The sequence below is a fragment of the Gopherus flavomarginatus genome, chromosome 3 (assembly GCF_025201925.1).
Source record: "Gopherus flavomarginatus isolate rGopFla2 chromosome 3, rGopFla2.mat.asm, whole genome shotgun sequence".
Classification (NCBI taxonomy): Eukaryota; Metazoa; Chordata; order Testudines; family Testudinidae; genus Gopherus; species Gopherus flavomarginatus.
The window spans coordinates 75,700,030-75,931,259 of NC_066619.1; the positions used below are offsets into that span (position 1 = coordinate 75,700,030).

The window sequence follows — 231,230 nt, forward strand, 5'->3', positions numbered from 1 at the left end:
GTATCCTGTAGATGAGAATGCCCATAAGCTTATGTTCGCGGCCTATTGGATCCAAGAAGTCCTGGGAGGAAACATCGACTTATCCTCACTGACATCTGACAACTGCCTTGCATGTTCCAATAGGCTGTCTGTAAATAGGCCTTTGTTTGATTTATTGCCGTTAGTGTTTAACTTTAGTAGTATTAATAGTCCCCTTAATTGTTCTTCTTCCTTTGCTCAGTGGCTCCCTATCGTGCAGTGGACAGGTTGTACAAATGATTATTTTAACCCCATCTCCCCCCGTGTCTTTCCTATTTTTAATAAAACTACGGCACGTTATCTAGGCCCACTCCCCTTGTCACCCGGACAGAGACCCATGGCGTCCCACTGTTGGGTGTTTTATGGCAATAAGGGACGACGAGGCCGGTCAAACTCACCCTACTGGGTAGGCACGTATCCAAACTGTTCCCAAACCCTTGTCTATGACAGCGTGTCCCACGGCAACGTTGTTATGGATCGGGACACCCCCCTGCCAATAATCAATAAAACTGTCGTGGAAATGGATGTCATGGTCCCACCCTTTAGCGACTTCTTTAACCCTCTTAGGCACACCTATTTTTATTTTAGTTGGGTTTTAAACAAATTAAGACCCGGTCACTTTTGGCTATGTGGCGAGACAGCCTTTGCGGCACTCCCCCCCAATCCCAAAGGTATATGTACCATTGGGTCTGTCCTAATAAAAGGGGGTGGTCTTTATGTCAAGACCCGGCAGCCCAGTTCGGCCGGGCGGGTTCGACGTTCTTGGGGATGGTGGGAGAGGGCAAGGGGTGCCTTGTCCTCTGTAGTATCTTCAGTGGTCTCATTTAACCCCGTGGGATATATGTTATTGCGTGAGCAAGTATTATTTCAATCGTTGGCTATAGAAACGCTAGCCAACACCACTGCAAAGGGCTTTAGCTTAGTTAATCAGCGGTTAGGTGAATTAGCAGATTATTCTTTTCAGAATCGCTTAATGATACAATTTTTGTTGCAATCACGGGATTTTTGTGAAACCCTCGTATCTATGTATCCACAGTTTAAAGATAAGTGCTGTATCTCTCTGTCTTCTATTTCTGGAAACTTAACTGAAGTAATTAATGACCTTCAGGCCTTGGGAACCGCTGTGCGTGAGTCCAGGGAGACCTTCCGCTTCTGGTCATGGCTGGAGTGATAGGCTCCAAGGCCCAGCAAGTCTTATTTTCAGGCCCTTTTTGTGTCGCTCGTGGTGGGCCTCTGCCTCCTCTGCCTCGGGTGTGCTTTTGTTAAGGCCTGTGTTCGGCGGATGGTGGGAAGTGCCCTTATCGCCTCGGCCACTGAGACGCGTCCGCTCGTAGGAGCGGACGCTGACTCGGACACTGAGGTTTAGGTACGTTGGGCGTTGTCGGCCGGAGCATGGGGGCATGTTAGACCCCCAAGTTGGGCCCCAGGGCCAGACAGCAGGTGCTCCGGCCTCCACCCCCCAACGGAATTTTCCCCCAGCCCCCAGAACTGCCACTGATCACATAGCTGCTCAGAAAGCAGAACTTGTAACAGGAAACAGCACCTTGTGGTCGGCCGACCTGAGGAGGGGAAGTTCCCCCACGACAGTCGCTTCCTGGGTAGAGATGCTGGGGCCCGATTGCCTCCCTTGTATGGGCATAAGCCACTCGCGACCCCGTAATTGGCTTATCATAAATTATGACGAAAAATTCGTTATATATTGTCGGCCCCCTCCCGGGGACGGGTGGAGAGAACACGAATTCCCGTCGAACCGTATCCAGGCCTGATCACCCTGAAGATTTCTCTCTCCAGGCTCACGCGTTTCCTGAAGCCTGACTGCTTGCCGGCCGTAATGAAACTTTCGTGGTTTGTGTGTGTAAGTAGAATTAGCTGTTAAGTATAACTGCTGTTAGATAAGAGGCAAAGACTGGTTCCAGCCGCCCCAAGGCTCCTGCTAGGGGAAACCCGTTGACCAGGAAGCCTTGAAAGCAAGGGGGGCCAGTCAAGCCTCACGACCTGTGTTTAGTAAGATTAGCTGCTGCATTTATGGTTACTAATAGTACCAATATCACTTTTACTAACCCCTGGGACGACCTGAATAATTACTGGGACTTAGAAAAATACCAGGGCCAGCTTCTATTTGTAATTGTAGTGTTTGTGTTATTTGTTCTAGTATTATATTGTAAGCCCAAGCTGTAACTAATTGTGTTATCCCTTATCCTTATCTGTGTCTCACTTAATAAATCCTTAATCTTTAACACTACGACTGATTGCTTGCGTTATCCCCGTCACTACCCTTGGGCACTTGTCACCCCCCCCCAGGGCATCCAGTGATCGAACCTCCTCCCTACCCCAACGCTCATTACCCGGTAGATAACGGGCACCTGGTGGCCATATCGGTGGAGCGAGGGGTGAGAGCAATCTGTAATCAACAGTCCCCATTTGTCAGACTCAAATCTAGAACAGCCTCCCCCCTACTTGCCTTCTCCACCTTCTGTAATAAAAAAATTGTTTCCTACACATTCCAATAACTTGCTGGATAATCTGTGCCTTACTGTATTATTTTCCCATCAGATATCTGGGTAGCTAAATTCCCTATCATCAAGTCCTGTGCTTTGGATGATTTTGTGTTAGTTGTTTAAAAAAGCCCCATCCACCCTTTTTCCAGGTTAAGTAGTCTACCATGACATCACCCTTTTTTGTTTTGGGTTTTTTTTTTTACCCGTTATCCGTACCCAGAAACTTTCAACTGGTCTGCCTCCTGCTTCTATCTCAATTTCATTCCAAGTGTATATATCTTTGATACAGAAAACAACAGTGTCTTCCTTTTTTACTCTGCCTGTTCAGGAAGGACAAGCTGTACCCGTCTATAGCAATATTCCAGTCATGTGTATTATTCCACCAAATCTCTGTGATGACAATTATGTAATAGCCACTAGTATTTCTAGTTGTTCTGTTTATTCCCCATACTTCTTGCATTAGTATACAGGCATCTAAGATGTTCAATTTCCCCTCATATCTCCTTTACCCCTGCTACAATTGCCCATGTTCCCCTCAGATTCTGACCCTTCACCAACATCTCCATGTTTTGGACTTATCTGGGGGCTTTTGTCCCCTGTCCCCACTGAACCTAGTTTAAAGCCCACCTCACTAGGTTAGCCAGTCTGTATCCCAATATACACTTACCTATCCTGGATAGGTATACCCCATCTCTGTTCAGCAGTCCTTCTCAGAACAGCATCCCATGGTCAAGGAAACCGAATCCTTCTGCTGACACTATCCACACAGCCATGCAGTCACTTCCAGGATGTGAATGTCTCTATGGTGACCAGATGTCCTGATTTTATAGGGACAGTCCTGATATTTGGGGCTTTTTCTTATATAGATGCCAGTTACCCCCGACCCTCTGTCCCGATTTTCACACTTGCTATCTAATCACCCTAAATGTCTCTGCCTATGCCACTAACCCTGACCAGAAGGATTGATGATTAACAATAAGCACATGGGCTGTCCCACTGGTTTCAGGTGCTTAGCATTTTACAGGATTGAGCCCATATTTCTTCCATTGACTCATTCTGGGATCTGCATTGCATAACATGTGAATCCAAGTATGGGGAGCTGTGGGTACAATTTCATGAAGGAGAATTTTATATATATATAAATTTGCAAACAAAAAAATTAAGACTTTTTTACCCACTGCAAGAGGAAGGAAAATTTACAAAAGTCATTTTTTAAAGCTGAATATTTGAAAGATTAGCTGCTTCAAGTAATTTTTCATGACCTAAGATTAGGTCTTATCTTTTATCTTATAAAAGGCTAAAAAAAAAATTAATTATTTATTATTTTAAAAACACACTTATATTGGGGGGACGGGAGGCATATATTATTCTGGTTTATTATAAGACAGGTCAGACTGCCTGGCTATAGCTTCTTGTTCTCAAACAGCTAAATGCGTGCGAGTGAAACAGCAGATTTCTGTGTGGGCATTAACAGAATTGCTGACTGTCTTTCTGCCGAGCTTTTTACTCAGTAAAAGAAAATCTCAGTTAGAGGCTACAAACAGAGTTCTGATCAATTTTTCATTCCTACTGACACTGGTTCACACCAAAAAAAAACAACAAAAAAAATGGTTAGATCTATTTACAGATCAGATTGTTAGTCAGGTGGAAGCTGTGTTGACACCATTTAAACCAACCTGTTAGTCACATTTTAAAAGAGCTATCAAGACAAAAAGTATGATTGCTTGATAGCATCATCAGAACTCCCAGAATGATAGGTCATTGCTCAAGTCTGGGAAAAAATACAGAAGGGAGGTGAAATTTTTGCAAAAGCATGCACAGGATATCTTCTTTTCCAGCAAGTTTTAAACACTATTCTTCAAAACCTCAAAGAAAAGATGGTACCCATGATAGGCATCAAATCTCAAAAAAACAAGAGCTTGCAACCTTTGAATTCATTCTGGTTAACACTGCAGTATTAGAGTAATGGGTGCTTCACGTGGTTTGGGCAAAAGCACACAGCCAGTAAGACTTTTCCTTTTAGCACAGTGTTAACAATGTACAGCTGTCTCATTTCTATAACAAGTTCCAGGGAGGCAAAGCTGTATTATTTACCTAATGTTTCCTGCTATCATCACAGTGGAAATACTTCAAGTGCCACCTTCTGGATATTTGAATCTATTGCAGTACACAGGCTCTATTTCAAGTCTTACTTCCAAAATCTTGTAAATATGTATTATGGAAATAAATTATGTTTTTCCCGAACAGTATTTTTATTCTATAGCTAGAATATTTCATTTAAGTTTTAAAAAGAATCCAGTGAGATGGCCTAGCTCTTCATTACAAACATGAGGGTTACAGCTGAGTAGTTTGATTCCTGGTACCCCAAGCCTGGAGCCAGAAAGGGCAGGAAGCAATACAGAAGCAGTATGCTTAGGCTGGGTGAGGATGGGTGCAGAACCCTGAATCAGTCAGTAGTGACTCATCCAAAGAACTTGGAAACTATCAAAAGTGCATCCCTAATGCACACAGGTAGAGAAGTAGGGTCTGCAGAAAAGCAGATGGAGCCTCGATCCCCAAATGTGGGAGGGTACCTAGGATAAAGTGGGCCTACCTAAATCTTAGGGGAAAATGCTAAGCCTCAAGTAAGACAATATGCATATAAGCCTTTTGTTGTTTTGATCCTTTTCTCTCTAATTACTATAGTCCTGTGGATAAATAAATGCATTGTTTTGAACAAGTTGTTCTGAGTCACCACTGATCACAGTGCCCTAAGGAAAAGCAATAGCTGGGGACAAATGCAGCTGGACCTGCTGAAAAACAGGGGTTCTCTAACCTGTAAAGCCAGTCTAAAAGTGGGGAGAAGTACTGAGCTTGTCATTTGAAAGCTGTAGCACTAAGTGAGGGGTCACAGATACAGCTAACCCTGCAATCATGACAAATGATTCGACTTAATTTCCCTTTCACACACACACAGCTGATGTTCCAATTTTGAGATTCAATCTCTTTATTCAGAATTAGTGTTATTGCTAGGGTAACCAGATGTCCCAATTTTACTGGGACAGTCCCAATATTTGGGGTTTTGCCTTATATAGGCACCTATTACTCCCCAGCCTCTTTCCCAATTTTTCACACTTGCTATTTGGGCACCCTAGTTATTGCTTGGAGGCTCTTTGTCTCTCCATAAAAGTAATCCAAATTTTTGGATACCCTGGCATTGAGGAGTGAGTGCAGGCTCCCAGGAAATCTGAATTCTTTAGGCAAGCCATGCCAGGATGCACTACTCAAAACTCCACATTCCTGGACCACAAGGACAGATAAGCAGAGCAGTTGACTCAGTTTTAGGGCTGACATAGAAGCACTAATGTTTGATTGCATTACAACGTATTGCATTTACTTGCACTCAAGCAAGACAACAGTTTTTGACATTAAAAAGTGCTAATGTAACAAAGTAAACTATGATAAAAATTGCTCATCCACTAGCAAGTTGTTTTCAGCCCTTTTGACATACCCTTTTCTGTATGTTATCAATAACCTCATCTTCTTTTCCAAGCATGGAGAGGATTGAGTCAGCCAGGGCAAGGCTACTGGCTGAACAATCTCAGTGTACAAAGGAGAATGAGTCTTGGCCATGGGAGTATAAAGTGATGAGGATCCTCCACAAAAGCCAATCCACACCCCTCAACCCCCTGCCAGGTGTTATCAAAAATATTTCATGAACTAGATAAGCACATAAGAGACATTGGGTAGGAAGTGGTCAATAAAAGTGATAATAATCAGAAAGGTAAGATTAGAAGGATAGTTTATTGTTAGAGATTCAACAAGAATTTGCATCTAGCTGCTATTATAGGGTGAGTATTTTCCCTTCTATTTAGGTTGCTTAACATTTTCATCATAAAAGATTCTTGCAACTTCTTTTTAAGAGGTCCAACACCTCCACTACTGAGTTTCAAAGGCCTGCTACAAACAGAGAGAGAGCTCTAGGGCCAGGGAGGTGCCTTTTAGTGACCCCATGTAAATTCTTCAGATTTGGCAGAGTTTAGCCACACCGCACCTTTAAGCGGGGGGTGGGGATTTCGTCTGTCTCACAGAATGAAAGGAACAGTTTTTTTATGGCTGGAGAGAGATCAAAATGCTGCAAAAGGGGACAAACACTGATTCGTCCCTGGAATCCAGATAGGTGAGAGGGCTTAAAAGGGTCAGCCTGTGCGACGAAGCCCCATTTCACATGGAGCAGGCTGAGGCAGCAGCACAGAAGTAGAGGAATTCGGCATATCTCAGCATGGCTCCGTGTGGACAAAGGACAGTGAGAACAGGGCAGGATGGGGGAAATGATTGATTCCCCGCTTCCCCTGGTCTGGGTAGGGCAAAGCAGGCAGAGGAAAGTAGTTCCAGAAAGGAGGGGGAGTGGAAAGGCAGCCCCAAGTCAGATTCTGTCCCCAGATATAGAGACAAGCAGGGGAAGGAGAGGGAGTGTGGCCCCTCTTGTAGAAGCTACGCTGTGGGTACAGATGTAGGGAATCAGGTTTCAGGTTTTCCTGCTGTGGGCAGAAGACACTGGGGGTGGGGGAGATTTTGCTTCTCCCTCCAGGTTGGTCTCGCTGGGACAGGGAGGGGGGCAATCAAACCCTGCTCAGGGCAGACAGAGTGGAGTTGTGGGGCCAGTGGGGAGCCAGGGGCAGGATCCTCACAACAAGGGTGAGGGACTGGTGGAGCCCAGGATAATGTGTTTAATTACCAAGGGCAGCCTCCCAGGCTTGTGGAAGTGGGGGTGGGGCTCCAGATGAAGCCGAGACCCACACAAGTAAACTGGCTGCATTTGCTGAGGATTTGATGCAAGTTGTCAGGGCAACTGCATCTGAGGTCAATTCCTCACCATTACAGGGCGTACAGAGTATAAAGGGTCAGCCAGAACCGAGATGTTCAACTCAGACAATTGCAGGAGACTGAGGGCTGAGGTGAGTTGAATCAATAACAGATAAAGGTTCCTGATTGCAGGGGTACTTGGATCTGCATCAGGCAGAAGCTGCAAGGACAGGTGGGCCCCTACCACACGATGTGGCAATAGTTGCAGACTGAGGTACAGAGTCCATGCACTATTGGTTCCTCTGAGGCTTTACATGAGGGAAATGTGGATGGACCAGATGGAGTACTGAATGGACCACCGGGGCAAGGATTGGGAGTCTTAGAAGCTGTATCAGCTCATCTGGGGAACACATCCCTGTAAGGAGGCTCATGGTATTACACAGCTGCTACAAGCTAACTTGAAATAGTTGCAATGCTTTGGGACACTCACAGGAGAGGTACCTTGCCAGGGTGGTGACGAAGGCATAGGGAGGGCACGAGTTGTGGAAACAGACAATAGGCAGGTGGGGCAGACTCCCTGCACTGGTGTGGGAGCCCTCACCAGGGGTGGGGAAGAGCACCGGGAAGCTTTCTGCTCTTCCACTACCCAGGACTTTAACTTCATGGGATAGAGTTGCTGTTCTGGGCATAGCCAAGGGGTAACAGGACAATGAGGGTGCCACAACGCTCAGTCCTGAATATGGTTATGTCAGGGTCACTGACCCTATGGGAGTTCATCTTCTCAATACTACTAGGGATAAAATCCCAAGAGGTGAATACATTGCTATATTATCACTGTTGCAGGGAGATGATGGTGGTCAGTAATTAGGGATTGAGTAAACAGAAGAGAGAAATGCCCAAGCAGCCAAGGGTCTATAGAATGAGGGAAAATTGCGAGGCTACTGTCCTTATCGATGCAGGTGTTATAGCTGAAGCTTACTCACAGAGATGTTCAGCCTAGTTTAGATATATGAATATAATCAGGCAGGCATACAATACATTAAAGGCATGTCTTGGTCTCATTATGATGAGTAATTTAGATTGAGAGAGAGAAAAACTGGGATGCAGTGGGACATACCAGATCATATGTCATGGTTGGAATGGCTGACTCCACAGTGAGCTGGTGCCCACATGGATAGTGGTCTGTTCATTCCACAGCAAGCCCGGCATGGGTCTGGGTTCCATATTTGCTGAGCATTTGATGATAGTGGTTGTTTTTGCAGCATCTGTAAGTTCAGGCATGCTTGCGAAATATGTGTTGGAAGCTCATAAAGCACATTCATGCCGGAATGGTGAGGGGAGATCCCAAGGGGGAAACAGGATGAAGGTTTGGCTTGGCAGGAATGGGGCATGGGGACAGAATGCAAGCGGGCACAGAGGGTGAGTTGAAAGCAGTGGAATAGGCAAGGGCACAGAGGTGTTTAGGGTGCTCAGCTAAGCCAATGAGGCAGATTTGTGGAGCAGGGTTTAATGGAAGTTTCTGATCCATTTTATGTTTAAACTAAAAAATAAATAAATAAAATAATAATTGAAGTCAGAGGCTGGGTTTGGTTATATTGTCAGGACAATGATTCCACAGGAATGAATTGAGGGTAGAATGACAGGGCCATTCAAGCAGTTGCCTGTGGAAAACTTGTGGGTTCCCCTCCCCCCGCCACCAAGGCTTGGCCCCCAAGAAGGCTCCAGAAAATACAGATTACTTCATCACCTCACTGGAGTTGATAAGGGCATAGCATATGTCTGGTCTCATGTTCAGATGTACAGATTTATGGAGCTGGCACCAGGAGTCAGCCAGGAACCCAGGCAGATGCCGCTAGCACTATGAATGGCTGCAGAATAGCTGTCAGTGTAGTGCAGAGATCAGTTGCTCCACGCATGTAGCAGAGCTATGAGAGAAGTTTTAATGATTTCATGGAATTTCAGAATCGGGAAGGCCAGACAAAACTATGGTTTATTACAGAGGAATAGGTGTTGTGGTACATGGTGTCATTGGCAACCCATCACCTGGCATTCTCACCAATCTCGAATCAACTTTCTGCCATTATGCTCATCATTAGGCTTAATGGTTATCCAGATCCTTGTGGTGGTTTTTAGCTTGAAGGTTGTTGGTGGGGTGGTGCATACCAGTGGCCCCACGGAAGATTCACATCATCCTATCATAGTTTACACTCTCAGTGATCTTGTGCAGATCACTGGCGTCGTATGTCATGGTGGACAAGAGGCAGCCTTGTTCAGGGCAGCGTTCTTGATAGCATTGTTTGGTGCTTTCAGGATCAGCAAGCTAGTACCTGGGTCCAGTAGGGACTGGATGGGAAGAGCTTTGGAACTGCGTGATGTACAATGACATGAGCATTCAGTGATATTACACTTGTGAAGGTCAAAGGAGGATCAAGTAGGCTGGAGTGAATCAGTTACCCTATGGGAGGGCAGTGAGCCTAGAGTCTGCCCCAAACAGGCTTTGAAGGCCTAAATGGAGATATGGTTGGGGGCCTGGGAAGGGCCCCTTTTTATGCATGGTGATGGGAGTCCCCTCACAACATATCATTCATTACACTATTGAGACAGGGACTGACAAGTCTGGGGCTGCTAGCCCACAAATTTGGTTCCCACTCATTCAGAATTGGGGTAGCAACAGCCGCAGCACAGCTAGATAGAGGAGCAGAGGCAATTCAGGCAACCAGGCATTGGCATTAGTAAGTGTACCGAACGTATGTGAAACCTCAGGTGGTAAGTCACATTAAATTTGTTGTAACCTCATTCCAGATGTTGAATGATCAGCCATGCAGACAGTGGTGTGGATCTGCAGGCACAGTATTGTGTTTTGGGTGCATAGGAGTGCGTCCAAGTTGTCTGAGGGTTTGCAGTTGGGGTTCAGCGGTGAAGCAATACTGAGTTGGCATGGAAAGAGAGGCATGTTATGGGATCAGCTGATACCATTGCCGAATGCTATGGGGGACCCATCAGCAGCCACCAGATATAACTGTGGTACACCTTGGGGAAAACGATTTAGGAATGTGTAAAGGGGTGGAACAAAGAGGGACTTGACGCTGATCCTTGAATTTTTCCCATGAGTTAAAATTGTATGGTCAGAGATACTTCAGCGCAGGGTTTGGCATGGAGCCATGAGCCCCCCCCCCCCCCCACGGTGGACAAGGCAAGGAGGTATGTGAATGTAGAGGTGACCAGATTTCTTGGGACCATAGGAAAGTCAGTAATTTCACATCTTGGCATAGTATATGGGGCACCAGAGTTATTTTGGGAGGATGAGGTTCACCTCTCAGACATGTTTTTGGCTGATATAAAAGAGGGCACTGGCAGATGTCTGGGAACCCAACTGGGTTTGTGGAGGATGCAGCTAAGCTAATGGCTGGCGCCTCCTTGTGGCAGATGTACAGTGCAGGTACTCCAGAGGAAAGGTATACAGTGACCGGATAAATGGCTTGGAAAAGGACTTAAAAAGGAGATGTTAGTTAAAGGAACGAAACTGGGGGGGAGATGATTGGGGCTCTTATGATTAGTACAGTAGGGTGTCAACCCCCCTTTCTTATAGCTCACCTTAACCCTCCTAAAATGGGGAGGGTGGATAGTAAGGTCCCAGCAATGGGTTGGCTGGGGACCTGGATGGAAAAAGCAGGAGGGACTGGCAGAAGCCCCCTGGGAAGTTACTGAATGAACATGGGGTTACCTGCATTGCACACTTTTATCTGCTGGGTAGTCCCTGACATCTAATAATAAAGTTGCAACCTGATTACAGACAAACAAACTGTTGGAAATTACCATTGCCTATCTGTTTTGTGTATCTGGCAGCACACAAAAATCCCTCCACTTTCTACAAGCACTGTGCATGCACCTACGCCTGCATTTACCAAGCAGAAACACTTCATCCTCCTTTGCTAATGGGACTAGGCTCTTGGAAAATTCTAGCCTGTCTCCTTATACCCATAATTCTCTGAACTGGTGACCCTTGAATTTACCATGGCTCCCTTTTCCAAGTTTTTTGCTATGGCACAACGTAGATTATCACTGCACTGATCATTTTCAGCATCAACAGAGCAGAAACATTCACAAATGCAGTGTATGTACATTGGTCAAATAATTTTAGTAATAACTAATCCTCCTAGGAGGACCAAGGCTTGCTGTTTGGTCTTCCATACAGTCTGCCATTCTGTCAAGTTCTTTCTTTCACACCAGATTGCCTCCCCCCCGACTCTTTCCTCCCCACTCTTGAGCCCAATCTCTCTGCAACGCCCTCACTGCCCACAAGCTTTACTCTCTGTCTCCCCTTGGCTGCTGCTAAATAGCTCCCTCCAGTACTGTTGGCTGACTTCCACAAGAGAATGTTCTTAGCAGTCAACCCTGTTTCTACTCCCTTTCCTCTCCTACCAGCTGTTATAAATATGTGCCACTCCAACTACAGAGGTTGATTAGATCAGACAGCATCACCTGTTTTATTCAGACAACTGGTCTGTTCTTGCTAAGGAAACTATTCTGCATGCAGACTAGTTTTCTGAAGCAAGGCAATGTATACATAGACGCACAATTTTAGAGAGAAAATTACACACATACAGAGCATGGACTAGCAATTGTGGTGCCTCCGCTTTTGGTTCCAGCTTTTCACAGGACCTGATTTTCAGAAAGTGATAAGCACCAACCCTCTGAAAACCACTCTTAAAATATTTCGAGTTGGGGGACTAAATATAATTAGGCACTTTTGAAAACGTAGGCCGACATACATAATACATACATGCACACACAGAGCACAGCAATTTGCAGACTGGTTTGGAATCATTTCTGATTAAATGTTTCATATAAATACATTAATGTAATGTACAACACATCCCAGTGTTATACCTCCCTAAATCTCATACATATTTGTGAAATTTAGGATGGTATGATAATTTTCTTGTAAGTTGTAAGTCAATTTTCATTTAAAACTCCCTCCAATTTAAGTCACCAGCCTCAGACTGAATCTTGAGGGTTTGGCAAATTTTCATTAACCCACCTCCCCACACCCCATACTGCAGCCATTCACATAGCACTGAGATGAGGCATTGTTGGATGGGAGAAAGTTGTCAAGGCTTTCCTTTTGATTGGACATAAAGAATCTATTGAAACTGAAAATGCTTTTTCATTTTTAGGGCTGACCTTGCCTTCATTTTCTCTTGCTCTTTGCCTGCACTCCACTGAGGTATGTCACTGAAGCAGGGGAAGAGCCATTCAGCAGTTTTATGAAACTGAAATCCAAGAAATATGCATGTTATTTATATGCAGTTCATTGCTAGCACGCAAAATTCACAAGATTTTTCTCCTCTTCCAACTACACAGGATGCACAAAAATAAGAGAATAAAGCCTGGTAGGCTGATCTCACACTAGTCTCCTCAGTCCACAGCAAACAGTTGGAGGCTCAGAGCAGTATTTTACTGCAGCCTTCCAAGAAGATGTATTCTCATCATTCTGATCTCAGCCGGAGTTAAAGATTTCCTGGCCTAGTTAACTTTAATATCAGTTTCTCATTCTACTAGCTTCTTGTTTTCATCTATGCTGTCCTAATAGGCAGTAGTGGTGCTTTGTCATATAACAATGGAAATATTAGCATTAGACCCTGACATTACCCATAAATAGTATTGTTCTCCTCCAGAAATCACTGTAAGGGATAAACAGGTGGGATGAGTTAAGGAAAACATAGTGTAACAACAGAGTTGCAGGATTCAATATATACACAACTTATTTTACTGGCTCATCATCCAGATCTTTAGGTAAGACTGTTAAGAATTTATGTCCTATGACCTTGAAGAATTCATAGCTATACAACATCAGTCAAAGCAAGATCAAAGTTATAAGGCTAGAGGCAATAACTTTCTTGTCTCAGCTTGACTGGCTTCAGAAATGCAGTTGCTTTGCACGAGCCAAAGTACTGGACTTGAAAATTCACCATGCTGTTTCTTCTAGTTAGTCATCAGAATGCACAGAATTCATTTTAGTAGTTTCCAGGATTCAGTATGAGTTAAAGCCATTGGTATCTTAAGATCTTTGTTAGACAGTGAGGCTGCAGGGAGGAGATGGTGGGAAATTGTCAATAAAAAAGGATTTCATTGGCTTCTAATTGTCAAAGTAAATTCCACACACCATCTTTTTATACATTAAAGACTGGAAGAATTAACAAAGAAAAGTAGGGTTCTCTATGCTAAGTGCTTAAAAATCAAATCAGTAACATAATTTTCTCCCTGCACTTTTGTATTTTTTCTCACTTATTAGAGTATACAAAGCACACACAAATATTTCTGTCCTCCTTAATGACCTAGAATAGAGGGTAAATGGTGTGTTAATTACATTTGCTGATACTATATCTGTAGGTGTTGTAAACACTAGGGAGAACACAGAAATGACAGAAGGGGATTGAAAGTGGTTAGAAGTGTTAGCAGGAAAAGCAAAAATTAGATTCATATTTGAGAACAGCAGGCTAGACTAGATTGGAAATAATCTGAAATACAATATTCAATGACAAATATTAAGACTTGATGGTGAATGTTGGTCAACAAACTTATGGGCGCCAGGTGTATATAATTTTTGGTGGTGCCCAGAATGGGTCCAGGCAGAGACATCCTGTCTACAGGATGGACTTGGGCAACCAACCTGGGCCTTGCACTTTGGGGAGTCCTGCGTTTCAGGGGGACACGGAGTCCAGGGCAGCCTGGAGGGTTAGCGAGGGGCCTGATGCCAGCAGCAGCAAGCGACCCAGCCTGAGCCCGCCCCAGGTCTGTTCCCTCCCTGCCCCCATTCCATTCCTTCCCCCAAACCCCCGCCCTGCCTCTTTCCACCCTCCACCCCCTCCCCCAAGTGACATTGGGAGCCGACGGGGCAGGCTGGGGTTGGGTCACTCACTGTTGCCAGCGCCAGGCCCCCCCTCAACCTCCCAGGATGCCTTGGACCCCACATCCCCCTGAAGCGCAGGGCCCCCAAAAGTGAAGAAAGCTCAAATATTGGTGGAGCCAGGCCCATGTTTCTAAGTATTGTTGGAGCATGGGCACCATGGGCCCATATAACTCGTTGCCTATGAACTAACTAGGATACGGTATGACAGCAAAGTGAAAAAGTGTGTTTTGGGGCCTGCACGAGAAGAAGGATCACATGATGGAGCACAGAGGCCATAGTCATTCACTACTTGCTATTAAAGTGACAGTACCTACTGGGTACTTGTCTGGGCATTTCTGAGAAAATTTCAGACAAATTGGAGAGAGATAAGAGAAAGGCAACAACAGCAATAAAGGGCTACAGGAACTGATTTATGAAGAACACTTGACAGAACTATATATATATATAAAACTTAGCCAAATGTAAATTTAGGGCATGTAAGATAACTGTGTACAAATATTGGAAGGACAGACACACCAAGGAAGGAGAAGAATTGTTTGTTGTAGTCCATGAGGTTACTCTAGGAGTCATGATATGAAATTAAGCCCAGGAAATTTAAACGGAATATTAGGACAAGTATTCAGCAGTCAAATCTATTAGACCACAGAAAGATTCTCAAGATATGAAAACTTCATCACTTCAGTCATTTCAAAGTGGACAAAATAGTAACAACTTAACTGTTTGGAACAATCCTCCAGTGACAGAGATTAACCAACACCAGTAGATTCTTATATCAGTAATTTCTATGATCCTACGAACTTTTTGACAGTACTTGTATCTAATTCCACTTCCAAAACAACAGCTGGCTCTGGCCATAACACTTCTCAAAATGCAGGATGCTTGGCTTGCTCATGTTCATGTTGATCCCTAGAATGCTCTTCCACCTTAAGGTAGCAGCATCAAAGCACTGGGAAAAAACAAAATGTAAGATATGCTTGTGTATAGAGTGTTCTTTTATATGCTTTACAAGCAAAAATGTGGAAGGTTTCTCCCAGTCTGAGCCTCCATACTGACTGTAGCTTGAACTCATCAGAAAAATAGGATAAATCCTTTACTACACTACATAAATTCACAGAGAGCAAAACCAAAAAGGAAATCTGCTCTGAAGCTCCGAATAGCTTTGTGTGTGATACGAAAGATCAAACTGAATATCTGGCAAAGCAGACACACCAGCTAGCCTCTCTGTTTCTCTGTGACCCACGGGGTTTTGAGGTAAGAATATGATCCAGACCTTAAGATCCAAAGTCATTTTCAATGGCATTTTACTATGCTTAAAATAGAGACTGTGACAAATACTGCAGCTTTTCAGACAGATCTGTGGAATAAAGCAGCCAGAGAGCTTGCAGCCTGATTCTGCACATGGTTAAAAAGAGCAAGCCACAGAGGACATATCAAGTCCCCTCTGACCTTAATGCTGTTGATGTTTACACATGAGCCTCTCCATTCAGCTGAAGATAAGGAATGACAGACAGTGCAACAAATTAGTGAAGGTCAATAGAGCGGGAGGCAGCAGTTAATCAATTAACAAAGCAAACCCTCTGTTACAGTATCCAGTCCTGTGTTTTGTCAGTTTAATCAACTGCCTGACTCATGTAGTCTCACCAAACTTGGCCTGTTTTTGCTTTGTCTAATTGACTGATGCCTTGAATTTCATGAACTTTTGGTGTTCTAGAATTTAAGACTTACTATCATGCCACCAAAAGGCAGACATCTAATTAGCCTGTCTCCAGATACCTCAGTAAAGTGGAATTCCATCCAACCATGACAAAACCCTTGCTTTGAAGAAGGGTGTTTACAAGCTATTTATTAACTCTATTGGGTGCTAGTAAAGTCACTGTGCTGAGAGGATTCTCCATGCGTGAACAGCAAGGACTAAATTACAACCGAACTGCAGAACACTTAAGACATCCTTGATTTGCCTTTTTTTTTTTTTTTTTTTTTTTTTGCCAGAGAGATGAAGGAAACCATGAAATTAATTTTTCTCAAGTAGCAAAAAGTTTTTCCTTCCTTGATTCTGGCCCCACTGAGATTCTAAATAACCTGACTCACACCTTCTTCTCTTAAAGACTTTACACATCTAATGAGGTAACTGTGAGGGGGACACTCACTCTTGAGTACTCCTAGCAGCTGGAGGTTGTACTGCAATTCTTTTCTCACCGCAGTATCCCATACAGGTTGCCAACTAAACTTGGTGGGTCTTCCGTGGCTTAGCCCTCCTGCAAAGTCACTGCCCTGCTGGGGTAGTAAAGATTCCAATAAATTAACAATCCCATTGCCCTCAATAGGGTATTCAGCCCTTGGTTCATGTTCTCAAATAAATCCTGCCTCCTTCTTGGGGTTTATGCTGCTGTGCCTGGTAGGTGAACTACTCTGGGTTCCAACCCAGGGATCCAATAAACAGCAGCGACACCACTGCTTAATTTCAGTTCGTTGCTGCTTCTTCCCTGGGCCTTTGCCCACCTGGCCCCTTTTAGCTTCTTACCTCAGGGCCAAGGTTCTTAATATCTTTCTAACCCTGCACACCCATCTTAAGTAAATGCAGCCAGAAACAAGCTCTGTCTTAGGTGCTGGAACTCAGGGTGCTGGGGGGCTTGCCACAACCCCTGGCTTGAAGTGGTTTCTATTATATACAGGGTTTAAAGTTTGGTTTAATGGCTCTCAGGACCCCCACTATAAAAATTGTTTCAGCACCCCTGAGCTCTGGTTATCCCTCATGCTCCTTTGGTCAGAGAGGCGCACCCTTCCTTACTCCTTGGCTAAACTCTGACTGGTTGCTTACATGAGGCCTCTCTAGGCAGGCCTGGAGAACCCACCTTCACTGCTCCTTTCTTGTCACTTCGCTGCTTCCTGATGCAGGACGTAGTAGGACCGGGAGTCTCCTATAGGGAACTGCAAAGAACAGGTACACCCTATAACAGTAAACAATTTATCAGGGGATGAGGGAAGGGAAAAAGAGAAAAAAAAGAATTTAGTTTCACTTAGGTCCCTTTAAAAAGTTATGCACTTACTCATTTTTCAGACAGGAAAGAAGTATGATGGAGCTAATAATTTTGGCTCAAACTTTCAGGAATAGCCTGCTGTAACAATTGAGGTCCAGCAAGCCTACTCCAACTGCGAGCTCAGTTGTTGGAAGGCAGGTTAACGTTAATACAATGTTAAAGTAACTTGTACCAATAAATTCTGGTAGAGAAAGGTACAAAAAGGAGACAGACTGAATTAGTTCGAACAAAAAGATCTACTGATATCGCCCAAGGACTCTCTTGAGATCACGACTGGTAAACAAGGATAATAGAACCGGTAATTAATGAACCAAAGTTGGTGCGTCAGAAATGAGGCCTAACCGGTGGACAAAATAATGAGGGGATGGGTTACTCCACTCATAACATGCTTTTGGGGTCCTTAAAGAGACCGAGGGGGGGAGCAGAAGAATCAAAAGGATGCAGACAGATGAACCAAAAGGAGCGAGCTTCACCATCATAGCTGCCACTACTACCTTCTGGGACGCCACGATGCACCATGACACAATTGGACCTTCATCATCCTTATCCTAAAAAACATCTTGACTAGATCAGGGCAGCGAGTGAGGACTCAGATGATGTCATCAACTCCATCAGCTCCAGCTAAACCTCAATCACCACCTAGATATGAGTCGATTTGCTGCTGTCACCCCCTTCCTCATGTTTTTTTCCTTCCTCACCGTATTTCCCCTCTCTCTCTCTCTCTCTGTCTTCTGTTTAATAAAAGTCTAGCTTAACTTGCTAAGGCTGTCTCTTTTGCAACATTGCTGTAAGCTTGTGACCAGAAAAGCAGCTAAAGCTATGTCTTGAACAGCCCTATGCTGGTACAAGTTTTCTAGGTCTCAGAATGGCTGATAAGACCATGTGGTGGGCCTGTGTTTCTCCAGCAGTGAGGTTGCAAGTGAAAGTCAGCACCAAAGACAGAAGCAGTATTTTCTATCTTCGCTGGTTTTTTCACTTCCCTTTTATGTATGTTTGTCTTGTTTTGTCTTCTAGGAAATGGGATCTGACTTTAACAACAACATTTCCAGACCATCTCAACTAACTTCTTTTCTTTTCCATGGAAGGAGAGTTATTACCATCTAAAAGACTGTCTGATGGGGTTGGTGTTTTCCTTATAAAAACTCTCTATAGCTGAAGGGAAAGGGAATAAGATATCTTATTAAAATGAAAGCTTTTACTTAATATTTTACATTTCAAATGCTTTAATTGTTTTTCCTTTTCTCACTCTGTATCTTCAATAAAAGGTTAAAAAGTTTATTAAGGGTGTGTTTGCCCTAGGAATAAGCAGGTTGAGGGCTCTATGCTCAAAACCCTGGACCATGTTTAACTGTTTAGTGTTGTACAGTGACAGAGTCATGTTAACATATTCAGCTCTCTGCACCCATTTATTCCAGCCAAACAGCCCCTAATTTGGGTGCCTCCATTTTTTTGTACCCAAGTTCGGATATCTAGGACTTACTTTCAGAGCATCCACAACTTCATCTGTAGTCAATGAGAGCTACAGGCACTCAGCACCTCTGAAAGCTATGACACTTACCTAGGTGTCTGGAGTATAAATGCATGTGCCTAACATTGGCTACCTGTGTTCAGAAATGATGGTCAATAGTCTCAGTTATTATAGCAAAACTGGGATTTTCAAAGGAGCCTAAGGGAATATCCAACTGAAAGTAAACATAAGACCTCTTGAACCTTAGACCTCTTGAAAACCTCAGCACAAACCAACGAGCATTTATTATGCCATTGTTGTCCAAGTCTCTGTGAGTGAAACATTGCTAGATGCAAAATGTCTAATGAATTGATTTGGATGCACTATTGCTATGTCTAACTCACGCTTCTGAAATGCACTCTGAGAAGTTGTGCCCATTCTAAATTATTAGAAATGGAACAGAAACTGCAGAACTCATGCGTCTGACAAAGTGGGTATTCACCCACAAAAGCTTATGCTCGAATACATTAGTTAGTCTATAAGGTGCCACAGGACTCTTTGTTGCTTTTTGCAGAACTCAGTTTATCCAAGTCTTCTTTCAGTATCCCAGGTCAACGATCATCCCAGAATAGAAAGTAATACAATAATATAAAAAGAAATTACCAAAGATGAGTTTAGGAATACATTTGATAGAATTTCTTCACAGTTCACTCTTCATAATGCTACATATATTCCTAACAGTTATATTATGCAGTTTTTTGTTTGGACAAGACAAATGGTGTTGATGATATTAAACACTAATTACTTCTGGTTAAAAGTTAATATTAATGATATTACAATATATTCTGTTACAAATAGGATACCTCCAGCTGTACACCATGTGACTGCAATTCCATGAGAGGGATTCATGTGTCATCAGTAACTATAACAGTGAAGCACGAGTTATGTATTCTTGTCACCAGAAACTCCAGATGGAATTATAGCTTTAATCTATGCATACTTTAGTGGGGAGGGTATGCTAGTTAGTTCATTATAATATACAGTTTAAGATAGCTCCTTTCTTAATCTGTCTAATCTCCCATTTTGCACAGTGCATCTCTCCGCTGCAAGAACCTCCCAACTATGTTTTTCTATAGACCTTCTCTTCTGGGCTGGGGGAATAGTCAGCTTCTTTCCTCTCTTCAGCTGCGCTCCCATTGAGGATTTACCAATGAACTTGTGACTCCTCTAACTCCCACTGTTCTTCACTTTCCTGTGACTCTGTTCCAAACCCTACCTCAAATATACCCTCCTCCCCTTCTGCCTCCATGCCATAAAGCCATTCCTTGATTGTAAGGCACCTATTAACATCATGCAAGATTCATCCTCCCTCTGAGGGGAAACGTGAACTCATTTCTAATCACCTCCAACTCCCTTTTACCACTAGGCTGATTAGAAAAAAAAATGGTTAAATTCTTAAGAACTAGTGCACTTTGTAAAAATGTGCATTGTGGAAGAGGAGGTTACTTACTTTAACTGGAGATCTTTGAGATGTGTGGTTCCTATTTGGATTCCAGATGTGGGTGCACATGTTTGCCATGTGCTGGAGCCAGAACTATTCACAGTAGTGTCCGGTGACCTGCATGTGGGTCATGTGTCAGCCACATGGTGTGCCCAAGGTTTTAAGAGGTTGTGTGGGTTGATGCCGCTTCAGGTTCCTCTTACCAGCAAGCAATGGAGTCCACAGAAGAGGGGATGGAGGAAGAGTATTGGAATCCAAATAAGAGGAATGAGGAGAGACTGGATTGTAAAAGGTGGAGAAAGTAGTCCAGGTGGATGGAAATGGAGATGGAGTCCAGAGGGTAGCGGTGGCAGCACCCCCAGGCAGTGAAGCAGCCCCATTTAGCTTGGTAGCAGGCTTTAGTTCTAGTAGATGGTTTTCTGTGCATGGGGGGGAAGAGCACACCCTGTCTACACGCAAGCTCCATCCAAATACCAGGTTTGTGAGGTGGAGCAGGCCCAGGTTGGGACACTGCAGGTGGCCGTGTGCCTATGTGAGGAGATTCAGGAAGGTGGGAATGCGGATTGAGGGGTAAGCAGAGAGGTGGAGGAGATTGGTGATTACTGGCAATATTGAGGTGGGGCTATGAGAATAACTGTTGCGTGAGCCTGCTGCACCTTGCACAGGACTTGCTGGAGCAAGGAATGGGCAGGAAGGCACAGCAGAGTTCGATGGTCCAGGGAAGGAGAAGGAAGTTGCCTTGTGAGCCCAGCCCATGGGCTTCTCTGGAGCAGAAAAGGGCAAGTTTGCGGCCATTGCAAAGAGGCCACAGCATGATGTGCCCCACTGGTGAAAGACTGACAGAAGAGGGGGGTCACAGGGTTCCCACTCATGATTTGCATAGAGGGCCCTGCTGAACACCTCCGCCAGACAGTTGTTAGTGCCCAGGAGGTGCACACCATGGAGGGTGACCCCGTGCCTGCGGCACCAGTTCCAGAGGAGGATGGCCTTCATGCAGAGGGAGGGGGACCGGGTGCCACCCTGCTTGTTGATATATACAATCACCGTCTTGTTATCGGACAGCAGTTGAATGTGGCAGGACCTGATGAGGGGCAGGAATGCCCAACAGGCAAGGTGGACAGCCCGCAATTCCAGTATCTTGATGTGCATCCGTGCTTCTCATGGGGTCCAAACGCCATGGGCAGCAGAAGAAAAGCTGATTGAGATATGCAACAAAAGGCACCTCAGCACCGAGGATTGGACCAAAATGCAGCTAGCAGATTTGATGTGTTCTAATGATCAGAAGAGGAATAATGGTCCAAGTTTGAAGGGAACTTCCAGTCCACTGGCAGAGTCCAGCAGACAAGAAAAATCTTAGAACCAACTCCCTGAAAATTAACAGGGAATAGGTTGACAGAGATAGCAACCATGTTCAGTCCAGACTGAATGCACCACTGCAACAGGAGTTGTGGACAGATCTATAGCTAGAGCAAGAGAAGTTGCAGCTGTACAGAGAGACAGTGCATGTGGAAATCCAGCAGCTTGCAGTCCAGGAGCAAGAGAGAGCAGACCAGAAGCATCAGTATGAGAGAGACACATCTCCATCCAAGAGAGATGGCAGATGAAGAGCTGGAAGCCTGAGAATGGGTGACTTTTGATAGACCATAGAGGGAATCACAAGTGAAGTTGCTCGGAATTGTGACACTCCCCTACATGAGAGAGACATGTCTTGAGCATCCTTCAAGATTTGCAGTATGTAAGTGCCGGCGGAAGTTAGGTTCTGTTAACATATCAATTACACGCCATAGAGGTTCTAAATGGACTTGGGCTTTGCTCAACACCTCTCTTGTGGTAGCTCCTTGAGTGAGGAGATACAGAACCTGAATGGGGAGGAACTGTGCTCCTGAATGGCCTACATAGCAACACATGACTCCTTTGAATTCAGGAGGAGAGCAGCAACATTCAAATGTGTTCTAATGCCAAGAGCGAGGGACCAGGAGCCAGGATAGCTGATTTCCCCATGCAATCTGTGAAATTGGGACGTTACATTTTAAAAAACTTGTAAATCTTTGGATGAAAAGCTCTGTGTAGTGCAAAGTGTTATTCTATTTTAACAACTAAGGCATATGTGGGGCTGGATTGTAGGTGCCCTACACAGACAGCAGGATAGATATAGAAGGAGTTGGTTGGGGCAATAAATATAGGATATTTGATATAAAAACCAGAAAAATAAAAGCCAACACTGGTCTCTCAACTTCTGAAATACTTCTTTGTTCTATTTTTGCATTTCCTGCATCTTACCTTAACATTGATTTTGTAATTAATTTAATTTAAAAAGTAAAAAGGAAAAGAGAACCTCTATCACTAACATAGTATATAAGACATTATCACCAGAACTGTAATTTCATTGCAGTGGGATCCACTTTTCTGAGATCATTCCATACTGTATATTACAATCTCAAGGATCTTTGATCTACAGATCACTGACAAAACACTGTCTCACTGTTGTATCATTTTTACAATCAGGGACTCTTGATCCAAGAAGTATTGACATAGACACATCACCTCTTTGACTGCGTCAATGTGCTCTAAGTGTCCTTAACTGGGAAATTATTGACACTGCAGAGCATCATTAGAATCATGTGTGTCAAATTGAGTTTGTGTAATTAAGAAATGTTACATTCTGCAATACATATGTGGCAGCAGGCAAGAGCAGTAAGTATTGTAAGCAGACTACTGTAATTCCTAATGACTCAAATTACTAAGCAAACAAAGATGCCTCAATCTTGACCGCTTCAACTTAAAATAATAATTAAGAACACCCAAATGCTAGACTATAATATGGATGTTAAGTAAAATTATTAAATTAGATCAATTACATTTTTGATGTATAGGAATTTCTTTTTATAAAGCTGAAATCCTAAACTAATTTCAACCAAATTATTTCAGTTCATGTTTTACTAAAAACACACACACACAGAATTTTTTCTACCTGTAGAACATAAACTAATTGTACACATGCATGCTGTTGATGATATTGTTTCTCTGCTTTAGTTATGATCCTAGGCTGTGCTGCATTTGCTTTACACTGCACTGCTGGCACAAACCCACCCTAAAGTTGTCATATAAGAGATCCTCTGATCACCCCTACAAGAACTCCTCTCTCTGCAGCCAGATTATAAGGTTTAGCAAGGGAAAAAAGAGGGAGTAGCTAACGCTTGCCTGCACCCCAGCTACCTCTGGAAGCTGTATCAATTTTTTGAAGCCCTAGCAAATCAGAATATTTTGGCTCCATACCGTCCACTCCACTGCTACCCCTGACTGGTGAGTGGCTGCAAAGGGTGCCCAGCCAACCTTTGCATGCTGCTACAACTTTTGCTACCCCTGTGTCCAGGCTGATTCCCCACTCTGGCACCTTGACTGCAGAAGGTGGGGGCCTGCAAGGATTCTAAAAATTAATACTGGCCACTCCAGGCTGGTATCAAACTCCCAAGGTTACAGCTTTTCTCTGACCTTGGATGGGTAGATGCTGCCACCACCCAAATGAAAACCCCTTGGAACTAGGAAGGCGCACTTGGGAATTCCTTCCTGAGGCTTCCTCAAGCCCTTTTACCCCACCTCTAGGGAAGAGCTGAGAAAGGAAAACAAAGAATTATTTATTATATTATTTATTATTAATTATTAGTAATTATTATTATAGCTGTTGCCACCAGCTAACGAAAAAACATGTGCACAAACCTCGTAACACACACACACACACACACCATAAAACAAAAAACAAATCCTGTTCTTAAAAAAGGTAAATTTTATTAAAAACAAAAAGAAAGAAAATACATCTGAACACTCAGGCTATTGTTAGATTTTTAAGACAGCAATTCCAAAAATTAAGCACCCAAAAGAGTTTTCTGGGGGTTCATCTTAAAGGTTATAAGCAACAAGAGCATCTGGGGTTAGCAGAGAGGAATCCACAAGCCATAAGAAATAACCAAAATAAACCTAATCATGTCTTTCTACACATTTTCTGATCTATTTACATATCTGGGTTTCCAAATAAGCAATTTCTAGGTATGATTCTGATTATTTTTATACCTGTCCTTTAGCTTCTCACAGCATAACTGCTGCTGTTCTCCTCTGCCCTGGAGAACAACAGACAGACAAAGGGGAAGTCTGATTTCAATTTTTAAAAGTTCTAGCCATCCCATTGGCTCTTTTGGTCAGGAGCCCACTTCCTCTCTTTTACCTATGCAGGTAGACTTTATTAACCCTTTATAGATAAAACAAGCAGACAGCAGCCACCAAGACGGACTTTATAGCTAACTGGCTGGCTGGGTGTCCATAAAAGGGAGCTATCCTCCTCCCCCTTCATTTATCACACTCTGCCAGCATAAAAGGCCCCAGTGAGGTAAAGCCTAGGTGGTGCTGTGGTCTGAATCTATGTGACCACGGTACCCCACACTACCAATGCACAGGGGCTGTGTCTTCTATTCACTTGTAGGGACAATTCTGCCACCTTACTGAATGGGACTACTGTCATAACAAGATATTATTAAAGCAGAGAGTGGCAGAATTGGACCCTTGACTTACCTGTGCCTCATGTTTACTCATCTTTAAAATAGCTATGTAAATGCTCTTCTGACTCTCAGGTGTGCTAGGAGGCATAAGTAATATTTGTAAACTGCTTGGATATCCTGGGATGAAAGGCACTATTATTATTAATCATTTACATTATTTGGCACCCAAAGGCCACAGACAGAACAGGCCTTATATGGGCTGGCTAAGTGCAATGGAGTCTGTTTTCTAGGACTAGAGCAAATGACTTTTTGACTATATTTAACATGTTTTATAGATCAGAAAAATAACACATTTTCTTCTTCCTGTGTTACTTTTGCATAAGCTTCCATAATTCATTTCAGCTTTTAAAAGATATTTGATGTCTATGAATCTCTCACATTCCTATCTGTTCACACTTAACAGTAGTGGCACCACAAAGCCCACGTCTGCAGAGGAACATGTGAAGAGAGTTGCTTTTTTTATTTTGATGCTATTCCAATCACTGGAACAGTTATGCCCAAGTTTCACTTCACCAGGCAATTCTGTTTTCATGTCAAGAAGCATTTTCTGCCACTTAAGGCTAAGCAGCCCATCTCCTTTTGGTTCTATTCTAAAACAAACTATTTATGACAGCTCTAATAATGGGTCACAAAATTACTGTTCAAGAAACTAAGCCTGCTGTACCTCTGACTATTCTACAGGATCAAAAACTTATTAAAATTTAAACATAAGCATTAACGCTGTCATGCATTTTACATAGGATGTTTTGGTTCCAACATGATTTCCTCATTGGAGTCACCGGCCAGTCAGGCACTTGCTTCTGTCTTGCCTGAATTATTCATTAGACATTTTCATATAGAAATCATCAACTTAACTGGAACAACCACTCTGCAGAAAAATCTGTCAAGATATTTTATTTCCTCCCCTGAATTAAATTCTGATGTTAATCAAGTGCACTAAGTGAAGAAAAAGAAAATTAATTTCTTCATAAGAAACTATGACTGAGGCATTTATTCATGGATGTCTGTTATCTGGCACACATGAGACACAGCATCCTGAATTAAAGAAGGGAAAAAAATAGATTTCTCCCTAAAGTGGCTGCTGTATAAGTGACAAGGTTCCTAAAGAAATGAATGAATAAACGGAAGCAAAAATGGCAGTCCAAATCTTTCAATATATTGTAGATAGAATACAACTACCTGCAGAATCCTTAATTCCAGTGACCGGTGATGATTACAAAGAAAATACTATACTTGTGAAATTTAAGAGAATGAATACCAGATATTATGGCTGAATATACACAAAACAGTCTACATCATTTTCACAGGTTGAACTTTCACGGTGAAAGCCTACGCTATATGAACAGGTATAGTACAGGTACCGGTTTCTCTTTCTCCCATGGATGCTGCTGGCTAAAAAGGTAACAGACCGGATGCAAAGTGTTGCAGACAGAGTGAAATCCTGGCGCTGTTGAAGTTACTCACATTGAATTCAATGGGTCAAGATTTCACCCAGAGCTTCAGAGGACAAAATCCACATTTGTGTTAAGTGCCAGCACAAGGGCCTGTTTGGAGTTTCAGCATGACTAAAATGACTGACTTTGTGCTGGTCCTCCGCATGGAGGTGACTTTCATCCAGAGCACTAAATTTTCTTTTTAACTTTAGATACCAAAGACAACCGGATGTAAAGGTATGAGAATCACATTCACATCACACCTTTAACAATGAAAATGCCAAGAACCCAAGCAGATGAAGAGCAACAGGCACAAATTATCTTGGCCTAGACTCTGAGTTTCTGTAACTTGAGTCAGTTCTCTTCTCAGGTCTTAGACCCAATGTTCAAAAGGAGTTGGGCACTTATGACATTCCCCAGGGTGCAATCTGAACTGCTGGACTGCTGTGTCCTCTCAGCTCTCCACCCTAGGATGCCTTTTACACTGTTTTGGGACGGACAGCACCCCTCTCCCCCTCGCTGGCTCTGCTCACTCACAACCACTAGCATGCAAAGTACACTCCCAGCTAAAACATGAATGCTATGCCTAGCCATCCACTAATTACATATAGGGTGACACATGCATATCCCTCAGCCCCAGCCTTACTCCCCAGAAATGTGTGTCTTGTACTGCTCAGTAGCACACTACACTGTACAAACTCAGAGATAGTTCATCATTCCAACAACAGGTAATGATTCCGCACCAGGCTTGTTGACCTAAGAACAAATTCCCAAGCACTTCAACCAAAACACACTCATTTAGATAAAACAACAAAACAAGTTTATTAATTAGAGAAACATAGATTTTAAGCGATTACAAGGATAGATGCATATGTCATAAACAGATAGCTAAGGGTTAATGTCTCTTTCACCTGAAGCACCTGACCAGAGGACCAATCAGGAAACCGGATTTTTTCAACTTTGGGTGGAGGGAATTTTGTGTCTAAGTTTTTTGTTTTCTGTCTGCCTGCTTTCTCTGAGCTTTGGAGAAGTAGTTTCTGCTTTCTAATCTTCTGTTTCTAAGTGTAAGGACAAAGAGATCAGATAGTAAGTTATATGGTTTCTTTTCTTTGGTATTTGCATGAATATAAGTGCTGAAGTGCTTTGATTTGTATTCTTTTTGAATAAGGCTGTTTATTCATATTTCTTTTAAGCAATTAACCCTGTATTTTGTCACCTTAATACAGAGAGACCATTTGTATGTATTTTTCTTTCTTTTTTATATAAAGCTTTCTTTTTAAAACCTGTTAAAGTTTTCTTTACTGGGAAATTTCAGGGAAATTGAGTCTGTACTCACCAGGGAATTGGTGGGAGGAAGAAATCAGGGGGAGATCTGTGTGTGTTGGATTTGCTAGCCTGATTTTGCATTCCCTCTGGGTGAAGAGGAAAGTGCTTTTGTTTCCAGGACTGGGAACGGAGAGGGGGAGTCACTCTGTTTGGATTCACAGAGCTTGTGTCTGTGTATCTCTCCAGGAGCACCTGGAGGGGGGAAGGGAAAAAGGATTATTTCCCTTTGTTGTGAGACTCAAGGGATTTGGGTCTTGGGGGTCCCCAGGGAAGGTTTTTCAGGGGGACCAGAGTGCCCCAAAACACTCTAATTTTTTGGGTGGTGGCAGCAAGTACCAGGTCCAAGCTGGTAACTAAGCTTGGAGGTTTTCATGCTAACCCCCATATTTTGGACGCTAAGGTCCAAATCTGGGACTAAAGTTATGACAGCATATAAATCAGGATTGGTTACAAAAGAAATAACAGGAGAAACACACACATTAATTTCTAAACTTTACCAAGGCTAATAGGTTTAAAAGTGAAAAAGGAGTTTTTCCTTACCAAAGCTTACTGCAGTCTGTTCTGGCTAGAAAAGCTCCAGGCCAAGACCACACCTCTAGTTCAATTATGCTTCTTTTGTCTTCCAAGTGATCTAGTTGCTGTAAATAGAGTTGGAGTGGGAAAGCTGGCTAGGGACATTTTTCCTCCCTTCTTATATTCCAACCCTTTGTGCTGGAAAAATCCTTGCTGGGTCATGGGGACAGGCAGTTCCAATGCATAAGTGACCTCCAAATTATCCTTATTTACAACTGCCTCCCTGCTGGAGAATCTCTGCTGATCCCAGAAGTCAGTGCCCAGCCTGGGCAGTTCCTCCGGCATGGCTGTACCATTCCCATCCCTGCCCACTGGGGTGGGCACCAGGCTCACCAGGAGCTGTTCCTGGTCACCCTAGTGTGTGCAAGTGGCTCACACGCTCCTGGACGATGCATGGCAGGGACTCTGGGAGCTGCTTGCACACACTAGCGTGACCAGGGACAGCTCCCAGTGAGGCTCGTGTCCACCCCAGTGGACGGGGCTGAGGGCGGTACAGCCACACTGGAGGAGCTGCTGGCATGGGGTTCTGGCTCCTGGGAGCAGTGGCCCAACGTACTACTTTCACCTCTGCGGTTCTCAGCAGAGCTCTGCAGCTCCGCAGATACAATTTATATCTGCAGATATCTGCATTCATGGATACACATTTTGTATCCGCGCAGGGCTTAGGTAGCTGCCTGCCTGGCCTGTTAACTTTTGTGATTCACAGTCAAAGGCATTGGACTCTCCACTTTCATTGAATAGAAGCTTAGGTGTCTAAACTCAAGCTTTGTGAGTCGCAGTGATTTTTCCAGATACCAAAAAGTTAGGCATTATGACATGTCTATATCCTTTTGAGCATTCAGCCCTAGTCCTCAGAGTAATTTCCTTCCTGGCCCTTTATGTAGTCACAAATTAGAGTCTACTACTGATCACGTTGTTTTGTTCCCTGTAAATTAGTAGCCAAACTTTGCAATACAGGAGCATTCTTTAGCTATTTAATCCATACTTGAATTACATATCCTAATTCCAGTAAAATGCAGATATATGTGGACTAGAGCTGCATCTATCAACTGGGCCACAAAAGAGAATTTTGCCCTTTTAAAAAAAAAAAAAACCAAAACCAGTATATTTAAAAAACATTAACAATGTAAAGCAAACCAGGACAAGAATCCAAAAAAGGTTTCTGCATTATATAATGACAATTTTAACGTTAACCTCCAGTTGTTGTCCCTTTAAAAATAGGTAAAGAAAATTATATTTGGGAGCTGAATCCTTTCCACAGGAAAAAACAAATCAGTATTATGAATTACAAATGTTCAATTTTTAAGCTAATCACTGACTACCACTGCCTTCCATTAGCAAATCCATTAATGTGTTCTAATTAAAAATTATGACAACAATGCTTTTGTGCTGTGTAATTACAGCCAAGTGAAAAACCAAAAATCACAAGCTGCTTTACCTACTCCCAGTACAAACATACAAACTCTTCTGTGAGAAAAAAACATATTTATTTAATTGGATTCTTTCATTTATATTTAGTATTCCCCACAATACTGCTTTATCTGAGCAATGATGATTACTGCTTCCTATCTGACCTCTTTTCTCAATTGATTTGTCTATTGTCCAGGTTAAAATATGTAAATTTAGATGAAAAAAGATATGCCGTTAATTAGTTATGTAGCACACATTTAAATCCTATCCCTATCCCCAGCTCTAAACAGAACAGGGAAGTGGTTATCATGTAAAATTTAAATCCCTTCGAGGATTACTGTTTTCCAGAATCATGAGGTATCATAACTTGATAAACTTACATGGCATGGCATCACTTCTTCTCTTCTTATTAAAGAGTATTAAGAACAACTGTGGAGCTGGAGCAGATTTAAATTTAGCTATCTAAAAATCACATGGAAACTTACCTTTTCTTTAATCCAGAGAGACATGAAACTAAAAGAAGAAAACTATTTTTAGAAACACGAAAAGTAATGTTAGCACTTGATATTTAAACACTGGTAATGTAACATGACTATCACTCATATTCAAGTATGACTATGACTGGAAATAAGTTTCCACATTTAGGGTTCAGGAAACTTGCCAGGGCATGCTGGTGTCTACATTTCCTCTGCACGGTCAGCTGGGGTGGCACGATGATATTCTGTTGCACGTTCTGCTTCCTTCATAGAGAGTGCCAAGCTCACCTGTCATGGGTCATATCCTCCCAGATCATTACATGTTCTTTTTCAAAAGACCTGTATGTATTTTTATAGCATTTTTTGCTTCGTTAAAAAAAAAAATCCACATCAAGGACCTAATCCTTCAAACACTTGTGCATGTGAGTTATTTCACTCAGGTATATAGCCCCTCACATGCTTGTTTGCAGGATAGGCCCTGAATTTGGTTTGGTTATTATGGTCACAACTGTCACCTGCTCCACACAGTTGCACTGGACCACAGAAGAGCACATGGTTTATGGGGATGAGTGGTAAGGACTCTGAATTGCTGCTTACATGGTCAAAGGGACTTGTGCAATCCTGCAAGTGGCCTGCATACCCTGTCCAGTCACTATAAACCAGGGCTGGGTGACAGGCTGCCAGTTCCTCTGCTCCTCGCACTCATGGTAACCAGACTTTTAGTGTCTGGTCAGTACATCTTTCAATCACACTTCCCAGTCAAAAACCAGACACCCTGGCAACTTTAGGCTATAACAGTTTGCCAGTTGTTCAATGAAGAACAGTGGACGTGTTATTCCTTGGCTTTAGCAAAGCTTTTGATACGGTCTCCCACAGTATTCTTGCCAGCAAGTTAAAGAAGTATGGGCTGGATGAATGGACTATAAGATGGATAGAAAGCTAGCTAGCTAGATCATCACAGGGCAGTGACCAATGGCTCCATGTCTAGTTGGCAGAGTGCCCCAAGGGTTGGTCCTGGAGCCTGTTTTGCTCAGTATCTTCATTAATGATATGAAGGATGGTGTGGACTGCATCCTCAGCAAGTTTGCAGATGACACTAAACTGGAAGGAGTGGTAGATATGCTAGAGGGTAGGGATAGGATACAGAGGGGCCTAGACAAATTAGGGGATTGGGCCAAAAGAAATCCGATGAGGTTCAACAAAGACAAGTACAGAGTCCTGCACGTAGGACTGAAGAACCCCAGGCACTGCTACAGACTAGGGACTGAGTGGCTAGGCAGCAGTTCTGCAGAAAAGGGCCTAGGGGGTACACTGGACAAGAAGCTGGATATGAGTCAACAGTGTGCCCTTGTTGCCAAGAAGGCTAACAGCATTTTGGGCTGTATAAATAGGAGCATTGCCAGAGATCGAGGGACATGATCATTCCCCTCTATTTGGCATTGGTAAGGCCTCATCGGGAATACTGCATCCAGTTTTGGTCCCCACACAACAAGAAGGATGTGGAAAAATTGGAAAGACTCCAGCAGAGGGCAACAAAAATGTTTAGGGGGCTGGAGCACATAACTTATGAGGAGAGGCTGAGGGAAGTGGGATTATTTAGTCTGCAGAAGAGAAGAATGAGGGGGGATTTGATAGCTCTTTCAACTACCTGAAAGAGGGTTCCAAAGAGGATGGATCTAGACTCTTCTCAGTAGTAGCAGGTGACAGAACAAGGAGTAATGGTCTCAAGTTGCAGTGGAGGAGGTTTAGGTTGGATATTAGGAAAAACTTTTTCACTAGGAGGTTGGTGAAGCACTGGAATGGGTTACCTAGGGAGGTGGTGGAATCTCCTTCCTTAGAGGTTTTTAAGGTCAGACTTGACAAAGCCCTGGCTGGGATGATTTAGTTGGGGATTGGTCCTGCTTTGAGCTAGGAGTTGGACTAGATGACCTCCTGAGGTCTCTTCCAACCCTGATATTCTATGAATACAGCTGCCCATATAGGGGACACTGGTCAGCTGACCCTTAGCATCCACCTAGAAATACAGAAGTTGTTCCAAAGAAAGCATTAATGGATCCTAAGCCACACTAGTGAGACAAAGCAGTCATGTAGGCCTGCGCTGTTCAAATAAAACAAAGATGCCAGGGCAAGCCTAATGCTGAAGAAACTATTCAGCAAGGGCCATAGCGGTACAGGTCAGGCTTTCCACCAACTACAGCCCAGTAATGGAAGCAGCACTCCACAACTCTCCAATTACTTATATACATGTACCCTTGGTGACTAACTCTCCTCTATTCCAAGGGGTTCCAGAGTCCCAACACTGTCCTACTAAACAGTACTGAGCAGTTGCTGACATGACTCCAATGTTTTAAGATTCCTGTCACCATACTATGACTCACTCACTCACCCCCACAAAAATCTTACCATAACCTGATTGCAGGCTGCACAAGCAGAAGGCATAGAAATTATTTTGCTCCATCTCTGACATACAGTGATTTGGGATCCATGTAGCCCTCAATGGGTCACAATACCAATGGGTCCATGTAGCCCTCAATGGGTCACTACCCCTTTTATTTCTTAAGGAGGTGCAAGAGTAGACACTCATCCTCCTAAGACACAAGACATACTGCAGGGGCATGACTTAGGATTTGTCTTACACTGCACTATGGGTGCAGTCTATGTGATGTGTGCTGTGTAGGACCAATGACACAGTCATGATAATCTTGTTTTATCATCTGTAAACCGAAAGTATTTTATGTGAATGCACGGATACAGATATTAAAGAATCCCACATGCTACTCAAGAAGAAAATTACTGAACCCAGATACCTTTTTAAAGAGTTCAGTTACCTTTCTAAACAAACAAACAAAAATAGAAAACAATACAGCATGAACATCTTTTTAATCCATTTTAGCAATACAGAAGAAAATCCTTTAGTCTAAAAATAAATTTTGTCTTTTATCAAATCATTTGAACATTTTTTAAAATAGAAAACTAATGAAACACTAACTGCTTTCTAATATTTTGGCAACAGCTGGAATTTGTAAGATGTTAGAATGCAAAGGGCATAAAGTCCTGCAGGTAACAAATCATGTCATACTCTTCCTGGACCAACTTTATCTTGAAATTTGAAAGCTTTCTAGAATACATTCTTCTACAAAGAGAAAATAAAAATAAGAGGGTTCAGAAATACCTTTTTTTTTTTTTTAAAAAAGGATAAATATGTAGTTTACGCAATCACATACAACTTTCGTATCCAACATCTTGTACTGGAAACTTTGTCAGTTTACAATATTTTATGGAATTACAATCTTTTTCACCAAAGTTTGATATCAGTGTCATCAGCACAGGTACTGCAATGTCACCAATTCCCCATGATATGATTCAGTGGAAGGTAGAGGGTAGACTGTATTTATACAGCAACGTTTAAAAGTGCAAAGCTGACAAATGGAGAAAAACAAACATTAAAAGAAAATACACTGTATTAAATATGTTTTTAGAAGTTCACTTCTCTGCTAGACTGCTGCTTTAAACTCCCAAGAATCTTTTGGTAATGGACAAATGACGAGTGGATGACCATGAAAGTAAATAATAAAAATGCAAAATAAACTTACTTTAATTGAAATTTCTTACAGGAAGTAGGTGACAGCTCTTCAAGCTCTCTCACAATAAAAAGAGTTAAGATTTGGGTATTATCTTTTCTTGAGAGAACTGTCATATATTAAAATATAACTTCCAATTTTGATCTTCATTGACCTGAAGACAAAATTGTTAAATTCTGAAAATGTTTGTTAATGCACATAATTTTGTTTAAAGAGCTATACACTATCATCAAAAATATAAAAATCTGAAAATAAACTTACAACTGATCAACCTGCATGACACTGTCATGTAACATAAAATACTGAAATTATACTGTAACAATTTAGTATATAGAACCAATCAAAATTCTGTTTACAAGAATAATAGATTAAGGGCCAGGTTTTCAAGAGTGGCCTCCATCTTTACATGCACAATGTTATACCTGCAAATAATTCTGCTTGAATTTTGGGGTCCATAATAAATTGGAGGTAAAAGTGATAGTTATACCACTTTTCACACATACAAATCAGATATTTAGACATTTATTATTTGCACCTGTAATTAATTTAAAACCCAATTATTTGAGGGTGCAAAATTAGGCCTACCTATATATATATTGAAGCCTACTGGAAAATTTGGCCCTAAATGTCTTTGTGCAAAGACTTTTCATTGTGCCCAGAAAAGATTAATGGAAAAGGTGTTCAGAAGGAATAGAAGGGTGAAGAACTATTATTTGAGAATATATTCTGCTTGGTTTTCAAGAAAGGACTGCAGCAACAGAACTGGATTTTAACATAGAGGAAGAAGATTAAACAGCTTTAATCAAATTAAGTGTTAATTCTTTGTAAAATGGCAATGAACAAAAAAATGTAATCAGCTTTGATGTAACTTCATGTGACAACTGTGTAGCAACTAGATGCCCATCCCAGTTAAACTAAAAATGACAAAATCCTCAAAGAAAGTAAAATCTTAGGATTTTAGTAACTGAAGCATAACAAATAACTTCATCTTTTTTTCATTTTTAAAATAACTACTAGTATGGTACAGACAGTACTGCAGACTTGACTGCAACAGACATGCACTTGTCCAACATTAGGTCTTGATCCTAAAAACATTACTCACGGGAGTAGCCCCACATCAATGAGATTATTCACATCAATAAAAATCTCTCATATAAACATTGGAAAATTTGACCCTTATACAGAATTGAAAAAAAACCTTCAATTCACACACTTTACTGTACTGAAGTACTTCATGTAGGATTATAACTCAATTAAGTAGACTATTTCTTTGATCCATTAAGACTTCAATTGTTCGTGAAATTGGAGTATTAACACAGATTTTCCTCTGTTCTCCAAAATTTGAACTTACATTTTGTGAACAGAAATATTTAACCCTTCTGTTAGGGAAAATAACCTTCACAGTGTAAACTGGAGGATGCACTGCTGTCCCATTGAATCTGAAACAAGGTAAACTGAAACAAGAGCAGCAAGTGGGAACATCCTCCATTCTAGTCAATGTGGTATTAACCCACAGAGCTTAATTACCACTTAAACAGGAATTCTTGTCTGTTTCACTAGAGAATGTGCTTCTACAGTAAGGGTGTCTACATTAGTCTTTCTGCTCCTAATGTCTCATTGTCGCTATTACCAGTTCAGCTGTACCAGTGTTAGCCACAGACATGGGATTTATCTACATAGCATCTAGACTAAAGAAAAGGTTATGGTTAGCCAACATCTTAGCTAGTCCTGACATAAACTTGATCTCTTTTCCTAATATAGACAAATCCACAGTTGTTAAAACACTGGTGACCACTTAAGAGTCCAGTGGTAGCAGCAGTCATAAATTATGGGAATAATATCCTAGAGTAGGCAAGGCCTAAGAATAATTACTATCCAGTATAGCTGCACCAGTCAGGATAGGGATCAGGCACTTTTACTACCACAGTTTCATAAAGCAGGTTTTCACTGTGGTGAAGCCCTAATATCACTAGTTTTTGTCATGAAAACCTGCTTCATGATGCAAATAAAAATATCTGATCCTTGTCTTCACAAGTGCTTTCACTGCTGGCAGCAACACCGCAGTGCCACAATTGCTGAAAAAAAGAGAATTGTTTCGCCACAAGATTTGATGCATCTGCAAACATATTTTTACAGTCTGGCTAGACTACTCAATTCTGAAAGGGTTTCAATAGACACTTCTGCAGGAATACATGTAAATTCCAAAATCAAAGGGATTAAATAAGATGTGGTATACTGCATATGCTCTTTGGGCCAAATTCTACAGGTTTTACACAGACAAGGGGAGTTTTGCCCAAGTATAAAGTGCAGAACCTGGTCTACAGTTCAGATAAAAGCTTAGCTTCATCTCCATTTCCATATTTTCTTTTTATTAAAATCTGAACAAAATATATTGGCCTATCTCAGCCAAGCAAAACCCTTGAAAACTGCAGACAGTAAGTATGACTGCACAATAACACGGATATAAATCTATAACAAGTTAACAGACTAGTAAAATAAGACAAACTCCTCACAAAACTAAAACAAAAATGCTCACATCACATTTCCTTATGTTCAGATTAACTAACTAATATAGGCATTTATAGTTATACTCTTTTGTAATTACTGATTAAAATGTAAATGCTGAGAAGTAATTCAATATTCTTCCAAAGACTGGATCCTTACCCTTACCACCACCTACTTAAACAGACTTCCTGTTCTTCAGTACTGAGAAAAAGCTTCCCCAAACTAAATCTATCCAGTCTTAATGGGGATCACACACTGACTATAGAGACAACATAGCTCTAAATTATTCACTGCAGTTTTCCTCCCCTCTACAGGGGGTAATCAGTTGACCAAAGATATCTGGCCTAGTATAACAACAAAACTAAACATGCTGCCTATTACTGTAGTTGGCATTATTGACAGGAAGCCTCCAGAATATAAAGGGTTTAAAAGGTCTATTACCATATGGATGGCTATTTGGAACAATCCAATATCAAATTGTGTTTGTTAGCTATAAAAAAATTAATTCCATAGTACTGTGTGTGCAGTCTTTCTAGATTTTAACATTATTTACTAAGAGTTCCATTCTCCTGAGCTTGCGTTTATTCTTTGGCATGGGCTTGTCATATAAACCGTTTTTAAGAAGATGCTCCTTGCTGTGATGGATCTGGGCACCATGCTGAAGTTGGAAAGAGCACAAAGCTTGAAGAGGGCGGAGTATAGTCTGTGAAAAACAAAAGAAAAACAAAACAAAAAAGCTTTTAAATATGTCTAGAACATATCATTTCATCCAGGCTTTGTGTGTAGAGATCATCATTAAAATGTAAAATTTTACCAAGTTTTATCGTGCAGTGGAATGTGAGATACTAAAGGGCCTAAATATACCACTGTGATTTGTATACAGAAGTCGCCCTCCACACGCAGCTCTCCCCACATACAGAAGGTGGAAGATAGATGTCTCTGGGCATTGTGAGCCCTATCCTTGGGTCCCATGATACATCTGGGAAAAGGGACAAGCCAAGGAAGGTACGGGCAGGCCATGAGGGATGCACTTGTCCCCCTTCTCTGGAGATTCCTCTGGATATGTAATAGAGCTACAGCCAGCCCAGATATAAGGGAGCATGACTGGTAATCTACTGCACTATGCCTATCCTACCAGCAGATTTGAGGCCATAAATTTTGTGTCTTAAGTGTCCCTAATTTGTTACAGAGGGACCAGAATAGCTCTGCACAGAGTGGGCACCAGGATGCAAAGATGGGCTTTAAAGCCACCTTTACAAAAGCCTCCTGAACTACGCGGTGTGGAGATGAGCCACATTTGGCTCAGTACTGCTCGCTGCCTCTTAGATCTCTCTTGAAATGCTGATTACCATTAATATTTTACAGTGCCAGCAATAAAAGACTGAGAACATTGAGGACATTTTAGTGTCTTGACAGAGTCTTCCATCATAGCCCAGTGGGATCAAAACTTGCAAAGCTAAGGCTAATGTCTGATTGGTATTCTTTGACCTAATAGAATAAACAAACTCAAGAACTGTCATGACCCAAATTTCTCCAAGGGCAATTGACAGTTTTAAGTTGATTAGTAGAAAGAAGCAACCCAGTGGGTCACATTTTCTGGCTAAAGGACTATTCCAGGTCAGGCAGGCTTAGAAAAGCATTTTATCTTCCAGCTAGCTCTGAGGGCAGCTCAGGTCATCTCTGCATTTTTGCAAAAGCTAGACTGATTTCCATGCAGGACTATTAATTGTTTGTCAGCAATTGGATCAGCACTGTCTTCTGAGAGTTAAAGTTCACCAGTGCTGTGCTCTGACTGTAGGAAAACATTTTAAGCCTGTTTAAAAATATTTATCTATTTAAAAATAAAACAAAGATGATTGCTTAGTTTGACTCCAATAACCTTTCTGTAGCTACTAAATGTTACTACATATAAGAACATGGGAAAAGAGTCCCATCTGACCAGTTGGAAAACTTCTAGTGTCTACTTCACCCCAACAGTTTTAACAGGACATATTGTCATGAGGATGACTTAATTCAGGCCCCAGTTCAGCAATATACATAAGCATGTATTCCATGTACTTAAAGCAAGTCACATGTTTAAATATCTTGGCTGAATGAGGGCTTATGATAGATAGATACCCCTATTTCCTTCCATCTAGCTACGTGTCATGGAAATATTTCTCTCTCTTAGCTGGTAAATATAACAAACTTTTTTAACAAATTCTATTTGATATACTTTATTTTTCTTCTATTGATTCAGTCTTGATGTCAGATACAGAAAACTAGCATTAACACACATTTTTAAAAATGAATTACAGTGCTTCCACAGTCGATGGTTTTACAAGATAAAGGGCAATGCATGTCTGATAATCTGAGACCAGGCTTCAGTTGTGTGTGTTTCACAGTGTGTACGCCCATCAACAATAAGTTGTTAAGTTTTCTGACTCTGAAAGTTGTTTCAAGACAATGGAACCATGCATGCTTTGGGAGTAAAAATAAACAAAAATCCCCTGACCATTCAACTGAAGGTAAATTGAAGTTGTGTTCCTCCCATTATGTAGAGAACTATGCAGTATATGTGCAGGTCAATTCAGTAAAATATCTCAATTTTAATATTTCTGTTACAGATTTGCTCTCCAAGGGACACACTTTTATTTTCTGAAATATATTTAAGGCATAAGGTTTACAAGATCACAAGATCCTGTCAACGTCAACTGTTTTCAGCTATCATTAAGAAAGGAAACAGAGTGCAAAGCACAAAGCTTTGAAGATTCAGCTTAAAATTTTGGATCCACATGCTGATTGACATGTCATTCACTGCTGATGAATCACTGATTATCTAAATAATCATCAAGCTTTTTGGATCCATGAAAATTAAGATGAAAGACTGAAATCTCTGCAAATTTTACTAGCATTTTCATTTGCTACAAAGTATAAAATCTTAATCTTCTAGACTGAAAGCAGCATGGATGAGACAGAATAAATATGTAAATTCTACACATAAAAAACATCAGTGCAATGGATTGTTATCTTCCTGGCAGTTTGACCCAGTACTTAGAATCTAGTAGATTTTGATAAATTACAGAATTAAGAAATATCTGAAGAAAAGTATTTACAAAAATTCAATGCAACATGCTATATTAGTGTAAATTAGCACACTACAAATGCTGTTTGTACAGCTTAGGGGGAATATTTAAGTATTGCAATCAGGAATGCCAAGTGAGTTATCTCAAACAGCAAGGTAGTTGGAGAAGTGCATACATTTCTAAAACACACGTTCTGTTTGCCACGCTATATTTAAAAACGCAATACATGTTCTATTTCTTAATTTTGGGCAAATTCTGAATCCTTACCTATTTTGATATTTGTTTTATACTCAAAACTGAAGCATCCGAGTACCTTACAAACAGATATAAATTCAAGTGATGGAGAGACAGATGTAGATTTACTCTTCTCATCTTGTTTCAGAAAAGAGGGAGGGAAAAAAAGGAGTGAGAAACAGAAGTATAGGATGAGGGATGAGAAAGTGAATGTAAGGGGAATGAGAAAGAGAGGGAATAGGAGCTGATGAGAATAAAAGGACAGTCTGAGGGTATGGCTACACTTGAAACTTCAAAGTGCTGCCACGGCAGCGCTTTGAAATGCGAGTGTGGTCGCAACGCCAGAGCTGGGAGAGAGCTCTCCCAGCACTGCACGTACTCCACATCCTCATGGGGTTTAGCTTGCAGCGCTGGGAGCCGCACTCCCAGCGCTGCGGCACTGTTTACACTGGCGCTTTACAGCGCTGTATCTTGCAGCGCTCAGGGGGGTGTTTTTTTCACACCCCTGAGTGAGAAAGTTGCAGCGCTGTAAAGCGCCAGTATAGCTGAGGCCTGAGTGAATGAGCAAGGAGGAGTACACAAGAGAAGTGGACAAGCAAAAAAAATATAGAAGGGATTGAGAGAAGAGAGAGAATGAGGACTGTTAGCTGAATTTAGGGGAGATCCCAGGATGATGGGCTTGGTACAAAAAAACAGAAGACAGCAGAACAGAAGAGAAGTGGGAGTCAAAAAGAGAGAGAGTAGATGTGAGGGAGGGTGAGTTCATAAGGAGTGTGCTAATAATAATTAAGCTTGTGTTAAGTCAGTCAATCTGTTACTACAGAGAGAGAGAGAGAGAGAGAGAAGAATGATCCAAAAGTCTTGCCCAGGTTTATCTTCAGTCAACTCCACACTGTAAAAGAGCTGATCTAATTCAATTATGGTGATAACTGGAAAATAGTGTAGTTAGCATTCAGTGCAAAGAATGTAAGTATCATGAACAAACTGTTAGTATTTAAGACTGTGGTGTTTGACAGGGATGTTCTATAAGATGAGGGAGAGAATGGAACCTTGTAGAAGTCCACAGTAGACAGCTGCAGTAATGGATTTGCAAGTGTTAGTTAGTAAAACTTGGGTATGGTCTGCAAAGAAGGAACAGAATAATATTAGCAGACAGCTGCTTGCTTACCCCTGCTGGGTCTCTGAAGTGAACCAACTAGTAGCATCTCATGATCTCATTCAGCTCTTTGAGTAACGAATGTGTAAAGTGCTCAAGATAAATATGGTATTATTATCTAACTAACTTGGCTTTCACACTACTGTTCCATTAACAAAGTCAATTATTTAAAATTCATTACATACCTCTCGAATACCATCATTTTTTTCCATGATGGCAAGGGCAATAGCTGCACATTCAAGTGTAGAAAGGCAGGTGTTTGTTGGCTGGGTACGAATTACATATTGACTTGAAATGCTTGTTTTCAGTTGCACCTGAAAAAACAAACAAATGAACCAACATACAACTTAAAGAAATCAATTACTATGATACAGCAAGTTCTTTTTGCTTTTCTATTTTTTTAATCATCACCTGTCTTCTTACCTCTCTACTGTCTTGTTCCTTGTTAGCCAATTGTCATAGACTATACATATCTTTGCATATGAATGAACCTGCTGAAGAATATCCATAGACATTAGCCATGTCAATAACCATAGACTTTAGGGCCAGATCCTAAACTCCTCACAAAACTAGCCCGTGACCTCAGTGGGTTTATGAATAGAGGAGGATTTGGACTGAATTGGAGTAAACATGTGAGCACTATGAATGGTTGATCCTATAAGCCCTTTTTTCTTCATTTCTTTCATTGATGTTTCATTTGAATTTGTAGTGACCTGGCTTTTTATGTCAACAAAATGTTATTGATGAAAATGTGATTGCCATGAATCACGGAAGGAAGTACACTCAGAAGTCATATACATGTTGATAATGCCAACACATATTCTTGAAGTTTGCCTTAGAATTTGATATATTTACATATTTTGGAACTTACACTAAATTGCACAAGTAACAGTTTCCCAGAAACCATTCACAAAACTCAAAACATATATATTCTATTTATCTGATTTCTTAGATTAATACAATAAGTTCCCATCCAGTACTTTGGGTGTCTATTCCATGAATTAAAAATCATAACATGAATGTTAACAAAGTATCTCTTAAATGTAGCTATCTCAACCCATGCCTTCCTCAAGAAGTAAGAAAAAAGATTAACTCTATAGCATGCTCAGAAGGTTAACAAATCTGGGCTCTGGCGGATCAAAGGGGAGAAGCAAATTCCAAAAATTAGGGTCCCTCACAAAGGAAGAAGTGCAGCTAGAGTGCCTCTGCCAAGCTCAACTGTGGCACCATGTAATGGTGAGAGAGGTGATCGTGACTTGGTAAAACATGTTGTACCTTATGGGCCTACTGAAGGCTTAGTGATGGGCAAACCTCTCTGAACCTTTTGACTGTTGACCTCTGAACTAATCTTATGACTTATGACTCTGTCTCGTGGGTGATTTTATGCTAACTAGAGCTAAAATTACATGATAAGAGTATAAGATGATAGTGATATATTGCTTTTTAGCTTGGAATATGCAACAGGTGCAAATAGTTGAACATAAGTAAATTGGTCATTAAGCTTGCTGTTGTAAAGATCTGGTATAGTAGATTAAGGCTTTGTTGGAGTAGTTATGTTAAAAGATGGGATTTAGTAGAACACTGTAGTTCTAAGGAGATAACTCCAGGTCAGATATATTGCACTCTCAATTTGAGAGACAAGTGAGTCACCTCAAACAAGTACAGTACACCACAGGATTCCGCAAGAAGGGAGTTTTGGGGGGCTTCAGTAATTAGGTTGCTATGCAGTATCTAAGCAGTTAGAGCGCATGTTCATATAGGAATTATTAAGAAATAAGTGATGTAACTTATGGATATTACTATTTGATACATAATAATGGTACCCCAAAGGCCACATATGGATGGGGCAGCTATTGACCCTATTATAATCAGTGTAAAAGATCAAATTTGGTATATATTCATATTATTACCATAAGAAAGGGCATAAATACTATAACCCGTTCCCATTTCTTCATGTTCACTGGGTCTCCGAGACACATAAACTGAATCAGGACCTCTCTTGTGATGGGCTCCACTTACTTTCCCTTCCATCTGTTTGCAATGGTCTCCATAAGTTGTAAGTATGCTTGATGTAAGATTGTGAGAAGGAACGCAGGAAACCACTTTAATGTACTTATCTTTTTCTAACCATTTTGTATATTGATGCTTGCCTATGATTTCAGTTACAGTTGTTTATTAATACATTAGAAGCAAGAGGAAAACCAAGGACAGGGTAGGCCCACTGCTCAGTGAGGAGGGAGAAACAGTAACAGGAAACTTGGAAATGGCAGAGATGCCTAATGACTTCTTTGTTTCAGTCTTCACTGAGAAGTCTGAAGGAATGTCTAACAAAGTGAATGCTTATGGGAAGGGGGTAGGTTTAGAAGATAAAATAAAAAAAGAGCAAGTTAAAAATCACTTAGAAAAGTTAGATGCCTGCAAGTCACCAGGGCCTGATGAAATGCATCCTAGGATACTCAAGGAGTTAATAGAGGAGGTATCTGAGCCTCTAGCTATTATCTTTGGAAAATCATGGGAGACGGGGAGAGATTCCAGAAGACTGGAAAAGGGCAAATATAGTGCCCATCTATAAAAAGGAAAATAAAAACAACCCAGGAAATTACAGACCAGTTAGTTTAACTTCTGTGCCAGGAAAGATAATGGAGCAAGTAATTAAAGAAATCATCTGCAAACACTTGGAAGGTGGTAAGGTGATAGGGAATAGCCAGCATGGATTTGTAAAGAACAAATCGTGTCAAACCAATCTGATAGCTTTCTTTGATAGGATAACAAGTCTTGTGGATAAGGGAGAAGTGGTGGATGTGGCATACCTAGACTTTAGTAAGGCATTTGATACGGTCTCGTATGATATCCTTATCGATAAACTACGCAAATACAATTTAGATGAGGCTACTATAAGGTGGGTGCATAACTGGCTGGATAACCGTACTCAGAGAGTAGTTATTAATGGCTCCCAATCCTGATGGAAAGGTATAACAAGTGGGGTTCCGCAGGGTCTGTTTTGGGACAGGCTCTGTTCAATATCTTCATCAACGACTTAGATGTTGGCATAGAAAGTACGCTTATTAAGTTTGCCGACGATACCAAACTGGGAGGGATTGCAACTGCTTTGGAGGACAGGGTCAAAATTCAAAATGATCTGGACAAATTAGAGAAATGGTCTGAGGTAAATCGGATGAAGTTCAATAAAGACAAATGCAAAGTGCTCCTCTTAGGCAGGAACAATCAGTTTCACACATACAGAATGGGAAGAGACTGTCTAGGAAGGAGTATGGCAGAAAGAGATCTAGGGGTCATAGTGGACCACAAGCTAAATATGAGTCAACAGTGTGATACCGTTGCAAAGAAAGCAAACGTGATTCTGGGATGCATTAACAGGTGTATTGTAAACAAGACACGAGAAGTATCAGAGGGGTAGCCGTGTTAGTCTGGATCTGTAAAAGCAGCAAAGAGTCCTGTGGCACCTTATAGACTAACAGACGTTTTGGAGCATGAGCTTTCGTGGGTGAATACTCACTTCGTCAGATGCATGTAGTGGAAATTTCCAGGGGCAGGCATATATATGCAGGCAAGCTAGGGATAATGAAGTAGTTCAATCAGGGAGGATGAGGCCCTGTTCTAGCAGTTGAGGTGTGAAAACCAAGAGAGGAGAAACTGGTTTTGTAATTGGCAAGCCATTCACAGTCTTTATTTAATCCTGAGTTGATGGTGTCAAATTTGCAGATGAACAGAAGCTCAGCAGTTTCTCTTTGAAGTCTGGTCCTGAAGTTTTTTTGCTGCAGGATGGCCACCTTAAGGTCCGCTATAGTGTGGCCAGGGAGGTTGAAGTGTTCTCCTACAGGTTTTTGTATATTGCCATTCCTAATATCTGATTTGTGTCCGTTTATCCTTTTCCGTAGAGACTGTCCAGTTTGGCCGATGTACATAGCAGAGGGGCATTGCTGGCATATGATGGTGTATATTACATTGGTGGACGTGCAGGTGAATGAACCGGTGATGGTGTGGCTGATCTGGTTAGGTCCTGTGATGGTGTCGCTGGTGCAGATATGAGGGCAGAGTTGGCATCGAGGTTTGTTGCATGGATTGGTTCCTGAGCTAGAGTTACTATGGTGTGGTGTGCAGTTACTGGTGAGAATGTGTTTCAGATTGGCAGGTTGCCTGTGGGCGAGGACTGGCCTGCCACCCAAGGCCTGTGAAAGTGTGGGATCATTGTCCAGGATGGGTTGTAGGTCCTGATGACGCGTTGGAGAGGTTTTAGCTGGGGACTGTAGGTAATGGCCAGTGGAGTCCTGTTGGTTTCTTTCTTGGGTTTGTCTTGCAGTAGGAGGCTTCTGGGTACACATCTGGCTCTGTTGATCTGTTTCCTTATTTCCTCGTGCGGGTATTGTAGTTTTGAGAATGCTTGGTGGAGATTTTGTAGGTGGTGGTCTCTGTCTGAGGGTTTAGAGCAGATGTGGTTGTACCTCAGTGCTTGGCTGTAGACAATGGATCGTGTGATGTGCCCGGGATGGAAGCTGGAGGCATGATGGTAGGCATAGCGGTCGGTAGGTTTTCGGTACAGGGTGGTGGTAATGTGACCATCACTTATTTGCACCGTGGTGTCTAGGAAGTGGACCTCCCGTGTAGATTGGTCCAGGCTGAGGTTGATGGTGGGGTGGTAGCTGTTGAAATCGTGGTGGAATTTTTCCAGAGACTCCTTCCCATGGGTCCAGATGATGAAGATGTCATCAATGTAGCGTAGGTAGAGAAGGGGCGTGAGTGGACGAGAGCTGAGGAAGCGATGTTCCAGGTAGGCCATAAAAATATTGGCATACTGTGGGGGGCCATGCGGGTGCCCATAGCTTTGCCACTGATCTGGAGATATATATTGTCATCAAATTTGAAATAGTTGTGTGTGAGGATAAAGGCACAGAGCTCAGCAGCCAGTTGTGCTGTAGCATCATCAGGGATACTGTTCCTGACAGCTTGTATTCCATCTGTGTGTGGGATGTTCGTGTAGAGAGCCTCTACATCCATGGTGGCTAGGATGGTGTTTTCTGGAAGGTCACCAATGCATTGTAGTTTCCTCAGGAAATCAGTGGTGTCACGGAGATAGCTGGGAGTGCTGGTGGCATAGGGTCTGAGTAGAGAGTCCACATATCCAGATAGGCCTTCAGTGAGAGTGCCAATGCCCGAGATGATGGGGCGTCCAGGATTTCCGGGTTTGTGGATCTTGGGTAGTAGATAGAGCCCCGACCAGGGTTATTCTAAGGGTATGTTGATTTGTTCCAGTGTTAGTGTAGGGAGTGTCCTGAGTAGATGTTGCAGTTTCTTAGCGTATTCCTCAGTGGGATCTGAGGGAAGTGGCCTGTAGAATTTGGTGTTGCAGAGTTGTCTGGCAGCCTCCTTGTGGTAGTCAGACCTGTTCATGATGACAACAGTACCTCCTTTATCAGCCTCTTTAATGATAATGTCTGCGTGGTTTCTGAGGCTGTGGATGGCATTGCGTTCTGCAAAACTTAGGTTATGAGGCAAGCGATGTTGTTTTTCCACAATTTCTGCCTGTGCACATCGGCGGAAGCATTCAATGTAGAGGTCCAGACTGTCATTTCGACCCTCAGGAGGTGTCCATGTGGAGTTCTTCTTCTTGTGCTGTTGGTGGGAGGACACCTGTGTATCAGTGTGCTGCTCAGTGTTCTCCTCAAAGTATTCTTTGAGTCAGAAACGGCGGAAGTAGGCTTCCACATAGCTGCAGAACTGTATCATGTTGGTGGGGGTGGCAGGGCAGAAAGAGAGTCCCCAAGATAGGACAGACTTTTCTTCTGGGCTGAGTGTGTAGTTGGATAGATTGACGATATTGCTGGGTGGGTTGGGGGTTGTGGCCCCATGAGGTAGGTAGGAGTTTAGACAGCTTACAGCTTACAGTCCTTTTTCCTTTGTAGAGAGCTGAAGTGATTAATGTAGATCTCCTGTCTTATTTTAGAGAAGTCCATTTGTATGGAAGTTTGGTTATTAATTAGAGTCTCCAGGTTGGAGAGCTCTTTTTTGATGTTTTCCTTTTTGCTCTATAGGATGCTGATCAGGTGGTTCCTCAGTTTCTTTGATAGAGTATGGCATAATCTCTCACTGTGGTTTGTGTAGTATGTAGATAGCAGTGGATTTTTTACCTTTAGTCCAATCTCCACCAAGCATTCTCAAAACTACAATACCCGCACGAGGAAATAAGGAAACAGATCAACAGAGCCAGACGTGTACCCAGAAGCCTCCTACTGCAAGACAAACCCAAGAAAGAAACCAACAGGACTCCACTGGCCATCACATACAGTCCCCAGCTAAAACCTCTCCAACGCATCATCAGGGACCTACAACCCATCCTGGACAATGATCCCACACTTTCACAGGCCTTGGGTGGCAGGCCAGTCCTCGCCCACAGACAACCTGCCAACCTAAAACACATTCTCACCAGTAACTGCACACCACACCATAGTAACTCTAGCTCAGGAACCAATCCATGCAACAAACCTCGATGCCAACTCTGCCCTCATATCTGCACCAGCGACACCATCACAGGACCTAACCAGATCAGCCACACCATCACCGGTTCATTCACCTGCACGTCCACCAATGTAATATACGCCATCATATGCCAGCAATGCCCCTCTGCTATGTACATCGGCCAAACTGGACAGTCTCTACGGAAAAGGATAAACGGACACAAATCAGATATTAGGAATGGCAATATACAAAAACCTGTAGGAGAACACTTCAACCTCCCTGGCCACACAATAGCAGACCTTAAGGTGGCCATCCTGCAGCAAAAAAACTTCAGGACCAGACTTCAAAGAGAAACTGCTGAGCTTCAGTTCATCTGCAAATTTGACACCATCAACTCAGGATTAAACAAAGACTGTGAATGGCTTGCCAATTACAAAACCAGTTTCTCCTCTCTTGGTTTTCACACCTCAACTGCTAGAACAGGGCCTCATCCTCCCTGACTGAACTACCTCATTATCTCTAGCTTGCTTGCATATATATACCTGCCCCTGGAAATTTCCACTACATGCATCTGACGAAGTGGGTATTCACGCACGAAAGCTCATGCTCCAAAACGTCTGTTAGTCTATAAGGTGCCACAGAAGACACGAGAAGTCATTCTTCTACTCTACTCTGTGCTGGTTAGGCCTCAGCTGGAGTATTGTGTCCAGTTCTGGGCACCGCATTTCAAGAAAGATGTGGAGAAAATGGAGAGGGTCCAGAGAAGAGCAACAAGAATGATTAAAGGTCTTGAGAACATGACCTATGAAGGAAGGCTGAAAGAATTGGGTTTATTTAGTTTGGAAAAGAGAAGACTGAGAGGGGACATGATAGCAGTTTTCAGGTATCTAAAAGGGTGTCATCAGGAGGAGGGAGAAAACTTGTTCACCTTAGCCTCTAATGATAGAACAAGAAGCAATGGGCTTAAACTGCAGCAAGGGAGATTTAGGTTGGACATTAGGAAAAAGTTCCTAACTGTCAGGGTAGTTAAACTATCACTGGAATAAATTGCCTAGGGAGGTTGTGGAATCTCCATCTCTGGAGATATTTAAGAGTAGGTTAGATAAATGTCCATCAGGGATGGTCTAGACAGTATTTGGTCCTGCCATGAGGGCAGGGGACTGGACCCTTCCAGTCCTAGAGTCTATGAATCTATGAATAAACAAAGATAGCATATATAATATACAGATTGTGAAACATCATTTCTCAGCATCCCATTTTGTTCTTTCTCCTTTTGAAAAAAAATGCTAACATGCAATTTCCATTTCCACAGTTTTTTTCACAAAACAAGAACAGAGTACTGAGAAAGTCTAAGTCCTATATTACATTCTATATATAATCACATATTCTTTCTTTAAAAATTAAATGCAACACATGCATATGAGACTTATTCCACATATGGGAATGTTGTACTCCATCATTAAGATTGCATTTACCCTGTTTAAGTATTATTTGTCATGTTTTAGAAAGACAAATTAGAAACCAAATTAATTCACATAATTTATAATTCATATAATTTATTAGGCTACTTTGGTTAAAAACTGATTTACTGACTTAAAGCATATTTGAAACTGATTTATTGGTTCTGCTTAAAGTGATAACCACTTTATACTATCACACAAGTAAAACATTTTCTAAGAAAGATAAATGTCATTCAACCATTAGACTGTCTGTTTTATCAGCTCCAAAAGCTTTTATTGCTTTTATAAACAGCTGTTGAGAAATGATAGATTTCGTAGTATTAGCCTCTGTGTGAGAATTCAGACATTATTCATTTACTCTTATAATTTCCATATATTTTCTCTTATGAGTTAACTTGTTTCGTAACCTCAGTTGTAGGGTTTAAACATAAATAATCTGTTCTTTTCCCAAATCCTTGAGGAAACACTGTTTTCATTTTCTTAGTACAATAAACCCTACAAAATGACTAGGCATGGGAGGCCAATTCCTATTATTTCCTAATTCCTACTTTCTGGTTAAGGAACCCATTTCTTAGCTCACTTCAGAATATCACTAGTTTGAAATTCCTATTCAGTACATTGGTTGCCAATGGCTTCTTACCCACTTCTCCTGGTCCCTTCCTCTTTGTCATCATCATGTCCATTCCCTTCCCTTGCCCTCCTAACCTGGGGTTTCTATCCTCTTCCTTACCCTGTTCTTTATTCTAGTCCCTTCTCCAAAGTATTTCCAGAGTCCTCATTTACGAGGGATCTGTAAGAAAGGAAGCTCTAAACGGTTCTGGAGTTTTGGTGACTGAGGCCATCAGCTCTCGATGTGCTAATAAGTGCTATCACCTCAAGAGCCAGATTGAGGCAAGAAGAATGAATGGATATGCGCAGGAACAAAAAATAATTATATTCTTCAATATAATTTGAGGAACCTACAAAATACTGAGTTGATTTGGATTGGGGGGGAAGGTAGAGGTTTAAGAAATTAAGTTATTTTAGAAGAGTCCGGCTGGTTTCCCTAAGGAACATGGATTTTGGAATTATCTGGTACATTTCAAAGACAAAAACATATATTCTTCAGAAATGTCTTTAAGCTCCTGGCTATGGTGGTCTAGCAAGATCCAGAGAGAAATCCATCCCCAAAAGGCAAGGAAATCCCAACACCCATTCCAATTCAGACAAAGGTATTTTGCATTATGTAAACAGTGTAGGTCTATCCTTATCTCATAGTAACAATTGACATCAGTTTTCTATTAAATTCTTTTAAAATGAGATTTCTTCAATCTGTATTTTGCTCCTTCTCTTCTCCTGGTTTATATATATTAGTGCACTTTTCTTTTGTCATTTTCAATGTCTGTCTCTTTCCACTGTGGATGATCTCTTTTTTCCTTCCTCCTCATGCCCCACTATATTTGCCATTCACTCTCCCTCTAGAACCTGTCCATACACCAAAATCCTCCTCCTTCCCTCTTCCTAGCCTCTTCCTCATTCTTCATTCCTGGAGGCCTTGGTCCATGACTAGGGTTCCTATAAGCTATGGTAACACAAATAAAATAAGAACTCCCTCCACATCTCCCCCAGTCTCCTCATATTTTACCCACTCACCCCACAAATTCAACAAGAGAGCCCTGCAAGTCCATTCAGCACCCCAACTTTTCACCAAGGCTCTCAAAATACAAACCTCCACTCATATTAACTTTCCAAGATATATACAACTCCCACATTCACGCCCCAAATACACTCCTATGACAACCAGTCAATTCCATAATGTATTCAATCCCCATCCAATGCACTTTCTCTCAGCAAAAGCTGGGATTGAAGAAAGGACTCAGTAGGATGGCACACCACCAGGACCCTTCTCATCTCCTGGGGGGAATGACAGAGGCTTCAGTTGTAGATTTTTCTTTCTCAGAAAGCTTGGCCTTCCCTTTGGAGACTTATCTCCCTCTCTCTCCTCTAAGCTATCTATATATTCCTTACTCAATGTCCACAGTGGCTTCTTGGGCCAGAAAATTAAGAATGAAATATGTGCTTCTGTTTTTGGAGAAAATCAGGGTTGGGCACTAAGATCCTTTCTTGTCTTCCACCAGGCAAGAATTATTGACCAGTGTGCCTCCTAGGACCAGCGCTAGAGTTTTTCGTGCCCTAGGTGCATGGCCATTTCACCATCCTGCGCGCCGCTCCCGTGGCTCTGGTGCAGCTGCCGCAGCCATTTCTGCGGACGGTACGTTGGTCCACGGCTCTGGTGGAGCTGCCGCAGACATGCCTGCGGGAGGTCCACCGGAGCTGCACGAGACCAGCGGACCGTCCGCAGGCACTACTGCAGCAGGTCCACTGGAGCCGCCTGCCGCCCCCCTGAAAATCCTGGCGCCCTAGGCAATTGCCTAGTTCGCCTCAATGGAAGCGCCGGCCCTGGTGCCTCCCTCATTTAGCCTTGTGCGGAATCTGATGTGGAAGTGACTCACGTACTACAAGGTATTTCTGCACAGCAGTGGCTTCTAAAGAGCCACCTACTGCTTTCCCAGCCAGTAGCATAAACCCACTCACAAGAGTGTTTTTTGCAAAGCACCTCTGCATATGGGTGGTGGAGCTTCATCATGGTAATAAATGCTTATGTTATTTCTAAGGATGATTACTGCAGCCATTTTAGTGGGATGTTTTATATATTTAAACAGGTCTGGAATCAACAATTGTTAATGGAACATTAGGACATACAGTAGAATATAAATCTAAAGAGACACAAAAATGGACCTCTCAAATATGTACTTTATATGCTTATATATTTGCAGAGGAGGAATGTGGGGAGGAGAAGGTTTATAGTTATTTTCTGCAAATTTAATGTCATCTTTACTTGAAACATCTTCATTTTCTGTTACTATTCATCACATTTTTGCAAACGGATCAGCCCAACATATGACTGATTCCTTAACTAATGCATGCATATTACAATTTCATAGTTAGCCAGAAAGTGATATTTTACATTTAGTGGCTGATTATCCCAAAAAGCTGATTATTTCATGTCTGCAAAATCAGACCTAAGTGCCAGTCTCTGTCTTCGTATTTCATCTGTCTTCACAAAAGGAGCTCCTGCCTAATGGCTCATTAACAGATTATGTTTTCTATTACACTATACCAGTAGCTCATTATCATACATTAAACAAGAATTCTATATAGTATGACAACCAGATTTACAATGAGGTGAAGGACATAAAAATGAACTGCATATTCTAGGGCAAATGCAGACCCTCCATTCCTACTCCCATAGCAGTAGATCCTGGTGAGATTTTAGAGGAACACTTTACCTGTCTGGTTTCAGTGGGAACACTTCACCTGCCTGGTCTAGAGATGAATTGCTACTGTTTATTCCTCGAGCCCACAGTAAGGCCATGCTAAGGGCATGCAAGGCTACTTTAGCCATGGGTATGAAACAGCCTCTGCAGAACTGCTCCACTAGCTTGAAGGAATGGTGCTTCCACACTTTTCCCTTTGCACATCTCATAAAAGATTAGCCCAGCTACACACGCTAAGTGCTGAGCTGAGAGTTTGTAGTCTTTGTGCATTATCTGTCCCAAATGAGAATATTCTTTTGAAATCTAGAAAGGAACACATGAAAGCACCCACCAATAGGACACTTCACAACAGAAGTCATGACATTTTGCATCCACTTCTCCATAAAATAGTGAAGATATAGTGATACAGTAATTGCTATATCATATCTTTAACTTTCAAGAGTCTCAAAACAATTTAGAAACCAGACATGTATATTGGAATATCTTCAGTCATCACTAAAATACAAAAGTCTCTGAATTGAAAAAACAAAAAGAAGTCATTTAACAGCACTCAGCAAAAGTTTAAGGAAGGAAATTAAGAATACCTCAACCAGTTCAAGCTGGAGGGGAAAGTTAGATAAGCCAAATGCAATTACTCATTGCAAACTGGCTGGGACACTGGAGTTAGCATTTCTTCTCCTACATTAAGTGCTACCAAAAAGTTTGGGCTTGAGTTTCAAGACATCAGAAGTCTAGGGCTGCATGCAATCAAGTATCTAATTTCCATGCACAACTGTGCAGAAGGCCTAGGGCTTCCAAGGTCTTGAAAGCCATAACAACAAGTTTTATGTTGGTTTAACATCTCATATGTAAGCTGGCTCCTCTACGAACACAGTGCCCTCCTGGTACATTGTGAAGCACTGGCTCATTGCTCCACTTACTGAGGACTTGAGTGGGAGTTATGGGTATGGTTCGGCATCTCTCAGGACCAGGCCCCTCAGGCAGTAACACCACCTCTTGCAGTAACCTAGGTTTTCATTGGGTTCTCCCATTCAAACAGCACCCCAGGCCATCCGGTTTAGCTTTTGAAAACTGATGGGAGTACAAATTTGGCATAATATGACTATAGGCCAATCATACTACAATAACACAATGTGACTGAAATTCATCCTAGTTATGAATAGTAAAATTTATTAGGACTAGAGAGATTGTATAGAATGTTATTGAATATACTGTCCCCATCCCTCCCTTCCACCTTAATGTCCCATCTCTTCTCAACCTCTTCTGTTCTCATGAAACTCTTTACCTCCCTCACTGGTCTTGAAGGCTCAGCAAAATTCTTCAACCAAAACTATTTTTTCACCTAAAAATGCAGGTTTGGATTGATCAAAACATTTTGTGAATTTGTGTTGATCCTGATGAATTGTTTTGGTCAAAATGAAAATGAGAAACAACGTCTAAATGAATAGTTTCAACATTAATGAAATGAGACATTTTGATTTTTCAAGCTAGGATTACAGTTCAAAACTGCCTGGCCTTGCCTGACTTCCAGCAGCTGATGTCCCCACTGCGCCTGCAGGACTCGCTCAGCAGCAGACTTAAGACCTGCTGCAAGGAGAGGGAGGTGAGCTGTGGTGAGTGCCCGCATGGGGGAGGCAGCCAGGATAGGAGTGGCAGGCACGAGGTGTTGTGTGTGCACCATGTGAAACATTTCTGGGGGCACCCCAGAACCTGGTAGTTAGAGCACTGCACTCATGGGTGGGCAAGCCTGGGTTCCATCTCCTGCTCAAGAGCAGGGATTTGAACCTGGATCGTTCACATCCTAAGAGAATGACCTAACCACTGGTCTAAAGTTTACAAGGGGGATCCAGCACTAGTGGCTGTTCCTCTGGCTATGAATTGTGAATCTAGCCCTTCACTTACTTTTTTTTTTTAATTAAAATACCTGAAACAATTTCCCCAACTTTATTGATTTGCCCAAAATTCTGAAAAAAATGGTTTTGTTCAATTTTAACTTTTTTATTTTTCAGAACTGAAAAATCATTTATGCATCCATCTCTTCTCCTCTCTCATTAGTTCTAACCTCAAAACAAAATGTAAGCTCATCCAAAAATATATTTAGAAATACAGTGCACCCTTCAAGATAAGAACACAGCATGACCATCTGGTTAGTAACCTTGTCCCATTGTATACCGATCTTTCACACTGTTTGTGCCTCATACTTGTTTTGGTTTTGCTATATTTGGATTGTAAGCTTCTCAGAGCAGGGAAAGTGCCTTTGATAGGTTCTGTGAGGACATCTCTGAATGTTCATTTTTTACAAAGAATAGCAACCCAAAAAAGATAAGTCCAGTTTGCGACAAGGTATCCCTTCATCTGCGTTGGGCTATGTCTACACTGCGCACCTTACAGCGGCACAGCTGTGCTGCTACAGCTATGCCGCTCTAAGGTATGCAGTGTAGCCACTCTGTTAGGAGGAGAGAGTTCTCCTGCTGACAAAATAATACCACCACCACTGAGGGGCAGTAGCTTTGTTGGTAGAAAAGCGTCTCCCGCCGACAAAGCGCTGTCCACACTGGCACTTTTTGTCTGTAAAACTTTTGTCGGTCAGGCGGTTGTTTTTTTCACACCCCTGACTGACAAAAGTGCAGTGCAGGCATACATTTAGAGTGATTCAAGGCTGAGAACCTTTAGTAGTCACTCTTTTTACCTGCAGAAATGGTTGGCATCATTTATAGGTTTAATTATTGAACTAGTATTAAATGTTGAATTAATATTAAAACCAGGAAAATACGAGCTAGATTATTCCTTGTCCTTGGAAGGGTGTGCAAGGGAGAGGAAATAGCAGGGAATTTAAACACACAAACCCCTTGCAGATTTATCTCAAAGGCTAGGAACAATTGCAGTTTATGTGCTTGGGGGGAAATGCAAGAAATACTTTTTTTCTACCACTGGTGCAAAAATCATCCCCAAAAGAGGAGAGTCTGCCAGACAGGGAACTGGAATATATGGCTCATAATATTAAGAGTTTACACATTTACCTTTTGCCTAAAAGGCTAACAGTGACTGTTTTCAACTATATTTCTTTTCATATTCTAAAATCCAAAAATCTCATAACCTTGCAGCTAAATAAAGTTCCATGAGCTACCTTCGTGACAGAGAAAAAAAACAGAGCAAAGTAAACCCCAGCACGCTACTATAACTTACATCAAGAACATAAATAAGTTAGCTCTCTCAGACATCCTGGCTTTAATTTAAAGTGACATTTTAAGAGCTCTCTGTTTTCAAATTCTGCAGGGAATAACTGTCACGCAACTGTCATAAATATAAAGTCAAAAAACTAAATGGATGTCACAAAAACCTCTCTCCTTCCCTTCATATTTTGCTGATTGCATGTATGCATGTATCCATGCTACCTTTGTGCATTCTGCCATATGTAAATTGCTGGCACAAATTTACTATAAATTGCAGCCTGCACATTCTGAAGCCACACAAACAACTCTCACGTAAACCTCAGGGAAAACATCTCATACAATTTCCATTTAGCTGACATCCTTTTTCTGTATTTTTCCCACACAATTTCTTTTACTACAAGATGCCTCTCTGTTTTGTAGTCTCCTTTTTTCCCTCTTTCTAACCTACCTATTGCTTTAGGCCTACACAATGGCATTCAGCCACAGGTCTGAGCTGAGTAGGATGCAGAGCTGCACCACTCAGGTGGAGTATAGGGAGGGATTCTATCTCAGAGCTGCACTGGAGAATAGGGAGGGAAAGAGTCATCTGTGGAAACCTTTTAAAGGGTGAAGCCTACTATTCTCTTCCCAACAGGATCAACCATCTCTGAAGACCAGTGTATGGTAGTGGCAAGACATACTACTCACTGCTCTTTTTCATCCCTGTGTAACTGGGAAGCAACTCCATAATAACTCCCATGTTTCCCTGGGCAAAGGGCGGGCAACTCTCACTAGCTCTTGCAGAGATCATCCGAGAGCAGGGAGGCTCCTTACTCACTCTCATAGCTATGTAAATAGGACGCCCAGGATACGTGTTCAGTGATCAGATTTATGGCATCACAGTTTGCTAGCAATGACTGTGATATCGTTAACAATCAGATTTATGAGAATGCATTCTCAAATGATTTTCCAGGTATTTTCAGGAGTACCCTTGTCCATAATCAACAATTAATGAAACAGATTTTACCATCCACATTAACGTAGAATATTTTTTACTCCACAATTGAAATCAATTGGCTACTCACAGATAAGGTATTGCTCAGCATGAGCAAGGGTGGCAGAATATAACCCTAAGCAACCATATAGTCTCTTTCTTTCATTACCGTGCACAATGGTTTGTTTTAAAAGCTTCATCTCTTATGTTTAGTTCCCTCTCTACAATGACGGCACAAGAGAGAATTTGAATGAAGGTAAAATGAACTATCCTATAATTTCATGGATTCACATATGAAGGCTATTACTTTTTCTAAATCAACAGCTTGCTATGTTTTCTGAAAAAAGTGCTTTTGAATATTTTAGAAAATTTTGGTCTTGCTTTTAGATTATTTTCTGTGTGAGAATAACTAAAGATGCACTATGGTGATGTGCACATGATTTGTCTGCTCCATGTCACTGGGGCCCAACTGTATCTGAAAATAAGACATATGGCAAAGTGGAACTACAGTATACAGACCCTCCCTACTTACGTAGTCGGACTCAGAAGCTTTTCCAAAAGTTTAAGTTTGATGATTCCTGAAAATATAGCGTGGATGCAAACACACATGCATACCCCAAACTGTGAGGCTTCTAAGTACTACGATGTTCTTTCAAACTATTAGTCCTTTTTCAACCTGACTACCCTATTCTGTTGAATACAAGTTCTTATCTGAGTGTTGGACAAGTGAATATGGGTCTACGGAAAATCAGTTCCTTTAAAGAAATCATACAGGCAAAAAACTTTTCTGTTCTTAAAATGCGTTCTCTATCGCTCTACATTCCCAGGGACTGCAATGTTATATGACTGTCTCTGTCCATTCAAGACAAAATTGTGGTAGAATAAAAATCTATTTTAAACTAAATAATCACACATTGGGTTTTATTTACACTGGTAGAAATACTTAGTCAGGCAAAACTCCCATTTATTTTCAACAATAGTTTTGCCTGTGTAAAGACAGCAGAATTTGGACCATAAACAGGAATCCTGTATTTTGTAAGATAAACTATACTAGAAAACCTGCTTACAGAAAAAGAGATATATCCAGATTTAAAATAACTATTAAAGCAAAAATCAACACACCCAAAAAGAAAACAAGTTTGCTATTTTTAGATGCTAAAAGATATGAATGTTGGTAAGATTTGAGGTTCCTGAACAGGAGCATGCTATACTATTAGGTGTACTGCTTACTACCAAGTGTACTGCTTACTTCTATGACGAGGGCCATTGATATCAAAGAGATTCCTCATAGTAGTAAACACTACTCTTAGTAGAAAGTGTTCGCAGGATTAGGCCCTAGTAACTATCCTAGTCCAAATGTGACCCTCTCTTTCATACAGTACAGGATGAAGGATATATATTAAAGAGTTCTTAGTGACTCCCTACATGCTTCTTCTGCATGTAAATGCAATTTACTGCTGTCTACTATTCTACGTATCTAGGCATTTATAGAGAACTCATCACCACCACTGTCATCATAGTTCTTATCAAGAACTAAATCTTGTGAAGTATTGAGTGCCTTTAATGCCTTTTGGTTTTATCACAAGCTGAGGGTACCCAGCACCTCAGAAGAGGTTCTCAATACCTTCTAAAATCAGGCATGAAACACTTTACTTTTACTCTCAATTCTTCTTTCTCCCAATAATGGTGATACTCACACATCACAATTTCAGCCATTTAGCGTTTTATGAATATACGGAAAGGTTACTTTTTTCCCTCCAGAATAATAAAAAGGCCTTATAAAGGCTGAGCTTGTACAACAGTCTCTTACTGAGAAAACAGTAAAGCAACCTAATGGAAGAAAATTAACATCGCCTTCACAATGAATTCAGAATCTACAACTGATATCCTTATTTGTCATATCAGTAAGTAGACTTCATTGACTCTGTAGAGCAGAGTTATGACATTCAAAATTAAATTTATCTGGAAGGTGATTTAAGAATAGAAGAACTGAGTATCTCAAAGGCGGACTCTACCATCTTAGACAGCATCATGATAAATATTATATGATAACCTTATTTAAAATTGGAACATTTGGTCATATTTTCCTAATATGTCTAAAGTCTGTAGAGAGTTTACTTGACTTGGAGTAATTATTCATGATAAACTATATTGCTTTTGATAGTATTGTGTGTGTTGGCTCCCCTGCCTCCCCAACCCCATCAACATATTTTTCATTCTCACAGTTGCATGTAATGGGTGAGGGTGGAAGGGAAGGAACTCAACACTTCAGCATGAGCACTTTCCCTTAATATTTGCCATAAATATATTAAGATATTTGCATGGTGCTATGAAAATGTAAGAATTAGTTAGGTGTTCAGGCTAGTGACCTAGGAAAATTTATGCATGATTACAAGGAAATTTCTTTTGGCCAATTGGTAAGGCCCACTGAACTGGCCCACCTTGAGCAAATTATACGAGAAGAATAACTATGTACAAAAAGAATATAATTGTTTCTTGATGCCTTAGATTTAGAGCAGGCATATGTTCAACTTACTATAGAATTATTTCAAGTTTCTGGAGTTAAACTGGCTGAAAATCCAGATCTGTGGATGTAACCTAAAATGGTAGCCTCTTCAGTGGCAGAAGCCTAGGCTGCTGACAGAAACTGATAAGTCTGCATCTGCCTCCAATGCCTCAAACAGGCTGAAGATTAAGTGCTAGAATCTATGGACATTGCTTCACTGAAGAAAGGAACAGGGACATAGCTATGGAGGGGAGGGGAGAGGCTGGGTGGGCCGTTGCCCACCCACTTAGCATTCAGGCCCACCTAAATCTGAGCAGAGGTATAGTGTTGCCACAGTCGCCCACAGCATCACTTGGGCACCTGAAATCCAGGATGGGGCGATGCGTCCGCCCTTCAGAAAGCTACATTCTGGGAGCTCTGCCTTGCCATTTTCTGAGCTGCCCCATGCACGTGCCCAGCTTGGCAGATGAAGCCCTTTGTCTGGGGGCACCAGGGCTAGGAAGAGGGCATAGAGTCGGGGGAGAAATTGAGCTAGCACAGTTGGTCATTGCCCATCCGCCTGAAAGTCAGGGCCCACCCAAAATTTCCACTTCCAGCTCTGCCACTGGAAAGGACCCTGCATTATGAATCAGCAGATGACTCGAATTCACTGTGTGACTTTAGATAAGTCACTTTGCTTCTGTGAGCCCCAACTTTTTCATCTGTAAAACAGGGATAATAATATTTATCCCATTTTGTGAGGTGCTTTAAGAGCTATGGAAGAAAAACACTGCATATAGCAAGTACTGTTATTAAAGATGGAAGGACGAGATGATTGTAAGAAAGCTAGAGACGGACTAATAAGGAAGAAAACAAAAACTATGAATGGAAAATTCAGTAGTTACACAGTTATGTAACAAAATGTAACAAAATTTACTTGCTTGTTTTTTATCCACTGATTTTTTTCTTGCTCTTCTGTATGACGATTATTACAAAAAGGAGAAACAATAGAAAATTAAGGCCTTGTCTTCACTACAACAAAAAAGGTGTATTCTTAATTCAAGTTAGCTAACTTCAAGTAAAATCCTAGTAAAGACAAGGTAGGCTGCAGTATTCATAAGAGTTAGCAGGTCTAGTTTATGTCATCAGGGAGGCCTAAGCTTGAACTTGACATGTTAATTAATGTGAAAACTGCAGTCTGCCTCATCTTCACTAGGATTTTACCTCAAGTTAGTTACCTTCAGATAAGAATGCCTCGTTCCCCTTTTTTTTAAAGTAAAGACAACACCTAAGAGTAGACCAGATTTTATTGTGCTTAGACTCAGTTACAAACCCAGGCATAGACAATCTGAAATTCAGCTAGAGTATAGTCTCAGTCTTGAACAGATTTTGTTGGTTTTTGACTACAATGGTGGAAGAAGTTAATAAAAGACAGCATGTTGTGGAAAAAATAATTATATTTTAAAGTTTGTTATGGAATGCATACTTAACACCTAGTAAAATAAAATTAACATAAGATTAACATCAGTTAAATCTCTTTTCATGCATCACAGTTTACGTATTAACAGAAAGAAAAGCTCTTGAAATGGCTCCTGTATTACCTCTTGCTCCACTTACATTTCAAAAATGAATGTCAGGCAACAGATCAATATTTTATGTAGCTCTATTCTTTTAATAATTAATGCAGGAGGAAAGTGCTGCAAGAAAATTCAGTCAGTGAGCAGAATAAGGATCTAGAGAACAGGGTCATGAAATGAAGAAAGAAAATGTAATTACACATATTCTCACAGCTATTTAACTTTAATTTAATTACCTGTAAATATGAGAAGCCTGGAAAACACCAGAAGGAAAATTAAAGAGCTCAGTGTCAAAAAGTAGTATCTGTGCATAGAGATTGTTCTTCGGAACACACAAATTACTTTTGCTTTCACTAGTTTTCATTATTTGTTATTGCTAGTAAGTATGTCCTTTGAAAATGGAAAAAGAATTGGAAGGAGCTCTAGAGGGGAACATTCAGAAAAAAATATGTATAATGCGATTTTAAATACCTTCATTTAACTGGATAGTTTAAAATGTGAAGTATTTGCTTATTATGGACACAAACTCAAGTAGACCTTCAGAAATCCAAGAGCAGCATGGACATACTACTATTAACCTTGTTATTGTTATTGGATCCACTGTCCACAATAAGCTCTGGACCCTCCCCTCAAACTCCTCCCTTTCCATCTCACCTCTGACCCCTGAAGCATTCCTTTGGGCATAGCCTAGTTACTCAGGCAGTACAGAGAATTTGGTCCACTGTATTTTGATACTTCTAGCAGAAACAAGAAACTTCACAGGTATATGAAAATGGAAAAAAATAAAAAATAAAACTGCACTATTTTGAACCTCAGGAAAGATGTGTAGGATCAGATAGGATTTAAGTTTTGGTTGAACTTTGGGTCAGATCTTATTTAATCCTCACTGATCCTCACGTAGTCTGCCTGCCGGTTTAGCTCTTGTCACCATGAATGCTCACCTCCAGTTGTGCGGGAGGAAGGGAAGACAAAACCAGCAGAACTAGGTAGGGAGGTGGAGGAGGAGGTTGCATGCAGTACTGGCACTGCTTCCCACACAGTCTTAGATCACTAATCTACATATGAACAAAGAAAGGCATAAACCATGTATTCTACTTATGAATGTGTAACCCAGACACCTTCTGGGTATGGCGTTCTGTCGCATCTAGTGGCACTGAGACCACTTACAGAGCAATTAATGAGGCTGCTCTACAGCCTTAGCTAACAAGCAATTGGCCTTCAGCTCTGTCATGGTATAATTCCCCACTCTGAACCTTAGCGTCCAAAAGATGGGGTACCAGCATGAATTCCTCTAAGCTCAATTACCAGTTTAGTACTTGTAGCGCTGCCACCAACCAGGAATTCCAGTGCCTGGTGCACTCTGGTCTCCTCAAAACCTTGCCCGGGGACCCCCCAAGACCAAGTCCCTCCGGATCTTAACACAAGGAAAGTAAACCCTTTCCCTCACCGTTGCCTCTCCCAGGCTTCACCTCCCTGGGTTACCCTAGAAGATTACTGTGATTTAAACTCCTTGAATCTTGAAACAGAGAGGAAAATCCACCTTCCCCCTTCCTTCTCTCTTCCCCTCCCAGACTCTCCCTGAGAGAGAGAGAAAGTAATCCTAACACAGAGAGAAAATAACCTCTCTCTCCCCCTTCCCTCCTTTCTCCCCACCAATTCCCTGGTGGATCCAGATCCCATTCCCTGGGTCTCATCAGAGTAAAAAAAACAATCAGGTTTTTAAACAAGAAAAGCTTTTAATTAAAGAGAGAAAAAACAGTAAAAATTATCTTTGTAAATTTAAGATGGAATATGTTACAGGGTCTTTCAGCTATAGACACTGGGAATACCCTCCCAGCCTAAGTATACAAGTACAACGTAAAATCCTTTCAGCAAAATACAAATTTGAACTCCTTCCAGCCATATACACATTTGCAAATAAAGAAAACAAACGTAAGCCTAACTCACCTTATCTACCTAGTACTCACTATTCTGGACATATAAGAGCCTGTATCAGAGAGATTAGAGAGAAACCTGGTTGCACGTCTGGTCCCTCTGATCCCCCAGAGTGAACAACAACCAAACACTAAACAGCACACACAAAAACTTCCCTCCCTCAAGATCTGAAAGTATCCTGTCCCCTGATTGGTCCTCTGGTCAGGTGATAGCCAGGCTCACTGAACTTGTTAACCCTTTACAGGCAAAAGAGACATGAAGTACTCCTGTTCTATTAACCCTTAACTATCTGTTTATGACAAGCTCATAGAATCATAAAATATCAGGGTTGGAAGGGAACTCAGGAGGTCATCTAGTCCAACCCCCTGCTCAAAGCAGGACCAATTCCCAACTAAATCATCCCAGCCAGGGTTTTGTCAAGCCTGACCTTAAAAACCTCTAAGGAAGGAGATTCCATCACCTCCCTAGGTAACCCATTCCAGTGCTTCCCCACCCTCCCAGTGAAAAAGTTTGTCCTAATATCCAACCTAAGCAGCAGATGCTCATGCACCAAGCTCCAGAAGTCCCAGGGGTCCCAGATTCGGGTTTGTTGGTGTTAGATATGCTGATGTGCTGCTCCTTTGCAAAGGATCAACATCAGAAAGGAGACTATGCTACTACATACTAATGAGGGTTCTGGATCTCACTATCTTGCTCACTATATTTTTTTTTGGGGGGGGAGGAGGAGTGGAGGGGGTTGCACCAACTACCATGACTTTCTATAGTGTCCTTCCATGTGTGCCCAACTAGCACTTTGCAACATGCTCATCATTATGCCATCTCTGTCTGTTAAAAGAGAGGGAGGTATCGAGGTGTCTGGAGCAGTTATCAGAAGAATGAATGTAGACAATTTAGTTGGAGCAACTGCTGTGCCAGAAAAGACATTCTTGTAATCTTTAGTTAATTCTTCCAGAAAACTTCATTACAGTTTCTCTTAGTACTATAAGCCTGAAAATGACAATTGTCCAAATAAAGCTTCATTATAGTAAAGCTCTTGAAGTAATAATAATCTAATAATACCCAGTGCTTTTACTTATGGGGATCAGTCCTGTACTTTAAGGCAAAATGAAACTGGACTCCAATGCAGGTTTTGTCTGTGTATGAATGGCAGTACTGGATTTGAAGATAAACTTCATCAATATATAAAGAAAAGATAATGAAAATGTACACCTTGGATGAATACATTGTGGATACTAAACCATTACTGCACTCCCCACAGTGATATTTCAGTCACCCCTTTACAACAAAATCCACGCCCCTGAGCGAAACCAGAGTAAAAAGGCTTTTGTGCAAGGTGATTCACCGGGAGAAGAAAGAGGGAATGAAACACTATCCTTCCAGCTCACCTCTCTTCATCTGTAGACCAGCAGTCAAGTTTGACTGGTGGATTCGAGCTCAAGGCACTACTGATCTTATCTTCATACTTCCAGTGGCACATCTCCTCAACATTCCTTTGTGCTGGGGTAGATGATACACATCTATGTATTTTAACAGTAAATTTCTACAGCATGACAGGACTAAACACCACCTATGAGCAGGGTGACAGACGTCCCGATAAAATCGGGACCATCCCGATATTTAGGTGTTTGTCCCACGTCCCGACCGATCTTTGGTCAGGAAGCAATTTGTCCCGATATTTCATTCCGCCGGCAGCACTCACCTTTTTGATTTGCTTATTTATGCTGCTCTGCCGGTAGAGTTCTGTCATTAACAGGAGCATGCTGATTCTCATTGTGTCCTGATATTTTCTCCCTCTCTTCTGGTCACCCTACCCATAAGCGCTCTTCAAAATCTATGCCCTTTCTCTGCATTGGAGCCACACTGATTCTACTGGGTTCAGGGCCTTTTATGGACTTTAATTAGTCAATAACAGATCCTTGTGTCATGTTGCTATGGGCATGGAGACAAGGTCCCTGTGTTTGCACGTAGCTGTTGAAAAGAAGAAACGGAGGCAGCTGGAGCAGATCAATCCCTTTATAACTTTGTCTCCAAATGTTCAGTGCTGAAGGAAGGCATTTGCATAGTACCAATGGGAACTGCTGTCCAAAAGGCTGCTGAAACTCAGTGGCACTGAGGAACATCCCCACAAGTGGCAGTCTGAAGAAACTAACTTAAAAGTTTCTCTCTTCGTCATTGATATCAAAGGTTTCTGAGAGCATTATGCTTACAAGACCAACATGCAAGCCCTACTTTTCTGCATTAGACAAGGTCAGATGACCAGATTATCTGCAAGTGTTTTGCTAGCACAGGACGTGGGTAGTTAGAGATTTTATATATTTGCCAAATTTCTTGTTTTAATGACAATCAATTATCCTTACATTTATAAAGGACCTTTCATCTATTCTAGAAATACCCTGAAATATCTATGAAGTGGAGTAAGTGACTGTACTAAAAACCTGGTTATACAAATATTGTATATGGTACAGGATTGGATTCAACTTCATCCATTAGTAAAGTACATCCACATCTGGAGAATGCGCTATTAAACAGTTGCTATGTGGTCCTACAGAACCATGTAAATGAAGAATACCATATACAACTGCAACTAAAGGACAAATTTAGTTTAGCAAAATGTAATCACCCAAGATGGAATTTGGCCACGACCCTGGAGTAAACGCTCCATCTCTTATGGAAAAGGATCGTGCAAGTTTTTAAAATGACAAGTGGTGAGCAGTTCAGTGTAACACTATACCTCCAGTAGTAGAGAGTAAAAATTGTTCTGTTGCAACTCAGAGAGAAGAAGAGTATGACTCACTGAAATACCAGATCAGTTCTTGAAGAAGCTTAAGACGTGTGAAATACAAAGAGAATCAAGTACTGAATCAGAGCAAACCTGCTTAGTTTGTGATACCTGCCACCATTACAACTTGAAGGTATATGGCAGTGAAGTGGAGCACAATGTAAATGCTATAACAACCTAAGCCTTCATGACAAAAAAATTACAACTCTCCCCAAGAATATTTGATATTATTAATTACATTGTTACCATATTTCTATTAACTATAGCTAAAATTTTTATGATGGTATGATGTTTTAAATTATCAAAATATAGAACACATTCTGGATATACATTTAAATATGTAATTACATATTGTGCACTTAGCTTAATATTAATTGCATATAATGCAACAGATCAGCTCCAATGTATAAGCTTCAATATCTTTTGTAACCGTAATCTAGTTCAGTTCCCAGCACTGAAAGTGTCATTTATAGTTGATGAGATACTATAATCACATGGGATGAAGTTCAGCCTCTCAGTTAAACCAGAGCAGGAATTCGCAATGGATTGTACCTTTCTGGTGCATTGTAAAACTATCTGGGGTCACATTAAGTTTACATTAAAGAGATTCAAAATAAAAGACAAAGAAAATGTTAAAAAGAGGAGCAGATTAAAAATGAAAAGACCAGGCCCTATATATCATTTTTGAAGGCTCTCTTATATTTGAAGGGTTAAAATCCATGTGCATTTTATATAACAACCTGGTATATGGATTGTGCCAGCTCCTTCTCAGACCAGAGTTTGATTAAGAGACCAGAGGCCTAGCAAATAGTGATTAGTTAAGAGAAAGCTGAGGTAAACAAATAATCTTGTTTTGCTAAAATAGGCCTGGTCAGCAAATTTCCAGGTGTTGGAGCTAAGAACTAAATAATTGTGTCTTATTCAGAGTTGCAAATTGAACAAAGGATCCCTGTTCCTATTGTGTCAGTCTCTTCTGTAGGGAACGTTCTTCCCACAGATCCAACCTTGAGTTTATGAAAAGTTGGCACATGTCAGTATAAGATATGGTATCCTCCCACCTCCTTTCCCAGGGACCAATGCCTGCCTTAAGACATAAAGGGGACAATCTTTATTGCCATATACTTTCACTGTTTCTTTGCTTTAACCCCTAGGAATGTACCTGTTGGACAATCCAAGGAGTTGCTCCATTCCTATGGACCCCAAATCAGAATTCAACATATATATTTTATACTAATATTTTATCAAAGTATTAATTGTTAACTTGCTAACTTGAGACCATGGGCAGACACATTATGTAACCTGTTAACCATTGGCTAATGCGCTATCTTGTCTTGCTGCAAAACCTATTCCGGGGTGTGGAACTGCCTAACTCGTCACTTTCCTCCGCCCATGAAAAATCTATATATTCTATTGTAATCAATTGATTGACAGTGTCTCTGAGCCTAATAAGCCAGGTGACACTCTGCCAGCGCTGTGTGTAATAAACTCCTATGTTTGGCCTCTACACGGTGTGGATTTATGTCCTTCAATATTAATAAAAGCTACAATGCATCAGCAAAATGTGCAATTATTTTTCAGGTGCAACAAGGTCTGTGCACACGGAACATGATTTTTGTTCCCCGTGCATCAGTAATTAGGGCACATGAAAATCTGTTGCAATACAAAAAAGACACATTTCAGATGTCATATGAAAGTTGAGTTTATAAGGAGTAAGGTTCAGACTTACAACTGTTAGTAATCTCTGGAAATGAACATGATTTATCAAACATCAGTAACCAAAAGTAGAAAATAAATCTTTCCGTCTAGTGACCAGCAGGATGACGACAAACTTTTATTTCCTCTTAGAAGCCCATAACCAGGTTTTGTATAGAAAAATCTATCAGTGCCAGTCTGAGGAGATAAAATCCCTTCCAATGGTAAAAAAAAAAGAGGCAAAAAATAAATAAAACTAAGAAATGATGACACCTGCAAGTGATGGTACTGTGAATTTTACAGTTATTTATGGTTTTGTTAGTAATGAGTAAGAAAAATTGAGAATAGTGGAGGTAAGGGTTACAAATCTGTAGTTTGCAAATTTATACAAGCGTATTCTCCATATACGATTTTGCAGTAAACCACAAGAATATGAACTACAGGAAGGAAAGCAGAGAGACAAGCAATAAACATTCCCCACTCCTCCTTATTCAAAGCTACAAGAACATTAATGATTTTTGTTTCCTGTAGAACCTCTAGGATTTTAAACAAAGTACATTTCCTGCTTCCTTGATGGACTTATTTTTGTCTATTTGGTGTCAGTGCAATTCAAAACTAGTTTTTGTTCCCCCCAACCCCCTTAACACATTCCAATTGTTAGCAATCCACAGAATGGTTGAAATCAAAACAGGACCAACACAATTTTTGTTTCAATCAGAAGCAATTGGTAAAATTCCTAACTATGAGGGATATATTTGTTAAGCCTCTATCTTCTCCTCCCCCCTCTTTTTTTAAATTGCAAATACTACATCAGTAACCTCCAACAGATACACCTTTTGACTACAGATGGATGAACGGAACCTAGTTCACATTGCAAACCTAATCCCAATCTGAATTCAAATCTTTTTTAAATGTTTGCATCAGGAGCCCTTTATTCCAGGTCCCTTCCACTGACTCCTCCTATTGGCCAGCCTTGGCCTCCTCTACATACAATTCCAGATCTGCACTAAGTTGTCTCCTCACAACCACCCTGATTTCTCCTGATGCTTCTAGTGGATATATTCAGTCAAGTGACTATTTAAATTACACTGTCCTACTCTACAGTTCAGTTCCTTGTGTAAATTCAGAGTAATATCTGTTCAGTTCTTCAAAATAAGCTTCTACTCCTGTTAGTGCTAGAGAGGCAGTATAAAGAGAGGAGTGTCAGCAAGATTCTTTTGTAGCTCATGCACCATGAATAGATTTCAACTAAGTTCCACTAAAAGAATCCTGATGAAGTACTGTGTTCAAAATTAATTGCTTCACCTTAAAAAGATAGCTGAAATATCAGAGAAGGGTAATGAAGATGGTCATAATGGAGCTTCTGATGAGATGTAAAAAACTAGGATTATTAACTCTTGAAAAGAGAAGATAAAGGTAGAAATGAATTTAGGTATGAGGTTTTAAAGGATAAGGTTAAAGCTGACCAGTCTCTTATTTTAATGTTGTGGTATGATATGAGAACATAGCATCACTTTCAGTTAATATTTCTGTTGACATTAATTCTAGTTGGGGCTGTTCTGGGTTGTCCTATCAGGACCAGTGCAGTCATCCACTGTTGCATAAAGAAGGCAGGCCATGAAGGACCCAGGGTGTTTGTGAAGCCAAATGTTCCTAAGCCCAGGACTTGGCCTACTAGCTATAGTTATACATGCATAATCAATCTTGTGCTTTAGTGCATAAGCTGTTTGCCACAGGGCTCAAAAGGAAAACTTACCTTCACCCATGTACGGCACTGTAGAACTGGCCATTGATTTACAGTCTCTCTCCCCCTCCTCTCCTGCCCTCCCCCCATTCCAAGCCACTCTCAAGGCAGGATACCAGATGTGATAGCTTGATCTGACATGGCAAGTTTAATGTTCCAATATGTGTAGTGAAAACAGAAGCTCAGGAAGAGCGGGTCACAGGTGGAAAAATGTTGATTGCAGACAGGTAGGAGTCACAGTGGGGCACAGACCGAAGATCATCCAGCTGCTGGTTGGAGCTTGGAAAGCAAATGGCAGTAGGACAGAGTGCTGTGTCACATGCACATGAAACTAAGTCTCCCACTGGATCTGGATTTTCAGTATGAGTCTTAAATGAGGTTAACCCCTAAGCCTTTTGAGATTCACTCATCATCACTTTTAGTTCACTAGTTCCAGCAGATTCAGAATTAAGTGAAAACACTTGTCTGATGGGAAAACCCAAGCTTCAGGTGTTAGAAAGTATTTTACATAGATAAAATTTTAGAACATGATTTTATTTTTCTCTTCCTTTAAATCATAGCAGGCAACTGCTCCAGATTTAGAGGCTTATTCCTAATTAATGCACAAAGGTCTCTATAGCCTACATAGTCTGGCACTCTTGCTCATTAATTGAAAGGATTTACAGAGCAGAAAATAAATCTCTTATTTACTATGAATGAAAATTCTTGTTTACCCATTGACTTCAGTCAGTTTTCCCTAAGACCAATATGGAATTCAGGATTTGGACCTGCATTTTACTTTTTAAACTATTTGTGTAAAACAAGAAATGGGGTTTTAAAACTAGAATTTAAAATTAAGGGTGAGATTTGACCAGCTTTTACTAAGATTACGTAAAATAATGCAAGTAATTTAATTGACTCACTAATCAAAATGAATGAGAGGAACAGACTCTGGCCATAAGTTTTTAGATGTTGAAATGCACCTACAAAGTTTTGCTCGAAACAATAAAATAAACCATCAGCTACCAGTCCCCCAATACGCTGCAGAAGTTTGCTGTGTGGGTGTACTAAACTTTTGAAGGGATAGTATCATAATTATTACCAACAGCAACAGCTTTTGTAAACATTGTCAAATAAAATACATCATTTATATCAAAGTTTCCCACCCTGTGAACTTTCAGGTGGCTGGGCAAAATGGGTGCAACTTTTTTATAGGTTGAAAAACCGAAAAGGGAAATGCAGGTACTCTACAAGAAAAATTGTACTGGGAGACTGGCGACATCCAACTTGTGCTAGATGGTGAAGTGATCAACAAAAGAATCTTGGGAATAGAAGAAATGATTTCACAAGTCAGAAACTAAAGTTCATTAGTCAAAGCAACATAAAAGAGCACTGAAAAAGATACAACACAGTGGAGGTTAGATGCAGGAAGCTCAGGAATATCATGGAGATTAGGAAATGCAGAAGAAAAATATTGCCTGGAGACTATTTTACTGAGAATTAGCATTACCAAGAGACATATGAAGGAAAAATAAGGTAGGAGTGTCAGGTAAATAAATTAATTTACAAAGTAGGGAAGAGGCAGTCAGTACTGTTCAGGAAAGTACTATTTCAACAGTAGACTAACACTGAAATGTGGCAGAGAAATAGCAAATATAGGGTCAAATAAAGGCTCCTACAAGGCAAGATGTACTAGGATGGCAGGAAGAAGTGTAGCACCTGAGTGCTGTTGAAGGGTTACATCTGTTGTAACCAGGAGCATATATAATATTTCAAGGGACACTGGGGGAAAAGTGTGCTCACTTGCTTAACAGACATAGTTTGCACTTTCCCCAGTAAAGCCTTTTAGCTGATGACTGACACAGAGCTGGGGAATTTCCAATCCCTCCCAGCCATTATTTGTATTACTACAGTACTTAGAAGCCCTAGTCATGGACCAGGATGCCATTGCTCTAGATGCTGTACAAAATGTGCTTGTCTCTTGGACAGTATGTACTGCTGAGGTAGTGCTGACTCCCTCTTACGTTCCTGAAGCACAAGTAGCCAAAATTATAGCTGCCTCCTGTTCAGCTATGGATGTAAAAAGAGTCTGCCTGCATCCACTGTGCACCAATGATGGAGTGGACATAATTTGTCCCATAATTACTACTGAAATGTCACAGATCAGGAATTGTTCATGCCGATGAGGCACTTGTAAAACAGCAACGACTGCTAGATCACAGAAGAATTATATACCCATAATACAGTGAAAGGAAGATCTGTGGAATGACCAGGGAACAGTGGATATTTTTTCCAAATGTAATAAAGGACTATTACCTTACACAGTCTGTTGAACAGCAGTTGGTATATGAAGTATAGCAAATACCTGGTAATAAGTTTAAATTGCTAAACATTAAAAGGTAAATAATCTTACAATTACATTTCCAATGTTTGTGAAGGCAATTAATGGACTAGTGAACAATTAAACTTATAAAACGAAAAGGTTGAGTTCAAATGCATGTAAAATGAGAGAAAGAAAAATGAAAAAGTGAAAACTTCTTTTATACAGAAGTGCATTAATTATGAACAATCCCTGCTTGTTCTACTGAGGCCCCTATCACAAATGATTAATTCTCTAAAATTACAATTCTTTGCATCAGGCGTATTAAAAAATTCTGTAACATGTCTGTTGCGTAATTTACACAGGATTCAGGGCAGGTTCTGCCACCTTTACTCACAATGACTAGCACCTTACTCTGTTATCTTGATTTCAATAGATTACATGAGGTACAGCTCCATGTGGGTTAAGGTGGCAGAATCTCAACTTTTGTATTCATCTAATGCCTGATTCTGCCACAATTTCTCATACTGAATAGGTTCACTGAAATCAACAACACTACTTACATGTAAGGCACTACTTTACATGAGCTGGAGTGTGAAAGTCTGTCCTCAAATGACTTTCTCTCTGAATATTTGTCTCATCTGAGATGGAACAAGTGAAACTTATTTCTGAGCTGTTTTAACTTGCATTTCAAGTATTTTCTCAATATAAACACAAAATCCCAAACTCTAATCTTAGCAGTGAAAAAGTGTCAGATATGCTCTGCCAGCTTCTCTCTCACAATAGCCTAGTTCAAAACATAAAATAAAAAATGTGTGTGTGTGTGTGTGTGTGAGAGAGAGAGAGAGTGAGTGAGTCAGACAGACACACACACCCCCTTCTACTGCATCCTTAGGATATAAAAGTTATTTTCTGCTGGGTTTTTGCCCCTGTTGAAATTTTAGTCTCACATCCCTCTTTGCTCAAGAGATCCTTGGCAAGCTCTTGGGGGACCTGAATAGTAGAGTCATGTGAGGCTGTTTCTTCTTTCTGCATGAAGTGAGAGTGAAGGATGATTCTTTGTCTGCAGGAAATAACAGATTTTTGATATTTCATGTTAAAAAAAAAATCAAGCTCCTCTACCCCAAAAATGTATAATGCTTTTCTTCTGCTCAACCTTCTCTGAAAACCTGGAGTTTATTCGCAACATGCTCCCCAAAATTCTCTAGCAAGCTCTGTCTGAGAATGTAGTAAATGACTTTAAAGTCAATTTTAAAAAATCACAAAAAAAGCCATTATTATTGCCCTTTTGACAAGCAGTAGCAAAATGTGAGCCTTGCAGGTCAGTTTCCCATTTGAAGCAGAAATCAGTGACGTTCCCCTAAAAAAAACTTGAGTCCATTTGTTTATTTGTAAAATGTACACAAGCCCTCTTTTCTTAAAACAAAGGTGGTCACAAACTACATAAAGACAACTGTCTCTTGCAGAAATCACAGCTGAAGCACCACTGCCCTGTTACAGAGGCCTGGTCTACACTACCAACTTAAGTTGGTATAACTATGTTGCTCAGGGATATAAGCTACTGAGCAACATATTTATTCTAACCAAATTCCCTCCCCCTCACCTTGTGTAGACAGCACTATGTTGACGGGATGGCTTTTCCCGTTGACCTATCTACAGTGGAGAAGTTCTTCTGTTGGGGTAGGTAGTGTTTTCACGAAGCACTGCAGCGGCACTATAAGTATAGACAAGCCCATAGAAGCAGCTGTTTTAGTGCCTGCCCTACTTGGACTTTCAACTATCTATTTGCTTAACATATATTTTTCTATTCCTGCCTCTGCCCCACAGAGTGGATGAATCAACAATCCTGATTATATTGATTGCTCCAGAAAAAAAATTGACTGCATAGAAGTTGTTGTAATAAAACATATTACCTCAACCAACGTAGACTTTGTGTTTCAATCCACACAGCCTCCTTAACAAGCGCCTGTGTGTGCTTATATGTATCTATGATCCTAATGTGCCATTAGCATCTTTTGCTGCAACATTATTTTAACTGGTATGCCAAGCTTCTGATGAATATAATCTTAATTGTTTGTTGACCAAAAAAATTGAGAGATCTATATTAACAAGAGATTTTGAAAATGCACACATGGATAATCTTGCCTGTTATTACATCAAACATCAAATCGGTGCACCAATGTACACTGAGGTGCTGGTGTTTTCTTTATACAATAGTTTGGACCATTAAAGCTTATACAGATGTTCTCAAGACTCATCCAGCAAACTTCAGACTGAAATCTTCAAGCAGCGCCTAAAATTAACATGGAGGATACCTATAAAAATAATCTACGAGCAACAATCCAGCTAGGTATTTATTATGATGCACTCATCACCATGGTATTCAAGTGCATAACATAATTACAGGGTGCTACCACATGGGCTAAAGTTGGTCTTTGTTTCTCTTACTTTTTCCTTCAGACTGAAGATAAAATGTAAAATATTATTATTGGTAATATTTTGATCAAGAGAAAGCTATGATTAAGAGATGAGTCTCGTCCTGAAGACCTTGAGATTTGTTGTTTTTCTAGTCTCTTGTGAAAGGACATTCCAAAGCCTAAGCAAGTCACTGCATAAGGTTTGTTTCATGCTTCCACAAGTCCCTGCCCTTGTCCCTGAGGAACCTGGCTGTTGTAGAAGTCATGGTTGCAAAGAAACGGAGGCAGGATCTGAGGTAGCATAGCGCAGGCGCGGTCAATTTGAGGACTTTGAAGATGAGGACTGGAATCAAACTGAGGACAGCATCTGGACAAACTGGGTGATATGCTCACACCTGGCAGACTGCTGCATTCAGTGGGCAAAGCTGAAATCTTGTAAACTTGCTGTGGTAAATCATATTTAAGTTGAAGACCCCAACAAACATATAAAGACAATAATGTCAAACTTGGACATAAAAGCATTAAGAAATGGTTGTGACAGAAGTTGCTGAAAAACCCAGTGGAGAAAAGAAAATTAGGTACTGTATGTCTGAATAAGTAGCAAACAGGAGCTCCAGTGAAGCATTAGAGAGTGACTGTGAAGGTAAAGTCCCCCCACTTCAAACTGTGCCTATTTATGCACAAGCAAGCATCACACTCAGAGTAAAAAAAAAAGCTAGAAGCAAAAACTGATATAACCTATGCAAATGGTGACAACATTACAACAGCTGGAATACTTTGACTTCAGGAAAACATATGGTGCCTCAAATGTTAATTTTTTTAGGGGGAAGGGTGCAAATTGCCAAAGGATAAAAAATGATATGTATAGATTCTTTAAAAAAAAACTTAAACTATGTAAAAGAAAAAAATTGCAAAATATAAAAGGAATTATACACACAAGTGATATCCTTGTATGACCCCAATTGTCTTAACTTTTATGTCTCTCAACAAGATCAGCTACATGACAATGTTATAATTATAGAACTAGTTCCTATAGCTCCAGCTGAAGTCAGCTGAGGATCTAGCCCACAATCTTTAGGTTAAGATTTCAACAACATTTAAAGCCTTGTTTTATAATTGTTAATGTACCAGTGTTTTCTAAGCTATCATTTAAAAGAAAAGGTTCAACAACTCAATGCAGCTATTAGAACTGCTGTGCTGTAATGTCTGCAATGTTTTAGTTTTATTATATACACAGATTTTTGTGTTGGGTAGGGCAAATTGACACAGTGGATGCACTACTGATTTGTCAGCATCAGTTGTGCATTGCTTTGTAAAGTTCCATGTCTTAAGTGGGCAACTTTTTTTTCTAAGATATGCAACACAAATAGGAGCATAACTATCATATAGAGTCCTCTTCCAGTTAATTCACCAAACAGAACATGAAAACAGGTTACAGCTGGAGTCGTCACAGGTAGTCCCTCAGCAGGTTCTTAGATTAAAAATAAAACTAGACCAACAGTACACTTAACACACAACTAAGACTCATTTTACTTATTTACCAAAAGTAGCCAGCAGCTAGCAACAATAGTAATATAATTTTATCCAACAGTATTGTGAGCCTCAATTGCCATTTGTAGTCATGATTATCCCAACCTATTAAAAAACCCTTTATTTTATTTTATTTTTAGTTGGGTGAAGTATTAGAAAGTGAAATGTTTCTTATCCATCTGTTACCAGTATGCCATTCATATCACTTCATAACCAGAGGCAGTTTCACCCACAGTGCTCTGTGATTGCTTCATAAAATATACCAGCTTCCTAACTGTGCCAAGCAAGACTGCTGTGCAAACCAACTTGTTCTTCTCCCTGAACTAATTGTGTCCACTGGGCCAAGTTAATGTAATGATTCTTCCATATCACCTTTGCCAACTGTGACAGCTGTTGCAGGGAAGCCTGCAGCGTATAATCTGATGCTTATGGACTCAGCCTCAGTTGTGGCTACGCAAGACATATCAGGGTAATGTGCTCCTCTAAAAGGGTGCCAGCACATGGAATAGTAAACACAATCAATAAAATCATATGGCTCACTACAAAAGTCACTGTATAAGCCATGCCTGGCATACATATGTGTTTTTACTTTTGAGTCTCTCAACCCGCCCCCCCCCATTTACTTATTTACTGCCTATATTGGTGGAGCTAAACATAAATGATTCTGCACCAAAGCATTACCATTCAGTATGACCTGAAACTACATTAACCCTCCAATTCAAAAATTTTGGTAAAAAGTTAAATCTGCTGCAGTCACAGGGAAAAGAGTATTGAATGCAAAAATTATGCAGAAACTCCTTGAGCTTAAAGAATAGAACTTCTCCTTTAGTAAGTGTATCTCGCTGTTTTTTCAACACACTTAGGTAACTGAATGCACTAGCTTTTAATGTTTACTCTATTAAAAAAAAGGTTATAAAAAATCCTGCTTTAGCTTAAAAAAAAAAAAAGGAGAAAGTGCAGCTGTACATGTTGCCCATGGCTGTAGTGGTGAAGGAATGACAAGGTGGGTGAGGTAAATATCTTTTACTAGACCAACTTCCGTTGGCCAACTTCTCACCAACAAAAGTTGATCCAATAAAACATATTATCTCATCCACTTTGTCTCTCTAATATCCTCGGACCAATGCATCTGCAACATTGTGAAGGAATGTCCTTTTGACAGCTGAAATTGACCTTTCAATGTATGCAACATATATTAGCTTTACGCTACAGTTAGTTATCCAATTAAAAATAATAATCAATTTTTGGGTAAAACTCTTATCTGCCTTTCAAACGTTCTGTGTGGTAGAAATCTCAATTATGACAGTTTAGATACTTCTACAATTTTCCATTTTTAATATTTTTTTTTATTCAGCCATCTTACTTTCTTTTCCTATAATACTGCTTTTTCAGCTGCTGTCACATCTGCTTCAGTCTCCCTTTCTGGCACTAAAACTGGTTTCCTATATTTCAAAAGTGAAGTTACTGTGTTAGTGTTGATGACCATGTCAAGGGTGGTCTGTCCTAGTGATTGAAGCAAGAATCTGGCCTACCAGTCAGAGATGAATCCAGAGAGAGCAGGACCTGGGCAAAGTCAAGGGCAGTAGCCTGATTCAAGAAACCAAAGCCTAAGCCGAAGGGTTCACTGGAGTCACAGACAGAAGGCGGGGCCAATAGGCTAAGCCAGGAGTCAGGTACAGGCTGGGGCAGAAGCAAGGCCAGAGACAGCATAGGTAGGGACCGAACCAAGCACAGCTGCAGGCTAGGAATGCATTGAGCAGCCACTGCCAGCTGCTGCTGCTGAGCTTAAGTATCAGCCTGCTAACTCCTTCAACTAATTAGGTGATGCAGTAAGACAACTTCTATCAGGACCAGCTGCGCTCATCAGGTTGCTAAGAGACTGACTTTGCTGCAGGCTAGGCCAATAACTGTTGGCTTATACTTGGGATCAAAGCCACTTCCAACACATTTAAGCCTCTATTAAGCATCAAAAATTTGTAATATAACAGTTCTTCATCTCTGATCTTGTCTGACCTCCAATACTTGGAATGTAACTATTATGTGTATCTGGTATGTGAATGAATTGTCTACAGCTGTTCTCTTTCATACTTCTAACATCAAATATACTTTATTCTAGACCAGTGGTTCTCAAACTTCTTTTTTTATTTTTGCAGACCACTTGAAAATTGCTGAGGGCCTCAGCGGACCACTTAACGATCTTTCCAAATGTTGTTTGTACAGTTAGCTAAGTATTGTAAAGTACTTTGGATAAAAGCGCTATATTAAAAAAACCCTTAAAAATAGTTAATGTTTTGCTCTACAAATAAAAGCACACAACTCATTTTAATATCAATAGTCATACCTTTCTAGTTGGGGCTGGGAAAGAAGGGGGTCTCTCCAGGTGTCACCCAGGCACGCACCTTAGAGAGACCTGTCCACGGACCACCTAAATGGAGTTCGCGGACCACTGGTGGTCCACAGACCATACTTTGAGAACCTCTGCTCTAGACCTTCCATACGACCATGGCAATTGGAAATTAATCATAGAATCACAGACTATTAGGGTTGGAAGAGACCTCAGGAGGTCATGTAGTCCAATCCCCTTCTCAAAGCAGGACCAACACCAATTAAATCATCCCAGCCATGGCTTTGTCAAGCCAGGCCTTAAAAATCTCTAAGGATGGAGATTCCACCACCTCCCTAGGTAACCCATTCCAGTGTTTCACTATCCTCCCAGGGAAATAGTGTTTCCTAATATCCAACCTAGACCTCTCTCCCTGCAACTTGAGATCATTGCTTCTTGTTCTGTCATCTGACAGCACTGCGTAGTTCCAACCTCTTTGGAACCTCTCTTGAGGTGGTTGAAGGCTGCTATCAAACCCCCTTTCCCTCTTATCCAGACTAAATAACCCCAGTTCCCTCAGCCTCTCCTCACAAATCATGTGCCACAACCCCTTAATAATTTTCATTGTCCTCCACTGGGCTCTCTCCAATTTGTGCACATCTCTTCTGTAGTGGGGGGACCAAAACTGGATGCAATACTCCAGGTGTGGCCTCACCAGTGTTGAACACAGAGGGGAATAATCACTCACCTCGATCTGCAGGTAATGCTCCTACTAATACAGACCAATATGTCATTGGCCTTCTTGGCAATGAGGGCACACTGTTGACTCATATTCATCTTCTCATCCACTGCAATCCCTAGGTCCTTTTCTGCAGAACTGCTGCTTAGCCAGTCAGTCCCTAGTCTATAGCAGTGCATGGGATTCTTTCTTCCTAAGTGAAGGACTCTGCACTTGTCCTTGTTGAGCCTCATCAGATTTCTTTTGGCCCAATCATCCAACTGGTCTATGTCACTCTGGACCCTATCCCTATCCTCCAGTGTATCTACCTCTCCCTCCAATTTGAGTAATCTGCGAACTTGCTGAGGGTGCAATTAATCCCATTATCCAGATCATTAATAAAGATGTTGAACAAAACTGGCCCCAGGACCAACTGATGGGGCACTCCGCTTGATATTGCCTGCCAATTAGACATTGAGCCGTTGATCATTACCGACAATCTGTTGAGCCCGACAATCTAGCCAGATTTCTATCCACCTTATAGTCCATTCATCCAATCCATACTTCTTTAACTTACTGACAAGAATACTGTGGGAGACTGTATCAAAAGCTTTGCTAAAGTCAAGATATAATATATGATATATATTAAGATATATCACATCCAGTGCTTTCACCATATCCACAGAGCCAGTTATCTCATCACAGAAAGCAATCAGGTTGGTCAGGCATGACTTGCCCTTGGTGAATCCACACTGACTGTTCCTGACCACCTTCCTCTCCTCCAAGTGCTTGAAAACGGATTCCTTGAGTACCTGCTCCATGATTTTGCGGGGGACTGAAGTGAGGCTGACCAGTCTGTAGTTCCCCGGGTTCTCTTTCTTCCTTTTTTAAAATATGGACATTATATTTGCCTTTTTCCAATTGTCCAGGACCTCCCCCGATTGGCACAAATTTTCAGAGATAATGGCCAATGGCTCTGCAATCACATCAGGCAACTCCCTCAGCACCCTTGGATGCATTAGATCTGGGCCCATGGACTTGTGCACATCCAGCTTTTCTAAATAGCCTTTAATCTGTTCTTTCATTACTAAGAGGTGCTCACCTCCTCCCCGTACTGTGTTGCCCAGTGCAGCAGTCTGGGAACTGACCTTGTCTGTGAAGACCAAGGCAAAAAAAACCACTGAGTACTTCCTTTTTTTCCACATCATCTGTCATGAAGGTGCAGAACTTGCTACTTACCAAGTTCACCCAAAGGGAAAGCTATTAAGAACCAAAACGACATAATTATTAAGGCTAAGATAAAGGTTAAGATTAAGATAGTGTGAAAGTATGAAAGTAGAGAAAACTGACAGGGATTTGAAGGGGATTTCGTAGTTAAATAGTCCCCTTATGTGAGCAAGAGTCAGCCTAGCTGTAACCCTAATAACACGAGATTTGTAGAAGCAAGGATTGTGTGAGGCGAATGGGAAAGAACTATGTGAGAAGTTGTTGAGACCTTGTGTTAGATAAGTATGGAATGTAGACTATAGTCTAAATAGGTGAGAAAAGTAAGACATCAGGATGACATATGTATAAACAAAATGCAGCTCATTATTGTATGTAACAAAGGTATAAATGCTTGCTGTAATTGTTTACCTGGGAGAGACCTGTTTTGCTCTCTCCCTCCATGCAACTGGGAGGTATGCTGCCTGCTGAGGGCCCATATCCAAGACCTTACGGAGGCATTGTCAAGGATTATCCAGCCCTCTGACTACTACTCCATGCTACTCATCCAAAATGATACTGCGAGGTGTGACACTGAGCTGATCAAGAGTGACTACAGGGCTCTGGGAGTACGGGTGAAGGAGTCTGGAGCACAGGTGGTATTCTCTTTGATTCTTCCTGTCAAAGGTAGGGGCACGGGCAGAGACAGGTGCATCGTGGAGGTGAATGCCTGGCTGAGAAGATGGTGTCGCCAGAAGGGCTTTGGCTTCCTTGACCATGGGATGCTATTCAGGAAGGACTGCTAGGCAGAGATGGTGTTCACCTTTTGAGGAGGGGAAAGACCTTATTTGCACACAGACTGGCTAACCTAATGAGGAGGGCTTTAAACTAGGTTCGATGGGGACATGTGAGCAAAGCCCACAGGTAAGTGGGGAACATGGAGACCTGGGAGATGGGCCGAAAATAGGAGGGAGCGTGGGCCATAATGGCAGAAAGAAAGGAGGGTCAGGGCAAAACTGAGAGGCAAGATCAAATCAGTATCTTAGATGCCTATATACAAATGCAAGAAGTATGGGTAATAAGCAGAAAGAACTGGAAGTGCTAATAAATAAATACAACTATGACATTGTTGGCATCACTGAAACTTGGTGGGATAATACATGATTGGAATGTTGGTGTGGATGGGTACAGCTTGCTCAGGAAGGATAGACGGGGAAAAAGGGAGGAGGTGTTGCCTTATATATTAAAAATGTACACACTTGGACTGAGGTGGAGATGGACATAGGAGACGAAAGTGTTGAGAGTCTCTTGGTTAGGCTAAAAGGGGTAAAAAACAAGGGTGATGTCATGCTAGGAGTCTACTACAGGCCACCTAACCAGGTGGAAGAGGCTTTTTTTAAACAACTAACAAAATAATCCAAAGCCCAAGATTTGGTGGTGATGGAGGACTTCAACTATCCAGATATATGTTGGGAAAATAACACAGCAGGGCACAGACCATCCAATAGGTTCTTGGACTGTACTGCAGACAACTTTTTATTTCAGAAGGTGGAAAAAGCTACTGGGGGGAAGTTGTTCTAGACTTGATTTTAACAAATAGGGAGGAACTCGTTGAGAATTTGAAAGTAGAAGGAAGCTTGGGTGAAAGTGATCATGAAATCATTGAGTTCACAATTCTAAGGAAGAGTAGAAGGGACTACAGCAAAATAGAGATAATGGATTTCAGATAGATTTCAGATAAGTTTAGAAGATAAAATAAAAAAAGAGCAAGCAAAAAATCACTTAGAAAAGTTAGATGCCTGCAAGTCACCAGGGCCTGATGAAACACATCCTAGAATACTCAAGGAGTTAATAGAGGAGGTATCTGAGCCTCTAGCTATTATCTTTGGAAAATCATGGGAGACATGAGAGATTCCACAAGACTGGAAAAGGGCAAATATAATGCCCATCTATAAAAAGGGAAATAAAAACAACCCAGGAAACTACAGACCAGTTAGTTTAACTTCTGTGCCAGTGAAGATAACGGAGCAAGTAATTAAGGAAGTCATCTGCAAACACTTGGAAGGTGGTAAGGTGATACGGAATAGCCAGCATGGATTTGTAAAGAACAAATCGTGTCAAACCAATCTGATAGCTTTCTTTGATAGGATAACGAGTCTTGTGGATAAGGGAGAGGCGGTGGATGTGGTACACCTAGACTTTAGTAAGGCATTTGATACGGTCTCGTATGATATTCTTATTAATAAACTAGGCAAATACAATTTAGATGGGGCTACTATAAAGTGGGTGCATAACTGGCTAGATAACCATACTCAGAGAGTAGTTATTAATGGTTCCCAATCCTGCTGGAAAAGTATAACAAGTGGGGTTCTGCTGGGGTCTGTTTTGGGACTGGCTCTGTTCAATATCTTCATCGACTTAGATATTGGCATAGAAAGTATGCTTATTAAGTTTGCAGATGATACCAAACTGGGAGGGATTGCAACTGCTTTGGAGGATAGGGTCATAATTCAAAATGATCTGGACAAATTGGAGAAATGGTCTGAGGTAAACAGGATGAAGTTTAACAAAGACAAATGCAAAGCACTCCACTTAGCAAGGAACAATCAGTTTCACACATACAGAATGGGAAGAGACTGTCTAGGAAGGAGTACAGCAGAAAGGGATCTAGGGTTTATAGTGGACCACAAGCTAAATATGAGTCAATAGTGTGATGCTGTTGCAAAAAAAGCAAACATGATTCTGGGATGCATTAACAGGGGTGTTGTGAGCAAGACACGAGAAATTATTCTTCTGCTCTACTCTGCGCTGGTTAGGCCTCAACTGGAGTATTGTGTCCAGTTCTGGGCACCACATTTCAAGAAAGATGTGGAGAAATTGGAGAGGGTCCGGAGAAAAGCAACAAGAATGATTAAAGGTCTTGAGAGCATGACCTATGAAGGAAGGCTGAAAGAATTGGGCTTGTTTAATTTGAAAAAGAGAAGACTGAGAGGGTACATGGTAGCAGTTTTCAGGTATCTAAAAGGGTGCCATAAGGAGGCAGGAGAAAACTTGTTCACCTTAGCCTCTAAGGATAGAACAAGAAGCAATGGGTTTAAACTGCAGGAAGGGAGGTTTAGGCTGGACATTAGGAAAAAGTTCCTAACTGTCAAGGTGGTTAAACACTGGAATAAATTGCCTAGGGAGGTTGTGGAATCTCCATCTCTGGAGATATTTAAGAGTAGGTTAGATAAATGTCTATCCAGGATGGTCTAGACAGTATTTGGCCCTGCCATGAGGGCAGGAGACTGCACTCGCTGACCTCTCGAGGTCCCTTCCAGTCCTAGAATCTATGAATTGCTAGAGACAATAAAGTATCTGACTTGCTGCACCCAAACTTAGAGTGAGGACTCATAGACTTTAAAGGTCAGAAGGGACCATTATGATCATCTAGTCTGACCTCCTGCACAATGCAGGCCACAGAATCTCACCCATCCACTTCAATAACAAACCCCTAACCTATGTCTGAGTTACTGAAGTCCTCACATTGTGGTTTGAAGACCTCAAGCCACAGAGAATCCTCCAGCAAGTGACCCGTGCCCCACGCTGCAGAGGAAGGCAAAAAACCTCCAGGGCCTCTGTCATAACCTTAGTCCCAGATTTGGACCTTAGCGTCCAAAATATGGGGGTTAGCATGAAAACCTCCAAGCTTAGTTACCAGCTTGGACCTGGTACTTGCTGCCACCACCCAAAAAATTAGAGTGTTTTGGGGCACTCTGGTCCCTCTGAAAAACCTTCCCTGGGGACCCCAAGACCCAAATCCCTTGAGTCTCACAACAAAGGGAAATAATCCTTTTTCCCTTCCCCCCTCCAGGTACTCCTGGAGAGATACACAGACACAAGCTCTGTGAAACTACACAGAGTGACTCCCCCTCTCCGTTCCCAATCCTGGAAACCAAAAGCACTTTCCTATTCCCCGAGAGGGAATGCAAAATCAGGCTAGCACATCCAACACACAGATCTCCCCTGATTTTTTCCTCCCACCAATTCCCTGGTGAGTACAGACTCAATTTCCCTGAAGTAAAGAAAAAAACTCCAACAGGTCTTAAAAGAAAGCTTTATATAAAAAGAAAGAAAAATTCATACAAATGGTCTCTCTGTATTAAGATGATACAATACAGGGTCAATTGCTTAAAAGAATATTGAATAAACAGCCTTATTCAAAAAGAATACAAATCAAAGCACTCCAGCACTTATATTCATGCAAATACCAAAGAAAAGAAACCATATAACTTACTATCTGATCTCTTTGTCCTTACACTTAGAAACAGAAGACTAGAAAGTAGAAACTGCTTCTCCAAAGCTCAGAGAAAGCAGGCAGACAGACAAAAGACTCAGACACAAACTTCCCTCCACCCAGAGTTGAAAAAAATCCGGTTTCCTGATTGGTCCTCTGGTCAGGTGCTTCAGGTGAAAGAGACATTAACCCTTAGCTATCTGTTTATGACAGCCTCTGCCAATCTGCCCTGGAGGAAAATTCCTTCCTGACCCCAAATATGGCGATCAGTTAAAGCCTGAGCATGTGGGCAAGACTCACCAGCCAGCACCCAGGAAAGAATTCTCTGTAGTAACTCAGATCCCATCCCATCAAATGGTGATATCTGACATCACCATTTTTTACTATGGCTAATAGGCATCTGGTACAGTCAGGGCCGGCTCCAGGCGCCAGTATGCCAAGCTCGTACTTGAGGCGGCATGCCGCGGGAGGCGCTCTGCCGGTTGCCGGGAGGGTGGCAGGCGGCTCCAGTGAACCTCCTGCAGGCGTGCCTGCGGAGGGTCCACTGGTCCCACAGCTCTGGTGGAGCATCCGCAGGCATGCCTGCAGGAGGTCCACTGGAGCCACGGGATCAGCAGACCCTCCACAGCCTCATCTGCGGGAGATCCACCGGAGACGCGGGACCAGTGAGCGGCAGAGCGCCCCCCACGGCGTGCTGCTGTGCTTGGGGCAACGAAATGGCTAGAGCTGGCGCTGGGTACAGTCAGCATTCTCCTCATCTTTTTTAAATGGAAATTAGTTGGAGATGCCTTGTAGAGAAAGATATTCCCCTACCACAGATGAGTTCTCTTTCCTTAACGTTATATTTAAGGCCCTTTGTTTTCAGTTTATTGATTTTTAATTTAAAAAACTCCTACATTTTATAAAAGCTGGAACTCAGTAAAAACTGAATTGGCCCAAAATTTGGGCATTTCTCAAATACAAGAAAACACAGATTATGTTAAGAAAATCCAATACATCAGGGAGATGTGTTTATGTTAACAATAAGTTGCCTTGCATTTACACTTTTACATTTAAAGTAAAATCATGTAGTGGAATCTACACACTTGCATGTATCGACTGTTAGTGTACACTTTCATGAAACTAACTGTATTAAACTACTTCTAATTTCAATACTCTTAGTTTTCTTTATTAGTTGCTTTCTTCCTGTCCTACCATTCCCCATTATTAATTCTGATGTTTATCCAGAAAACTGGTGCTAGTTTTTGCACTGATTTTCACTTGTTTAATTTGTGTAATAGAAACACTGATAAATTCAGGGAAATTTTAAGCAAAATGAAATGAAAACAAGAGGGCCTTTGTTAAATTTGCTGTTTTATCACTTGTCGTCCTCCTTCTCTCCCTCCTCTTTAAATAGTCTCTTTTCTCGTATTCGCTGCTCTCTCCCATACATCCTCTCTCTGTTTTTCTCCGACAATAGTCACATTAATAGAGTAGAAAACAACTGAACATATACAAATTTGAACAACTGGAAGCCAGAGGAGTCACCTCCACAACATATTGCTCTCAGTGGGATGGGAATCAAACTGGAAAAATCAATGAAAGAAGCTTTAGTTGGTAGGAAAATCTTGGACAGCAATTGGTTGCCATCCTGTCTGGCAAAGGGGGGAGGAACTCTGTGTCTGCATTTCTGCAGACCAAGCCACAGAATCAACCCAAACATCATTAAACTATGTATTTTAAAGTAGTTACTTTGTCTGTAAACTTGATCAAATAGGAGAGATTGAAGTCAGATTTAATTCCATTCTAATAAGTAAACAGGAATTGATGGCTTTACAGAAAAGTTTACTTCTGCCTCTTGCAAACTGCAGAGAACCCATTAAATCTCTGGTTGGTACTACCTGAATTAATAATCAGAACATCTCAGTCCTGAAATGCACCTCTCAGTGATTGTATAATATAGGTAATGTTCCACATTTTCAGCTTTTACCAATTTTCACTTATATATTACCAGGTTTCTTTTAGTAAAGGAGTTCAGTTTTTACTGATTTATACACATTTATCAATCCACTTGGTACTTTTGGGGGTACTTATTTTTGTTAAACACTAAACTTTAAGAACATAAGAATGGCCATACTGGATCAGACTAATGATCCATCTAGCCCAGTATTCTGTCTTCCGATAGTGGCCAATGCAGGTGCCCCTGAGGAAATGAACTGAACAGGTAATCATCAAGTGATCCATTCCCAGTTTCTGGCAAACAAAGGCTAGGGATACCATCTCTGCCCGTCCTGGATAATAGCCATTGATGGATCTATCGTCCATGAACTTCTCTAGTTCTTTTTTAAATCCCATTATAGTCTTGACCTTCACAACATCCTCTGCCAAAGAGTTCCACAGGTTGACTGTGCATTGTGTGAAGAAATACTTCCTTTTGTTTGTTTTAAGCCCGCTGTCTATTAATTTCATTTCGTGACTCCTAGTTCTTGTGTTATGAGTAAATAACACTTCCTTATTTATTTTCTCCACACCAGACATGATTTTATAAATCTCTATCATATCCCCCTTTAGTCATCTCTTTTCCAAGCTGAAAAGTTCAAGTTTTATTAATCTCTCCTCATACAGAAGCCGTTTCATACCCCTAATCATTTTTGTGGCCCTTTTTGAGATGGGGCGACCACATCTATATGCAATATCCAAGATGTGGGTGTACTATGGATTTAGATAGAGGCAATATGATATTTTCTGTTTTATTATCTATCCCTTTCTTAATAATTCTCAACATTCTGTTTGCTTTTTTGACTGTCGCTGCACATTGAGTGAATGTTTTCAGTGGACTATCCACAATGACTCCAAGATCTCTTTCTTGGGTGGTAATAGCTAATTTAGACCACATCATTTAATATGTATAGTTGGGATTATGTTTTTCAATGTGCACTACTTTGGCATTTATCAACATTGAATTTAATCTTCCATTTTGTTGCCCAGTCACCCAGTTTTGTGAGATCGTTTTGTAGCTCTTCGCTGTCTCCCTGGGACTTAACTATCCTGAGTAGTTTTGTATCATCTGCAAATTTTATATATTATAGACTTATAGAAAGAGACCTTCTAAAAAGATTAAAATGTATTACTGGCACGCGAAACCTTAAATTAGAGAGAATAAATGAAGACTCGGCACACCACTTCTGAAAGCTTGCCAGCCCCTGATCTAGACCATCACTGACAGGTGTTTGTCACACCTGATCTTAAAAATCCCCAATGACAGATTCCACAACCTCCCTTGGCAATTTATTCCAGTGCTAAGCCACTCTGACAATTAGGAAGTTTTTCCTCATATCCAACCTCAACTGCCCTTGCTGCAATTTAAGCCCATTGCTTCTTGTCCTATCCTCAGAGGTTAAGAACAACAATTTTTCTCCCTCCTCCTTTTATGTACTTGAAAATTATCATCATGTCCCCTCTCGTCTTCTCTCCTCCAGAGTAAACAAACCCAGTTTTTTCAATGTTCCCTCAAAGTCATGATTTCTAGACCTTTAATCATTTTTGTCTCTCTTCTCTGGACTTTCTCCAATTTGTCCACATCTTTCCTGAAATGTGGTGCCCAGAACTGGACACAATACTCCAGCTGAGGCCTAATCAGCAGGAAGTAGAGCGGAAGAATTACTTCTCCTGTCTTGCTTACCATACTCCTGCTAATACATCCCAGAATGATGTTTGCTTTTTTTGCAACAGTGTTACACTGTTGACTCATATTTAGCTTATGATCCACTATGAGCCCCAGATATCTTTCCACAGTACTCCTTCCTAGGCATTCATTTCCCATTTTGTATGCATGCAACTGATTGTTCCTTCCCAAGTGGAGTACTTTGCATTTGTCCTTATTGAATTTCATTCTATTTACTTCAGTCCATTTCTCTAGTTTGTCCAGATCATTTTGAATTTTAATCCTATCCTCCAAAGCACTTTCAACCTCTCCCAGCTTGGTATCGTCCGCAAACTTTATAAATGTACTCTCTATGCCATTATCTAAATCACTAATGAAGATATTGACCAAAACTGGACCCAGAACCGATCCCTGTGGGACCCCACTCATTTTGATGCCCTTTCAGCATGACTGTGAACCACTGATAACTACTCTCTGGAAATGATTTTCCAACCTTATAGTACCTCCATCTAGGTCAGGGATGGGCTAACTTTTTGGCCCAAGAGTCCCATCTGGGTACAGAAATTGTATGGCGGGCCATGAATGCTCACGAAATTGCGAGTTGGGTTGCAGGAGGGGGGTGAGGGTTCTGGCTTGGGGTGCAGGTTCTGGAGTGGGATCAGAAATGAGGAGTTCAGGGTGCGGGAGGGGGCTCCAGGCTGGGGCAGAGGGTTGGGGGGGTGAGGGCTCGGGGTGCAGGCTGGGTATGAGAAGTTGGGTGTGCAGGAGGATGCTCCGGGCTGGGACCAAGGAGGTCGGAGGGTGAGAGGGGGATGAGGGCTGCAGCAGAGGGCTGGGGAGGGGGTCAGGGATGCAGGCTCCAGGCAGCGCTTACCTCAAGCAGCTCCTGGAAGCAGCGGCATGTCCTCCCTCCGGCTCCTACGTGGAGGTGTGCTGCCTCATCCATAGGTGTGGTCTCTGGAGCTCCCATTGGCCTTGGTTCCCATACAATGGGAGCTGTGGGGGTGGCGCTTGGGGCAGGGGCAGCATGCAAAGCCCCCTGGCTGCCCATCCATGTAGGAGCCAGAGTGGGGACATGGCACTGTTTCTGGGAGGTGCATCGAGCTGGCGCGCTGGAGCAGGGCAAGCCTCAGACACCGTTCCCCGTCTGGAGCTCGAGGGCCAGATTAAAACATCTAAAGGGGCAGATGCAGCCCCCAGGCCGTAGTTTCCCCAACCCTGATCTAGGTTGTATCTCCCTAGTTAGTTTATGAGAAGGTCATATGAGACAGTATCAAAAGCTTTACTAAAGTAAAGATATACCACATTTATCACTTCCTCCCCATCCACAAGGCTTGTTATCCTTTCAAAGATAGCTATCAGGTTGGTTTGACACAATTTGTTCTTGACAAATCCATGCTGACTGTTATTTATCACCTTATTATCTTCTAGGTGTTTGCAAATTGATTGCTTAATTATTTGCTCCTGTACCCAGAAAAGATAATGAAGTTAAGCTGACTGGTCAGTAATTCCCCAGATTGTCCTTATTTCATTTTTTATAGATGGGCACTACATTTGCCCTTTTCCCATCTTCTGAAATGTCCCTCATCTTCCATGACTTTTCAAATGTTCATTACTGACAACCTGACACACAGAAAACACTGGAGTTTTCTCTGACTACTGCCAACATGTTGGCCAATAGATGTTTACTGGATTCTGACAACCATAATGTCAGCTGAATCAAGCACAAAAGCTGCAAGGAAAAAACCAGATGTTTCTGGAAATCTTTCCAACTCTGGAACACGAGAAAACCACAAGGGCATTCAAAACCTTCAGCCGTGAACCCCGAAGTGTTTGGTGTCAAAGATTCTTTTTGGACTGTCATCCAGGTGTAGCACCCTTTTCTCAAGGTGAATTTTGCAGCTGACTATGACCATTATGCTAGAGTGTTTCAACCATTTGCCACCAAAGATGAACTTTCAAATCTGAAAGGGGAATTTAATACCTTAACTTTCCTAACCCTGATAATGTGAAACCGGAAATGCTGGCTTTTTGAAACAGCTATCAAGACACACTTCCCAACTTCAGCAAAGTGGCATGGTGAGTTATGAGCATACCCCTAAATCTACTGATGCAGAGTGTATATTTTCAAAGTTGGACTACCTCCAAGAAAGAAAGAGGCTCAACATGAGTGAGGATATTTTAAAGAAGATTATGCGAGTGTATGCAAACCAGGCTTTCTGGAAAAAACTACTAGCTCCAAGAGAGGCAAAATATATCTTTGTACTTTAAAAAAAAAGTTTCAAATATGCTGTAGTAAAATGTGTATATTACTAAAGTTTTTTTGTTTTTCTTTCTCCCCCCAATTTTATTTTTAACCTGAGTTCATCCTGGTTTTCATGTTTATTTTCCAAACTCTGAAAAATTCCCAGATTTTTTTTAAAGAAATAAAAACAGAAAATACAGACCATTAAATATAGGTAACGACACTATACTAACGTTAGCACTGAGAAATAAAGTAATAGCTTAAACATGTCTTCCATTGTCAGATTAACATCATTCTTGCATCTTACCAAAGTGACCACACTTTACTTTTCATAGGTTTTAGCCCACGAAAGCTTATGCCCAAATAATTTGTTAGTCTCTAAGGTGACAAAAGTACCCATCATTGTTTTCACACTTTATTTAAACATTTGATTCAGTCACTGAAAGGGTTTTGCATGTGGGAAATAGCTGGGAAGTGGTGCAACAGAATCCTCTTTTCCTCTCAAAGCCTGAGGAAGGGTGAAGAGCACTTACTCAGACTGTTGCTGCTATTGCAGCACTCTCTGCCCCCGTCACATGCAGAATCTGGAATGAGTAAATTCTCACTGTCGATTCATCTACTGGCTATGTTTCTGCTAATCCTCCAATCTGCTCACATTTGCATTTCTACTATCAAGCAGTCCCCCAGGTAGCTACTTATAGCATTGCTCCTAATTCAAAGGTTTGCAAATTCTTCCCAGATAAGAACTCCATCATTTGTCCCTACTGTGGTTTAGGTCTTGAGAGCTCAATATTGCAAGGTGCTGAGCACTCTTCAAGTGCTGAGTGCTCTCAAGTTCTACTTCAGTGGAGCTGAAGGCACCCAACACTTTGAAGAGGTTATCAGCAACTTGGAGGATCCCTGAACTCTAGTAATGGATAAGTCATGGCCTATGTATAGTATAATTATAGGTAATACTGAGATAAAATATTTTAAATATTAGTCATCCAAAAGAAAGCTTAAATTTCTATACAACCTTCTGAATTTTCTCTACATCTATTGCCAAGGCAACAAATTCTTATAGTGTTACTTGTTCAAAGATAATGTAATAGGGTTGTCAATTTATTGCAGTGAACTCATGTGATTAACTCAAAAAAATTAATCGCAATTTAAAAAATTAATTGCGATTAATTGCACTGTTAAACAATAGAATACCAATTGAAACTTATTAAATATCTTGGATGTTTTTCTACCTTTTCAAATATATCCATTTCAGTTACATCACAGAATACAGAGTGTACAGTGCTCACTTTATATTATTTTTATTATAAATATTTGCACTGTAAAAATGATAAAAATAATATTTTTCAATTCACCCCATACAAGTACTGTCATGCAATCTCTATTATGAAAGTGAAACTTAAAGATGTAAATTCTTTTGTTACATAACTGCACTCAAAAACAAAACAATGTAAAATTTTAGAACCTACAAGTCCACTCATTCCTACTTCTTGTTCAGCCAATCGCTAAGAGAAATAAGTTTGTTTACATTTACAGGAGATAATGCTGCTCACTTCTTATTTACAATGTCACCTGAAACTGAGAACAGGCGTTCACATAACAATACATCTGTAGCTGGCATTACAAGATATTTACGTGTCAGATGTGCTAAGATTCATATGACTCTTCGTGCTTCAGTGATCGTTCCAGAGGACATGTTTCCATGTTGATGACACTCGTCAAAAAAATAATATATGTTCATTAAATTTGTGACTGAACTCCTTAGGGGAGAACTGTATGTCTCCTGCTCTGTTTTACCTTCATTCTACTATATATTTCATATTATATCAGTCTCGGATGATGACCCAGCACATATTGTTCATCTTAAGAACACTTTCACTGCAAATGTAACAAAATGCAAAGAAGATACCAATGTAAAATGTCTAAAGATAGCCACAGCACTTGACCAAAGATTTAAGACTCTGAAGTGCATTCCAAAAGGCATTGAGAGGGATGAGATGTGGAGCATGCTTTCAGAAGTCTTAAAGGAGCAACACTCTGATGCAAAACCTACAGAACACTAACCACCAGGTGGCGTCTGATTCAGATTACGAAAGTGAACATGCATCAGTCTGCACTGCTTAGGATCGTTATCGAGCAGAACCCATCACCAGCATGTCCTCTAGAATGGTAGTTGAAGTATCAAGAGACGTAATCTTTAGCGCATCTGGCATGTAAATATCTTGTGGTGCCAGCTACAACAGTGCCATACAAATGCCTGTTCTCACTTTTAGGTGACACCGTAAACAAGAAGCAGGCAGCATTATCTTCTGCAGATGTAAACAAATCTGTTTGTGTGAAGTAGGACTGATTGGACCTGTAGGCTCTAAAATATTTAAATAAATAGCATTCATTATTATTTAACAGAGCGATTAATCGTGATTAATTTTTTTAATCACTTGGCAGCCCTATAACGTACATAAAGAAAAAAGGATTTCTAAGGTAAAAAATTATTTTGCATACTCTAACTCACTGTAACTTCTGATTCTAAAAGGCAGGTAATAAATTATTTGATTTTTAAGAGGGTACTTGCTTACATAACATTGTTTCCTATGAAAATTTGAAGGTCTGGGAAACACACAGCTGGTTCACTAAATTCAAAGCAATGAGTTCCAAGTAGAAGATTTAAGGAAAGAGAATGATAATTATAACATGAAAATAACTTGATTCATAACATCAGTCTAAAATATATTAAATAGTAATACCTTGCTCTTAATCAGCACCTTGCATTCAAGTACCTCAGGGGGCTTTGCAAACATGAACTAATTAAGCAATACATCATCACTGTTAGGAGAGAGTAAGATCATTCCACCACTGAAATGTACCCACCTCAGGGATAGAAGGGGGCAGATGTTTGCTTACAATTAATAGTAACACTACACAGTTGTTTAGTTCAAGGAGCAATAGTACAAGGAGTGAAGAATATTGTTCCCCCCTGGAATTGCAGGGGGGAATTTTAAGTAGGTAGAGTATGAGTTTAATTACCTAAGTCAAAATTCAACCAGCATACTGGAGGTGTTTAAAGATTTCATGACACAAGTGGGCAGAACCTCAGATAGACATCATTCCCTCAGTTTTACATCACCATTATTAATTGAGTATTGACTCTAAGGGAAAGCGATTCCTACTGTATAACCAATACCATCTCCAGCAGTAATTGCTTAGATGTTCCTTCAAAGACTGCTATTCTAACACTGAACTAGTATTACCCCATTTAATTTGTAAAATCTGACAGAATTACAACACATCATGCTGTGTTTGCTACAGAGCACTAAATCATTTAGGCACTGATTTAGGAAAGCAATTCTATTTAGGAAGGGCACTTAAGCAATTGTTTAAAGTCCCACTGAAGTTACTGGGACTTATACACATGCCTAAGTGCTTTTTCTAATTGGGACTTTAGAGTGCTCCATTCAAGCTCTGGTAGATAGCTCTTTACAATTTCAAAGTGAATAAGATTTGTAAAGTAATGAAAAATAACATCTCTGAACACTAGCTCAATTAAATCAATATGCAAACCACAATACAGGCTGCCAGGGTCCCAGCTATTATACCCGCTATATTTATGCTGTGTTACATAGGGGATATTAGAGGCCCACCGCTACTTATTTAATCCTTCACACCTTTTGAAAAATCTCCAAATTTGTCTGGAAGCACTGCAGATACAGTAGACTGGAGCGTTGAAAGAGAAAATGAATGGGTGATGGGATGTATATGCCCCGCATTGGACAAGAAGAGGTTAACCCCATATTATGGGTGGAGGAAGCCGTGCCTCATCGCCACTGTTGGGCATACTCCAACTGGAGCCTCAGTATAAAAGGGAACAGCCCAGCTCAGTCAGGGTTGACCGCTGAGGAGAGAGGACACATATTGCAGGCTCCCTCTCGGGAGCTGCTGAAGTCCCAGATTGCAGGGCCAAGTGTGCTGAGATCCAGGTGGATACCCAGCTGCCTGCTGAAGACCAAGAACAGACAGAGTCATGGGGAGTTTTGCAAGCCGACGATCCCAGAGACCCAGGAGACTTGTGTACAGCAATGCTGGAAAACTGGGTTAGAAATAACCCAGAGGAACTAGACATTGATCTGGTTGTGGAACCGGGTCAAAGGCAGCATGTTTCGGATGGATCCCTATTGACATACTGGTGAATCCATTCACTGCTATCAGGGCCCTGGATTGGGACCCAGTGGGCAGGGAGGACCCGGGTCTCCCTACCCCGGCCACCAGCCACCCTTTGGTGGCACCCCACTTCCCCACTGGCTACTAGGTCACACAGCCCAGATTAAGAGAGAAACCATGCAGCCCTGCAGAGATGAGTGGCCACATTGACTCTGGCCACTAGGCCACGGGGCCCCGAATCGGAGGGTAGCCATATTGGCTCTGGTTACAGGGCCCCACAGTCCCGCAGAGGTGGGCTGCCTTATTGACTCCAGCCATTAGACCATACTGCCCTGAGGCTAAGGTGTCTATTTGGACTCAGACATGGGCCTACAATGCCCTTCCCCTGCCCACCCCAAAGGGTGATGGGGTATACTTGCCCTGTGACAGGGTGTCTGCTTCTAAATATATTCCAGGAGATTAATAACTCCAGCAAAACATCAGTAAGTCTTTTTAGGCCTTAATATTGCTTCTCTGACAGTTAAACTCATTTTAGCATTCAAAGGTGTTACTATTGCAAAATGACATCTGCCATCCATGTAGACACGTTATATTTTTTGAGTTGAAAGAGACAAGAAATCACATTGAACCTATAATTTTATCTAAGTAGCATTCTGGTCACTCTTTCTTCTGTCACTAGATGTACCAGAAGTGACACCAAGACATCCTTTAAAAACCTAGTGAGGAAATAGAAATGAGCTTAAACTCTGGCAAGTCAAGTGTAAAAGTATAATTAGGCAGCTTAAAAAAAGAATTTGAAGAGAAACTCCCAAAAGACACACAAAAAATGTATTTGCTGTTAGTTTAAGTATATCAAAAGCACGACGCCTTCCAAACAATCAGTGGGGCCACTGGACAATCCAGGTGCTAAAGGAACACCCATAATAGTCAAGGTCATTGTGAAGAAGCGAAATGAATACTTAGCATTGGTATTCACTGCAGAGGATGTGAGGGAAGATTCCCATGCCTGAGTCATTCCTTTTAGGCGACAGATCTGAGGCACTGTCCTAGACTGAGGTGTCATCAGAGGAGATTTTGAAACTAATTACTGTTTAATTTATTAATAAGTCACCAGGACCAGATGGCATTCACTCAAAAGTTCTGAAGGAACTCAAATGTGAAACTGCAGAACTACTAACTGTGGTATGTAACCTATTACTTAAATCATGCTCTGTACCAGATGACTGGAGGATAGCTAATGTAATGCCAATTGTTAAAAAGGGTGAAGAGGTGATCCTGGCAAATACCATGCAAGGTGAGCCTACCTTCAATACCAGGAAAACTGGTTGAAACAATAGTAAAGAAGAGAATTATCAGACACATACATGAACATGATTTGTTGAAGAAGAGTCAACATAGCTTTTGTACAGAGAAATCATGCCTCACCAATCTATTACAATTCTTTGAGAGTGTCAACCAACATATGGAACAAAGATGTTCTAGCACATATAGTGTACTTCGACTTTCAGAAAGCCTTTGACAAGATCCCTCACCAAAGGCTTTTAAGTAATGTAAGCAGTCATGGGATACAAAGAAAGGTCCTCTCACGGATCAATAACTGGTTAAAAGATAGGAAACAAAGGATAGGAATAAATGGTCAGACTTGGAATTCTAAATTACTGTAATAGTTTTTGTGAATTTAGCTTTCTGGATTTTAAGCAGATTAGAACAGTGGTTTTCAATCTTTTTCATTTGCGGACCCCTAAAAATCTTTGGAAACCTTAGACGTAGCCTGCGGATCCCCAGGGGTCTGCGGACCACAGGTTGAAAACCCCTGGATTACAACATCCATATGGGGTGGAGGAGAAAAGAAAGCAGTAAGGTGAACCTCTGAGTCACAACCCAAATTTGGATCACCAGAATGTGTCAAAAGGTTGGGTGGGAGGCGTGAGGAGGATTCGATCCTGCCCCTGGGCTGAGTCATAGAGGCCGTAGGGGGTTGCAGAGCCCGCCCTGCACTTATTCCTCAGTGGCAGCTCTGGTCCCACAGGACTGGCTAGGCTTGGCTACCCACTCTGGACTTTGCAGCCTGCTGCACGAGGTTGCTGTGCCACTCAGGTTTGACCCCACTGCCCATCCATCATGATGATGGAGAGCTGGCTGGGCCAAATATGATCGAGTAGTGTTGTGACCCCATGTACCAAGCCACAATGTCAAAATGCCACTCTCACAAATTTGGCCCATTTGGCCCTGATTTGTGAGTTATGTGAAGGGGCAAATAACACTTGCCTATTCACTTTCTCCACGCCATTCATGATTTTATAAACCTCGATCATATCCCACTTTGTCATCTCTTTTCCAAACTGAGCAGTCCCAATCTTTTTAATAATTCCTTGTATGGAAGCTATTCCATACCTGTAATAATTTTTGCAGCCCTTCTTTGTACTTTTTCCAATTCTAATATATCTTTCTCTAGATGGGGCTACCAGAACTGCATGAAATATTCTGTTTGGGTAATGCCAATGTTAAATAGTACTTCAAAGTGCCTAGACATGAGAGCGAAAGCCTTTGTAATACCAGAAAGCCACAGGGAGAAGAGCTTTGAAAAATGTACTCTACCACCATCCATTTTTTTTATTCAGTACAGCTGTTGTGATAAGTGGGCCAACAAATTTACCCTAATTGTGAGTTCAACTTTAACAAGTGAGTGAAGGTTCATAAGATGGACAATAATCTATAACAACAAACATTAATGGGAAAAGGTATGAAAGGCAGGCAGAAAGACTGAATTAGTCCAAAAAAAAAAGGCCTACTGATACAACTCAAGGAGTCAGTTTAGATAATTCCTGATAAAAAAGAAAAGCATAAAATCAGAAATCAATCAGCCAAAACGGGTGCATCGGAAACTATGCCTAATTGATAGACAAAATAATGGGTTAGACTATTCTGCCCAGCACTCCCTTTGTGTATCCTTAAAGCAAGAGATTTCAGGAGAAAAAGGGGCTACTGGAACAAGTTGCATTATCATTGCTGCCACCACCACTGTCTCCCAGAACCCTAAGCCATTGTCCAACTGATCCTGAGAGCTGTCCTGACCAGACCAGGCCAGAGAGAGGGACCCAGATGACATTGCCACCTCCACCAGCTTCAACTGAATCCCAACCACCATCTAGGATGAAAGTGGACTGAACTTTAACAGCAGCAGCAGCTCCAGCTCATTTCAACTAACATCTTCTCTTTTCCCCAAAATGGCAGTGTAAGGAGGCGCCCTGGCTCCCCGCCGCGCCTGAGGGGGACGAGCCAGAGCAAGCGCCTCAGTGGGCGGAGTCAGCCCGGCCTGTCCCCACCCCCCGGAAGTCAAGGGGCGGGACAGGAAGTATAAAAGCCCGGCCCCAGCACTCAGTTGGGCGCAGGCTGCCGGAGAGGACAGATGCTGGTGCCTGAGCTCCTGCCGGGCCGGACCTGCCCCGCGCCCACTACCCCGAGGAGCGCTGGCCTGACCTGCCCCGCGCCCATTACCCGGAGGAGCGCTGCCCGGACCTGCCTCGCGCCCACTACCCAGAGGAACGCTGGCCGGACCTGTCCCGCGCCCACTACCCAGAGGAGCGCTGGCTGGACTTGCCTCAGACCCGGTACCCAGAGGAACGTCGGCCTGATCTGCTGTGTGCCCGATACCCCGAGGAGTGGCCTGAGCTTCCCCACAACCGGTACCCGGAGGAACCTATGGTCTGGGACCCACCAGACGACCCCGGCAAGAACCAGGTACCCAGAGAAGGGGAGGTTGGAAGTAGCCCGGGGATAGCCGACCCTGGTTTGGCTCCTGAAGAGCCCGAACCCATATCAGTGTGTTGCGGCCAGGATCCCCACTGACCGCAGCGGGTCTTGACCGCTGCTAGGGCCCCGGGCTGGAACGCAGTGGAGTGGGAGGGCCTGCGTTCCCCCTGCCACCCGTAGCCGGGTGGCAGACTCCCCCTCTTCCCGCCTATTGCCACTGCTCTGCCCTGACCCAGAAGGCCAGAGCCAATTAGACTTGTGTTTGGTGCCCTGCCCGAACCAAGGGCTGGGCCCCGTTGACTTTGCCACTGCTCTGCCCTGACCCAGAGGGCCAGAGCTAAACTAGACTTGTGTTTGGTGCCCCGCCCGGACCAAGGGCCCGGGCTGATACTGTGTTTGCTCAGCCCCTGCTAGGGGCCTGAGCCTGAACTATTACTGACCGGCCTGTCCAAGGGCCTGGGCTGATACTGTGTTTGCTCAGCCCTGCTAGAGGCCTGAGCCTGAACTATTGCTGCCCGCCCTGTCCAAGGGCCGGGGCTTATTGACTTTGAGAGCCCCGACCCCGGCTAGAGGGCCGGGGCTCTACCCTGTTTACAGACCCTGTACCCCACTCAACACCTGCCGAGGGCTAAGCCTACCCGGACTGCAGCGCGTAAGGAGGCGCCCTGGCTCCCCGCCGCGCCTGAGGGGGACGAGCCCCGACACAACCAGCTTACAGGTAGTTAGTACCATCTTTGATATCAACTAAGAGACTGTTCCTCAAGGGAGTTTTCTCTTCTAAAAACTCTCTCCTGGATAAATTCTCTCCTGTGCTGCTAAAATGAGAACCTCATTTAATACTTTAAATTGCAAATATTTTCACAGTTTTCCCTGTTCTTTATCTTTAATGAAAGGATTTTTGATGGTGTGTTTGCCAGGGTACTAAGCAGGCTTAGGTCTCTATATATCAAACTCTGAGCCTTGTTTAACACTTTTTAATGTTAAACAGTGACTGGGTTATGCTATCACCTTTGGCCCATATATTCCATCTAAATTAATACAACGCCCACCCACCCCCTTCCCATTTTGGAACAACACACTTCAGGCTTAAAAACCAGAGCATGAATGGAAGGAACCAGTTAGCCACAACAGGTTTTTAATTTTTTTTTGCTCACTTTAACAGCACTTTAAGTAGCAATTCAAGGAGCAATTCGCAAAATACCCCCAACATCCTCATAAAACAAGTTACTGTCAGAATATTTAGCCAATCAAGTAATGCAACTGAGTGAACAGTTTTAGTTGCTTTGTAGTGAGCGCAAAAAAAAAAAAAAAAGCATACACAGCGTTAGCCAAGGTCAGATGACTGACTATGGACAGCATAAGGTAGAAAAGATTTGTACTTCCTTCATTCCAACAAGTCTTGGTTGCAAGAAGAAAAAGAGCAGCTGTAAATTATCTGAAGATATTAGAAGTGAATTGGACATCTAACTCTTTGGTTTACTCTTAAGGTTTGAGTCTCAGACCTGCCTTTCTCTCTCCAGGAAGGTAAAAAACACCCCAAATCTGTGGACTAACATGTTGTAATAGTTAAGGCCCATGTGTAAACGGAAGCTAGTAAGTGTAAGTGCATAAGGTACTTCCACATGCAAATATCCATTTTTATAAACATCTATCAAATTTGTCTGCAAAAATCTGCTTTTGTGTTTGCATTCCTTTTTTCAGATGCAACAAGCCTCAAGTTTGTGAAAATCTGACCATATACTTGAAGCATCCTAAATATTTTCCTTTGCATCTGACCTAATACTCCCCTTTGAAAACAATATTTTTTTATCCTAGTCTTTTTTCCTTCATACTATATTAACGAACAGGACAACCAACCAAAAAGGGAGGAATGGGCAGGGATCAGGAATGTTAAGATTGTTAGGAACAGACCCATGGTCAGCAAAAAGTACTTAAAATAAGAAATAGAAAAATCCAGCAGAATCTGTCATCATACAATAGGCACATTTTCCAAACCTGTAATCTTATATAAGATGAGCTGCAAGCAATGTTATTTGTAAAACCAGCACTTTAGAATTGCTCTTGCTCCGCAATACAAAAAATGTACCCAAATAGTTTACACTAATAGAAAAAAAATGAGGAAGCTCACTTACTTTCCCATCCCACATATATGCTTCATAATATTCTAAAAACAGAATATTTACTTGCTTGAGAAAGAAAACAATAGGATTCATGTATTTTCTTTATCGGCTATCAAATTACCCTCTCTGTTACTTGCTGAAATAGCCTAAATCTTACTTTAGTCTATGCAAAGAGAAGAAAACCTACTTTCAACATCTCCAATATGAAACAAAAATGAAAGCATGTGCAAGTCATCTTAGGTTCTAGTCATTTAATCAAAACTTTTTACTTCTTGCTGATAGAGTGAGGGACACTAGACTCTCTACACAATGAACCAGCTTCTCAGCTAGTATAAGTCCATGTAGCTTCTATGCTGATTTATACTATCTGAGAATCAGAATCTGAATCCCAATAACTGTTTATAAACTGGGGAACAAGGTGTATTATTTTTCGCTTGTGTGCAGTCACCTAGCTATCTACATCCAAATGAAGTGGGTGCCGCTGATGTTTTCTGTACCCAAACTTGTTGAAGCATCCTATGAAAAGACTAACTACTGAAGAGGAGAAGGTAAATGTCCCACTACTGGTTCGGTTTCAAGACAAGCGTCCACATTAAAATATTTAAATGATTACATATTTATAATGGTTTACTACTTTATATGAAGCATTTTCTATGGTCCTGGGCCATGTTTTTTTTTTCCTGTATTTAACGCATTGTTCAGTAGAAGGCTACTAGTATATGTTACTAATTTTTGTAAGCATTTGGAAAAGAGGTATCTTATGTACTGTGCCCAGGATAGATCTGCACAGATGACTAACCAGATATGCAAGGAGAATTTCTGAGCCTAAGGGTTTTCAAAAAGTGAGCCAACTGCAAGTGAGCCAATTGCAAAGTGGCCCTGTGTTCTAGGAAAAGGATGCACATTTTGGGGCAATGCAGCATGACCATCCATGGGTTTTCGCATTTGGGAGATGATATCAAGCATGGAAATATTAGGTCAGTGCAGTGTATAGGCACTGGACCGTTATTCATGGTGCCAGATCAGTAAAACAGAAGCTGTACTTGAGAAAATGCAAAAATTAGCAGTGGGCACATTCCTACAATTGAAATTATCTGGGTACAAAGTAAAAGAAGACATTGTAAATTCTAAAGCATCCATCAATGAAGCAGGTTATTTAAGTCGGAAAATATACGCAGACTCAGAGCACCAACAAATTAACCCTACCTCAACACATCAAGGACAAAAACAATCTCCATAAGTCTTTCTGAATATCCTAGTTACATGTACACACACTAGTCCGAGTGCATTCAGATGACCACACAACTCTGTGCTTGTGCATGTAACCATGACTGGATTTTCAGAACAGTTAGATATCTAAAATGACATCTTAAATTTCTTAGCAAAAAACCACTCACTGATATCTACCAACAATTACCAATTTAGGTGCAGAGTGCTTAGGTTTTGAAATCCAGCTATATATGCATATCAATTTTCATTGATATAGTATAAGATAATTTATGTTCTGTTTTATTTCCCTTTTGAGATATACCTGGAATAGAAGAAATTTAAACTCCTTGTTTGTTTTTTGGGCACATTTAAGTCCAAGTGACTAAAGGTAAAGACAAAGACACTAACAACTTTGAAAGCAAAAAAATTAGCTCTTGCCCACAGGATCCCAAACACATCTGATAATGTGATTATTCCCGTAAGAAAAGAGAATAGGATGTTCATAAATTCAAAGGTAGTTTAGTTCACAATGACAAGAATTTTCCAGTCTCCACTATCTAATTTAGTCACTTCGGTATACCTTGTGCAAGCCCTATATGTGGAATTCAACCTCTCACTCATCAGCTGTCATTCAGAATGCCCTCAGATTTCTGAGTTAAAACCAAACCTTTACACTATATTCATTTCCTGGTGTTTATTTTTATCAGAGTTAAGCCAAAATGTTGCTTAGCCCATATTAATAACAGAAACACTGACTGGCTGTTAACTTTAGTGGTATATGCAAACACTCAAATTTCTATTTCCCCTATTTTCTAATTAGAATCAAAATTTGATTATCTAAATCAATTGATATAATCATACTAATTGACCATTTGAAGAGGCTTCAAAATATTTTTTTAATATCCTTCTCATATCCAGCATAAGAGAGGAGAGGGTTTTGTTTTGATCCCAGGCTCAATGAGCATCTATTCCAATTATTATTTGTACACTGTTGGTTAGAAAAGGAAGGCTTTTCTTGTGTCTTCCTGCAAAATCCTTTTTCACAAGCTTGGCAATATCTTCCACTTCTTAGTGGTAGACAGGTTTGCATTATTAATATTTGAAAATGCTCTATGGTATACACACAGAGAATACCATATGGGACTTGAGAATCTGACTGTCTGAAATGCTGAGAATGACATCAAAGAAACAGATGCTGTAGGCTTACAATTTACTGAGATAATATGAATATCTAGCTACCATATTAATAGCTTTTTATACCATCCGGTAGTATTGCATGTGTGACATCACATCATAGCCTTGAGCTGGCTCTGTCTTCTGAATCTTGTTACTGTCAAAACACGTACTACGGCTAATTAATCTGCATATTTTGACCTCAGACGTGACCTGCTTCATACATTCAATCTATATATGTGGAAGGAAAAAGCAATTCCTTTTATTGTCTCAGTTACTTTAACAGCTCCTATGAGTAAAAAGTTCTTGCCACAGCACCGTCTTTGATTGCCATCTGCTATGGATAATTCTATTAACCAATGGTTTTTATAATGTGCACAGTTAAGACACCTACATCCCTTGAACAGTAACAAGTGAGACCCCATAATCACATTTTAGAATGTGGTAACAGTCATCTTTCTAAAATTTTGTGTCAGTTAATCAGTGATGAGGTGCCAGCAAATGATCATGCTGTGAATGATGAGGCTGTTCTTTATCTCTCATACAGAAGTTGCATTGAAATTATGATGATCACAGTACATGCTCCTCAGGGGTCTGACCCAAAGTCCACTGAAGTCTCCATTGATTTCAGTGGGCTTTGGATAAGTTTCTAGTTAAGGCAACATGATGTTCAAATGCATAGAACGGGTAGACTAATAATCTCTCCCAGTTTCTTTCTCTCTTTCTTTTTAAACCTATACACATGCTTTCCGTTTATGTAAGTCTATTGTTCTTTATGTTTTCAGTTAGTCACAAATATATGTTCAATCCTGTTTTCAGGAGAGTTTACAAGCTATTTTTTTTAAAAACGAAAGGGCTGAATTTTTCAACCTACTAGAGTAAAATCTTCAGTCAGTGGGTATAAGAAATACATGGCTGTCATTTATCTGAAATTATAACGTGGAGGGAAGGTTTGTGGATTTCTACTCCAACTACTGAGGGGATTTTATCCATTCTTTGCCCAAGGGGTTTGCAACTTCAGGGTATTTTTGGACCTCTACTTGTTTTGGGCATCTCAGAAAGAGCTAGTAGCCAAATTTGCCCCGCCCTCAAATCTTCATCTCTCTCTCAGTTCTACCTTTTGTGACAAACATTGGATTGCTATAACATGCTCTCCACAGGGTTTCCCATGAAGACCACTGGGAGACTACAGTGGAGGTAAAATGCAGCTGCTTCTCTGAAGTGAGGCTAGCCAGAGGCAACATATCACCTCAGCTCTCCAAGATTTGCATTGTCTCATTATTAATTTCTGACTGAAATTCAGAGTGTTGACTGCAATCTAAAGTCCTATTCAGTCTGAGTCCTGGATATTAGCAGTATTGCCAAATGTACTATGACAGCCATTGAGACCAGCTGTAGTGCTTCAACTAATAATCCACAGCTTTAAATATCCAGGGGCTGGAGGAAGTGTTCCTCAATGGACGATTTTTCAACTCTGGAATTTCCTTCCATGGCTAGTCCAAGACCCAGAGTTTGCTGACCTATAACAAAGTATGCAAGAAATCTCCCAGGCGGTTGCTTGAGGGGATAAGTTAGTAGGTCAGCTATCAGTTGGTTTTTGGGGAAATCATGTGTTTCTATTAATTATAATACAATTAAAATGATAGAAATAATGTTTTTTAAAGGTTCAGTTTGTTTTTACACATCCACTCATGTCCCTTCAGTTTTGGTAACATTTTATAAATTAAAGAACAAACATATAACACATATCCTCTGCCATTCATTGTCTGCTTCCCTATTACATTCATTCAGCAGAAGCTTTACTTGCTTCTAATACTTCCTGTGGTCCAGTACATCAATAAATATTTTATTTGGAGGATATTTTTCCCTTATGACTACAAAGAGGAGTTAAAGGCCATGATCCCCATCACTATTTATTTTAGTAAAACAAAGATGCTATTTGCATTACTGACATTGAAAATATGTAAATAGAAGTAACAAAATGAAGAGCTAAAATTAAGTCAAGATTGTGGCTGCTCCTAAAATGGTGCACAAATAGGAGTGAATGCACCAGCTCAGGAATACCAAAATCCTGGTCTTTGTGGTTAGGAGGACCAGGGCAGAGACTCCCTACATACACTAGTGGAGAGCAGCTAGCACTGCGTAGGAGAAAGTCCACCAACAAATTCCTCCTGGCACCAATAATGCCATTTCCTGTATGTTCTGCTGAAAAACTGGCTCCTATGGGCCATGTTAGGATAGGATCCTAGATTTATAATCAGAACATCACAGTTTAATAAAGGACACTTAAGCAACAGTTCCTAAATAGCAATCATCCATACTCCACCCAAAAAGAGCATCTCCAGGTCATGGAGTCCCATAACAAGTTTGACTGAAAACACAGGCACAGAACGCATCCCTCCATGGACTATAAAGAATGAGAGATGGCCAAAGGGCAAAGTAGAGAAAGATTGTCTTCTGGTTACAGGACTGGACTGGGATTCAGAAGATCTGAGCTCACCTCTGGCTCTCTCAAACTTGCTGTGGGACTGTAGGCAAAAACTTGTTCCCTTTATTGCTTCTTGATTATGAAGCACTCTTTTAAAAAGTCATTTTTTCTTCTATTTGTTTGATCTTAGCTTGCTTGCTTTTACTGGAAGACTCTCTAAAGGTGTGGGAGCTTCCACCCTCAATTGAAATAAAAAAAAATTAACGACAACAGGTTTGAATATTTCATAGAGCTTCAAGGGTCTGTCACGTGTTTTAAGTAAGTCATTATCATCATAAAACTTGTAATAAGTCTTAGAGGGACTGTGTTGTAATTGAAATAAATATATTTGAAAATGTCAAAAACATCCAAAAATATTGAAAAAAATGGTATTCTATTATTTTTAGCAGCGTGATTAATCGTGATTAATTTTTTTAATTGCTTGACAGCCCTAACTTTAATGAGGAGCAACAATACTTAAAAGCAAACATCACAGGCAAACTTTCAGTAAAGGAGAACTACTATAACTTTAAAATAGATTTAGTTATGCGACGTCTTTTGTTTGTCATAGCCTCTAAGAAGTAGTTTAAAATAATTAATGCATGGTTCCAATGAAGGTGTCCAGGAATCTATTAGGACTGGCAGAGACATGGTAAGAGGTATTTTAAAAGGCAAAAGTTTTACTGACCAAATGCTTACCACAGTAAGGAATTCATTGCTTACATACTGGAAATTAAGTTCCAGAGAAAGAGGATTAACTAATTTTACTGGTAGGGAATGTGGACTAACTCACCAGCCTCTGGATTTCAAGTCCCCTTTCTTCAGGGCTTCAGAGTTTTATTTCTTCAAAATAAACCTGTTTAACACTAGCTCTGCATCTCTATCCTATCCTTCTCACTCCCTGCAGCTCTTAAACTCCACAGGCCTTCTCTCTGGAAGTCAACATGAGCCTTTCTGCTGCCTTCTCTTTTTTAGCCTGCAGGATTACACTCTGCAGGCTATCCTGAGTCATATATAAACTGGGTTCTTTCACTTGACCCTGCAGAAGCCTTCCTACTCCCTGCAGCACTCATTTGCTCACTGTTACAGGAGAGCCTCCCTGTAGATCTCACCTGTTTCCAGCTTCCCTTGCTGAGCTGGGAGCACTCCTTTAGCTACTCCCGAGGAAACAAGCAGTCAGGAGACTCACTCTCCTGATCCCTTCCTTGCTGGGGCTGATAAATACAACCTGTAACTTATCAGTCCCAAACATTGGTTCTTAAAGGGGTTCTGCCTCAGAACAAGACTGGCTGGTTCTAGTCCCTACAGCCCTTAAAGAAACAAACCATCCTAGGGCCAAATTCTCTGCTAGTGTAAAATGAGTGTAGGACCATAGAGTTAAATAAAGTTTTGCATATTTACACCAGAGAATTTGGCTCATAATCTTGGAGCAATAAACGATGGTATGATTTTCTGATTGTGAAACAGATGACAGATTAAGTAACATATATGAATAAATCAAGAACTGTCCAAGGTACCAAACCATTGTTTGTAAGTTCATGGATTTACCCACCATGCTGAAATTCTTTACTCTTCTTGTTACTCATTTTTCAAAATGTTTCTATTTTTGGTTCCTATCCTGATCACACACAAATGTTAAACTTCACTATTCAGAGAGTCCCTAATAAGCAGGCACACCTTTCATTATGAAAGTATTTTAAAAGATACGGGTATGAGAATACAAATCCACACAGATGCTTAAACTAACATGCATATTTTAAGCAAATACACATCTATATTTTGGAATATACAGGATAGAAGCATATAATACCAATCAGTTTGATAGTACATGAACAGTCTGATATTGGAATAATAAATAAGCATCATTTTATGCATGCTTTGCAAAAGGCACATAGCCCCCGAGGCAATTTATGAGCATGCACAGGCCACATGGAGAGAATGACTAGTAGGAGATACCACTTGGGGTATAGGTGGATGTGGTCGGAAAGGAACAGAAGAGGGAAAGCCACATGGGGTATATGTGGTCCTATATGGGGAGCAGGAGGGAAGAAGTCAAATACAAAGGGAAGAGCTGTGTGAGAAAAAAATGGAATACATTCTTGAATGCCTTGCAAGATCCGAGGCTTAGAATCTCTATGCAGCTTTCAAAAAGTCTCCTGGGATTTCTCTCCCTGAATAATTCTGAAATCTTTTATATAAACTAAAAGAAATTCCCAGGCAAGCTAAACACTTCACTAATCAGGAGTTAAGACTGAAAGAATCTATCCATCACTTACTTCAGCCAAAATGCCCAGGAGAACATTGTATTTTTCTGAAAGTACACACAAATTAAAATTCCTTGAAATTGGAAATAAAGATACACTTTCCTTTTGAATGTTCTGAGCTTTTCCATTATGGTGATGCAGTTAATATTTACTCAATAACAGTCTCTCTGTCCCCACAGAAGGTCATTACAATTAAGAATAAGGTCTAGCAGTTTGATTGTTGTAAGGGTGGCACTACAGGTGCAGACTTAATGTTGCCTGAGTAATATCCTCAGCTAAACTATCAGGCTAGTGTTTGCACTTTGTCTCTTTGGAGGCAGCAAACTTAACTTGTGTGAGGGTCCAGTGAGAGGGACTGGAAACTGCAGGGAAATGGTCTGGGGGAGCCTCGGGACTGGAAAAGCTGTTGGTGTCATTCTACAAGAAGTAACCAGGAAATCAGGGTGAGGCCATTGTGCTGTGAACAGGATGCTGGTGTCAGGGCTATGAGAAAAAGCTTCACAGCACAGCAGCACCCAGGGTCAGAGGACAGGAAGAGATACAAACCCTTTGTTGTTTGTTTGTGGTTTTATATGAAAAATCTTGAGGACGTTTCAAATTTGTTTTGAGAGCTTAAGTCGCGTGACTAAAGAACTACGATTTTCAGCTATTTGACAAAACTTTCTACCTATTACTGAACCTTTCTAGTATATGCATGGTCATCTGTGCTAACCAAGTACCTTCCAACAACTGCATTTTTCTCAGTGGAACACAGAAGCATGACAGTGGCAATTAAATTCCAGTTGGGAAGTTGTTAAAATATAGTTTCAAAATTGTTTCCCTAACCCTCAATTTCACTTCCATTTGAAGAAAAGACTTTCCTTTAAACGACCTATTAGAGCTCCGTAATTGTCTTAATTATTCTTAACAACACTTGATGGCAACAGATTATTGATGGTGCTCAACAATTGTTTGGGGAACTCTCTAATGAAGATTCTTGTTAATAATAAAGTAGGTACTTATTTATAAATAGGAGCATTGAGAAATTAGTGCACAGCAGACATATGATTAAAAATGCTGCAAAATTTGATTACAAATAATAAATATTTGAGTGCTTTATGGACGTTCTGATCTGAAGAGCTGTACTAGTTCTTTTCTAAATGGCAATAGCTTACAACGCTGTATAATACTTTAAAATGAAGAGATATTATTAGTTTCTTTTCATCCAAGTTAAGAATAAAAGAAATATTTTTAGACCAACCAGGCATTTGTGTATTAAATATAGTTTGTATCTTTAAAACTAATGGTTAAACAAAAGTAAAATTGAATACATTATAATACAGAATAATGAAAGGGCGATACCAGGACATTTGGTTTGTCATTTATCTCTGTTATTTCATCCTATATGGCAATAACCCTGATTATCAACATTATAGTTCCACCAAACAGAAAATGGAAGACAAGATCCGTCAGCCAACTCCCCCAGTCCTGCTCTTCAGAGAAACTTCCAACTAAAGAAATAGGCTACAGAATAAGTAAAGAGAAGAACAAATTGGCTACTCTAAGCAACGTTGCTTCAGGGTATATGGCAGAGAATGAAGGCTAGAAGAGAACCACAATAAACTGGATAATCTGTGAGTCTCCCTTGTCACATGGCCCTTTCCTCCCATGTGGCTGGCTGAAAGCACTGACTATCAGAAGAGTGACTATTCATAAATGCTCTAGAAAAGCAGCTTCAGTGTTGCTTGCATGACAGTTCTTCTTAATTCAGTCAACTACAGGTCCAACTGACGATGGCAAATAAATGTGTAGGGGGAGGACCAGGTGGTTACTTTACGGATCAGGGAGGCCAGTGCCTCATCCCTCCAAGCACAAGGTTGACATGTTGCTGTATACAAGGAGTAACATTTGTCAGGATGCAGATGCAACCTTTGGGTAGTTTTAAACCAACTGGATGCAATCCTTTATTTAGCAGGCACTGGCAGCACTGCATGCTGATTTCTCTTGTTGGAAGCAGATGAAAAGCAGCACAGGTTCTCTTACTGGTTGTGCATGAGGGGGTAAAATTTAATCAGTCACATTATGTACAGAACAGAAAATGTTTCCCCCTGTGAGGGAGAAGGCACTAGGCCTAGGGTCAGTAGAATAATCATTTAATTAATACAAAAAAGTCTATTGCCCTTTGGAATAAACTGGGGGGGGGGGGGCGGGAAATGAAATATTGTTTGATCCAGAAAAAAATCTGAAAACAGGGAGGTGGTATAAAGGACAGAACTCAAGCCAAAGTCCTGGCAACTAAACACACATCTTTGAAAGTGAGATTCTTGAAGGGGAATTTTTCCCTTATGTTCAAATATGGGATCCATAACCACATAGAAAACTTACAAAAGGCATCACTGTGGAATAGTTTGCTGGTGTTTTACTGAATATAATCATTGATTTGTGAAAGAATGAGATCCAATATCTCTAACCTAGATACGAAAAATTGAGAAACTGCCAAAGTGTACAGATAATTCACCTTGCAGCCTCTCTTAAACTTTGCCAGTATCACTCCAGGATATGTTTAAGGGAGCAGGACAAAATGTCAATCATCTTCTCTTGTTCCACACTGAAAGAAGATATCCCACATCTTGGAGAAAGTATTGGATGCAGACTTCTTCCTACTCTTCCCAACAAATGGCTGGCCTACACTGCGAACTTAAATCAGCATAGCTACATCTCTCTCAGGCATGAAAAATCCACACCCCTGAGAGACGTAGCTATATTAACCTACCCCCCAGTGCAGACAGCGATATGTCAACAGAAGAACCCCCTCCCAGGAGTGTAGGTAGTATCTACACTGAAACACCACAGCTGTGCCACTGTAGTGTTCCAAGTGTAGACAAGCCCCCTGCAATCATGTTTGGTATTGAAAACAATCAACATCTAGGCCATTAACACATTCATAGGGTCCTGGTTTAGGAGATCATGATTAAGAAACCACTTTCATGGTCAGTAGATGGTCATACTTCAGTAGCTGGACATTACAGCCTTTGATAAATCTCCTGAAGTGCATGAAGATATAGACTCCATTCCCACAGAAGTAGATTCAGTTAGACTCTCTGATCTGCTACAGTCTTCTCCTTGACATTGTGGTAGATCACTCTGAGACACATATTTGGATATCACATAACAGCCCCTAATATAAACGTCTCCTGGATTGCGGACTAGGGAATGAAACATTGTCTCTCTATTCTTTTGGATTATTAAAGCAGTTTTGCTCACATACCAAGAGAGGTCTGGTAGATGACATAACTTTTATATTGCATGGAAGTGCATACTAAGGAACTGTACAATAATTTCCTACCTTCAGATAGTGACTACATGCAAATACCACTGGATTTCCTGGGATATGCTTTAGAGATGAAATAGAACTAAGACCTGACTGTCATTTATTCAAACAATCACCAGAGTATCTCCAGGACTTATTTCCAAAGGAGAAAACTTGATTTTTTTTTTTAAACTTTACCTAATAAGAAAACACTCTGCACAAGTATTTTGGGCAAGGATTTACCAAGTTACTGAAAACCATGCCCAACTTCGAGCATGTGAGGGGTCGCACTGATATCAACGAGACTCTTAACATATTTAAAGTTCAGCATATGCTTAAATACTTGCTCATTTGAGGCCTTAATTAAGAGGTATTTGAACTATACTTCAGACAGTTAAAACAATTGGAATTACTTCTGGAATAATGTAAATAATGGGGAGGTTTCCCCAGCTGCCTTTTTTGCATTGATGGACTGAATTAACATCTACTATGAGCTTTCTAAACTGGTCCAGCATGAAGAGAATAACTTGTATATTTTAATGGTTAAATATTTGTGACTTATCTAATTTTTCCAATTAAAAAATTAAAAAAAACTTTACTCCTAATTCATGACAATAAACAAGACCTCTTTTAATAGCTCACTAACAACATAAAAAGGTTTTGGCTGTACAAGTGAAGCAATATCATTCCACAAATACATAAAATATGTTAATTTTTAAAATATATTATCTGAATGCAAAGACTTTAATAACTCATAACACTGAGCACTTTAAAGCATTTTAAAAATGTAAAGTTCCATACAAACATTAATAAATAAGAAAAAAAGGATGATAATCTAAAACTGATCTTCAAAACTGATTAACATTTTTCTAGTCATGTAAATATTCCTTTGATCAGCACTTGTGGACTCAGAAATACGTAGAATGTTTTCTCATCTGATTTAAACCAGAAAGAATGGACTTTTTGAAAATGTATAACAAACTCTTTTGATAAAGTAAGCCAATCTACCTTAACCAAACTATTTGTAGTCAGCACAAAAAAAAACAAACATTCACATTTAGTTTAATCTATATAAATATATCTAAACATATTAAATATCTGTGATGTAAAAGATGGAATCAGGTAAGAACAGGTCTGCTAATGCTGCTAACAGGACTAGCAGCCCTGGAGGAGGCATGATCGAGCAGATTCACACCATCACATATCACGTTCACATCCTTTCCTGTGCTGAGTGCATAATTTTGACTATAAGGGTTAAACAAGTATACTAGTAGGCAGTTCCCAGGATGCTCTTCTCCAGTGTTCAGGGGCACTATGTCTTAAAAAGTGATTATGCCTCCAGCTACTTATTGTAAGACACATCACCTGAGTGCCTAGGAAGCGTCCACTGCTATAACTGGTGACTGACACAGTTGAATGGGATTGGTTATGGGAGTGTCTGCTCATAATTACAAGTATGGCCGTCACAATCTGGCCCATAAAATATTAAAACATACTGAAATGTGATGACTGTAACACTATAAAACATCCGTTCAGTAGCAGACAGCCATGAATGACCATCTTTTTGAAAGGCCTTTGCTGTGCACAGAAGTATTAGAATATTTGAATTTTGTAAATCAGATTTTATTCTACAGTTTTATCAACTTCAGTAAACTAGCTGTACAAAAAAATTTTGTTATAATCTATTTTTAGTATATTTCAATGAATTAAAGACCTGTCTACTCTATTCCCTGTAGAAGGGTTTGTTTCTTATTCTTCACACTGTCTCAGAACAGAATAGGATTTCTTTTCTGCCCTGATATTAAAAATATTTCTGTTGGAATTAAAAGCTTAAGGCAGTAAATGTTTTAAGCATTACGATTATGGGAATTGCCTGTAGTGTACATTTTTACTCAGAGCGTAGGGGAGTATAGTTTTCTAATATACAGTTAGAGTAACTACAACAAACAGTAATCTTAAAACTACGCTGATTAAGCAAAATGCCAACTACAAATAATGGATTTAAAACAAAACAAAAAACAAAAATGAAATTAAGTGTTCCAGTGCTGTAAAAGACTGCCCTGTCATTGCACATAACTCATGGAATAGGATTCAGAAGAAAAGGAAATGGTTTAAGGTTATCTTCGTGAAGTTCGTGAAGCGAAGAGGCAGGAGGTCCATGATGTTTGCCCCCAGATATGGAAACAGCCCCTGAAAGCAGCCTCCAAGCCTCACAGATCCATGGTGGGGATCAACAAGAGGCCAAATGCCCTCTTCCTCTGCAGAAGCTCTGTGCCCCAGTGTGCCCCTGACTCCAATGGCACTGTGCTACCAGGGCTTCCCTGACCAGGAGATTAATAGAAAAGATAATACAGTCCCTTGCACTAATTTATTATGTGTTATTGGGATGCCCCCAGGTGAAAGACCACCGTGCCCATCACCAAATCTAGAGTATCCTGTGGGATATGTTAGACGCCAGAAGCCACTATATGAGCTCTAGTCCATGGTAACTTACTACTGCAGCTTTATTGGAACCCCACTACTAACTATTTCCAGTAACCATTTGGAAAAAAAAAAAAAAGATACAAACAATGACATTTATTTAAACAAGGTTTTCCCTCCTCTTTGGCCTGTGTGGCCAGCATGTCCTTTGTCAGTTGTTTATCAAACTAATACAGAAGACCAATCATACCTGGCTTTGACAAAATCACTTATCTCTTTCTGTATGTAAGAACGAAAAAGCCATCTCTTACTGCAGGTCTGATTTATTTAAAAATATCCACTTGCTGTATAATTTAATAGGAACCATAAACGACTTGTGAGAGGATTGCATTAAGATTTCAAGTTTTATATTTCTACCCCCAAAGATATTGCTTATGGCTATTTACAAAGTTTTAAGGTATTTATAGGAGAACACTTTTAAAAACCTCATAGGTTCTGGGTTTAGGATAAAATACAGATGTTTGTGGTAGATCAAAACACCACTTTGTTAAATCCACAGTTAAACTGACTAACTCATAGAAGGCATTTTTAGGAGAAAATATAAACAACTTGTCAGCTTGTGTTAACAAATAACTTGTGTTAGACTGAAATTTGTTATATAAAGGATGGAATTACTGCCTAAATAAGAGTGGTTAATCACATAACAACAATGAATTAAGTCTTCCATCCTGCACTGAGAATCATGTGTATGCATCCTACACAGCACCACGGACTTACAAAATTTTTTTTCAGGGCTGTGCTTATACAGTCCTCAGAGCAGGACTAGAACCTACATGTTAATTTTATTAGCACTAACTGTTAGTGCTATATTCAAAAATTATAATCTAGAGTACTTGGATGAGAAAAACCTATTTTTGTTAATGATAATATCTGGAGAAAACGTGATGTGATTAATATGTTTCTTCATAAGCTCCCTCCATATTCAATACCTGTGATTTGACAACCATTCTGGATTCTTACAAACTTTCCCTTGGACATGAGTAGAAAAGTTGAGAATTTGCACTGAAGGACCACAATATCCTACTTTCACACTCAGGTTCATACACTTACCTGGAAATAGGATAAGGATAAAAAAAAAGTAGACTTCACAACTGTGAACATTTTATTAAGAGGCCTTACCACCACCATTTACCTTTTGGAAGTCCTGAGTTCAGCAGAAAATTCCAAAACATCTCTAGCTTGAAGCTTTTTTTGGACAGAAAAATCCGCTTCCATACAATGGAAAACCTCCCTGACATTTTTCAAATTTTCCATTGGAACATGTCAAGTCAAACTGAAAATATTTCAATTTGTCTGGCTAACCTGATTTTTTTTTTTCGGGTCAGCTTGACATCGTGTGTTTGCTGGAGCTACCACAATGCCTCATGGGAGCTACGGTTTTAATATCTCATGACTGCATTATTTCTTCTATGGGAAAGTCTTCCTGGCAGAACTACTACATTTCCCAGGATGCACAAGAGTCCCCCCTTTAGTTGAACTCGTATGGTGAATCATAGGATTCATCTGACCACTGTGCATCATGAGAAAAGTACTCTGGCCTGGGAACTCAGCTCACAGAAAAGGATGGGAGCATGTGGCACCCAAATTATAGCAACCACGAGGCACTAAAGCAGCTCAAGTTGATGTGGATTAGTGCTGAACCAAACTGAAATTAAATGTTTTGAGTTCATTCAACAAACTAAAATGAAACATTTCAATTAAGCAACGTCAACACGAAAATTCTGACATTTCAAAATCCAAATTTTTTGAACTTAATGTTCTGTGAAAAACGTCAGTATTTTGACTTTTTGTCCCAATTGGGACAAACAAAATTTGAAACATACAAATTTTATACAGGATAAAGTTCTAGTTTTTGACCAGTTCTAGTTCAAATACTTCCAGTGAAAAAAGAAAACACATATTACACTCTCAAGTCAAAGCATTACATCTTACCTGCTTAGGAAGCCGGAAAAGAGAATTTTTGTAGAATATATCTTTAGCCTGACTCCATGTTCCATCAATGATGATGATTGTGGATGGACTTGGGAAGATCAAAGCCACGTCTTCCAAATTAGCTGCTTCAGCTCCAGGATACAGAATTAGAGTACTAGAATTTCGACACACAGCTGCTAATTCAGGATACCTACATGAACAGAGAGAGGACTTCTTTGTTTGTTTTTCTGAAAGGGAAAATGTATGTAACGTGTATCATGCCTCATTCCCATAGCTCTGCCAATTTACTGACTCTTCAAATTCATCTTCTCCCAACTTCAACTATCCAACTCACTATACTCCCGTCTATAGCCTTCAATTCTGCTCCTTAGTCAGGCAGAGGAATCTGCAAAGTACTAAGAGGTGCTACTTTAGCACAAGCTTACAAAAGGCCTAGGGGCTAAATTTTCAGAAGCGGCTACTAATTTTGGGTGTCCAACTTGAGAATTTTAGTTCTGATTTGCAGAGAAGCTAAGCACCCAAAACTCTAATTGAAGTCCATGGAACTTAAGTACTTAGCATCTCTTTAAAAAATATCAGAGTGGTCTTGGCATCTCAAACTGGGCACCAACAGAGACTGGAAAATTTAATGGATGCTTGAAAATAATGGCGGAAAGATACTGACTTTGCAATACTCCCAGCTCCTGCCAGCCCAGTGAGCAAGACACAAGGACCAGGAACAGAGCTTTAATCTCCCATATGACAGTATATAATTTTCACTAGATACAGAACTAAATTCAGTTTGTTTGCTTTAGGAAAAGTTCACAGTTACGCAGCCATCACTGAATGTCTGAATTATTCATTATGGATTTTAAAGTCTTATTAGGTTTTTACAAATAATTTAAAACAATATATACAAAATAGTTTCTGCATAAATAAAAAGCAAACGACTACAAATGCTTTCATCAGACGTCTGACGAAGTGGGTATTCACCCACAAAAGCTTATGCTCCAATACATCTGTTAGTTTTTAAGGTGCCACAGGACTCATTGCTGCTTTTTACAGATCCAGACTAACACAGCTACCCTTCTGATACTTTTAATCAGATTGAGGGTGAATACTTAATACAGAAAACATTTTCCATTATGTAAGTAAAAGCATTTCAAAATGTTTCCAGAAACAAAAAAAATCCAAGTTTAATGTGTATTTAATAGTACTAATAATAATGCAGGATTAAAGTTCCACAGCTAACAACTAAAACACTAGGAAACGTGAAAGTGAAAGTTACATTTGAACTCTGAACCTTGGTTCAGGTGTATTCTGAAAAGTGACTTGTTCAACATCAATGTAGAAAGATGGGAGCAGCACAAAGAATCCCATCCAATTTGGAGGGAATATCTGGCACTGGGTGCAGCTCAACATGAAGAGGCTTTGATCCAGAGGATGAAGCAAAGTGAGAAAGAAGAAAGCAGCGTACTGTAGTCTTGGACTGTAACTCAGACACCACATGGACCTGGAAAGTAGTAACAAACTGTGTTGGTCTTGAATTGGGCTTGTCAGCCATAAGCGGATTCATCAGGCACCTGATTAGACCTCTTATGCATATACCATGATTCAGTTTGGAGCAACAGCTGACAATGAAAAATGGTTACAGTGACTTCACTTGTGATCTGGTCCATTTAAAATGTATAAAGATTATTTTTCTAAGTGCCACTTCCATAAATAAATCTTGGAATTCAAAAGTTAATTATTACTTATATAGTGTGATAAGTAGGCATGTTGCTTTACAGACAAATGAAAGACACTGTCCCTGCCCTAAGGAACTTGCCATCAACAGAGCTGATCTTACCAGATAGTGAGCCTCTCTAGAGATATTCAGCACCTGTCACTTACATGGTGGGAGGGTCCTGAACAGCTCTCTGGAGATGTTCAGCATCTTGCAGGTAATGGGCCAATCACACAACCACTACCAGACACTGTAGTGCTCACTACCATGAGTGGCCTGATTGGAGCCATGCCCAGCACTTGTAAGATTTGCAGAATAGATCTCCTAAACATAGCATAGGAAGAGACAAGATAAACATAAACACAACCTGGTGATTGGATTACAGAGGGACACAGTTAACACAAAATAAGCTTATGAGGTTATATGTTTTTGTAACGTATATTTTAGTTGCATTTTTTTTTAATTAATTTGGTGCAGATGTGCAAGTTAGTTGATCTTTTTCTTCTCATGCTGTGTGGAACACTTTTGAAAGTAATGGCATTCATTTAGTTGCCCAAATGGGTGAAATTGGTGAAGGACTCTCTGGAAAATTTGGTCCATATAAACATTCTACATTTCTTTCTAAAAGCTTAAACTACACATACAATACAGTAAAATTTGTATTGTAATGGTTATGTCCAAATGGATAGAGTTATGGTTAGGTATTCAACCTGCATCTTTGCATTTCCTTAAGTTTAAATATTAAGCTCCGTAACCTTAACAATGCCTTAATATAGTTTTTTTTCTTTTTATCTTTCTCTATTAAATCCATCATTAGAACAAACAATAATTAACAGGTGATACAAAACAAAAAGATAAAAGTATGTTTCATATTAAAAGTTAATTAAATGAAGGTTAGTTAAGCTGATTACAAAATAGGTAACAAACAATTTCTGCCCTTGTGTGTCATTGCTTGTATCAAGAAATGAAACAGTGTTTTTACATAGGTATGAGTTTGAAACACTATTGACTTTAAGACATTGCTGCACCAAGAAGATTAATTTCAGAGCAGACACCATACTGATGGCAGCCCTTCCGAAGCTGCCAAGCCTCAAGAGAGAACTAAGCTATTAAAAAAAAAAAAAAAAACCTGAATCTTCTAACCACCACCATTTATTCCCCAGATCAGAGCCAGACTTTTAAAGGTTTTACATCTCAGTGTCGGTCAGAAAAAAAAATGCTGTATATGAAAAAAGTGATTTTCTTAAACAGCCCAGTTCCCTCCTGAGTACCACCTGCTTCAAAAAGGCTACGAAAAGGGTAGCAGCTGCTCCAATTCAAACCAAGTATACACAGTGAAAGTTCCTATTGACTTTAGGTACCATTCTTCCAGTATTTTCAAAATATTTAGGATTTAGAATTACTTAATTTTTGTGCTCTTTTATAAACACATGATCATGAAAAAAGTCGACAAAGAATTTCAACCACAGAATTGCTGTGTACTAATTTCACTGCTGTAATGCTTATCAGCTAATCATAATCATTAGCTTATCAGCTAATCCTTCAATTTATTCTGTTTGTTTTATCATGTAAATTTTAATGTGCGCCTAATAAGGATTATCCAAAACTTTACATTGAATGGCCAATGGTCTCAGTGGTACTGATATTTAAAATTCCCAAACAAAACTTCAGTATGACGCAATTATAGTTTAGCAGTGGTTAAGCCATAGGTAAGGTTGAATCAGTGAGTTGTGTTTAAGAAGGGACACGATGGCAACATCTATTAGCTGTTTTATTCAAAAAACTTACAACTAGAGTGTAAGAAAGCTTCTAATTTTCTGGATAATTATAATTTCTAGGGCAGTTATATTTTAAATTATTGTTGGAATAAAAACAAATGGTTTTATGATTTGGGTCACTAGCACCTCACTTTTTTTCAGAACCCTTTTGCAAAGATTACTAATGAAGCATCTACACTAAGCTTACAATGTAGATGACGACTGTATATCTATAGTTTATATAAATACCAGTTTTATATTTTCCCATTTTGGAATCTGAGAAAAATGATGATGCTTCATAACTGATATGAGCTATGCCTATTTGAAAGGGCCCATTAACTATATGATGGTGTTGTTTGCTAGGCCCAGCTCTATGTCCACACATTGCATCCAGTTTCAAAATGACTACAGGCCCATTTACTCTAATGTAAACGTTGACTTCAGTGTCATCAATTTAAAAGTGCCACATTTACAAATATCAACATTCTTTGCTAAGTAGCATCCTATGTCTTCATACATGACAAGGTTTGTCAAGTTACAAAGGCTGTTTGTAGACTGTCAATATTTCTCTACTCTGACCCCTCACTGCAGTTGCTGCATTCATACATATTGTTGCCATTCTTTGTAAGGCAGCATATTGTTTGCTTGCAATTTTTCATCTTCAATTTCAACAGTTTAAAAACTAGGAAAATCCATTTAATATTAGCTAAGGTTGCTCTGCTCTACTTACAAGGTTTTCCTCACATAATGAAAAGCAAGTAAATTGTGGAGGCCAATAACCATATTTCTGTTTGTCTTCACAAATATAAAGTGCATCAACTGTTAACTATTATTATCTTCCTTCCTGAACACATTGTTAACACCCATGGCTTTATCAACTACTACATAGCCTTAAATCTGACATATGTACAAGAAGAATACATATGGTTATTAATGTATTAACTTCCTTTTTTAAGTGTATAAAATTCATACTCAGTTGTAACGAACAGGACAATTTGGCTTCCTGCACCACTCAGTGAATTTCACGCTTTTTGATTATTATATACACTCTCATATACAGACCTTCCTGACACATTACTAGGGGAGGGAAAGTTACAAACCAACATACCAAGAGCTCAAATCATAGTTGTACTGGCTGTTCTTAATATTTCTGGGTCCTTCACAATCCTTATTAACCACGGATTCATATGCTTAGGAGATGCAATGGTCATTTTACAAATAAGGGCATGTCTACATGGGGACACCCAAGAAAATTAATCCAAATTAAAGGAATGTGAGAATTTAAAGTGGATTAGTTAAATGACATTAAACCCCTGTAGTGGACGCTTTTATTTAGAATTAAAATGGCATTAGTTTAGGTTAGTTTAATTCACTTTTGAATTAAGATAACACAAATTAAGGCCACTTTAATTCTGAATAAGAGCATCCATAGCGGAGTTTAATGCAGTCTAACTAATCCATTTTAAAAATTAGTCTACATTAACTTTCCTGAGTGTCCCGATATAGAGGAGTCCTAACATAACTGAAAGGTTGCACAATGTCACTACAGGCAGAGCTAGGCATAGAATCTGTTTCTACAATGACAGATCCAAGTCTTATCCACTTTGCCACACAACCTTTCAGAAGTGGGCCAAATTGTGTGCCTGCGTGACCCTCTCTAACACACGGTAGATCTTCATCCCTCTAGTGGCCAAACAACCTATGAAAGTTTGACAGTAGTGCCTTTGTGCTAACAGACGTGGTCCTTTAACTCAAATGGTGCTAGTTCCTGCTTTTAGATTCAGAGTTCACAAATTCAGTTCTAACAGCTAACCCAAACAAGAGAGTTATTAGATTTGGCTATGCTGCCTCTAACCACTAGACAACACTCAGCTCCCACAGACAGGAAAAGAGCCCTAGTTCATAGTAGCTGTGCAATCCAGTGGCAAAGTGCGTGCTTTGTCATGTTCTATGCACTGCTCTTAACACGAAGAACAGCATGCTTTCCCCATCAGTTATTCGTACAACTGAAATGGAAGAGATCGAATGCTGTGGATCTGAAGGTTGCAGGTTTAAATACATCTGGTAATCCGGGGGAGAAGAATTGTCTAAATTAGCATGAGGACAAATTATTTGATATTGGAAAACAATGAATTTAATGCAAATGTGAATGTTGTGTCAATATTTGTTTTGCTGCATTTGCAGTGTTTACATTTTGGTTAATGAGAACCAAAAGAGGATTGGGTGCTTATTGGTAACTAGTAACTTAAAGCCCATGAGATGTAAAGTCATGTGCGTCAAAAAGCTGAAAATAGCCAAGAACTTAGAACCTGGACAGTGACAGATTATGAATCCCAGTGATGACTGAACATTGTGATACTGTAAACAAAAAGAGCTCTCAACTATGTTTGTAGCTGTTTTTTCACTTCACACTGACTCAACAGACATTCTAGGCTTCAGAGTGATGTTTGGGGTTACTGTGTATGCTGGCTGTGTTGTTGTGTGCTGGCTACTTTGTGTGGGGGTTGTGTTGTGTTGTGAGAGTGGTATGGATTTGGGTAGGTGGTGAATAAGGAGAGTGTGCTGAGGCAAAGGGCTGTCTGTGTTTGGGGTTATTGTGCGTGCTGACTCTTGTATGAGTGGTTTTGAAGAACTGTGGCAGTAAGACCAAGTAATCTGCCATCTCTGCAGTCTCCTTCGTACAACCAATGAATTGTTGCACAGAAATTAGCTACAGAGTAAGGATGTAGAGTAAATTAGAGTTGTGCCTAGTTCAATTACCTGATATCACAATGGTCTAGGACTCTTGCCATGGCATATAAACACGCCTTATCTTGGTACAGTTGTAATTCATAAAGTCAAATGGCTGAGAAATTAAAAACTGGATAGTAACAGACCACGAATCCCAGTGATGATTCAACCTTGTGATATTCTGAACAAAAAGCTTTCACCCATGCTTGCACCTGTTTCCATTACTTTACATTGGATAAAACATTTCCAGCTTCAGAGTGACACATAGACAGGTGAAAATCCTGGAATGTTATTATATAGCTTTATAAAGTTTACTTGAAGATTGAAGGTTTCTCTACAATTTTTTATACCTATTTAAATAAAACAGTAGAAAAATACCTTTAGTTAGGTGAAGTTAGTCCACTCTGAGATTACACCAGACTAGTATGAAGAGTTTTACACCAGTATCACTCAGTTGGCATTTTCCAAACACTCCCCCCAAAACATAAGAAGAGGGAGAGATAGGGGGAGGGGGGCAAAGTAGCAGACCATGTTTAAAATAGTAGAACAATGGAGAAAACATTGTCTTTTGGGCAGTCCACATTATCTTATCCTTGTAGAATAACTGGATACTATCACAATAGGCATTTCAGAACTGCTAACAGATACACTGCTACCTCGATATAACATGAATATGGATATAATGCGGTAAAGCAGTGCTCCGGGAGGGCTGCTCACTCCGGTGGATCAAAGCAAGTTCAATATAACACGGTTTCACCTATAACGCAGTAAGATTTTTTGGCTCCCAAGGACAGCGTTGTATCAAAGTAGAGGTGTATACGGATTGACAGACAATGATGGATAAATAGGAGCATATTAGTTTTAAATATATAACAGAACTGGAATCTGTGAAAGCAGAGCCAATGCTAGGCATAAGCCAGAGGTGGGCAAACCACAGCCCGTGGAACACATCCAGCCCACGGGACTGTCCAGCCCAGCCCCTGAGCTCCTGGCCCAGGAGGCTATGATCAGCCTCTCCCCTGTTGTCCCCCCTCTCCTGCAGCCTCAGCTTGCTTGCGCTGCCACTGGCACAATGCTCTGGGTGGCGCAGCTGCAGACCATGGCCTGACCCGGTGCTCTGTGCTGTGTGGTGGCGCAGCCCGGCTCCAGCCGGGTGGCATAGCTGTAGCGCTGCCAGCCATCGGTGCTCCAAGCAGTGTGGTAAGGGGGCATGGAGCCAGGGGGTTTGGATAGAGGGCAGGGGAGTTCAGGGTGGTGGTCAGGGGGCATGGATGTAGATAGGGATCAGAGCAGTTGGGGGGGGGGAATAGGGGTTTGAATGGGGACAGGGGTCCATCAGGGACAGGGGTCCTGGGGGCAGTCAGGGGACAGGGAGAAGGGGTGGTTGGATGGTCAGGGGTCCTGGGGGGGGGCCATCAGGAATGAGAGGAGGGGTTGGATGGGGCAGCAGAGGTCCGGGAGCAGTTGGGGGACAGGGAGCGGGGGTGTGTGGATGGGGCGGGGGTTCGGGGGGGGGCATCAGGGAACGGGGGGGTTGGATGGGGCAGGAGTCTAAGGTTGGGGGCAGATAGGAAGTGGGGGCTGGGCCACAACACCGTCCCCTAAACGGCCCTCCATACAATTTCCAAAACCCAATGCGGCCCTCAGGCCAAAAAGTTTGCCTGCCCCTGGCATAAGCAGACTAAGCAATTGCTTACGGCCCCAAGCAGCAAAATGGTGCCTTCTATTAATTACTAGTGTGAGCTGTGGAGGTGGGCGGGCAAAAATATTCCTGCTAAGGGTTCCCAAATGGGATAGCACTGGCACAGTGTGAAAAGAGTCATGTGACTTAGAGCATTGGTGGTACACTATATTGGGAACAAGTAAATTCGTTTACAGTACTTAATATAAGAAAAAAAAATTTGTTTGGGAGCAACCAGAAGAAAAGCTCACAGTTCAAGCAAGTAATTAGTGAAAATATTTTCATATAAATGATAGCAGAAGTAAGTTGCACTCAACTTTCTAAAAGATATTGAAGTCATTAATGAGTTGCCCAAACCTTCTAATGCATTTTTTAGGTAACTGATTTACCCACTGACCTGTAGCAGAGCTGGTATTTTGACTGTATGGAATTTATTGTACTGATTCTGAAACCTAACTTGTGATGAATTTTGGAGATCTATGCATATATTGTCCACCTGATTAATTTTTGAAGACAAACCAAGTTAAATGTTTTTTTTTCCTAGTCTTTAAGACAGTCTCCTGCCCCAAATAATAGGGTGCAAGTCAAATGGGTATTTGGATGAATAGCTCTATTACAGCTTAATCATTAGTGTCCATAACAGGCAGAATTTACTAGTAAATTACAGAAACTTGAAGATCTATGGCTAGAAAGTAAAGAACTACTAGAATTTAAGTAAGCAGCTATTTCATATAAAAAAGAACAGAAGGCCAAAGCAAAGTAGCTTTGGTGTGTTTTTTCCCTTTCTTTGCAGCTGTCACAGTTAAAAAGTTGATATTTAAAAACCATGAGTGCCAAGATTTCTCATATAACTCTGAAAGTATGAAATGAAGATTATTCAGATTGTTGACAAGTCAGATTACAACAAGCAACTTCATCTAAAATGTGTTTACTTTTCAACACCCAAGAATTTCCTATTGAGCTGAGCAAACAGTATTTATTAGGATTTTAAAAATTGCTTGCAAAATATTTATTAGCATCCTAAAAAAAGAAAATAAACCCCAGAAATTATGGTATTTTATTCATAAATATAGGCACTCTTTTTTCTTAGCACTTCCCTCATGAATAATAAACCTAGTGCTTGGCCAAAGAATTTACAATGATTATTATGTAAGGCACTATACATGGCAGGACATGACTATTTATTTTAGAGCAAACTTTAAACTTAGCATGTCTGTAAATAGATAAAACCATAAGTCTTTGTTGTTTCTTTTAAGCGTATTTTTCCTTCCACAAGCCATATCAGTTTCAAAGACGATATACTGAGCAACAGTCAAAATGTTTGACGGCTGAAATACGACAACTGGATAGAGTTCTTCGTGCCCATCAAGTCTATCTTCACTAAAACATATGTCCAAAATTGTACACTGTCTTAGATCCCTATTCAGGAAAGCATGTGCTTGAATGCTTTCCTGAATTGGAGCCTTACTGAGTAACCATGCAATTTTCTGAGCCATGTCATTATTACCATAACTATTATTGCAGCTTTTGTCACACCTCTCTCCTTTCCCTTCTTTTTCATTATATGATATTTTTATTGTTTCAAGTATAAATTTACATTATCAGATCTTCTGGGCAGGGCTTGTGACAGTCATTGTGTAACACCTAGCATGCTTCTGGGTGCTGAAGATAATCATTTTTTTCTTGATTTAAGACATTTTCTTGTTCAATTTTTACTGACACCGCTCAATATGCTCAGCGCTGTGTGCAAATGGGTACTGTGTTCCCCATTTCTATTCCTGTCTATACTAAAGTCACTCAGTAGTGCTACCACACCTTCATAATCCTCCAGAAGTTCAGTCATATTATTCTAGAATACTTCTGGCGCAGAAGATTCCATATGGAATCTGCAAAAAAAAAAAAAAGAAAAAAGAAAAAAAAGGTCTCCCAAAAGAGCATTGCGATTTTAGCACTGTCAACGTTCAGTGAACTTTAATCAAACGTGGACATATCAAAAAGTGACCTCACATTATTTAATACTGAATACCTTGCCTGTATACTTTCTGAACAAGAACATAAATCCTGGAAAAACTCATCATATGCACAAAAACGAGGAGTCTGCTGGCACCTTAGACTAATAGATTTATTTAGGCATAATCTTTCATGGGTAGAAAACCCATTTCTTCAGATGCCTGGAGTGAAAATTACAGATATAGGCATAAATATGTATTGGTCCATGAAGAGAAGGGAATTACTTTACAAGTGGAGAACCAATGTTGAAGGCCAATTTAGTCAGGGTGGATGTGGCCCGCTTCCAATAATTGGGATGAGGAGGTGTCAATATCAAGAGAGGCAAAATTGCTATTGTAGTGAGCTAACCACTCCCAGTCCCTATTCAAGCCCAAATTGATGGTGTTAAGTGTGCAAATGAATTGAAGCTCTGCAGTTTCTCTTTGAAGTCTGTTTTGGAAGTTTTTGTTGAAGAATGGCTACTTTTAAATCTATTACTGAGTGTCCAAGGAGACCGAAGTGCTCTCCTACTGGCTTTTATATGTTACCATTTGTATGTTACCATTTGATTTGTGTCCATTTATCCTTTTACATTGACACTATTTGGTTTGGCCAATGTACATGGCAGAGGGCATTGCTGGCACATGATGGCATATATCACATTAGCAGATGTGCAGGTGAATGAGCCTCTGATGGTGTGGCTGGTTTGGCTGGGTCCTATGATGGTGTCGCTAGAGTAGATAGGGGGACTGAGAAGGCAATGGGGTTTGTTACAGGGATTGATTCCTGGGTTAGTGTTTCTATGGTGTGGTGTGTAGTTGCTGGTGAGTATTTGCTTCAGGTTGGGGGGGCTGTCTGTAAGCGAGGATTAGCCTCCCTCCCAAGGCCTATGAGAGGGGGATCGTTTTCCAGGATAGGCTGTAGATCATTGATGCATTGGAGAGGTTTTAGCTGGAGGCTGTAGATGATGGCCAGTAGTGTTGTGTTATTTTCCTGGTTGGGCCTTTGCTGTAGTAGGTGACTTCTCATGATATGCACAAACAGAACACAGATAGATTGTATGAAAAATATCGTGTGTGTTCACAATAGTGCAAATATTACACGTACAAGTTATATTATTTATTTCTAGTACTGAAGTGCCTAGTAAACACAATCAGGGACATTTCTGCATCTGAGAAGAAAACAAAGTAAAACTTGAAAATGAAACCAATACAAAAAGATATACCTCAGAAAATTACATCAAGGTGCTAGTCACTGTAGAATTTTCATGAAGTACTAAAAAGGTTTACAGGTCAACTGAGCAAATGTCCTTTTAACTCAGTTATGGGATCAGATCACTTGGACCAGTTCATGACATTAAACTGTAATCTATTCTCATACGAGCTGTGATTGCAGATTTGCGGCAAAATAAGAACTCCACACTCGTGGAACAGATAAACAGAAGAAAACTGTCACCTTTCTTTAAAAAGTTTGCTTTGAGGAAAAAAAAAAAAAAAAGATTTGGAGGTTGTGGTAGATAATCAGATGAACGGTACAATACTGTGACCAAAAGGGTTAACACTATCCATGGATGAATACAGAGGGGAATTTTGAGTAGGAATAGAGAGATTATTTTACCTCTTCATTTGGAAAAAATGGTTACTAATCTTTCATAACTGTTGTTCTTTGAGTTGTGCCTGAGATTTCTTTTTCCCCTTAGTGGTATTCAGAGGACTGGCCCTAAAGTCTCTTGGAGCCCTGTGCACATGAGCCTGTATAAGGGGTGCTGCCAGCTCTGCACTCCCTCAGTTCTTTCTTGCCAGTAACTCCAACAGATGGGTACGAGTGTGGGTCACGGAATGGACATGAGCAACACATCTTGAAGAACAAACAGTTACGAAAGGTAAGTAATCATTTTTTTCCTTCTTCAAATGGTTGCTCATGTCCATTCCATGCTAGGTGACTCATAAGCAGTACCCCTGAAGGTGGGCTCAGAGTTCCTGGATGGGCGGATTGCAATACTGCTCTCCCGAAACTTGCATCATCGTGGGCCTGCTGGGTGATGGCATAGTAGGACACAGAAGGTATGAAATGACGACCATATTGAGGCTGTCCAGATGTCCTGGATTGGCATCTCAGTGAGGAACTCTGCTGACAAAGCCTGGCTCTCGTTGAATAAGCTGTCACAATGGCAAGAAGCAGAACCCTTGCCTGCTCTTGGCAAACTCAGATGCAGGCAGTTGTCCAGGATGAGATGCTTTGGGATGACATTGGAAGTCCTTTCATCCTTTCTGCTACTGTTACAAAAAGTTGCATAGTCTTTCAGAAGGGCTTAGTCTTCTCGATATAGAAGGCCAGGGCCCACTTCACGTCTAACATTCCTCATCAGTGCTGTGAGGAAAAATAAGCAGAAAAATATCCTGGAATATCTATGGAATTCCGACACTACATTTGGTAGGAAGTTCGGGTTGGGGCGGAGCTGGACCTTGTCCTTGAAGAATACCATATAAGGGGGTTTCGATGTCAGGGCTCTGATCTCGTAAACCCTTCTGGCCAAAGTGATCACCACCAGGAAGGTGACCTTCCAAGACAATAGCAGGAAGAAACAAGATGCCAATGGCTCCAAGGGGGGCTCCCATGAGCTTTGACAGGACCAGGTTTAAGTCCCATGAGGGAACTGGGCTACGAACCTGCACGTAGAGTCTTTCCAAACCCTTGAGGAACCTGACTGTCATCTCATGGGAGAAGACTAATCTGCACTATACCAGAGGATGGAAGGCCAAGATGGCTGCCAAATGAACCTTAGCAGACAATACAGCCAGACCATGCTGTTTCAGGTGGAGCAGGTAGTCCAAGATTGACTGCTGGGAAGACTGTAGATAGAAAAAGATTCTGTTTGCAAGACCCAATAAGTGAAACATTTCTACTTAGCCCAGTAGGTCGCTACTTGGTGGAATGTTTTCTGCTACTTAGCAAGACTGATTTGAGTTGGCCCACTCCTCAGGGTTCAGCCATGCAGCAGCCATGCCACAGGTGTAGGGAGATGAGGTCTGGGTGAAGCAACCAACTATGGTTTTGCAAAATCAAGTCCAGACAGGGTGGGAGCACTAGTGTAGCTGCCACTGAGAGGTCCAGGAGCATGCCAAACCAATGCTGGCACAGCCATGCCAGAGCTATCATGATAACCTTCACCTTGTACCTCTTGATCTTTAGGAGGACTTTGCGAACCAAAAGGATCAGTGGTAAGGCGCACAACAGGCCATCTGTCCAGGAGAGCAGAAAGGCATGGGAAAGGGAGCCCTTGCTGAGCTCGCACATAGAAGAGAAAGTTACTCACCTTGCAGTAACTGAGGTTCTTCGAGATGTGTCCCCCTGTGGGTGCTCCACTCTAGGTGATGGTGCGTCCCGGCGCTGTCGATCGGACATTTTCGGTAGCAGTGCCTGGTTGGGGCACACGCACCCAGATGGTATCTCCCGTCTAGTTGGAATCTTCCTGAGTGCGTGCGCCCCACACCCTCCTCAGTTCCTTCTCTACTGTGGAGCATCCGACTAGTACTCCAAAGTAGAGGGGAGGAGGGCGGGGAGTGGAGCATTCACAGGGACACACATCTCGAAGAACCTCAGTTATTGCAAGATGAGTAACTTTCTCTTCTTCTTCGAGTGCTGTCCCTATGGGTGCTCCACTCTAGGTAAATGTGTAGCAGTACCCACTATGGTTAGTGGGACTTTGGAGATGCGGCAGTGAGTACTGAAGATAGTACTGTATGGCCTATTATTGCGTCTGCCGAGGTGTCTTGCGTGAGAGCATAGTGTTTTGCAAATGTATGTCCAGATGACCATGTAGCCGCCTTGCAGATATCAGGAATGGGAACATTGTGTAAGAAGGCAATGGATGCCGACATGGCTCTAGTGGAATGAGTTCTAATGTTGTCGGGCGGTTGAAGATTCTTCGCCCGGTAACAGGATCTGATGGAGTCAGAGATCCACTTGGATAGACGTTGTTTAGAGATGGCCGTGCCCTTTGATCTTTCGGCAATGGAAACGAAGAGTCGTGGAGACTTGCGAAATGGTTTAGTCTGTTCTAAATAAAAGGCAATTGCTCTCCTCACGTCGAGAGTATGCAGGGTTGCATCCTGTGGAGTTTTGTGAGGTTTGGGATAGAAAGTAGGTAGGTAGCCTTTGGAGCTGGGGGTGAAGGACTCGTCCGTTGTCCTGGTAAAGGAGGTCTGGCCTGTTGGGGAGAGCCCATGGGTGATGGGAGGACATGCGGAGAAGGTACGGGTACCACGTCTGTCCTGGCCAAGCTGGGGCAATAAGGATGACCTGGGCCTTGTCGTCCACGATCTTCCTAAGAACCCTGTGTATTAGAGGGCTAGGTGGGAAGGCGTACAGGAAATAGCTGTCCCATGGGATGAGGAATGCATCCCCTAAGGATGCATTCCCGAGTCCAGCCCTGGAGCAAAACAGGGGGCATTTTCTCTTTCGGGTCGTGGCAAAGAGGTCTATTGACGACGTGCCCCAGTGGGAGAAAAGCTGTTGGAGTACTGCGGGGTGCAGTTCCCATTCATGTTCCGTCGAGATGTGTCTGCTGAGTGCGTCAGCAGTAGTGTTGTGACAGTCTGGTAGGTAGGAAGCGATGATCTGTATTCGATGTCGTATGCACCAATTCCATGGTCGAATGGCTTCCATGCAGAGGGAATGTGATCGTGCTCCCCCTTGTCTGTTTATGTAATACATACATGCTATGTTGTCTGTTAAGACTCGCAGGTATTTGTTCTTTACGAGGGGAAGAAAGTGAAGGCATGCTCTCCTCACTGCTCTGAGCTCTAAGAGATTTATGTGTAGATGTGTCTCTGATGCAGACCACCGGCCTTGCGCCCTGTGTTCCCCTAGATGCGCTCCCCAGCCAATCAGGGAAGCGTCCGTGGTGAGCATGAGCATTGGGGATCGTTGCTGGAAGGAAACTCCTGTGCAGAGGTTTTCTGGACTTGTCCACCATTTTAGGGAACTTATTCCATGAGGTGGAGGAGTTAGCAGCATCCCTAAGGGATGTCTGCTGGGTTTGAAACTGGAGTTGAGCCAACTTTGGAGGCATCTCATATATAGCCTGGCGTGTTGGACCACGAAAATGGTAGCTGTCATGTGACCAAGGAGCTGTAGGCAGATTCTTGCTTGCGTCCTGGGACGAATACAGAGCGTACGTATGAGCTGCGTGATAGCGAGGAATCTGTTGTACGGGAGCGAAGCCCTGCTCTGGATTGAGTTGAGACGAGCTCCAATGAATTTGATCTGTTGCGTGGGTATCAGGGTAGATTTTTGGATGTTTATTTGGAGGCCTAGGCTGTGAAAAATGGAGATGGCGAAGCGCGTGGCTTGAAGTGTCTCGCCATAGGAGTCGCCCCTGATGAGGCAATCGTCCAGGTAGGGGAAAAGTGTGGTTAGGGTCTTGGAAAAAACTCTTGGAGCTGTGGAGAGTCCGAAAGGGAGAACTCTATATTGGAAATGATCCTGACCTATTGTGAATCGTAGGAAGCATCTGTGAGCTGGATGTATTGATATATGGAAGTAAGCATCTTGTAGGTTGAGGGTTGTGAACCAGTCCCCTTGATCCAATGCAAGTATTATTGTGCCCAGTGTGACCATCTTGAATCGTTGTGTCCTCACAAATTTGTTCAGTCGGCATAGGTCTAGTATAGACCTCCGTCCCCCGGTTTTCTTCTACGTTAGAAAGTAATGGGAGTAGAACCCTGTCCCTTGGTGTTGCGTCGGCACAGGTTCCACTGTGCCTAGTTGCAGATGGTGTGCCACTTCTGTGTGAAGTAACTGTTCGTGAGAGGGGTCCCTGAAAAGGGACGGGGAAGGGGAAAGGGTAGGAAGGTAGGATATGAATGGGATGGAGTAACCGGTCTGAACTATTTCGAGGACCCAGCGGTCCTGTGTAATCCGCTGCCAAGCATGTTGGAAATACTGGAGGCGGTGACCAAATGGACAAGTAAGTGGTGGAATCAAGAGGTGGTCGTGCAGACCCTCGACCAAAGCTTCAAAACTGTTGTTTATTGCCTGGTGGACAGAAGGTGGTGGGTTGATTTTGATTTTGTCTGCGTTTGGGAGGTCTAGTATGATTTCTAGTTATGTTGTATGGTCTGGATTGAGGGCAATAGTACTGATGTATGCGTGGTCTTTGGTAGGGTTGGTATTGTTGTCTTCTGGGAAGTGATGGGTGAATGCCCAGGGTGCGGAGTGTCGCTCTCGAGTCTTTCATGGTGTGGAGGAGTTCATCAGTTTTTTTTGAGAAGTTTTTCCTTATCAAAGGGGAGATCCTCCACTTTGGTCTGGAGCTCTTTAGGAATGCCTGACGCAGAGAGCCAGGAGGATCTGCGCATAACCACAGCACTTGCAGTGGTACGGGCTGCTGTGTCCGCTGTGTCTAAGGACACCTGTAGGACCGTTCTGGAGATCAGTTGTCCCTCAGACAGGATTGATTTGAAGTCTGGTCTTCTGTCCTCTGGGATGCATGAGGCTAATTCGATAAGCTTATTCTAATTATCAAAATCATAGCTGGCGAGGAGAGCAGAATAGTTTGCAATCCTGAATTGTAGTGTAGAGGATGTATAAACTTTGCAGCCCAGGACATCAAGGCGTCTAAGGTCCTTGTTGTCATAAACAGATAGCTAAGGGTTAATGTCTGTTTCACCTGAAGCACCTGACCAGAGGACCAATCAGAAAACCGGATTTTTTTCAACTCTGGGTGGAGGGAAGTTTGTGTCTGAGTCTTTTTCTGTCTGTCTGCTTTCTCTGAGCTTTGGAGAAGTAGTTTCTACTTTCTAGTCTTCTGTTTCTAAGTGTAAGGACAAAGAGATCAGATAGTAAGTTATATGGTTTCTTTTCTTTGGTATTTGCATGAATATAAGTGCTGGAGTGCTTTGATTTGTATTCTTTTTGAATAAGGCTGTTTATTCAATATTCTTTTAAGCAATTGACCCTGTATTGTGTCACCTTAATACAGAGAGACCATTTGTATGTATTTTTCTTTCTTTTTATATAAAGCTTTCTTTTAAGACCTGTTGAAGTTTTCTTTACTGGGAAATTTCAGGGAAATTGAGTCTGTACTCACCAGGAAATTGGTGGGAGGAAGAAATCAGGGGGGAGATCTGTGTGTGTTGGATTAGCTAGCCTGATTTTGCATTCCCTCTGGGAGAAGAGGAAAGTACTTTTGTTTCCAGGACTGGGAACAGAGAGGGGGAGTCACTCTGTGTAGTTTCACAGAGCTTGTGTCTGTGTATCTCTCCAGGAGCACCTGGAGGGGGGAAGGGAAAAAGGATTATTTCCCTTTGTTGTGAGACTCAAGGGATTTGGGTCTTGGGGTCCCCAGGGAAGGTTTTTCAGGGGGACCAGAGTGCCCCAAAACACTCTAATTTTTTGGGTGGTGGCAGCAAGTACCAGGTCCAAGCTGGTAGCTAAGCTTGGAGGTTTTCATGCTAACCCCCATATTTTGGACGCTAAGGTCCAAATCTGGGACTAAGGTTATGACACTTGTCTTGCGGGGTGGGTCGATATTGTGACTGTTTGGTCCGCTGTGCAACTGCATCAATGACAAGAGAGTTCGGTGGTGGATGAGAAAAAAGGAAGTCTGCGTCCTTTGCAGGAATGTCGTATTTACGTTTGACCTTCTTACAAGTTAGTACTAGGGAAGCTGGGGTTTGCCAGAGAGTGTCAGCAGGCTCCATGAGTGCTTTGTTTATAGGGAGCACGATTTTCGAGGGCGCAGACGGTTGAAGGATTTTGAAGAGTTTGTGCTGAGTCTCCTGAACCTCTTCCAAGGGGATATCCTGACTAAGTGTAACCCTCCTAAAAAGATCTTGAAATTGTTTGCAGTCGTCCACGGTCTGTGGACGAAGGGAGGATGGCTTCATCGGAGGCTAATGGAGAGTTAGCGTTAGGTGAGTCAGGATATGGTGCTTAGCTCCCAGTCTGAGGAGGGGGCTCAGGCACCCTGGAAGTGGATGGAGCAGGAGATTGAGGCACCGATGGAAGATGATTGGTAGGAGGATTCTGCCACGGGTACCACTGCAGCCAAGGCATGGGGTAGGAGAACCCAGGCATCGCCGACGGGGAGGAAACATAGGGAATCTGAGGCTGCTGAGCTTGAGCCATGACCGGAGGTGGTAAAGGTGCCTGTGGAGGAGAAGCAGGAGAGGAGAAATCCGCTTGCTGCTGTAGCTCAAGGTCACCATCAATGAAAGCCAGTTCAGGTGGAGAAAGTGGCAGGTCAAGAAAGGAGTCTTCTGTATCTAGGAGCAGAGAATGTGGCTCAGGTGGCACTAAAACGTCACTTTGAGTGAGAAGCTGTTGCTCCTGCTCCCTAGGCTGAGCTAAGCCTGCTCTCTGCTCTAGCTCTTTAGTCGGCGACAGTGAGAGAGTGTCCTGCTGTGTTTTGCCTAGAGGTGCCCTGCAGGGGGTCCGCTGCTGGTGCGCAGGCAGATGAGTGGCTGGGTGACGACCCTCTTCGCAGTGCCGAGGCTGATCGCGATGTCGGCACCGCAGCTATTTTCGTTGTTGAGGCAGAGCGTGCTGGCGGGACCGCAGCCGCTTTTAGCGCTGAAACTGATCAGGCTGTAAGTGCCGTGGCCGTTCTGGGTGTCGGAGCCGAACGCGCTGCCAGCACCGCGGCCGTTGCCTTTGCCGAGAAGGAACGTGGTGCCGGTGCTGTAGCCCTCCTCAGTGCCGAAGAGGAGTGAGTTGTCCATGCCGCAGTTGTTTGCGGTGTTGCGGGGACAGAGTCAGTAGGTGCCTTCCCCGCGTGGGAGGTCTGGTCCCTGCCTCTAAGCTCTGTCAGAGCGGTTCCTGAGGCATTAGGAGAGGCTGAAACAGCTGTCTTTCGGCCTGTCAGCACAAGGGGTAGGGATCTGGCCGGAGACCCCCTACCCTTGTTAGAGTCTCATCTGTGAGACTGTTGAGCTTCTTGCCTCCACTCCAGGGAGGGTGAAGCAACGCTCCCCACCGGTTCCAATCTGGCTGGGGAGCGTGTGGGAGCGGGTTCTACCTTTCCCATCTCCGACAGCGGCTGCAGGGATTTTTCCATCATGATGATCTTGAGGCGCAGATCCCTGTCACGACGAGCTCTTGACTTGAGGCTCGCACAATGGAGGCACTTCGCGGGGATGTGGGTGTCCCCGAGGCACTTCACACAATGATAGTGGCCATCTGAGCGTGGCATGGAGTCCTGACAGGAGATGCATCTTTTGAAACCTGAAGGTCCTGGCATTATGAGTTAGAGAAGAGTGTCTCAATGGAAGACAAGCCTGAGGGTTTTTTTTTTTTAAACAAAGTAACTAACTACGTAACTATACTAAAGGAAGGGAAACAACTGGGAAGTAATTAATAATTATTTCTATGTTCTTTGTTACTGTTTCCTATAGATATCAGGGAAGAGAAAGTAGCACTGCCCCGAGTCCCGTCTTCAGCCAAGGACGGTTGAGAAGGAACTGAGGAGGGTGTGGGGTGCGCGCACTCAGCAAGATTCCACCTAGACGGGAGATACCATCTGGGTGCGTGCGCCCCAACCAGGCACTGCTACCGAAAATCTCCAATCGACAGCGCCGGGATGCACCATCACCTAGAGTGGAGCACCCACAGGGACAGCACTTGAAGAAGAACAGAACTGATGGCATTTCCTGTTCCGTCTGGTGGCAAAACAGGTCCACCTAGGGAGTCCCCCACTTCTGGAAAATAACAGTGGTGACCTTCGTGTGAAGACACCACTCATGGGAAGAGTAAAAGGACCTGCTGAGGTGATCCACCAATGCATTCCGGTCTCCTGGGAGGTGTGAAGCCTCAAGGTGAATGGCACGCTTCATGCAAAAGTGCCACAGTCAGACAGCCTCCTGACACAGGGCTTAGGCTCGAGCTCCCCCTTGCTTGTTGACATAAAACATTAAGGCCATATTGTCTGTCAAGACCTGCATGATCTTGCCTAAGAGCTGGGGGAGAAACGCCTGGCAGGCCAAGCATATTGCCCTAAGTTCTGTGACATTTATGTGCAGGGAGAGTTCTTCCTGGGACCAGAGTCTGCCGAGATGGGATCACCACCCCACGTCTGACGCATCCAAAACCAAAGTACCTGTTGCATATGGGGCAGCAAAAAGTACCCCTTCATCACAGAACGCGGGTCTCTCCACCAAGTCAGAGAAGCTAAGACAGGTGATGGAATCATGAGAACCGAGTGCAAGTGGCATCTACCCAGGGAGTAAACTGACTCCAGCCACATTTGTAGGGTTCTGAGGCGCAGCTGCACATACTGCACCAGGCAGGTACATGCTACCATGTGACCTAACAATTTGAGGCACACCTGGTTGGTCATAAGCAGGCGAGCTGTGACCCGGGTGACTAGATCCAACATAGTTCGGAACTTGGCCCCAGTAGGTAGGCCCTGGCATGGGTGGAGTTGAGCACTGCCCCAGTAAACTCTATTCTCTGCACTGGGACCAATGTTGATTTCTGTTAGTTTATTAACAGATCCAGCGCCCAAAGGATGGCACGTACTATGCCAATGCTGTGCTGAACCTGAGAGTGGCCTTTGATCAGCTAATCAGCAAAGTATGGGTAGACTTGTAGGCTTCGACATCTGAGGTAGGCTGCAACCACCACCATACACTTAGCAGAAACCTGAAGGCTGCAGATAGACCAGTGGTTCTCAAACTTTTGCAGTGGAGACTCCTTTCACACAAACCTATGAGTGTGACCGCCCCTTATAAATGTAAAACACTTTTAAAAATATTTATTATTATAAATGGAAGTGAAGCTGGGTTTAGGGGTGTAATAACCTTGCAATGCCCTGAGGGGTCACAATCCCCAGTTTGAGAACCCCGGTGACAGACTGAAGAAAAGCGTGGTGAATTGGTAGTGGCATTGGCCCACCACAAACCTGAGTAATCTCTCATGCCTATGGATGGAGATGCGGAAATAAGCATTCTTTAAATTGAGGGCAGCGTATCAGTCTCCTGGATCTAGGGAGGGAACGATGAAGGCCAGAGAGACTATGTGGAACCTCACTTTCTTGAGCTATTTGTTGAGGTGATGCAGTTCCAAGATGTGCTGTAGGCCCCCTTTGGCCTTAAGGATTAGAAAATCTTGGGAGTAAAACCTTTTCCATCTCAAGTCTCAAGGAACCTTCTCTATTGCCCCCACACGTAGGAGGACTTATACCAAGAATATGCTCATGAGAAGGGTCCATGAAGAGGGATGGGGTTGCAGGGGTGGGAAAGAGCAAGACTGCAGCGTATAACCAACCGTTACAGTATTGAGCACCCGACAGTACAATGTTACATAGGTAGTCCAAAAGCCAAAAGGGGGGATGGATCCTGAATTGAGTCTGGTATGTCATCCTCAGGTGTGCCTTCAAAAGGCCAGCCTGGTCCCACTGGGGTACCTACTTGAGCCTGACTGGGAAGCTGAGGTAGAAGGTAGGGGCTGAGAATATTAATAGCCCTTTCTTTTATAGGGTTCCTGCTTGGGAGGCCCCAAAAACCTGGGAGACTGTTGAGGCCTGAAATGCTTCCTGGAGGCCGGGGCGTAAACAGGCCTAGGGAGCGAAGTATGGCCCTTGAGTCTGAGGTCATGAAGCTTGGAGTCTGAGAACAGAGAGGTACCCTTGAGGTAGAGTTCCTGGATGGACTACTGAACCTCATGCGAAAGACCTGATGATTGGAACCACAAACAGTGCCTCATGGTGACCGCTGACAGCATCGTTGTGGCTGCTGAGTCAGCAACATACAGAGCTGCCTGGACAGAGGCCCTGGCCACCGTTTTGCCTTCCTCCAAGATGGACATGAACTCCTGCTTCGACTCCTGTGGCCGGGAGATCTTTAACTTGACCACTGAGTCCCACAGGTTAAAATTATACTTTCCCAGCAAAAAACTCTGCTGGTTAGAGATACAAAACTGGCGGCTGCCCGTGGAATAAACCTTTCACCCAAACAGATCCAGCCTCTTAATTCTTCGAAGTGGCGCTCAACTGCCCTTGTCTCTCCTGCTAGTTTGCAGCAGACACTACCAGGGATCCTGATGAGGGAATATGAATACAGGTATTCAAACTCACTGGCCAGTACATAGTACTTCTTCTTTGTCCTTTTTGAGGTAGGCAGCAGAGACCAAGGGGTCTGCCATAGCACCCTGACTAAACCCAACACTGACAGTGGCCCTGCCAGTCAATGAGGCATTCAGGCTCTGCGTGGACTCCTTTACTCCTAGGTTTCCAGCCACAAATTTGTGGTGACATGTTTTACGAGTTCTTAACAGGCCCTGAAGTCATCTGGCCGAAGCGGGTTATTAGGACGTGCAACTGCCTCATCCGGGGATGACGAGAAAGAAGGCTAACACCATAAGAGGGGCTGGTCCTTTCTTCTCCACCTGGACTACTTTCATTGGTGCCACTTCAGTGACCTGTGTGCCAGGGTCAGTACTGGAGTCAGGGTCCAGTGCTGGGGTCAGCGGCTTGTTTCTCGGACACCACCGAATATGAATGCTGGAAAGGGGGTCTCGGTACCAGGGGAAACCACCATATGTTCCAATATTGCCACTGCATTGGCCAATGGCCCGATGGCCAAGCTCCAGCTGCAGGGCTGGTACCGAAGTCCAGTGCATAAGTTGGGTATCAGTACTTTTCTGGCAGGGCGAAGGATTGCCCCTCTGACTCCAAAGAGGACTCTTCCCTCAGAGACCATGGCAGAGCCGTACCCATTTCTGCCTCCAGGCAGTGCCGGGAAAGTGGTGACTGATGCCAGGTTGGGGACTGCTGTGGTGAGGCCATGGAGGGGCTTCCTCTGGAAGGTGCCACAATGGTCGAAGTTCCCCACCCCTTGAATCCTTCTATCCCCAGAAGTTCTGGCTGGCAAGGGGCTTTGGAGATGGGCGGTACCGGGAGGGACATCAAATCATTTGCAGCCTGGAAAGCCTCCGGAGTTGAGGTAGTCCACAAGCGCGAGGTGCCACAACCACTCTCAGGAGTCAGAGGTGGGCCCCAGACCGGGCTCCATGCCTTACATAGAGTTGTCAGAGTCGACCATGGATCTGGGAAGGATGAGTGGCCCAGCACAGGTCTCACTTTGTCAGCTACTCCCCACTTGTCCCTCTTCAGCATCAGAGAGTGCCCTCTCTTGACACGCTGTTTCTTATGATTCTTCCTGTATGGAGAACGGTGCCAGGAAGAGCACAGTGCCGGTGGAGCACTTAATACGGAGGCCAAAGTTCTGATTCAGAGCGCTGATTCAGAGCAGCAAAGCTCTGAGGATTATCTGAGGGCTGCCTCCATGAGCAAAGTCTTCAGACGAATGTCCCTGCTTTTCTGAGTGCGCAGTCTGAAGTTCCTGCAGAACTTGCACTTCTCCTTTATGTAAGCTTCCCCAAGGCACTTTAGAAAGCTCAAATTCGGGTCATTCACTGGCATGGCCTCCACTCACCGCAGGAGGTAGCCTGAGATGATGCCCCTTGTTGACTGGGACCACTATTTACACTAGCTATACTAACACTAACTCATAACTAAATACGCCAACTACAAAAACTATATACAATGGACTACAGAGTCCAAACCACTGGGAAAGACTTTAAAGAGCAAGAAGGTCATTCCAAGCAACCGTCACAGGTCACAAGAAACTGAGTGGATGTGGAGCTGGCGGCACCTCGTATACCGGTGCATGTGTGCAAGGCTCTCAGGGGCACTAGGGCTAGTCCCCTGGATACCACTAAGGAGAAAAAAATCTCTAACAATTGTGCATGTGGCACATGCAAACCTAGCACAGAATGGACATGAGCAAGTGCTTGAAGAAGAACTGGTGCAACCACTGCTGGAATACTGTGATCGCAATTCAAGAAGGATGTGGATAACCTGAAGAGGGTTCAGAGAAGAGCCACAAGAATACTTATAGGATTAGAAAACAAGCTTTATTGTGACAGACTCAGGGAGCTCATTCTGTTTAGCTTAACAAAGAGATGGAATAGGGATGACTTATCAGTCTATATGTACCTACACAGGGAACAAAACTTTGATAATAGGCTCTTCAATCTAGCAGACAAAGGCATAACTCGATCCCCAGATTGGAAGCTGAAGCTAGACAAATTCATACTAGATATGAAGGTGACAATTTTTAAGTGAGGATAATTAACCACTGGAACAATTTACCAAGGATACTGTGGATTCTCTATCAATAGCAATTTTTAAATTAAGAGTTAATTTTTTTTTAAGTTATGCTCTCATTCAACAGGAATTATTTTGGGGAAGTTCTATGGCCTGTGTTATATTGGTCATGCTATGCACTCACAATGATTTTTCTGATATCGGAATCGGTGAATGTATGAATATTCAACTCCAGAATTCAAATTATTTGTATTGTGGTGATGTCCTGGGACCACCAATAATGGATGAGGGCCCCATTATGCTAACAATTGTACAGTGTATGCCCTAAAAGGTCTTACAATTTAAATATAAGATAAGAGACAGCAGGTGGATAGACAGACAGACAGTGGAGTACAAGGTAACTGAGACAAGACTAGTATGCATGAAAAACAGTTGTCACCATGCATCAGGTATGTAGTTATTGTTGAGCTTTTTGTATGCATCATGACAGAAAATAAACTTTAAGGAGCAATCTGAAGGAAAGTAATGATGTGGCTTTCTGGATGTTTAAAGTGAGCTTCTCCTATACATGAAGGTCAGCATGGGAGGAAGTATGACATTTCTTGTGTTAACATAATGGACAAAAGCTGGCATTACTGGCAGAAGTCAACATCTCGAGGGCATGCAAGAGATGATGTTAAAATAGGCCATGAAAGGCTTTAAAAGCAAAGATGAGTAGTTTATGTTTGATGCAGTGGAGAAGAGGGAACCAGGGAGGAGTGTTTTCATGGCTCATTCCTTCAACTATCTTTGCTGTAGTTTTTTAAATGGAGGTAACTGGGGCAAGGTAATATTTATCAAGGCAGGAGACAGAAAAATGTAACAGTACTAGAGATGCAAGATGAGGGCTTGGGTGACAAATTTCTCTGCATGAATGGAGGAAAAAAAAGGCAGAATTTTAGAGATGTTTTGCAAGACAAAGCAGCAATATTTAGAAATGATCTGGACATGATGTCTGAGACAGGTCTGAGTAGAAAATACCATGAAGGTTACAGGCCTGAGTGACAGGGAGGATGGTGGTGCTGTTCATGGTGACTGAAAAAGGAGGAAGACGGGGTTTAGTGGTAATGATATAAAAGCTCCAATTGTTAAGTGGTTTGAGTATTGGCCTCCGAAACCCAGGGTTGTGAGCTCAATCCTTGAGGGGGCCATTTAGGAATCTGGGGCAAAAATCTGTCTGGGGATTGGTCCTGCCTTGAGCAGGGGGTTGGACTAGATGACCTCTTGAGGTCCCTTCCAAGCCTGATATTCTATAATTAAAACTTACTATTACTTTGTTTTAGGAATCACTCTTTTAAATGCTCAAAATATTTAGCTCCAGAGAAAAGTATTATGAAGTGAGTAGACTGTTTTTATTGGTGACTAGTATCATTTAAACACTATTTATATAGGTAGAAAATGCTGTCAGAGATTAACCTTATACACCTCTACCCCGATATAACACGACCCGATATAACACAAATTCAGATAAAACGCGGTAAAGCAGTGCTCCAGGTGGGTGGGGCTGCACACTCTGGCGGATCAAAGCAAGTTCGATATAACGCGGTTTCACCTATAACGCGGTAAGATTTTTTGGCTCCCGAGGACAGCATTATATCGAGGTAGAGGTGTACTCGCCTTCCTTTACCATTTGTCTTCACCTCCCACAATCAGCTGGGTACAACTCTGCCACCTTTACCTTGTGTATCTCTTTTGAGACTTTTTGCAACGGTGTGGGTGTTTCACTGCTGACAATGTATTTTACAGCACAAAATGCTCATCTATTTGCATATGGATCAAATAACTATAGAGGTAACATGTAATATAATGTAGCCAATTAGATCACTTTATTATTGAATTGTGATATATTGTTGGGATTAACACGTATGCTATTTCATATGTAATCAGTGTGTGATGAATAGATTTAAGTTGCAAGTATAGGTATAGATAGAAGTAGGATAGGATCATAGGAGTATTAGACATATAAGAAAGATAAGGTTGTAATGCACGGCCTACAGGCTGAGACCTGTAGGATTTCAGCTTAGCCATACTAGGCCTTAGGCCTAAGAAGAGTTGACATAAGTAGCTTACCCGGAAATAACCCTGTAAAAGTAAAGTTATAAGATTATTATAAAGAAAATGCCAGTAGGTGATGTTTGGGAAAATATATTGCAAATGTACCCATCTAGACTGCAAGACACCTGACTCTAACATCAGTGTGGAAAGTTTTGCTCTCCCCACAGGTTACCATGGGAACATGTTTACATAGATACTAATGAGACTAAGGGGAACTAAGAGAACCACCTATGAAAAGCAGGGCATCCCAAAATGTATGAGATGTGGAAGGACCGAAAGAAAAGAGGGTTGGAACCATCACGCATATACATAGGATGGTAGATGTGGTCATAACACAGGATAAAAAGGGTTTGCTGCTATGGACAGGGTACTAAGACTCCATCAGAAAAAAACCCATCTGTCAGGATCCCACCAATGGCAGTAAGGGCTAAGGGTCAGAGCAGGGGGAAAACCTGAGGCTGGGAGTAGGAGAGGAGTTTTTAGTCAGGTTCCAGGCCAGGGTCAATACAAAGGGTCAGAGTCCAAGTCAGGTTTTAGGTTCGAGTCAGGAAGCAAAGTCCAAATCAAGCCAAGGTCAATGCCAGGAATGGCCATGGCAGCTACAGGAGATCCACACTGTTACCTGGAAACTTTCTGGAACACTCAGTGGGTTTATAAAGGGCAGGGAGCCAATAAGGATCTATGAGGCTGCTCTCTATCAAATCCATGAGGTGGAACTTCCCATGGGCTGTGTCCACAGCAGGTCTTGGGAAGGGACAGCAAGCTGGTTACATTTGCTGCTGGGTGGCAGTCTGGAGGTATCAGCTGACTGGTAGCTTCACAGCTCTCAGTTCTAGACTGAGGGCCTTATACCATCAGGGAAGAACGAAGTCAGGAAGACTCTCTCCCCCTCCACTGATGACAACCTGTTGAGAGATGAACCTGACTCTCTGTAATAGGTGAGTATGAATACAGCATTGGCTATTGCATGGTTTTGTACATGTATTTGTGAATGTAACATAATACAGACAAAATTACTTGTGACTGCCTGTGTGGTCACTGTATTCCCTCTTCCCAACCTAAGAGAATCACTAAGGGTGACTTTTATCCTGTTGATCTTACAACTCTAGCAACACAGGAGATGGACTGACTTACTAGGAACAGTGTTTTAGCATAGAACTACAATTCAACTGAAATAAAGGCTACAACAGTTATGAGTGCTAAACAGTTCTATCTTTTTGTTTTAAAATGTTCCTAAATTTTCAAAACCTTTCACTTTTGGGGCTAAAGTTTTCCATGTTTTGTCTCTACCTAAAAGTTTTTTTTATTATTATTATTTGTTTTAAATTTGAGCAAAATGCTGGTTTTTGAACTGAGAAAGGGTCAAAAATTGCACTTGGGACGCTTAAAGAAATTTGCTTTACCAAAAGCAGACTGCGTTGGAAACAATACATCCAGTGCACGTCACCACGAAAAGTGATTGCATTTTCTGCTTTAACTGGAGGAAAGTGCAGTTTTCCCATACACTGAAAGTTCTTAGGTAATTTAAATGCTTATTACCCTACAAGACTAATAAAAACATTCTGAACTGACTTCTAGCATCTCTGCTCAGTAGACCTCAGTGAATTCTGCAAAAAGCTTCCCCAAATATTCATTTGAATTTTAAATGAATTTGTTTCATCAGTATTCATACCCTTTTTTGCTGCCTTCCAGGGAACATTTATGCAACAAAATCTCACAAGCATTTGCACCAGAAGTTTGTTGATAAAAAAATTAGCTTCATCCAATGAGGATGAAAGACAATACTAATGTGACAATCTTGTCCAAAATTTCAGAGTATCAAAAAATAAATGTGAAAAAACTGCCATGTGTTAACACACAGCTAATAGAAAGAATGTCACCAAAAATACGCACTCACTTTTAATTTCAGGACTCCCTTTTCTCAGACTTGTAAAGCAGCTACAGCCTGATTTACATCTAAAAGCTATACTGGCATAGTTACGCTGGTCAGGGATGTGAAAAAATATACCCCTGACTGAAAACCCCCTAGTGTAGATGCAACTATGTCGACATGATGATACTTCTGTCAATGTAGTTAAATTTGTCTGGGCAGGCGATATTCGTAAACTGACAGAAAAACTCCTTCCGTCAGTGTAGGTTACGTCTACATGAGGGGGCTATTCCAGCATATCTATTCCAACATAGGCTCTGTAGCGCAGAATTAGCTTAAATAAATCAATGCAGATTATTATTTGTACTGCAGTAGCACTTATTAGACATCAGTCTTTGTGTTAAGAACTGAACAAGCTTATAAAATTAAGATAGATTTTAAGCTTTTCAGGGAATGAACTAAGTATAAAGAGGAGACACACCAGGTGTGTGTATACAGATAACAGAGGTAGTACAAAGTAACAACAAGACTATTAGGATACCGTGATAAGCAATGGTCACTGCATACCAGCTGCCTAAGCATTTCAGATTTTTGTAGGCATCATGACTGATAAGAATGATGCAGGGCATTGGCTGCACTGCCATTTACTGGCTTTAGAAAAGACCAGGACATCTTGCCTTTTCACCTGAAATAAAGGGGCACAGTACCAGGCTTCTGAAAAGAGGACAAGAATGAACATACAGAATACAACAGCATCCCCATATAAAGAGGTAACAATTTTTGACCCCTGAGGGCTTTTTTAAAAAAAAAGAAAGTGAATTTGATACTAATTAAAAGGAAACAGACCAAAAAGGAGTTTACAAAATGCAGTACTGTATTTCAACTTCATTGTGAGCCTTAGCACTGCACAGCAGTGAACACTTAGAAATGCAAAAATATTCAGCATATCTTTTAAAAGCAGAATCATCAATAGTACACAACAGCGAACCAGAAGTTGAATCAGCAATTCTGCTTACCTATCTTCACCAAAACGTCGGCCAATCAAGACTTTACACTTGTCTCCAGGGAGGCAAGCAGCTAGAAGAGGCACTGTCCGTAATACTCGACTTTCCTTTAAATCAAAAAGGAAAAAAAATTTTTTAAAAGAGTAAAGGATGCTTTCTTAAATTCTTAAGATGTAGTAGTCTCTTTTGTAGTTCTTACTACCACAAAATAGGCATCACACAGGCCCTCTCAGTGACAGAAAAAGCATACATTAGGAAAAAATTCCAGATTCTAATTTTAATTTATTCTATTTTGTGTAACACTCACCTGTAATTATTGCTTTCTGAAAATATACATCTCAGTGAAAACATGTAGTCTTGCCTCCATTCACCTGTTCAGACCTGGTAGGAATTCCCATAAACCAAACTGTATGAAGTTTAGCATGATGAAGACTTCTCATCCTACCACTGCTTAAGTATTTAACATGCCACCCAATACTTTACCAGTTAATTTCAAGCTGGAAGTTAGAATACTTCCATATACATATTAGCCAATTAAAACATGAAAAAAATTAATGAGGTCAGTCTTTTCACCTCTGTATATCTTCAGAGAAGCATTTTTACAGGTATGCAATTATTTCTTTTTTAGAGCTACCCATCTCAATAGAGTCTCACGCTGGGCTTTTATCCTGCTCTCTCAAAGTCAATGAAAAAATTCCCATTGACTTCAGTGGTGCCAGGTCAGACTTTCAGTGACTTAAAAAAAAAGCTCAAGGTTGCTTGTAAAAGAAAACTGTAAACAGAAACTTAAACAAAAAATGAGAAACAATGAACAAGGAAACCATGGAGAACATGTCTTGATCAATACCATTAACAGTAATGCAGATTACATAAACAGCATGCTATATGACAAAAGGTATTATACACAAATATACGTGTATGAGACAGGGAGAGAGGGAGACTGATTTCAAATTGCAGAGCGACCAAGCACTTGCTATTAATTCATCAGGCACAATGGAAGCCACCAACTAGATGGAAAAAAACATAGTATGATATAAACTTAACAGGCTTCTTCACCTATAGTCGTCCTGCAATTTTGCCAAAAGGGCTTATTTTGTGATTCAAGAAATTGATAAATTCACGGCTTTAAAAAAATCTAAAAAGTTACAAAACAAACAATTTTATTCTTATTTTCAGAGTGAAGAAGCAAGAATGTACAAAAAGCAGAAACCTGATCAAAGACTGAAAAAACCATGATGGCAAGACGGATACTGCATCCAATGTCCTGGGTTACCACTATCCAAACAAAGCATTTAAACAACAGACTAGTCTAATTCAAGCACAGAATACATTAGTTTTCATACTTGTGGGGTCCTCCTCCTCCCGTCTCTCTCTCTCTCTCACACACAGACACACGCACACAAATGAAGTTGACTTTACTTTCACAAACAGATGCCAAAAATAATAATCTTAGATGTGTCAGAAGATTCATTTTTTGGCAAGTGGTTAAAGAATGCCAACAAAGAACTGAAATAACAGCTATTATTTGTCTCTCATAAGAAAAAGAATACTAATAGCCAGCAGGAGGAAGACATTCAAAAATTGTTACTTTCAATGTTTTTCTCTAATTTAGCCCCACTGCCCAATCCAAATAACCTAACTTTTAGACAAATTCTTGCTGCTAACTGTATGGAAGTGTATTTTTTTAACTGAATTTTTCCATACAAGAGAAAAGTATGTTTGGAAGTGTAGACAGTATATGAAAGATGGACTACACAAAGTAGAGAAGAAATTGTTTGAGAATTCAGACATGAGCTTGTAGATAATCAAGACCTTAGTAAAGGTTAAGGCTAAATATATACTGTCATTGTAGCTATTCTCAATCTACAGGTACGAAAACATGTAATTATTTCCTTCCTTTGCGGTCTTCCATGTTCCTCCTGGCAGCAGTTTGCAATGTTTTATTTTGTGGAAATACTGAATATTTGACCACTGAAGTACCATAGATACAGCACCATAGGGGTTATTCTTCTTTTCTGAGAGTTAATGGTGTTGGTTACTATCTTATATTTTCTGTGTAGTGAACTGGTTTTTTCATGATTCATGACTAATAATGAAACATCTACTAAAAGAAAATTTATTAAAAATAAACAAACAAAAACCAATACCCTTTTGGTTTCTCTCAGTTGAAATATCATCTTGATTTTCTCTGGAATGGGTAAAATGTACCAATAAAAAAATCCCACAATCCTCAGGATTCAACTGGGGATGCTATAAGGAATAAGTGAAGGTGAGGATATTAAACCCAGAAGATTATTGGTCTTAAATTTCTTTCACAGAAGTTAGACATAGTGATCACTAGCTTTGCAGGAAGCATTGTTTGGAACCGAGACATGTACAATATGGCTTACATTCTTTTAACTCCATTAAGGGCTCAGACTTGAGCCATGCTGCATTCCTTTGCTTCTGACCAGGAAGCAGACTGTTCTACACAGCTGGAGATTCCTCTAGTGAGGCTAGGGAAAAGGGGTAGTAAAACAAATAGGTGTACGTTCAGCACAGATAACTCTATGCCACATCCCCAAGTCCCCAGCACAGGCTCCTGTGCTGAAGAGCTGAAAATCTAAATAGACAAGACAGACAGAAGGTGTGAGGGAAAAGAGACAGAGTGAGGTAAAGTGACATCTCCAAGGTCACACAATAGGTCAGCAGCCAAACCAGGACTAGAACCCAGGCCTCCTAACTTCTAGTCCAGTGCCCCAACCATTAGACCACAATGCCTCTCCAAATTGGGTGCAACTAAGGTAATTCCATCATTTAGATGGCCAGGAAAATGTATCATCCGCAATTCAGGAGACACATCAAATTGTTATTAGAAATCTTGCTATTAGGTTTACACATTTATTAGGGCCCATGATTTTTTTGAAGGCATGAAAGAAGCAAAAATGTAGAAAAATATGATCAGCACTTGGGAGGATCCTTACAAAACACAGATCACTTGGAATTCTTGAGGAGCTAAGTATAGGTTATCAGAAAACATTAAGAATACCCAAGAGAACAAATAGGTAGTCTGTTTCTTTTAGGATTCACTTATGTGCTTCATTAAATACTTTATTTATTTTTGAAACAGTAACTCTAGTAGACTGGATAAGTAACTGTGCTTTCCTGTAGACTTCTCCTTGCTACAACATTTAAGGCCATTATCTCAGGCTGATTATTTGATTTATATTGTTAAATATTAATAGATTAATACGGAATAATAAAAGCTAAACACAGATCTACCGACTAAAATATATATATGCTTCAACTGTCTCCAGGCCAGTAGGCACATACTATATACAGGCTCACTCCTAAATCCTTACTTACACAGTTAGCCCCATTGACATGAATAAGACTGCTTATGTGAAGAAGGATTCTTACACATAAGGATTTCAAGAATGGGCCATGATTCAAGAGGATGGGGGAAAACTAGGAAGATAATGACAGATATTAAAAATTAAAGAATAAATGACGTTAACAAATCATGTGAACTAGTTGTTCAGCTTTATAGCTATTTTCAAAGATGAAGTTGTTGCACATGTCTGAAAAAGATTGTTTCCTCTTGCCCTCTCTCACACTCTTTGCTGTTGAAGCTTCTAGCTGAACTCTGACAATTCCCATAGCCTTACTCACCTCCGCTGGATGCTGAATTATATACAAGCAGGTGGAGACTTTTAGAGGATGTACAGGGAAGAATGGACACAAACACACTTTCCGAGGACGGCTACAGGATGGAAAGGGGAAAAAAAACATTGGAGATTAGTCATACACACTATAAATTTTATTACATAAAACATGTATCCCTTCCCAAGAGTTGTGTTAGTACCTTCCTGTACAACAAACTGCACCTATACAAACCTGCTGACATAAACTTTCTGTTGCTGCTATTGCTATTATTTGTAAAAGCAAACAAGATTGTATTTAAATAGACTTTGAAGAGCAGTGTTCAGAAACATGCTCAAGAAAATTCAGTTGGGATTAAGGCACTTCAAAGAATTCATTTTCAACCTATTCAAGAGAAACAATTTATAAGTGGCTATGCTTTGATGAAGTGAGAAATCAACCACTGTCTTCCATCCAAAATAAAAGGATTCAATAATATAATACAAAGCACAGAGATGAAGGCATATTTGTATACACAAAAAACCATAGATATCCCAAATATATTGTTGTAATTATTTACTATCCCACACTATATTCATCAGAAGACTTGGAAATGTAGAAACAAAGGAAGACATGGTCACTGTTTCAGAAATGTACAGTCTAAAAGACAAACAGTACAAAACAAATTAGCTGTTTAAAACTGTTCTGTACTCGGCAAAAGGTCTTGTAGAAAACTTGAATATAAAAAGACAGTGATTTGAACATTATTATTGTTATTTGGTATACAAAGAGAGCTGGTTGGAGGTCCAGGCACTGGAAGTAGCACAGAATGGTACACAGTGTAATATAGTGGAGCAGAGATAATATCAGAGGATAAGAATGATGTCAATAAATTGAATCATAACTCAGTTAAACAGCAATAAATAAATAAAAATAAATATTGCTATTAGCATATTACAATTGGTGACAAAAAACAAAAAAAAGACCCAAAATATTTTCTTTCTAATAACAAGATTACAGAAAACAGGATCATCTAAATAAATGTCTTTCCCTTAGGCAAAATACACAAATAAATAAAATAAAAAAAACTAAAAGTCATTATTTCCATTGTAAACCTAAGGTCATTTCCAACTACTCCTTGTGGTCAACGTGTTTTTCCCCTGTAACATTTACTGACCAAACCCGCATACTTTCACCGTATGTTTTTATATTGATATGTCTTCACTGAGACGTTAACTTGAGTTATTCTCCTGAGTTAGCTTAGATCAGTGGTTCTCAACTTATTTATCACTGTGTTTTACCTGGGCTGCATGGGCCAGGTGTCAGGGCAGCGGCAGCATGGACCCCGACTCTGGACCCCTGCTGCATGGGGCCAGCTGCCTGCTCCAGACTCCACCACGCAGGGCTGACTGTTTTCCCAAACCCCACCACGCTGGGTGCCAGGGTAACCCAGACCCCACCGTGCAAGGCAGACGGGAACCTGGACCCCGCCATGGGGGCCAGCCTTTAGCACACACTTGAGCTGGACTGCAGCTATGTACTAATTGGGACATATGCGGCCCGGGGGTTTAGAACTGCTGGGTTAGATTGAGAGAGCAGCTGCATTGCAAAAAAAACTCTGGTGGTTGTGTCTGCACTGGCACTGCACTCACAAGAGAGTGGCACTAAGACTTATGGGGGTAAAGCTGATAGCCCTTTGCACTGTAGTAACCTGCAATGCTCCACGAATTTTCAGTGAGTTGTGAGAATACTTTTCTGTCCTTTTCGAGCGCACAAGAGGAATTGTCAGAAGGCGCTAGCAGAGGACTAGCAGCCTTCAAGTGGAGTTAGCCTACATCCATGCAACAGCGTGGTAGTATTAACAGCTGATGAGTTGTGCTAACTTGACCTTTAGCCTATACATCCTAACAGGCCAGCAAATTTGAGTTAAAAGCACCATCAGACTAAATTAAGGGTTTTTGTGTCTGGACAGGACTCAAATTAAAGGCAATCCTGATTATGCATTGAAGGCCTTTGGCTCTTCAGGGCCTGAAGTGTTTCAATTCAGTTACATCTTGCCCCAACTTCAGACTGCCTCTCACCAGAGATCTGAAATTTATGTTAATCTAGGAAAAGCAAAAATAAAAGCTTACATAGTATAAATAATAGACTTACAAAGTAACTAGTGAGAACATTTTATCCTAAGTTAACCAAGCATATGTTTCCGCTTTCTTTGCGATCAGACTCTATCAGCCTTTTTTCATCAGTGAAATCTCTGTTACTCTATTAGCTGTGGTATTTAGCTGTATATAGCCCACATTACCATTAAAGCCATTCAGGTTTTTTTTAGTATTAGTGCACAGACATTACCAAATTTGAAAGAGAGACCGTTAAGTTTGGTGCTCAACTTGAGACACCGTGGGCCTGATTTAAACCGGTTGAACATCTATTGCTCATTTTCAGATGTGCTGAGACTAAGTATCTCAAGATGGGAACATATGAACAGGGAAATGGTTTTGATGATTTCGCTTATTTCTTCATTTCAACACTTAAGAGTAAGTTTATGGAAGTTGCTCCAGCATAATGTATTGCTGCTGTGTGTTTCATAAGAGGAAATATGAAAGATAAGACATTTCAGAAGGGACCCTAGATAGTGTTAAGCATAGATTAAAAACTTCTGAATACTACTTGCTTATAACTGAGTATAACCGCAAATAGGTGCAACCCCCAACAGTTTTTTTTGCTGTCTTTGCCTTGAATGTTTAGACAGAAGTTCACTTTTCTTATTGGTCGTAACTTTGAAGTTCTTGTACTTCCCTGCAATTAAACTTTCCATTAAATACATGATTTCTCTCAGACATTACCCAGCTCACTGCATTAAGAAAAGTTGATAGTTAAGGTTTTCCAGTTACAGCATTTTCTGTAGAAAATAGATTTAGTAGAGAATACCCACTGAATAAATCAGTTTCAAAACAATAAATTCTTAACTCCCAAACTCTAATTCAAAGAGCTATATTTCCCCCCAGCTTCTATAAATTGAAGTAAATTGCATCCAGTGAATCCTGACCTGTATTTGTTATAATTAAGTTTCTTAGACACAATTTACTTTGTTTCTTGGTCTCCATTTCATATAAAACCCCCTCCTTTCTGTTGCTTTTTGTATTTTTCACACTTGGTTGTATTTTTGGTTGGTGACTTTTCAACTTTGTTAAAATTTAATAAAAAGGAAATTCTAAACATAAAGAAAGCAAGTATTTTCATATTATAAACTAAACCCGGTCCATCTGTAATTTGATTTGAAGGAAATGGAGCACAAAGTATTGCAAAGTATTTTTTCAACAAAAAACTTAACTTACTTACATGTGTATATACACATCATTTAAGTTTAGGCACCCAATTAGGCACCTAATTATATTGACTATGTCTTTGTACAACCCCACTCTGGGGGCACCACACTTATTTCTGCGCTCTCATTTTGATGTCTCATGGTCACTGTGCTTTTAGGGGCAATTCCCTACATACAGCCCACATTACTGTCCTGCAAACTGTGGGGCTCCTAAGGGGTAGCAGTGGGAAAGGAAAGAAACTTTTCATTAGACTACAGAATGGCAGAAATCCTGTTCCACAACCACAAATGTAGCCTCAAGGTTACAGAAGGCTACACTCTGAAGGCCATCTAGGCAAAAGAAGTATTTTGTATCTTTTTGTTTGTTTTTTTTAAGTTTGTGGGCACAATCCTGCAATGCACAGCAGGCTGAAGTCAAAACTGACTAGGAGTTGCAGCCTTGGATCCAAAAAGAAAAACACGAGAAGAGTGGTCTGTGCCTAGTCCAGAGGGAAGAGGTCTCTCCAGGGGACTCCTTCTGCCCAAGTGTGCCCTGTGGCAATGGCTCTCTTCAGGGAGAATAAAGATAGGTGGTAAAGGAACATTAGTTTGCCCTTGTTGATGCAGACACTAAAGGTTTACTTCAAGATCTGGACAGTTTTACTTGTGTATCTGTTTATCTGTAATTTCACTATGGTTCAGAATTCTTTGAAGATGTTGTTTCCTCCATTTTCCCTTGTAGCATTCCAGTATCTGGAAAATTATTATAAGGCAATGCCAGGCAGTGATACCAACCCCAGGCCACACCAAAGTAAGTACAATACCTTACTGATTTAAGTCTAGTAAAAGTGTTAAATGTTCTGAAATTGTCTAATGATGTCACTCCCAATTTTCTTCACATGCTGAAGCAGAAGGCCACTCCCACGGCTTTTTAATCTAGTTGATTTTAAAAATGTAAAAAGTTTTTTAAAAACTAATGTTGAAATTGAAAGATACATTTTGTTTATTCATAATACGTTGTGTGCAGTTTATCGTTTACAGTGTTTCCCAACATTGCTAAGACCAGCCAAGCACTGTTTCCCTTTCCTGGTGTCAGGTCTGCTGTGAATCATGGGCACAGGGCAGGAATGCTATAAAGGTGAAGATGAAGAAGGCCATAAAATAGCCTGGCATATTAAAACCTCTTCTCACAATCGCCTTCTAATCTCCCTTCTCACACAAATAAAATCTACGTATATCCAGGCCACTGATGTGCTCTTCTGAGGCCTAATTTTCAACTTGTCAGAACATTCCCATAGGGCTGTTGAAATCAGGCACCATTCTGAGGATGCAAATAAGTACATACCTTCAGGTCGCAGTATCTCCCCTCAAGTGATTCTTTGGAAGTGTAGACAGTTAGCTTTATTCTGAATATATGCATTTAACAAGTTTTAATATTTACAATGAACTCATGCAGTTCATCCCATGATAAAGAGCAACCTAAGAACAAGATAATTGCGTTTTTATATTCTGAATTTGTAAACTTTCCTGGCCAAAAACCCATGTGAAGGTAAGTGTGTCACAACATGTTTTAGAAACAGTATTTGCAATGTTAAAAGGAAGCTGATGTTTCTGAACTATCATCACCAGTGGGAACATCATCATGTTCTAAAGCATATGGCCAAGGTCAGGCCACAGACTCAATATTTTCAAGGAAATGCAACTGGCCAAATGTAGATGAATGCTTCAAATTCAGGTGAAACAAATTTCTTCCCCATCCAAGTCAAAACACTACAGACCTTAAGGTCGAACCACACCTGATAAAGCTGGACAGCATCCATACAGTTACCCCTTTCCATTTTACATACTTTATACTAATACAAACTCATTAAATGCACATTAAAACAGTATTCAGGGATTATGTTATGCTGGGACTTGGCATGGAGAGTTTAAAACAGTGAGCAAATATATTTTGGAAAATCTGAACAAAAATTTACTTTTGCTACTTTTATGTTTAGAAGGTAAATAGCATTATGGCTTCAGCACTTTTTCACAAACAAATAAAAATATTTTGTTTTTAAATTAAATTTTGCAGGCTACAACTGCAGTTTTCCAACATTAACTACTACATTCATTTTTCAAGATTTAAAAAAAATGAATACAATGGCAACAATTGGCACCAAGAATTTACTACTCACCAAATTTCTTTGCACTTTTATTTTAGCTATAAACTCTTTGGGGTGCTAGATATGTTGGGGGGCTTTTCTCTCACACTCCCAGTGTTGACTCCTTACAACTACAACCAGCTAGCTCAGAGACAGAAGGTGCTACACCTCTTCCTTCAGCCAAAAGTGTAGAGGCCCTTTAAAATGGTGGGGACTGCATCCCCAGTGCACACAAGAGTTAGCTTAATCTGCTACAGCTTTCCCCCTCCATTCTCTTGAGCAATACTGTTAGAAAATATTTCTGGATAAGTAAATAGAGATGATAAAAGCCAGACATTTAACCACTTTTTTTTCTAAATAATCATCGCCTTAAGGCTGATGGACAACCTGTATGCCATATTTCAACTCCATACAATCTGAGGTACAAGAGGGAAAACTACTGCAAGAAGAGTTATAACAGAAGATGATAGGACCCAAGACAATTAAACCTGTAAAAAAATTGTCCATATTAGGCAACCTGTTCTCCCCAAAAGATCTGCCCCACCTTTGGTAGAAGACTACTTTTCTATAACAACCCATTACTGATACCTTAAACTAGGTCTACAAGTCTGGCAAATGGTTATGCCCTATCTGCCAACAGTCCTCAATTTTGCTATGACAATTTCACATTTAACAAACTATTATTGATATTCTTGTGTCCCAGCACAGTTGGCAGCTGGCGTATGAGGCAGGCCCTTCTCAATGCCCCATGGGCTGCTGTGCTGAAAAACCTGAATGACTGTTTCACCTTCACCTTGTCTGATGCTGTATTACCTAGTCCTCTTTCCATGGTAGGCAACCCCGAGAAGCCCAGGGCATCTGTATTCTGAAGGAGTGCCTGGTAGTGTGTATGACAACTTTGGAGCTATACTGACAAGGAGCAGTATCCTTGTCAGTGCCTCTGCACAGATGGCCTTGGCCTTCTGTGGATCTGTGTGGCTGAGATACGGCCTGCTGCTCATTCTGTGGGTTAGTATAACCATACACCCCTCATGAACTGATGACAATAATTCCCTCAGAGGATTTGTCATTGGAGTTATTCCTCTTGCCAGTTTTGCCACATACAGTTGCCCTTCACTTCCTTCAAATGCAGGCAGTACCCTATAAGAATATTTTATACCTCAAAACACTGCCATGTGTGTGTAATACTAGGATATCACCATTTCTCAGGATGCAGCAATAGTCCAGTAAAGTACAACTCTGACATGTCTTACTGCTTAACTAAATTATGAATATAGGTAGGTTGGGAGTTTTGTTGTTTTTTTTTTTTTGTTCATTTTTTTTTAACTGCCTTGTTTGAAGCAATTATTGTGGCTTTAGTTTTTTCAAGGCATCTCGTTCCCCTCAAATTTACTCACACCAATTGATTTAAAGAAGCTGAATTCCCAGATAACATCAAAAGTGATAAAATGTGGTTTAAAGCCATAAATAAAGAACATACTGTACTCTTGGAATAGCCTTCCAATTAAGTCTATGCCAAAAGCCCTCCCTTTCCTCCTTTGAATAGCTTCTAAAAATCCTTCTTTTCTGAAAAGCATTACAGCTCTAATGATCACAAGTACCTTTCTGTATTTTTGCTGCACTGCATGGTCTCTGCTTATGCTTATTTTGCGCTAGATACAACACTCTGCTCAGGTAAAAAAAACTCACTAAAGTTGATTTGATTTAAAAATGGAAAGCACCATTTGATCCTTGAATTGCAAGATCTTTAGGTCTTGATCTTACGCTCACTGAAATCAATGGCAAAGCTCCCACAAACTGCAGCAGTTCAGGATCAGGCTGTCTACGCAGGGTTTCTATTAACTATTTGAAACACTATTATAATATTTACGGTTTGATACAAAACCATTTGAAGTCAAAAGGAAAGACTCCTATTGACTTCAATTAGTTTTGTATTATATCCTTAAATGACTGTGAAGATACATATCTCTAGTAAGAAACTCATTATCTGTGTAAATCAAGCACCGTATCTATTTTGCAATATGATAGCCAGTTTCTTCCTGGCCTTTCAGTATAAACATCTAACATTGTAATCTAAATATTTGCAATACCCATTATTTAAGTGTTATTTTTAGATGACCCAACTAATTGGACTACTTATACATTTTGGGCCAGATTCTCTGATCTATGAAACTCACTTTGTATCTTATGTAAAGAGACCAGAGCATTGCCTTTGAAAATTCCTCCTTTTCCCTCTGTAGAGTGACTCTCCACCAGCTGCTATCACCACCTCCTTTCTCAGAACTCTGACAACCAGGGCAGGGAGATTCAGGGGACCTCAATGTGCAGAAGAGAAGGCAGAGAGCATGGTAGAGACAGAGGGAGGCTCTGCAATGGCCCCATTTCCCACTGGTGATAGATCCCAAGTTGAGGGATGTTTAATCAGAAGCACAAGCTAAAGCTGCCCGCTGCCCTTGTCAGCCCATCTCTCTGCTACACCCAAACTCTGTTTGGGTGCAGTGGAGAATCAAACTCTTTAGCTGATATGGCAAAGGCACAGTTAATATCAATAGAAATATTAAAACAGAAATGTTACCTATTACCTCCTTGTAAATAATTTTCCAGATATAAATAATTATGTTAAAGACACTTTTCTGTATCATGTAAACCTTTGTAGTGATTACAAGTTTCTTTTTAAAGCTGACTGTAGAGTTTATGTAGGGACAGATGTATAGCATACTGAGTACAATTTTCAAAACATTTCCTATTATACTTGGTTCCAAACATAATGTCTGCTATGGAAAATCAGAAGCAAGTTGAGTTTTGCTTCCTATGAAAAGTTAAATAATACTGAAGCAGAAGCATTCAATCTTTCTATACTGTAGCCTGTGGAATATATCATAGATATTTTTCTGAAGAAAGTGACATTACAGAATGTTTTCTCTTTAAATGCAGTAATATATGAAAAATGTTATTTGCAAATAAATGATATGTAATTGAGCTGCAAAACAATCATATTTAAAAGATATTTTAAGTATTGCTAATGAAGTTTTTATATTTATTGATACAATTAGTGAATTAATTAATCCATGATCAGAAGCTGTACATTGCTGCAATAAGACATAGCAGACATTTGCTGCCCCTTACTGGAGGCCCTCCTTCATACACTGCACTCAAAGTAGTCTTTTTAGAAGAGGCCTCCCGGGATCTGGTGCTAGCAGAAGTAGCGAGACTTGGAACTAGATGGCCAGGAGAAGGCAGAGACCAGTCAGGTCCCAGTAGACTAGATAAAAACTGCTAGTTACTTCTTTCGAAGGTCATGTCTGGGTAAGGCTGCAACAAGGGAGGAAGGCTCTCCCTGTCTAAAATCAAACAAACTGGTCAGGGGACCTAACACTGACAATATTTTGGCTGGATCAACAAACGACTGTTTTATGTTATGAAGGCTTGGAATCTGAGAGGAGCATGGGCCGTTATAGCAGGATAAGGGAGAGACAAGAGAGAACAGGGCGGGGGAGGGGGAGAGAAATCAGATCAGTATCTTAGATGTGAGAAGTATAGGTAATAAGCAGGAAGAACTTGAAATGCTAGTTAATAAACATAATTATGACACAGTTGGCATCACAGAGACTTGGTAGGATGACTAGAATATTGGTACAGAAGGATACAGCTTGCTCACAAAGGACAGGCAGGGGGAAAAGGGAGGAGGTGTTACCTTATATATTAAAATATATACATTTGGACTAAGGTTGGGATGGAAATAGGGGACAGACTTGTGGAATGTCTTTTGGTAAGGACAAAAGGGGTAAAAAACAAGGGTGGTCACGTAGGGGTCTACTACAGACCACCTAATCATGAAGAAGAGGCGGATGAGACTTTTTAAAACTAACAAAGTCATCCAAAGCACAGCACTTGACAGTAATGCAGTAACTCAGCTACCTAGATATCTGTTGGGAACATAACCCAGTAGGACACTGTAGTGGGGCCGACTGCCCCACTCCCTGGGAGGATAGGTTGTGGCAGGCAAGGGAGCCTGCGCAGCCCAGGAGCCAATCAGAAAAGGGCTAATGGGGAGCCAATCAGGGCCCAGATTGGAGGGAGCCAATCAGGGCCGGGCTCACCAATATATAAAGGCTGTCCAGAGCAGGAGCAGTCAGTCTGCCCCTGGCCTTTGACAGGGGAAGGTCAGTCTCCAAGGGGGAGACTAGCACTGTGGACAGAGCAGTGCTGGGCAGGCTCAGGGAGGCTAGAAGGCTCTAGCCCATAGCCGCCAGGCTGCAGGCCCTGAGGGGAAGGGCCTAGCAGGTGCAAGGGGCCGCAGGGGAAGCGGCCCAGGGAAACAGACAGAGGAGGGGAAGAAAGAGGACAGCAAGGCTGATGCCAGAGGGTCCCTGGGCCAGGACCCAGAGTAGAGGGCGGGCCTGGGTCCCCGCCCCTTCCTCCTTGCAGTACATCCAGCCATACGCCGTAGGGAGCGGCCATTATAGACCACGCCAGATCCCTGCCAAGAGGGATTAGACTGTAGGGGGTGTGGTTGCACATGCGGCTGGAATGGAGGACTGCTGATGATTGATCCCCGGAAGGGGGTGTAGATGGACTAAGGGGCACTGCCAGAGGGCAGTGGCCTCGAAGAGGACGCCACCGAGCAGGGAGCAACGTGGGTCCAGAAACGCCAACCGAGGGCAGAAAAACGGACAGGACACCACCAGGAGGGGGCACTCCACTGGAATCGAGCTAATTCCCAGAGTTACCAGCAGGAGGCGCCAGGTGGTGAGTCCCAACCTGTTTACAGACACATATTATGCAACAAGTTCTTGGAATGCATTGGAGACAGTTTTTTATTTCTGAAGGTGGAGAAAGTTAATAGGGGAGAGACTGTTCTAGCTTTGATTTTGACAAATAGGGAAGAACTAGCTGAGAATCTGAAAGTGGAAGGCAGCTTAAGTGAAAGTGATTATGACATGGTAGAGTTCATGATTCTGATGATGTTTGTCCATCGTTGTCGATGAAGACCTCAACAACTCATTCATTCGATGACCGGGCTCTGTGCGTCCGAAGATGACTGATCAGTCCGATTCGGGCGTGGAACGTCCTGTCACACGTCGGGTAGACATGTGATGGCACTGTCGATGATGTGCAGGCAGCCCTGTACTTGCGTAACTCACACTTTCTTTCAGCCTCAGCAGTGCGCCTCGCCTCAGAGATATTACTGCCTGTGTGAATGAGGCTGCGCCATGCTGGACGGTTCAGTGCGAGGGTTTCCCATGTGGCGGTGTTGATCTTGAGGGATTTCAAAGAGGTCTTCAGCATGTCCTTGAACCGCTTCTTTTGTCCTCCATGGGAGCGCTTTCCCTGGCTGAGTTCTCTGTAGAAGAGCTGTTTAGGAATGCGCTCTTCTGACATTCTCACGACATGTCTGGCCCATCTGGTCTGGGCTCCCATCAGCAGTGTGTGAACTGACGGCAGACTGGCTCTGGTAAGGACTTCAGTATCGGGCACTTTGTCCTGCCATCTGATTTTTAGAAGCTCTCACAGACCGGAAATGTGGAAGTGATTGAGCCTTCGTGCATGACTCCGATAGACAGTCCACATCTCCCAGGCGTACAGCAGAGTTGGACCGCAACGCTGCTCGGTAGACCTTCAGTGTCATTGGTAGGCTGATCCCTTGACGTCCCCAGATGTTGGAGCGCAATCGGCCAAATGCAGAGCTGGCTTTAGCAATTCGGTAGTTTACTTCATCATCGATTGACACTGCTCGGGAAAGGGTACTACCCAGGTATGTGAAATGGTCCACTGCCTGAAGTGGTCTTCTGCCTGAAGTCTCTGTCCAACGGTGTCAAGCAAGGGTGTGTTTTAGTACCCACTTTGTTCAGCATGATATTCTCTGCCACTCTGACTGATGCCTTTCAACACTGTACTGAAGGACTAGGCCTGAAGTACAGAACTGACGGGAAACTATTCAATCTGAGGCGACTGCGTGCCATTACCAAGGTGAAGGAAATTGTACTTCGAGACTTTCTCTTTGCCGATGATTGTGCTCTGAATGCTAGTACAGAGCCAGAAATGCAAGCCAGTATGGACAAGTTTTCATCTGCACGCAACAACTTCGGTCTCACCATTAACATCAAGACGACTGAGGTCATGCACCAGCCAGCTCCCCACTCTCCGCACTCAGAACCGTCCATCACAGTAAATGGACAGAGACTTCAGGCAGTGGACCACTTCATGATTCTAAGGAATGGTAGGAAGAAAAACAGCACAATCAAGATAATGGATTTCAAGCAGGCAGACTTTAGCAAACTCAGGGAATTGGTAGGTAAGATCCCATGGGAAGCATGTGAAGCCTGGTCTACACTGCCACTTAAGACTTAAGTTGATGTAAATTATGTCACTCATGGATGTGAAAAAAATCACCCCCTGAGCGACATAGCTTACATCGCCTTAATGCGGTGTCTAAACCATGCTATGTTGGCGAGAGAGATTCTCCCACCAACTTACCTTCCGCCTCTTGGGGAGGTGGAGTACTGAAGTCGACAGGAGAGCACTTTCCCCATCAACTCATCACGTCTTCACCAGACCCACTAGCACGAAGTATAGACAAGCCCTAAAGGGAAGAACAGTTGAAGGGGGTTGGCAGTTTTTCAATGAGACATGGGCACAAGAGCAAACTATCCCACTGCACAGGAAAGATGGGAAGTACGGCAAGAGATCGCCCTGACTTAACCAGAAGATCTTCAATTATCTGAAACTGAAAAATGAGTTCTACAAAAAATGGAAACTTGGTCAAATTACAAAGGATGAATATAAATATATAACACATATGTAGGGACAAAATTAGAAAGGCCAAGGCACAAAATGAGATTCAACTAGATAGAGACATAAAGGGTAACAAGAAAACATTCTACAACTACATTAGAAGCAAGAGGAAAACCAAGGACAAGGAAGACCCTTTACTCAATGGAGGGGGGAAAAACAATAAAAGAGAATGTGGAAATGGCAGAAGTGCTAAATTACTTTGTTTCCATTTTCACCAAAAAGTTTAGTAGAGATTAGACATCTAACAGAGAGAATACCAGTGAAACTGAGGTAGGATGAGAGGCTAAGAGAGGGAAAGAACAAGTTAATAATTACTTAGACAAGTTAGAGGTCTTCAAGTCAGCAGGGCCTGATGAAACACATCCTAGAATACTCAAGGAGATGACTGAGGAGATATTTAAGGCATTAGCAATTATCTTTGAAAAGTTATGGAAGATGGGAGAAATTCCAGACAACTGGAAAAGGGCAAATATAGTGTCAATCTATAAAAAGGGAATTAAGGACAACCTGGGGAATTATAGACTAGTCAGCTTAACTTCTGTACCCGGAAAACAAATAATGGAGCAAATAAATTAAGCAATAAATTTTCAAAACACCTAGAAAACAATAGGGTGATAAATAACAGTGAGTATGGATTTGTCAAGAACAAATTGTGTCAAACCAACCTAATAGCTTTCTTTGACAGGGTAACAAGCCTTGTGGATAAGGGGGAAGCAGAAGATGAAGTATATCTTGACTTTAGTATGGCTTCTGATATTGTCTTGTATAACCATCTCATAAACAAACTAGGGAAATACAACCTAGATGGAGCTACTATAAGGTGGCCCTCTTCGCTTTCCATGCCTGGGCTGGGCCTCCGGGATGGACCCAACTCTCCTGGTACTTGACACCATATCTTCCTGAAGCAACACGTTGGCGGGGGACATGTAGGGTCACATCTCTCCCCCTTCCCCGTTGATTTCTGTCAGGGTTCACAACATAATGTGGCCGCCAACAGCAGCCTTTCAGCATTGTGTAGGAGGGAAGGGACAGGAGCTGCTTCCAGTCACAGGGGAGGAGAGGGAAGGAGAGACGACCTGGCCTGTATTTTTTCAGAGCTCCTCTTTTCCACCCTCCACTCCCCAGTGGCTAGAAGCAGGTTGTCCTTTCCTGCCCGCACAGTGTCGAAAGGCAGCTAACACCTCCAGGCTGCTGCTGGCCATGGATATAACCCAGCCTCCTCCTGTCCCGGGCAGGAAGGGGTTAAGCCCTAATGATGCATCGTGCACCACAGCCCAGTGAACCTACCTGCAGGGGCTTCAGCAAACATGGCCAGAGGTGGCTCAGCAGAGGAGAGTGCCTAGGGGTTGGAGCAGCCCTGCGCTCCTGCAGGCAGGACCCGGGGAGGGGAGGGGAAGGCAGTGGCTGCTGTGGAGACTGCAGGGTCAGGGCATGAACATGTTGAAAATTGCTTTCCCCTCCACCACTCCAAAGTTTAGCTGAGGGGGAAGAGAAAAAAAGAGGCTTCCCGTGCCAGCTCTTGTGGGAGTTTGCACCTGCAGGGCCCAGGCTCCTCCTGGCCAGTGCCCTGGGCTTTCCTGGGATGCTGGCCCAGCTGGAGGCAGTGGAGGAAGGAAGGAGCCTACCAGCCAAGCTGTTGGTGAACTCAGCACTTTGACCAGGGGCTGGGTTCTCCACACAGCGCTGGGAAATGGATGTGCCCTGCCTGGGGGGGAAATGGACCCACACTCACCAGCCACCGCAGCTCACAGCCAGTGCTAGCCGGAAACATGACAAGGCCCTGCTGGACAAGAGCTGACCCGCAGCAGGGCAGCGCTGACAGACCAGCATGGGAAGCGGTCTGCCCTGCGTGCTGCATCTTTGCCCCACCACCTGCCTTGCACACCCACCCCCATCGTCGGCCACTGGACTCTTCCCACTCACTGATGGCAGGCGGGTGGCTGGTGAGCAGGGATCTGGCCAACAGCAGGAACTGCCAGTACTGATTGGAGAGGAAGACAGAAAATACAGGACAATTTTTTAAAAAAGCTGGGACACCTGCCAGAGGGCTTAAATACGGGACTGTCCCTCAAAAAACGGGATGTCTGGTCACCGGACAGAAAGGTCAAGTTCTGATTATTAAGCTGGTACTATCTACATGCCCTACACAGAGACAAACCACTAGGCTATCAATAGAGGCTTAATTTTTGCATATTCCAGCTCATTTGAAGTGTCCTGAATCAGAGCACACAGACCTGATATTGAGATAAGGAAGAAACCTGATGATTATGTAATTGCTCCAAAGTCCTGGTCAGAAGTCTGGATGGCATCTTCTTATAGCATCACATTTGGAACTATATCAACCCAGTACATTTGAATCAGTGACTAGCATTTAAGTGTTGTATTAACTTTAAACACACATCTTGAGCCACACAGTTCCAGGCAAAGGCATAGTGAAATAATTTAAATAAGTCATCAAAATCTTGGACAAAATTTTGTGTTTAGTTATATCAGTGAAAATCAGAGTAACTCCATAGACTTCAATAAAGTTAATTCTGAATCAATGCCAGCGTAATGAAAATAAAATTGGCCAATTAAGTAGATTGACATTACACGTCAAGGAAAGAATCAGTACGTCAAGTAAAAAATGTTGCTACATTTCTGCTATAGAACAATTTACCTGTGCAACCATTCTAATACAAAGGGCCAGATTTGCAAATGCTCAGGACCCACAATTGGAACCAGATTTTCAAAAGCACTCAGCACACAACAGTTTCCTGTAGGATACGGCTAGATTTTCAAAGTAATTCAGCACATTTGAAATAAGCTCCGCCCCAATGTACTGAGCTCTTCCAAAAATCTAGCCTAAAATGTCCAAATCTAAAACATAAAAGGACTGTTCATTCAGATTCTGTGTGCATTCATACTTATGGCCTCTGAAGACTACAAACAAGGGTGTCAATTAGTGCCAATTTTGATCTTGGATTTTCTGTTGACCTCTGTCCAATAGAAAGTGGACTGACACTGCAAATTCATTTCCCAGATAGCACCAAACAGCCATCAGATGTTAATATTTTCAGTCTCAACTGAACTAATCTCAATATGAACTACTGTAGCAAAACATCTGAAAGCATTACTTACAAATATTATTAAAAGGCAATAGAGTCCTGTGGCACCTTATAGACTAACAGAAGTATTAGAGCATAAGCTTTCATGGGTGAATACATGCATATGATGAAGTGGGTGTTCACCCACGAAAGCTTATGCTCCAATACTTCTGTTAGTCTATAGGGTGCCACAGGACTCTGCCACTTTTTACAGATCCAGACTAACACAGCTACCCCTTTGAAAGATTATTAAGTATCAATGTTTTCAGATTTAAGCCCAAACAGGACAAGAAAGATCACATATTTGTGCATGAAGGCCTGGAAGAAGTAATTTTATTTCCTGACAAACGCAGAGTTCTGTTTAAGGACAGCAATACTCTTTTCTCCACCTTCCCCCGCCTTTTTGGGGGGGGTGCAGGTGTGGGGTGGAATTAAGCCAGCTAGGATACGGCTTGAAAACAAAAAGGAGACAAAGTGCACTCTTCCTGCAAAGAACAAAACAAAGATGTGTAACCATGTTTACTGTTTAATAATAATTTACAAATCATTATTGAATTTCCTTTTTATTAGCATTTCATACTCTATGCATTCTTTTTAAATAGGTATTCTGTTTTTGCACACACATGCATGTGTGTTAAATTTAGTTTTGAAGAAATCCAAGGAAACAATGTGATAGCAATTTCCAATATTTAGGAAACATTTTTATTTGTAGAATTAAAGTTTTGCAGTGGACTGGGTTGGATTTTATTTAGGAATTGATAATTTCTCCAAAGAGACGTCCAGTCACATGGAAAAATGTTTAAAGAAATTGGGGGAGAGAAGAGGTGAGAAGATGACAGTCTGAATTTTGACATTAGGATGTTTGGTAGGAGGCTGTTAAATTTAACCCTAAAAACTCTTAATATTTTCACATATGTGAGAACCTAAAAGCAAGGGCCTAAATAACACATAAAGTAGAGTTGCAGCTAGATATGGTAGATTAATCACATATTTAATACACTGTAACTTATGCAAGGAGACCCTACTTTAGACTTTGTATAGTGCCCATTACCCTAGCCTCTGTATTAATTGGGGCCTCCAATATTCTACTCTAATTCTCCAGGGTAAATAACTGTTCTTACAGGCAAGTAAAATAAGTAATCATTACAATAAAGGGAGGCCAGTAGATTTGGCTGTAATGGTTCATGACAATTTTACAAGACTGTTCTAAATATGTTTGTTTTAAAGCATCTCACTTCCACTACCCAGATTAGCGGTAGACAGAAAAAAGGCAATAAGGAGAAAAGGATACTGAACATAAAGAATGGACTTCTGGATTGTATTAACCCATTGAAGAGGACAGGCTTTGTGTGTATAGCTCTCATTAATAATGGAAATTAACAACATAAAGTCCATACAAATCAATAGGAGACCAGACTTCCAAAATTTTGGATTACATTCATATTATAATGAAAGTTGGGAAAATGCAGCCAATTTTAACTAATAAGAAAGAATAAAACACTGGAGTTTAGCTTATGTACCACTAGAGTCGTTACAGAGACCTGGACTCAGAAAAATAAAATTGGCAGTGAAGCCAAGAACTAATGAGCCTGATATTTTTGACATTTTCATGCATCTACAGCCTGGCAAGATAGTTGGCTTATTGACAAGCCTGATGCCAGAGAGTTAACGGAGCCTTAAACTTGCTGAATAAGGGGTAGTAGTCTTCTTCTTAGCATATGCATAACATGCCTCGAGTGGCACATGACAGGATTCATACTGTAATTTTATCCGCTGGTTGGATCATTAGCTTCCCAAGCTTGGGCAAGATATCGATAGGGAGTGCGACAAACATTGATCCATGCCCTCCCGGGGGCGGTAGCAATGGTTTTTAAGCTCAGCCATTAAGATCAAACCGTTAAGATTGAGACATTAAATTGAAGTTTTACCTTGCCAGTGTTATAGTTCCTCATCTGTGCCTCAGAAGCTTAAAAGTAGGCACAAGCAAGATAAATACACTGGATTATTTTTATCACAGATCTCATGAGAGATGTTAAAAGTCCAGTGGGGATAATAAAATAGAATACACTATGATTCAAGTTAAGGAAAAAAAGCTCAACAATTGACACCACCACCAAATCAGTGGCAAAGATTCCATGGGTATTTCAACCATTTGTGCAAGCACAAGTACAGTGCTTGGTTTTGCAACATAATGTAGCAATGCAGATACATTTATTTCAGGCCTTCTGTTCTGAAGTAATTACTTCATTGAGCTGAACACGGGAGTACAGACTTGAAACCTTTTTCTGAGGCTATCATTTAATTGGAGACAGTTTTCTGCAACAGTGCTTTAAAGGGGCAACAGTAGACAAAGCTAGGCACAAACACCTGATTTTTCAGCTTCATGAAAATCTGATCAAAACTGACAATTATTTGGTTTCTCAGTAAAATAAAAAAAATGTTGCTTCACTTTCATCCTGTTACGGGTTTTTTGTTGCTGCTGCTAAGTATATCTAAATTTTGAAACAAAACATTATTTCAAAACAAAAAACCCACACTTAATTTTGAAGGTGTCAAAATGAAATATTTTCATTTTTTCACAATGTCTCCATTTTTAATTGGCCAAAATTATTCACAAAATTCAACCCAAAAATGCATTTTTGGCAAATAAACTAATCTGCTAAAAAAAATTCACACAGCTCTAACAGTACATCGACATATACAAAGGTTATCTTCAAACCCAAGAACCGAAGACTTCAGTTTCTCAAATGGATGTCTATATTCTGAAGAAAGTCAGCCTACTCTATAATTTTTAACTTTTTAACCATTAAGCAACACATCCAAGTCTAAACATGTTAATATGGTAGCTAACCCCATCATCCTTAGCAGTGAATTAGGGTCTGTCTTCACTACCAACATTAAAAGGCTATCACGGCTGTGTAGTCCTGGCACCAGCGCCAGGAGAGCTCTCCCAAACCCTGTAAAAAAAAAAAACCACCACACCCACAGGGGAGTAGCTCCCAGTACTGAGAACATGGCTTCCAGCGCTGGTACATTGTCTACACTGCCATTTTATAGCACTGAAACTTGCATTGCTTCGGGAGAGGGAGTGTTTTTCACACCCCGAGTGAGAAAGTTTCAGTGCTGTAATGTGGCAATGTAGACAAGGCCTTAGACTGCTACATGGCTGTCTTCCTATAACGAAGCCATAACAATTATTTTGTTGGTCAGACAGGCCCTTCTCTAACCATATTTGCATATTAGGTTAGCCGATCCACCTTCCTCTCAGCTTTCTGTTCAGCGGGATGTCCTAGAGTCCATTGCCCAACATGCATCTGGTGCCACTCTGTGCACTCCCCGAGACTCTCTTCTTCTGCTGAAGCAGCTACCAAGATTTTCCCAGAATCCATTGATATAAAGGCATTTAAGTGTGGATGCAGAAACATAGATGACATATAGCTGTATTGTGAAAATAACTCCTGTGTGGACGCAACTCAGCAGTATTTGTTATACCCAGGTCTAATGAAGATGGTGCAACCTTGTTATAAAACTAGAGCTGTACTTACAAAGTTATCTTCTCACCCCTCACCCATTTTTAATCTGCGTAACTCCATTAATTTAAGTGGCATAGCTTAGACAGAACCTGTAACGTACTGGGGTTCAACCAAGACCAGTGAGAGATTGGGTCACCACCTGCCTGTAACCCTGGGTGACTGAAATGCTCTGCACAACTCTGGCTCGCAGCCCAGACACCAAGAGCCAGCAGACAAAAACAGTGTTCTGAGCGTCTGTGTGCTGTGCAGCCATGGTTCAGCACTCTGATACAACAGCTCACCCCCCAAGTCATCACCAGCATTGATTACTACTCCCAGGGCAACCCCATCACAGTCTCTGTCTGCCTTGATGTGTCCAGCCCTCTCCTGGAACACTCAGAGAAATAATAATGTTCGTTGCTCCTTTAAAGAGACAAAAGCAATGATTATTTTAAGTAGAGTTAACAGTCACTTCCAACCCATTACTGTGTTTGAATTGTTTAGATTAAAAGTAAAAAAAAACAAACCAATCTGATTTAATCAAAAAGATATCTGTTTTAAGTGAGTTCATGTACAAGGAATAAAGACAAGCAAGTAAGAGTAAAATACACTTCTGAAACAAACCAAAAAAACCTTAAATTTCAACAAGCTACAATCACAGCCTCAGCATGTTTCTTACCTAAACATAGTTCCGAGAGACTTCAAGGCTCTTTGCTTAAGAGTCCAACATTCTGCGATTTCAAAAGCTCCATCCACTTGACCCCCCCTCCCCAAGTAATGGAGCATTCAACTGTCTTTTTGCCCACCTTATATCACCGCAACATTCAACAGTCTGTTTCAAGAGCCAGGAAGGCTTCCTGCTGTTCTTCCCTTCCTGCTGACTTCCCATTTCCCTGCTGATTTGTCTGTAAACAGGGTTTCCATTGTTTTGATTCCATTTTGTGTCATTTACGTTGGAGACAGGTAGATCGCTGTCTAGGATAAGATCTGTTTCTTCCTGTGTTTGTTCACAGTCTTTAAAGCATAATATCAGTAAGTATCCATAATTCCTCATACAATGTTAATGCACAGATTTCACTTTATTATTAATCATCAGTGTGTCACAGGCTTTCATAAAAAAGACTTTACCTTATACACTTCTATAATACAGTAACATTGTACGCAATCAGTTGATTCAATTACTTTAGGTTCAGACTCCTGTCTTTATATGTTAGAGGCTATCTCCCCCACTCACTAGTTGGATTGCTTTACCTTGCATAGAAAAGTACCTTCATTGTCTCTGCCTGATGACCAGGCTGGTCAAACAAATATATACCCATTCCTTTATCTAAGGCAAACTGCTTAATTTTAAGAACTTGATTCTAGAACACACCTATGACTTTGTACGCACCCCGTACAAACATCACAACATCATATTAGCAGATATTATTACTTTTCCCAATATCTATTACATGCCATCTTTGGGATATATATTATGACAGTAATGTGTTAGGTATAGTGAGTATGTCAGGCCTGACAAGAGCTGCTTACAGAGTAGTGAACCACTGTCATAAACAGATAGCTAAGGGTTAATGTCTGTTTCACCTGGAAAGGGGTAACAAAGAACACCTGACCAGAGGACCAATCAGGAATACAAGACTTTTTCAAATCTGGGTGGAGGGAAGTTTTGGGTGTAAGTTCTTTGTCTTGGCCTGTTCTCTTTCTCAGCTCTGAGAGTGATCTTTCTATCTCCAGGCTTTCTAATCTTCTGTTTCCAAGTTGTAAGTACAAGGATAGTAAGACAATAGGTTTATATTGCTTTTTTTTTGTATTTACATGTGTGTAGTTGCTGGAATGTGTTAAACTGTATTCTTTTTGGATAAGGCTGTTTATTCATTTTTTTTTAAGCTATTGACCCTGTATATTGTCACCTTGATACAGAGACCATTTTGTGTCTTATTCTTTCTTTTTATATAAAGCTTTCTTTTTAAGACCTGTGGATTTTTTTTTTGGTGGGGGCTCAAGGGGATTGAGTCTGCAGCTCACCAGGGAATTGGTGGGAGGAAGAAGACAGGGGGGAAGAGAGAATCTCTTTGCGTTAGATTTACTAAGCCTGACTTTGCATACCCTCTGGGTGAGGGGAGAGAGAGAGAGATTGATCTCTCGGTACTTGTGTTTCAAGGACTTGAAGCAGGGGATTTCCTAGAGTACCCAGGGTGGGGAAATCTGGGAGGAGGTAAAGAGGGAGAAGGGAAGTGGGTTATTTCCCTTTGTGGTGAGACTCAGGGCATCTGAGTCTTGGGGTTCCCCAGGGAAGGTTTTGGGGAGACCAGAGTGAGCCAGACACTGATCTTCTGGCTGGTGGCAGCGATATCAGATCCAAGCTGGTAATTAAGTTTGGAGGTGTCATGCTAGCTTCTCATGTTCTGAACTCTAAGGTTCAGATCTGAGTAGGAAAGTTATGACAACCGCCAATGGGCCTCTGTGTCACAGGTCCTTATGGACTAATTAACATTACAGAATTTGCTATTTTTCATTTCCTATGAGCTTCCATAGGACTGAATAAATGTTGGGAACATCTGTTTGACTAACTAGACTTTCAGTATCCTCTGTTGTGTATTTCTCCTGAATTAGAGGAATGAATCCCTCTACTCCTCTAAGATTAGGTCTACACTCACCCAGTAGGGTGTGACATACATTTCCCTTATCGTATTATTGTCACATGAAACTGATGTAGTGAGAATGACAATTAAAAGCAGAAAATTACTTTTTCCCAGGGCATGAACTGAAACTAATCAGAGGCTGATAAATTATACAACAGAAAAGACAAGTAAAAATGCTTTTATCCATACTGCATAATATGGGGAATATCCACACAGCAGCTATTTCCTAATGTAGGCTCTTCCATTAGCAGACATCTAATCTGCATTTTTCATTATGTTTGTATATGTTTACATAGAAAGCCTGTGTGTTCAAAGGGCATGCTTTATGACTTGATAAGATGGTTTGTTACAGTAGCACCCCCTAGTGCTAAATTGAGGGACTTTCAGCACATTTGCTCATAAACCTGATTTTCAGCAAGTTTGCCACTTGTCCCAGATGGAAACTTCACATACCAAGTCTCTGTCAGGGAACAATATATACTACTTCATTTTGTGCTCCCATCAAGTTCAGTTTAGATCAGTTCAGTGATATGTACTATCAAATTCTCTTTGTACTCATACAAGTCAACATGTCTTTCAATTAACATGTGACATTTTGTAGTCTGTATTGTTACTCCACAATATGGAACTGAGTTTTTTTAAGTGAGTGTGGTTTGTGTGTAGAAAGATATTCACAAGCAGTTAATATACATTCACTTCAGTACTTTTCAAAAGATTCTTAGTAAACATACTTACTGCACATGTGCAATTATTTGTGAATGATAATACATTTTAAAAACCAGTTTCTTTCAATGCAATGCATTTGTAACATTTTTATGTCTCTATATCCTCTAGAGTCAAGACCACTGATATTAAAAAATTTTAGATTATAAAAGTTTCCATAAACATGGAAAGACAGTTAACATGGCCTAATTAGGAAAAAGCTTGATTACCTTCTTACTCAATCTCTGTTTTAAGCAAACAGTGGGTTTCCCTGCAGGAACTGTGTTACTGTGGAACCCACTTGACATAGAAGAGAGGCCATTATAAGAGGAGAGAGATCTATTGTACAGGGGACAGAAGTGACACAGGAAACGGGGAGCAGAGTTATATTTTATGAGGGCTATTGGAAGTCTCCAGAAGAAGTGCATAGTGTCCGAGGAAACATTATGAAACAGATTGGAATCCAAAAAACCTGTTAACGCAAATTATTTTCTATGCAGTTTAACCAAAAGCCCAAAACATACAAAACAGGTAATTCATGTCTAGTTGATGTGGAATTCATTACACTGTCACTGATAAAAGTCCTCACGGCCATTTACTCTTCCTGTTTAGAGTTGCCAGGTGTCTGGTTTTCGACCAGAATGTCCGATCGAAAAAGGACCCTGGCGGCTCCAGTCAGCATCACTGACTGGGCCACTGGAAGTCCAGTTTGCAGCAAAGTGGGGCTAAGGCAGGCTCCCTGCCTGTCCTGGCTCTGTGTAGCTCCCGGAAGCGGCTGGCATGTCTGGCTCCTAAATCCAGGGGTGGCCATGGGGATTCTGTGTGCTGCCCCTACCCTGAGAGTCAGCTCTGCAGCTCCTATTGGCCGGGAACCACGGCCAATGGGAACTGCAGGGGCTGCACCTGTGGGTAGATCTCCCTGGCCACCCATCTGCCTAGGAGCCAGACATTGCTGTCTGCTTCCAGGAGCCGCCTAAAATAAGCACCACCCGGAGCCGACACCACTAACCCCGTCCTGTGCCCTAACCTCCTGCCCCAGCTCTGAGCTCCTTCTCACACCAAAACTCCCTCCAAAAGTCTGCACCTTCCAGCCCCTCCTGTACTCCGAATGTCTCAGCCCCAGCCCGGAGCTCACCTCCCCCCCCACTCCAACCACCTGCCCCAGCCAGGAGCTCCCTCCCATACTCCAAATTCCTGAATTCTGGTGCCACCTCGGAGCCTGCACCCTCAGCCCAGAGCCTCTCCCACAGCCCAACCCCCTGCCTAAGCTCCCTCCCACACTCCGAACGGCTCAGCCCCACCTGGAGCCCCCTGCTGCACCCCAAATTCCTCATCCCCAGCCCCACCTCAGAGCCCACACCCCCAGCCAGAACCCTCATCCTCTCCTGCCCCCCAACCTCCTGCCCCAGGCCAGTGAAAATGAGCGAGTGAGTGAGGGTTAGGGAGAGTGAGCGACAGGGGGGTGTCGTGGATGGAGTCAGGGGGCCCTCAGAGAAGGATAGGGGCAGGGTTGGGTCTTTAGGGAAGGGGCAGGGTAGGTGGCAGTGCAAGGGTGTTCAGTTTTCTGTTATTAGAAAGTTGGCAACCCTAGTCCTGTTATTAATTTTTACCATTTTTTATATAATTACCAACATATCGCAGCATAACAAAATAAAAAGAAAAACTTCAAGACCTTCAGAAATGTATTTGGATAACAAAAATTGACTCTTTTCAGCAACAGAACCCAACAAATCCAACTGCAAATAAATTTGCTACAAAACCCATCACCCCCAAGAGGCTTTCATGTTTAGAATCAACAGAAGCCACTCCAAAGCTCTGTTTGAAAACTTCTGGAACACTCTGCTATGAAGAGTAAACATATCCACTTCCCACACGAGTGCAGAAGAAAAATGATGTACAATAATGAAGTAATGTGTATTCATCTGAATATGGTAAGAGAGTGCAAAAATATGGACTCTTGAAAGAGAGGACAAAGGGTTAGTCAGAGGAGACTAACATCAGGCTCGAGCTGTGCTGGCTCACAATTCATTGGCAAGTCAGTGCTTTTGTTGTTGGCTGCTATCTTGTGTTCCCAGTGACTCTAAACTTTTTATTAATTAATTAAAAGGCTGTAGCCCTTATAGTTTTGAAGAAAAACTTCAAACTGTGAACTAAACATAACCAATGCTGCCAGAAATATCTGTCTGAGTCACAGTAACACTGGGAAATCTCCACTGTTAACTATAAAGCCTAGAACCATGTTTTCAGTGTCAATATTGTTAACCATTTTACCATTGATCAAAATATGCAAAGAGAGAGATGACCATAATATAAATATAGTCACAATCTATTGGAAATATCAATTTGCTCTGGTGTCTTCAGTGCATGGAGCTTGAGAATACTACCACTATTTTTTCCTCCCATTTGATGCCTGATTGACAGTATCCTCAGAGCTAGTAAGCGTCTAACAACATTTAGAGAACATGGCTGGCAGGATTTTTATTTATTTATTTTTAAAGTCCCATTTCCAAGACAGAAAGATCTGGGTGATCACATAGCACTTGTGGAGGATTTAGTGCCCCCAAACCTACATATAATTTTGGCTTGGTTTGACAAATTTATAACAACTTGCTCATGGTCTAGAGAAACCTTGCAGTGGTCTATACGGAGGTAAAACATTTTAACTTCATGGACACATTGTGAGCTTTAATGTCAAGTTCTGTGAAAGTTTCTTTAAAAAAAAAATCACATTTGATATCTAGAATATATCCTTTAAGGCCATTGTTACAAAAAAGTGCAAGGTAAAGGGCAATGTAAGTGGACGTTCATAAGTAAATGTTACTATCTTTATATAAGAAATCAACAATTTCTAGAATAAGGATTTTATGTGGCAGCTCAACTATTCTGAGGTTAGCCTCATACAGTCAAAATAATCCATTATTTTCAATATACAGTTTATTCATATGTAGATCATATTTTTTCTACCATGGCTTCATAATAATATTTTGCTCTTACACAGCACCTTCCATACATAATTATCAAAGCCTTTTTACAAAGGACTGCATCAGTAACAAATTATTGAACATTTCACTTGTAAGCAGATAGAGGAACCTCATCTGGAATACTGTGTGCAGTTCTGGTCTCCTATGTTTAAGACGGATGAATTCAAACTTGGGGAACAGGTACAAAGAAAGGCTACTAGGATGATCCGAGGAATGGAGACTCAAAGAGCTTGGCTTGTTTAGCCTAACCAAAAGAAGGTTGAGGGGGGATATGATTGCTCTTTATAAAAATATATCAGAGGGATAAATATTAGGGAGGGAGAGGAATTATTTAAGCTTAGTACCAATGTGGACACAAGAACAAATGGATATAAACTGGACACTAGGAAGTTTAGACTTGAAATTAGATGAAGGTTTCTAACCATTAGAGGAGTGAAGTTCTGGAACAGCTTTGCAAGGGGAGTAGTGGCGGCAAAAGACATACCTGGCTTCAAGACTAAGCTTGATAAGTTTATAGAGGGGATGGTATGATGGGATAGCCCAATTTTGGCAATTAATTTGGCAATTGATCTTTGACTATCAGCAGGTAAGTATGCTCAGTGGTCTGTGATGAGATGTTAGATGGGGGAGGGGATCTGAGTTACTACAGAGAATTCTTTCCTGGGTGAGGGCTGGTGAGTCCTGACCACATGCTCAGGGTTTAACTGATCGCCATATTTGGGGTCGGGAAGGAATTTTCCTCCAGGGCAGATTGGCAGAGGCCCTGGAGGTTTTTCGCCTTCCTCTGCAGCATGGGGCACGGGTCACTTGCTGGAGGATTCTCTGCACCACAATTAGAAGACTTCAATAACTCAGACATAGGTTAGGGGTTTGTTACAGGAGTGGGTGGGCGAGATTCTGTGGCCTGCACTGTGCAGAAGGTCAGACTAGACGATCATAATGGTCCCTTCTGACCTTAAAGTATATGCGTCTATAATAAGGATATTATAAGGAATAGCAAGCATGAATTTATCAAGAACAAATCATGTCACACCAACCTAATTTCTATTTTTGACAGGGTTACTGGCCTAGTGGATTGGGAGAAAACAGTACATGTGATATACCTGATTTCAGTAAGGCTTTTGACATAGTGCCACATGACATTCTCAGAAGCCAACTAATAAAATTTGTTCTAGATGAAATTGCTGTAAAATGGGTGCAAAACTGGTTGAAAAACCACTCTCAAGGAATACTTATCTGTGGTTGGCTGTCAAACTGGGAGGGCGTATCTAGTGAAGTCCCACTAAGGTGACCAGATGTCTCCATTTTATAGGGACAGTCCCAATATTTGGGACTTTGTCTTATATAGGCTATTACCCCCCACTCCCTGTCCTGATTTTTCACACTTCCTGTCTGGTCACCCTAGGTCCCACAGGGTCAGTCCTAGGCCTGGTACTATTAAATATTTTCATTAATGACTTGGATAACAGTGTGGAGAGTATGCTGATAAAATTCTGCAGATTACATGAAGTTAGAAGGAGCAGCACGAGCTCCGGAGGACAGGATTAGAATTCAAAACAATCTTGACAAATTGGAGAATAGGTCTGTATTCAATGAGGTGAAATTCAGTAAAGACAAATGCAGAGTATTTCACGTAAGAAGGAATAATCAAATACACAACTACAAAATGGGAAATAACTGGTTCAAAAGGATCTGAGGGTTATAGTGGATCACAAACTGAACGTGAGTCAATGTGATGAGTTGCCAAAAAAAAAAAAAAAAAAAAAAAAAAGGCTAATATTCAGAGATGTATTAACAGGAGTGTCGTATGTAAGTGTAGAAGGTACACAACCATCAACACTGCTGCCCTGCGGTCAGATGGGAGTTAGCAGATTGCCTCCCCATTGAAACACAGTCCTGTCCTTCAGTGCCCCACTCCCCGAGTTTCCAGTCCTCCCCTTTAACACAAGGACCTGGGGGACTGGGTCCTTGAACAGTCCGAGTCTTTTCCAGCCAACATCTCTAGTTGTTGCAATATCCTCTTGGAGTGAGTAGGAAGGCTCGGTCTAGGGTCCAATGGTGGGCAGCTCTAGTCAACACCTGGGGATGCTAAGCAGCCGTCTCCATGCACCCTAGATAATTCCTACCCGTCTCCTTTAGCTTCCTGAAGTAAATCACTTCAATCAAGTCTTTGACCTGCACTCTCAGTCACCTGCCTCTCCTTTGTAAGTTTGCATAATTCTGTGTTGTCAGGTCTCAGAAAAAGAGCTCCTGGGCATTATTTTCCCCTAAGGAGTTCAGAGCAGCTGTCTGCTCCCTTTCATTGCCTCCCTCCAAGATGCTCCGATCTCCTTTTTAAAGCCCTGCCTCCAGTTTGCAGGTGTGTCTGGCTAGGGCTGCTTTAGCCCAGAACTGTTCCTAAACTCTTGCTCTCCAGTTTGGGGTTTGGACCCCATCACAGAAAGACATGTGAGGTAACTGTCCTGCGTTACTCAGCACTGGTGAGGCCTTAGCTGGAGTACCGTGCCCAGTTCTGGGTGCCACACTTTAGGAGAGATGCGGATACACTAGAGAGAGTCCAGAGGAGAGCAACAAAAATGATTAAAAGTTTAGAAAGCCTGACCCCTGAGGAAAAGTTAAATAACTGGGCATGTTTAATCTTGAGAAAACAGACGGGACCTGATGATAATTGTCCCATAAGTTAAGGGCTGTCACAAGGAGGACTGATCAATTGTTCTCTGTGCCCACTGAAGGCAGGACAAGAAGTAATGGGCTTTATCTGCCACAAAAGAGATTTTGGTTTGATATTAGGAAAAACTTTCTAACTATAAGGTGACTTCAGCTTTGGAATAGGCTTCCAAGGGAGGATGCAGAAACCCCATTATCAGAGGTTCTTAGGAACAGATTGCACAAACATCTATCAGGGATGGTCTAGGTTTACTTGATCCTGTATCAGAACAAGGGACTGGACTTTTGAATTCTCAAGGTCCCTGCCAGCCCTATATTTCTAAGGTTATATAATTCTATGATTGTTATCCTAATATTTTTTCCTAAATAAAAAAAAGAGGAAAGCAAGTCAAAGATTAAAGGCTCATTTACATCAGTGAAGCCAATGGAAGCAATGCCACTGACTTCAGTGAGAATAGGATCGGGACCAAAGTGGCTTTCAAAGTCCAGTGGCAGAATGAAGCTCCCTGACTCCTAGTTGTGTGGTCTATCAGCCAGGCCACGCTGCATCCCATCTAAGCAAACCACAAGCTTATCATTAAAATTCTATATAACACATTCATTTTAAGCTACATTTGAAGAGGAAAGTTAACGTTTTGATAGACATTACCTGGGAAAAGTCGCTTTCTCTGCTATGGAAGTTTGCTTATTCTAATGCACAGTTTATCAGAAGAATAAATATGGATACTTTCTAAATGACTAAAATTTACTAAGTTAATGGTAAGATGCTGTTAAATAGGCAAGGAGAGGCTGCTGAGAAGGACAGTTTCCCCTTCTTATCTCAGCATGTAAGCAATCAAAATTATATCTGACATAAGTCTAGACATGATGGAACAACAAATAGGAAAACATTTAAAAATTAAATAGGCACCTTAACTCACTGAGCTCTCGGTTATGCACAGCTCTTCCAGAAACACTTTATGTAGCCCAAACAAAAGACTAAAATGTTACCTTTATTTTATGAGAGATTATAGGATTTAAAATTCACCGAGTCATTGTAAATTTTGTCTGTTCTGCAAATTATTTTATTCAACATATACTAAGTTATAATCAGCAAAAAAAGGGAACAAATTGTTTTTAAAATGGCAGAAGAAAGGACTTTTGTCCATTATGTTTAAAGTATGCAGCATTTTTTAAAGCCCTAATACTGTATAAACAGGTAAAGAAGTAGTTTTACAGGATTGTATAGAGCTGTATGAACCATCATGTTGAAAGACATTAAAATGTCAAAATGCTGACTAAGGAAACTACAGTACTATAACTAGATGTTACACTACCATCTACTGTCCTTTCTGAAAAATGCAGGCACTTATTTGATATTCCATGCTTTAGTTTCTTTGAGATCTAATATTCTAGTCTTCCTCCAAGGTCCAAAAGAGAAATTAAATATTTTTTATTAGCCTAGTGAACTGTATCATCCAACTCTGAATATTACAAAAAAAAAATAAATATAAATAAAATTAAGCTACATTAGCCACAATCAACTTTTTTTTTTTTTTTTTTTTTTTTTTTTTAGAACAGTGTATTGACAATTCCATTTCTCTGTAATTTTCCCAGTGGAATCCCCAGTCTTGCAAGTGATTCAATAAATCTTTGGTTGCAGAGGCCTGTGTGGTAAGCTCTAGTGTAATGAAAGGAGTTTCCTCAGAAAAAATTTCCTTTTTGCTTCAAGTGAAAGTTGTATGAAGAAAAAAGTAACAATGCTTCCTTTTGGGTGTTTGTGAAAGACTGAAAAGTCAAATTTGCTTTGTATGTGAAATTTCTTGCAAGACTAGTTTTATAATTAACATAGTGGAAGCTGAAGCATTTGTAGTATTGGTTATCTCAAGTGTCAATCTAAATACTTAGGGCTAGTTTTCCATTTACATTTATTTTGCTTATAACCTACAATGCAGATGGCACTGGATGTCTCAAACTCTTGTTAAATCTAGTTACATTTTAATCATTGTAAAATGAAAAAGGAAATTAAGGCACTGTGATTCAGATAGGCAGAAATTAGACATTTAATATAATATGTAACCAACTCCCAAATCCATATCCTGGACACTCTTCAGAACTCCACCCATAACACAGTCTATAACATTGTGACAATGACCTCTCCTACTTCAAGTATCTGGGACATACAAGGCTTATGCTCAATGTCTGGAAATAAACACCAAACTTCATTCAGGAGCTCTAATACAATGGGACATTTTTTAAACACCTGAGCAGGCAAATATGCTCATAAATACGGCCCTTGTGGCTACAAGGAATTGCAAGTACACAGTCTAAAGAAACAAAAGTAAGACAGTTGTGATCGCCTAGTACAACTCCATCACTCCTGTAATGAAAGCTTAGCCAATCTGTGGGTCAAAATACTCAGAGACCTCTTCACACCTGCAGTATACCTACCTTTTTGCTCTATATATGCCACATACCATCTCCCGCACTATGATTAGGATTATTTCCCAAACATACATTCAGAAAACAAACTTTCAACTGCATTTGTAGAGGCACACAGTGCACCTACAACACTACTATACAAGTCCCTGCAAAGAACAGAAAAAAAAAAAGCCCACAAAAAAACACAGCAACAAGCTATACTACAACAGATCTTAGTTTGCTGGTGTGATTGTTCAGTACAATCTCATTACAAAGCAACAGAGAGTCCTGTGGCACAGATCCAGACTAATAAGGCTACCCCTCTGATACTATCTCATGACAGTTAACCCTCCTAATATTGTGGTATCTATCTGACCTCAACATTCACAATAATGAAAATTTTATTTACATGACAAACCTCTGCTGCTTCACACATTAAGTATTCTAAAACTTGGATTAAGTTAATCTTTCCACATTGGTTTTAACATCTGACCTACCTATTCTGGTTTGAGTAGCAAAGAAGTCACTAAAAAGCTAATAGGATCAGTCAGATCCATTAATGTTAGTCAATGAGGAAAGTGATAATACTACACTTCCAAGGTTTTTGGCAGTCTCTTGAACCCCAACACATACAAAAAATTAAATAAAACATGAGACACAAACCGTTGCTGCTTCTTTAAGTGTTCTCAAACTACAGTGAGGATAACCTATTAGCATTGGTTTTATCTGCATATCCATTGTGGTTTCAGTTTATCAGTTTAGTGAAAAAAATCACACAAAAAGTAATGGGATCAGTTGCCCAGCCCCCCCCCCCCAATTAATTATGCAGGTATTCTAGCATGAGAATGTTATTATTTTGAAGCAGCAGTTATGATATGGTTAAATGAATTTTTCAGCATTGTTTATATCATCATCAGTGTCAATGTTTTTTGTATTTCAAGAATGGACCTGGGGATCTGAGATAGCAGATAACATTTGCCTCATGTATCATAACTGTCCAGCAAATTGAGTTTCTTTGTAGATAGCATTGTCAGTGATTTTCTGGGAAGCCTATGCTTGCTAGGAAGAGTTTCTGGGGAAAGCCACAATTATCAGACAGATTTTCTGGCAAGTTCACACTTCACAGATTCTGTTGCTGGGGCAAATGCTCCCTGTTGCACTGCACATTCACACTGCATGTGTGACTGCACATACTGTTTGGATTTTGTTGACTTGCATGTGGAATAATAAATCTTTGAGTAAGAGACGGATGTTTCTCAGGGAGCTGGGTATAGAAATGGTGCCGAAAAGGAACAATAAAGCCTTGGCTTAGGTTTCTAAGGAAGCAGCATCTAGTGTGCTGGGTATTAATCCAGAGCCTAAGAAATGGAGAAGATACTACATCTGTTCCAGAGAACAAGACAAAAACACATCAAAAACGTGCAAAGTGTAAAAACTTTACATATTAAAAACATCACCTATTTGCGCCATTTCTTCAAAGCAGTAAGCTATTTACTGCCACTTTATTGTGTTTATATTGTTGCTACTGCTGTCTATTTTCATAGGTCACTTAGATCCCGACACCTGTATAGTGTGTAGCATATTTTTTAAAAACTTTTTTGATCAAAGGGTCAGTTAGCAGGTGTCTAAACACCAATAAAACATCTGCGGGTGGCCTGTGTAAGCTGACTAGTGTAGGCATGCCCTTAGATCCCAACACAAGTACTGTACAGCGTGCGCCTGAATCTAGGAACGTTTTAATTTGTCCACAGTTTTATTGTTCACTAGTTACAATAAAGTCAGTTTTAAATGTATCCCAGGTGTCTTTTCCCAATTCTAACATACTAGGGATCTCCAAGACCTCAATACAGAAATAGCTGGGTGATTTTTGGTCGCATGCAAGTGTTAAATATGGAAAACTAAGACAAAAACTCACCAAATATAAAATCAGGGAGTTTAACCATACACTAGTGGTGGAAATTAGGAGGTAAAAAGCAGAGTCCAACCCTCTAAAAGAATGATTGTGCAACCAATCTGACAGAAAGAAAGATGCTTCCCACTTCAATGCCCCAAAAGATATTTGATCAGATTACCAGGCATCACAAGAGGCTTTTTGTTAAATAGCAATGAGGAAAAAGTGATGGAAGAAAGGGGAGAGAGAGAGATGGTAGAAATAGCATCGTACTAAGTAGCAACCTACCACTGGATCAGGAATGAACATTATGGCATACAGACTGAAGATCAAACCCAAAACCCACACTATATAGCCATATTCTGGGTGGATCAGATATCTCTGACCAATACCAGAGGCATTTCTTTTTTACATTTTTGAAAGAGTTGTGCAGTTTGTCAAAAGAATCAAGTGTCTTTGAATTGAGTTGAGTTGAGCCCTTGTGCAATGGATGGAGTGACAGCACTGGAAACTGAAATCTCCCATTCAACTGCAGAAGAGGAACAGCAGGAACAGTGGCAAAGCAAGTTTTTCCATACAACCTCATCCATATGCCTCATACTTGCCCTGAAGGAGGAAAAGGTAGTTCACTCTTCAGAGTCATAACATCCTTGTTTTCTCCACTACCAACAAAGGATACTGATTAGTATCAGAGTTGACAGTGTGTGTCACATGGACACTTGTTCCAGAAGAACTTGACAGAGACCAACAATTCCTTTCACTTCAAGTCAGCAAACAAACAGTCAGATATACAATCAGCTGTTCTATTTAAGTATTAGAAGCACATTTAGGGGAGTAACATATAACAAATTTAATAAGACAAAATAGCTTAGAAGATTTATGCAGAGTTCTCCAAAAATATATCTTTCATTAGATGAATGTTGTATGGTGGCCCCTCCTTTGTCTTAGTTGCCACTAGATTCTGCAACTGAAATCATGTCAGGGAGTTGCAGTATAAAGAGCTCCCATCATGCTCCAGGATTTACAAGTAGATTTTCCCAGCCTCATGCAGAAAAGAAAGTTCAATTATACCTAGAGCACCGTGTCTACCCTTTCCAACTCCAGAATCCTGCAGAAGGTTCTCTGTGGGAGGCAGGATCTGTGCAGGTGTAGGGATGGGAATTTGGTGAAATTTGGAAAGTGGCAGCTGTCATGGGGCAGGATCTCATTAGGTGGATAAATCAACAAGACTGTACTACTGATGTAAATATTTAAATAAAAAACAAGCACATCTTTGAAGGTATCTGGAGTTGTAGCAGTATTTCCACTCTGCTGCACCAGACAGCCATACAAACCAGGGTCAAGATTTAGGTCAGGCTTAACATGGAGCCTTGCCCACGAGGCAGCCCATAAAAGCAGAGACAACAATTTCAGTGAATTGTCATTCTTCATAACTTTGGCAAAGCTATGAGCAGCAGCAGAGACATTTGAGTTCTAAGAAAATTTGGCAAAGACAGCATTGCATAGGTTACACAGAGTTCACATTCTGAGTGGTTTTGTTTGTTTAATTTTTATTGGGGAGCTGCACAGTTGCAAAGGCTAGAAACTTTCATTTTTCCTAACAAAAGCTTAGATTCAACAGAAGTTCATGGCATTTCCCAGGAATGCTTCCTAATAATCATTAGTGATAGGCTCTGTTAATACTGATGTGTCTAGATGTAAAATTTGTGGCAATTATATATAGCTCTAGAAATCAGAGAACGTGGCTCACTAATTGTGAATTTCTATATGGACAGGAATTACTTTGTTTTGTTACCAGTTGAAGCAATATTCTATCCAGGAAAACAGATTTTTACTTCACAGCAATTGTACTATGTGAAATGAATGATGTACACTAGACTGATGAAAGAGAGTAATATCTATTTCAGTCATCAATCTGCAAACACATCTGGTTCAGTTATATATGCATTGCCAGCAGATCATCTAGCCTTTTTTAGCACAGCTGGTTCATAATCCCACTCAGGTCAGTTCAACAATTTACTCAAAATGTATCCATTAAAGAAGCTATAACAAATGAAAAATTCTAAGTATTTTGGCACTTTCTAGTTTACTTGGTATAATTTATTTTGCAATTTATTCAAATCAAATAGAGGCAGGGAAATTTGCTTTGGATTACATTCCCATGACCAAATGGTTCTGAAAAACCTGTCAGGTTTCCTGTTAGCTCACCTGCACAGTCCCTCAGCAGTCTGGGCTCCCAGGGTCCATAGCTCCAGGATAGCCCCAGAGCTAGGGCTCCATTCCCTTTTACAGAGAGGGAGAGAGCCTTCCAAAATATTTAGTTTTCATTTGAAATTTGTATGTAGCAAAATTTCAGAAGAGTAAAATTCTTTGTCAAAGTGAATTACCTTTCTTCACTCAGCTCTCATAATTACTGTATTTTGTCAAGAAAGTTTGCAAAAGGAACAGTGTAATGTTCTGAACACTAAATTTCCCATATGCTAATTTTACACTCACAACTGTGCTTCCAGTGAAGTTACTTCCATTACATCAACAACAAAGCAGAATAAGACTCCTTGCATCCAGCAGATCCAAGCCCTTAATAAGTGCTGTTATCTTGGTAACATCTGTTCAGTTCACTTCTTTATCATTTCCTCACCAATCAGCAGTGTGAAATAATTCAAGTGACTCAATATCATGGCTATTGGAAAACGAACATGGGAGAGATGGTAAAGCTCCTTTATCACTGAAGCATCATCTACACTACGGGCATTTTGAAGTGGAGTATGTCAATAACCTCTTTCAGCCTGTCTGTTACAGCTATCGCCCTACTCCATTTTGTTTCTTACAGCTGTCCCCATACTCCACTTTGTTTTTGTTCTCCTCCTGTGGCCGCCCCTCCCTGGCTGTTAAGTTGTTTACCAAGAGCCACTGCCCTTCTCAAAGGGATGGCCACTTGTACTGCGTGCTAAGTGGGACCACTGCCCTGTTATCACCTTGTTAAACCTGGGCGTTGTGTAGGGTAGGCAATGTCCAGAGCCGTAAGACCTAATGTGTTTTTAAGATCCTGGGCATGAGTCATAGGCTTCATGTGCTTTTGAGTCCTGAGGTGTGAACTCACACCTATTGTTCAGGACTCTGCCCAGGCACGTCTCTGTGCTCACCTGCAGTTTTTCCCTGTGTCTTCTCATCTGTGACAGAGGAAGCCTATCAGGATTACTGGCGGGAAACTGCCTGAGTCTGCCTTTAAAAACAGGAATTTTTAAAACAAACATTGGAAAGGTTCCTGCATTGCTGCCTGGTCTGATCAGCCAGGGGTTCTGGGGGGTCCTTTCTCCACTCTCGTTTTATTTTTGAGCGTACCCCTGTTTTTAACCCCCCCCCCACAAAGAACGAATTGCTGCCTGAGAGATCGCCTGATTATCGAGACCGTACCGAGCCCTCCTTGCTTCTTCTGATGTTGTTGCTGCTTCTGCCTTTGCTGCTACCTTGGGGACTGGTAAGAATCCCTCTGTGAAACTTTCTATACTTTTATTTTATTATTTTAGCTGCTGGCTCTGTTTCCCCAGCACACAGACTCAAGCTAAACCTTGGTTTGCGTCTTAAAACCTCTCTTAAACTCCACGGCGCTTTGCTGCTAAAAATAAGTTTGTGCCACCGCTAAGCTCCACTCCTGTGGGCTTTGCTTCGGGGCTCATTGCTTTCAGCCATTCCACTGCTGCAGCCACCATCCCTTGGCTTCCTTGGGGGGCTGCCTTGGGAGCTGTATCCTGGGCACATACTACTCTGCCCTCTGACTTCCCCATAGCATAAGGTGCACCATAGGTTTTGCTTTTTAGTTTAATAAGTCATAGTTTGCTAAGATTGTAGCGCTTGTAAGTTTCACCTGCCTTGCTATAGTTGCTGTTTTGTTGCTCCGTATAGTTGCTTGTTATAGTTTGCTTAGAATTGTGATATTTGTTGTGCCTAGTTGTTGGTTAAGATAGATTTTAAAAAGCCATTGCCTGGTCGTATTCTGTACCTGTTTTGTTACTTTGTATAAGCTGCTTCGCATTTTATATAAATTTGATTAAGTTAGATGATAGATAAGGTTTTTGCTGTTTGAATTCGTCTTCCCACTGTCCCAATCTCTCCCTGAACTTTCCCGTGTCTGTTTTTGCCCCGCTCCAATCTCCCCCTCTATGTACTTCCCCGTGTCTCCCTGTTGTAACCCCTTGCTGCTTCTCCCCCTGTGTAACCTCCCAAACCCTTTGCCGCTTCTCTCCCTTTTTTTTGGGTGTCCCTCCAGCCCTTCCTTACATCTCTCTGCTGCCTCTCCCTGTATCCCCTGTATTCGTGCTCCCGCTTCTCCGCTGCCCCTCCCCTACCGAAGATCACCATCACACTGCTCCGTTTGTCTTCACCCCGCTGCTCCGCAACTTCCCTGAAGTGCTCTCCGCTGCTGCAACCTGTTTCTTCCCTCAGCCGTCTCCCTCATTCTCCACGTGCCTTCCCATTGCTTGCACATTCAGCGCCCTCCCCTCTTGCTGCTCCCAGACTCCCCTTAAGTGAGCTCCAGCTGCTCTTGTCTCCCGTACATCCAGCCCGCAGGCTCCTGAAGACTGCTCTGGGCTTCACCCCGCAGGGCTTCAGAGTCTCTCGCTGCTTGCTGCTGCACTCTCCTCTCATCAGTTGCCACCGATCATTCACTCCTCTCCCCACTCCTGTTTCTTGACTCAGCCTTTAGGTACACTCTTGCAGATTATCTGCTATTACAACCTCACAAATTAAGTCATTAATTTTCTTCTATGCTGTTACATTGCATAATTTCACTTATCACCCATACTGTATCATTGCACTGTGATTCATATCTTATTTGTGGTTATAACATCCCATTGGTCACCTCCACTTTTCTGATATACTTTGTATTTGCATTGATGCCACTGTGTTACATTATATATATAGCTATTAACCACTTAATACATTCTATCTGAGATTGTTGACCATTTCATATAGAAGCTACCATTTTACTTTGTGTTTCTTTTTGGTACATTTTGCATTCCACACTGTATCTAGAGTTGTTCCTATATAAAGTTGAGTTGCTTATTGACTGTACTGTATCCCATTGTGCTGAACCCCACTTACTGCACCCCACTGTTAGAACTCCCTACACTGTTCAATAAGAAGAATCCCCCCCCATCATTGTCTATTGTAAACACCCTATACACCCCATCTCATCGTATTTCATTGTTAAATTCCCACCACTTCCCTTTTCCTTTAATAAAGAAATTAATTGGCACCCCACCTGTGTGGTAATTGCTCCCCAAGATCCCATATACCTGCGGGCAGGGACACAGCCATTACCAAAAACATCAATTTTCACAATGATCTCCTTCTCAGAAGTCTAATAGCTATCAGTTTGCTGAACTATTTTACAAGTTTAGCAGGCTTCTCTTAGAGTATGTGCAAAGATCTCCCTTCATTTTTTCTGAAACACAACTACTTATGAGGAGTTCTAACATGGCTACCACTCTGACAACTACTTAATGTGTTTGTAGCTCTCCTATCACTCCTCTATAATCTACACAGAAGTATATGCAACTTAAGGGAAGATATACACTTCACCATATGAAAAGCTGAGTTTAGTTTATCACCACAGTTCTCCTAGGAGGTCCAAAAAAGTGACTTCCCCACCCCCAACTTCAAGTTTCTCTCAGAAAGATAGGAAAACTTCCAAGAAGGTAATTCAACAAATGCGGTATTTCAGACTAAACATATCTTGTGTCCTCTTCTTCAGTTACAGGCATGAAGATCAGTACAATGGAGTTCATTTTAAAAGGGCACTACCTGTGGATGGGGTCCAACCCAGAGTAATGCTTCTGGGCTGGAGGTAGCCCTGCAGGGATCCTGCCCTCCATTCCCTCTTAGTTCTTTGCAGTGAACTAGTGTGACCTTCTCTTTTAACCCTTAACTATAGAGATGTCAGGTCAATGCAGAGACAAAAACAGGGACACAGTTCGCACTGCTTCTGTCCATGCTGTAACTTTTCTATACTAAATTAAAGAATTCAGTCTCATTTTGTCACACCTACACCTGTCATGAGCATTAACTAAAACAAAGCTTTAACTTGCCTTTGTACTATTCTCTTTTCCCCCACTCTTTGGGTCTCTATCACCAATCCAGCTCTCCTCACCTCCTTTCCTTCCCTAATCTATATTCATAAACCTATCTTTTTCCCACCTTGCTTTAGTTTTTGGTTGTCCTCCCATCACACCCATTTTCTCCTACTGCCTCTCCCCCTTCGTAACATTTGTTTTGAAGCTGCTATTTAACCTGCATTCCAAACATTAAACCAATGTCTCCAAAAACTAAAACAAACAGTGGCCAGAAGGGTCATTCATTCATAAATAAATAAGCAAGCAAGCCACACCCAGCACCACTAACTTTAGTGTGGTTTGACAGTGTAATTGAGCACAAAATTTGGATTACTGCATTTAAATTTTGTAGATGTGTTAGTTGTTACAAAGATGTCATGAAATAGCACGTTACACAATGCATAAGAGGGTTGCATGGTATCAGACTTCATTTCAACTGAAGAAAAAATATCCAAAATATTTCATATTTTACACTATTGGGGAATATTTTATAAGACACCTAAAATCAACTTGATGACTTGCTTTAACTGTCTGGAGGAGCCTCAGTATTTCATACATTCAAGATTTCAATATGACTTCAAAGTTCACATAATAAAAAATTTCTTATACAATTTTAGCAGAAAGAACACATATGACCTTCAATACACAATCTATTTTGCTGTTCTAATGAAGAATTTAGCTATTAGAGTGTGTAATTAACCTGTTCTTCTATCAAGAAAGTAACAAGGCAAAGTTCACTTTTCAAGCATACATATTTAAACCTAAACAACCTTATGGATTCAAAACACATTCCAAGTCTCTAAATAAAGTTCTCTTTAATCTTAGTTTTTCACTATCTATTTAAAAATACCCACAAAATTCCCAGTGATGACCTATTTGATTATGAAAGGTCAAAAAACAGATTCAGCAAGCATATCCTCAACATTCATAACTGATACCAAATTCACACAATTGAGACAAACGGGCTTCATAGATTGTAAATCCAGAAAGAACAATAGTGTTCATCTAGTCTGATTTCCTGCATAGCGCAGTCATAGGGCTTCCCTGAAATAATTTGTGTTTGAACCAGAGCACAGCTTTTAGAAAAATTAAAAATTTTCAGTGACAGAGAAACCACAACCACCCTTGCTAAGTTGTTCCAATGGGTAATTACCTTCACCGTTAAAAATGTGCACCTTATTGTCCGAATTTCACTGGCTTCAACTTCCAACCAATGGATCTTGTTATACCTTTCTCTGCTAGACTGAAGAGCTTTCTATTTTGTTCTCTACAGGGACTGATCAAGGCATCCTTTAACTACTTCTTTGATAAGCTACAAAGATTAAGTGCCTTACTTTTACTATAAAAGCTTGAATTTTTTGACTCAGAGTCAGTACCAATACTGTTCTAAAAGCACATCTTACAAATACAATTCAGCATAAAAACACAACTTGAAATATGTAAGATACAAAAAATTTAGAAAATACTAAGTTATTCAATAAAGAAAATGTCTAGAACTATTTAATCTATAAATTAGATTCCAAATACAGTATTGTACCTCTGTTTCATATAATAAAGTTATTAATATATCTTTTATCTTCTGTAAAAACAGCAACACAAGAGAGTGACAAACCTGATTATCTGATTCCAAGTAAAGCTACTGAGAGTTCCAGGTCCCGGTAAATAAAATAGAAGAAAAATAAAAAAACAGATTATTTTAAATTATAAAAATAAATAAATAAAATAAAATAAGACAGCCCATCCCCACAATTCTCAATGTTTTTGCAAGGAAAATCTAGAACAGCAGTTCTCAAACTGTAGGTCAAGACCCCATTTTAATGGGGTCACCAGGGCTGGCTTAGAGTTGCTGGGGCCCAGAGCCAAAGCCAAAGGCCAAGCCCCACTACCCAGAGTCTGAAGCCAAAGGGCTTCAACCCTGGGCGACAGGGCTACGTTACAAGCCCCCTGCCTGGGGCTAAAGTCTTTGGGCTTTGGCTTTGTCCTCCCCACCCCAGCCTTGGGCAATGAGGCTCAGGCTTCGGTCCTCCATTCTGGGGTCATGTAGTCATTTGTGTTATCAGAAGGGGGTCATGATGCAATGAAGTTTGAGAACCCCGATCTAGAAAATTCCAATGTATTTATAAATCTATATATTTCAATTATGCTACAGAAAGGTTTGGCATATCTTGGATCCCCTATTCAAACATTTTGTTACCAATATTTTAGCTTGGACATGTTTGTTCAATAGGTAGAACCGCATATAAATTAAGGAACAATGATATCTACTGTCGCAAAATGACAAACATATTCATAAGTCATATTTAAAGTGGAAAGAATAAGGGGTTAACTACTTCAGATCAACTCAGCAAAGTACTGAGATAATGAAATTCTTAAATTGGAACAATGGGTGCTGTCAAACTAGATGAGCTGAGATTGACTTTGGATGTCATTAAGGCCAATTACTGTGCAACAAATGCCAGCTAAAGGATCCTGCAAATTCTGCCTAGGAAAATACTTTGGTGAAGAGCTGTATTTACAATTCCTGTGTATGCCCCAGGAACCAAAGATTAAGTTATTTGAGAAAATGAGTTTTTGAGGGAGTTCAAAAGTCAGATACAAAAGACTCCTACCTCAAATTTCATATCCTTCTGTGGGTCTTTTAAAGAGCAGATATATTGAGTATGGGGGGGGACTACTTCCTGTGCAAGAGAATCAGCACACCCAGCTGTGTGATCTGTCTTTGCGAGAAGCTATGTGGGACTCTTGGCTGTTCTCAGCTTCTCACGGCTGGACAGAATGGGCACTATCACACTTGTGTACTCTGCCAGGAAATTCTGCATTTGGAGCATAAGCAGGTTGTCTTCTCTGCATCAATCCTGTATGCCATATTGGAAGTGGCTCCCTTGCCAGGACAAAGGGAAGAAAGAGTAAAGGGCACTGGAAGAGAGGAGGGGGAAATATTACCAATCCCCCCCCCCTCAAAAAAAAATCAAACATGTGACAGTGATGGCTTGATGTGATGTCTGGTGTAGGCCCTGCCACCTCTTTAATCTCTTCCATCATCATCCAACAGAGAAATCTCTTTTCTGGTATTATTAAGAGGCCTGTATTCGAGAGTATGTGTCAATATTCCTGGTTTTTTTTGTTACTTTAAAGTTCTGCCTAGATGGGAATCCTCTGTGTTTTGAATCTGATTACCCTGTAAAGTTACCTTCCATCCTGATTTTACAGAGGTGCTCCTTTTACTTTTTCTTTATTATAAAGTTCTGCTTTTAAGAACCTGATGGGTTTTTAGTGTCCTAAAAACCCAAGGGGATGGTCTATGCTCACCTTGTTTGCTCTCAAGCCTCCCCAGGAAAGGGGATGAAGGGGCTTGGGGGGGGATATTTTGGGGAAACAAGAACTCCAAGTAGTCCTTTTCCTAAATCTTTGTCTAACTCACTTGGTGGTGGTAGCGATACCATTCCAAGGACAAAGAAGGATTTGTGCCTTGGGGAAGTTTTTAACCTAAGCTGGTAGAGATAAGCTTAGGGGGTCTTTCATGTGGGTCCCCACATCTGTACCCCAGAGTTCAGAGTGGGGAGGGAACCCTGACATAGGCCTACTTTATTCAACAGCTGACAAAAGAATTTTCCCACCCCGTATTGCAAAAGCTCTTGTTCCTAATCCTAGGCCTCAATCTTCCATTACCGTAGCCATATGTATCTCCTGGAGACAAAATGAAACAGCCTTTCCTGAGAGACTTCAGTGATGATTCATCCAGGGTAATAACCATAGGAAATTTTAGAGGGGGGGGGAAAGGCAATCTAGCAGTCAAAAGGATTGGGACAGAGAAGGTAAACTAATGTAATCTTTCAGGTTCCATATGTAGGTTGTCAGAAAGACCAACTTCGCATAGATTCATAGAGTTTACAGCCAGAAGGGATCACTTGTTCATCTAGCATGACTTCCTGTATATGACACACCATTAAATTTCACCTACTTATCCTGTATTGAGCCCAATAAATTGTGTCTGACTAAAGTACAACTTCTAGAAAGACATCCGTTCTTGATTTGAAGACATCAAGACACAGATAATCTGCTACTTCCCTCGGTAGCTGGTTGCAATGATTAATTAACCTCACTGTTAAAAATAAAATAATAAAATAATAAATAATAATAATAATCTGACTTGGGCTTCCAGCCATTGGTTCTGTCTCTGATAGTTATTATTTCATCTAATCTATCTTTTTGATATAATACACTGATTTACCTGTAACGCTTTGTCTATACTGGCAAGTTTCTGCCCGGTAAAGCAGCTTTCTGCGGTATAATTCCCGAAGTGTACACACTGCCTGGCCATTCAGTGCACAGAAAGTGTGCAGTTGCAGCGCTTTAAAAAAAACCACTCAGATGAGAGGCGTACAACCTTCCGTGCTGGGGCTACAGTGCCGCGGTGCCAGTGCAGACACCCTGGTCGATTACGGCGCTGCAACTGGTCTCTGGGAGGTGTCCCACAATGCCCGTTCTTGCCTCTCTGGTCATCGATTTGACCTCTATTGCCCTGTCCTCAGGTGACCAACCGTAAGCCTCACCCCTTGAATTTCTTGGGAATTTTTAAAGTCCCCTTCCTGTTTGCTTGGTGATGCCTGCAATGGTCTCAGTGCATTTTTACAAGTGAGCATGCCTGCTCCATGCACCAGGTGATCCCCCGCTTGGAACAATGCCAAGTTGCTGGATCTCATCAGCATTTGGGGAGAGGAGGCTGTCCAGTCCTTGCTGAGCTCCAGCTGTAGGAATTATGATACCTACAGACAGATTTCATGATACATGACAGAAAGGATGCATGACTGGGACACAGTGCAGTACAGGGTCAAAGTAAAGGAGCTGCAGAATGCCTAACACAAGGCACAGCAGGCAAACCATCACTCTGGCGCTGCATCCACAAGCTAAAGATTCTATAAAAAGCTGGACGCGTTACTCAGTGGTGATCCCACCTCCACTGCGAAGGCAACCATGGATACTTTGGTGGCTCGCATACCAGTCGAGAGTGGACCGAGCCAGGAGAAGGAAATCTTTGACCAGGATGTGGAGAGGGAGGGGGACCCAGAGGCAGCGGACGACTCGGAGGTCAGAGATGCATGCATCCAGGAGCTCTTCTCTACCCTGGAGGAGGCTAGCCAGTCACAGCTGTCGGAGCTTGGTGAAGCGCAAAACACAAGAGGAGGACCCTGGTAAGTGGATTTGAATTTGGGATTCGCTGAACAGGGTGTTGATTCACTCCCTCACTTCATAGGTGGGAATCTACCTCAGCGATCTCCATGAAACTCTCATGGAGATACTGGGCAATTTGCTGCCACAGGTTCTTTGCCAGAGCTGCTTTGTTTCTTGCCCCATTAAGGATAACTTTCCTGCACCCCTCTGCTGTCACTGGGGCGAGGGGACCATTGCTGCACACAGACGAACCGCAAAAGGACCAGGACAGAAGCCGTAGTCTTGGAGAAGACCCTCCCTTGATTCCCTGCTTACCCTCAGCAGTGAGATATCTTCCATAATGAACATAGCCTGTGGAAAACGTGGGGACAGTAATGATTAGAAGGCCTCGCCTATTGTGCTGACTCTCCCCAAGAGCCTCGTGCCCAGTGTACGGTACGGTCCTGAAACACTGATTTCCCCTGACCCTGCGGTTACTCACCGTTTTGGGGGTCTTTTGTCTCATGTGTGCTTGCCTGGGGTCAGACAGTTAGTAACAGGTATGTGAATACTGCTTGTATTTTAAACCACTGAATCAGTGGTCTGTGCGTTGCGAACAATATTGCTCCTATAAAATGTTGCATTTTGGCTTCGCAGATATGAGCATGGGAGTCCAGCCTCCCTCTTTGTTATCGCTGACTTAACGGCTGCGCAGAATTAGAAAGTGTGTGTGATGTCATGATGCACTCCGCAGCCAAAAAACAAGAACTGAAGGAGTGGCAGCACAGCAAGAAGAGGGACCGAAAGGAGAACGCAATGCACCAGAACGAATCCACAGAGTGGCTCTTTAAAGTTATGAAGTGCCAAGCAAACATGCTCCAGGAATGCTACTAGCACTGCAAACCCTGTGGACTCCCAGTACCCACTGCACTCAATACCAGTCCCTCTGCAATTTAGCCCTGCTGAGGTACAGTACCTACTGCACTGTACTCCCAAGGATGAGGCTGCACAGGCTACCTGGACATACACAAATCTTTAACCGTTCAGGGACTCCACCTTCTCCTGGACACTCCCTTTCCTTATCCCCCACAGTGCTGATGTGTTTTTTTATTTGTCTCTCTCCTCCGGCTGTTGATTTTTAATAAAAGAATTGTTTTGGTTTGTATAAATAGTATACACCCCCATAGTATAAACCCCCATTCTGAACCTTAGCATCCAAAAGATGGGGTACCAGCATGAATTCCTCTAAGCTCAATTACCAACTTAGTACTTGTAGCACTGCCACCAACCAGGAATTCCAGTGCCTGGTACACTCTGGTCCCCCCAAAACCTTGCCCGGGGACCCCCAAGACCCAGTCCCTCTGGATCTTAACACAAGGAAAGTAAACCCTTTCCCTCACTGTTGCCTCTCCCAGGCTTCCCCTCCCTGGGTTACCCTGGAAGATCACTGTGATTCAAACTCCTTGAATCTCAAAACAGACAGGAAAATTCACCTTCCCCCCCCCCGCTTCTCTCTCCCTCTCCCAGACACTCCCTGAGAGAGAAAGTAATCCTAACAGAGAAAATTAACCTCTCCCTCTCCCTTCCCTCCTTTCTCCCCACCAGTTCCCTGGTAGATCCAGACCCTGTCCCCTGAGGTCTCACCAGAATAAAAAAAAAAAAAATCAGGTTCTTAAACAAGAAAAGCTTTTAATTAAAGAGAAAAAACAGTAAAAATTATCTTTGTAAATTTAAGATGGAATATGTTACAGGGTCTTTCAGCTATAGACACTGGGAATAACCTCCCAGCCTAAGTATACAAGTACAAATTAAAATCCTTTCAGCAAAATACAAATTTGAACTCCTCCCAGGCAAATACACATTTGCAAATAAAGAAAACAAACATAACCTAACTCGCTTTATCTACCTAGTACTCACTATTCTGAACTTATAAGAGCCTGTATCGGAGAGATTGGAGAGAAACCTAGTTGCACGTATGGTCCCTCTGAGCCCCCAGAGGGGAACAACCACCAAAATCTAACAGCACACACAAAAACTTCCCTCCTTCAAGATTTGAAAGTATCCTGTCCCCTGACTGGTCCTCTGGTCAGGTGACAGCCAGGCTCACAGATCTTGTTAACCCTTTATAGGCAAAAGAGATATGAAGTACTTCTGTTCTATTAACTCTTACTTATCTGTTTATGACAGTTTGAAAGCCATCTTTATTCCATTAACTGAAAGCAAATAGAGCCCTGCAAAGCAACAGGCAATTTTCTTAAACCTTCATAGTGCATCATCTGCATCAATCATAATCACATCCTAGCAATACAAGCACTGCATTCCTGAGCACAGCAACAAATATCAGTGGATTTCCACTTCAAATTGCTGCCTGAACACATCCCTGATTGTTATGGCCCTGCACTGTGCCCCTCTAATAGCCCTGGTCTCTGGCTGTTCAAATGCAGCCTCCAGGCGCTGAGCCACAGCAGTCCAGCCTTGAGTGAAGTTTTCACCCTTCCCTTCACAGATATTATGGAGTGTACAGCACGTGGCTATAAGCATTAGAATATTGTCATCAGCCAAGTCCAGCCTCCCATATAGGCAGTGCCAGCAGGCTTTTAAACAGCCAAACACACTCTCAACAGTCATTCTACACTTGCTCAGCCTGTTGTTGAACCATTCCTTGCTACTGTCAAGGTGCCCCATGTATAGCTTCATAAGCCACTGCATTAAGGGGTAGGCAGGGTCTCCCAGGATCATAATGGGCAATTCGACTTCCCCTACAGTGATCTTCTGGTCCAAGAAGCAAGTCCCTGCTTGCAGCTTCCTGAATAGGCCAGTGTTCCGAAAGGTGCATGCATCATGCACCTTTCTGGACCAGCTTGTGTTAATGGTCATGAAACACCCACAGTGATCCACAAGCACCTGATATTCTGTGTGGTTTTCCATAGAACTAATCATGATCCTTAACAAGTCAACAGCTTCAAAACTATGGCAATGACAGTAGCCATAATAAATTTGTCTCTCTATAGAACAATAAAGAAAACCTACTGCTGACCTGCCGCTGGTAAACATGATTTTGAGAATGAAAACTCCAAGTTTATTAATAATACCCCCACATAGAAAAATACTCCTTCCAATTAATGTACTTGGTGGGTAGGTGGTCTGGTGGCAGAACTGCAATGTGTGTGCCACCTATTGCCCCTCCGCAGTTAGGGATGCCTATTTGTGCAAAGCCATCTTCCACAGTGCAATCGCTACGCACTTCTACAAAGGAAGGGCAGCTCTCATTCTCATGTCCTTGCACCGCAGTGCTGGAGCGAGCTCATCACACAGTCCCATGAATGGGGCTTTCCTCATCTGAAAATTCTGCAGCCACTGCTCATCATCCCAGATGTGCATGACGATGTGATCACACCACTCAGCGCTTGTTTCCCCAAGCTCAAAAGTGGCGATCCACTGTGGTCAGCACCTCCATCAATGCCACAAGCGATCCTTGCTGTATCTACTACGCGTGGTGAGATCAACGTCCAACTTCTCTTGCCTTTGTGGTTAAAGGAATAACTCCACTGCCACTCGTAACATGTTAGTGAGAGTAAGCAGAATATTGGTCAACAGTGCAGGATCCATTCCTGCAGACCAAAGAGGCAGAGCACACAGTACACAAACTATTGAAAGATGGCGCCAGATACAGACGGAAGCACAGGAATTGCTGAGATGTGAAGCAACACATCACAGGGCATTGAGACAGGAGCCCCACAACCCCCTCTGCCTTCCCACAACTCTTAGTGGCAGAAAAGGAAGAGATGCTCTGTGGGACAGCTGCCCAGAGTGCACTGCTCCGAATATCGCTGCAAGTGCCACAAGTGCAAACACGCTATTGCGCAGGCAGCTGACAGTGACAACACACAATAGCGGTTTCCCTTCAGTGCTCTCTGAGTGGTGCTGTAACTGCTGGCAATGTAACTCTGCCAGGGTAGACATACCCTACATCTCTCACTGTATGGCATTTTCTCTCACTCTTCAATCATCTTATGGCACTTTTCCACATCATCTCCAATTTTCCAACATTCTTTTTAAATACTGACAACAGAACTGGCTGCAGTATTCTAGTATTAATTCCATACTAAAGTTGTCTGACCCTAAACAAACAGATGAAGTGAGAGTCCCAACATTCAGGGCAGGTCTACACTACAGCCAGGATTGACGCTCTGAGATCGATCCACCAGCAGTCAATTTAGCAGGTCTAGTAAAGACCCACCAAATCGACTGCAGCTCGCTCTCCACTTGACCCTTGTACTCTACCCCTGAAGAGAAGAGTAAGGTAAGTCATCGGGAGAGTTTCTCCCGTCAGCCCCCCGTGGCGTAGACTCCATGGTAACTTGACCTAAGATACGTCAATTCCAGCTACATTATTCACGTAGCTGGAGTTGCGTAGTGTAGGTCGACTTACCACAGTAGTGTAGACATAGCCATAGTTTCTTCTTGAAGAGGCCACTATTCTTTAATCAGTAAGCTCTTCATTTCAGAAATCCCCTCCTAAACAATGGACATTGTAGTTTGTATGTATGTAAAAAACAATGTTAATTAGAATGCATTACAAAAAATACTAGAAATTATTTGCAATTAAACAAAGATTACCATTTGAATATATGGATACAGGTCTCTGATTTGCTTTTTCATTACCATTACATAAAATAAAAAGTAAAATATGAAACCTATTTGTGTGTGTTATATTTATAAAAGTCGATAATGGTTCTTTTATATGAACCATTTTCCTTTCTTTGAACCATTTCTTATGAACATGCTTTTCACATTTAATCTCCATTGAAATATCCTTTCTGTCTGTCTCTCAATAACCTACACTCCCCAAGGCAAGGTTGCATTTAATGTAATTACAGAAGAAGCTGATCAAAGGGTATTGACATTACTTTAATTAACAAGATAAGTCACTGCTGCAGTCCTTGCCTGCTGCTGTGATGTTACTCGCCAGTAGTTATTCACAGCCAAGGGATGTGGCTATCCAATGGCCTGATAACATTTTTTATGCCAGCGGATCAAAACAGTTACTAGCCAAATTGATGAGGCACAGAATGAGTGGCCTAAAAAAGTCACAACTCATAAATCTAATCATGCTGTAACAGAAATAAATGAATTCCTTAGAAACTTAGCTCAGCAAAAATAATGGCTCCTGGGATTTCCAGTTAATCTAAACTAATATTCCAAGCTACTAACATACTTCGTTAGTGTTAATATAGGCTAAAGCAGGTGTCAGCAACCTTTCACAAATGGTGTGCCAAGTCTTCATTTATTCACTCTGATTTAAGGTTTTGCGTGCCAGTAAGACATTTGAATGTTTTTAGAAAAAGTCTCTTTCTATAAAACTCTATAATATATAACTAAACTATTGTTGTATATAAAGTAAAACATTTTAAAAACCTTATTAAGAAGCTTCATTTAAAATTAAATTAAAATGCAGAGCCCCCTGGACTGGTGGCCAGGACCCAGGCAGTGTGAGTGCCACTGAAAATCAGCTTGCGTGCCGCCTTTGGCACGGGTGCCATAGGTTGCCTACCCCTGGGCTAAAGAAACAAAGGCATCTGCGAAATTAACTATTACAGATACTATTATCACAAGCTAAAGACGACAAACAACCTGACACTAATTTACCCATATTTGCACTAAGCCTTGCCTGTTTTCATGCCAAAGTGGGCTACCAGGGGGTGGGGGTGGGGGGATGGAGGAGATTAACTATTTTCAAAACAGTCTGAACTTTAAAGGGGATGGGAAGGACACCATGGCTTTCAGTCACAGTTAGTCCTGGGCAGCGCACACACACCAAACAAAGCGCCAGCATAGCTTGCGGTCTTATCCTTGGAAAACAAGGAGAACTACGACTATATGTTCAATGACCTGCGATTATTATAGGATTAGTCAGCAAGCACCTTGCACTTCGTTTATTACCTTATAAAGGTTTTATTTTCAGATTTTGTCAATGTTGATACCCTCAAAGTTGACTGTTAAGAATGGTCATTGTTTCTTTGCACTCCATAAATTTGTTTTTTTGAAAATTGTAGTATATTTATTGTGTGTCACCAAACAAATATCAGAGACCAAAGTAAAATCCCTCCCACCAAATTTATATCAGGAGTTTATAAATCCATGTTCAAGCCAAGTACTGAGAACAGTACACAAAAGCAGCACACTGCAATACTATAGCACACTGTCAGTGATTTTTTAAGACCTGATTCAGCCACAGGGCTCCTTGATGGGCTCTCGTAATGTCCTTGGTGTCTGGCTGCTCAAAATCAGCAGTTTGTCCATTTTATCACTCCACCCTACTAGTAATGCTTCCACTTTAGCTTCACAAATATTACTTGATACATAAGAAGCAGCAATACAAGGAACATTTGCCTCACAGATATCCAGTGTAGTCATGAGGCATTGCTAGAGTTCTTTCAACCTACCAAAAACACATTCAACAGTCATCCTGTACCAGTTTGGATGGTAGTTAAATCTTTCCATGGTGCTGTTCAGGTGTCATGTACAGTTTCATGATCCAAGCAAGCAAGCACCCACATTCCCCCAAATCACTACTGGGATTTCAACCGCACTAATGTGAGCGTGCCAGTCCAGGAAGAATGTCTTTCGGAAGTCCTGTATTCCTAAAGTTGCACACATCATGCATCTTCCCTGAACAGCACAGTTAGTGAAAAAGTCTGGTGATCTCCCAGTGTTTGCATAACCATGGAAAAGTACCCTTCCTGTTTAGGTACTCAGACACAAGGTGAGCGTGGGAGAAGGATCTGCTTATGCAACCTATTGACCCATCACAGTTTGAAAAGCTCACTTTTTTTCAAGCCTTCTGTTATTTGCTGAACGTTATCCAAAGTCACAATCATTTGAAGCAGGACACACTTAATGGCCTTGCACTCCTGGATGACAGCCACTCTCCATACGTGATTTTTCCAACTCTGAATTGACTGCCCACCAACCACTAGCAGTCTCCAGTTGCAAGCTTTCAGGTTGTGATTGCCACCTGTTTTTCTATTGTCCAGCAGCTCTCATTCTGGTATCACTGTACTGAAGGGAAAAGATCCAGGAACTTGGCATTCTGCATGCAAAAGTTCTGAAGCCACTGCTGATCGTCCCAGCTGCAAGCCCATCATGCCACAGGCTGAAAAACACCATTCCACCCTGTGGAGCTGGTCAATATATGCCTGTAACACTCTGTAATATTTATTCACTATCTGCATCATCCATTCTTTCTCCTCCTTAGTTGTCTCAGCTGCTTCGTTACAGCACCACCATAATCCTTGAAGTGGTAGTCACTGAAGTTCTGCAAATACAAAAAAATTGTGCACCTTGTCTCTAAAACAGCCACTAGCGCTGCACTTAGCTGTGCTAGATTTCTTAGTCCAATGGATAGAACAAAAAGGCAGCATGAGTGGCTACAGGCATTTTAAAAAACGGCACAAAAGTTATGGAATGGAGGAAAGTGAATTTGTGGGAACTAGATCCTGAGCTCCCATAATTTGCTGGGTACAGTCTAGTTCCCACAATGCACTACAAAAGTCTCCCACAAGGCAGAATAGTGGCTCAGGGATACTGGAATGCCTACACATGTTGCATCACATCTTTCGCCAACACAGCATCTCACTATGAGGACATGCAGCATGACAAGAGCAGCCAAGTGTGCACTCTCTCTAGCAACACTGGCAGCTGTAAGTAGACAAAAGTTCAGTTGGCAAATCTTGCTAATGTAGACATGGCCCCAGAAGAGCTACCCTGGTAGTAGAATCAATAGGGAATTTTAGGGAAAAAGTAGCATAGAAAAAAGTCTACAAAGCAAATAGAATGCCAGTGGTTCCATAGCAGTTGAAGGACAATTGGCCAGAAATAAGAGCGAAAGCAGCATGTGTAACACATGTGGTGCTCATCCATTAATAAGTGCTGATGTTGGAAGGGATCAGAAATGAGAACCATTTGGGAAGTGTTACCTTCTGACACAGGGGTAAAAAAGGGTGAATACCCCCCAATATTCTGTAGAAACCAGTCACTGTCAACAGAAGAAAGAGACTGAGTGCACTCCTCTGATGAGAATTAAAATTGGTGAGCAGAACCAAAGCTGAAGAGGGGAGGGATAGCTCAGTGGTTTGAGCACTGGCCTGCTAAACCCAGGGTTGTGAATTCAATTCTTGAGGCGGCCACTTAGAGATCTAGGGCAAAAATCAGTACTTGGTCTTGCTAGTGAAGGCAGGGGCTGGACTCAATGACCTTTCAGGGTCCCGTCCAGTTCTATGATCTAAATAGGCAGATAAGCAGTTTTGCTCCTGGATATAAAGAGCTTCACAATAATTTACAGACAGGGATTACAGGAGTTTATATATATAGGAAATATATAGATAAGAGGAATATTTTAATGATTCTTAACATCTGGCAGTGGAAGGACTTTGAAAAAAAACATACTTGGGAAAATTAAGATTTAGATACTATTGCAAGAGAAAATGGATATTTTAAGGTTTTAAAACATGGATTATTGAATAGAAATATCAATAAAAAGAATAAAGGGGCTTTCCACAAAATTTACAAATTCCTATATGATATTTTCCTAACCATAGGATGTATGTAAGCATGCCCTGTGGTATAGTAGGAAAGACCAAGATTACACAGAGGTCTTACTCTGTAATCATCCCTATTTTCCTCCAAAAAGTTTCTTAGCAAAATATTGCAAAGCACTGACAAGAATTTGTAAACTGGCCCTATTCATTAGGGACTTAATTAGGAAACAGAAAATAACATTTACCTCATGCCATGCAGAAGTCTACTCCCACTACCTAACATATGATTTGCCACTACATTAATTCTCTACGGCAAATTGGCTTTCAAAGAATAAACTCTTTTTCCTTTTTAAAACTGACAAATCTTGCAGAACAAATTTAATAATTTTCTCTTGGTGCTATAATGATCTTGATTTACCTGAAAACAAACTTTAGGATCATCTAACACTTTTAAAGTCACAGTTATGAGTCACTACTAGATGAGCTGAGACACCACTGGTCCAAACTAGTTTTGGGCATTCTCTGGTTTATCAAATTAAAATCCCACACTGCCTATATGAACTGTGTACCTTGCATATACAATATTCTGTCATTCCTGGAAGCTCAAAACTAATGAGACAGACTCAAAAAGTCATGAGGGTTTGGTTTTTTTTTTAAAGCTTAAATTATGTTTAGGTCTGTTTTCCAATTTTTCCCTCTCCCTACCCCCAATGCATATGTGACAGAAACAATGCTTCAAACGTTTGTAAATTTATACTAAGTAAGGCAATCTCAGCCCCCGTGGCAGAAGCTCTCACTACAAGACTCAGTGAAAACCACGACATCACTGTGCTAGTCCCTGTCTGGAAGAGTTTACAATCTACAGCAAAACACAGTGGTGCATTTAATGTGGTCATTGAACTTGTTTCGTATGGGGCTACCAAACATTCATTAGATGGGAACAACTATTAATCCCTGTTGAGCAGGACTTGATTCAAAATGATGATCTACATGTCAGAGGCAACCTAGCTGATTAGCGTACCCCAGGCATCCACCCATACAATTGCCAGTGTTACACCTTCTACTATAAGGGTCCAAAAAAACCCAAAAAAAAAGTCTCTCCCATTTGGAGGATTTCCAAAAAGGACTGTTTCAAATGTGTATTTTTTTTTTTAAGCTAGCATGACGGTGACAGTGAAGTTTACCTGGAAAACTGAAGTTTGCCTTTTTATTGGCAAGGTAGATTTTGGGTAATGATCAGGTTCAGGTTGCATGTTGTTCTTATGCTGCTTTTATGTGGAAAAAGCAACTCAAATTTAATTGTGGTGCTTCTAAGGTGCATCTCCCACATATTCACCAGGGCCTTACTCCTGTAATTGGAGCCAAGTGCGTGAAAAAATCCACATGCACATACAACCACAGGATCAAAGCATTAAGATCTTAATTCTCTGCATGCTGTAAAGTCCTTCCCATCATTATATTAGGAAAGTCAGCCAAAAACTCAAATGTACTTCTAAAATATATCTACTCTGTCAGCTGCTTATGTGCAGATTACTCTCTGGTTGGCACAGTATTGACACATTCTTGGGCTACATCCACTGGAGAACTACTGTAACAAGTACAAGATGGACACGGCCCAGTGATATCTAAAGGGAACTGGAAAACTGGCTCAATAATGCCAAGGTTAAGTACTTCTAAAAGCAGCTGAGTTTTCCCCCCCCCCATTTTATTATTGTCACCAGACTAACTTATCACATAATTAGTTTGTGCTCCATCTGCAGACCTCAGGTGCGCCAATGTCTCATTATTAGTCTACAATTTTGCCAAGCTGAATTCCTCTTTATTATGCTTAACTCTTTCCTACTGCTTTTGAACTGAGGCCCAGGAATGACAGTATTAAAGACCCTCTCATCAATAATTAGATGTTGATGTTTATTTATCTCACAAAAGAGGTTTATTAGAATTTAGTTGAATTTATTTTCTACTGTAACTGTTGCATAATATAACAATGCCTTTACTTCACAAGATGCAAGTGTTTTAGTATCAATATTAAAAGTTCAGAAAATACTAAATAAATTTCCAGCTCACATTTTAAACATATGGACTCCTCCAAATCCCACCAATTGCAACTAAGTATTTCTATTGCATTCCTGCTATAATTATTGTGCAGATGTTCCTATTACGAGAAGGAATTGTATAATTCTGTAATAAAAGCACACAAGCTTTTTTTTTTTTTTTTTGGTCTAAAACCCTCTACTGGCCACAGACTCTAGCTTTAAAGCAATCTGAAAATTTTGCTAGGCTTTAAGAGGCCTGACATGCACAAACACAAATGATAAGGCAAAAACCTAACCCAATTGCCGAGTTCTATTTCTCATTGACTATGTTGGCAAGGGAAGGCAGCAGTGATATGGTTATGTGATCAAATTGAGGGTACAAATGACTAACTTTACAGAACCCTAGCTGATACTGAGATACCAAGGGAAACCCATCAAAGCTCTCTCACATGGATGTAAAGTTATCAAGGCCATTTTACAAAAAAGATTTCTCTAGCTTCAAAAAGGAAAAGAAAATAGTCTCTTTCCAAGATTCAGATGTTAAGTGACAGGGTGCATAACAAGGGAAGAAAGAGTGTTCCTCCTTTTAATCACCACCTGGAATACAGGCCACCACAGACGGAGGCAGGATCATAGCCCTATTCTCACCTCTGTACTAGCCATCAGAGCTAACTATCCAGAGAAACTGATACACTTGCCCCTCATCATGACTGACAGGGAGCTCTAGGAAGCATCATGGAATAGTGATTCCCAGTGCTCCTAATAGGCCAATCCAGATCCGCACCTCCCTGAAATGGGGAAGGAATTACTGCAACAATCCGATTATAAGGTTTTTTGTTTGCTGCTCCAGAACTTGTTAAAATTCTAATGAACAAATCTATTTATGTTACACCTGCTCAGCCTCTTCCTTGATTAATGTTTCCTGGTGCTGCTGAAAATCCACTCTGCCTTTTTAAAGGCTTTTGAACTTTTTGCAACTATCAAAATTGACATATATGACCAGACACATATAATGTTTGACATTTGGCAGCTCTAGTGTGTATATGAAAACTTACTTTTAACATCTGCCTGAAATCATGAGGGCACTTTAACAAAAAATATTGCTGTCACATGAAAAATAATTCAAAATTTATAAATAATTTGTTTTTAAAAGGTTTTTCTTTTTGCTGCACCATCAAAAATCAAAGACAACAAAAACTTTTTCTTCAGGGCTAGAGTAGCTCACCTAGTCATCCTGTTTCTATTTCTTTTTTAATATTTTGAATGAGAACATAATGCTAAAGAAGTGTGCAAGATGTTATTTAAAATATTATACTCTACAGCAGAGGTGGGCAAACTACAGCCCATGGGTCACATCCTGCCCTCCAGCCTGTTTAATCTGGCCCTTGAGCTCCCACTGGAGAGTGGGGTCTGGGCTTTCCTTGCTCCCATGCTCCAGCTGGGGAACAGGGTCGGAGACTGCTCATGTCATAAACAGATGGTTAAGGGTTAATGTCTCTTTTACCTGTAAAGGGTTAAGAAGCTCAGTAAACCTGGCTGACACCTGACCAGAGGACCAATAGGGGGACAAGATACTTTCAAATCTTGGTGGAGGGAAGTCTTTGTTTGTGCTTTTTTTATGTTTGTTGTTCGCTCTCGGGACTGAGAGGGACGGGACATCATTCCAGGTTCTCCAAATCTTTCTGAATCAGTCTTTCATGTTTCAAAATTGTAAGTAGTAGCCAGGCAAGGCGGATTAGTCTTATGTTTGTTTTCTCAACTTGTAAATGTGTCCTTTTGCTGGAAGGATTTTTACCTCTGTTTGCTGTAACTTTGAACCTGAGGCTAGAGGGGATTTCCTCTGGGCTATATAAATCTAAGTACCCTGTAAAGCATTTTCCATCCTGATTTTACAGAGATAATTTCTACCTTTTCTTTCTTTAATTAAAAGCTTTCTTATTAAGAACCTGATTGATTTTTCCTTGTTTTAAGATCCAAGGGATTGGGTCTGAACTCACCAGGGATTGGTGGGGGGAAAGGAGGAGGGATGGTTAAATCCTCCTTGTTTTAAGATCCAAGGGGTTTGGATCTGTGTTCCCCAGGGAAGGTTTTGGGGGAACAGGAAGTGTGCCAGACACTAAATTCTGGCTGGTGGCAGCGTACCAGATCTAAGCTAGTAATTAAGCTTAGAAGTGTTCATGCAGGTCCCCACTTTTTGTATTCTAAAGTTCAAACTGGGGAAAGAAACCTTGACAAACTACAGCTTGTGGGTCACATCCTGCCCTCCAGCCTGTTTAATCTGGCTCTTGAGCTCCCACTGGAGAGCGGGGTCTGGGGCTTTCCCTGCTCCCATGCTCCAGCTGGGAAACAGGGTCGGAGACTGCTTCACAAGTGCATGCCAAGGCTCCTGGAAGCAGCAGCATGTCCCACCTCCAGCTCCTATGCTTAGAGGTAGCAAGGGCGCTCCACATGCTGCCCCCACCCCAAGTGCCACCCCTGCATCTCCCATTGGCTAGGAACTGCGGTTAATGGGAACTGCAGGGGCGGTGTCTGTGGACAGGGCGGCACATGGAGCCACCTAGCCATACCTCCACACAGGCGCTGGATGGGGAAGGGAGATATGCCGCTGCTTCCAAGAGCTGCTTGAGGTAAGCACCTCCCGGAGCCTGCACTCCTGACCCCCTCCTGTGCCCCAACCTCTTTCCCCAGCCCAGAGCCCACTCCATTCCCCATTTCTGGCCCAACCCCAGAGCCTACATACCCAGCCAGTGCCCTCTCCAACCCAATTTTGTAAGCATTCATGGCCCACCATACAATTTCCATACCCAGATGTGGCCCTCGAGCCAAAAAGTTTGCCCACACCTGCTCAACAGGCTAGTAAGTCATTTGTTTAAAATTATGAACCACAGAGGAGTCTCTGTATCAATAGCTGCGTGTGCACACACACAAAACTTAAAAACTGGAGTCACTGATATAGAAGTATTACTTTCAGTGATGGCAGAATTGTTGTGAATTCAGAAGTAGGACGAGTACCTACATCTCACATATTAAGAAGAAGAAAAAAAAATCAGTGGTTCTGAAGCAATTTGGATACTTAAGATTTTTTTCTAAATAATTAAAGCAAATTTGTTAAAATTCATGTTTAAGTTAAGTATTTATTTGAATCGAGTTCATAAAGTTCAGTAACGTGCCATCAAGAAACTGCAGACATCTTTGTGCTCAGGAAAAGTCTGATGCCTTTCCACACTTAGTTTTTCATCAAAAAACTTGCAGAAGATGTCATATTCATTATCGATACTATTTGAGCACACTACATTCTTCACAAACTATACAGCATGCAGGGGTGTTGTGTATTATCTTTCTTCACCAATAGGTCAGTTATCTTCATCAAGCACGTGGATAAAGTATAGTACGCCAAAACACTGTTGTATAGTTACGATCATACCATAGATTGATCATTTCAGATTTAGTTTTTCTTACACCCACCATCCTTTAAAGTATAAAACGTTTTATCACAACTACGACTCTCGATTAACCATAAACTCACGCAATAAACTTAAATTGCAAATTAAAAAATAGCAATTAATTACACTGCTAATAAATTTCAATTGGTATTCTATTGTTTAACTATTTTGCAGCATGTTTTTCTACATTTTCAAACATATTGATTTCAATTACAAAGATACAAAGTGTACAGTGCTCACTTTATATTACAAATATTTTCACTGTAAAAATGATAAACAGTATTTTTCAGTTCATTTCATACAAGTACTGTAGTGCAATCTCTATCATGAAAGTGCAATTTACAAATGTAGTTTTTTAATTAAATAACTGCACTCAAAAACAGAGTGGATAAAAATCAATGATTTTTAAAAAATAAAAAAAATCAGATTTTTTGATAACATGCTTTTTGAGGAAAAAACCTATCTAAAGATAATTAAAATTAAGATGGATTTAAGATGGATTATAGCTCAAATATATCTCATCATGGAATAGGGACTATAAATTCTAATTCTATACTATGAGACAATATATTCATGTAATGTTTAAGAAAAGTTTTGTAAATGAGTTCCAATAGTTCATGGATTAGGGACCCAATCTTTTGAGGCTCCAGGGGCTTCTGCATAGATTATTTAGGTCAATCTTTCTATCTATCCAATGGGACTCAGTGCTCAGTCTAGAAGATACCATCAGAGATGCTTAATTTTGCAGTTCTCAAATTGTGGATTTGTGTCTCCAGAGATAATATGCTTGTTAACAGCAAACATCTACGTAAATACATAAATACAATAAAATATAGAGGTGAAGAATAACAGACCTCAACCCTATTGTCCCTCTGCAAATTTGTGTACACCAAGACAATCCCCTACCTCTCTCAAAGTGAAAAGTTTCAAAAAGCTCAATGAATAGAAGATTGTTGGGGGCGGAATAGATCTGGACAAGGAGAAGAAGTCTAGAGATAAATGTGAGAAGGGAGGGACAGGCAGTAGAAACAAAAGTGAAACTGTTTGAGCAGCATATTCCAGAAGTCTTGAGGTCTTTCTGGGTGTAGCCTTCATTGATTTGAGATCTACTATACCATTCTCTCACTAGAAGGGAAAACCTATAATGGCAGCAAGCCATGAAAGAGACCCAGCTTGGGAATATTTTAATGAAGGTCCTCTATCTGTGGGTAAGATAGACATGCGTGCAAAATGCGAACAGTGCAACAAAGAAATGCAAGGCCTGGTTGTCCAGATGAAACATCATGAGAAGTGTTCCTTCTCAGGAAGAAGCTGCTTGAAGATGATAAAAGGAACATGTCTGAACATGCAGGATCTTCAGATTGGTAAACCTTTTTATTTCATACTTCTTTCTTAAGGATTGCCAGTCTTCCTTCTGGACTAGTCTTGAATTCTCATGTTTGAGCAAGAAATATAGTTGTTACTCTATGGTACTATCATTTTAGATGCAGTTGTGATAAAAAATAAGTAGCTGAAATAGGCAGATCTTCCTTTTACAATTTCACCTTTAAAGTAGTACTGAGTATCAGTGAATGCAATGAGTAATACTAAATGAGCAGTATGGTATAATAATTAAATAACTGCATTGACTTAACATATGGGATTCTGAAGACTATACACCTTCAAAATCACCATCATCACTACCAATGATAGTGTTTCAGTCACATCATGTATGTCACATAGCCACAGTATATCACCTGCAGCAAAAAGAAAAAAAAAAAAAAAGAATCTCCATCATCCAGAAACAACCACAGATAAATTTGTGATAAGAACCAGCAGATTACAAAAAGAAGTAATTGATTAAAAAATTGCCCGGTTTGTTTATGCAACAAACTCTTCTTTCCATATGATTGAGAACGCACACTTCATTAACAGGGTTCAGTCATTGAGACCAGGATACAGTCCACCTAACAGAGCAGATGTCATGGGCAAATTGCTGCGAAAAGTGTATGAAAGAGAAATTCCGCAGTGTGCAAAAGGTAGATAATGCTGTTTTATTTTTGAATGCAGGTTTCTGTGTACATAATTCTACATTTGTTAGTTAAACTTTCATGATAAAAAGATTGTACTATAGTACTTATATTAGGTGACTTGAAAAGTACTATTTCATTTGTTTTTTTACAGTGCAAATATTTGTAATAAAAAATAAATATAAAGTGACCACTGTACACTTTGTAAGCTGTGTTGTAACTGAAATCGATATATTTGAAAATGTAGAAAACATCCAAAAATATTTAAATAAATGGTATTATCACAACTTAACCGCTTGGCAGCCCTAATCACAACACACAGTATGACAATTATAAAAAGTAGCAATGGCTGTCTTAAAAATGTCTTTCACAACAGCAAGAATTATTACTCCTAATCTCACAAACATAAAAAGATACCTAGGACTGCTTTCACAGATTGCTAGACCTCAATTCACAAGCACACAATTAACACATCAACACAGATCTATTATACATGATATTCCAGACAATTTAAGTTTTTCTTGGTTAAAATCACAGGGCCTGTTCCTGCAAATACTTCTCATGCACAATTCCCTTTGAAGTTTATGGAAGAATTGTGCACATAGCATTTATAGAGACTTTTAACCAAGATCTGTAACAACAAATTGCTAGATATTGCTTTATGTCATCCTCTTTTATATGACCAACAGCCTTTTTTAAAGCAGCATACTACATTTAGGGAACAGTGATGCACTAGTGTACATAAGAGCATCATTTCCTAACCCTAACGTTGCTCAAAGATTATAATGTTAAAATATCTACATGGTCTCATTTAGAAGATTAGGGTTGAAAGAGACCTCAGGAGGTCTCAAATTGAAATTGTGCTTAAATATAAATATTCGAAGGGGAATATTGTTTGTTTCTTTTATTATAGCTATCAAGATGACATAGAAATTAAATTGGATCTACATTTCCTGATTACAATTTAAAAAACAAAAAACAAACACCACAGAAAACCAAAAACTTTTGCTAAGCGGGTTGTTTAAATCTTCGGGGAAAAAAATCTTTAAAAATGACAAAGCAATTGCTACTCAGCAATCACCAAAAATTTCAAAATATATGTGAGGAAATCACATCTAAATGTTAAACTCTTTCAAGTTGATGAAACAAAGGGGCCGGATGGTAGGGGTGGTGAGGGAAATCAATAGCTGTCTGTTACTTTCCATTTTGTTAGAGTTAGCAGTCAGTTCTATTAAGTATCAGAGGGGTAGCCGTGTTAGTCCGGATCCGTATAAGCAGCAAAGAATCCTGTGACACTTTATAGACTAACAGATGTTTTGGAGCATGAGCTTTCGTGGGTGAATACCCACTTCGTCAGATGCATGTAGTGGAAATTTCCAGGGGCAGATATATATCCACTACATATCCACTTCCACTATATGCATCTAACAAAGTGGGTATTCACCCACGAAAGCTCATGCTCCAAAACGTCTGTTAGTCTATAAGGTGCCACAGGATTCTTTGCTGCTTTTACAGTTCTATTAAGTATTTTTTGAGACACTTGCTAGACTTACTGACAGCACTTTATATTAATACAAAATAGATAACTTGTATTTTTAAAAAGAGACAGGCTTCAGAGAGCAGCACTCATGTCAATTACGATCATCTGGCTGCTCACTGGACTAGAACTGGCAGAGGGGTGGCATGACAGGCAAGTTCACATTGTATTAACCATGCATCCATGATCCCAGCTAATCCACTATTCTAGTTTAATTGATGGTTTACCCAGCCAGAACCCCACAGGCATGTTTTAAAACAAGGCATACATGTTTTCAACTGAGTTATATTTTGAGCCTATAACAAGCTTAGATAGCTTCTCTGACCAAAACATGTGTTTGGTTGAGTGGGGATTGTAAAAATCAGATTGTGAACTGGCATCAAAACAACATACAAGAAACCAATAATCCATTAACCGAGAACAGACTTTAATCGTCATCTCATAATAAGATCATAAAGATCTCTGATGTCCACTGACATAGACTATATCTATTATTAATATACCAGTATTCTATGCAGTTTACACGTATATATCTTATATTTTCATTTTTTAATGAAAGTACATATCTAGCCCTGTTTGTGAAGATGGTATTCTCTATGTAAACTGACTGTAGGTTGTCTTCCTGAATCTAAAGCCAAGTAGCTCCATTGATTACTCCTGCTTTTCGCTTAGATTTCAATTATTGTGTATTTTATTTCTGCAGGTGTTCTTAGCTATGGCCTTGTCTATACACAAACATTGGAGTGTTTTAACTAAATCTGTTTCTGAATGGTTTAGTGAAAACACTTTGCCTAAAAATGCTTAAATAGGTTTGGGCAATGTATAGTTTACTTTTAAATTAGTGTAACTGGTTTGTAAATAAGGCCTATGTTTGATAAGCACATTTTATTAATCTAAACAAATGTATTTGTACAAAAAATACACCATGAGGCATTAGATGGCAGTATTATATCATTATTCACAACACCACCAGGAATAATTGAAGATTTCTCCCCAATCAATGGATTAAAGTGATTCAAAAGATTCTATTAACTAAGAGGTACTGGAAGTGATTTTGAAGAGTTACTCCTGAGGGCATTCTGCACCAACAAATTAAAAATTCTGTGCACAATATTTTAAAATCCTGAAAATTTTGTCATATAAATATGGAGGCTCCAGCATGGCATTGGGGAGCACAGGCAACTGCCTGCACAGAGGTAGGAGATCACTCTGCAGCTTTTCCTCCCTCCCCCGCCCCCCAGACCGGGCTCAGCAGTGAGGCTGCACCCAACTCTGACACAGCACAAGGATCAAGTCTCCCACAAACAGCACCCCAAGGCCCTGCCCCTACATGCCAGGTGCACCAGGTGTGGGCAGGCAGGCTCAGCCTGGCAGGATCCAAGTGAAAAGGGACTTAGTGTAGGGGGATCCAGGTGTGCATTGAGAAGCTTCTGTGTGGGGCAATCGGGGTGCGGGAGGTGATGTGCATGCACAGGGGCTTGTTGAGTGGTTCTGGGTGCAATGGTAATGAGGCTCTGCAGAGGGGGCCCAAGTGGGAGGGTCTGGTATGAGGGCCTCTGGATGCATGGAGGTTGGGTGGATGGGGGAGAAGTTCCCCGTATAGTGATCCCTTCACCTGCAGCTGAGGAGCGAGGGGTGGGGAGTTTGCAGAGCTTCCTGTAACCTGGGGAGAAATCTGAGGGTGAGTCTGGCCCAGCCCCAGATGCTGTGCAGAGGAAGTCCCATCCTCCCCAGCCCAGTCAGACCTAGCAGCTGAGCCCAGTGCAGGGTAGGAGCCACCAGCTGGGTCTTCCCCAGTCCTGCGCCTTGCCCCACATTGATTTACTTCTCGGCCAGTTGCCCTAGGCACCCAAAACTTACTGCTGGGGAGGGTGGCATGACTGCTCTTGTGACTTCCCTTAGCTTCCCTGTCAGAGAGTCATTTTTCTGCGGGGAAGCAAAGAAATCTGCAGAGGACATGAATTCTGCACATGTGCAGTGGTGCAGAATTCTCCCAGGAGTAAAGAGTACACTATAGTTCAAAGGCATACAGAACACAAGACAAACTGACTTCTGACTACAGAAAGATTTTCCAATACTGCTGATATAAGGATGAGTGCTTATAACTCAAACCACTGAATAAATATTAACTATCGTTTCACCACCAAGAGTTATATTTTTTAATCATGCTCATCTCACAATTGTAAAATCTGCTGTGAAAGTGTTCTTAAAACAAATATGTGCTCATTCACCATCCAAGACTGCTATAACATGAAATATATAGCAGAATGCAGGTAAAACGGAACAAGAGACATAATTCTCCCCCAAGGAGTTCAGTTGCAAATTTAATTAAGGCATTTTTTTTAAAAGAGTATCATCAGCATGGAAGTATGGCCTCTGGAATGGTGGCCAAAGCATGAAAGGGCATACAAATGTTTAGCATATCTGGCATGTAAATTCCTTGCAACACCAGCTACTAAAGTGCAATGTGAATGCCTGTTCTCACTTTCAGGTGACACTGTAAATAAGAAGCAGTCACCAGTATCTCCCATAAAGGTAAACAAACTTGTCTGTCTTAGCAGTTAGCTGAACAAGAAGTAGGACTGAGTGGACTTGTAGGCTCTGAAGTTTTCCCTTTTTTTTTTGTTACTCAAAAACAAACAAAAAAAAATCTACATTTGTAAGTATCAGAGGGGTAGCCGTGTTAGTCTGTATTTGTAAGTTACACTTTCATGATAAAGAGATTGTACTGCAGAACTTGTCTGAGGTGAAATGAAAAATACTATTTCTTTTGTTTATCCATTCTTACAGTGCAAATGTTTGTAATAAAAATAATAATATAAAGTGAGCATGGTACACTTAGTATTCTGTGTTGTAACAGAAATCAATATATTTGAAAATGTAGAAAAAAATCCAAAAATATTTAATAAATTGCAGTTGATATTTTATTAACCGTGTGATTAATAGAGTTGTTAAGCCAACTTAAGTCTCCTTGTAGACAGCCCAAGGTAAACAGAAGAAATCTTCCATCAACCTACCTCCTGCCTCTTGGGGAAGTGGACTGCCTATACCAATAGGAGAACCCCTCCCATCACAATAGTGCAGCCATGCTGCTGTAGCGTATTAATCAGACATACCCTGTGATATGAACTGAAGAGACAGCAAGCAGGTGTGAAAAGAGAGAGAGAAAGAGGGAAAAGTGTTGGGTGGGAGCTCAAGCAAGTTTGGCAATATTGGCCGGAATCAACCCTTAATCAGTTCACATTAAGAAAACAAGTTACCATATATACTCGTTCATTAGCCCATTCATTTATAAGCCGAGCCCCCCCAAGATGATTAGGTGAAAATAGCAAAAACTGTATGACCCTTGAGGTGTTGGAATCTCCTTCCTTAGAGGTTTGTAAGGACAGGCTTGACAAAGCCCTGGCTGGGATGATTTAGTTGGGATTGATCTTGCTTTGAGCAGGAGGTTGGACTAGATGACCTCCTGAGGTCCCTTCCAACCCATTTAGTCTATGATTCTATATTTCAGGGGTTGGCAAACTTTGACTCCTGGACGTCAGAGTAAGCAGCTGGCGGGTTGGGACATTTTGTTTACTTGGAGCATCTGCAGGCCCCTCAGCTGGAACCCCTCAGCTCCCTGTGGTTGCAGTTCACCATTCCCAGCCAATGGGAGCTGCGGGAATGGTGAACCGTGGCCACAGGGAGCCAAGTGGTTCCATGCCTACAGATGCTCCAAGTAAACAAAATGACAATGTATTAGATATTCAATTCAATGATTCCATAGAGTTTAAAATAATCAAATTTTAGTGCAGACCTGTTTATAAGCTGACCCCACTCTTCGATGCATCACTTTTTTACCAAAAATATACAGCTTATGAACGAGTAGTATACACAGTAATTAAAAATATCAGTGTTTCTTTAAAGGGAAATACATGTAAAGGACACTGAGACAGGGGTAACAAGATAATGCAAGAACAAGACAAAGTGATAACAGCAAGAACTACTAAATAGAAGAATCAAGGTTCACTGCACTAATCCAGACTACACACAAACTAAGTTCTCCCAAGTCTTTTTTTTTTAAATGTCATTCCCTGTTATTTTTCTACTGACACCATGTTATTTTCTGACTTTACTATATGATCCACCAATTTAGATCTTAACGGCTTTGGGGCAATCCTGCATATTAACATACACTGAATATTAAGCATGCACATAAGTGCATCCAGGATTGGGGCTTTAAGGTCCTAGTCACAGCTGTTCAGGATCTGCTGGATACTACTTGGGTAAACTGATCAAAATCAGGAGAGCACAGGCTGGCAGAAATGACCACTCAAGGTAACTCAACTGTTTTTCCTAGGAATATGTACATAAACTTAAAACCCAAGTTGTGGAGCTAGAATATTGAGCTTTGTTGCCACTTGATGATTACCTCTTCTGGTCATTCCCTCTGGGGATCCTGGCATTGGCCACTGCAGGAAGACAGGTTATTGGGCTAGATAGGCCTTTGGTCTGACCCAGTATGGCTGTTCTTATGTACTATTTGGTACTGAGCTTTCTGGCTCATAGTTACCAGCAGGACTGTAGCAGGTGGAGGTTATAATGCTATTGCTGTAATTTCAACTATATATGCACATATAAGAGTTGGGCCTGTAATACTGTCTCATTATTTCCTTATACCTGCCCATCCATCTGTATCCACACATCTCCCTCTGTGGAAAGGATAAGGCAGGGAGTCTCAAACTGGGGGTCAGGACCCCTCAAGGCATCACAAGGTTATTACGTGGGGTGGTCACAAGCTGACAGCCTCCACCTCACTTTACCTCTAACATTTATAATGGTTTTAAACATATGATTTGATTCGTAAGGAGGGGTCACACTCAGAGGCTTGCTATGTGAAAGGGGTCACCAGTACAAAAGTTTGGGAACCACTTGGCTAAAGGAACATACATAACAAAAATGCAGCCCCCTCCCCTACTGCACCAGTGAAACGTGTAGAAATGCTTAGGTGAATCCTGTGCTGTACAACCTGTACAGCTCAATGTGTTGTACAAAGGAGATAAGCACATCATCCCCCCCCCCGCCCCATTTTTTTAGAGAGGGGAAAAGTGAGGCAGGGAGAGGGGAAGTGACTTGGTCAAGGTCAGGCACTGGCAGAGCTGCAAGCCCCCTCCCCAGCAGCTGAAGTCCGCGCCCTAAGCGAACACAAGCATGTGGCTGGTAGCTTGCACCTGCAACTCCCCCCCGGCTCGGCTCGGCTCCCCTCCCCTCAGGACTCCCGAAGGCACGTCTCGCCCCGCGCCGAAGCCGGACCCGGCGGAGCCCCACGCTGCGGCCCGTGCGCGATGCGAGCAGAGCTGGGCGCAGACAGCGGCTTGTGTCCTCGCGCTTCCCCCTCCACAACGGCAGGGGGCGCAGCCGCCAAGCCCCGCTGCCCGCCTCGGGCTGACCCCGCGCCCCGCTCCTCACCGGCAGCGGCTGCACTCCGCCCGCCTCACGCAGCGCTCCACGGGCAGCTCCCACAGACCCTCGCAGCCGCCATCTTCCTGCCCCATTGCTGCCTCCGCGGGCCCTTCCGCCGCGCCCGACTCCTCGCTCCCAGTCGCTGGCGTCTCCATTTCGCCGCCGGCTGGGAGAGCTGCTGCGATGTGGGAGGCAGCCGCCAGGTGGCGCTAAGAGGCCGCGAAAGGCGGCGGTCGGTTGGGAGCCTGGGTAAGGCCGCGGTGGCCCGTCACATGGGGGGGGGTCAAGCGTTTATCGCGGGACCGCCCCCCGGGCTGCTCAACCAATCACAAGGCCAGATAGGGTCACTATTCCCGCCTTGTGGGGGGGGGAGGTAGCCGGTGATCCCGGTGCGGAGGTGTCAGCCGCGCAGCCTTCTCCACTTGCGCCAGAGGCAAGTCCGGGGGAAGGTTCCCGGCAGCATATGCGAGGCCGGGATACGCTGCTAGCGAGTCGCTTGTGATAGCCGGGCGTTGCTGTCGCGTCCCCTACAGTGAAACTGACCAGACCTCCTGGGCAGGTGTGCGTATCTGCATTGGCCCGGAGTTACTCCGGATTAACTCCACGTGTGGCTGTGCTGCTTCTGGAAGCAGGCTGCGTTATTCTGCACTAGTTTAATTCGCTTTGTTTATTCATTTGTATTAGCGTAATCTACAACTGGAGCTAATTCAAAGATGACTTTATTCCATTTTAGCATTTATATATAGGCAAACATACATACGTCTTCCTCTGTGCTGTAGCATATTCTGGTAGAGCCTGTAGTGTAGGCATACGGTATGTGCAAATCTTTGCAGGATCAGGCATTAGTGAAAAGTAGATTGGGGGGTAATTAATTTTTTAAAAGTTTAGCTTATTGTTAAAAGTTAAGGAACTTTATAATAGTCATAAAATGATGAAAGACAAACAACCAGTGGGCAAACTCTTTTAACAAAACAACACCTTCAAAAGATGAGCCTTAGAACTTAAATCATAACTCTGCTAGAGGCTAAAAGTCATGGATTTTATAAAAAGATACTGGCTTTTTGGCTCATTAAAACAATCTAACCCACTACCCTTCTTATTCCTATGACTGCAGACCTGGACTGTTTGCTTGCAATGTGTGTTAACTCATATCCCTATCTGTTCCACCCTTGTATTTTTCTGAGACACTCTGAATACCTTTCTCAGACTTGAAGAAGAGCTCTTTCTCTTTCTCTTGTGTCTTTCACCAACAGAAGTCAGTCCAAAAAAAAAAAAATTACCTCATTCACCTTGTCTCTAATTATAATATGACATTTAAATTGATAGTGCCCCCTTTAATGTGCCTCATAAAGCTTTTATGGCATCAAGTGTCATTCCCCAGGTGCCACTCTTTGGCTGTAAATACATTCAGATTTTTTCAGTGGTAGTAGCTGTACCTAATTATTAAATATGAACTAAAATGCTTTTTACCTGCAAGACGAAACTCAGGGATGTGTGTTTCTAAGATTAGCACTAGTCCAGAATGGTTAATATTTTTACACTAAAGCTGACACACAAAATCCACAGGACAAACATGGGTATTTGTTTAGTAGAAAAATGCTAAATATTTCTTTTTAAATTATAAATTAAAATGAAGCAGTCTTTTATGAATGCATAAGGTGGTTAGATTATGGCTGCTTAGGGAACCATAACTTTGAATTTCTTGAGTTCTGTGCATTTACGATTAGTTTAACAGTTACATTTATTAAGGCCCTGATCCTGCAAATACCTTTGAGTGCCTTTATTCATGTATAGGGTGACCAAATGTTCTGTTTTTAAAGGGACAGTCCCATATTTGGGGACTTTTTCTTATATAGGCGCTTATTACCCCCCATGCCCTGTCCCGTTTTTTCACAGTTGCTATCTGGTAACCCTACTCATGTAAGAAGTCCGGTGTGTAAAGTTACTTAAACAGTTGTTTTAGAATTGGAGGCTCCTGTCTTGCATTTCATTTTCACTAAAAGAACTCTCTGATATACTGCATTGTTAACTTTCATTTGCATCTTTTTGCAGCTGAGCAGTTTGTTGATAGCAGTTTTTCATGCGAGACTTCCCTTTTCTAAGGTTTTGCATTATCACATGTTTAGTGACTAGCCAGAATATCATTCTCACATGGAAAGTCCACTAACTGTGCTGGAAACTACCCTTTTTCTCCTCTGCATTTATCTCTAAACCCTCTCTTTCTCTGTGTGCTTATCAACAACTACTAAGCCTGCAATTACTGAAAACCCCCTTTTGTTACCACTAGTACTCAAAAGGGAGGTGCCAAATGAGACATTCAGAGTAGATATGCATTTAAGAGGTGGAGAGTAGCATTTAGGAGGATAATCATATATATAATATCAGAGTGAAGTGGGAAATGATCCAGCATTTTGTTTTATCAGCCTGACTGTGAATAGTTGTTTTCCTGACTCACTGCCCAAGCCACAGGTTGGTTGGATACTCACCAATGTACGCCACTTGGTTAATAAAACAAATATCTGCATAGTTTCCTTTATTTCTTTTCTTTTTACAGATAACTGTATGTCAGAACACAGACTTCCTGTTCAGTTATCCAACTGGCTTCAGATTTATAGTTCCATGACCTACAGAAATGTTTAGCAAAAGAGAGCAGTGGTTCTCAAACTTTTGTACTGGTGACCCCTTTCACATAACAAGCTTCTGAGTGCGATTTCCCCCCCCCCCCATCAATTAAAAACACTTTATATATTTAACACCATTATAAATGCTGGAGACAAAGCGGGGTTTGGGGTCCCTGAGGGGTCTCAACTTCCAGTTTGAGAACCCTTGAGTTAGAGTTTTCTGCTCCAGTGATCAGCTAATGAAGCAGAGGTTATGGGTAATCTAGAGCCTCCCAGGAATCCCTTCCTCAACTGCTTGTCAGAAACTTTTGCTGTAGAATTGTTGCCACCAGGGCCGACTTTAGGCCTATTCTACCAATTCCCCGAATCGGGCCCCGCGCCGAAGAGGCTCCAGGCCCAGTGAGAATCCCTTCTGTGTCTAGAGGCGCCTCTTTAATTTTTACTCACCTGGCGGCGCTTCGGGTCTCCGACAGCACTTCAGCGACGGGTCCTTCACTCGCTCCGGGTCTTTGGCTACACTTCAGCGGCGGCGGGTCCTTCGCTTGCTCTGGGTCTTCGGCAGCGGGTCCTTCAGTGCCGCCGAAGACCTGGAGTGAGTGAAGGACCCACCACCAAAGTGCCACCAAAGACTCGGAGCACCGCCCGGTGAGTACAAGCCCCGCATGTTTTTTTACATGTGTGTTTGGCTTTTTTAAAGTCCTCCCTGCTGGGGCCCCGTCGAAACTGTTTGAATTGGACCCCGCACTTCCTAAAGCCAGCCCTGGTTGCCACCCCACCTTTACTGTGGGCTCCCATAATCTATTTTTATTGTATTTTTAATTTTATATATTGCTCCTCTTGTAGATGACATATAGAAGCTTTATAGGAAAACAGTCAGAAAATCAGTCATAGTAATTCTGGCAATGATGCTCATAAGGCAATAATTAACCTCCTTGACTCAATCCAATTTCTGGTTTTTGTTTTATATTTATATATAAAAAATAGACCAACAAATTTAATTTAACATCATTCTAAGTAGACAGTATTTCTGTGTCTGTGAGATATAGTTACAGATTCTTTTTGTGTTACTTGTGTTACTTGTCAGTGCTACTTGTCAGAAGAGTTCCCATGAGAGTTGAGAAATAAAAACCCTAGATTTAAAGAGCCCGCTTCACTTCCAACTGATTGGACAGACTGACATAGCATTTAACTGTGAGTGCAGTTACTGCTTTTCCTTAAAGTGAGGCAATGAGGCTCCTGTACAAAGTTACAGTCAATCTCTTGCTTCTCTTCCCTGCCACAAAAAAAGACTAAGGGTGAGATCCTTTCCACAAGGTAGTCAAGGGGAGTTTTGCTTTTGACTTCACTGGAGCCAGGATTTCACCCTGTGTCTGTTTAATCACAACTCAACTTCCGTTAGTTAAGGGAGCATTTGTTCTGCACTGTGTTTTCCTAACCACTAGTTTGTGGGCTTAGTGATTCATAGAGAGCTAGCTGCTGCTATGGTGCTGGCTCTGCTTGTTTTCTTTCTTAATATTACTTTTGCATGTGATCAGCTATTGTATTCTATTGTGAGGGAATATGTGTGAAGAAGTCTGTGTGATCATGAATGGGCAGGGAGGTGTCTGAGACAATCTCACTACTACGATGTGTGGTTCAGTCTCTGAAAAAGTTTGAGAACCTCAGTTTGACACTACTAAACATGTATTTAAATATAATTAAATTAACATGATTTTTGAGAAGTCCTTCAAAAATAAAACCAGAACCTTTCTTCTATGTGATTGAAGAATGCATCATTAACAGAAAATTAACAATGTTTAACAGTATTGTTGTCGAGTACTAAACATGCCAAATAAAATGCCAGCTTTTTTCAGAGCTGCTTGTGTGTCATTCACGTAAATGAGTTTGTTCCAGTTAAGGAATGACTCATTAAAGTAATGTTCATTAATAACTACAAATTACTAATATTCAGCATTGTGCATATGGAAATAAAAAATAATTAACAAAGGTGTTCACTTCCTACTGTACTAACCTCAAGAACATTGTCATCATTTTATGGTCTTTTTTTAGAAATAGTTTTGGTTACAAAATAGACAGCAGATTATTTCAAATTCTCATCTGACTTTCTTTTCCTGACACATTCTTTCTGAACTGTTAGTTGAAGCTAATCTTCAACCTCAAGTGAAATGTACTAATGCAAAACTTTCATGAAAGTAACAATCTTTGGTACTGCTTTTTGGTAATTTGCTAGTTTGTTAAATGTCACTGGCAATAACTCCCTACCATTGATAGTTTTGCTGCATGTATCATAGTCTTGGCAGTGGGAGTAGATAAAACTACTGTATGTAAAACAGGATACATATGAAATGCTGACCTTTCCCCTTTCCTGCTATTCAGATATTTGGGTAAATGTTTTGCATTAAGTCTCTTTAAGTGGGCAAAGGGAGAGAAAATGTGCTCACCGCAACTGAATGAGGTGTGTCCTTGTCCAGCGGGCCAGAAGAAAAGGAGTTGTAAGGGGGTCTCCTCTGTAATTGAGTAGCAGAGGTGGGAGGAAGGAGAAAACTTAACTAAACCAAGCAGGAAGGAACAGAAAATGGCTGGACCGTTTGGGGAGCACTGCTCTTTCTGGTGCCCTCAGCAGGGTGAGTATTTATACCTTGGGCAGTTGGGTCACAGAAACTCCCTCAAGATTGTCACTAGATGTGCTGGGATACTACTGAGAACAAACCCTCTACCAGAAGAGGCTTCCCTCCACTCCTGTCTTGCTGAGTTGGACGCTATAGTCAGTTTGAGCACAGACCCAGGGGTTGGGCCACACCTCTCTGCAGTTCACTGAAACTGAGATCTACTCAGCTCAGGGGCTTCTTAGTTAACAGGGACTTTCCCAGCACCCAGTATTCAGTCTTTCTGGGAGCCTAAACCCTGAATAGATTCCGTTTTACTCTATGTAAAGCTTATACAGGGTAAACTCATAAACTGTCCGCCCTCCATAACACTGATAGAGAGATATGCATAACTGTTTGCTCCCCCAGGTATTAATTACTTACTCTGGGTCATTTAGTAAGCAAACGTGATTTTATTAAGTATAACAAGTAGGATTTAAGTGGTTCCAAGTAATAACAGACAGAACAAAGTAAGTTATCAAGAAAAATGAAACCAAACACGCAAGTCTAAGCCTAATATATTAAGAAACTGCATACGAGTAAATCTCACCCTAGAAATGTTCCAGTAAGCTTCTTTCACAGACTGGACTCCTTCCTAGTTTGGGTCCAGCAATCACTCACACCCCTGTAGTTACTGTCTTTTGTTCCAGTTTCTTTCAGGCATCTCTTGGGGGTGGAGAGGCCATCTCTTAAGCCAGCTGAAGACAAAATGGAGGGGTTTCTAAGACCTTCTATAGTTTCTCTCTTGTGGGCAGAAACCCCTTTGTTCTTCTGTGCAAAGTCACAGCAACAAGATGGAGTTTGTAGCCACCTGGGCAAGTCACATGTCCGTGAATGATTCTGCTTTTTGCAGGCCGATGCCATTGTTTACATATTAGTTTGAATGTTCCCAGGAAAGCTCAGATGTGTATTGGCCTCTCCCAAAATCCATTGTCAGTTTAGTGTTTCTTGATTGGACACTTACTGAGAATAGTCCTTTCTCAAGAAGTTGACTAAATGCTTCACTGAGGCTACTTAGAATCAAACACATTGAGATACAAGTACATAGCCAATATTCATAACTTCAACTACAAAAATAATACACACATACAGACAGAATAATCATAATCAGCAAACTACAACCTTTCCACAAACGCCCCACTTGACCTTCTCTGTACAAGACCTGGTGCAACCATAGGACCCTGGTTGCAACAATGATCTATACAGTCATAGTTCATGTCAACAAAGTCACACCATAGAAGTCCTCTCTCACGGTAGTCAGCCTGGGGTAAAGTAGCGAAAAGGGACTTGTCTCCCAGTTTGGTAACCCAGCATGTGAACATGTTTAGTTTCTTAGACCCAGTCTATGTAGGGTTGACAGCCCTCCAGTATTGGCCTGGAGTCTCCCAGAATTGGCATCAATCTCTCAGTTGTTATGCTATACAAAGCACATGGGATCTTTTATAGAGGAGAAGGCAAAAACGACGCATTTATTGAGAATACAGCAGTTAGCATATGCTTTTTAGTCATACACATACATACAGATGCACAGAGTCCTGCCAGTTGATGTTTATAGTTACCAGTCCAGAGTCTGGATCAATCTAGTGGCCAGCCAGATTGGTCGCAGAGGGGAGCCGGGCTCTTTCGGTCGCAATCTGATGCTCCTGGAGTGTGGCAAGATGAACCCAAAGCCCAATGAGCACCCTGTTCTTATAGTCTTTTTTTTTTCATTGAAATCTATGGATTTTGCTGCATCAGTTTCTGGCTGGTTACTTCTTAACTGGTGTATCTTTTGATGTAAACATTCCAATACACTTGGCTACACTAGAGAGTTGCAGCGCTGGTGAGGGGGTTACAGCGCTGCAACTTAGGATGTGGCCAGACTTGCAAAGCACGGCCAGCGCTGCAACTACCTGGTTGCAGCGCTGGCTGTACACCCGGTCGAGCCTCGGGTGTAGGGATTCCAGCGCTGGTGATCCAGCGCTGGTCAGCAAGTGTGGACGCCCACCAGCGCTTTTATTGACCTCCGGGGTATAAGGAGGTATCCCAGAATTCCTGTCCACAACAAACCGGAAGAAGGGGAGAGCTCGGAGTTCAGCCAAACTGCTTATTTAAAAAACAAACACAGCTCCTGTTTGCTGAGCGAGCGGAGGCAGGCAGGGGAATTACTTTGGAATGTTCACAGCTGTTTGCTTGAAGAGAGAAACAGCAAGCTCACACGGCAGAGGGGGAGGGGGAAGTCCGTGTTCAGCAGTTGCTGATCTGGTCTAACAGGTATTTAGCAGTGCATAATTTGCAATTAGTGAATGAGAGAGGAGTGGGGGAAGGGAGTTAGAACTTTTAAAATGATTGAAGGTAGGCACAAGTCCTTAGAACTTGCAAGGCAGGGAGCTGAGAACAGTGTCAACTCCAAAAATCCATTCTGTCTGTCTCCTCCACGCTCCCTGTCACATTCCATCCCACCCCCCTCTTTTGAAAAGCACGTTGCAGCCACTTGGATGCTGGGATAGCTGCCCACAATGCACCACTCCCAACAGCGCTGCAAGTGCTGCAGATGTGGCCACACTGCAGCGCTGGTAGCTGTCAGTGTGGCCACACTGCAGCGCTGGCCCTACACAGCTGTACGAACACAGCTGTAACTACCAGCGCTGCAAAACTGTAAGTGTAGCCATACCCTCAGAGAGGGTCATCCTGTCCTTTGTTCCAATTTAATCAATTGTCCTTAGGGATGCAAGCCTTCATCTCAGCGTCGTCAATCTGCCCTTCATTATGGATGTGCGGGTGTTGATGATTCTCTGATGTCATTTAAGTCTCTTCACTCCTTCTTACTTGACCATCTGGCTATGACAATGGCCTTCACACCTTATCTTTTCCTGATGCATACATTCCTCATTCATGCAGTCTTTTACAGTTAAAGGTATACAGCAGTTTTTATGTTGAGCAAGAAAAGGCATTGTAAATTAAGCTTTCCTAAATCTTATAATTAAAACAATTTACACTGGGGCCCAGGCCTTCAATGTTCCTCTAATCTCCTTAACATAGACACAATACAAGATCCTGTGTCTTACTTTCTAAACCTTAAAACAAATAAATGTATATTTAACTAAAGTGCCTAATTTGTAATACATGTAGGAAACCATGGTAGACATTATAACTTATCCTAAAACAAAAGGGTGACCATAATCAGTCATAACAATTGTTCTGGTCTGTCATTCCTTTCTGCTATTCAAAAAGGGAGGCTGGCAGGATGAAATCAAATCATACATTAATTCTCATAGTGCAATTATAAAATCCTGCTCCTACACAGTGACTATTGAAAGCAATCCAGGAGATTTTAATAGGGTATTTTAAGAAAATGACATTATGTCATGTTGGGGAAAAAGATCTCCCAGAATAGCTTCAGTCAGAGTTGGCAACCCTAGGTCTGTGCTACAGCGTCAGGTCGACATAAGGCAGCTTGCATTGACCTAACTCTGTAAGTGTCTAGACTAAAATACAGCTCCCACCGATGTAACTCGCCCACTACACCAACTTAGTAAGTCCATCTCCACGAGAGGCGTAATGCTTAAGTCAATGTAATTAAGTCAATGCAAAGTCAGTGTAGACACTGCATTGCTTACATCAACTGCTGCTGCCTTTCAGAAGCTGTCCCCAGGGCTGTAGCAACAAAGAACGTGGCCCCCTCCGAACATATGTCCGGGGCCCCTTACGATGCAGAAACTGGAATGCGGTATTTATTTTATACAATATACAGGGTTCATATTATGTATACATAGGCCTACAGTGTACATGTATTCCGTATTTACGCAAAGCGCTTCTTTCGAGCCTTGTTCTCTGCAAATTGGTTAATCAGTGCGTCATAGTCCAGAGATCTGGCAATCTTGTTTTTGATTGAGATAACTGCAAGCGCAGAAAGCCTGTCATCTGTCATGGTTGAGCGCAGGATATTCTTGATCAGTTTCATTCTGCTGAAGCTCCTTTCAGAACCAGCGACAGTAACTGGTGTGGTCAGAAGAATTCTAATGCAAATGCAAAGATTTGGATATATCTCCTGAAGGCTATCGTATACGTACGTTAAAAAATTGTTTGCCGTGACAAGTCCTCTCTCTTTCTCGATGACATAAATAAAATGATTCAATTCCATTATGAGTTCGTTGGCATCAATGTCTCCCATTTTTCTTTCAAAATTTTTGCTGTGATTCTCCAGTTCATTTTCTCTGTGACACTGCTTCAGGCTGTTAGCGTTGTACAGAAACAAACAACTTATACCACTCCACGAGTTGGTCAGATCACGACGAAACAGAAGATATGGCCTGATCAGTGAGAACAAGAAAGAACTGCGATTTGAATTTTGCTTCCGCAGAAAGATGACTCAAATCGTCAGCACATTCGTAATCAAACATTCTCTTCTTACGTTGCACCCTGGTTTCTGGAAACACCTGCTCAATACCCATATGCTCTGCTATTTCACGTGTATTTGTGACCACAGAGTTATATCCTGTATTTCGATAGTCTTCCAAAAACTTCATTGTAGCACCGACTTCTGCCTGCAGTACGTCAATGGACACATCTGGTGACTGAATTAATTTGCTGGTTTTATTGACGTGAAATAGTATATCGTACCACGTGTACACAGTCAGAACAAAAGGCCACGTAGTAACGTGGTCTAAAAGCGCACTGGCTTCTGTTGCTGTATTGCCATCTTTCTTTTCGAGCGCATATTCTCGCAAAGATGACAAAGCATTGCACAATTCTTCAAGGTGATAACGCAATGGCTTCACAGCATCAATTCTCGACTCCCAACGAGTATCCGATAACCCTTTATAACATGTGTCTCTGCCTTCTTAATCCTCTGTAAAAGTTCGCTGAGGACAGTATCATACTTTGCAAGCAATTCAAACAGTCCCAAAAAGTTGCCATTCGAAGGATCGTCGAGCTTTTCATTACTTCCTCGAAATGCCAGGTTTCTTTCGGACAAGAAAATAACAACATCAACCATGCGTTTGACAACATTTCTCCAGAAATCTCTTTCTTTCAGAAAAGCCTACAATTCGAGTTGGTCAATAGATGTATGGTTTACTATGTCTGACCGAAGGTCAAACCATTTCACCATACAGTCTTGGTGACCTTTGCCTGTTTCATGCTGCTGAAGTCTTTTTGACAGTGCTTTCCAAGCAGATGTTCCACGACGTAGCGGTATGTCGCCAGTGCCAAATAATTTACAACAAAAACAAAAAATGGCATCTTTCTGAACTGAGTACATTAACCATGAATGTCTTATTTTCTCGCCATTTGCCATGGTTCGATAGAAATGAGTACTTGTGAACCTCCGTCTTTCCTCGTTAAATGGAAATTTGTAACTTTCATTCTGCTGCAGTGGGCCACGTGCAACAATGTCACACACTTGCCTGTTCGATATTATAGACGGCCAGTCTCCTGGATCATCAGTCAGTGGTTCAGATTCAGATACTTCTTTCCCAGCAGCAGGAATATCTGTCACAGTTTCTTTGGTAGAACAACTGGCTTCACCTTCGACCTCACTTGAAGCACTTCTGGATACAATTCGTCGCTGCTAGCGCTGTCCGTTTCATGTGCCTGTACCTGTACGTTGGATTGTGGCGCAAAATACATTGACAACTTTGGAATTTTCTCAAGTTCCTTCTCGGCATCTTTTGCTGCCTTTCGTTTACTAGCTCCGCTCTTATACATTCTCTTAGACACCACAAAGCACGCTTCTGCGTTGGAAACGATAAAAAACTAAACAACTACATTAATAACATTTATCCGCCGACTGCCATTATGAACGCAAATACACATTCTTTGAATGGGTCCAACTAAAATTCGAAACTGACCGACAGACAACTGATGTAACCAATAGCATTATGATGTATCATAATGACTTCACGGTTTTGTCAGTAAAACCGACATGGATTGTGCAATAGCGTCAATAAATGTCACCTAGTTATACCTTACATTTTTTTTGCCACTTTTAGGGGCCCCCTTCCTTGCGGGGCCCCTTCCAGTCGGAGGGTACGGAGGGTGCTCGCTACGCCTCTGGCTGTCCCACAATACCTGACACTGACAGGTAAATTGGTGTAAACACTCGTGGTGAGGACGCACATTGCTAACTCAAGCAGTTTAATTACTGAGGTGGCTGTAAGGTCAATTTAATTTTGTAGTGTAGACTTGCCCTTAGTCATAGGAGAAACAAGAAAATTCAGAGAGAATACATTGTTAACTGAAACACATAGTGACAATTATAAGTAAGGTTGCGCAAATATTTTCATCCTTAAATCCCTTTTACAGTTGCTACTAACTTTCTGAATCGTTCATCTTCTGCTCTCTGTAACAGGGTTTTTTGTTTTGTTTTTCAAAGTCTTAGCAAAAACAGCATAGATATTTTTGACAACAAAACAATGTATAAAATACACTTTTTTCTAAGTATTAAAAGAAATTGTGCGGGGTTTTTTGTACTGGCTGTAGCACCAAGCTGGCTGGAGCAAAGAATTTAAATTTGGCAGAGTCCAATAATAAATCCATGAATTAATAAATAATACTAATATGTAGCACTTATAGTGGTTTACATCTTCCAAATGCAGTATTTGCAATGTGTTGCTATCAAACATAAAAAAAACACTTTTTTTTAGTACACTAAGCAGATATAACTCTGAATATGCACAGGGAGCACATCTATTGAATAAGATTATTCCAATTTTCTGACCATAACAGCACTTTAAAGTATTCCATTTGTAAACATACCGTTTAGTATTCCAGTTAGGTCTAGATTAATAAAGCAACTGTTAGTAAATCTAATCTTGTTTCAGTCGTGTGTTCTAATGGCCTGACTTCTCTTTCTAAATGTAAGCAGAGTCAGGATGAGCTCTACCCTGACACCTGGTGGAAAGAATTTCATAGAGTGTATTTGCATAGGCACGCCTACCCCATCCCAGGCTGCCGAGCTGTGGGACTGCTTTGTGACAGAAATGACTCAACCTCAGTTGGGTGGTACTTGCTAGACAAGGGACATGGGTTCCAAAACCCAGTGAATTAAGAGAGGCTGGGGACAGGTATCAGTGCCTGGTGGTGCAGTCTCCTTGTGGAGCCAGAAGCACCAGTTCCACCCCCTCCTCTCTCCACTGTGGAATGTCAGAGTTGATTTTTTTATTCCCTCAAGAATCTAGATACAGGTTACTGAGCTGAACTCACTTTGGGCTAATGGTGCACTAGCACTGGGGCTCCCCTACTAAGAGCTGAGATCACTAAGAGTTGAAATCACTAAAGAGCTGCAGTTACTGAGCTGAGAGCACTGAGTACTGTGCTAACTAGTGGGGGAGCCTGAAGCTATACTGTGGAACAGAGCAGCTGGCGGAGTGGAGCAGTTTGTGGGGCCGGCTGGAGCGGATCACGGGACAGCTGGTGGAGCGGAGCAGCTGGCAGAGCGGAGTAGCTGTGGGACGGGTGGAGCGGCCCACAGAGTGAGTGGAGCCAAGCAGTTTGCAGGGAGAACTTGAGCAGTTCATGGAGCAGAGCAGCTGGTGGAGCGGAGCAGTTTATGAGGACGGCTGGAGGAGCAGAGTGGAGCAGCTGGTAAAGCGGAGCAGTTCGTGGAGAAGGCGGAAGCAGAACCCACGGAGAGGCAGGGCAGTTGGCCCCGGACCACGTAAGGTGCCCCTTTCTACCCAGGCTGGGGGGAGGGACCTCTACAGATAAGCTCTCGAACTCTGGGGTGGCATTGACCAGAGACTTTTGGGTTGTTGCACTTTGGGGTGCTTGGACTTAAAACCCTAAGAGGAAAAAGGACATTGCCAAACGTACTTGGAGGTGGGTTTGTTTATGGTTTGTGTTATAACCCTGTTTGTGGTGTTTCTCCAATGGGATGCTGCATTGATTCCTTCCTTTATTAAAAAGATTTTGCTACACTCAGACTCCGTGCTTGCGAGACGGGAAGTATTTCCTCCTAGAGGCACCCAGAGGGGTGTGGTATGTAAGTGTCCCAGGTCACTGGGTGGGGGCTTGAGCCGGTTATGCATTGTGTTACTGAAACAGAACCCCTGGATCCTGAACCCGGCCCTTGTTGCTGCCAACTCAGAGGGGCAGAAGAGTTACATAAAATTAAATACAGTAACTCCTAGCTTAACATTGTAGTTATGTTCCTGAAAAAATGCGACTTTAAGTGAAACGATGTTAAGCAAATCCAGTTTCCCCATAAGAATTAATGTAAATGTGGGGGTTAGGTTCGAGGGAAATTTTTTTCACCAGAGAGAATATATATATATATATATATATATATATACACACACACACACACACACACAGAGTATATGTTTTAAACAAACAATTTAATACTACACAATGATAATGATTGTGAAGTTTGGTTGAGGTGGTGAAGTCAGAGAGTGGAAGAGGGTGGGATATTTGCCAGGGAATGCCCAACTACTAAATGGTGAACTCGCATTTGGCTGAGCCCTCAAGGGTTAAGATATTGTTGTTAATACAGCCTCACGCTCTCCAAGGCAGCACGAATGGAGGGAGGGGAGACAGCATGGCAGACAGAGACGAGACACATACCCTGTGTGAGAGAGAGATATGCGCATTGCCCCCTTTAAGTACGCTGACCTCACTCTAAGTACACTGCCTTATTAAGTAGATCAGCAAGTTGAGACAGCAACTGCTCCCAGGAAGCTCCCTCCATCCTGAGCCCTGTCCTGTTGTTCCCCTCCCCCCAATGGAGATAGAGTAAGTGTGGTGCAGGAGCACCTGGCAGATGGAGGACATTAACCCCCTTCTATCACAGCGAGCAGGAGGCTCCTGGGAGCAGCTCCAAGGCAGAGGGCAGGAGCACCACATGGCAGAAGGAGGAGGGACAACTGAACTGCTGGCAATTGATAGCCTGCTGGGCAGCTGCCGCACAGGGAACTTAGGGGAGTGGGGAGCTGATAGGAAGGCTTCCGGTCAACCTTGGTTCCAAGCCTCTAGCAGCTAGCTCCAACGGGCTGCTCTTCCTGCAAGCAGTGGACAAAGCAGGCGGCTGCCAAATGATGTTATAAGGGAGCATTGCACAACTTTAAACAACCATGTTCTCTAATTGATCAGCAATGTAACAACAAAACAACGTTAACCGGGATGACTTTAAGTGAGAAGTTACTCTACTTACTTATGAGTGGAAGATAGGATTACTTTACATGAGCACTATTATCCCACAGCACATCGTGTTGTCAGTCATATATGTGTCACACATATGTAGTGAACAGAGTTTAAAGAATTGTGGTGACATGATTACTACACATTTAATGTCTAGAATATTCTGGGTTGTCTGAGTTCAAAAGACTTACCAGTTGGTAGCAGCTGAAGATGGAGTTGGTTTGAGACTGAACCCATGAATCAAGTGGGCTGGATGTAACTTGTGAAGGACCTTTTCTAAATATATCTAGTACATTACAAAGCTTACTGGATTCTGGAGCCATAATAAAATCACTAGTGCTGAGGGTTAGATCATTTTGGTGGGATTAATTGACAGGACCTTTTTGATGGGACCTTTTTGATGGGATTCTTTCAGAAACAACAAAGTGATCAGTGTGGCAGCCATGAAAGAAACATCTCTAAAAGAAAGGAGGAGAAAGAAAGGAAAGTATAATCATGTGAAAAAATGAACTGTTTCCACTTTGATGAAAATGGGTAAAGATTTTTAAGATTATGTGCAAAGGCTTCATCAGTATTTGTTTTCAATGATATTCCCCCCGACACTTCTAAAGAAAGGGATATTTGCACTCCCAAAAGACTTGTGTCCCTTTTAAAAACTTGGTCATATTAACTGTGAGGTATTGACTTAGATGCTTAAAAGCACTATAAACCCTCTACAAATTTGAACTCCTGAAAAAAGAACTCATTCTGGAAGGAATAATGGATATAACTTTGCTATTTTGAGTCCAGCGAGAGCAAAGTATGGCAGTGTGAGAGATTACCTCTACCTACATATCATGTAAAGGAAGGAAAATCCAACCTAGATGGAAAAATGGCAAGTGTCTCTACAACCAGGAGGACATCAGAAAGTGGGACGGATCCTTGTTTTGGTTGCTTTGCAACATTACATTACCCAGATCAATAGTTTGTTTTGTTTAGAACATAAGAATGGCCATACTGGGTCAGACAAATGGTCCATCTGGTCCAGTATCTTGTATTCCCACAGTGGTTCGTGCCAGATGCCTCTGAGGAAATTAACAGAACATGGCAATTTATCATGCAGTATTCAAGATGTGGATGTACCATGGATTTATGTAGTGGCATTATGTGTTCTTCCTTATTATCCATCCTTTTTCAAATGGTTCTTAATATTCTGTGAGATTTTTTTGACTGCTGCTGCACCTTGAGTAGATGTTTTCAGAGAACTATCCACGATCACTCTAATATCTTTCTTGAGTGGGAACAGGTGGTTGATCTCACCATTTTGTATATAGAAACTTAATTCCAACTATAATGTGCATTACTTAGCATTTATCAATATCGACTTTCATCTGCCATTTTCTTGACGCGTCACCCAGTTTTGCGAGATCCCTTTGTGACTCTGCAGTCAGCTTTGGACTTAACTATCTTGAATAATTTTGTATCATCTGTAAACTTTGTCACCTTGCTGTTTATCCCTTTTGCCCAGATCATTTATGAATATGTTGAACAGCATTGGTCTTAACACAGATCCTTGGCAGACCCTTTACCTGTCTCCACTGTGAAAACTTACGATTTATTCCTAACCTTTGTTTCCTATCTTTTAACCAGTTACTGATCCATGAGATGACCTTTCCTCTTATCCCAGGACTCTTTGCTTTACTTAAGAGCCTTTGGTGAGGGACTTTCTCAAAAGTTTTCTGAAAGTCCAAATACACTATATCCCCTGGAACACCCTTGTCCACATGTTTCCTGACACCCTCAATGAATCCTAATAGATTGGTGAGGCATTATTTCCCTGTATAAAAGTTGTGTTGACTCTTCCCCAACATATCTTGTTCACCTATATGTCTAATAATTCTGTTTACTATAGTTTCAACCAATTTGTCTGGTAATGAAGTCAGGCTTCTAATCCTGTAATTACCAGGATTGCCTAAAAAGAATGGCTTATGCATGGGAATCTCCCTCATTCTCTGCAATGAAGATGGATGCACAGAATTAATTTAAAAAGAACAGGAGTACTTGTTCTTTTTGAGGATACAGACTAACACGGCTGCTACTCTGAAACCTAGAATTAATTTAGCTTCTCTACAATGGCTTTGTTTTCCTTGTGTTTAAATGAGGTGAAGTGCAGGAGTTGGCTAAGAAGAGATGATATGTAAGTTGGGCTTGTTGTGCCACACAGGGGAAATAATACAACAAAAGGAAGTAATTTCACCCCCAACAGCATTTGTGCCCAGCTATGTGAATAGGGAAGGATCTGTTATACAAACTGCACCTGTCCATAGTAAGATGCTTGTTACTTAAACCACTCCCCAGAACTCTTTGTTGTGAAGAACAAGACTGAAATACTCCATAATAGATTAAACAGAACAGAAATAATTTGAGCATGAGAATGGAAACTGATAGAGGAGCTGCAGTATCTGAAGAACACACGCAAACATTTCTAACATAATAGTAGTAGAAATTGATGGTATGTTCAAAAACTAATCAAGGGAAGATAATGGTATAAGGATACCTGTAGGTAATCAAGTATGAAAGCCTATGTTTGCCATTGCCACTAACTGTACAGCGAAAGAGGTCCTTTACTAATTGACAGAAACTGAAGAGCCATGCATTACATAACAAATTTTGTGTCAAAATTATTAGAAAAACAGAAATCTGGCTGTTTGGTTGTTTCTTTCTCAATACAGACAAGGTTTTAGTGAAAGGTATAATAATACTAAAACACAAGTAGTTAATGCTAATTGGCTGTTTCTTAATGTTTATCCTCTGTCTTGCACTGTATAAAAAAACCTGTTGAAAGAAGTGCAAAAACAGCATATAATTTAACTGAGAAAGTTTAAATGGGTTATATTGATGTTGTGTCTTCCTAAAACAAATGGAAGTGTTGAGATTGGTAGTGATTATAAATTCACAATAAGTAGGTGACTTCCTCCAACCTATTATAATATTTACTCAGTGTTGCCAATTCTCATTATTTTGTCCTGAGTCTCATGATAATTATTGTGGCTCCTAAAGCCTGAACTCCTTGAGTCAAGTGGATATGTGATGATTTCAGCATTCATTCTTAAAGAAAAAGCAGGATTTTCAATTAATCGCAGTGAAGGCTGTGATTAACTGAAAAAAAATTAACACGTTAATTTTTTTAACAGCATTAATTGCATACTTCTGGGTAGGAAGGGAGGCATCGGCTGTGGGGGGACCTGACAATATCCGGTCAGGCGCAGTAACCCAATCCACCTCTAGAGGGTGAGGAGAGCAAAGAAGAGGAAGCGGCCCCCATCCCAGCTCCTGTGAGAAATACGGACCTGGCCACGCTATGCCTCATTGTCCCCAGCCAGCCCCTCTTTTCAGGAACTGATCCCCCCATGCCATCCCTCTTTGCCCCTGGTTGGCTTCTTGTTCTGAGGATCAACGCTCCCCCTCCGCTCACACACACACACCAGCACTATGACCCATTGCCCCTGACCAGGCCCTACTCCGGGGAGTATCCCGGAAAAAATGGGCCTGGTGAGCTCAGCCTCCCTGCACGAGCCTCTCCTCCCCTGCCACATGGAGGCAAGATTCCTCCCTCACCATCATCCTTTCATTGCTTGCTTCCTCCTCCCCCCATCCCACTCCCCCACGAACACTGAATGCAGATTTCTAAGATGCAACTCTCTTCCTCTTTGGAAAGTAGGGAAGTCTGGCAAGCTTAGAAACCCAGCCCAACAGGAGCATTGAAAAGAATTCAATCTTCTCCTGCACAACTCACACGCCTCCCATCTCCAGAATACTGACTTTCTGAGATAAACAAACATTTCCCCTTCAATAAGCCAAGACTCCTCTAAAGAAGGAACAAGAAGTAGGACTGAGTGTATTTGTAGGCTCTAAAGTTTTACATTGTTTTATTTTTGGGTGATGTTATATAAGAAAATAGTTCTACATTTGTAAGTTCAACTTTCATGATAAAGCGGTTGCACTACATTACTTGTATGAGGTGAATTGAAATACTGTTATTTTGTTTATTTTTTACAGTGCAAATATTTGTAATCAAAAAAATAATATAAAGTGAGCAGTGTACACTTTGTATGCTGTGTTGTAATTGAAATCAATATATTTGAAAATGTAGAAAACATTCAAAAATATTTAAATAGTATTCTATTATGAACAGTGTGACTAAAACTGCAATTCATCGCAATTTTTTAATTGCTTGACAGCCCTAAGAAAAAGTAAGTTTCTAGCCTTCAGAGCTGTGGATAAAGCTTCAAAA

The 231,230-nt window shown here is 41.4% G+C and overlaps 1 protein-coding gene across 2 annotated transcripts; it reads right to left on the bottom strand.

Annotated features, from left to right (window-relative positions):
- Positions 1-32,831: 32,831 nt before the first annotated feature.
- Positions 32,832-212,812, bottom strand: DTWD2 (DTW domain containing 2). 2 transcript variants are annotated; one of them, XM_050945956.1, is made up of 6 exons: positions 212,578-212,812; positions 146,207-146,297; positions 142,568-142,662; positions 113,616-113,805; positions 40,695-40,823; positions 32,832-36,757 (listed from the first exon to the last, which is right to left on the bottom strand). In XM_050945956.1, exons 1-6 carry the CDS (start codon positions 212,724-212,726, stop codon positions 36,587-36,589), a joined length of 825 nt encoding a protein of 274 aa, XP_050801913.1. In that variant the 5' UTR covers positions 212,727-212,812; the 3' UTR covers positions 32,832-36,586. The 2 variants fall into 2 exon arrangements, with proteins under 2 accessions (XP_050801913.1, XP_050801915.1); XM_050945958.1 differs by lacking the exon at positions 212,578-212,812 and adding an exon at positions 158,102-158,157.
- Positions 212,813-231,230: the final 18,418 nt, after the last annotated feature.

Excerpts from the sequence above, each read along its gene's own strand:
- DTWD2 (XM_050945956.1), bottom strand. The coding sequence starts at position 212,726 with ATGGAGACGCCAGCGACTGGGAGCGAGGAGTCGGGCGCGGCGGAAGGG. Across the intron at positions 113,806-142,567 it reads CGACGTTTTGGTGAAGATAG|GTATCCTGAATTAGCAGCTG; the intron begins GTAAGCAGAATT and ends CTGTTCATGTAG. Across the intron at positions 36,758-40,694 it reads AAAATGATGGTATTCGAGAG|ACTATACTCCGCCCTCTTCA; the intron begins GTATGTAATGAA and ends TGTTTTTCACAG.